At 40.8% G+C, this 271682-nt stretch overlaps 8 protein-coding genes and 1 long non-coding RNA gene across 38 annotated transcripts; 2 read left to right on the forward strand and 7 right to left on the reverse strand.

The window, feature by feature from the left end:
* Positions 1-8975: 8975 nt before the first annotated feature.
* LOC119493095 lies at positions 8976-21118 on the reverse strand. Of its 3 annotated transcripts, none has more exons than XM_037778129.1 (12): positions 20956-21116; positions 19212-19304; positions 19018-19131; positions 18631-18825; positions 18356-18533; positions 15551-15734; positions 15235-15332; positions 14692-15072; positions 14348-14524; positions 13808-13995; positions 11479-11702; positions 8976-10592 (listed from the first exon to the last, which is right to left on the reverse strand). In XM_037778129.1, the coding sequence occupies exons 2-12, from the start codon at positions 19293-19295 to the stop codon at positions 9995-9997; spliced, it is 2421 nt and encodes an 806-aa protein (XP_037634057.1). In that variant the 5' UTR covers positions 19296-19304; positions 20956-21116; the 3' UTR covers positions 8976-9994. The 3 variants fall into 3 exon arrangements, with proteins under 3 accessions (XP_037634057.1, XP_037634058.1, XP_037634059.1); XM_037778131.1 differs by having other exon boundaries at positions 10434-10592; positions 11493-11702; positions 20956-21118; XM_037778130.1 differs by lacking the exon at positions 19212-19304 and having other exon boundaries at positions 20956-21117.
* A 3215-nt stretch (positions 21119-24333) lies between these two features.
* LOC119493032 (methyltransferase-like protein 27) lies at positions 24334-50324 on the reverse strand. Of its 3 annotated transcripts, none has more exons than XM_037778017.1 (6): positions 50221-50324; positions 26731-26857; positions 26489-26617; positions 25905-26040; positions 25705-25797; positions 24334-24739 (listed from the first exon to the last, which is right to left on the reverse strand). In XM_037778017.1, exons 2-6 carry the CDS (start codon positions 26845-26847, stop codon positions 24498-24500), a joined length of 717 nt encoding a protein of 238 aa, XP_037633945.1. In that variant the 5' UTR covers positions 26848-26857; positions 50221-50324; the 3' UTR covers positions 24334-24497. The 3 variants fall into 3 exon arrangements, with proteins under 3 accessions (XP_037633945.1, XP_037633943.1, XP_037633942.1); XM_037778015.1 differs by lacking the exon at positions 50221-50324 and adding an exon at positions 27012-27134; XM_037778014.1 differs by lacking the exon at positions 50221-50324 and adding an exon at positions 26991-27129.
* On the forward strand, positions 42880-58482 carry LOC119493031 (kelch-like protein 20). Of its 2 annotated transcripts, none has more exons than XM_037778013.1 (8): positions 42880-43062; positions 46219-46367; positions 48293-48476; positions 51602-51745; positions 52512-52645; positions 54573-54784; positions 55501-55607; positions 57681-58482. In XM_037778013.1, the coding sequence occupies exons 2-8, from the start codon at positions 46253-46255 to the stop codon at positions 57736-57738; spliced, it is 954 nt and encodes a 317-aa protein (XP_037633941.1). In that variant the 5' UTR covers positions 42880-43062; positions 46219-46252; the 3' UTR covers positions 57739-58482. The 2 variants fall into 2 exon arrangements, with proteins under 2 accessions (XP_037633941.1, XP_037633940.1); XM_037778012.1 differs by lacking the exon at positions 42880-43062 and adding an exon at positions 44778-45045.
* On the reverse strand, positions 54613-60726 carry LOC119493033. The gene is made up of 3 exons (XR_005207892.1): positions 60574-60726; positions 55481-55563; positions 54613-54752 (listed from the first exon to the last, which is right to left on the reverse strand). It is a non-coding gene; the product is annotated as an uncharacterized LOC119493033 (long non-coding RNA).
* Positions 58871-145968, forward strand: LOC119493027 (potassium channel subfamily T member 1-like). Of its 22 annotated transcripts, none has more exons than XM_037777987.1 (37): positions 58871-59908; positions 64586-64718; positions 66149-66316; positions 97028-97066; positions 108252-108331; positions 109693-109798; positions 111310-111360; positions 111473-111521; positions 111737-111796; positions 113436-113510; positions 113727-113810; positions 116591-116685; positions 118317-118497; positions 119475-119639; positions 119962-120098; positions 122077-122140; positions 122411-122519; positions 122620-122728; positions 124866-125015; positions 125136-125371; positions 125683-125703; positions 127110-127323; positions 129023-129128; positions 129240-129412; positions 130825-130896; positions 131637-131771; positions 132132-132243; positions 133674-133775; positions 134787-134870; positions 134956-135084; positions 135840-135860; positions 136190-136487; positions 138938-139000; positions 139247-139297; positions 141162-141173; positions 142207-142291; positions 142466-145968. In XM_037777987.1, exons 1-37 carry the CDS (start codon positions 59842-59844, stop codon positions 142584-142586), a joined length of 3957 nt encoding a protein of 1318 aa, XP_037633915.1. In that variant the 5' UTR covers positions 58871-59841; the 3' UTR covers positions 142587-145968. The 22 variants fall into 22 exon arrangements, with proteins under 22 accessions (XP_037633915.1, XP_037633923.1, XP_037633916.1 ...); XM_037777992.1 differs by lacking the exon at positions 58871-59908 and adding an exon at positions 60933-61236 and having other exon boundaries at positions 142466-145962; XM_037777995.1 differs by lacking the exons at positions 138938-139000; positions 139247-139297 and adding an exon at positions 138666-138707.
* A 1118-nt stretch (positions 145969-147086) lies between these two features.
* LOC119493030 lies at positions 147087-152460 on the reverse strand. Its single transcript, XM_037778010.1, has 6 exons — positions 152250-152460; positions 150690-151214; positions 150431-150622; positions 148701-148808; positions 148556-148621; positions 147087-148460 (listed from the first exon to the last, which is right to left on the reverse strand). Exons 1-6 carry the CDS (start codon positions 152323-152325, stop codon positions 147265-147267), a joined length of 2163 nt encoding a protein of 720 aa, XP_037633938.1. The 5' UTR covers positions 152326-152460; the 3' UTR covers positions 147087-147264.
* A 1188-nt stretch (positions 152461-153648) lies between these two features.
* Positions 153649-181924, reverse strand: camsap1b (calmodulin regulated spectrin-associated protein 1b). Of its 3 annotated transcripts, none has more exons than XM_037777984.1 (19): positions 181486-181924; positions 179507-179673; positions 174260-174522; positions 169749-169910; positions 168677-168757; positions 168287-168319; positions 163948-164089; positions 163612-163751; positions 163316-163412; positions 162450-162606; positions 161872-161957; positions 161677-161761; positions 158873-161147; positions 158571-158707; positions 158261-158481; positions 157010-157112; positions 156764-156876; positions 156349-156467; positions 153649-155935 (listed from the first exon to the last, which is right to left on the reverse strand). In XM_037777984.1, the coding sequence occupies exons 2-19, from the start codon at positions 179670-179672 to the stop codon at positions 155639-155641; spliced, it is 4677 nt and encodes a 1558-aa protein (XP_037633912.1). In that variant the 5' UTR covers position 179673; positions 181486-181924; the 3' UTR covers positions 153649-155638. The 3 variants fall into 3 exon arrangements, with proteins under 3 accessions (XP_037633912.1, XP_037633914.1, XP_037633913.1); XM_037777986.1 differs by having other exon boundaries at positions 162483-162606; positions 181486-181923; XM_037777985.1 differs by lacking the exon at positions 168287-168319 and having other exon boundaries at positions 181486-181923.
* A 3586-nt stretch (positions 181925-185510) lies between these two features.
* Positions 185511-195347, reverse strand: ubac1 (UBA domain containing 1). Its single transcript, XM_037778043.1, has 10 exons — positions 194884-195347; positions 192583-192703; positions 192418-192491; positions 192177-192284; positions 191961-192063; positions 190379-190487; positions 189891-190257; positions 188910-188996; positions 188346-188484; positions 185511-187943 (listed from the first exon to the last, which is right to left on the reverse strand). The coding sequence occupies exons 1-10, from the start codon at positions 195019-195021 to the stop codon at positions 187828-187830; spliced, it is 1362 nt and encodes a 453-aa protein (XP_037633971.1). The 5' UTR covers positions 195022-195347; the 3' UTR covers positions 185511-187827.
* Positions 195348-197553: 2206 nt separating this feature from the next.
* Positions 197554-247734, reverse strand: LOC119493069 (neurogenic locus notch homolog protein 1-like). 2 transcript variants are annotated; one of them, XM_037778085.1, is made up of 34 exons: positions 247413-247734; positions 246656-246737; positions 229962-230224; positions 229416-229754; positions 226365-226487; positions 226057-226290; positions 225601-225756; positions 225085-225270; positions 223523-223636; positions 219254-219367; positions 218880-219113; positions 218688-218798; positions 217009-217201; positions 216717-216862; positions 216451-216564; positions 215617-215736; positions 215090-215242; positions 214747-214975; positions 213442-213643; positions 212889-213042; positions 212572-212756; positions 212020-212152; positions 210367-210624; positions 209608-209720; positions 208249-208820; positions 207722-208156; positions 207454-207602; positions 205426-205639; positions 205011-205101; positions 204577-204739; positions 202284-202582; positions 201466-201613; positions 200478-200575; positions 197554-200356 (listed from the first exon to the last, which is right to left on the reverse strand). In XM_037778085.1, exons 1-34 carry the CDS (start codon positions 247468-247470, stop codon positions 199010-199012), a joined length of 7530 nt encoding a protein of 2509 aa, XP_037634013.1. In that variant the 5' UTR covers positions 247471-247734; the 3' UTR covers positions 197554-199009. The 2 variants fall into 2 exon arrangements, with proteins under 2 accessions (XP_037634013.1, XP_037634012.1); XM_037778084.1 differs by having other exon boundaries at positions 204577-204742; positions 247413-247733.
* Positions 247735-271682: the final 23948 nt, after the last annotated feature.

The following is a 271682-nucleotide window of genomic DNA, read 5'->3' on the forward strand; positions in this document are numbered from 1 at the left end:
TGTCTGCCATGAGGAGGTGCAGAAGTCTAGTTTTCTCTCAGAACACTTGAATTACAATATGCTGAAAGGTTATTATGGAATTTTTGGCCAATGATGCCAAAAATATACAGCCTACTGCCACTTTAAAGGACCCCATTTTGTAAAAAGTGAGATTGTCATGTCTGTTATAGTATAAAGCAGGTTTAAGTGCTATATCAATAATGTGAAAGTATTGAAACAAAATATATACTGTATATACAATATACGGAGAAATATGCACAGCTCGTATTCAGAAATTGTGCGTTTGAAACAAGCCGTCAGGATTTCTGTCCATTTGTGATGTCACAAATATACAATATTTAGACCAATACACGGCTGTAAACGTAAACATTCTTAAAGGTCCCATATTGTGCTCATTGTCAGGTTCATACTTGTATTTTGTGTTTCTACTAGAACATGTTTACATGTTTTAATGTTAAAAAAACAACTTTACTTTCCTCATACTGTCTGCCTGAATATACCTGTATTCACCCTCTCTGTCTGAAACGCTGCGTTTTAGCTCATTTCAGCGACGGAATTGCTTTGCTAGGCAAAAGTTGGGTCCATGTTTACTTCCTGTCAGCTGATGTCATTTACATACACTGCAACAGGAAATAAACTGGGACACATTAAGAATGGTTTATGTTTACAGCCGTGTAATGGTCTAAATATTGTATATTTGTGACATCACAAATAGACAGAAATCCTAACAGCTTGTTTCAAATGCACAATTTCTGAGTACGGGCTGTACGTATTTCTCCGTATATTGTATATAACGTTTCAATACTTTCACATTATTTATATAGCACTTAAACCTGCTTTATACTATAACAGACATGACAATCTCACCTTTTTACAAAATGGGTCCTTTAAATTGGGCCAAAATCCCATAATAAGCTTTCAGCATATTGTAATTCAAGTGCTCTGAGAGAAAACTAGACTTCTGCACCTCCTCATGGCTCTGTTTTCAACCTTTAAAAAATCCCGTGACAGGAGACTTGACCAATCACAGGTCATTTCAGAGAGAGAGTTCTTATTGGTTGTGCTCTAGCTGGTGGGCAGTGCGTGGTATTTCCTCAACTGATCTCAACATGGCTGCTACCGGATCACAAACTTTCTAATTTTACAGCTAAACAGTACACTACAAGATGTTTCTGAAAACATTTGTGTCGAGAAATAGGCATTACAGTAACAGAATATTGATTCATATTTGATCAGCGCTGCCTAGTTTGACTGTTTGATTGGAGTTCTTTGGCATCTTTCAACTTGGACCCTATTTTCCCATCTTTTTGTGTCTGACTAATGGGGGGACAAAAGTTTCTGAAATTGGTCCAGTAATGACGGAGAGTGCTGTAGACAGCAGCTGCTCACAGGCTGCAATATGGTGCTATTGGGGCAAGCTGGCACCGTCATTTACATCCACTTAAAAGTGCTTGTTTTTGCCATGACAGGCTCTGATTGTTGTTAAATGTCTGACATCTCGTTGTGAAATCTGGCGAGATGACATGTTGCCCGGAAGACAGCGGTTGAATATTGGAGTGCATCCATGGTGGAAACACAAGTACCAGCTGGCAGAGTTTGTTGTGTTGGAGTAGAGAAAGCGTAGTTTAGTGTTATCTAAAAGAGTCAGTGTCATGGCTGAATATCAAGATGATTTCCACAATGGGGATGAGGTCTCTGAATTCGATGGCTGCCCATCTACAACGGATATTCAGACTTCACAGCGAGACTTCTCCTTGAGCGATACAGTAACAAACAGACCGGATCAAGTGAAAGGTAAGAAAAACGTTTTATTTCTCTCTAGGGTCCTTTCCATGATGTTGTCAGACACTTATAATAACAATCTGAGCCTGTCAGTGGTAAAAACAAGCACTTTTAGTGGACGTAACGTAACATTGACGCAGCTCACTCGCCGTCGCAGCTCGTTTCTCCCTCAATACTGGACCAATTTCAAAAATTGTTGTCCTCATTAGTGACTTAGACAGAAAAATATGGGAAAAAGTAGCCTACTTCTAAAAAGTAGGCTAACCTTTAACACTCCTCCTGTTTGTATTAAGTTCCACCAAACTAGGATGGAGATATTTCAGCTGTAGCAAATGAACAATTCATTTCATCATGTGAAAAGTTAAACCAGCGTTTCCCTCCTCCACCTCCCGCTTCACCAACATCCACTTCCGTTCTCACCAGAGCAGCAGAGATCTGGGTTGCACGGCTGCAATGGTTGTGTGTGTGTGTGTGTGCTGTCGTGTGCTGTGAAATTCCTCTGCCAAAGAAAGTCCTCATTGACCCGCCTTCAGCAAACACGCTATGACAGTGTCCAGGGGAGACCCAACAGAGCACCGATTCAGCTGCCTGCAACTGGATCCCTCCTCCTCACACAGAGCCCCCTCACAGCTCGTCCTCTCAGGGCCAGGAAGGAAGGCAGCTCGCCACCTTGAAAGAGCACTTCCCATGTATACCTGTCTGAGCTGCGTCGGATGTGAGCTTTTGTTACCGCGAGTTTTCAGTTCACAGACAAGAAGGGCAATGTCCTCGCAGCCTGTGGAGGAGCGCAGAGGAAGATCGCCAATCTGCGGGGTGTAAAGTTTCATGGGGTTTGTAATGATTATTGCAGCAGCCTGTGGAAACGGCTCTCAAACTGTGGCCCAGGGACTGCAAACTGTTCCTGATTGCATTCCAGGGGAGGGGTAGTTTAAAGGAATGGTTTGACAGTTTAAGAAATAAGCTTATTTGCTGTCTTGCCGAGAGTTGAATGAGAAGATTGATACCACGCTCACATCCGTACATTTGTTAGCTTAGTTTAGCATAAATACTGGAAACAAGGGGAAACAGCTAGCCTGGCTCTGTCCAAAGGAAACCTACCAGCACCTAGAGCTCACTAATATACACATTTCTTAAATCCGTACACAAGCCGAAGTGTAAAACCGACATGTTGTGGCTTTAAGGTGAGTTGGGAAGTAACTGCTTCTGGCCAATTAAAAAACGTCTGGCATATACGGTTGTGTCTAGAAGGTAACCCACAAGTTGTAAAACTCTTGCAGATGGTTGAGGTTAGGCATTGACCTCAAAAAGGTTAAGTATTTACACCAACCAAACCTACCTATTAAGCCAGGCCTTTGATTAGGAATGGTTTGTTTGCATATTTTACATTGTCTTATTCACTTATTATATAGTATTTAAGTTATAAAATGTTATTCTATTTTATTGTTCTTTTATTAATTACTTATTTTATTGTATTTAAGTTGTACAATTTTATTCAATTTATTGTTATCTAATTAATAACTTATTTTATTGTATTTAAGTTGTAAAGTTTATTCTTTTTATTGTTATTTTATTAAGAACTTATTTTATTGATTTAAGTTCTAAAATTGTATTCTATTTTATTGTTATTTTCTAATGTAGTTTTTATTTCACACTGTTCTACTACTATAACTGTTATAGCTTTGAATTCTATTTTATTAATTTTTTTATCATTTTAATGTCTCACATGTATTGATTTAAAAATTATCAAATTGTTAAATTGCTGAATTGTTTTTGTCTTTTCTGTTGTGTTCACGGTCCTGTTTTGTCTCATTTCCGGCTTGTCAGTCATCTGTGAAGCACTTTTAACTGCACTAACCTGTATGAAAGGTGCTATAGGAAAACAGTTTGATTGACTGATTGATTGATTGATTAATGATGCTTTTAATAGTGGACAACTATGCAGCTCTATGGCAAGTTATATCAAGCTTTTGCCACACAGAGACACGTTTGTTTTTTATGGCATTTTTTGATAATAAGAAAAACATCACCAGACTCCTACTTTAATGTGCAATGAATGAAGAAAGGGGGTCAGTAATAGCTGTCAGCATCCATCCCTTCCAGTGTAACGTAGGCTGTAGAAACTTGTGTAATTGTTGTGTAAAGTCTTGCCAGATATGGTTCCTTTGGACACGCAAGGGGTTTGTGGTCTGTTTCATATGCCGGTGGTCTTTGACGTGCAGAGCCCTGTGACGCAGCACCTGAGGGCAAGAACACCACAGTTTTATGAGCGATTTCCTACCTGACAGCAGTTTTTAATCCGAGCGAAGACTTTCCTCCACTCTCTATTGAAGCAAGAAGCCTATTTCATGGAAACCGTGAATGAGGTCTGGTTGGGAAGAGAAATTAAATAGAGGAGTTGGAGATCCGGGGGCAAGTTTTTCTATTAGTGTTTAATGAGTTGAATTTCTTCCACTCATCACATCTGCCTGCCATCCTGGACCTCGTCTATAACCATTGACAGGTGTGGATAGGCGCTGTGACTGTTTTTAGTCCAGACCGCTGGTGGATAATAGAAGTCAGCTGGCCTGTATACTCCGACATTACGGTGGATATTAGAAGTTCAGTGTCTGCAGGAAATTGGGGGATTTTCCTGCAGACAGACAGTGTCAATGCCCCTTTACCATATGCATATGAATCAACTTCAGTTAATAGAGCAGTCACACCATTTATGAGACACTTTTGGTTGTGCACAGTCCAAGCATTGTGGTGATTTATTGGCTGTCATTTCTGAAATTAGTAAAAGAGATTATGATCTTTTTAGGTTATCCCTCCCTCTTTTCTATTTTTACAACGTGCCTCAAAATAAGAACTTAGAAAATAGCACGTCTCCTCTCATGTCATGCTCTAGTGATGGGAAGTCTTGTCTGATAAACACAGAGTCTTTTGTTTTACTCCCATGTCTTGGGGAATTGGGGCCAGCTGAATGCAGCAACCTCTGTCCAGGCACAGCTGGATCCAATAAGAGCATGCCCCGGTGCTGTGTGTTTACCCATTCCATACATTACAACAGGAGATCTATTCATTCTTGTTAGGTACGTCCAAATTAGAGCGATATAATAGTATCTCCGTCTGTTTTTAATACGCTGCCGCCCCGGGATGGAACTACTTCTAACTGAATAGGTTTAACCGTTGCATAACAGTTACTGATCTAAATTTACAAACCATGAACTCAAATGAACAAATAAATTAGAGCTGAAACAAGAGTCAATTAAATACAGATGGGAACAATTTTGATAGTTAATTACCTCCACCATGGAGGTTATTGTTTAAGTGATTTTTTTAAGCACAAATCACAAAGATTCACTGGTTCTAGGTTCTCAAAAGTGCTGCTGTTCTTGATTGATTTAAGATTACATTTATTGGGTATTTGGACTGTTGGTTTGAACCATACGGATGGACAACACGTCTCCACTTCCTCCCACTACAGAAGTGAAGATAAAATATCTGTTTATCAAATTATAAGCTTATTGTGCTACCCCAAAGACGCCAAAAGAAATCAATGAATGCAGGTTTAAGGACCTAAAAGAAAAAAAATAATAGATCAGATAGCTTTTTGGGAACAAAACAGGAAAAGAGTGCTGGTTTTATAGTGCAAATGAAAAGCTTTAAAAGGACCGTTAAGCTTCACAGCTCAAATCAGGGTTTCATGAGGGTCCTGTTCATTCAAATAATGAGTGATGAAATGTTAGGGTCATGTTTTAGGGTCAAGCTGCATGTTAAGTAAACACTTTCAATATTTTCTTTGTGGCCAAAGGCCTGTTACATCCATCAGTCATCTGAGGCCCCGTGTTATGCTGCAGCAGTTTACACACATTTCCTGCTTTAGGCGTCTGTACAACTTATTTACATCATAAGTCAGAGCATGGAGCACAATATTACAGTGATGTGGTGAACCAAGATTCTCATTTATTTCCTTAATTCTCCATAAAGTGGTAATAACGATCCTTTGAAAAAGCAAAACCGCTTGAACACACAAAGTCTGAATCTTTGTGAAGGCCACATTAGATGTGGTAATTATTGCCAATTCCTCGCCCCGCGGAGCTGCATAGAGACTGACGCCGCTGCCAAGTCGCAGGCATTGTTGTGGTGACATTTGAGCGGAGGATCAAACCGCCGATGAATAATCCATATTGAAAAGCTGCTCTTTCTGCCAAATGTCAAACAGCAGCAGGCTTCATTGTTCAGAGAGCGGACTCTACAACTTTTCATTCATCATCACCACAATGCTGTGTCACATACTGTAGTGAATGTGACATTGCAGAGTGCACTGAATATACAGTAGTTTATGAATCTGAGTTCAAAGACTGTAGCATTAGACTCACCATCCGTTATAATTATTATAATGGGCCTTCTTAACTGACTGCCCTTTGCCTTGAATTCCATTATTTTATTTTTATTCACACGTTCATTATTCCACAGGTTATGATAAGCATATATGATTTTCCCTTCTCAGATTGTTGAACTTCAATCATTTTAGAGGCCTGAATGGATATAGCTATAAAATAGCATTGCCTTTAGAAAAAAAAAATATATATATGTTTTTAATTCTTTCCTGTCCCTTTAATCATCCCCTCATTGGGAACCAGTGGTTTAACTGCTGTTGGCTGTCCGTAACCGTGACTATACTAATAATGTAACTGTAGCTTTGCCTGCGTCACCATCACAGCAGTATGTAGTCTATAAATTGCTCTCCTATTCTGGACAATAAAAGGGGATCTGTTATGGAGAGGCCCCACAAAGAGATCTCACTGCAGCGCTACATCTCAAACGTTCACTCTCATCCTCAGCCAGGCCTTTTCCACATTCATCTTCTGCTACACCGCGTGCACCAAGTATGAGCCAACATCAACTTCCTGCTCCTTTCTCGCTGTTTACTGCCACAGTTGAGAGGATGAAGACATTACAATATCTTAATACTGCTCTTAATCAAGACCACATCATCATAATCTCCTGTGAGCGCTGTTACCTGATAAGGTTTTCATTGATATAAACTGGCAGAGTGATTCTATTTAGCAAACCACAAAGCCAGGCAATGTTTCAGCGCTTGCAGCAAGTCTCCATGTGAATAAAATATGTTTGTATTAAAGACGAACTGCATCAAAGACATCTGATTTGGACAAACTAGACAAAACAAATTACAGTCAGAACGGAGCGGACTTAAATGGTCACAACAGAGAGTTTGCTGTTTCCGACAGAGGTCCGCCGCCCCCGGGCTTCCGTAAACACATAAACACCACCTGGCTTTCTAAAAGTGGGCTGAAAGCAGGTCCACTGTACACAAACATACTCCCCTGCCCATCCACACTGACTCAGACTGTTCTCATAGCACAGATCCTCTCAGTGGATACAGTCAGTCCCAGCACACGTCGGTGTTGATTTTGATGGTGGTGGAAATGACGCAGTATGGAAGCCTCAATGAGCTGGTGTTCACTGTTTGGAAATGCATTAAAATGCAACCTTGTTGTCTCAATAAAGGCTGTTTGGTCCCAGATACCATTTAGAGGTAGTATTTTATTATACATTTTATGTACATATAAAGATATAACAAGACTAATGGGGCCAGTATGCTTCTTCAGAAGTGATTCTTGGTTGGTCAAATCCATCTAATGGTAATATAATGAACATTTCAGTCTATCATTGCACCCAAGTACTTATATGAAAGAACCTGCTTGATTTATTCGTAATGGATAACAACCATTGACGTCACCCATTGGTTTGTGGACTGCAATTTTGAAGCCTTGAGTTCGACATTTTGTCCATCGCCATCTTTGTTTTTTGCAACCAGAAGTGACACGAGAGGGTGGAGCTAAGTACAACCGAACGCTGAATAAGACATTTTTAGGTGACCAAAAATGTTATAATTAACTTTTGGGACCATAATTTACTAAATGAAAATCATGCTGTTCTGAAGAAGACTTGAAACTAGCGATTGAGACCATAAACTCATGTTTACAATGTTTACTGAGGTAATAAATCAAGTGAGAAGTAGGCTCATTTTCTCTTAGACTTCTATACAATCTGACTTCTTCTTGCAACCAGAGGAGTCGCCCCCTGCTGGCTATTAGAAAGAATGCAAGTTTGGCTTCACTTTTCAGGCTTCTGGTTGCCCACTGATAACAACAGAAACTTTATGAGAGTCAGATGATGAACCAAATAGTCCTGAATCATGAATGTATGTACAAAATGCCATGAAAATCCAAGAAATAGTTGTTGAAATATTATAGTCCAAAGGATCGAAATGGTGGACCAACCAACAGACAGGCTAAGAATTCACTAGAAAGATGAAAAAGTTTCACCTACCTGTGTGTGTATCCAGAGCAACATGATTACATCAACAGTTAATGGTCCTGCAAACAGATTCTGACCTCTTCATATGCTGTAAGTGGAAATAAATTGCCTCATCCTGCCGGGGAAACTTAAAGGAAGTCTGAATCACTGAACTCCCCATGAGGGTGAGTAACCATTGTTCACTTCATTTGATTTGTTTTCCCTCTAAGTCACAGTCAAACTGTAATCTCCAAGACTTCCCTCTCTCCATTTTCCCCACAGCACAGCATCGTTTGTCTGAAACTTAACCCCAGTGTATCAGATGTATCTATGCTACTTCACAACTATAAAAAAAAAAGTGGTAATACCTTGTTTTACAAAGATTCGGATAAGTAACAGTTCACCTATTAGTCGTATAGTTCTTTCTTATCAGAGAAACATTGATGAATGAGCCTGATTATTGGGCTGTACGACAGTGGATACTGCAGCTAAAGCACCAAGAGATACGATACAGTGACCTACAAAGGCCTGAAAGGGGAAACTGTTTCTCAAGCGAACCTGTAAATTCCTAACAGATTGAGCTTCTGTGTTTGAAGGACGTGTTTTTGGAAGCGCGGTTGAAAGACGCCTGTAACACAGCAGGATTTGATTCAGGCCCCGAACGCAGATAACATTAGCGGACGGACAATGGGGTCACTGATCAGAGTTTTACTTGTAACGGAGAAGCACGAAAGCCTTATCAAAGGAGTCGGCGAGTTACAGTGCGGCTCTTTGTTTGCCGGCTTATGCTCGGCCGGGCATGATGGTGTACCACTTAGTTTTGTGTTCAACCTACTGTTGAGATCTTAGAGGATCAACAGTCAAAGAGAAAAGGACTCTTTTTTTTCTTTTTAGTGCTGATAACAAAATCTTATCTGCAAAGATACAAAGGACTGACCTTACAAAATAAGACACCCCAAACTGGAGGGTTTTGAACGTGCGCCACCACAATGCCACAATAGAAGCAGTCTGATACGATGGTGCAGATGTAATCTTCAGGTGTCTCATTTATCTGTCATCCTCCCCGGGCTTTCGGAGAGCGTCTTTATCGGGGCTCCACAGTAAAGGAATTCGCAAAGAACTGCAGATGAAATACGGAGGGATTGGTTTCAGCAGAGTCACTACTGGCAGCCCTGAGAGGAGAAGATAATTACCACTTTGACAAGCTTTGATCACAGGTACAGTTATTCTAAAAAATGTCTGCACTGATAGAACAATGAGATGACGGCCTCGAAATTCAGATGCCCTACTTTTTCCATTCTGAATAGAAGCTCTATCTCGCACACGAAGAGACAAAAATGACAAAATGGGGGTAGTTGACGTAGCTTAGCTGTCCTTAACTCCCTTTTTGATTTGTAGAAGTGGAGAAGGGGGATCTGATGATAGGTACTAAGGGGGGGAGTCGTCGTTGTCGTCGTGGGTAAATCATCCATGACCTGTAAATACTGTGGGAGGAATGAATCATGGTTTCTTTTTTGTCAGGAGGCAGCAAATGATTCAATAAAACGACAGAGGAATCAGTTTTTTAGCGAAGTAGGAGTCAGGAGAGGTAACGCTGGTGGGAAGAAGGTGAAGACGAAACCTCGCCACAAAGAAGAAAGGTTCAGTTCATTGAGATCTCTTTGAAAATGCATCCAGACCGCAGCGCAGCCCTAAAGCAAACAAGCCTCCTACACTACCTGCCTGGGCTAAACTAAGCATGTCAGCGGGGCCACCCACTTATAGGAAGGAAGACGTCTTTGTGTGTGTGTGTGTGTGTGTTTGAAGGTCAATCAAGTCAAATGAGTCAGTTTTTTCCCTCTCTTACCTCAAAATGTAAACAATCTTCTCAAATCAGTGTTTATTATGTAGTTTTTTATGGTTTACTTTATTTCACCTCTTCCTGTATCCTACTCATTAGTCCCGCACTGATGTTGTTCTCCTGAAGGCTCAGGTGCGTCAGCGGGAACTGCGTCCTACAAAGCAGTGCCCCCATGATGTCGTTTCCTCCCACGTCGCTGACGCCGTTCCTGTCCAGATCCACCTGCCGCACGCTGGCGTTCTCTCTCAGCATGTCGGCCAGCAGCCTGACCCCCGGGTCTCCCAAGTTGTTCTCGTCTAGGATGATCTGAGCCAGCGAGCTGCTTCCTTTCAGGCTGTCGAAAAGTTCCTTCCACGCCGCCAGATCGGCGCCGCTGGTCTGCGCCAGCCCCAAGTACCGAAGATGGGAGTGGTGCCTTATGTATGACGCTAACACTTTCACCCCGTCGCTGCTCAAGCCGTTTCCCCCGATATCCAGTTCCAGAAGAGCAAAAACCCTGAAAGAGCTCCACCCGGCGGGGAGCTGCAGGAGCACGTTCTGCTCCGATGGGAGGAGCATGGCCTGCTGGATGGCGGCGGCAGCTCTCGCCGTTTGCTCCTGCAGCTCAGCTATGCCATTTAGCAGGGTCAGCACGCCGTGGTCACGCAGTTTGTTTCCAAACAAGCTGTAGAGAGAGAAAGAAAAAGTGGTAACCATGGAGATTTATTCTGATTCGTCCATGAACCGCTCACTTCAAAGACTGTTTGAAATGATGCAACCAGGGTTATTGTTGAACTTTATACGTGCTATACAAGGATGAAAATCATCATCATTTAATAATACTTTTATTCCTTACAGGGACATGTTTGATCTGCTGTACACAATAAAGGAATAGTTAAACATTTCTTGGTTGTATAATCCATACAAGATCTGTGTATAAACTACAGTTAAGTGGGTTATGTGCCGGACTATTTCTTGGCAGAGACCAGTAACTTCCTGGAGTTTCCGTGGGTTTGTTTAACAACTGCTCAGAGCGGTGCTAAGCTAAGCTAACCAGCTGCCGGCTGAAAACAGAGTGGTATTAATCTTCTCATGTAACTCTCCACCCAAAAGCAAAGAAGCATATTTCCCAAATTGTCAAACTATTCCTTGCAGCCCAACACTATTCTTTTAATCTCACACATGTCAGCGTGCACTGTAAGTCTCCACATCTGTCACGAAGACAAGCTCTTGCACATTCACTGTATTTTGTGGGGTAAAAAGGAAATAACTCAGAGAGGTGAGGCGCTGGAGGCATTTCTTATTCACATAAAAAAGATGGATTGTGTAATTCAACAGTGAAAGGCTACGATTTTATTCCGCAACAACGAGGCTGTCCTTGGATTCACTGCGTCTTTTTACCGTCTCTTCAGTTTTATTACGTTCTTTTCTAAAGTCATTTAGAAAAAGCTGATGCTCCTGGATCTGCTTGTTATTCAGTGTGTTTTGTGAATTCAGACAAAAACATACCGGATTATCACTCATTCTCAGATGTTTGATGTTAACATGGATCAGCAGAGCCAAGGACTTACTGTAAGCCTCTGACCTGAGGCTTCACCCTCAGGACGTCCAGCAGGATGTGAGCGCCGTACGGGCCGATGAGGTTGAGGTTGAGGTTGAGCAGCGTGACCTCGGACCGGCTGCTCTTCAGGGCCCCCGCCAGGCTCAGCAGAAGGTCGTCCGTCAGGTCCGTGTTCCTCAGCACCAGCTGCTCCACCTCGTCGGATGTACTCAGCACCGTCATCATGGCGTCGAGCTGCAGTTGCAAACCAAAAGAAAGTATGCTGAAGTACAGAATGTGCTGTTATTTTTGGGGATTTGGTTTGGCTTGGTGCAAGATGTCAGTGGAAACTTTCCTCTCCAAAAGTTAAGACATACTTCAAAAAGGTCATAAGGTCAAGAGTTAAAGGGCTGGGAAAAAATGTTGTTGGAGTTAGAAATATTTTTCTGTTCTATAATCCTGTTGGTTTCCCACATGAGGATGCAAGACTGCACAAAGAAATGATACACAAATATCTCATTTAACTTTTAGTTCACCTCAATCACCAGAGTTCGTATAATACAGAAATCCCATTTGGTGGAACAGACAGATTATTTTTGCCCTCATACAGAAACACATTTTGCATCACGGCCCCGAGGATAGAGCGTTGCGAGTGTTAAGTGTTTCACGTTTTGCGTGTGAGAGCTCGAAAATGTGTCTGGGAATGAGATGTGAGCGGGACAGGTGCTGGAGGTTTTTCTAAACACAGAGACGGGTTCAGCGTCCAGAGAGACATACGGTCTGGCTGTCGGCCACATCCACTCTGCCACTTTGCTAGGCCTTGAGGAATTTTTCAGGCGCTGTTGGAAGCTTTTTCATCATGATGGGTGCGACCGAGCCAAAACGCCTGCCTGTCCCAGATAACACCCAGCGACCATTTGTTACAGTCATGTCGTCCTTTAAGTCAGAATGGATATTTTTGTGAATGAATCAACTTTTTATCAGTCAAATAAATGCTGCATACCAATGAGATAATGACCTTTCCCTGTTATTGTAGTAGATTTTTGAGTTTTATATCTAACATTGAGAAGCATAAAATGATAAAACACACTGACACTGAAATACATATTCATCCTTTTTAAACTGCTTTAAATCCTAATATGTGAGCAGAAGACATTTTGCATCTTGAAGTTTCACATTTTCATTGCGTCATTGTGGAAAATTTGTATTATATTTTCCCATTAAAGGTGCAGTGTGTGTAGGATCTGGTTGCATCTAGTGGTGAGGTTGCAGATTGCAACCAACTGACTTCTCCTGTGTGCCATGCTGGAGAGCTACGATGGCCAACGCAAAAACGCGAATGTCTCTATCTAGAGCCAGTGTTTGGTTTGTCTGTTCTGTGTTCTGGGCTACTGTAGAAACTTGGCTTCTGGCTCCGTGTAGAGGACCGACTGCTCACTACAAGTAATTCCTGATTTTTAGTGCGTTTTCCTACGAATGTCCTGCGACAATTTATTTAGTTAGGTTTAGGCAACAAAACTACTTGGTTAGGTTTAGGCAACAAAACTACTAAGTTAGGTTTAGGCAACAAAACTACCTAGTTAGGTTTAGGCAACAAAACTACCTAGTTAGGTTTAGGAAAAGATCATGGTTAAGTTACGCCACACCGAAAGTGGCGTACACTTATGTACAGAGTTTACAAGACAAATAAATCAACATTGACTCCTGGTTTCACACAAGACACGAACAGCGGTCTCCTGGGCAAAAATCCAGTGTCTTTTGACCCACTCATGAACCCCTACATCCTCCCTATACGTGGCGTTTGTCGCTATTTATACTTCCTGTTTCACAATTGCATGGATTACATACAAATTGTATTTGTGGGATATATATATGAATTACAGTGCATTTACTTTTCGTAGGTGTAGCTACCAACGGTGTATGAGGAAAGCCTGCCCTATGTAGATATAAACGGCTCATTCTAAGGTAACAAAAACTATTTTTATTTTCAGGTGATTATACTCTAAAAAAACATACTTATTAATATTATATTCCATTTCTGACAATAAATCCCCCTTAATGTTACACACTGATTCTTTAAGAGTGAAACCTAAATAATGTTCATCATGCAAAAAAGGAAAAATACTGCATGAAACTACTTAACATTAACGAGAAATGTATCACTTTAAAGGACAAATTGTTTTTGAATTAACACTATTATATTATTTGGCAATTAAATTACAAGTGCTAACACAAATGAATGCACACTGCTGCATAATGCAGCATGGTTATTTCAAGGGCTTTTATGCCAGTGATTTAATGCCAAGAGCTTTTCTGGCAAAAACACAGATCCACCACAGTAATTTGTGTTGTACACACACCTGCGCCTGCAGGTCTTGTTCTTTAACAGGCTCTTCTCTGCCAGCGCTCTGGCTGGCCGTGTCCTCCTCTTCCTCTGGCTCTCCATCAGGCTGCAGGACCGTGTCACTTTCTGCGCTGCGCTCCACATCCGAGCCTGGAGCTTTGGGGCACGATGACAGCCTCTTCTGGAGCCGGCACCTCTCCAGGACTTGGCATGGAGAGGGAACGAAAAACAACTCAGGCGCAATAAAACTGTCTCTCCCGAAGCCAAGTGCACACAGTGATATTGATACCCACCGTTGATGTGAAGATGTAATAATAAAATCTAAAATTCAGTTTGAGCATTCGTGTTCAATAGAGATGGGCTGCAGGGAGATTTATGAGAGCAGCCATGTGTGTGAACAATATCTGCACAACCTGTCCTACACGTCATCCGTCTTCCTTCAAGCAGACAGTTGCTCAGTGTATCACAAATTCAAGCTTTTCTGCTAAAGTGCATTATGTAAATCAGTTACAGCACTCCGGGGGGATTCCTACTGTGCTGCGGTTTCTTTACTCACTGTTTGCCTTGAACCAGTTGTGTTTGTTTGGGCGCTGCTCCAACGCGGCGCTCATTTCCACACATTCTTCATAGAAGTCCTTCAGTCTTTCCCCGTCTCTGTTTTTCCCATTTGATCCCAGCTCCTTCTGTTTCTCTCTGTTCTGCTTAGTCAGTGCCTCCTCATCCTGCAATGAATCTTTAAAAAGGAGAAAAAACTCTTGTTCTTTCCCATTTGTTTTACCCCTACTAAGAATATTAAATGGAAAAACCACATGCAGATGGATTGAAGGGTCATCTTTACTTGAATTCTCCTCTATTTTTCCATCTTCTCTTACAGGAATAAAGGAAAAAAACAGCACTCACCGAGAACTTTGCTTGTCTTGTTTGATCGCGGCTGCAGCTCTGTGACATCGCTGGTTGTTTTCTGCTGCTTATGTTCTCGTCTGGCAGACGATGCTCGGTCTTCACATTTTTCTGTCACCGTTGACCTCTGCGACACCTCCGAGCGCTTGCCGTCTTGTCCCTCTTCCCTCTTATGTCCGGCTGTCTTGCCTTTGCTCTCTTTCTGATTAGTTTGACCCTTGCGTCGCTTCTTCTTGGAGGTCTCTTTAGCTACAGCGGGGTCTTCGCCATCTGTAGATCCTCCGCCACCTTCCTTGACATGCTTTCTTGTCCTCCTCGTTGTTTTCTTCTCTGGTTTGGCCGGGATAAACAGAGGGGATGATGGACATGACTCGACGGTGCCTGCATTGGAGACACAAAATGAAAGAGAAATGCTTTGTTGGACATTTTGTCTTTAAAACTAACCCATTGAAATCAAGGACTGGGCCTAATGTCAAAAAAATGCTGATGAATAAGCTTTAGGAAGTAATGGAAAATGGAGACACTCATTTCCAGGCTTTGTACCGTTGCCAGGGCTCCGCTCTGGAGGGAGAATTAAGTTCTCCTTTGTGCCGTTGTTCAGCTGCTGGCAGGAGCTGTATTTGTTTCGGAGACTTGTACATCTGAAAAAGATGAAAAATATGCTTTCATGGTGACTCACATTTCTCCCCCCCTGTACCACCACCAACATCATTCCCTCATGTCATGCAATATGCATCCTTTTTCCCCCTTCTGTCGACCCAACAATACATCATATCTGCAGGAGCAATGGGTTTACCCCGTCAGTTTTGACTGGTACTAATTTTCTGCCAACGCTTTATACTGTGGGATGAAATCTGACCTGTAACAGGGCATCCCACCAGCCAGCCAAGCCAACCTGAAGCAGCTCTTCCTGCCCTGCTGGAAGCCTGGAGCGTAGCGGTACTCGCAGCAGGAGCTGATTCTGGCCACCATGATGCCATTGACGTACACGGTGGCGCTGAAGGGGAAACCTCTGTGTCGCTGAGAGACGAACTGGAACTGCTCTGAGAGATGCAAGGAGGAAAATATTATGAAATGCTCGAAGGTTGGAAATGATCGTGTTTGATCGTTCTAACAGATTCAGCGTGGCACTGTCTTTGTTTGGCTTATGTTGCCGTGAAGGTCAACAGGTTCAGGGATGGTTTTCCTTGTTTCCTGAGCTCATGGTGAGACTCTTTGGTTGGCATCATCCAGGAAATAGCAAACAGCAGTGGTTCCTAATGTTTTTGACTTGTGCTGCCACTCGCAACTCCTTGTCACAGGTTGCATATTAGAGGTGGAAATCACTTTGTTGATTTGAGTTGCTTAAATCCGTTCACTTCATCACTTCTGTCTTCAGTTTAGTAGTAAATTCAGTGTGTTGCTGATTCAAATATCCTATAAACGCACTGATTATAAGGTTCAGCAGTTCCTTTTGACACTTAACATTACAGTAAAGAGCCAGCGGATGGCACTGTTAACCTTACCCTCTAAAAATGTCATTCCCATTCCCTGGAGCTCAGCCACCACCTATTTGCAACCGGAGTTATCACAACCAGATTGTTTCTGTGGTTTCCGCTGTCTTTTGTTAAACTTTTAACCAAACATCAACAATTTGTATGAATTCCAGCCACCAGTGAGGGGAACTCCGATGCCAAAGCGTCTGATACTGTCAGGGAAAATGATGATTCAGAATCGTCGGTTTGGCTTAAGGATTTAGTGTTAAAGATTTGTTCATACATGTACTGAACATCTGTATTGTGTTATGTCTATGAGCTATAAGCACTACAACCAGAGTGATGTTCCCTTCTAAGATTGTTCTATTTCAATAGTTTTAGATCCCTTTAGTTGCCTGATGCTTTTCTGTATTTCACGAGGAAAAAAGCAAAGATTTGACCAAAAAAGTTTGTAATTTTGTGTTTTTTCCTTTTTTCATCTTCTTGCGACTCCCCATTTTGGGAACAACTGGCATAAGGTATGTCAAATTACTTTAAAAAGGAACCAAATCAAGACCAAAATCTGGTTTTCTCAAGTAGGGCCTACCATTTAGGAGCAATCAAGTGGAGTAAGACTCAAAGGGAGAGCCAAGTCTGAGATCAGAGCCCAATGAGAGGAAGACTGTTATGTCCCTCTAGCATCATGTTTAGTCATTTGTAAACCATTTTCATTGGTACTTTCTAAGGAAGTTATATCACGCGTTATTTTTTCGTTAACTTTGACAGCCCTATAGTAACTTTGCTAAATCCTATATATTCCTTTTTTGTGTTCCTTCAACTTACACAGCTACAGATGATTTTGTAAACACATCACACACACACACTTCCAAGCAGAAATCCATCACCTCTTCCTGACACTGTGATTCCCTCCCTGGAGTGGCGGCTGTACACAGTGTGTATCATCATGTACCGGCTGCAAAGATGAAATAGTCTTGTCTCGTCTACTGACTTTATTTTATGTGATGGTTGTCTATCAGGTCGCACGTCAGCTTTCTATTCTTCTTTCAACTCAAATACTGCCTCGGGCCGACATCCTCACCGTACATATCTACAATGATGCTTTGAGGGCAGGTGAGTAATTAAATGTGTGAAAAGAGGGAGAAGCTTTGGTAGAGCATAATTTAAATCGTATGTCTTATTGAAAAATATGTTGAACTGAACTGATTGAGCCGTCTCTACCACTCGGTTTAGGACTGTTATGCTAAACAAAATCCACCAGATGTCGCTGTGTTTTTAAATAGCATGCCTTTTTTAGTTCACTTTCTTACAGGAAGTTAGCAACAAAAATGTCACTCCAGACATGAGGACTCTGTTTGGTCTCTTTTTCAAAGGTAGGCTAGTCTTTCAACATATCGTAGTCTGAGAGGTCTTACTGAACACAATTATGTAAATTACTACTAAAAAAAGTCCAATAATGGGCAAATCATTTTCTAAAAACATGCTCAACCAAACAGTTCAGTTGTCCTTTTATAGTAAAGCTAATAAATCTAATGATGTAATTAAAATTTACTATTTAGTTCTGATTATTCATTGTTGTTAATATGGTACCTTTTCATGTTATTCTATTATATATATGCAGAAATAATTTAATTATTATGAATTTTCTACTGTCTAAAAACCTGCTCTACCAAACGGTTGAATTGTCCTGTACGGGTAAATGTAGTGATTTTAAGATGATACATTTTTCATTTTTAAAAACACTGTTGTTAATATCATTTGTTAATATTAAATATTGAATGTTATTTCATTATATATTTGATTAAAAAAATGAAGTAAGTAGGATTTTTCACCATTTCTGAGATGTTTTCAAAGTAGCATATACTGTAAATGTGGTAAATATCTAGAATAAATACATGGAAATAATACTACTACTGGTAATACTACGAATTTCATGGTAAATGATTGACATATGTTGGTATATTAACCTATTACTGCATAATAACAGTACATGGTTTGTATTTTTCTTTTACCATCTCAACCGTTTGGTAGAGGCCTATATATTAAAAAAAGAAAAACATTAAATGAAAAAAATGCACAGCGAAAAGTTTTCCATTGCTTTTTTCTTAGTGAGGACATTAAAGGGTTAACACCCCCAATCTATTAATTTGTGGCCGTTCTAGTAAAACAGCTTTAAATGCCTCAGCTCCTACCTCCTGGAGTCACCACGCCTTTGAAGACACAGATATTCTCGCCTCCGTTGACTTGCTGGAGTACTTTGAGCTCATCCTGAGTCGACCCCAACCCTGACCCCCGACGACCTTGTCCGAGGTAGGTCATTGTCACGCTGACGTTGGATTTCTTTGCCTCTTTTCGTGCCTTCAGGTTACTCTGATGTGAAGAGAGAGGAAAAGGGGAAGACTTTGAGGACTTTGAGAAGAAGTTGCGATATATATTTCCACTGGAAGTTAAACAGATGTGAGATGACCTCTTTTTTAGGGAGACCTCCAGTTCTCTGAGAGGCAACGGAGGAGAAGGATCCTCTTCTCTTGTCGTACAGGTAAGGACAGGACTGACTCAGAGATCCTCTCATTGAGTTTAGATTTGATGCCTTCGTTGTGATGGCTGGGAGGTAAACACCGTCTTTACCAGTTCTGCCAGGACGGGCTGTTGCATCATCCAGCTGTGTTGGGTACATGCAGTAATGAAAAGGGATGAATCCATCTTACATCACATTTAACCTTAATGTAACCTTCTTTAACAGCACAAAAAGCATACTATGTTTTATCCGCATTTTACTACATGACTCCTCCTAATCTTATGAAAACTGCTCATAAACATGATCTTGATGCGATGACGTGAATGTCATGCTGACCTTGTAGATCTCCACGGTGTCGGGGTTCTCGAGGACGAGGAGTTTGCTCTTGGCTCTGATCAGGCTGGCGATGGAGTGGATCATTTTAGCATCTCTACCAGGCTGAGCTGGGATCTGTAAGTTAAATAATCATTAATAAATGTGTGGAGCTGACGGTCAGACATGGGTCAGAAACATACTAACAAGACACGTACAGGAGTATCTCTGTCTCCTCCGTGCACCCCCCTGTAGAAGAGATCCTGGAGGAGAGCCTCGCTGTTTCTCCTCATTCGTCTCATTGATTCCTTCTGAAACAGCAACATATAGATTTTAACATCTTAAAATATACATTAGAACAGATTGTTTTTATATCAGAGTGAGTAGAGCCTGTGGGATATAATTCAGTCTGGCGAGGACGATATAGAATACTGAGGTGTAAATTGGATTATGCCCTCTACTATTCATTTGAGTTTTAAGGTTTTCCACTGTAAACTAACAAGCCTCCATTGTTCCCTGCACAGCCTGTCAGTGACTTACAGCATCTGTAACCTAATCACTTCTTCAACATGCGGCCATGTCATCTGCTGGGCTGAGTGCCTCAGGGAGGGGAGGCAGCCGGCAGATAGCCATGTCCTGAGATTAGCAGCCTCATGTATGCATGAGTGCACCTCAGCTTCAGATGGTAAATAGCAACAAAGACAGGACTCGGGTGGTGTTTGAAGTTTGTTTTAACTTCCCCCAAAATGTTCATTTTAAGCACTTTACTGCAGTTACCATACAGTTTCTTGCACCCTTAAGTGGCTGGAAAGAGAAACTTTTCTACCAGGAAATAGAGCTGCGTGTGTTTGTGATGAATCCTGAGTTGTAATCTAGTCTCTCTTTAGTTTTGAGGCTATTTAACAGTGGTGGAAGAAGTATTCAGATCCTTTACTTCAGTAAAAGTGCCAATACTACAATGTGAAATTACTCCATTACAAGTAAAAGTCCTGCATTCAAACCTTACTGAAGTAAAAGTATTCAAATATTATCAGCAAAATGTACTTAAAGTATGAAAAGTAAAAGTACTCATTATGCAGTAAAATGTTCCCTGTCAGTGTTTTACTGTTATATCTGATGTTTCTGGATTAATATTACTGCTGCATTAATTATTTACCTCTGAGGTGTAGTGGAGTAGTGTAAAGTGTAAACTAGAAATACTCAAGTACAATACTTGAATAAATGTACTTAGTTACATCCATAACTGCTATTTAATTATCTTAAAACTCTGTTTAGAAGTAACCAAATGTCATCCCTCACTGCCTGTGAAGTATTCAGATCATTTACTTAAGTAAAAGTAGCAATACCTAATTAAAAAGTACTTCACTACAAGTAAGTAAGTCATACAAATAAGATTTTACTGAAGTAAAAGTACAAAAGTTTCAGCACAAATGTACTTTAAGGGTAAAGTAAAAAGCGTTAGGGAAAAAAGTTAAAAAAATAAATAAAAATTAAAAAGTAAATGAATGTGTATGTAGCATTTTAACGCTGGACCGGGTAGAAATAATTTTTCTTTCGTTGCAATCTTAATCTGCAGTAACTACAGCTGTCAAATGTAGTGGAGTAACAAAATACAATATTTCCTTTTGAAATGTACCGGTTTAGGAGTACAAAGTATTATAAAGTAAAATTAAAATACTCAAGTAAAGTACCTCAACATTGTACTTAAGTACAGTAAGCACCACTCTTCATTTATTAGTCATCTTTATCACCATTTAGAAAAATGTGTTTATTTAAATCTAATCTACTAGACTAATTAATTACTTAACTATTCAACTACTGAATAAAAACAGATATACATTTACATCTCTTCAAAAAGTTTAAAGGAATTACTCATAGTATCCCTTATTATCTGTAATAAGGTGTTCCTATTTTCCCAGCTCACTAATTTTCCATTAAAGCCTCACAGGACGGAGATCTTACCTGTCGTCTTGTCCGGGTATACGGAGCTGAATGCGTCTTTCCACCAGGTGATCTGATACGTCCTCAGCCGTTGATCTCCTGTTCTCTGCTCTCTCTTCACACGGCCAGCCAGCGACACTTGAGCAGCCGACACCTATGGCACCGGGCCCCCCCCCGCCTCCTGACACTGGTTCCTCATCCATCTTTAATCGGCCCTGACCTTCGCTCAGTGCGTTCTGGCCTCTGATAAAGTTATGAACCTATCCTGTAAACAAATATATTGTAACAAAAGAAAGAAAAACAATAGCAAATGTGATCAACAAAGAGCTGTTTGGCAAAACAATCCCAACTCAAGGTCGGATAAAACGAGAACTCCTAAAACTGCGTTGGATAAAATCGGAACAGCTACTGAGCTTGTGTGTCAACAGATCCACGATCAGACTTTGTGATACGGATGAAAGCTCTGGAAAAAGCTAGTAAATGGAGCTGGAATTGTTTTGTCACACTACTATCTGTCAATGGCAATATTTCCAAGTTCAAGAATGAACTTTCATGACAAGAAAAGGTCATATTGCTGTTGTCAGAAAGGGACCTCAATCATATAACGTGGTCAGATATATTGGCAGATTATTACCATAATTAGAGCCATGGAGGTTTTGACTGTACACGGCTGGTGGACAGACACACCGAGGAAAAATACAGAGGAAATTATCTCGTTCATCTGCGGGATTAAGATCATTAGTATTTCTGCCAGTGGATATAAAACATGTGAAAACAATTGAAATGTCATTCTTTTGTGCTATAAATAATGGCCATCAACGTGCATCTCTCTTAAGTCTGTGCAGTCCTCGCTGTCGTACGGTGTTATTGTTATATAACAGCTATTTTCCTGCTGTTGCCCCATAAAGACCTGCTCATATTCTCTCTTCATCTCTCCTCTGTGAGCTGTCTGAATGGTTGTACTGTGTGCACGCCTCAGCTCTCTCAAAAAAGCCTGACCCTCTGTGCATGCACACACTGGCTCCATGCAGTTTCTTATGGCACATCCAAAGGGCCACTGGAGGCCAACGGGCTCCGTGCTCCTGCTGGATCCATTACATTCATAAACTGATAGGGGGGTCTGAGTGTATTTGGCTTGGCAGTCCAGCATTTCCTTCCTGCCATGTTCGCTGAAGCAATGTGTCAGTTTATTATAGGCTCGCCACACTCCTCCGCCCTCCGGCGTCCATCATGAGACGCATTATGCGAGTCGTGATTCGTCATTTTCCTCTGCTCAGCACCTTTTTGAGGGTCCCGAGATTTGTAAAAGTCATCAGTGATCAATGTGGAAATATAATATTGCCGCGGTGAATATTTTGGAAGTGAGACCAAATTGATTGTTGACGTTGGAGTTTATCAGCTGTGTTAAAGCCATCGATCACTGTGTTTTATAGACAGCTTATGTAATATCCTGCTCTCGGGGGACACTTTAGATTACTGACCATTCATCCTGCCTCTCATTGTGAGAGCCAAAGACGCAGGATATATTTCATTTCCTCCTATTCTTCCTGTTGTGATTTGTAACTAATATAAAGCAGCAGTGGCGTATAGCAGTAATCCACAAACGTATTTGGCAGATGAGATGGCCTTCATGGAAGGACTAGCAACATTTCACATGTTCACAGTGGCTACATGTCTACACATGTGAATACATGATCCAGTGGCTGACTTTGCATTAGACCACTTATAGAGTGGCAGAAGTCGGGCGTTTTAACTATTTAATCTGTCACTTTTTTAGCTATACATTTAGATTTTTTTGCTAGGTTATTAACTAGTTTTTTTACACCCTCAAAAACACTTGGCATTAAAGGGATAGTTTGGGTGTTTCGAAGTGGGGTAGTATGAGGTACTTATCCATAATCAGTGTGTTATCTACAGTAGATGACAGTCGGAATGCCACCAGTTTGGACAAGCAGACAGGACTTACCGCACAGGAGCAAAGCAATGTACTGCTGTGGAATGAGCCGGCAGCAAAATGTATTTTTTGCCACCTAAAAGAAGGGCACATATATATATGGGCCTTTCTGTTATGCGGCTAAAATACGTTTTGCTGCTGCCCCCGTCCACAGCAGTACATTACTTGTCCAAACTTGGGGCATGCTGACCATCATCTACTGTACTGTATGGATAAATACCTCATACAACCCCACTTCCAAACACCCAAACTATCCCTTCAAGGTGTTACATTGATTCTTAGCTGACCTAGCCCACAATCTTTATAAGTACTCCCTTGTAGCTGCAGAAGTAAACAAGTACCCCAGGTTGGGAATTATTGGCTACACAAAAGCAGCATCGTGACCAGAAAGTCATTCTCTGGAGCAGCAGGACAAATCTGGGGAAAGTAAAAGAGCAGTGTTTCCGCTGCCACATTCAGCAAGGCCTTTAACCCCCAGTGGAGAGAGTGGATCTGCTCAGTGGTTTTAACGGGTAGCCTCCGAGTGTGAAAGTGTGTAACTGTGTCAGTGTCAACAGAACTTTCTTGAAAAAAAGAGCATTGCTCTCAAAGATCATGTACAGAACATCAAACACAAGTTTGGCCCTCAATCATATGTTATATATTGCTTATTTAGAAGCCAAAGATCTTTAGTGAGGACTGATATTCTTCCTCCAGCCACTCAGGAGGAAAACAGATTGTGTGAGCTGCAGTGGAGTCCCATTTTCTTTTGTGCTGTACACACTATGATGATTTAAGAGAGTAATTTTTCCATGAAATGGCTCTACAAAACCATAAAATATATTGCTGTGCAAAATGGAATGGTTTAATTTTGATGTATTTTAGTTTGCCAACTTTGTCTCAAAGGCCTAGAGAAGAAGGCAAGATGGAGTTTTTAATTAGTATTTACTCTGATTTCTCCAGTATTCTATAGCAAATTTGTTCGCCAGTGATTTATGAATATTGTTTTAGACAATGAAGGTCTAAGGACATGATTATGAAAGTTGATCGACTACTTTTTTTTTTAGTATTGCTTAAAATTTATACACAGCTCTCTAGATGGGGCATATATATATATATATATATATATATATATGTATATATATATATACATATATATATATATGGAGGACAGAACCTTCCAAAATCAAAAATAAATAAATTATTGACTCGATAAATAAATATAAAAAGTTATAAAATATTTGCAGCAGGTAAAGTTGCAGTTTGAGGTGCTAATGTCACTTTAGACGCATTTCTTCATTTTGTGAGTCGTTATCAGAGGGAAATATTGTACTTTATGTATTTATTAACTACTTTAGACTTGCTTTGTGTCTGCTGGATGTGGAAGTAGGCAGTTGCTGACAAGAATTAGACAAAAAAAATCAATTAAAGCAGTTTTAAGTGTAAGAAGCCTGACAACAACGATGAAAACTTAAACAAAATGTTTAATATTTGTTGAGAAAGGTTTTAAATTGACATAAGTTGCATTGGATTGTATTGCATCATGTATAATTCACATTGTATGTGAGTCAATTTTCCTTTATTTTCTGTTGAATGTTGAATGTAACGCAAGTATGATTATTAATAGATTTTAATGGATGGATTTCTTGTACAGATAAACACTCCCGCTGAGGTATCGCTCCTCCTTCTGCAGGTCATTGACTCCGTTAATGTTCAGATGTGGGTCTTCCATGTATTTTTCGGACAGTTTGAGTCCTACTGGACTCCACAGTCCCTCCTCCTCCATCAGCTGCAGCTCTCTCTCCAGATCCTTCTTGTAATCATTTGCTGGTGTTCCTCTGTGGTCGCCTCTCGCCATGCAGACAAAACCTCCTGCAGAAAACACACAATTTATTCACTAATAGTCACTAGATGAAGCAGATTATACAAGACAAGACTCAACTGTGTCTCATTGGAAATAGTATTTCTATTCTACTAATTTACAAGAGCAAATGTGTTTTGAGAGAACATAATGCTGCCCTAATAATGTTTCTTTCTCAACATAATGAGGAAAAGTTTATTAATCAGCGAAGTTATGAAATGTTAATACTGAACGGATTTGCAAAATGTTCAAAAACAGATGACAAACGTTTCATCTGTTTTCCTGCAATATCTGTTTGTAGTAATTTGAGTGTGATGAATGTTTTTATGGCTATGATTAGAAAAAACAAACATAGAGACACAAAACAATGAGACAAAAAACGACCACAAAGAGACACAAAACAAATAGAGTAAAACAGAAACAAAGAGACAAAAACAAATAGACTAAAACAGAAACAAAGAGACAAAAACAAATAGAGTAAAACAGAAACAAAGAGACAAAAACAAATAGTCAAAGAAAAAATAGTCAAAAAATGGCCAAAAAGAGAAACAAAAAGAAGAGACAAAAAACAACAACAGCGAGACAAAAAACAACTACAGCGAGACAAAAAGTGGTCACAAAGAGACACAAAACAAAGAGGCAAAAAATGACCACAAAGAGACAAAAAACTACCACAAAAGACACAAAACAAAGAGACTAAAACAGAAACAAAGAGAAAAAAACAGAGAGACAAAAAACAAATAGTCAAAAAAAATGGCCACAAAGAGACACAAAATAAAGAGACAAAAAGTGGTTACAAAAAGACACAAAACAAAAACGGCCACAAAGAGGCAAAAAAACGACCACAAAATAAAGAGACAAAAATGGATACAAAGAGACAAAAAAACGACCACAAAACAAAAAGACAAAAAACGGACACAAAGACTACAGTATTTCTACTGACGATGGCTACTAAATGTGGTTGTTAGTTGGTTACCTGGTTTGGCGGCGGCACAGAGCTCCCTGACAACACTGACTGGTGCAAAACCAACATCCAGAGCACCGACGATGATCACCACATCAAACATACCTGAAACCAGCAGAAGAAGAGGAAGAGGAGCCAGGTTCAGTTTCGAGAAATCAAATTTAAACTGTCACAGATGAGCATTGAGTGAATTAAGTGTGAGTGTAGTGTACAAGTCTGTGCAGGCAGTGGTTCTGTTCCCAGTAAGGCCAATTTAAGGTCCTGATAGAAGTTGGTTTTAGCAGCTTGTTCCAGCATGCCTTTACTGCCGTCCACTCCCACAAAATTCCTGAAGCCCAGTTTAACCATCTATAAACACAAGAAAAAGAAGACGACCAACATTAACACTGACTTTTTAACCTCTAAAGACTGACATTATTGTTCCTAATCCTTCACACTTCCCTGTAAAGAACTCTGTAATTTAGAATTAACAATTGATGGTATCATCAAAATAACATACATATAGCTTACAGTTCAATAGGAGCACCTGAAATGGACTTTGAGCATGAAAAAACATGTTATATTTAATAAAAATGAAAGTGTATCTGCCCTATCAGACTTATAATATCCATTTCTATGCAGATGACAGTCTTGTCTGTATGTGGTTCTCTTCAACAACAAACTATATCAATTTAGGGGACTGGTGTGATCGTCCTTTAGGTTTTATATTGTTGTATCAACGTTAGACTTTCAAAATAAAGTCTAAACAAAATGTATTCTTGTGTTGACTCTTCTGAGTTGAAAGCAACGGTCTTACCAGTTTAGCGACCCATCCAGACCCACAGGCGACGTCCAGAACCCAAGCTTCTTCTGGATTCCCGGAGAAGTTATCAGACAGGAATTCTACTGCAAGGTGTGGTGCTCTGTAGCTCATCAGGCTGTGATCCTGTTTAAAAAAATGTGAAATTCTCCAGTTGGTAGTTTCTCCTTTGTGTTATTTGTTTAACCTGCATTCAGTCCCCATCAAACCTGAACAGAGACCGGGTTCTTTAAACTGACCTTTTCATAGTTTTCTGCCCAGCTGTCGTAGAACTGCATTCGGTCTTTTGCATCAGGACTTTTACAGGACTGAAATGCAATCCTCGCATCGACCTCAGTTCTGCAGTAGTCAGCCATGATGAGAACCCTGCCATGAGACAGACCATAGATGTCATTACATGGGATTTTATTGTCAGACAATGAAACTGAGACAGTAAACTGAGCAGATACTGCAGAGATTGTTCCCTGAAAAACTCCTGTTATAACAGCAGGAAGCTCACCTGTGATGTGTTGGTCGGTACCTGAGTGTGTCCGTGGAGCTCTGTGGACAACTCTGGTGACTGTGTTGAATTTAAATGTTTAGATGAGAACAAGTAAGACGAGAGGTTAGCTCAACTGTGGCTCGGCTGTAAGTTTTAACAGGAGGGGGTAGGGCTAGTGGAACCAGTCCAGTGAAACCTGAGCAAAAAGAGGCTGGTTTAAGTGTATGAAATATGAAGCCTGTTCTATATGTACCTCAAAGGGAGATTGTCAAGTATGTAATACTCTTACCAACATGGGAGTGAACAAATATGCTGCTTTATGCAAATATATGTATATATTTATTATTGTAAATCAGTTAACAACACAAAACAATGACAGATATTGTCCAGAAACCCTCACAGGTACTGCATTTAGCATAAAAATATGCTCAAATCATAACATGGCAAACTGCAGCCTAACAGGCAACAACAGCTGTCAGTGTGTCAGTGTGCTGACTTGACTATGACTTGCCCCAAACTACATGTGGTTCTCATAAAGTGGGCATGTCTGTAAAGGGGAGGCTCGTGGGTGAATTCCTTAGGTTTTCTAGCTTGATATGACACCACTATCTTCACTCTAGCTTTAAAACTGAGCCGCTACAACCTAAATTGTTCTTCCCAGTTCTGTTGAAGTTATCTTTTACACGAAGCAATCAGAACCGCTCGCACACCTATGTAAAACATCAAGCACGTTTTCTAATCGCAACCGCGCTGACTGATGACCTCATCACAAGCCTGAACTTTGACCTTTTCAATAATAACATTGCGCTGACTGATGACATCACGTCATTCTGAACTTTGACCTCGTGATAATAACATAAGTCAGATAATAGTGTAGTGTATATTTCTTCTTAGATAACTTAAATCTATTCTAGGTCAATAAAATGTAAATTGTAAAATATTTCTAGGTTGCAACAGTTGCGTTAATGCGTTAAAGAAATTAGTGGCGTTCAAACAAATTTGCGTTAACTTTGACAGCCCTATTGTATATGTATATATATGTACATATGTGTATGTATATATGGACTATATGTATGTGTGTAAGTGTGTATTGTGTGTATATATATATTTTTTCTCAGTATTTATTCATTTTTCTCTCTTATTTTCCTGTTCTGTTTGTACCACTAGGTGTATAAAAAAAGTAATTATGATAAAATGTGACGTAAATTTATATTTCTGTTATAATTTTCTTCTTTATTTATTTATCTTTTTATTAATTCCCTTGTGTTTAATTTTCCCTTTTATTCATCTATGTATTTATTTTATTTATTTATTTATTTATTTATTTATTTATTTATTTATTTATTTATTTATTTATTTATTTATTCATTCATTTATTTGTTTGTTTATTTGTTTATTTGTTTATTTCTACATGATTTTCCCCTTGCATTTCACCCCTAATTTATTTCCCCAAACTTATTTATTTCTGTATTGTTTTCTTTATACATTTCTTTACACATAACGTTTTACATTTCTTTATGCATTTCTGCTTCATTATGCAAATGAGGGGGATGTCACTCAATGTGTGTCATGGGGTACATTTATTTTGAATATTATTTTTGCTACATTTAATGACATATTTATTTATTTATTTATTTATTTATTTTTGATTTTAGCAGGTTCTGTCCTCCATCTATATGAAGCTGTGGTGCGCTGTAAGCCAATGTCGGCTGGGCAAAAGTGAAAACTTCATTCATTTGTCTTCTTTTCTGGTGATACACAAGTCTCTCCAGTGATTTCTGTTTTTTTTTTTACAATAATTATGCTAAAATTCTAACAGTATCAGCTATTCAGTGATTGTTTATGGAGCAACTTCAGGTCGTTCATCTTGAGGTCACAGCTCTCAAATTTCTTACTTTCTCATGCCTTGTGGTGCTGGACGTTTAAATTACTTTCCAAAAGTGAATATCTGTGGGTTATCATATTTCCCGGGTATATCACAAAATACAAAACACATAGTTAATGCATAGCAGAGCTCTGGCACTCGTCTCCATAATGGCATTTTTTTTGTGTTTCTTTAGTTTTTGGTGAAAGTTCACGGATTGTCTTTGTGATGGAATAATTGATACACAAGTTAACTTAGGAAGGAAGAGGTCCCGGAGCTGATGATGTCTTACAAAGAAGGTTTATTGAAGCTTGATCAAGGAGCAATTGTCAGGTCTCCACATTGAGATGCTCTCTGCGTGAAGGCCTCACAACTCTGCCCTTCCTCCCTGGTGCTCAGTGTCTTACCCCTTATCATGTTTTGACTTACTCCGTTCCTCTGGCATCTCTGACCCTGGTTGCCCTAGCGACTGGCTCTACGGTCCCCACTACAGACACAGCTGTACAGATAACAGTGGCTCCTCTAGACAGGACTCCAACCCAATAATATCAACAGAGGGACACTCTGACAAACACTCTGACCTTTCTACCAATAAGAGAGGAATTGATGGAAAATTCCATCACAGTCTTCTCTAGAGAAGACATCCTTAACCTCAGGGAATCCACCCCAGCAGATCTTTTCCCCAACTTTCTGGCCCCTTCAGCGGATTTAATGCACTTTTTACTGGGAGCTGTGGCCCTCGGCCGAGCGGTGAAGCGCAGGAGAGGAAAGCGCTCCGGAGCGCTGGTTCGCTTCAGACAGAGAGGACTAAAAACTCCTCTGCCCGCGATATTCCTCTCCAACTACTGTAACTAAGTGCTACTGTAACATCAGAGACGCATATCACGCCGTTCCCCGCGCTGTGCTGGGAAACTCTGACCACGTCTTGGTCCACCTCATCCCCTCTTACAGGCAGAGGGTCAAACTGGCTAGACCGGTTGTGAGAAGGACCAAGAAGTGGAGCAGCGAGGCAGTGGAGGATCTGCGTGAGTGCCTGGACTGCACGGACTGTGAGATGTTTAGGACCGCCACTGACAGTCTGGATGAATACACAGAGGCTGTGACGATGATATCAGCTTCTGCGAGGACAGCTGTATACCGACGCGCACCAGGGTTCACTACAACAATGAGAAGCCCTGGTTCACAGCCAAACTCAAACAGCTTCGTTTGGTTAAGGAAGAGGTATTTAGGAGTGGTGACAGAGAGGGCTTTAACGAGGCTAAATACGGGTTTGGCAAGGCGGTGAGGGAGGCCACACAGCGGTATTCAGAGAAACTAGAAGAGCAACAGGCTCTTCAAAGGACAAAACCCCCGCAAGGCAGCCAGCCTAGACGCTGTCTCACCTGCAACCCTCAAACACTGTGCATACCAGTTGTCTCCAGTGTTTACAGGGATTTTCAACACCTCCCTGGAAACCTGCAGGGTGCCTGCCTGCTTCAAAGCCTCCACCATCATCCCGGTCCCCAAGAAGCCAAGGATCACAGGTCTTCAGGACTACAGACCTGTCGCTCTGACCTCTGTGATTATGAAGACCTTTGAACGCCTTGTGCTCCACCACCTAAAGACTATCACCAACCCCCTGCTGGACCCACTACAGTTCGCCTACAGAGCCAACAGATCTGTAGATGACGCAGTAAACATAGCCCTCAACTACATTCTCCAGCACCTGGACTCCCCTGGCTCCTATGCCAGGATCCTGTTTGTGGACTTCAGCTCCGCATTCAACACCATCAGCCCAGCTCTGCTACAGGACAAGCTTTCCCTGCTGAGCGTGCCTGACAGACTTACAGACTTTCTAACAGATAGGAGTCAGCACGTAAGGCTGGGGAAGCAAGTCTCCGACACACAGACCATCAGCACCGGTGCCCCCAAGGCTGCGTTCTCTCCCCACTGCTCTTCTCCCTGTACACCAACGGCTGCACCTCCAGTCAAAAATCTGTCAGGCTCCTTAAATTTGCGGACGACACCACCCTCATCGGCCTCATCTCCGAGGGTGATGAGTCTGCCTACAGATGGGAGGTTGACCATCTGGCATCCTGGTGCAGCCAGAACCACATGGAGCTGAACGCCCTGAAGACAGTGGAGATGGCAGTGGACTTCAGGAGGAACTCAGCCCCTCTCCCCCCCTCATCCTGCGCAGCTCCCCAGTCAACACAGTGGAGTCGTTCCGTTTCCTGGGCACGACCATCGCCCAGGACCTCAAGTGGGAGCTAAACATCAGCTCCATCATCGGTAAGGCCCAGCAGAGGATGTACTTCCTGCGGCAGCTGAAGAAATTCAACCTGCCACAGACCATGATGGTGCACTTCTACTCGGCCATCATCGAGTCCATCCTCACCTCCTCCATCACCGTCTGGTTCGCCGCTGCCACCGCCAAGGACAAGGCCAGGCTGCAGCGGGTCATCCGTGCTGCAGAGAGGGCGATCGGCTGCAACCTTCCCTCCCTCCAGGAGCTGTACACCTCCAGGACCTTGAGGAGGGCAGGGAAGATTGTGGCCGACCCCTCCCATCCCGGACACCATCTATTCCAGACTCTGCCATCTGGCAGGAGGTTAAGGTCCATCAGGACCAAAACCTCACGCCATAAAAACAGTTTTTTCCCCATGGCAGTGGCTCTCTCCCTCTTTCATACACTCTAAATAGCACCCCCTACTGTATCCCTCTCTCTCCCTCTGATACCTGATTATTTGAACTCCGGCAATATTTGCACTATCTGTTTATATCATGTTTATTTTTGTTTATAGCTTATTTTGTATATTGTATATTCTTAGAATTTCAATTTTTTTTTATTCTATTTTATTCTAACGTTTTTATCTATTCTTTTGTTATTATACTATTTGACTTGCACCAACATAACCAAAGCAAATTCCTAGTGTAAATCTTTTACACCTGGCAAAAAACACAATTCTGATTCTGATTCTGATTCTGAAGACATGAGCTGCCATGTCTTCTCTCTCATCCTGTCGTGTCAGCGTTTCACCACTTGAGGGTGCAATCAGACCAATCCCATCATCCTACTCTCTGTCACATTACATTCATTGCATATAGAGGCGTGCTGGCAGCTCCTCTTGAAGCTCTCCCGGTGGTCTGTTGTTCCTCTGTGGCTAATTATCTCTCTGTCTGAAGTGCTGCATCATCTCCTCCTGCTGTCAGACACACTAACTCAAGGCTGCTAACTGGCAGGTACAGTTGAGTTTCCACACAATACTGGACCTGCAGCACACGCTGCTGTTGTTGCCAGGCAGTCTGGGGATGGAGCAGTTATGGTTAAATTAATTTAATACCAAAAAGAAGCAGTATATCACATGGGGGAATCGGAAAAACTGGGAATTGGCAGATGGGAGAAGCAGCGTTTATTGCATACTGATTTCACACATTAGGAATTAATCCCTAGCGTGCCAGCACACACAAACACACACAATATTCTCTGTCAGCAACTTTGCAGTGTTGCACTTTTTTTCACATTAGGAATGATTTTCTGGCAGGTGACCTTTACCCTGTGGCTCCAGCTTTTTACCTCCTGGGGGGACATTAGGTTAATACACTGTGGCGCTAAAGATTTATATCTTTGTATGAATTAACACCTGAACAAATGGACACGTTTACAATGACTTCATTGTGCTGAAATCAACAAGGTTGACCAGGCATAGCTGCAACAGATGGGCCCAGGATGTTTTTTTTTACACATTTAACATCACATATGTATCCAGTTTAATCAAGAATAATGGTTTATTGGCTAATTCATTTTGCATTTATATCAATTAAAACAAACTATGGCTGTCAAAGTTAACGCTATAATAACGCATTAACGCAAATTTGTTTTAATACCACTATTTTCTTTAATGCATTAGTTTTAAAGCTAGAGTGAAGACTGGCATCATATGAAACTAGAAAACCTAAGGAATCCATTGGTACCATTGGTGGCATACAGTACTAGCTTGTCGCCAAGGAGATTAAATAATGCTCCAAACTTGCGATACATTTTGGCGAGGAAAAACTGGCATTGCCATTTTCAAAGGGGTCCCTTGACCTCTGACCTCAAGATATGTGAATGAAAATGGGTTCTATGGGTACCCACGAGTCTCCCCTTTACAGACATGCCCACTTTATGATAATCACATGCAGTTTTGGGCAAGTCATAGTCAAGTCAGCACACTGACACACTGACAGCTGTTGTTGCCTGTTAGGCTGCAGTTTGCCATGTTATGATTTGAGCATATTTTTTATGCTAAATGCAGTACCTGTGAGGGTTTCTGGACAATATCTGTCATTGATTTGTGTTGTTAATTGATGTCCAATAATAAATATATACATACATTTGCATAAAGCAGCATATTTGTCCACTCCCATGTTGATAAGAGTATTATATACTTGACAAATCTCCCTTTGAGGTGCATTTAGAACAGGCCTCATATTTCATCCACTTAAACTAGCTTCTTTTGGTTCTGGTTTCACTGGACTGGTTCCACTGGCCCTACCCCCTCCTCATCAGACATGCAGCCTGGGGCCACAGTTGAGGAATGATAATTAAGTGACGCACCCTTCTGCTCAGATAATGATCTCAGTTAATCACAGGTACACATTTAAGGTACATTTTGAACAGATACAAAATGTGCGATTAATTTGAGATTAATCGCGATCAACTATTTTAATCGATTGACAGCCCTAAAGCAAACATCTGTGACAATTTGTCTCTATTATTTTTTTTCCAGATGATCACAGCTACTGTGTAAATCACAATTGCAGCTATCTTAACTTAACTATATTTATACTGTATATATATAAATATATATTCTTATATTTCTCATTTCTCATTTTTATTAATGATTTATTTGATGCTACATATATTGTGTTATATATTCTAGCATTTTGTTCATAATTTGCATTTTACATACCTTTATTTCTATTTTTCTTATAATTATTTATGCTTATATTAAGCTTATATGCTTAAGATCCCCATCCCATAGAGTAACACTGTCATTCAGTTTAACACTACACCCTGTTATGCATCATTGGTGTGTTGTTGTTCCACCAACAAAAATCCATTTGTGTTGTTTCTTTTAACCTTTCTTTTTTTTTATAGAGGAATTTCTGCTAATAACAACAGTGTTTGAGAGCTAACATACATAAGGTCTAACAATGGGACCTTATGTGATGCCAGCCGTCTGGGATCTTAAGTTAACACAACATCCGTGTAAGGTGTCAGTGGATGGCACGAGTGGCCCGTCCCATCTGTGCAGAGCAGCCGGGGTGCCGGAGCTGGTCCCAGCTGGAGACGGGCAGCGCCATGTGGCAAGCTGGCAGCTCTTTGACTAGGACATGATGCAGGCTGCGTGTGAAGGAGCAGCTAAAAAAAAAAGGAAATAATGCTGCCTGAATGTTGTTTAACCCCTAAAATTATGTTCCATTATTCATCAGTCATAAGCAACAAAAACAAGTTTTATCAAAGAATATGAAGTTGGTGTATGAGAGCCTGTTATAATGGTTATTGAAAACTATAATATTACTACCCAATAGTGTTCATGTTCCTACCTTTCATTCACTGAACCTTATTTTCTGCATATGTCACATGCTAGAAACTGATCATTAGATTATTTTTCGTGCTTATTGCTTGTCATACTTTATCACACGCTGTAGTTATATTGTGTGAAGTGTTGCCTCACAACAACATGTTCTCAACCCACCTCGTCACATACAGTATTGATGCTTTGTCAGACCCCTCGGTGTCACTTTTCGGTCGCAGTAAACACGTGCTTAATGTTGTGAATTCAACAAAAACACTTGCTTAGGGTTAATCAAAGAAAAACTTAGTACGGTTTAGGGAAAAAACAACATGATTGGGCTTAAAATGACTACGTTTGTACAGTGAAAATGTGACTTGACTTGTGAACACGAGGCGATCAGCTGATTGTAAAGTGAAAGTGAAATGCAAGGGACACGAACCGCGGTCGCCTGGATGAAAGCCCTGTGTTTGTTGGACCCATCCACCTCACCGCCCGTCCTTCCTGTATGTCACTTTCGCTCTTTAAACTACATCACCACCACACCATTGTCCCTGTATGTTGACTGTTGCTGCGGATGGGTTTACATTGTAGTTAATGGAAATCCCGGTGTGTCGCATTGCAGAGCTAAAGGGTGCCTTTGTCATGGTCCTGGGTTTTGGTTGTAGTTTGTTTCCTGTTTCATTTTGAAAGTCACTCACCCCTTGTGTCAGGTCTGGTCTTTGTGTTTTCCCTCATTTGATTTTTTGTCTGCCTCGCCCTAATTTGTCCCACCTGTGTCTCATCACCCTGCTCTCCTGGTGTATTTAATCTTTTCTGTTTCTTGTTAATCGTTGCTCCTGGTGTGATGTGTTTCTCCCTTGAGAGAGTTTTTCTAGTGTTTTGTTCCCTTCCTGGCGGTCCAGCTGCATTTTTGTATGTGGTAAGTTTTTTCATTATTTAATCTATAGTAAGTACTGTACAGGTCGGCTGGGGTTTGCTTGGTGGTTCAATCTCAGCTCATCCTGTCCACATGGTGAACTGAACCCCAATAGCTCCTCCCGATGGCCAGGCCTGTGTCTTACAGTTGGTTTTGTTTATTTCATGATATAACATATTTCTTTAATTGCATTTTTATTATATTTTTACCCCGCATTATCATCCTCAAACCTGTCTGCACGGTTGACAATCAGATTCTGAATCTGGGCTGGATTTAGTAACTCTATCCTGTACAGTATACCATTGTGAGAGAATGATTGATGACGTCCAAGCTGCAGGTAGAATAGAGGGGTGATTATGTTACTGCTGTAAGTTTGACCTTAGTTTCCAAGACACCTGAGAAACCACCATGGTAACAGTGTAGCTTACTATCGCTGGCTTATCAGACAATATGATAACAATAAGAGCGCTAATTTCAAGTGTACAAAGAGTCAAAGAGGGACTACAAGGTGAACGATTAAATCAAAATCTTAGGTCATTATGTATCTGGACAACTGTTGCTAATTAACTTAAATTATAAATGTAATGACAAAAAAATGACTGTCCTTATAAAAGATAAACAGTAGCTCTCTTGGAATTTCCCCCACTGAGATCAAGATTTAAATCCTCATATCTGAGTTCTGAATCTCAAAATAAGATGGAAAAAGTGAGAGTATAAGACAGGTAGAAGCAGGACAGGCAACCTCAAACTGTCCTCATCTCTTAGATGATTTCTGCCTGATGGGAGGCGAAGTGGAGTCATCGGTAAATCCCTGCTGGAGTGTTACCGATGGGAGATTAGTGCGTATGAAGTGAAGGTGTGCCTCCGGGGGTCTGTATCTCCATTTATCACACAGCAGTGTCCTTACCCAACAAATATCTGCTTTCTTTTTCCAAACAGACTGAGCGGAAGAGAGAAAGATCTGGCACACAAGAAGAAACTACTCTAATTATAAAAAAAAATAACTATATAAGCTTTTAAGTATCTTGCATTTCAAGGATTATTTTTTGGTGGTGGTTTTCTTTAATACTTTATCCAAATGTGTTCAATTATGACAACGTATCGAGTATTAAAACTGGACAGTCACTTGCTTTTCTTATTTTTTTAAGTTTGAGTAGTCATTCAGAATGTCAAGGTCATTGGAGACAACTCCAAGTTCAGTCTCAAGTCTGTCAGAGCAAGTTTCAAATCAACTCACAACTCTCCAAGCAAACTATAACTCTTTCAGGTCTCTGACCGCTGATCATTAACAAGAAACAGCATGTCAACATTATGTTTTTAAAGCTGTGAGAATAATGCTTTTTACATATAGTGAGACCAAGACATCAAGTTTCAGGCGCTTTCTGTGACTTAAAGAGGACCTATTATGCTTATTTTCTCTTTACTCTTTATTTTTCTCATACCGCTTTTCACCGTCTGTCAGAAACGCTCTGTTTGAGCTAATGCCCCGCCCCCAAAAAGCCGAGTCTGCTCTGATTGGCCAGATGACCCACTCTGTTGTGATTGGTCAACTAAACAAACTCTTCAGACTCCGCTTTAACTCCGCTCTAACTAGCTTTGTTTGAGGGCGTGCCAAAATAGCCACTAGGCAGGTATTATGCAAATGTGGTACTTGGTGACATCACCATGTTACGGAAGAAAAGGTGGGACTTCAAGCAAGGCATTTCAGGAAGTTCAGAAGCAGTGTTTCTGTGGGGGACTTTGGGCTTTGTAGCTTTGCAGACCTTTTACATGCGCAAAAAAACTACATAAAACAATAAAGGAAAGCAAAAAGGCACAAAAGCATAAGAGGTCCTCTTTAAGCTCACCTACAAGTCAAAGTCTCACGTAATGAGACTACAGCTCTGCAGTCAACATTAATATGTTCTTCTTTTGACAAATGACACCACAGTGTGTCATACAGGAAGAAACTTATCATCAGTGTGTATTATAGTATACCATCTAGTATGAAATATCAATTTATATCAATCAAATATCAATTTCTCCACTGACACCAGCTCTGATAGACCAGAATGCAACATTGCTACAGTGACTTTTCTCAACAGGAAAAAACGAATTTGCCAAATTCAAATTATCTGCTGGAAAAGTCATTGTGGGACATGTAGGAAATTGCTAACTGAAGGAGAACATATGTTGAGGGGTGGAGGGCACATTAAAAAGTCTTCCAACTTCGAGCACATCATGCAGTCTGCAGTATAATTTGATGATACAGTGTATAATGATGTAAAAGTATCAACGTGGTGCTTTTTCCTGTAATCTCTCATCACACCCCTGTGTAATATAAGCTAAAGGTAACACTATAGCACAGAGCCGCGTGCAGGTTTATAGCGGCGCGTGGGCTGGATACTGTATAAGGCTCTTCTGAGAGCCGTCAGGGAAGCCAATAACGACGTGAATGTGATTACTAAGCCCCGGTGTTTCAGGAATAACACACTAATGAACTCCTGATTCTGGCTCGCTGTGCAGCATTAGAGCTGCCCACACTCGGCTGGAAACAGGCTGTCTGTAATGGATTTCGTTGATGGCTGTTTGTTGATTGATTAGCAATGATGTTATTATAACCATAATAATACTTCCTAATCCGTATGTGCATGCAGAAAACAGAGTTCAGGGTATTAATGATATTGTAATGAGGAGGTTACGGTTAGGTTAGAATAGTTTGATGAATGAAACAGGTCAGGGGATGCAGTGATTGTGAGTTTGTTTGGTTTGTGTCTAGATGGTCGAGCTCTGTCTGTATTTTCTAGTTGCCCAGGCCGAGGAGAAGGGTAATGGACTGCTGTCAGTTGTTTGCTGAGGTGATGACATATTTTTTTACCAGTTATATTCCCTTTCATTTCATGGCTTAGAGTTATCTCTGACTGTCCGTTCTGTGATTTGGAAAGAAGGTCGTAGGTCACTATCTCTTTTAAAGGCACCATTTCACATGACTACACTGTACAATAGTTACTGAAACTTTGCTAGAAATAACAACATAGTATGTCAACACGTTCTCATCCCAACTCGTCACATATTGACGCTTTATCAGTCCCCTCGGCGTCACTTTTCGCTCGCAGTAAACACATGCTTAATGTCGTGAATTAAACAAAAACACTTGTTTAGGATAGAAGCAACAAAATCACTTACTTAGGTTTAGGAAAAAACAACATGGATCGGCTTAAAATTACCATGTTTTTACAGTGAAAATGTGACTGGACGTTGTGAACACGGGATACGAATGAACAGCTGATTGTAACTTGAAGTGAAACGTAACTCACGGGACACGAACAGCGATCTCCTGAATGAAATCCTTGTATTTGTTGGACCCATCCATTCACTCTTTATAATACGTCACAGCACTTCCCCTGTGCGTTTAATGGATGGGTTTACATTATAGTTAATGGAACGCCTGGTGCGTTTAATACCGGCGCTAAAGGGTGCCTTGTGCAGCAGTATTGAATGCTGACGGCTGTGACAAAGCGTTGGTGTTTGACACCCTGGGAATGAGAGCAGGCTGAGTATGTACGCCCAACTATCCAAATTGTTTTTGTATTTTTTAAATGAAAGCAGACAGGCAGGATATTTTTAAATGTTGGGGTATACTGTTACTTGTGTCTCCTTTGCAGCAAACATTATAAAATGTTATAATAACTTTTCCTTTCCTATATTGTAAATATCTTTGTTTTATTGTCCTCCATTGGTCGCCATAATAAACCAAGAATTAGCAGGACACATGCTGAATATCTAGGCCTGTGAGCAACTTTACTATTAACAGTTTTTCAGTGATAAAGGTCCAAATATTAACAGATATGTTTAAAGATTCTCTGTGTTGCCTTTACTCTAACCTCCTTAAATATCCAGTTCACACCAGATCTTCTCTCAAAAGTGACACCAAGCCAGGCAGCTGTTAACTTTAGTGTCCTCTTAAAAGGATCCTCTTATTGAGGTCCATTTCACGACCTCTATATCACTTTCCCCTCAACTGGGTTTTTGTGTCTGCACTTTTTTTACAACTGCAGAAAGACATGTGACATCTCCACCACCTTTAAAGTTCATACGTGGCATGCAGAGTCATGGCCGGCACAGCATCGGCTTAGTTTGTTTCTTTAACGGGACTGGGGACAACTTATTTATGCTCATTTTAAAGGAAGAGGAACTACTGTGTACGATCAATAAAGATATATATTTTTTAATTTATATATCACACAGCAACGAAATTATTTCCATTAGTAAGTATTATGTCTAAGGAATCCATGTGGGATGATACACAAGTATATAATGGCCAATCTCACTTCACTTCTTACTAACCTCACCTGTCTAGACCGCCTGTGTTTGTATTGGTACTCCAGGAAAGTTTGTCCTCCTCCTCGACCAATTTAAAAGTGGGGATACATCCAGGAAGATATTTTTAGTACTCCATCGCGGCGTTTATATCAGTCAGCACTTACCCTACTTCTACTTGTACAAAATGTACAGTACATGGTGTGAGCGTTTTAGTTAAGGTGAGCTAAAGCTGCATTTATACCGTACCTCGGACATGAACATGAACATGACTATAGTAAGACCTCATGAACTGGACCCAAATCTGATATAATTTAGTAATAATCATCTTTAAATGGTTGTATGTTATAGTTATATGTTTGTAATCTTAAATGGTTTGGTTTAAATCTGTCATAAAACCATATACAGGACAAGACATGCTTTAAAAAATGTACAGTATATAAAAAAAAGATACCAAAACAAAGTGCAACGATCCAATAGATCATGGGTTATTTACTGTATATGCAAATACCAAAAAGAAAATTTGGTAGGTGGATGTGTCAAACAAACACAAGGCTTTCATCCAGGAGACCGCTGTTTGTGTCCCGTGCATCACGTTACAATCAGCTGTTCGTTCGTGTCCCGTGTTCGCAACGTTCAGTTTCATTTTCACTGAACAAACGTAGTAGTTTTAAGCCCAACCATGTAGTTCTTTCCTAAACCTAACCATAGTGGTTTTGTTGCCTAATCCTAACATGACGCCAAGGGTAACTATAGTGGTTTTGATGCAGAAAATAAAGTGACGCCAAGGGCTGTGACAAAGCGACGGTATGTGACAAGTTGGGATGAGAACATGTTGCAGCATGGGTATGCCTACTGTATATGCAAATACCAAACATAGCATTTAAAAATAAGCATTTTAAAATAAAATACACTATAAATAGAAGATGTTGTGCATAAATATGGAGGAAGAAAATCACTAAAAGTTACCATAACTAATTTCCATAGTGGTCCTGGCCTGTTAAAATTATGGTAGCAACAAAAACTTCTGTGAACGAGATCTATCAAAGACTTGTAGACTCATCTCTAGACTTCCTTTAAGAGGTTAATCCATTTATCTAATCCAATCCTCCCTTTCTATGCTTCCTCATCCCTTCCTTTTTCTATGAAACATCTTTACCCAGCAACACAAATACCCAACCAGCCTTCACGTTCCTCCGCTCAACACTTTCCAGAGTAAATCTTGTCCCGCTGTGAGGGGGGATGACGTGTTAAGGTTGAGGATCACTTACACGCCTTATTGTTATGACTTATGATTGGCAGGAGAATCTCCAGAGACAGCTGCAGGTGGTCTAGTGTGTCGTCGGCTGGCTGGGTGGCAGACAGTTTCTCTGGCATGTGAGAGGTCCAACGACTCCGGAGAGTCAGCAGCCTGACGTCCTCCCTTCCGCATGACCAACATGTACTGTAAACTACGTCACGTCTGACTGAAATGATGGAGGGTCACCTTCAGTGCCTAATGCATACAATAAATATGTTTTATGCACATTTTCGGTCCCTCAACCCAAAAACTAATGGTGAGTACATTTGTTGCATTAACACCTGTAAAAAAAGGTTCATGACTTATGATCAAATGGCAGGACTTCCATTTATACATGTGCATTGGCAAACTATCTGAGGCGGACTTAAAGGAACAGTCAGACATTCAGGGAATCACGCTTGTTTGCCATCAAACCCACAGCAGAAAAGTTCAAAGTCAGCTGAGTCTCATCCCCCCAAGGCATTCAAGGGTCACCTGGCTTTTGTTCGGAGTGCGAGTACGGGACTTTTCAAATGCTTCATGCATTCACTAGACCCAGCTGCTGGTCAAGAAATAGCTTGAATGCTTGAGCTACATAACTTCTTTAAAATAACATCTCATCTTCTGTTTCTATAAGGGCAAAAGTCAGACTTAATAATAGGCAATAATAACACGTTAACGCAGATTTATTTTAACGCCACTAATTTCTTTAATGCAACTTGCAATTTTTAGGTTGTAGCGGGTTCAGTTTTAAAGCTAGAGTGAAGCTACTGGCATATGAAACTAGAAAACCTAAGGAATCCATTGGTACCAACCATGGCATACTAGCTTGGCACAAAGGAGGCTAAATAACGCTCCAAACTTACGCCACATTTTGGCGAGGAAAAACTGGCATGGCCATTTTCAAAGGGGTCCCTTGACCGCTGACCTCAAGATATGGGAATGAAAATGGGTTCTATGGGTACCCACGAGTCTCCCCTTTACAGACATGCCCACTTTATGATAATCACATGCAGTTTGGGGCAAGTCATAGTCAAGTCAGCACACTTTTATATACATACATCTGCATAAAGCAGCATATTTGCCCACTCCCATGTTGATAAGAGTATTAAATACTTGACAAATCTCCCTTTAAGGTACATTTTGAACAGATAAAAAATGTGCGTTTAATTAAATATTTTAATCATTTGACAACCCTAGTTTCTATGTGTTAAGGAATAAACAAAAAAAGACAGTTATGAAACTGTTAGTGAGGCTAACTGTCTCCCTTGCATCCAGGCCTTGAAGTATCTCTGTACTGGCAATAACAAGATGGAAGTGATACAGATGCTCTTATTAGAATCATATAGTGTTAATCGCATGAGGCTTTATCTCATCCCTACCATGACATAGATATGGAGAAGATTGCAGAAAAAGATTCTTGCTCACCACCTGTTGTGGGTTGATATCCATCAGTTACTTCCCCTCTATGATGCAATGCTTTTAGAATAACTACTTTTCTTTCTTTCACTTCTTTTGCTCATTTTAAATGCCATCTGCACCTGACCGAGCTCAAATTATGTCTGATTCATACTTATTTGGGTTTCTGGGTCGAGACTATTTAATTGAAAAAGGTAGCAGCTTTGGGACTTTGATTAATTATCAGATGTCCACCACAAATCATAATGATTTCTATCGGACGGCTGCAGCAGTTTTTTTAAAAGAAATGTTCTATCCAGCGACCCACATCCGCTGATGTTTTTCAGGTCAAGGAAGAAATGCGGACTCTTTACATGGAGGACCTGTTTATGGTCCAGAAGGCAGCCTGTCAGCAGTTTTTTTTATCCTCACAGACCTAAATAAACCTCCTGACATCCTAAAAATTTGGGATTTTACAGCCGAATGGCTCAAGTGGCCCCAGGCGGGCGGGTGTGACCGAGCTGCCAGGGTCACAAAGTGGCAAAATGAAAGCTGCCAGCAAAGTGATTGGGTCTCCCTGATGATTCTGAGGGGAGTTTGTTCTGGACGTCTCAGAGGAGGAGGAGGAGGAAACTTTAATCATCTCAGTAGAGAGTAAAGTCTCAGCTACTCACATCTGGATAATTGGAGGGATCTATTGTGTGTCTCTGTACCTGAAGACCTCGGACTCATCTGTTGTTGGATTAACTCTGAAGGCCTCGTCGACAAGAGCTCAGCTGCTGCTTCTCCTGGTGTGTCTATCTATCTATCTATCTAACACTATTTAAAACTACCTAGTTTTATTCTTGCTAGTGTCGTGCTTGAGATGAAGGACAGATAAGGTGAAATATGTTATCAGACCTTATGTCATGAAGAATATTCTCTCATAAAGTGAAAATGTGACAAAATCCAGGAACCAAGTCAAAAACTCCAAAATCAAAAGTTAAAAAAGTCAAGTCAAAAACTAAATGTGACTTTAAAGTGGCAATAGACATATTTTTTTTATTTAATCATTATGAAGTAAACGTTGATAGCACAATGTAATGGTTATAGAATAATGTCACCATCGGAGTTTTGATTGGTTCCTTATAAGCTTTGCTTTCACAATGCTGTTCTGTCTGCCACTGGGTACGATCTCCTGGGGAAATGAAGGCTCAAAAAGGAAGAGTATCAGCCATTATTATCAAAACAGGGAGAGAATAGCATATTTGGTTTCCCCCGGTAGCTATCGGTAGTTATCCTCAGTTACCAAAGAGTATCAGTATACAAGTTCTTTGTAGTTACTATCCCTGGTAATGGAAATGGTGGACAGTGGAACGACTAAAGTGAAAAAACAAAATGCTGAGTGTCCTGTGTTGTAGGTTAGTGTTACAAGGATTTGAGGAAAAAGCGGTCCGGTTTTCTTTGCAACAGCGGCGCCAACAATAATACCACTTGGAAATGCTGGCTTTAACCAGTGGTGGAGGAAGTATTCAGAATCAGATCAATTACTTGAGTAAAAGTATCAATACCACACTTTAAATATACTCCATTATGGTGCTTTAATGTTGCAGTTGGTCAGGGTGGAGCTAATTGTAATTCTTTCATACACTATTGGCAATTTAATCTATAAAAATGCATCATATTTTTTTTAACCGATCATAATTTTTGTTTTTAAAGTCTTGCAGTAGTTGTTAAATAAATGTAGTGAAGTGAAAGTACTAAATATACAATGTCCATTTGAAATTTGGTGGATAAGAAGTATAGCATAACATGGAAATGTTCGAATAAAGTGCAAGTACCTCAAAATTGCACTTCAGTACAATGCTTGAGTAAATGTACTTAGTTACTTCCCACCACTGGCTTCGAGTAAACGGTTTAAAATGAAGTGATTCGATACAAATAATGTTTTGAGAGAACGGTTAATCTGCTTTTTATCTATCTATCTATCTCTCTATGTATAGAAGCCGTGTACTGACAACAGAACAGCGGTGACTTCATAGAATTTGTATTTGACCTATCTTCTTTGACCTATGGGATGAATCACTATACCATCTGAGGCGTTTCCGCTGGACACAGTTATAAATATAGGCGTCCTGCAGCATTGTAGGTAGTCACGCCAAGAAGTGATGGAAGGGGTGAGAGATTTGCAGGAGGGAGCTGACAGGTTCCTTTTCAGACAGTAACAGATATCTGGAGGCCTGTGGTGAAGACAAATGCTTCTGTCAACACTAATGGTACATTCACAGTAAAATAGAGGTAGAAAGCCTGAACAGTAACCAACACAATACCTCAATCTATTGACCCTCCACGATCTATGGTCGCCCGTCCCCAGTCTAAACTTATAGGACACGGATGGAGTCTCCTCTGAACCTAAAATTAAGTACATGTCTACCATTCCTTCAGCATGACAGTTGTCCAAAGGAAGCTGGAAGAGGGGTGTGTGAGAGGAGTGTTGGGTTTCAGGCTGCAGGATGGTGGGATGAATCACTTGGAAGTTGAGGAAGCGGGGGTTGGTGGTGTTGCTAAGGGGAGGGCGTTCTTCTCCTCGGAGCCGTCAAGTACAACCGAGCGGAAAGCTGTGACAGGCAATAGTTTGAGGACAGACTGCAGGGTGGCAGAGCGGCGTGTAGTGATAAAGCACAGAGACCTGACTGACACTAAGGTGCTGCTGTGAGGCAGAAGCACAAATCTGGACTGCAGACCCTGAGCAAAGCACTGAGGACATAAAACATGGGGGTGTACAATGAGCAAGGGTAAGATTATTCATCCTGATTACTAAGAGCCTCTGTGCTGGTTGACTCTGAGGCATTTATTAACTTACCATCTTTTATTATGACTGGACATCCCATATTTTTACAGTAATAAATGAATTTCAAGTTCATAGTTAATTCTAAATTAAATGTACAAATTATGGTACTTTTTATACTTGCATATAAAGTTATACTTGATATTGTTTACCTTTTGTACTTTACATACTGTTTTACAACCTGTTTACATCTCTGTATATGTATATGTTTATTACATCTCATTATGCATATACATTTACTATATTCATTCAGTTTATGAATTTTTGCAATTACTGTAGGCCTATCTAACCTCAAATTTATATTATATTTTTTATATGTATATTTTATAGGGCCGTCAATCGATCAAAATATTTAATTGTGATTAATCGCAAATTAGTCGCACATTTGTATCTGTTCAAAATGTACCTTAAAGGGAGATTTGTCAAGTATTTAATACTCTTATCAACATGGGAGTGGGCAAATATGCTTGCTTTATGAAAATGTATGTATATATTTATTATTGGAAATCAATTAACAACACAAAACAACAACAAATATTGTCCAGAAACCCTCACAGGTACTGCATTTAGTATAAAAAAAGATATGCTCAAATCATAACATGGCAAACTGCAGCCCAACAGGCAACAACAGCTGTCAGTGTGTCAGTGTGCTGACTTGACTATGACTTGTCCCAAACTGCATGTGATTATCATAAAGTGGGCATGTCAGTAAAGGGGAGACTTGTGGGTACCCATAGAACCCATTTTCATTCACATATCTTGAGGTCAGAGGTCAAGGGACCCCTTCAAGAATGGCCATGCCAGTTTTTCCTCACAAAAATTTAGAATAACTTTGGAGCATTATTTAACCTCCTTTGCGACACGCTAGTATGACATGGTTGGTACCAATGGATTCATTAGGATTTCATATGATCAAAACCTAATACCTTAGGTGGTATTGTTAATGACTGCTTCTCTGTAAATGTTATGCACATGACAATAAAGAAAACTTGACAATTTAAAAAAAAGTATAATTGAAAAATTGTATATCTCTGAATTTGCTTAATGAGAACATTTGCTGAATAGTTCTCTCAAGAGTAAGTTGTGACCTTGTAATCACTGCACTTTGTTCATGTTTCAGGGCGGCCCTGGACGAACCAGTGTCTCGCCATACGATGATCAAAGAGAGCAAAGGAGGGCGCCGTCGCCGCACGTCACCCACTGTCTCCCCTCGCAGACAGCACAGCAAACTTCCCCCCAAAGACGTCTTCAATGACATGATGTTTGTGGGTCAGTGGCTGCATTTGGTGTTCATCTGACAAGTACAGTTTCTGATTTTAAAGAATACTGAACTTTTACTTTTAAGTGCAGTTTAAACTGTTCTGGTTCTGGATGGAGGATTTTGAGGAGCATTCTTTAGAAATAACGAGAGTTTGAATGAAGTTTAAAAGAAGTTGGTATTTACCAGGCAGGGGAAGTCTAACGAAAGATGTTCTTGAGTTGCAATATGGGAAATGTACCAGACACATGAATTGATTGCAAGAAAGGCAATTCATTTGCAGCTTTCCCAGTCCATACACACAACTTCAAAGGTTCTGAGCTAGCTAAAGTGTAAACTTGCAGCTTTAAAAGGAGTATGCAGGAGTCTGCTCTTCAAATTAATGTATCCACCTCACATCGACCAATTTAAAGAGCAATTCATGCCGGATCTTACAGTGTCTGTACGTACACCATGCTGTCTAGAGAGCACTGTGGTTACCTTTCACTGTAATTGCTCCGGTCTGCTAACGAGGATCTTCTGTTAATATTTAATGGCTATAGCTAACATATAATACTCAAACAACTTCAGTCTCCTGTCAAAGTCATTATCGACATCACGGTTAATAATGAACGTTATTATAGGACCGACACTAATAGGATTACATACTGTAGCCTCTATAGTATCTAAGCAGACTGCTGATCATATTGTATTAGAAAGGTAGGGCTGCTTTGGAGGATTAAATTAAAAGGGTAAATAGAAGTAAATAGAGGTGAAACCCTGAAGGCGAAACAAAGACTATTAAAATCATATTAACAGGTGACAAATTAAAGGACAAACTTCAGTGAATGAGTGGAGAAACATAACAAATGCTCTCATACAGGGCGCAATGTTTATAGAAAATGATGTGAATCAAATGGCCTTCGCAAACTGGTTCCCAACCTGGGGGGTCACGACCCCCACTAGGTGTCACCAAAGCTTCAATGGGGGGTTGCAAAGCCTTCTTGATTTTAAGGGATATGAGACAACTTTTAAAAATATGTATACCATTGGCCTATATCTCAGCATTTTCAGGGAGAAGAAAACACTGAATTGGTCAAAAAAAGAAGCCTTTCAAGTATAAATGATTGTTAAAATTTAAAAAGAAATACACAATACAGGGAATTGTATCAAAAGTCCCTAAAAATAGCATGAAAACTCATCTGTGATGTAATAATCACAGCTAATAATCTGCTCAAAATGTATCCAAATCGCTCGTTTTACACAAACTTGCTGCAGTTATTGCGTTTCTCTATTTTGGTTAATTGTACAGTTTATAGTAGTTATTCTGTACTGTTATTGTCATGCATTGAATATAATATGAAATATCCATAAAATATGTCTCTTAGTCAGGAGTCGTTAGTTTACTCAATGATAGAAAAGGGGTCCCTTAAGAGAAAAACACTGATGTAGAGGGCTCCTGATGGCCTAACACCTTTTACCATGTTGTTTTTTTCCTTTAATTTGTCACCCATCTGTTCATTTGCAGTCTTATAAATTAATCATATTTTTGAGTTCACTTTTTCTATATTTTTTTTCACTTTCCTGGATTGCACCTCTTTCTGCCAAGGATCACCATGGAAACCAGACAAAACAGCTCAATACTATTGGATCCATGCCTTAATGTGTTTACTGCTTATGCATATAGATAACTGCAAAAAAAAAAGAAGTGTGATATGATTTTAAAAAAGAAGCCAGAAGAGGAAGTTCTGTAAAAGAAACCTCTTCTTCACTGCCTGTTGCAGACTGATATTTCTATTTGCTGATTAAAAGGATTCTGTTTTACGTCAATTATTCTAGGAAAAAACATGTGCAGCACCATAAAGACAGGTCTGGTGTTCACCAAGCAGAGAGGAAGAAGATGTGTTTGGTCTGAGGATTATAGTAAAATAATGAGGGTTCTGTTTTGTGTTGGCAGTTGGGGGATGGACCCAAAACGACCCATCCTGTTTGGTAGAACAGTTCTGTCCAGAGTACAACGAATGGAGAACAGCAGCACGCATGGTCAACAGTCGTGGCCAAGTGGCGGTGGGCACACTGGATGGAATGATCTACACCGTGGGAGGGGAGGATCACCTCCGCTGTTACAGCAGCGTGGAGAGGTGAGAGAGCATCCTAAATGTCTTTTTTTCTAACAATTTGTGCATCTTGAAATGTCAAACTTCAAATTCTCTCCCATGGTATTATCACTTTAAGCTCCTTGAAGCGAGGGATTTCTCGCTGTAAGAACCTCATATCATCATCTGAACACATTTTGTTTGTTTGAATTTCATGTTCAAGTCAAATGCAAACATCAAACTGCTGATGATTCACGAGAGGCTGCAAACGAAATAGTTTCTTTAAGTCGATTTTCTGGTTTATTCAAACCGACATTTCATTACATCACAGCAGTTATCACGGTGAGGGAAAGTGCAAGCAAGTTGTAGCTTTAGGGGACAGTTTGAGATACCAGTCATATCTTAAGGTCACAGTCCAAAACAGGGAGCTACTGCACTTCACATAACCTCTGTCCCACTGTTTATATAACGTTATTTAACCAGGAAAAAGGCCTCGCTGAGATTAATAACCTCTTTTATATGAGAGTCCCGACCAAGATAGCAGCAGCACTGTAGAACATAGAGGCCACAAAACATAATGGACAGACTTTTATAGCCCAAAAGACGTGACTACTTCCTGGACGTATTTCACCCATCAGCTGCTATATAGAAAACTGTACAATAATTCAACTGTGCAAAATTGTCATTAATACTGCATTTATACTGTATATTCAAAAAATATTCTTACTAATTTCTTATTTATGCCATTCTGGCATTTATAGTTAACACACTTAATAGATCACACTTCATTTTGTGTTTACTTATTTGCACTGTGGTTATTTGTTATATACTGCACCTCTTAATGCAAATATTTATTTCTTCTATTTTCATTTTCTTATTTTTAATTTTACTACTTACTTATATGTTTATATTTTTACATATATTGTGTTTATATTGTAGCATTATAATTTACATGTCACACCCTCCTTTATTTATTTTTTCTTACATTTCTTTATGTTTAAATGAGGGCAACTGTAACGCCCCCGGGGATCAATACGGTACTTCTGATTCTGATTCTGTGACAGAGTTGACTACTAGTTGACTTAAATCTACCCTGAATATAAAATAATATCCACATGTAAAATGTAGATGTTTTACAGATATGTTCAGTGAACATTGACAATACACAAAACATAACCTGGAAAGCAAAATGCATCATGAAAAAAAAACTATAATATGCATTTCTCACTTTCTTCAGAGCCCTTCACTCAAAATGACATGCAGCCAAAACGACTTGGCTTCCACTCACTGTTCTCTTTAAAAATATTACTTAACCTGAGGTTTGCTATTTAACTAGAATAAAAAACTCACGCTAAAAGCGATTCTTTTGACCTCAAGTTGTATATTTTATCACTAGATTTGTTGGGAGAAAGAAAGATCTTGTTTTTATTTATTGTTGTTGTTCACATCACTGAACAGCAGATGGCAGCATTAATGCAGAAATTAAATGTAGACCTTCAGACATTAAACCACAAGCCATCTTTTTAGTGAGCAAGAGACCACCCAAAATCCTCACTTAGTGGGATTTCCTTATTATTTTTCAATTGCCCCACAGTAACCCTGCCACATTTTTGAACTTTTTTTCTCTTGGAAAACAAGAGAAAACTTTAATTTCCCTGAAACTCTCATGTTGCCGGGGTATCTATTCCTCAGAAGCAGACAAAAATAAACTCTCTTTCACACACACACACACACACACACAGCCGTGCACATCTTTTAGAGGACATTCATTGGCATTATAGCCCCTTACCCTTTCCTGAACTTTAAAACCAAGTCTGAACTTTCAAGCAGGCCTTTGAAGGTCTCTCCGAAGGTGAGGACCGACCAAAATGTCCTCACTTTCCAAAAATGTCCTCACTTTGCAGGTCTAAACCTCAAATTGGTCCTCACAGAGATATATGGACAACACACATACACACATACTCTCCTGTTTTCTCCCATTTCCTCTCCTCCTACTCTATCCGAAGTCTCAAATGAGCTGGCTCTGCTCCCACTTCCCACAGACAGACACTCCTTAACTGAATTCCAGCCAGTTGACCCCATAATGATTGTGCTCTGCTGGCTGCAGACCAGCAGGGAATGACCAGCACTGCCCAGCAGACTGATCAGCTGTTAATGGCCAGAACCAGCTCGCTGTCATTTTGGTTATCAGAGTGCATCTGATCTCTGAGGGGTAGATACTGTGTCTCTAAGAGTATTTCGGAGGAATTGCTGACAAGATCTTTGCCAATTAGAAGGAAGTTCTGTTTTTGATGGATGTTAGTTTTCATCTAATGGCCTAGAGAAAACTATTTTAATAGCCTTCCAGTGGAGAGGAAACACTGGCAGATGTTTATACAGCTCCAAAACTTTCTCTCAGTGTGAAAGTGTTCCTCAAACAAACACACACACTTGCAAAACAATAGGCTGTCAAATTGAAATTGATGATAACACGTTAACGCTAATTTGTTTTAATGCAACTATAGCTACAGTGAAGATACTGGTATCATATGAAACGAGAAAAACCTAAGGAATCCATTGGTACTAACCATGTCATACTAGCTTGTCATGAAGGAGCCTAAATAACGTTCCAAACTTACGCTAAATTTAGGCGAGGAAAAACTGACATGGCCATTTTCAAAGGGGTCCCTTGACCTCTGACCTCAAGATATGTGAATGAAAATGGGTTTTGTGGGTACCCACGAGTCTCCCCTTTACAGATATGCAAGTCATATTCAAGTCAGCACACTGACACACTGACAGCTGTTGTTGCCAGTTGGGCTGCAGTTTGCCATTTTATGATTTGTGCATGCTAAATGCAGTACCTGTGAGGGTTTCCGGACAATATTTCTCATTGTTTTGTGTTGTTAATTGATTTCCAATAATATATATATACATACATTTGCATAAAGCGAGCATATTTGTCCACTCCTATGTTGATAAAAGTATTAAATACATGACAAATCTCCCTTTAAGGTACATTTTTAACAAATAAAAAATGTGTGATCAATTTGCGATTAATCGTTTGACAGCCCTGCAATATACATTTCTATGAAAGCTTGTGTTGGCTCTACTCAAGTTGTTATTACCAGCAGCACCTGATTTAACTTTCCACCAACACTTTGACATCCTGGACCCATCCGTCCTGGCAGGTACAACCCCGACACAGACAGCTGGAGTACAGATGTAGCACCCTTGAGCAGGCCCCGCAGCGGAGTGTGTCTGGTGGAGATGGACGGATACCTGTACGCTATTGGAGGACACGACGGCATTGCTGCCATAAATACTGTGGAGAGGTACTGAAGCATGAGTGCTGCAAAAGGTCAATGTCTTATCTTGAAATTAACTGTCAATCCTTTTAACACAAACTGTAAACAAATGAGACTGTGTTCAAGACATCTAGTCATTATTTTCCCCATAAAATCCTGCAGTCAAAAGGTAAATAAAGTAAGACTAAGGAGCTGGTTATAGTGAGTCCCCACAATGCCTGTCATATTTAGGAATATAAAAATATATATATAACACAGGCGAAACAAAAAGTCTGACGAATTGTGTCTGATACCTTTCATCTCCTTTTTAAAGAAAAAGGAAGACGCTATAGATCCACCGCAGCAACCAAGAACATTTACAAAAAGTCTTTCATACCAAATGCAATAACTTGACTAAATTCATAAACACCATTCACACTTATTCACTGTGATTTACTACATGTTGTGCTATTTACTGTGTGTATTGTGATGTACTATGATGTGTTTTAACCAACCTGTGAAGCCCAAGGCAAATTTCCACATTTGTGCACAATAAAGATTATTATTATTAAAGAAAAAAATCTTTAAAGCACATTTCCATTTTTCTTTGTGAGACAAAACTAGGCTGCATCATCTAAAATGAAAGTACCAATGATTTTAATTAGCTGACTTCTAACATTAATGTGAAAGCAGTCTGAAGTGGCTGACTCAGAGGAAGGGAGACATGATTCATTGGAGTTAAAAACATGAATGACTGACAGATTTGTTAAATTAGTCTTGCTAACCCATTGTTGTTGTTGTTTTTTTATTCTAGGTATGACCCCAAAATGAACACATGGAGCAAGCAGGCAGCGATGCTGACCAGACGCACCAGAGCAGTGGCCGCTGTGCTGGAGGGTCACCTGTACGTGATCGGAGGGAATGATGGTGACATGGCTCTGAACTCAGGTGAGAGATGAGGTTACAGATAAAAGACTGTCTTTGACGCTCAAAAATTGTGAGCCCAACACCCAAAGTTAATCAATCTGAAATGATATAAAACAGAAAAATCCTTCAAATCTTCACATTTGAGAAGCCGGCACCAACAAACGTCAGGCATTCTTGCTTTGATAAATGATTTAAAGTGTAACTAAGGTATTTTTCGACCCTATTTTCCCATGTTTTCGTGCTAACTGACTAATGGGGGACAACAATTTTTGGAATTGGTTTTGGTATTGAGGCAGAACACTGTAACCAGTAGCTGTGAAATGAGCTGGGAGGGCAAGTGAGCAGCGTCGATGTAGCATTACGTCCACTAAAAGTGCTTGTTTTTGCCACTGGCAGGCTCAGATTGTGATTATAAGTGTCGGACAACATCATGGAAAGGACCCTACAGAGAAATAAAATGTTTTTCTTACCTTTCACTTGATCAGGTCTGTTTGTTATTGTGTCCAAGTCCCGCTCAAGGAGAAGTCTCGTTGTGAAATATGAATGTCCGTATACTCTGGCTCAAATAAATGCGGCAGCCATCGAATTCAAAGACCTCATCCACATTGTGGAAATCATCCAAATGTTCAGCCATGACATTGAAAATCTTTTAGATAACACTAAGCTACGCTCTCTGTACTCCAACACAACAAACTCTGCCCAGCTGGCACTCACGTTTCCACCATGGATGTACAGTATGATGTCCTCCGGTAACACGTCACCTCGCCAGATTTCACAACGAGACTCCTCCTTGAGCGAGGCTCTTTCCATAATTTCAGATATTTATAATAACAATCAAAGCCTGCATTGACAAAAACGGGCACTTTTAGTGAATGACGGTACTGGCTTGCCCCAATAGGATTACATTGCAGCTTGTGAGCAGCTGCCGCCTGCTGCACTCTCCCTCAATACTGGACCAATTTCAGATATTGTTGTCGCTATTAGTCACTTAGACACAGAAACATGGAAAAATACAGTAGGGTCCACGTTGGGAAAATACCAAAGTAACCCTTTAAATGATTCCTTGATTCTCAGAATTGGCAGTGATTCATTTTTCTTCTATCGACTAATTGAATTTCCATAGGAAAACTCAATTATAAATGCAACTACATGCACTTATTCTTAATTGTCTGCGAGTGCTCATTGAGTTTATATGTGACTTGTTACAGCTGGCACAGATCATACAAAGTAGCACAACTGTAAAAAGAATAATAAATGAAAGAGGCTTAAAGTGAGGCAGATCATTTATTTATGTGGGAATGCTACTAACAAATACAGTCAATTGTTATTTAGTGCTTGGGGGTATTTTGTGAATTGACTTGTTCCCATAACTATATGAAAAAAAAAAAAATCTCAGCTGTGTTTGACAGCTTTTTGACGTGTGGCAGGACTTAAGTCACGTAACGACTAGCTTGACCTTTTATTCTAGCTCATATTCACACACACACACACACACACACACACACACACACACACACACACACACACACGCACACACACACACACACACACACACATTCTTAAGCCCCGTGACCTTGCCAAAGATAAACAGGGGTCATGTTGTGCTGCTACTTGCCACTGACTATTTCAGTCTGTGAGAAGTGCACGTCAGTGAAATTCCCACAACCTTTTTTGGATCCCATCAATCTATTATTATTATTATTATTTCTTCTCATTTTAAAGAGGCTTTTTATTGAAAAAAAAAATATATATATATATTCACATCATTTGTATCTTGCTATCTGGCAGACATTTCCATCTTTTTATGTTGCATTCAATGTACCCTAGACATTTTTGTATATAAATATAAACACAGCCTGTCTGTAAAGTAGTGTTACTCATACAGAGTGTGTATGATATGGAATATATGGCCTCTTTTGACTCCTGCTGTCCTCTAAATGTACCCCAGTGGAGCGGTACAACCCTGTAGACGGTAGCTGGTCGATATGCGCCCACATGCTGAGTCCCAGGGAGAATGCCGGGTGCGCCGTGTACCTGGGACGCATCTACGTGGCCGGGGGCAGAGACGAGCTCAACCTGGAGCTCTGCGGTGCGGAGAAGTTTGACCCGGACAACATGAGGTGGACTCCTGTCAAACGCATGAGGAGCAAGAGGGACAATGTGAGTAATGGATCACTAAGACACATCAGATGTCAAGCCTCCCTTCAGATTTAAGGTCCAGTTTATTTTTACATCCAAAGATGGAGAGAAGTAATACGACTGACATGACTGAAGGAAGGACATAATTTCCCTTAACAGATTACCTAATATTTCAGTAGAGGTTCAGGGTGTCATTACTATTTTTGGATCCCTGAGTCAAAATGTTTGTTGTTTTTTTTCCTCTACAATAGCAGGGGAAATAATGGTAACAAATTTTTTTTCTGGCATGCCATGGATGGATTGGCAGGTATAATCTAAAAACACCAGCTTAGTTTAGTGTGTTAGCATTTGCCAATAAACACAAGGCACAGATGAGGCTGTTGGGGATACTATTAGTTTTGCAAATATTTGGTCCTAAACCAAATATGGAAGAAATGAACCATTTTGACCTGATGATGGTGCGAAATGAAACATTAAGAGATCACAATTCATCCCAAATGGGTCACTATTGATGATGAAAGGTGTCTTGATAACATATTTTGTGTATTCAATGGTAAAACTATTGACTTTATGCTGTTACAAAAGTATATGATGGTGCAGTGTAATTGTTTAACTCTTTAAGGAACCCCCCTGGATTACTGATGGTTTGCAATATTAAAAAAAATAGTCAATAGAACATTTTTATTTAAAAATGTCATACAATTCTTTCATACTCACTATTGTATATTGTTCCTCAGATGTCCCTTGTTGTGTTCAACGGCGCCTTGATGGCTGTGGGAGGCTCTGATGGTGTCACCAATCTGAAAACAATAGAAGCGTACTGTCATGACACCAACACATGGAGGTAAGATGAAAAACCACCGCCGTGACATCCTCGATGCTGCTTAGTGCTCATTGCGGTGGCGTTTTTTAAAAAACTGGGCCTCCAAGAGATTACTCATCATTCAAATAATGCCCTGAGCTCAAAGATATGTTTGTTTCCATTCTCTGTTGATGCGGTTTGCAGAAACCATACTGCCAAAACAACACAACACAAGGATGCAGGGATAACCAAGCCTTGAATACAGCAGTGCAAAACATACAATATATTGTATCAATCAATATTGAAGCATTATGATCTACTGTTTTTTTTATTATTAATCAATTTAAAGGGAGAAGTGATAGATGAGTTTTCCTGATCCACTCTGTTTTTTTATCAGCAGAGAGGGGCTAACTAAGTAACAGTGAGATGGATAAATAATCATATGTATAATCGGATCACACACTTGTGAGCAATAAAAAGTTTCAATTATTTACAATTGTACTTAGTCTGAAAGTACACAAGCCGCAGTGTGGTGCTGTAAAAGGAAAAACATGTTGACTCTGATTTTGGTCAAAGAGACGAAGAGGCAAGACATTTCCTAAAAAGCGTTATGATGAATAAGGAAAAGGAAAATAGCCTTATCATCCAGAGTAATTAAATGAAACATTACATTAAAGCTAGGGTTGGTAGTGTTCTTAAAAAAAAAAAGTGTTATATTTGTTGAAATTATCTTTACATCCCTACAGCAATCAATAAATGAAATGCTCTGACATAATCTGTGTATCTGTGGCTGTTGCATGACTGTAATAAACCTGTCCAATCATTTAATTTGGCCCAAATGTAATGATTAGTGAAATAGTCACAACATTTAATGTATTGATTTGTGTACATAGACACAAATTAAAAAAAAAAATTGTGATGTTCAGCACAAAATCAATTCGTATGTAATCCATGTAATTGTGATCCAGGAAGTATAAAGTGCAGCAAACGCAACATAGAGAGGAGGTCAGGGTGGATAGTTGGGTCAAAAAACACCAGACCTTCGCCCAGGAAATCGGTGTTCGTGTCCTGTGTGAAATCACAAGTCAGAGTTGATTTATTTGTCACGTAACTTCAGTAATTAAGTTACGGCACTTCCGGAGTTATTTTAACCCAAACTGCTATCATTGCCTAAACCTAACTAAGTAGTTTTGTTGCTTAAACCTAACCAAGTCGATCATTTCCCAAACCTAACAAGTAGTTTTTGTCATTTAACTTCCGTACTTAACTTACACCACTTCTTGTGTTATTTTAACCCAAACCACGATCTTTTCCTAAACCTTACTAAGTAGTTTTGTTGCCTAAACCTAACTAAGTGGATTATTTCCTAAACCTAACTAAGTAGTTTTGTTGCCTAAACCTAACCAAGTCGATCATTTCCTAAACCTAGCTAAGTAGTTTTGTTGCCTAAACCTAGCCAAGTCAATTATTTCCTAAACCTAACAAGTAGTTTTTGTCATTTAACTTCCGTACTTAAGTTACGCCACTTCCAGTGTTATTTTAACCCAAACAACAATCTTTTCCTAAACCTAACTAAGTAGTTTTGTTGCCAAAGCCTAACCAAGTTGATCTATACCTAAACCTAACTAAGTAGTTTTCTTTTGAAAAGACTGGAGCGGAAATTGACACATGCGTCACGTGTTGCTGAACATTCGTAGGAAAACACACGAAAAATATGTTGTCGAAAGTCGAACTGCCGTGAGACTGTGTTGAATAATTGAATGTATAATCAAATCACACACTTAAGATTTTCACAATTGTATGTAGTGTGCAAGAACACAGGAGTAATTACTCCTATTTATTTAAATTTAAATGTAACATTACATTAATTCATGTTACAAATTACGGTCTATCTTGCCATTTTGATACAGTTGTCGGATGAATTTCAAGCTAAAGACAAAAATACTTAACATCAAGAAAGTCTGCTGCTTACAGCCAGACAAATAGAGTCGCTTTGTGATTCATGTACCGAGCTCATGTAAGGCTCCTATATCTTATATATGCCTTCAGGCTCCGCTGCTCACTGAATCGGAGTGCTTCAGTGTCTGACTGTTTTCTCTCTCCATCTGTTTTTAGACACTTTGGAAGCATGAAGAGCAAGCATCCAGGAGGGAGAGTGGCTGTGCTGTGCTGAGACTCAACAATGCTCATATTATATGAGCAGCACAGAGGTGTTAGAGAGAACTAGCCTAATGAATGTACGCCGGGCTCCAGGACACATTGTGATGCGGTTCAAGTAAGGCAGCGTAATGACTGAATAATTGAAGAGTTCACTCCAAAATGAGACATCATTGCATTAGTCAAAGCTGGCAGCTGCTCTTACAAAATGACTACGAACATTAAATTAAAGCACATTATACTGTAGGCTATACCAGGTACCATTAAAGTTATGGGTCTTTTTAGGTCTCTCGCTTACAAAACAGACCTCTTTTGCAGAGATGAATCAGCGGCAAATACATTTCAAGTTGTATTTTTTTTTCCGATTCGATCGGATTCGGTTACTGTGAAGTTACAGTGATTCTACAGCAGCATACTGCTAAATCACAGTAATGTGGTGGACATTTACTGTGAAGTTACAATTAAATACAGTGATTCAACAGGAGTATACTGCTAAATCAGTAATCTGATAGACATTTACTGTGAAGTTACAGTTAAATACAGTGATTCTACAGCAGCATACTGCTTAATCACAGTAATCTATAAACATTTACTGTGAAGTTACAGTTATTACAGTGATTCATTAGTTTATATTAGAAAAAAACATTGTAATGTCATGACAAAGTGATGGTGTTTCAAAAAGTGTTCCACTTGTAAATATTGTTATTTGTGTACTGATTAATGATTGATGATGGAGTAACAGGTATGAGCCATAAAGACAGAGGTAGACATGGAAATAATGCAGGAGTTTGGTTAAACAATGTGCTGGATTTGTAGGTAAGAAAATAATCTTTTGAGGATTAAGTAGTTTGAGTAAATTTGAACCTTGGTGTATTGTAAAAGGATGTTTTGATGGTGAAAATGGTGGCTGTTGGAAGTGGAGAAAGTGTACTGAGTGTTTTCAAAGTGACATAATAGAGTGTTACAGGAATGAGTTTTAAAACCCGGAAATGAGTTAGCATTTTAGCATTTCTGGTTCCCTCATCTGGAAGTCAATGGGTTTTTGAATGGGTTTTTAGTTATATGCCTGAAATAAGGTCTGTGGTTAACACAAGCTGAAGAGATTTTAATGTTTTGTTCTACGATATAAAATACATTAATAAATACCCCACTCGAAAATTTTTAAGCTTTTACTGTATATGTCTTTAAAAAAGGCGGTTGCTAACAAGTGGCTAAATGAGACTAATAAACGACATCACAAAAATCATAAGAGTGGTGTTCATTTGTGAAGATTATCTTGCTGAACAAAACATATAAGTATCATAAACGTGTGTTTACCACTGAGATCATTTTCTGCAATAATCCAAAACCCAATGGAAAAATCCCATTGGCTTTTTGTTGAAGGAACCAAGGGCGATGCTAACTTCCTGGTTGACCAACAAAAATACGTCATGGGGCACTCTATATGGCCTGGTAAAATGTCATAATGGTACAGAGTAATGATGTGTTTTATAAGTTATGAGCCTTTCTGAATTGCTCCAATAATTTTTTTGACTTTGAAATGTTGATGTTCATCATGTATTGTATTTTTGTGTCCTCTTTAATATCTTCTGTTTGCTGGTGTTGTGTGACAAATGTGTTGACAGGTCTAGCTTTGTAGAGTAAAATCTCCCCATGGGGACAATAAAGCATATATCTACGTATCATATCACCACATTTCATATGTACGTCAGCTTCTGTGAATATCTGTGATGCCCGGCATTGACTGTAAACAAATAACTCCATCATATTCTTGTATAAACATTCACCAATTAGGCGAGGCAGCCACAGAATGGGTTGTAAAAATTACTAAATGGATCAAGTTGTGGAAAAGAAAATCTGTGGGAATCAAGATCCTGAGTGCGATAAACGAGTGAGTGAAATCTGACTGCTGGCATGGGAAAGCATAAGTGGCTGTGTGGGCTTTTGAAATGATGACGCTCTCAGAGCTCTTTCCCCTGGAGAATAATGGGATGAAATGTGGAGAGGCTGAGCACAAGGAAAAGGCACACAGAGCTACGCGGCTTTTTCCAGAGACACACACCAGAGACACACACCAGAGCCAGCGGTGTCTCCCCATCAGTCCCTGAGAGCACACAGAATGAATATATTTTTCAATTTGAGGGGGACGATTGTGAGGCAAATAGCAGAGGACAGATCTCTTGCAGGTATGTTTTAGCAGAAGATAAAAAAATGTGGATTTCTACAAGTTGCCAAGACTTTGCATGCACTGTATACTTCATCATTGATGTTATGGATATTATGAGAATAAATAACTTATCATTTAGGGACTGTTATGGTCTAATTAAAATGTCTACACAGGCAATTTAAAGCATTGCATTTGTTTTTTACTGACTGATATGTAAATGTTATAGCATTCACAAGTACATACAGATTTCCACCACCAGATGACTCTGACTGATGAAGACAGTGTACATACACTGGATCAATACTAGCACCATTACATTATAGCTTATAAAACAGACAGTCTAATTTGTCTAGACATACAGGCGCAGTCTTGCATCTTTACACAACACAGACTTTATTTAGCAAATGGGTTGAGCATATAATCATGACGATGCATAATTTCTATTCTTAGGTTCTATTCATTTCACTAAAAGCCTTTTTTTATGAGAAGTTTCCTGTCAGCATCAAACATATCCATTTCCCCTCAGTAGTCAAAGTTATCCGGTAGATGGCGAGGCACCAGTGAGGTGACTTGAGATGCTGCTCTGTCCTGGGGAGGAAAGAGGATGCTGATGCTGACAGAAAAAAAACCATGGAAACCAGCTACATGATGTCCTTATTTTAGATGTTAAGAAGCGGTACTTACTGTGATTTGTTTTAAAACCAGGGGTTGTGATGTAAGAGCAAGCTGGAAAAACACGAGCTAATTAAAAACAACAAAGGCAAGTGGAAAATCACGTTTATATTATAATCGACTAAAGACTAAAAATGTAACAGTTAATCCCTCTTCCTTCCTTCCGCCGAGCGATGTAGTTCTTCAATAAAGTTGTTGCTAGGCGACACAGACAGTATTGGTGGCGGTGGCGGTGGCAGTTGGGCGCATTGATATCTGAATTAACTGTCAGGTGTGCGGTAAATTACAACGGTTTAGAACGCGTGTCAGCCAATCAGCGTCGAGGAACCAGGACTCGTTTTTTATTTTCTAAATAACCCAGCAAGCGCGAACCTACTCCAGATAGTTAGCTAGCCAAAACACGTGTGTTTTGTCGCCAAATTGGACCTACAGCGGATTATTTAATGCTTAAACTACCTCCGTTAAATCTTATTTAACCCCCTAATTCGCTTGAGTCGACTTCCCTCCCCTTTCCCCTTTCTAATTACCATTTTGACGATGACGGAGCTCTCTGAGAGGCGCGTTTATGGCAAACAGTCACACAGGCAACGCTGCTGCTTGAGCATGAGCAGTGAATGGAGGTTAACTAAACCTAACATGTCTCTACGATGATGGGACCTCGGTCAACACAGACAGGTCAACCGAGTTAGCAAGAAGTTATGTGACTTAACTGTAACCCTATGTTCCTCTGGTAAGCCTGACTTTAACTCACAGTGCTCATTTACAAGTTTATCTGTCTATTATTGTGTCTCTAGGCAATACCATTGCTATTCTAAAGGGGATGTTACTCTATGTGAACTTATTGATTTAATATTGTGGAAATTAAGTGATACTGTAAGCTTTTGTGGTACAGATTTGTTGTATTTGTTACTCCTGGTGGAGTTAACTGACCTCAATATTTGTTAGCTATTAGCTATTTGTGTGGTGACGCCCTAATATTTATATTGGACTTAATTGCAGATGTTTTGGTTGATCAGCACTAGCTATATGAACCTGTCATGGACTTAATTGCAGATGTTTTGGTTGCTCAGCAGTAGCTATATGAAACTGTCATGGACTTAATTGCAGATGTTTATCTGAAACTGTCATGGACTTAATTGCAGATGTTTATCTGAAACTGTCATGGACTTAATTGCAGATGTTTTGGTTAATCAGCAGTAGCTATATGAAACTGTCATGGACTTAATTGCAGATGTTTTGGTTGATCAGCAGTGGCTATATGAAACTGTCATGGACTTAATTGCAGATGTTTTGGTTGATCAGCAGTGGCTATATGAAACTGTCATGGACTTAATTGCAGATGTTTATATGAAACTGCCATGGACTTAATTGCAGATGTTTTGGTTGCTCAGCAGTAGCTATATGAAACTGTCATGGACTTAATTGCAGATGTTTATAGGAAACTGTCATGGACTTAATTGCAGATGCTTTGGTTGATCAGCAGTAGCTATATGAAACTGTCATGGACTTAATTGCAGATGTTTATAGGAAACTGTCATGGACTTAATTGCAGATGCTTTGGTTGATCAGCAGTAGCTACATGAAACTGTCATGGACTTAATTGCAGATGCTTTGGTTGATCAGCAGTAGCTATATGAAACTGTCATGGACTTAATTGCAGATGTTTTGGTTGATCAGCAGTAGCTACATGAAACTGTCATGGACTTAATTGCAGATGTTTTGGTTGATCAGCAGTAGCTGTATGAAACTGTCATGGACTTAATTAGGGTTGTTTTGGTTGATCAGCAGTAGCTACATGAAACTGTCATGGACTTAATTGCAGATGTTTTGGTTGATCAGCAGTAGCTACATGAAACTGTCATGGACTTAATTAGGGTTGTTTTGGTTGATCAGCAGCAGCTATATGAAACTATCATGGACTTATTTGCAGATGTTTTGGTTGATCAGCAGTAGCTATATGAAACTGTCATGACCATTTTCATAGTGACCAAAAGTGAAATTACTTACCTGTTTTGTACACATGGGAGTAGCTTTGTGTTGTCACTCACAAACTTTCCTTTGAATAGGATGACTGTGCTTCAAAGATGTCCAAATTAATTAATTAATGTTTTTGTATAACCATAAGGAAAAACTTACAATACACTGTCAGTGTTCAAAGGAAAAGTAAAATTGTTGGAACATGCCTAATGTTTAGATATTGTTGTTTGTCTCTGCATTGTGATCTCATATACAGTACTGTAAGTGTGACATCTATCTTGGACCTACATAATTTTGAAGAAGACTACAGATTTTTCACAGATCTTGTAAGACAAGTCTTCATCATGTTTTTTTACTCTCACCCTGGATCTTATTATTTATTTAGAGACTAATTTTATCTGTGTCCTGCATGCATTTTTTCCTCGCTTCATCTGCTTTCTTTGGTCTGAATCTGCGGTATTCTTTCCATTAAGTGGAGCGAGCCTCTTACCGGGAGCAATTCTGTTCCCTATTGTTGTGGTCACTTTGCCTCATCCATTAAGTCATCTCTCAGAGGTTGCAGAGTGCAGATTCTGTATTTTAATAGAGGAAAAGACTCATTTTGGTGGACTTTTCTTACAGTCACCAGCTCTCCCTGACCTCTCCCTTCTCCTAAAGTAAATGACACAATGAGGGCAATGTGTTCTATACAGTTCTCCATACTGACCTCCTTTATTTCATGTTTTCCTCCCTTCTCCTCACCAGCACACTAATTTGTCATCTCTCCACTCTCTTTCCTCACTGGTAAATCAAGGAGAGCATGTCTCTGGGTGCTATTAGCCCACTCAAGGCTGCCCACACGGTACTATGATGACCGCAGACAAAAACACAGCTCTGTATTGCCCACTTATTGTTCCTCTCTAGAGGCTTTAGGGGGGAATAAAAGTCATCTCCATGGGATACACCTATAAATTAGGGATGCACTGATCCGACTTTTTCATTCTTGATACCGATAGCGATACCTGGGCTTTGGGTATAGGCCGGTATCGGTGCATCCCTACAATAAATCATGTGACTGGACCTGTTAAAGCCATCTATGAAATAAGCTTTTCTACCCATTAAAGGAGGAGGTCTTTTTTATTGCCACTGTCGCCATAGAGCTTGCACATGGGGGATTTCATGTTGGGTCTCTGTAAATTATAGACAACGGTCTAGACCTGCTCTATATGAAAAGTGTCTTGAGATAACTGCTGTTATGATTTGATTAGCTATATATAAATAAATTAAATTGAATTAAATTAGAAACAAACACGAAAGAAGCCCATCATGTTTAGCCGGAGAGAACATGCATTCTTGTACATGGGAAAAAATAGATTCACCTATGTATCGCAATTTGTTTTTCTACATTTTTGAAATTTATTTTTTTTTAATTCCAGAATAAATACAATTGCTTCATTGGAGTATATGCGGAGGTAGACGGATGTTATCGCTTTTATTGTTGTAGTCTGAGTAACGTGATGTCATATCCGTTCCGTATCCATCAGCCAAAACAAACTGAAGGGAGCTGAAACGAGAAAGTAGAAAGCGGCGGAGGGTCTGCGTGGATCTGACCTGCACCCTCACATTTTAAATCCAAAGTGGTAAACACTACACCTACAGTAAAGTATGGAAACACTTTCACATGCTTTCAATACACACACAGGTAGATATCAGCTGATTAACCCACCTCAAATGCTACTTTCCACTTTATCAGAATATACACACTACTGTATATACAGTACTACTATAAATAATAAAACACCATCAACCGGGCATTTGTGAGACAGTGAACACATTAATATTAAACTGTACAGTTAAAGTGTGTCGCTGTAATCCCGCTCTGTTTAAAGAGCAGCTCATTCCTAAAGGTCTTGCTGAACTCTGAGAAGAGTTAAGCTGTGACACATGCAGTGAATGTAATCATATTACATCCCCGAATGAGGTGACCAGAATTTTTAAGTGTGTTTAAACTCTCTCTCTGTCTTTACTTCTCCCTCTCTCTGTCCCGTCTCTCTTTCTCTCCCACAAGAGGTAGCCATGAGCCCTCCACGCCGATCTTCAAGCCCTCCACGGCGATCTTCAAGCCCTCCACGCCGATCTTCAAGCCCCCCACGCCGATCTTCAAGCCCCCCACACCGATCATCGAGTGTCCATGATGACAGGTAATTTCCCCGAAGCACTTAATTCCCCTGAATGTTACACTTGAGTGACATTGTGGGAACACATATACATACACGCACACCACTGTGTAGCCATATGCACTAGACACAAACATATGCGCACGTACTGTTATGTACAAGTAGGTGGGTTGTATTTTCATATTTGTCTCTGCAGTAATCTGTTCCCTAAAGTGGCAGTAAGCAGTATATTTTTGGCATCATTAGGCAACATTTCCATAATAACCTTTCAGCATATTGTAATTCAAGTGTTCTGAGAGATAACTAGACTTCTGCACCTCCTCATGGCTCTGTTTTCAAGCTTTAGAAAATCTAGCCCATGACGGGAGACTTTGGCCAATCACAGATCATTTCAGAGAGAGAGCGTTCCTATTGGCTGTGCTCCAGCTGGTGGACGGTGCTTGGTATTTCCTCAACTGATCCAAGGCCTATGGAAAAGAGGCTGGGTCACACGTCATCAACGCGTCATGTCTTTGGGGGTACAGCACATGCGCAGTAAAAATCTGGCCTGCACTCGCCGAAATTGAGCCAATCGCAACGCACGACCGCAGCTTCAGTTACACTGCGCATGTGTTGTACCCCATACCCCAAGAACTATGTCCGCCATGACCCAGCCTCCTTTCCATAGGCCTTGAACTGATCTCAACATGGCTGCCGGGTCACAAACTTTCTCATTTTACAGCTAAACAGTACACTACAAGATGTTTCTGAAAACATTTGAGGTGAGAAATAAGCGTTACAGTAAAAGAATATTGATTTTTTTTTCAGATTACCTGTCTCATGCACTACTGTCAGGATATAGAGATCGTTTAATGATATTTGCTCCATTTCTACCCACTGCAGCTTCAAGTGTCCACTTTGATGGTGGAAAACTTTCTTTTTGAATAATGCATGCACACATCATTGTATATGTTCATCTTATTTTGTTTTAATAATACATGACGCTCATGAAATAGGACATCTACGTCAAATCATCTGGTTCACACTTTCATGCATGACTTGCTACGACTCAGAGAATCATGTCCATGTTTAGCTTTTCTTTCACAAACAATTTCTCAGCTGTGTTTGACAGTGTAGACCGAAAAGCTTAGGAGTTCGGCTAGAGAGTCTTCATTTAAGTGTTTATATGCATGCCATGTTCACTTGGAATCAGTATTCATGGAACAGATAAAAGGGCCTTTCTTTTTCCTTTGCATATTTCTTTTTGCCCTGAATGAATACATCTGGGAATTTCAGTACAACACATAGTCCCCCTTCACATTGATTGTTTTATTTCAAACAGTGTGTCCTTCACTGTAACTGCCTATAGTCTTCCCAGAACATTCAATGGCCTCCCCAGTAATAGAATTTTCAATCATTGGCTCTCACGCTGACCTATTGATGAGCAGATACTGCCGTCCCTCTCGTCCCGCTAGGCCCTCCACCGAGACCCTGCAGAGGAACAACAGCAGCAACTCTGGCGTTATTCTGGACATCTCGGCTCTCAAGATGGCTGAAGTGGACTCTGAGGTGCCTCCTCTTCCACCTCGCTATCGCTTCAGGGATTTGCTGCTGGGGGACCAGACATTTCAGAATGATGACAGGTAGCATGAGAAACACACTTTACTTTATGTAGTATATGAGAGGCTGCTCAGGGGTATTCCTGCAGGAGCCTTGTGTGTTTGTGTGTGTGCGTGCATACACCTAATTGATGTTCAAATCTCCCTGGATACTTGAAATACTTTTTATTACATTCCAGGAGTTACTTTGTGCTGAATGTTGTAGTTTATATCGCTGAACACACATTCCCCCGAGCCGCCTCGTCTACTTCTACCTCGGTTACTGTTTTCCTACATTTCCCAGAATGACTTCTCATGACAACCCCCTAGAGATGTGGCGTGACTTGTATTCAGCTGGTGGTTTTATGTGTAGGTGGATAGAGCAGTGGAAATAGAAACGGAGTGAGTTTTTTTGTAGTGATAAAAGTAAGAGTCTTGCAACTTGCACAGATCTTGTGGCTGAATTGCACTGTGGACTAGTTGGAGTACTGGTTTCAAAGAAATAGTTTTTTCTGTCTTCTAAATTATAACTTGTTTAATTGTCACATTAATACAGTTTAGGAGAAAATGCAAGGTACATTAGAAGTAGTGTTATTATGGTCTGAATGCTTAAAAGTGCAGTAAAAGTGGATTTCTCCATAAAGGGGAACTATGCCCATTTTCAAAAGAGTTTTTCCTGTTTACTAATATTATTTGGACTGTCTTAGACCATAGGAATAAAATGTCTGAAATGGGCATAGTTCCCCTTTAACTCAGAGTATAGTCGGTTTTAGACTGTATTTTCCTCTTGCTCTGAGTTGAGCATGAAATGGCCCGTCCCTTGGCTCTTGACTGGTGCTACAGTCACTCGAGCGCTGAAGTGTTTGGGAGTCTCCAAAGAGTTAAATTATTGCTGCGGTTGGAGAGGCAGACCAACAGATGCTGTTTGCTGCCCAAGAGGAGAAGAATTAGCCGAGAATGGGCCACGGCTGAGTACTGCTGCGGAGCTCTCCATGGTGCTGAAATGAAGCCATCTCACTAAAGGATCAGCTCAGCAGTCACTTCAGTGTTGGCTTGCAAAGAGCAAACGGAGAGCACAGCGTGTTCGTAGTTTTCCTGTTGCTTTGTTTGTAACCTTAAAGCTAACATGAGATTCATTACTTGCACATTGTCAAATCCACTTCACTGTGTGTTAAAGGATCTTCTTACAGTAGGATTTGTGCTGTTAACTGTTGTAGTCCAGTCACATCGGCAGCCGCAGCATCAAACCCATCTAGTTTATAATCAGCCAAGACGGTTCCCTTAAGGATAGAGATTAGCAAGCGTCATTTTAGATAAAAGAGAGAAAAACGGCAGTAGTCTCACATCAACTGAAAAGGTAATTCCACCCCCAAAACCTGAGTTACCCCTAGTTTTATCTATTCACATACTGTTGCTGCAGTTTGATTTTCTGAGATATTCACTAACCATTGAAACTTCCACCTCCCTCAGCATCCTATCATTGTTTTAAGTGTTAGGGGTGGAACGGTACGTGCGTTCGGTACAGGACGTTCGATTCGGTCCGCGACATCCTTTCGGGAAGCCCTGTGACCCAAACAGCTGTTTATGTCTACCAACCTCGCACGTGCAGAACAGAAATTCTAGAGCGCAAGTTTTACCCGGAAAGTTTTGGCAATGCACCAGGAATGGTAGCAGCACTGTGGCTCATGATAGTCGGGCTCAACTGACAAAGATTTGTGTCAAACTGTATGCCGACGATGGCATCACCCGAATGTGCCAAATAGTGGATTGAAACAAATGCAGATTGGACGGCGAGTCCGTTCCTCCACAGGCAGGCAGTCAGGCAGCCTCCTACTGCAGATTCAGACCATACCAAAGCAATTACTACTGCCATAAGAGTGTTTATCGCTGCGTATGCGACCACACCCGATCATGAACAATACAGAATTAAAACATATGGTCAAAGTGCGTGAGCCTTCACTTTGACACACTTGACTCTTGACTCACTCTCTTTATGTGCCTTCACATGTGCATTTCAGTCAGTCTGTTGTGTCTGCCTTGTATAAACGAGCATAAGCTGCAGTTCAGGATTTACCAACAGCCTTAAGATGGGACATTACATTTACATTACAGACATTTATTTTTTCGTATTGACAATATGTCAGTATTTTAATGCCTTAACTGTTACATTAATAATCATGGCCAAAGAGCCACTGTTGAATATTTACATTTTTAAAATTCAATTTAAACAAATCTATTCATTATTAGGCTATTATTTTCTTTGTTTTCCCTGTACCGAAAGCATACCGAATCGTGACTCCAATAAAAGGTGCATTTTGTGTACCGTTCCACCCTATGTATCTGTGAGCCCTGATTCTGTGAACACACAGAACTGATCGTATTGTTACACACTTCTCTTTCTGACCTTTCTTGGTGTCTCACACAGAAAATCAGGGTTACGTTACTGAATAAACATTACATTTAACTGTTTTTGTAGCTGTCGCCGCCTGTAATGATACCATTGATTTATAATAGCAGTGGTTGAATCTGACAGGCAGCACATGGTGTATGTTATCTGTCCAATCCAGGCTTCTGGTTGTCCACAGAAACGTCAGCCACGTTTCAGCAACGAGTCGATCACCTTCTGTGGCTTTTGTGTTTCGCAATTAGCTTATTGATCTGCATCTTGAATGAATGGACAGTGACCTTTTCATGTCATTGTGTAATTTCATTTTGAACCAAGTGCTTTGTAGGAAAGTAAATATAACATCCGGTTATGCCACCATCCTCTCTCTCCGTCTTTCTGCTCACTCACCCTCTGTCTCCAGGGCTCCCTGCAGTAAATTGCTGTCAGTTTGTTTTATATCAACGCGCGGCCTTTTGTGTACACATAGCATTTAGAGCAGCAGTCTAGTATTTGACCACTTCCCCCCACACACATTGGTCTGTGTGCTTTCCCAAGGGATGCAGCGATTTCTTGGTATTCGACTACAGATCCTTATGGCTTAGTTTTTCTAGCTGCATGCCAGTTTTATCAATACTGTTGACATAACAAATGGTTTGAAGCCAAAGACAAATAAAGCAACACTGACTTACAGTATAGATTACACTGCATATTAATTACACGGAAATACAGTCGCATTTATCTTTCAACAGACTATTACATGTATGCTGCGTCTTGTAGACCTTGAGAGGCTACTTGATATTGCATGTGTAGTCTTGCGTAAGAGTGTGTGTGTGCATATTTCATCCAGTTGGTCCCCTGTGAATTGTTCTGCTGATCACTATTCAATTGCAAAGGGTAATTAGGGTTTGTTGCTGGGCTACCAACACATGTATGCCTGAGTGTGTGTATGTATGCGCGTGTTAGGTCTTGCCACAGAGCTACAGTAATTCACAGATCCAGACACAACAGCCTTTGTTTCTTCAAAACAAATAACAGCTGTAAACTGCAGCTTCTCACACACACACCTCTGCACAGTGTGTGTGTGTTAGGAAATGAATAAAGAAGAAAACACCATTGTTGACAGTGTCTTATGGTGCTGTTGTGTAATTGCTAGTTTCCAGGCGCTGGAGTGGAAACAGAAGCAGACGATGTCACTGGGCTTTGGTGACGCTCTATTTCTTGGTTGATGATTTCCGCGTGTTCATGGTCTGCTATGTTGATTATTTCCTGTGCTGATGCCTTGTCGAGTGTAAAGCTTCGAAAACAAATTAACCCCCAGAGGGAGAGTCAGAGCCTCCTCCCTTCCCTGATGGCCTTTTGCATCTGTTTCCTTCCATCTGTCATAGTGGGCTATGAGGGTAAAAGGCAGTGGGTGGAAAGACTCAGGCAGTGATAACTCAATAAACATTACAACATTGCTAAAAGGGAGTCCCGTTAGGCAGCAACAACAGCAGTCAGAGGCTCTAACAGGATTTAAAGGTTATCTAAAACAAATATAATTTAAAATTGAAAATAATGAAGTGTTTCATGACCAGTAGGGGTGTTAGAAAATATCAATACACATGAGTCTCGCAAGATGATGTTTTCCGATACTGTATTGATTTTTAACCTCTGAAAAATCTGTTGCCCGCCAGCTGCTATTCTGGCTTTTGGAGGTTACTAGAAAACCTAAGGAATCCGTGGGTACCAATGATGTCATACTACATCACTTGCATGTTGCCAAGGAGGCTAAATAACGCTCCAAAGTTATGCTAAATTTTGGAGAGGAAAAACTGGCATGCCCAAATTTCAAAGGGGTCCCTTGACCTTCGACCTCAAGATATGTGAATGAAAATGGGTTCTATGGGTACCGACGAGTCTCCCCTTTACAGACATTCCCACTTTATGATAATCACATGCAGTTTTTGGCAAAAACCATGCAGTTTTTTTGAATGCAGTATAAATGTGTTATTTTCTCCTAAAATTGTGTATTTGAATATTTCTGCATACTCTGGTCCCTAAACAGTCTTAGAATTACATACATTGGGTATGACTGGAAAGCTGAGACTATTGTGGATCCAATGAGTTCAATTGTATTCATGTGTGATGATGTTAGTCCCCATAGTAGCCATTTCGCATAGTGACTTTTTTACTCTGATTTTATACATATAGTCTTTATACTATGACAGTTTTCCTAAAATAAATACATACGGCCTTGCTTACAGTATCGCAATATATTTAATCGTTACCCCTGTATCATGATACGTATCCTGTCGCCAGATTCTTGCCAATACACAGCCCTAATTACCAGAGTCATGGCATTCAAAAACATACAGATTTTCACACGTTTGTTAGGTATAGAAAGTCCAATTCAAACTAGGAAGGAGCTCTGCAAAAACAAACATTTACAGCAGCACAACCTGACACCTTTATTTTGTTTTCACTTCAACAAAGGAGTGGGCGATGTTAAAGTCCTCCATCATGGTATATCTGTAATATTATTGCAGTAGTGTGATGTAGTGAAAATCAATTGAGAAACTGTTTATAGATACAAACAACCAGACAGAAATGTTCAAATGCAGCAAACGAAAAAAGCCGACACATTCAGGTACTTCGTGACATTCATGCTGCTCATTGATTTACAGCATTGCCTACACTCGTCTAGTACTGTGCTCCCAAACTTTTCTTTGCTTCAGACAGCCCCCCCTCCCACCACCACCACCACAACCACAACCACCACCACCACCACCACCATCACCATCACCATCACAGGTTGCAAGTTGTGAGCAATTCAACTGAAGGGTAATGTTCCTTTCTCATTTGAAAAAATGTAACATTTGAAGAAATTGTAAAGGCCAAAGTACTTAACACAAATACAGTATTTCACAAGAATGAAGCAACGATTAGAGAAAGGTCTGAAAAATACACAAAACATTGTGTAGCAGAATTGTTCTTTTCTTATCGTGGCAAAATCTCTGCCAGCTGACAAATGTATATAGTCTCACAGTATGCAGTATATTGTCATTATCATCCCAACCCTACATCCAAATACATAGTTTAGATGATATGACTAAACTGGGGGTTTGTTTTGTCAACACTGCTTCATGGAGTGATGTCTTTTAGGGTCCTTTCACACCTTTAATTCGGTTGATTTGGTCCGAACCAATTAAGGGGGAAAAAAACATGATTCATTGTTGCATTTTAGTTCTGGTCCGGTTCCTCTTCACTCTGACCTTTTACAAACGAACCAGAGGATGAAACATGAAGTTATACAGACTGACAGGGAACTCCTTGATTCGATAGTTTTGGCGATTGTCATCCTGCATCATCAGGACCCACGTGAGGAAAACACATTCCAGTGACAGACGTTTATGCAGCACTTTAATGCTTCTGATGTGTATATTTATGTTCTTTGGTGTGACAAAGAGCTCATGAAGAAATGGCTGATTATAAGAATTTTTAGTATTACTAGACTGCAAATCGACCGTTTATTATGAATGACTAACAGGACCATCCAAAAGCTACTTTGCACGTTCCCAGATGACTGGTGAGAACATCAGGGGGCGCACGGACACGAGGTCTTGTACAATAATTATTCGGGGTGTATTACTGTGGGATGTTGCACAAAAGCTAAAAAATGTAGCCCGTGATGGGAGACTTTGGCCAATCACAGGTCATTTCAGAGAGAGCGTTCCTATTGGCTGTGCTCTGGCTGGTGGGCGGTGCTTGGTATCTCCTCAACAGATCTGCCGGGTCACAAACTTTCTCATTTTACAGCTAAACAGTACACTTCAAGATGATTCTGAAAACATTTCAGGCGAGAAATAAGCATTACAATAACAGAATATTGATTCATATTCGATCGGCGCTGCTTAGTTTGACCGTTTGGTTGGAGTTTGCGAGTGATTGACAGCTGCTCAGAGACGGCAGACTCCAGCTCAGCTCTGATTGGTTGTTTTCCTCCGGTCTGTGAAATCTTGCAGATGCCATTAGGAGCACCGGAGTACACAGATGCACATGATTTTTTTCAGATTACCTGTCTCATACACTACTGTCAGGATATAGAGACCCTATAAAAAATACTTTTTTAATTATATTTGCTCCATTTCTACCGACTGCAGCTTTAAAACGGCGACCGTAACCTGGGAGAACGTAAGTTTCCCTCGATAGGTAATTCGTCGGTCGTAAAAGAGCAGAATTTTCCTTTGCAACAAAGTTAAATAAATGCGCCCATTGACAGTTTTTCTTTGTTTGTTTTATAAGTTTTATAGGTTTCTCAGTGTGTGTGACTCCAACAGTATTAATGCAATAATTCCTTCTGTGCTGTTAGAGTATGTGTGTCCTTGTATTTCCGTTCATGTCTTTGTGTCTGTGGTGTGGATGTAGGCGTGCAGTGTGGATGTGTGTGAGTATGTGTGTGAGTATGTGGTGGGGGGGGTCTCCCTCCTGAGCTGTCATTATCTCCAGGGTTGGGTGTAAGAGGACCGTAATTATGGCTTGGCTGTGTGGGTGTCCGGGTGCTGAAGAGGAGCAATCACGCTGAAGTCACGAAGTCTGACAAGCAATTGGTCTGTGTGTGTGTGTGTGTGTGTGTGTGTGTGTGTGTTTGAGTATTGTCGGTGCAGGTGTCGGTGTGAGTGTGGACACACCGGTGTGTGCACCTGTGAGTGTCTGATTATACATCCGAGTATGTGTACGTGGGTTTATTTCTCGGTCTGTCAGCCAGCGGAGGGGGGCCAGCCACAGTCAACGTCAGAAATAGAAACAACTAAGCCACCGAACACTTCTATACATGCCGACAGGGTTGAAAACAGAGCAAGCAGCGGGGAGAAAATTGGTTCCATCTATCTTTCCTCTGCGTGTCTAATCTTGTTTGGGTTTTTTTCTCCTCTAATCAAAGCAGGATGCTGATGGGAGTAATGTCGACAGAGTGAGGAGTGTTAATTGGTCACTGAATCAACTTTTAACACCTACTCATGAGTCAAATAGTGGCACTTGGAATGGTGACCCAGTACTGACGCTTGTTCTGCTGTCGAGCAGCAGCTAGTCCCAGACACCGATCATTCGCTCATGTTGCTGTGAAAATGTTTTATCTCTAATGTGACAGCTTTACAGCAGCACATGAGAGGCCTGGTTTCTAGCTTGGTAATCATCTTGATTTAGATCCATTGCAATACATCTTAAACTATGGGCTGTCAAAGTTAACACGATAATAACACGTTAATGCAAATTTGTTTTAACGCCACTAATTTCTTTAAAGCATCAACGCATATTGCGGTTTTAAGGTTGTAGCGGGTGTGGTATCATATGAAACTAGAAAACCTATTGAATCCATTGGTACTAACTATTTCATGCTAGCTTGTCGCAAATTAAGGCTAAATAACGCTGCAAACTTATGCTAAATTTATGCTAAAAACTGGCAAGGCCATTTTCAAAGGGGTCCCTTGACCTCTGACCTTAAAATATGTGAATGAAAATGGGTTCTATGGGTACCCACGAGTCTCCCCTTTACAGACATTCCCACTTTATGATAATCACATGCAGTTTGGGGCAAGTCAGCACACTAAGTCAGCACACTGACACACTGACAGCTGTTGTTGCCTGTTGAGCTTGAGTTTGTTATGTTATGATTTGAGCATATTTTTTTGCTAAATGCAGTACCTGTGAGGGTTTCTGGACAATATTTGTCATTGTTTTGTGTTGTTAATTGATTTCTGATATAAATATATACATACATTTGCATAAAGCAGTATATTTGTCCTCTCCCATGTTGATAAGGGTGTTAAAGATTTGACAAATCTCCCTTTAAGGTACATTTTGAACAGATAAAAAATGTGCGATTAATCGCGATTAACTATGGACAATCATGCGCTTAACTATTTGAATCGATTGATAGCACTATTTTAAACACGTTGTTGATGTCGAATTTTCTGAAGCCACAGTTTTACCCCAGACGATACTGTATGTTTTGTGTAAAACAAAAATGTTATGTTTTGTTAGGAGGAGAGGGGGTTGCATCTCTTGGAGGCATTTCTTTTTCTGTCCGGGTACATATCAGAGAACCAAACACCAAGTGGAATAAAGAGACAAAATTGTACACTGATACTGGCAGCAGCTGTTTGTTTGCGCTGACTCTGTGGCAGAACAGAAGCGACTGCTGGGATTTGACGCTTGGATGATTTCCATCTGAGTTTAGGAGGCTGATGATAAGATATAGAGAACAAAGACACAGAGGGAGATGAGGAGCAGAAGGAACACAACATCGGAGGAAGATGGGAGTAGATGACGGATAGGAGAAGAAGGAGAAAGAGGAAAGGAGGGAGACGAGTGATGAGTGACACTGATATAAAGATGATGAGGATGATTAGGTTCAATAAGTCACGGAGGAGTGAGTGCTCGCAGGCTGTGTTTACACTGCAGGCCTTCCTGCTCAATGCCAAATCCTGCTAATTTTTTCTAGTTTTTAGTTTTTGTAACACAGTGTATGTGCTCTCTGTTTATATAGGTATCGTACATAAGGATGCACCGATCCGACTTTTTCAGTCCCGATAGCGATACCTGGACTTTGGGTATCGGCTGATATCGAGTACCGATCCGATAACGGTCTTAATTAATAAGCTGTATGCCTCACTGTGTGGAAGAGACTGGGATCATTCTTTTATGTGTAAGGCAACAACAGGTTTGACTTAAACATTGCTTTCTTAACTTTGTAAAACAAAATGTAACAAATAAACACATAGATATAAATTTACTGAATTGCTATTTATTATCAAAATAATAAATCGTACACCAGTAACTTGGTAAAAAATCAACTAAATTAACAAGAATCACAATTCAAGTGTAAACCTTTTAATGCAGCAACAAATTGGTCAAAACATAAACATAGAATTGAATTGAATAGATCAACCTTATTGTCACCGATACCCGATCCAGCTATTTGAGTCAGTATTGGCCCGATATCTGATCTGGTATCGGTGCCTCCCTATTAACCTGTACTGAAGATGATGCAGAGTGATGATGGACTTTGGACAAATTGCATGGAATAACATCTACATCTTGGGTAAAAGGGGGGGAAAAAAACAACTTGGAACATTATGAGACATAAGGTCTTGAGGTGTGACCCTACACTTTCCCAAAGTCCTCTCACTTAAAAAGTCTTGATGTACTTGAAAGGCTGAGTGTTGTTACTGGTGACATGCACGGTTCCGCTTAGCAACTAGAGCTTGTAATTTAGACCATAGGTGCCATTAGTCACCACCATCAGCAGCACAGAGTGGGTGGGTGACACTTGAGGGCCGCTAGACTTGTTCTCACCAGCAGCGGAGTGCGCCGTGTGTCTTTGGCATACTGTCGGTTTAAGACTTACCGTTGTTATCATGGTGAAGCAGAGGTCCCAAACATGCTGTCCACATTCTGTGTGTTTTGTCACATCATTTCGGGGCAAGTTTGTCAAAGGATTTTATGCAGCCAGTGAGCAGAAACTGGAATGTAAACAGTGGAAATGAGGGAGAGTCGGGGCATTGCATTCCTGAAAAGCCCAATTTCCACTCTGATTTATTTCCTCTTAACACAGTGGAGGAATTATTGAAAGTAGTACAGCGTGCTTAAGCTGAAAGGACTGAGCGTGTATCTCTCCTAAAGCGCTTTATTGGTGTTCATATGAAACCCCATTACAGCGGCTGAGCACACAGTCTCAGAGGGATAGCTCAAATGGGACGGACAATTTAAAGGTAGGCTGCAAAGAGAGAACTATCGGTGCTCGGAGAAAAATAAGATGTCTTTTACGCTGCTGCTGAATTTGTTTCTCTTCTGGGCCATTGCATCTTTGTGCTTGGAAATCTCTGGTGATTTGCCGTTTAGCCCCCATGCTTTGTCTTGCCAACTTAATTAGCATCGGTGGAGTTGGCTTGTCAGACTTCAATAGGCAGCTGGGATGATGGAGGCATTTGGATGAGGTTGTCAGCTCTGTAGAGGGGGGGGGAGGTCCAGTGTCGTGGGTGAGTGTTGAGACCGACAGCGTCACATAGAGGATCATTCAGGAGTCACAGAACACAAGAGATTTAATCAAATATGCTATGCAAGGGCTAAATACTGAAGCTGCATTTGAATTGTAAAACATTTCCTTGATTTTGTAAAAGGTTACACATTTTTTTTTGCCTTGATTATAATCAGCTTAAATACCAAACAAATTATCACATATTTGCATATGTAAAGTCGTAAATGTTACATGGTGATTTTTATCTGTGGTGCTGAACTTATTTGCCTCTTTGTTTTTTTGCCTGGCCAAAGTAATCAGGAAAATGTTTCATAATGAGGATAGCCGCTGTGGTTCACTGATCACGGATTTGCAGCTTTATTTTAGTAAAAAGCCCAGTGGCAGCCCTGCTGTGATGTTTGTTTGGTTTTCACCTACCGTCTGTTTACTTGGACACTATCTAGCTATTATATCTCTGCTCATTCAAATATTGATACAAAACATAATCAAATATGCCTCATTTGTAAATTATATTTGTTTAAATCTCTTTTTGTACATATCAAGGAATTTTAAGACATTGATATACAGTACAGTAGTAGTATATTGAGCTCTAATCAGCTCTAACTGTTGTTGACTCATTGCTCTTGTGTAGTTCTTACAGTAGAGCTTAGCTATTATATAAAGTGTATATATATGTGTAATATCAATGTTGCGACATAAAACATGATATTTTGTTTATTAAAATATCTTGATTTAGCTTAAACGCAGGACTTTCAACCAGGAGACCGGTGTTCGAGACCGGTGTTTTGTTTTGTAAGTTACATTAGTGACGTTTGTAACGTATTTTTCGTACTTATGTTACGTTGTTTCCGTACGTATACGTATTTTACTTGGTTTACATACTTATTTTAAGCCCAACCATGAAGTTTTTTCCTAAACCTAACTAAGTGTTCTGGTTGCCTAAACCTAACTGCAGACGTCACCGCGCTTTTGTTTACGTGGCGTACAAATGAGAAAAGCCTAAAATTTGTCCTCACGCGGAATGTCGATGAAATGACGTGACATTATACACCTTCCCGTGAGACCGGGTTGAAAACTGAGTTTCTCCATAAAAGAATAACACAAAAGCACCATTTTAAATCTTGTGTTTACCAAAGATGTGCTCATAAGTTTCTTGGAAATGAGTCATCTAGCATGAAAAAAGCATAAAACAATGACTAATCGACTAACGAAATCTTAGTTGACTACGACCAAAACGACAGATTAGTTGACTAATCGACTAAGAGGGGGCAGCCATAGTAAGTAGGCATTTATTCAAACCGTTCAGGTACAAGGATCAATACTGGAGAGACTGAGCTGTGATCTATAACTAAAGAAGTAAAAGTTATCCAATTATGACATGTTGCAGCTGTTATATCTACATCTATAAACATGAGCTGGCAAATAAATGCTGATTGTCCTGTTTTATGCAAATGAGGACGACACCACCACTGCTTTTTGGCACAGCGTCATGCTGGGAGCAGTTGTTTTATTCATGAAAATGTTGAACATGGCCTGTTTGTCTTCAATGTGGCCTAATAAAAGTGCCTGCATATTTTCAGAGAAGTTTCAAAGGGAAATGGTAATTCTATCCTAAAACCCCAAACAGTCATATTCGGCTGTTTATTTGGAGGCACATAGTATGAGTAAATGCTGCATGCACGTGTTTCTGCACAAGCTGGAGTAGTATTTATTCACTCGTCACCAGGGACTCTCATCTTTTCAGGGCACATATAAGAGATTGAAGGAAATGATTTAATGGTCCCACAGACAGTTTGAAGACGATTTTTTTTTTTTTTTTTTTAAATGGATGAACCATTGGCTCTGACAAACCCACTTTACACAAGTGAACATTCCCTGAGACGTCTTCATCTTTGGAAGAGAACATAAGGTTGTGACCAGCAAATGGGTAGTTGGACCTTTTCGCACGAAACAGCCTTTGGCAAAACAGCAGTCGGCAAGCAAAAGCATCACTGTGTGTGCGGCGCTCGAGTGCGTGTGTACACTCCTGTGTGTAAGCCTGCCAGTGGCATTGGCTAGACTTCTTCCTCCTCTCTGGCTATGCTGCGCACAGGCAGACAGCTCGCCCACAGCAGCACCAGCTCACTGCCTTAATATGTTTTGACAGAGGAAGCATTATCACAGCTCTCGACGCCCATCTGCAGCACGGAGAATGAAGCTGAGGCGTTCCCAATGAATATGCAGTTTTAGAGGGAGGCCTGGTTGCTCACCACGACTTTCTTTAATGATCTAGTCTGATCTGATCCATTAACGGCGTTAGTGTGTTCTCACAGGCAGACAGGAATGTAGCTCACAAATTACGTATAATAATTAAGTCACCAAGAAAAGTAAATGTACCACTTTTGTATGTTCTCTATATCAAACCTATGCAAATACATCAAGGATATACTGTAGTTGTTTTTAATATATTTTAATATATTTCTGTTTCCCCCAGTTTAATGATCATTTATTAGGATGCCACAGATCACAAAACTCACAGTTTGGATCGTATCATGGTTTTGAGTCACGGATAGGATCAGATCAGCAGAAGAAACTTGGAGCAAATATAACTTTTAGAGATTTTTTGCCACAGATACAAATTGCCGATCTTTGATGCTTAGAGCTAGTGTTATGAAGTTAAACAGGTCATAATTCCCTCTCTATTATGTATTTTATATTGCTGTAAAAACATCTCCTTCAAACAACTGGATTTATTCAAGTTTCTCGCCAAAAACTACATTTTACAAGATTACATTTGAACACATCTTAATAACATTACAATTTACCTCGCCCAATACTCATTTTACTGAATAGAGCCTGAACGCATCATGATGTAATCAAGGGAACCTCCGTACGTTAGATGCTCCGGTGCTGCCAACGTTAACCAGCTCTCCTCCTGCCGATTCCAACAGGGATTTGTTGTTCACAATGTAGCATTCTCAGGGATCGGCGACTAGAAAGCATTAATATTGATCTTCCAATTGCATATTTTTACTGAATATCGGCAGTAAAACATTACATACAGTACATGCTCTGTACTTTTACAGGTTATTACATGTAAATTTTGTGGTATGGTTGTTTACTGTAATTTTACAGTGTCCGTCTGGAAACTTTACTGCCCGGTGCTTTAACCATTTTGTTTTGTTTTTTTACAGTTTTTTTAACATTACTGTTGTTTCCTCATGTAATACAATCACATATTTTAGATTAGGGCAGGGCAATATGACAATATATATCATCAAAACGATATAAAAATCTCTATTGTACTGTATATATTTTTCAATATTGTTTTATTGCAATATAGGCTAGGCCTATATTTATTTCTTTTTTCTCTATAATTTCACTTGAAACTCTCATGTTTATTTTACACTGAAGTTCTTAAAATGTGAAAATAATACTATAGTATTTAATTCAGGAGTATACAAAAATAGAACTTACCATGTAGTTATTTCATACAGACTATTTATTTATTGAATTACCAGAAAGCATGCTATATCGTGATATATATCGTTATCAAGATATGAAATTACCTACAGTATTTCGGGATACAAGCCCTATTTTAGAGAAATGCCCTCAACTTTATTTCTCTGCGACTGTTCCACTTTAAATGTGCCAGCAGTGGCACCTTGATACAGCATAGTGTCTTATCAGCTCCGTCTCCCAAACTCTGTCTCCTTTTTTCTCTGTTCTCTTTTTTTGATCTCAGTAACTGGAAGTTAGAGTTTGGAATTGGTTCAAGTTTATGTGCCAGACATTTCAGAGTGGAAAGCTTTACCAGATATACCCAGTACTCAGCTAATAGGCATCACTGCAGCTCTCTTTCAGTGTTTTATATCCCTGCATGTTGTTGCCCTCCTCAAAATCCAGCCTGAACCTAGAATAATGTATGTAAATATCCAGTGTGATACTGAAGCCACTCAGTTGGCGAATCATACTGCAATAATCCTAGAGCTCTGCTACATTAGACATAAACCAGTAAGCACATTCCCAACAGGCCTGTAAGATCATTATAACGAGCTGGAGAGGAGACATATTAACTGATCTTAAATCGCTACCGTATTCTGAATTCATGTCTGGCACAAAGGAGCATGGCAACTAATACCAAGCAAGTCTTTTTTTTAGAGATTATTTTTGGGGATTTTTTATCCCTTTATTGATAGTGACAGAGATAGTTATGAAATGGGGTGGGAGAGGGGATGACATGCAGCAAAGGGCCACAGGTCCGATTCGAACCCTGGGCCACTGCGGTAAGGACTCAGCCTTGGCATATGGGGCGCCCGCTCTACCAGGTGAGCTACCACGGCGCCCCCTACCATATAAAGCGAGTCTTTAAAGGTACAGTGTGTAGCATCTGGTATCTAGCTGTGGGCTGAAGAGATCGCAACCAACTGAAGCCTCTCCCGTATGCCAAGTGCGTCTTTGTCCTAAGCGTCTTTGAGTTCTTTAAAAGCGCAATATAAGTTGAATTTATTATTATTATTATTATTATTATTATTATTATTAATAAGTGTATTGGAGAACTACGGTGGCCGATGCAAAAACGCAAATAGACCTATCTAGAGCCAGTTGGAGCCAAGCCAGTGCGTAGAGTGTGTGTATTGGGAGGTGAGTGGTGAAGCAAGAGCGAGAGAGCGGCGGTTACGTGAGCAAGTAACGTTATCCAAGCAGGAAAAGTTAAGTGTTTGGTTTGTCCGTTCTGGGCTACTGAAGAAACATGGTGAAGCAAATGGCGGACTCTGTGAAGAGGACCCGCCCCCTATGTAGATATAAACGGCTCCTTCTAAGATAACGAAAACACGATTCTTAATTCCAGGTCATTATACGGGAAAGAAAACATACTTATTAATATTATATTCCATTTCTGCCAATAGATCCCCCTAAATGTTCCACACTAGTCCTTTTAATAGATGTCAATTTTAATTAGAGATGCACCAATCCGACTTTTTCAGTCCCGATGGGTATCGGCCGATAATGAGTACCGATCCGATACCAGTGTTCAATTAATGAGCTGTATGCCTCACTGTGTGGAAGTGACTTCTTTTATGTGTAAGGCAACATCAGGCTGGACTTAAACGTTTCTTTCCTAACGTTGTAAAAGAAAATGTAATAAATAAATACATAGATAGGCATATGCTGACTTTTATTAAAATAATAAATCCTACACCAGCAACTTGGTAAAAAATCTTGAAAATTAACTGGAATTACAATTCAAGTGCAAACCTTTTTAATGCAATTGGTCAAAACTTAAATAGGAATTGAAATTCCAGTATATAATGTATATAGTATATAAACATACTGTAGATGTCACCGACACCCAATCCAGCTATTTGAGTCAGTATCGGTATCGGTGCATCCCTAATTTGAATCATGTTTGGTGCTTTAGATTTGGTTTTCTGGGCTTATTTTTTGCGTCATTGGAGCATAATTTGTCTTATTTTCCACTGGTTGGGATGCTGCAGGTTCCAGCAGCTTTTGTGATGTACCTGAAGCATATAAAGAGGCTGAGCAGCTTGTTCAAGGGCGCTGCATTAGTACGACCTCACGGGAGATAAAACCCAGGGCCATCCTGCCATCTGTGTCATTAGATATCCAGTACATTGCGTCGATGCCTTATTCTTGTACCACAGTGTGTTTTTTGCCCTGCTGCTGTTTTCAGATAAGACTCACACAGTCTGCAGTTCTCTACTTCACCACAAGGTGTCTCTATGCTCAAATCTGTGCTTCTACTATACACCTGTTTCTGCTACTGATGAACTTGTCTGCCTCCTTTTCTCCATCATTCTCCGGCATATCTTCTCTTTCTGCCTCAGTCCATTCATTTTTTCTGTCCTTTCTTTGCACTGAACTGACACCAGTCCACAAGCACTTACAGGACGGACACATGATTTGCGTCAAGAACAATTTTCACATGATTAAATAATACCATGTTGTTCATTGATCTGCATATTTTCATTTCCCATTACATGCATTACAGTTTTAAGTGCTTGATAATGCTGTGTGGCATTTAGGATACGAGTGGAGGTGGAGAAAATACCCTTACATTATTTATGCAGAGGAAGTTGTCTCACTACACATTATCGCCAATGCCTTTACAGGCGTATAGTGACACACACTGACAACTCGGGGTTAATCGGTAAAACCTGAGTCGGTTTTAAACCAGGGGGCTGCTCCACTGGAACAGTCAGGGTGAAGTAGTTTGCTCAAATATATATTTATATCAGCCGCTTAGGAAAAAGGGGATGATTTTTCTGTTCCCTCACCTCCCCAAATGTTCCTATCCTGACAGGGATTAACTACGCAACCCTCTCTTCACAGGCCCACCTCTCTAATCCCATGGCAGCTATCAACAGATAATTGAATGTGTTTCCTGAAGGCTGAGCTCAAAATGCTGTGTGCAATGAATGTAGATTGTATTATGTATTTCCTAAATACATTACGAATGAGAGTTCAGCTCATACAAACTGCATCCTGTAAACACACGGCTGTCATTAAGGCCTGCACATCATGAACAGGAGTTGAGAAATATTAACCGATCTTTATAAATAGGTGCTGAAGTATAAGCTGGGAATTTATACCAACTGAAAACGGAGAGAAAGACATCATTATCATCCATGCATTGTCTCCTATCTTGTACACCTGACCTGTTGTACAACCACTTTCCTGGTTGATTAATGTGAAAATCACCAGAGAGGCTACTGACAGAGCCCCCTCATAAGTTAAATACAGGATGTATCTTGAAGTTCTTAAATGCTTGTGCACTATTGACTGCTTATGAAAGCAGTTACAGTGCCTCGTGGTTAACACTGTCACCTCACAGTTGGGAGGTGTTGTTCTCGGTCCAGTCTGTGTGATCATCTGCCCTGTTTGCATGTTTCATTAAGGTACTCCAGTTTCTTCCACTTTCCAAACACATGCAAGTCAGATGGATCAGAAAACACTGACTGTGTGGCATGTTAGTGGTTACTGGCAACTAAAGCTGCAATGATTAATCGATTAGTTGTCAACAGTTTTGATAATCGGTTTGAGTAATTGTTTAAGAAAAAAAAAAGTCAAAAGTTTCTGATTCCAGCTTCTTGAATGTGAATATTTTCTGGTTTCTTTACTCCTCTATGACTGTGAACTGAATATCTTTGAGTTGAGATTTTTAATTAACCTCTTAAAAGTCTGATGGACCGCTGATCTTTCAGAGGTTGTAGCGGGCTCAGTTTTAAAGCTAGAGTGAAGACACTGGCATCATATGAAACTAGAAAACCTAAAGAATCCATTGGTACCAACCATGTCATAGAAGCTTGTCGCGAAGGAAAAACTGGCATGGCGATTTTGAAAGGGGTCTCTTGACCTCTCACCTCAAGATATGTGAATGAAAATGGGTTCTGTGGGTACCCACGAGTCTCCCCTTATCAGACATGCCCACTTTATGATAATCACATGCAGTTTGGGGAGAGTCATAGTCAAGTCAGCACACTGACACACTGACAGCTGTTGTTGCCTGTTGGGCTGCAGTTTGCCATGTTATGATTTGAGCATATTTGTTTATGCTAAATGCAGTACCTGTGAGGGTTTCTGGACAATATTTGTCATTGTTTTGTGTTGTTAATTAATTTCCAATAATAAATAAATACATACATTTGCATAAAGCAGCATATTTACCCACTCCCATATTGATAAGAGTATTAAATACTTGACAAATCTCCTTTTTAAGGTACATTTTGGACAGAAAAAAAAGTGCTATTAATTGAGATTAATAATGGACAATTATGCGATTAATCACAATTAAATATTTTAATCAATTGACAGCCCTACTTTATAGTTATTTAGTATACCAGCTGGTGGTAAGGGTTTAGGATGCACTGATTGATTGATTGATTGTTGTGATAATAATTCTATTGAATGTATCAGTGTTTCTCAGGATTCCCCATTATTTAAGAAACTTGTGAGGAGGGATGTGAAGTGTCTCTAAAAAAGCTTTCTACTTGTTGAAATGAACCGACTCTAACATCATGTTGTATAGCCTCGGCCTACTACAGGTGTCACGTGCATGCAAACCGGCTTGTCACCATGGAGTGTGTGTATCTAGGCCACCTGCTCATTTGGCTAATGTGGCATCTCATTATTCTGGTGGTTCATAGTCGAAACGATAACAAGGAGCTGAATAATGAAGATCTCTCTCAGTGAGGACGACAATGATTGACATAATTCACCATTTCAGTTGTTAAGGTATGTGCTCTATTGAAAACGGTAACCATGGCGACTAGGCGATGCACTGATGGAGATGATGAAGGTGAATAATTGGCGGTCAGATCAGAAGGAATCTCGGATCATTACATTTTAACCATGTTATGTAAGCCGTTAGGGAGCCCGTCGTCGGTTTAGCCGACGTGACATCGTGACGACGCACGGGGACCTCACATCTCCATCATCAGGGATGGAGGAGAGCTCGATAATCAGGAGGAGAGGCGACAACAGGCTGATGCTCCGCTCTCAGTGTGTCTGAGGAGGAACCCGTGATGATGCTGCAGCAGCAGGGAGGGAGACGCTCTCCCTCTCCCTCCGCCTCCGTGCAGCACCAGTGAAAGACTGGGGATGCGGTTTTCTCCGAGTGTGTGAGCCCGATCTGACACCAAGGAGGAAGGAAGGAGGACAGTCTGTGCTGGAGGTACCGCTCTGGAGGAGGCAGCTAGGGAGCCATGGCAGGCGCTAAGCTGACGCCCTCTCCCTCGGAGATCGACCCCGATGTCAAGACCGAAGCGCAGAAAACCCCCGAGCCCACCTGGGTCAACCCCTCCGCCAGCCCTCCTCTCCGGACCATGGGCTCTTTTGGGAGCGATGCCGGCCAAAGGTAGCTGCCGCAGATTCCGCACCAGAGTCGCATGTTTTCTGCTCGCTTGCAGCATCCGCGAAAAAAAAACAACCATGATGATGCGAGCGCATGGTGCATAAAGTCTTCCTAATAACTTAGCTTGTAATTATCCTCAGGCAAAAGTTGATCAATATTCCATTACCTTTAAATCCGTTAACCAGTTCATTGTTATTTCCCAGGGACATTTGTATGAATGTGTAATGGTTACGCTTCATTTTCCACATTGAGGTGAAACATAGTGCTCCTCTTTATGAGTCAATTTCATGACAGCTTGAATGATTTGCTTCTGCCGTCAATCATTTTCCCTCTCAGCAGATTCATTGAATGGCTGCAGTATATTGTGATTACATAATTCAGAGCATGCTGCATTCCCATTACAATTTTATGAATCCTGATTTTTTGTTTTCATATATATAGGTTGGGAAAATGTTATTATGCCACCCAGGTTATTTTTTTACATCTACAACCAGATTGATAGATGAAATAAAAAATGCAAACCACAGGAGATTATGTTGACATACCTTCAAAAAGATTATTTCAGCACCACTCAATAGAATCTGCATGCAGACTTCCTCCGTCAGGACACTCTCTCCTACCATTTGGTAGACAAATTAGATTGTGGTTTTGTGTGAGATGGGCTGAACCTGTATGAACTGAGGGAGACTGAATGTTTTTTTTTTTTTCCTTTCAGGGAGATAAAAGAACTTGAGATCAGCAGAAATGCATGCCATTAAAGCTCAGATTGGCACTCTTTATCCTGCAGGTTATATGAGGTTGGTTTGGGCCGAAAACGGAAAGATGGTGCTTGTTTGGCAGCGTTTCAGAGACCGCTGCACAGCCAATATGTTGCTGCTGGTGCAGTGTGTTCTGTCTCAGTATTTACAGCACACAGTTTTCTTGTCAATATTTATTTGAGGGCATTGGCATTTTTTTTGCGCATGTTTGTGATCAGAAAGGATCTATAATGCAGTATTGTGTAATGCAGCTGTGAAAAACATTTAGTCCATACAATATGTCTGTGTTGTGATATAGGTTATTCTATGTGGTGCAAAAAATGCATGCAGTGAAATAATCTGGCACATTATCAAGGCTTATCACCACTTAAATCCTAACCAAGAAGCTCTACGTGGTGATGTGTCTTTAAATATTAATAAAATGACTGCTCTCCCTCCTTCACTTTAACCTCCCATCAATAATAGAGACCCATTGAGAAATCTTCAGGGTTGCAAGTTCCCCAAAAATACCTAAGCACTTTTCAATGTTTGCCAGTGAATTTACGCAATACAGTCCTAAAAACTGAATACATACACCTCTGCAAAGCTTTCCCTTAAGACAAAATGTCTCGTTTAGCTGCTATATTTTGGATGACAGACCCAGAAGGATGAATGATGTGTTGCAGAGTTGACAGTGTTATCTCCATATACTCAGAGATTGCAGATTAATTAGCATTACAGATGGGTCAGGAAGATTTGAGGCTCGAGATGACACCATCTTTCTAATTATCTTCTTTTTTGTTTTATAATTACCTTCTTTAGCAAATACAGTATAATGTAGTGGAGCTAATGGCATAATTTCCAAAGACATCTTGTGCACTTTTGCCAATAAATGGTTTCACCCAATTTAAACTATATATTTGATCTCCAACTGTGTTCTTTTCTTGGTTTTTCAAATGGAAACACCCTCTCAGCCGTTAGCAAAAAGCAGCAATGTAGGCTACCAAAGGAAGCTAATCAATAAGGTTATGAATATTGGCTAGCTGAGTCAACATTAGCTGTGCTAAGTTTTGGGAATAACTGAGAGGGTTAGTTAGGGTTTTTTGAAGTGGGGTTGTATGTATACTCCCGTGTTCTACCAGGTAAAATTACTGTTTTTGTCAATGTAGTCTGGTAGCTTCGAAGAGAGCGATATAATGGCTTCAGTTCCCGTCGGAAAGGGCTGTCTGACAGCGAGGTAAGTGTATTTTAGCGACCTAAAAAAAGGCCCACTTACCAAAAACCAATATCACTTTAAGTGTACTCTATATTTAGAATATTTTTACCGCTTTACTTTGCCGTCAGACAGCACTTTTCGACGGGGAACTGAAGCCATTATCTGTTCTCTTTTCAAAGCCGCAAGACTCTATTGACAAAAACAGTAATTTTACCTCGCAGAACAGAATTGCTGGTCTACCGCTGCATTGATCGGATAGTTTGTTTGTTATTTTGTGACTTTCGGATCTGAACTAACGTGGTGTCCACAGCAGTATATTAGCTTCCATGCTGGTACTCTTGTCTGCTTTTCCAAACTGGAAGCGTGCCGACCGCCATCTAAGTTACTGTATGTACTACACTAAGGATGTACAGTGTATATATATATATACTGTACATGAGGCAGCGTCATCGTGCAGAAACCTACATCAGGTCATGTGGGAAATTTTTTTCAAAGGGCTTGGGAAAACAGCATTTTAATGCTAAAACATACGTACTTTGACCAAAATGTGAATGTTCGGATTTGAATACATAAGGAATACCACTGGAAAGTTACAAAAATAATAGATCTGCCCTTTACTGTAAGTATGCAATGGTGGCACTTCTCAAAGGTTGTTCATCCTTCTAAATTTTCTGATGCTTTTTATTATAATTATAGTTTCCAGTTGGCAGCATAGCTCAGAGTGATCCATTCTGCATTTTTACAAGTAACAAGAAAGCAATTACTGTAGTTGTTCAGCTGAGGATGCAAAAAAATCTGACATTGAGTTACCTGTTCTGTACTGCTGACATTCCTTTTTATGTCAACGCTAATGAATGAAGGTTTGAGCCTTAGATGACAGAACAATCGGTTAATTATCAGCTGTCATCTCTAGTAAGATACATGAATGTGTCAAATGTATATAGATGAGATTAAAATTATGAAGACGTGGCAATTTGCCGTCACTGCTATCAAAAACGAATAGCAAGATATTAGACTGTGATTATGAAATCAGTGTATTGGGAGGATACTGATATTAATGAAAGTGTTGGCGATGATGATGAAGCTGGCAAAGATAGCAGTGACATGTAGCAATAATGAGCACGATCGATGATATGTGCTGATAACAATGATGGAGATGATGAAGCTGGTGCACTGTAGGTGGTTGTAGTGATGACAGCAGATCTGTCAGAGCGATCAAAGTCTTACAAAGACCAGTGAGTCAGCTGACACCTGCTCTGAACAGACCAGCTTCCAGTCATTTTTGAGAAGTTGAACAATATTGAGGAGTGGCACTGCCAGACTGTTTGTATGGGGATCTAATACACAATATGTGAAAATGGCTGAGGCTGTAAAACCCTAATGCATCAGTTGGCCAGTTGCCCTGGGCAACCAGACTTGGACCACTGTCAACCTTTTAGTGTGGTTAGGTTTCCACTCTTTGCAACGAGTTCTTATATCTTAAATGAATGGATAAACATTTGCATTTGATCATCCCCCTGTCACAGTACTTTCAGAAATGACAACATTTTCTTTTCCAGTGTGACCCCCTGCAGGCTGACAGGATGTTGTCAGGAGTCCGAGAGATTTATAGGTTGTGAAATGTGATCAGCGTGGGATTTGTGTCCAGCTGGCTGGAGGATGAGAGGAGGTGGAGGGTAAAGTGAGATAATCAATAACTGGCCCATTGTACGACACGGTTTATAAAGAATGTATCTATTTCAGCATATTTACAGCACCTGGGTGTCCCCCTTGATGTTTCTGTCTATAGGAGTCTCTATACAGTATTGATATCTACTGTATTAACTGTGGGCAGTAAATAGACTAAATGAGACTTGGAGGATCTGCAGGAACAGAGGGATTAACCATCTTTAAACACAGGATGTGGTCAAAACAGATAAACTCACGCAGATTTATTTTGGCTTCATCCAGCCTCGCCACCACATTGCCTCTCCGTCAAAAATCTGTTTGGAAAATGGGCATTTGGTTTGGCCTGTTGGTGTGCAATGAATCAGAATTTTAGAGCTCAGTTGGAGCTGTTAGTCATATTCTCATTAAGGCTGCACCAGTATATTACTCGGGATGATTTGTGTATTTTCTCAGATGTAGGCCAACAGAGCAGCAACTTGATAAAAAGCAGGGCTTTTGATTGACTGATATGCAGCATAGACTTTATACCATCTGCTGATGTTTCAGCAGCACTGAGCTTTCTACAGAGCTACAGAGCTCACGTCTGTCAGTCGAAAGCACTTCTGCTTTTTATCAAGTTGTAATACTTTTTACATTTTCTAGGTCTTGGTCTGTCAGCAATTCCTCCTCAATATCAAAGCTACATGGTAGACTTTGATTTTTGCCATTCATGTTTTCCACTTTTTGATTGACTCTTTGATGGATTGATGAATTAATTTATTCATTTTTATATTTTTCTGTCTATGCTAGGGCTGTCACAGTTAATACGATAATAACAGGTTATTGCAAATTTGTTTTAACGCCACTAATTTCTTTAATGCATTAATGCAGCTTGCGATTTCTTTAGGTTGTAGCGGGCTCAGTTTTAAAGCTAGAGTGAAGATACTGGCATCATATGAAACTGGAGAACCTAATAAATTCGTTGGTACCAACTATGTCATACTAGTTTGTCACGAAGGACGCTAAATAACACTCTTAACTTACACTAAATTTTGGCGAGGAAAAACTGGTATGGACATTTTCAAAGGGGTCCATTGACCTCTGACCTCAAGATATGTGAATGAAAATGGGTTCTATGGGTACCCACGAGTCTCCCCTTTACAGACATGCCCACTTTATGATAATCCCATGCAGTTTGTGGCAAGTCACAGTCATTTCTTTATGCTAAATGCAGTACCTGTGAGGGTTTCTGGACAATATGTGTCATTGTTTTGTATTGTTAATTGATTTCCTATAACAAATGTAGGTACATTTGCATAAAGCAAGCATATTTGCCCACACCCATGTTGATAAGAGTATTAAATACTTGATAAATCTTCCTTTTAAAGGTCGATTTTGAGCAGATAAAAACTGTGTAATATTGTATATGTGTAAATATTGTAATCGATTGACAGCCCTACATTCAACGTATACCGTGGTTTGCAGAAACATCCAATGCCATCATTTTTTTTGGCGACTGGGTTGTGTTGTCCCACTGTAGACGCTTTGATGCAGATATCCTCTTCAAATGGTGCAGTGTATTGTGTTTTTTATACAGTAATTTAGATTCATTTAAAGGTGAAAAATGAACTGTGGATTTTTAATTCAAATTTTGAGGCTCCCCCAGCAGCTGCCTTGGGTAATAGTTCTTCATTAATCTGCAACAGCTAAATGAGAGTTTCTTTTGCTGTAAGCATTAGTCAGTTGGAAAATAGCTGAAAGGTAACGGATATGAACACGGTTTAAATAAATATTAAGATGAATGTAGATGTAATAAAAGAGAAGCAGCTCATTAGAATAGAAGAGGATGTGTTATTTTGCAAACCTCTTGTCCTCTGCTTGTTTACAATCTCAGCTATTTTATTCTCTTTTATAGTTGGATGTTGGCCTCGTTGTGGTTGCTTTTAATGCACCATGTTTGTTATGTGTGGCTTTATCATTAATACTTCCACACAATTATTGAAGAATTCGTCTGCCATGAAAAAAAAAACATGTTTGTTTATCCATCAGATTTCCAGCTGATTACTTTTTCATATTCTTTGCAAATTCGTCGCTGCCCGATTACACACTGTGGTTGTAAATGATTGTACAGCATTTCACAACTTATTTATTGCACAGACCGCTAAAGAATGTTTCCTCTGCCCTTTTGTCTTTTATGCTTATTTATAGCGCCCTGCTTTCACAGAACAATTATGCTTTTATTTTGATTTGAGCACCCGAGGTTTAATGAGGGGTTTTAATGTGGTCCTTGGGGTAAATTGCATGTTGTGCGTCATTATTTTTCATTAAGGATGAAATCTCTCCGCAGTTGACTTGAGAGTTGAAACTCGAAAATAACGAGTGCCCTGGTTGCCATGCATGCCCCTAAACAAAACCTTTATATAGATATCAGGAGGAAACGTCTTAAAGCTTGCAAGTGGCCTTTAATTAAGTCTCTGTAACACTGAGATACTAGTGTGTGCTTGGCTGTGAGTTGTACAAGTGTATATGTACTGGCCAGATCATCAATCACACCATCGTTTCACCTGCCTTGTCTAGCGTCTTGAGGGATTTAGTTAACAGAGAATCAATTAGAAGGCCTGAAGAATGTGAGAATGTAGGATATTTCGAGCGAAAGCTGCCAAACTGAAAAGCTCACACAGTCGGCTGAACTGAATCTGAGCCGTGCCCCAGAAAAAGCTCACAACCTGGGTTACGCAGAGTAGCACCAGCAGCTGCGACCTTCGTAATCTGTTTTTTTTTGCAAAAAAAAGGGAGGAGAGCGCTCTGCTTGGTAGAGAGCTCTCTAGAACGCGGTCATCATTGAGTCCATAGTGTTTCTGATGAGTCACTTGTACACCATCAGTAATCTGCACATGCTTGGAGCATCAACAACGGAGTGGACACAGTACTATGAGCAGCTTTTCTATCAATATATTGAGATAGTAACATTTCTGGAAATTCTATTGAGAAACTAGGAAAACAGAGGATCAGTTCAATGCAGAGTAGTACAAAATAAATACAATTCTCAATTTGTGCACAAAAGCAACTTAAAATAACCAGACAGAGAATGTGTTTGCGTTAAAATTCAGTGAATTAAATACTAGCGGTGACATGATTCTCCAAATCTTCAATTTTTCAATTTAAACATGCCATGGTTAGACTATGGAGTCTTGATTCGTAAAGATCAACAGATCATAGGTTTCATGCCCTGACAACCTGAAAACATTTACACTTTCAAATTCAAACTCCTTTCTTATTTAGAAAGTGTTAGACCATAACACATTATAACTAGACTTTATATATATAAAAAGCTGCATCTTTTCAATACCATTATCTGTGTGACCCCCCTCAGTACATAATCATTACAAAAACAAAACATAAATCCTTCTGCAGTGCATTACAAGTGTGCTTTAATCTACAAAAATACGGTCTGTGAGCGGAGCTGAGCGACGACACTCAGCAGCCCGCTAGCATCTTGCTGTCGCAGCCAATACCAGCTGCACTGATTCAACACTGTTGAGCTGAAAAACGTGCTTGTAGGCTGAAATTCAACTGGGGTATTGTTCTGTCGGGAGACGCAGTAACTTAATGTTACACCAAGTAAGAGTAGAAGAGCTATGTAAGCAAAAGTAACTAACTAACTAACTAAAATCAGCTAGCCACTAGGCTAATTCATGCAGTGTAAAATGCCACAGGCATTCAGGAAGTGCCCTGAGTATCGTAGTGACAGGGACGGCCCACGTTTCCCATCATGCCTGGCTAGTTCAGAGTGCAAAAAAGACTTGATTTTGATGGTTGAGATCCGAAGTTAATTTCGGAAGTTAATTTTGATTGAAATTGTGACTCCCCTATTAAATACCTGACAAATAAAGGCAGAAATCATATACTGTAGAAAGTCCAGTAGAGTATAGCCACAAAACTGTTCTGCTCATTGATTGCAACATTATCCATAATGATCTAATACACTGACGCAGAGATAAACAGGATAGCTGGATGTTATTGTCTCATGATATATATCGTCCTGTTGTCCACACCCCATAATAACCCTGTAAGTAATCCATAATACATGATGAGATGTCTTGACACTGCTATACGAAAATAATGGCTGATGCTGTATCTGCAATTATATTCTATATTGCGTATACCATTGCCACAGGCATCGTTTAAATCATGATCCAATTACTTTTTCTGTCCTTCCATTTTTTTTTTAAATGTTCCTCGCAGTCATTTTAACACCTGGTCAGGTCACTTTCAAAAGCACAGTAAGAGTCACTGTAGCTGGTAGCGTTGCACAAAGGTACAGAGGTACTGTTGCTATGGTTACCTGCAGTTTAATATACCTGCAGACCGATTTAGAACTGAGGTTTAGCTGTTGACCTGAACTATGTGTGAGGTGTTCTATTATAAGGTTTTAATGAACACTTGCCAGCCAGTCAGACACAGGTATTTTCTGTGAGAATGAGGAGTATGTGGGTGATCGTGTCCACCAGGTGTATGTACAGATCAGCACCTTATCATATAGGTTATGGCCAGAATAATTAAGCTATAGGGCAGGATGTTGTTGTTTTGTTGTAGTCTTGTTCTTGTTAACCTGGTGTTAAGTTACTGCAACTGACTAGTCGTATTTTTGGAGGGGAGAACTTGAGCTGCCTCTGTGGCATGTGAGGAACAGTATGGGAGCTGTAGTATATGAGGAAAGTTTGGCAAGCTTCCCGACGCAGGTAAACAGATTGAAAACTACAAATCCCATTTGCCCTTGAAATTGCTGCAGAGATGGTGTATGTACGTGCGTGAGGCCCTCCCACTTTATATCAGTCAGTCCTTGAGGCAGTTCTCAGTGAATGTAATACTTTGAAAGTGCTGCTCATTTTGCACTTGTTATCTCAGTAGCTCAGCTCATACTTGTGATTCCACATCTGCTGCAAAGAGGTGAGGATCTACTTGCATTTTCGGTGTATATATTTTATCATAATTAGAGTAAGACGTGAAGGGCATCATGTTGCTAGCTGCATGAATATGAAACAGAGGAACAGATTCAGTGTGTTGAGTATTGTCAGCTAATGGAGGCAAAGGGAGCCTCTGTCTATCTTAGCCTCTACACTTCTAAAGCTCTTAGCAGCCAGATAGCATCTTTATTGCTCATTAAAGTGTTGTCAAATAGCCACAAAATGGACAGTGGGATCACCACAGAGGGGTTGATATCGTTCTTTTTATATACTGTATAGTGTCCGTGATAAGCGGACTAATCTTTTCCAAATTGCTCTTTCACTTCTGAACTTAAGTTTATAAAGGGGCAGTCGGCACCTAGCAAATCACACTGGTATAGTAATACAGTAAGTTGTATCAGTCAAATAGCTGGAAAATAAGTGATAGTGTTGCTCTGCCACATACAGTGCATCAGTTTTGTTGCATATTCCTCAATGCAGTTGAACTTTGTTATATCTTTTATCGCCCTCTTATATGCACTACATGTCTAAAATAAAGTGAAATTAATTGAATATTGAATTGAATCTGGCTTTTAACAATGTCAAGCTCATTCTTGCAATATCATTGCTAACTAAAACCTGGTTTTCCCTATCATTGAGCATTTTTTAAATCTTTTTATGGCAGCATTACTAAAAAGCTACAGCCGAACGAACATTGCGGAACATTAATCCAAATTCCACTAAAAGCCATTGGATTGAATTCCACAGCTGACGATTTCATTGGTTCCTGGGACCCATAATAATCGACTATGCACTGTGGTTGAGATGCCGAAAGGTTCTTGGTTAATTACTGAAATGGGATGGGTCCTCTCTTGTGACCGCCTACTTCCTGGGTTTAATGGACACTCCATTAGTCCTTTTAGAAAGGCGTTAATGGGATGATGACGTTCCTTGTTTTGTCAAAAACTTTTCAGCCAAACGGCCTGAGCTGCCAAATGACGACCTTTTTACAACACAGATTCCTTCAGCTTTCCTTCTTCACACTCTGACCAGCAGACAGGCTTTGAGTGTTTACAAGCTTCAAAGGGATATCAACCTGAATTATATTTTTATCCATCCACCACGAAATTGATATTTTTAGACGTGCTTTGGGCAGGACCTTGAAGCGTCTTACTCACTAGACTTACAGTGTATTTACACACATTTTTGAATTGCAAGAGCAGTGCAACAACCTACAAACTTGATACTCAAATAATAATTCTGTTAATAGTGTTTTAAATCTTTGGCTGAGGGCCTCAATGTACAGTAATATCTTTCAGTTATATTACACAGAAGACCAACTGAACTGTAGGGGGGTATGCAGATTTTATTATATGTATGAATCAAAACTAATTGGCTATTCAGTAAGGGCACTTTCACAAGCCAACATTTAGTCAGTTTTAATCAAACTCTGGTGCAGTTTGTTTGGGCGGTTGTGAACGTAGTAATCGTACTCTGGTATATTTGTCCACTCCCATGTTGATAAGAGTATTAAATACTTGATAAATCTCCCTTTAAGGTACATTTTGAACAGATACAAAAATTTGCTATTCATTTTCGATCAATTACGATTACATATTTTGATCTATTGACAGCCCTAGTTAAAATTGATAACCTTTACTGTATCGGGACTGAATTTTAGAGTTAGATATCAGACATTTTCTGAAGGAAAGTGCACACTACAAGAAACATTGGTACGAAAGCTCTGCTCTTAATGCTTTCTATATATTCCTGTAAGGGGATAAGGGATCTTTGATTTTCTGTAGCGGACGTTTTACTTGTTATAGCAGGGAAAGCACATCTGTAACAAATAACATTAATGATGGCTCAATTTCATAATCAATGTTATTAGTCAATCCTGTGTTATAAGTTGCGTTAAACTGTCCACTGTGATAAAAAGTCACAGTGGCTTTGTGGGTTTCTGCCTCAGCCAAGTCCCCGTTGTGCTGTGTCACCTTTGTCTGTGTGCTATTACTGGGTTGATTTTATTTGCAATTTTGAATATTTGAAATGAATGTGTGCACTATTAGGAAACACATTACTATACCATACATAAAATACTTCAACTCTGTGGTTCAGCCTCAGCAATTGGTTTCCAAAGGGAGTCATAGTCTTAGAGTGCACAAGTCAATTTTTTCTGCATAAAATCGAACTGAGTGTTTAACCTTTGACTCCTAGTCATTAAAATCAATATCTGGGTATGTCTCTCTGTCTGTCCGTTCCCTCAGTGTTACACACTCTTTCAACATGGTAACCTCAACCTATGAGATTGACCACGGAGGTGTGTCCACTGATCCCCTGTGGTTTGCATTAAGTGTCCCATCTGTTCTTTAGCCAGCTGAATCATTGTTTTTTTATTAACTTTAATAAGCAGTGTTTGCCTTGCATGCGCCCTATGAATTATAGCTCCGAAATACATTTTGTATTTCCCGTCGAGCTCAGATTCAGTCAATTTCCACTGTAAATGTTTCTATTTACTTGTATTTGGAGTTTGGAGGTGACTCAATCAACGAAACCTTGGTGGAAAAGTCTTGACAGTAGGCTTCAACTGTGCAGTAAGAAGCAGCTGCTCAAATACAGGATCTGATCTGCAGTGGCGCCTTAATATGACTTGGGGCCACGATGCTTATCATCGTGCATTAATTAGTAAACACCTAATTCCGTCCCGATATTCTAACACGATAATCTGATATCAACATGGTATCAGATCCCATCTTGATCCTTCTTGCTGCACAAACTGTGTTCAGATTCTTCTACAAGGTTATAAAATGGTTGCACTCTGACTCGAGATGCAAGTGATTGCAAATCAATCGCAGTGGCATCCCTTTTCTTGCTCTTTCCTTCCCTTTTTTCCTTCTTTCTCGACCCCACTCTCTCCTAACCTGTGCCTATCTGTGTCCATGTGTGCTGCGTCCAGGTATCAAGAGGAGTACAGTATGGACTCAACCAATGCCCAGTAAGTCCTTGGCAGCATCATGCTTGCATGGCATGAATTGTGTCTGCAATGGTAACTGTACACACAGGACTGATTTGAGATCACCAAAGCACATTACGTACTCCGTGTTCACTTTGGATTTTGCATACACTGGATGTGGACATAATGCCTTGGAGGTAATATCACCATTACACGTTATCTGTAAAGTGGGCAATGATTGTTGTGATAATGGTGCAGAATGCTGAGGATAATCCATTCATGTGTGGCTACCTTTTCAACAATTGTTGTGGCAAAGACTCAAAGGAAACATTTAGCTCAGAAATGCAGATTTTTGTCACATTCGATTATACCACAGTAAATGGTGAAAAGGAAGCTTGTGTGTTTTTATCAACGTATTCCAGGTGTATTATCTGTCACTTGACTGAATGTTCACACCAGTCTTCACTCTGTCACTGTTGTCAAGATGTTGTCTTAAAGCATTAATCATGTGAGCCGAGATGAGAGTCTCTGGATGGGTGCTGTGTTATCTAGGTGCTGAAAACACCAACATGTCAATTTTTGGAGCTGTACTCATGCTGTGTACTGCTGCTGCTGGGTCACTGATTATAAGAAAGTTTATTATTATAGAGTATCAGTACTTTACTACATTCAAGCTGCTGTGTGCAAGTGCAATGGATTTAGCCATCAGGTAGAAAAAACATCTCTTCTTTTCTCAAAGGACATTTTGGAGTGTTTATTTGGGTTAATAGCTTGGAGTGATCTTTGCTGTTGAAGCTAAAGTCGGTAACTTTGAGCAAATATGATAAAGTTATTTATATAAAATGCTCTCCATATCCTGACAGTAGTGCATGAAACAGATAATCTGTGAAAAAATCATGTTCCTCTGTGTCCTCAGTGTGCTCCTGTGCTTTTAATGGCATTGAAAGATTTTACAGCGCCGAAGGAAAACAACCAATCAGAGCAGCTGCAATCAAACTGTCAAACTAGGCAGCACTGATTCTCAAATGTTTTCAGAAACATCTTGTAGTGTACCGTTTAGCTGTAAAATGAGAAAGTTTACTCTGTCAGGTGGGCGGTGCTTGGTTTTGGCTCCCTGTTTTCAACATGTTAATTCTCATTTTACAGCTAAACAGTTCACTAAAATATGAAAACATTTAAGGTGAGAAATAGGCATTGCAGTAACAGAATTTTTTGATTCATATTTGATCAGCGCTGCCTAGTTTGAGCTTTTTATCAGAGTTTGTGAGTTTCGCAAGCAGCGATTGACAGCTGCCCAAAGGCTAGGGCTGGGCGATATGGCCAAAACCTTCTATCATGATATAGGGGATTTCTGTTAATTCAATGAATAAATATTCATTCTAAACAGTAGACACCCTGCACTGCTACGTTCACAGCTGTAACACTTACCGTCCATTACACACGCTCTCTCTCTCGACCGCACACTGACACTCACTAACTTTAAGCACACAACCTACACACACTGAGCAAACCTTAAAGGAGTTGGCTACTTGTGTAACTTATTTTAGTTTAAAAAACATATTAACAATACATAATTCCTCGATGATTAGGCCAAGTGGGGAGTAAATTTAGGGCCGCCAGGCTTGCAATACACTGGCAGAAACCCTGAAATATACATCTAACCTATATCGCGATAGAAAAAAAGATATACAATAGACATTTTTATATCTTTTTGACAATATATATTTTCATATTGCCCAGCCCTGCCCAGACTGCTCAGCTCTGATGTTGTTTTCCTCCGGTCTGTGAAATCTTGCAAATGCCATTAGGAGCACCGGAGGACACAGAGGACAGATTATCGGTCTCATGCACTACTGTCAGGATATACTGACAGTTTTCTAAAAATAACTTTTTATCACATATGCTCATAGTTACCGACTGCAGCTTTAACGAAGCCGCTAAATCCTGATTGTGCATTGAGCTAATGCAGGAAAAACAAGCAACAACAACCACAGCTGACTGTAATAGGCTTAGACTCCTGTCAATCAAGCAAACTCCCCTCTTGAAACTGCAAATCTCTAAATAGTCTACTACTTTATACAGTCTGTGATTCAATAGACATGCTGGCAGTTCTGCATTTCCATAGCAGACTTACTGCAGAGGTTTCACCACTCAGCTGTGGTGGTGGGTCCCTGCTTGAGTGTAGTGTTCACTGGGGCCGAGCTACTGTTGGAAAGTGGATTGTGATCCTTGGGGACGTGCTAAGTGGAGGGCTATCAACATGTGTTGTCATGCGAGTGTTATTTTCATCACTGTTATGCTTTTGTGGTGAGCCTATCTGTAGAAATTCAGGCTGACAGAGCGTATTGCGTTTTATGTAACCTTGTTAAAGGGAATACGGTTCATAAACATCGACATAAACTTAAATTCAGCTACTGGTGATGGACCTTGCTTTCCTGGAATGATTGTTTCTCGTTTGTTTCACATGAAAAACTACATTACACAAACACACAATACGTGAGAAGACATTTTTTAGGTACTTCCTGTGGTTGCAGTGGATCTATATAATCACAGGAAATGGCAAGTTTGCGTTTCAGCTCATCAAAGAGCATCTTCATCTTTGCACAAACCACAATGTTTGGTTTCAGATCATCAACAACAGAAGCATCTCTACATGTTCAGCAACAGCACATAATGAAACGCAGAATTTCATCTCGGTCAAGGGTGCTCGAGGTACATTCTTAGTGGGTGCTTGAACCACCTCAGCTGGTTCCTCTCAATATGGAGGCGCGTTATACTGTGACTGCCCTGAGTAGCGACCCAAGGTAGGTAGCAGGTTATAAGAAAATACTTCCTGGATTGCATTAAACAACAGAATAGTGATATGTACTTTACAGTAGTGAAAGTATCAAAAGGTGGATTTTTTTCTGTAACACGATGAGAAAGAAATGTGTCCGTCATATCTGAAGGCTTTATTTGACTCTGCATGACCTTGATTTGTAAAGCTGCTACCTACTGGTGTCTTTTCAAATGGAATACTATCATTGCTGTCTTCACAGTGTGCGTACAGAGGCTGGTGTAATATCAGTAGGCTATATCCCTTTACAACCTTTTTTCCTGAAAGTGGTACAGTGTGAAAAGAGACACATTTTCTTTCTTGGCTGTCCATAGAAAAGTAAAGTCAGTTGAGCAGTTGTAGAACATTTAAGTGTGCTCTCGTATGAAGGATAGACTAGATCACCTGTCATGTTTATCTACAGAGGTTTCCATATATAAATTTAGAATGGAGTTTCTTCGAAAGCATCAAAATGGCAAAACATCTGCATTATTCCTTTGTAGTATCTTCTTACTTATGTTATTGAAATTAAACAGCTAATGCTTTACTTGTATTTTGTTGAAATTTTCAGCATAAAACTAGGACTAATGATTCCTAGAGAAACTCAAAATCATCAATGTGGCTTTGTTTAACACCCCCGCCCCCTCGTGGATTGGTGCACAGATTGAATTTAGGGCAGCACAGGCCTGCATGGCTTAATAACAGAGCTAACAGCTAACGTTAACGTTGAAGGTTGCATTGAGTTACATTATGATGCATTCAAGCTCTATTCTCTATTCCATTCTATTTAATCAAAAATTAATATTCGGTGAAGGTAAATTATAACGTCATCATGATGCGTTCAAATGTAATCTTGAAAAATTTAGTTTTTGGCAAGAAACTTGAATAAATTCAGTTGTTTGAAGGAGATGTTTTCACAGCAATATAAAATAGATATTAGAGAGGATATTATGATCTGTTTAACTTCTAACACTAACTCTAAGCAGCTTATTATATATAACTAAACTACTAATGCCAAGACTTTTTTTTAATCAAAGCAAATATTCAAATAAAAATACAATCATATATTTCCTAATCATTTGAACTGTGTGTTTGTATGCAAGTAACCAATATGGATGAGAATAACAAGGTTAAAGGATAACATTTAGAAGTTTTGATGGTTTACACTGACTTTGGGACAATTGAAATTATATTTTTGGGACGGTGGTGAAAAAAGCTAGTCTGGAGCCTTGAAACCAAAACTGTAGTACGGCACTTAAATGCACTAATAATATACTAGTTTTGACAGATAATATTGTATACAATTTAAACAAAACAAATGTTGTAAAAAAAAAAATAGAAAAAATAGTTGTTCTGCCTTTCTTTTGTATATTTGCTATTGCTCCTTAATAAAGCAAATGTATTTTTATTCCATTAATCAGTGGAATAATCGGTAGAATACTTGATTACAAAAATAATCGATAGCTGCATCCCTACATAAAACTCTGATAAAAGTTGATTGTGCCTTTAATCATAGTATGTCTATTAGAGGTATAGACACTGTTTGATTACATACCAGTGGTTGCGTACTGTAGTGGAGGGATTAGTGTGTTTCAAAGGCATCTTTCAATATTAGTGATGTTACATTGAGTTCTTATTAAGTTCTCTCTAAACGACCTTGCTCATTTAAAGATTTCAGAGACCTCATACTTTTATTTTCTTGGCAAATTGCTGCACTTTCAAGACCAGGCCCGTGTTCTGGAGCGTTCCAGCTTTCCTTTGACACCGCCACATGCTTATACAAGAAAATGGCCTCTTGGGCTTTCTAAAGTTACTTTCTTGGGTACAATTTCTTGTCCCATTTCTCAGACAGAGTAAGTTTAACTTCATCTGCCACTTTCTGAGCTCTACTATTTATAGTTCGATGCTGGGATGATGTCGGGATCTTTCTTTGATAGACATTTCTGAGAAAGACTAATGCTAAGCAAGCAGATCTTATACAACCCATGTGGCCTTTTTACAAGGCCCCAAAGATGCCATCCTCCAATCTGACAGCCGTTAACTTTCAGGCCCCGTTCAGGACCAGAGGTCTCAGTATTTTCTTACAGTGCTGAGCCTTAACCTCATGGGGATGTGATTTGGATCTATAAAACTACCTTGCATAGAAATTCTGATTCTTTCACAGAACTGTCCAACAATATGATTTACTTCTGTGTTCATAGCTCTCATAAAGGGTAACTTCGGTATTTTTTCCATGTTTTTGTGTCTGACTAATAGGAACAACAATTTTTGAAATTGGTCCAGTATTGAAGGACAAGGCTGTAACTGTCAGTTGCGAAACGTCATTGTTACATTACGTTCACTGAAAGGACCCTACAAAGAAATAAGACGTTTTTCTTACATTTCACTGGATCCGGTCCGTTTGTTATTATGTCCAAGTCCCGCTCAAGGAGAAGTCTCGTTGTGAAACCTGAATATCTGTATACTCTGGCTCAAATAAATATGGGCAGCCATCAAATTCAAAGACCTCATCCACATTGTGGAAATCATCTAAATATTCAGCCATGACATTGAAAATCTTTTAGATAACACTAAGCTGCGCTTTCTGTACTCCAACACAACAAACCCTGCCCAGCTGGCACTCACGTTTCCACCATGGATGTATTCCACTATTCCACCATTGTCTCCCGCCAACACCTCACCTCGCCAGATTTGAGAACGAGACTTCTCCTTGAGCGAGACTCTTTCCATAATGTTGTCAGACACTTATAATAACAATTCAAGCCTGTCATGACAAACATAAGCACTTTTAGTGGACATAAATGACGGTGCCATCTTGCCCCAATAGCACCATATTGAGATCCGTGAGCAGCTGCCATCTGCACAATCTCCCTCAATACTGGACCAATTTCATAAATTGTTGGCGCTGTTTGTCAGTTAGACACAAAAACATGGGAAATAGGGTCCAGGTTGAAAAATACCAAAGTTACCCTTTAACTAACATCCTCTTAAAGCCTCCTAAGTTTTCAAGAGTATTCTGGGTTGGACATGTTCTGTTATTGTGAACTATTGAGGAACATCTCTTTTATGAAGTTTTGCCTTTCTCAGGCACTGCCTAGTGCGTTATCCAACTATTCAGCAATTTATCTCGAGTGCTCTTGAAATCTTCGCTGAAGTCGACAGGAACATTAATTTATTATTACACAAACAGTGTAGTCAACCTTAAAATGAGCTGCACTCTCAGTATAACTGCACATTTTTCTGTCAGAACTCCTTGACAGACCTTGAGAGACACGTGACAAACTGCTTTGAATCAGCATCTTTGACATGCTGATTCAGGGCTAAACTATAATGAGTTGTGCTGCTGTGCGCTTACAATAGCAAGTGCTTTAGAACAAAAGGCTTCAGGGATTCTACGTCCTTGAGTAAATGTGCACATACAGAACAGCTAGGACCCTCTCCACATCTCCCACGTACATATACAGCAGCTTACAGAGCGTTTGGATGCCTTAGAGCAGTGGTTCCCAACCTATTTTCTTTTTTGTTTTGTTGTTTTTGAAAAGCTAAACGCCAACAAATATGGATTGAAGCAGAATCAAATTTTGCTACGAAGTAGCAAAAAAAAAAATCTTTTGAAATAGTTTTTTATATAACAACTTGTGTATAGATTATCCAGTAAGTTTGTTATTATGATTTCAGTTATACATGAGCAAATCAAATTTTATCAACCTCAGACCAGACAATTCCTGCCACACCCCTTTTGATCTTTGTCACCCCCCTAAAGGCCCAGACACACTAACCCGACATCAAAGTACTAGCAGAGACGAAGGCCACCAGTTGCGTCGTCTCATGTAGTCTTTCTTTGAAGATGAAAAATGAGAAGAGCCCTCTCCGTGTGTGTCCTCTTGACTTTACCTCATTGGCTTGCTTTCCTCACATCCGTTTCTCTTCTCCTGCACTGATTCGGTTAAGCTGAACAGCCAATCAGAGGGATTTCTTTCACCGACGGGCTCCGCCGCCGATTCAACATACTGGATCGTCCGAAAAAAATCTGACAAGGGCAGACTACAGCGGACAATGTGGGACACACCGCAAAAACTAGGCTGACAGACGTGTGTCAGGGCCTTAAGGGGAGCCCAGATCCCAGGCTGAGAACCGCTGTCGTAGAGGACACAAAATGACCTGTGCCTGATCTTTCACATTCATCTTATCAGCCCACAGGCCACTCAGCTCCCATTGAGATGATTATCTTCCCCACAGCTGATTATAACAAAATTTTCCCTCTTGAGATTCCTTCATTCAGCATCTATTTGACAAAGTACTTTCACAGTTTCAACATCCCATGTCTGGCCTGTAGCCCAATCAACTGTTTTTGCATTTTAATGAGGCTATTGGACAGGTACCTTCGCCATGGGAAGTTTTAGCTGCAGCTCGGTGGAACAGAATCAGAGGATAACAAAGATGTCCACAGCTTTTGAATATTCTAAGTGTAATATTTTTAGAATCCCTGCAGGTTTTATATCGGGCACATGTCTGAGAGTAGTGCATGGGAGGTTTTCTATTTTCAACTGTTTGCTTTGTCACAGTGGGGGACAGAGCAAAAATCTGTATTCAGGCTGTGATGGGAAACACTGTTGTTTACAAGACAAGATGCAGTATTATTGGTCTGTGTACTGATGCTGTGCCCCAAAGCCTGGATCTTATCGTAAGCCATGATACAGCGTGTAATTTCACTTAGAGATAACTGGGCTGATAATTTCCACATTTGTTGCTATGCCAGCACTTGTGGTAATTAAGTTATTTAGGCGTGGGTACTTTATGCTGATTGTACACTATATAATGCCTTTTTACAGGATTTGATTGCTGCTTTGATCAGAGAGCGTACAGCAGCATCAGTGCACCATCTCAGGATTGACGTGTTGCAGCTTCCTCCCAGAGTTTCCGTCATCATTTTAGTCCCAGGTGATGTTGCACTAGGCTAACTGATACTGCTGCTGTTCACCTGTGTTTGCCCCTGCAGCACTCTGACACATATTGCATATGGCACAGAGCATCTGGCGGCTGTTCAACAATATATATAGTATTTTTTCCATTAACGCAGGCGTTTGCCAGACAGATTTTCCCGAGGTCAACAGGCTGTTTGTTTACAGAGTCTACAATGCATTTGTATTCTCTCTGTGTTTCAGGCGAGGGTGCATAAAATTGTAATCCTATCACTGGCAGTGGTCATGGTGTACTCTGCGTATTTGTCTTTTGGTGATCCACTTTAACACTGAAAGCTTTATCACAGGTCGTTCCCATCAGACTCAATCTTCTTCCCTCGAGTTACACTTTTGCTCCTCATCACTTTCATTATGATCATGAACTGACTGTCACATATTCTGTATGGCTGTTACATATACATAAGGCTCTACATATCATGTACACTTGTTAGTTGAGGACATGAGGTCATTCTCCGTCTATTGTGATTACGTGCAACATTCCTGGCTTATGCCTTGCCCATCATCTTTAAGATATAGGGAAGTAAAGGGAGTGTCTCTCTCTTCCTAAGGTTAAGAAGTACCAACCGGGTTATAGATGCTGTCTTGCTTCTTGGATATTCAAACTGATTTTGTTTACATTTGGAGTTCTGGGCTAATGTCCATAGATTGGTGTTGATGGTTTGCAGACTACAGAGATGCCAAAGAAAACAGCGTAAGTACTTAAAAGGTATTGCTGTGGTGGGTCTGCAGTCACTGGCAGTCAAGTGTGGAAAAGGTGCTATTTGTAGCCTTGGTTAAAGCTACTTAGAAACATGACAAAAGGCACAGTGCCTGGCAGAGATCTTTATCATCATTTATGGTCTAGTGCTTCTTAATTGTGTGAACATAAACAGTAATTAAAGGTCTCAACTTTGCCTAGGTGGTAACACTAACACTTTGGTCTGTAAGTGTTTGACAGGGGAACATTTTCTTTTTTTGGCTCTACTCAACGCTTGTGCTGTGAATTTGAAATCAAATGACTACGAAGTTATAGTGTGGATTAGTGCTGCACAATTAATTGAAATCGCAATATGGCCTACTGCAAATTTTCAAACAGCAGCAGCCGCAATATTTGTTAAAGACGAAATGTGTGTCATAATAGCATTTTAAATTAAATATTGTGGTGCTGCAGAGATGTCCTGGTCTACACATCATATTCTACAGACTTAAGAAAACATCTTTGGTGGTACCAATCCCTGCAAAAATCTTAAACAACCAACTAAAGCAAAGTTAGGAGTTAAAGCAAGGAAGAGCCATGCAGCTAGAATGGCTAAAAATGTTATAATTGCAGCACTATATGGTTCACCCAGTATGGATAAAAACACCCTCAAACTGCGCTAAAAGTCAGCACTTAAACCTCATAGTCATTGTTTCATTTTAAATAAAATGTGATGGATTACATAGCCAACACAACAGAAAATGTCCTGTCTCCATTCAAATGCTTACCGACTGTACTCCAGGTGTCTCACCTCACATTCAGATAAGCAGAGAAACATTCACTTCATAATATAAAAAGAGGGGACATGCTACTACATGGTTGTCTCCTCTACCCATGCACCAGGTTTAGTAGGCTTCTTTTTTCTCTGTGTTGCGAAAGCCAATGCAATTTTCATTTAAAACTAGACAGGCACTCAGACAGCGCAGACGTCCACCAAGGCCATGCCCTATCTCACAATTTTATTAAAAAAGTAAAAAATGATTGGGATCCGCTCCAAAGATGTAATGGGTTCTTTCCTCGGCCTATGCTACACCCTTCCACCAAGTTTCATGAATATCGGGTCGGTAGTTTTTCCATAATCCTGCTGACAAACAAACAAACCGATCCGAAAACATAACCTTCTTGGCAGAGGTAATAAACACAATATGAATTGTCTCAGAGTTTGTTTTGGAGTCACATTTCAGGTTTTGCTACATCCACGTTTTCATATGTGAAGTGTAATTGCAGGTGCCTGTAGGCAAGCTGGGTAAACATGAAGCCCACGTAGCTGTTGTCCGAGTGTGTTCTGACAGCTGTGTCAATGGAGACAACACACATTATTGACGACCTGATTCACCACTATTAGCCTTTTATGACGGTCTTTTACTGCTTCTCGGGTGATAAAGCAGTCGATGCACTTGGTTGCATATAGCTGTGTGTTTAGGTAGCATAGAGTCACGGGGTTGGGAGTGTGTGGTTGGTGCCTATAGACAAGAAAATGTCATTATGTGCGTGTATGTGTGCTACAGCTAATTCCTCTTACTAGAAACACACAGACATCGGTGAACATATCCTGCCTTGGAAGCTGTCTCCATGGCGATACAGCCGGAAGAGGGAGAGACGTGAATAGCTGGAAGATGCTGCATATATCATGTTCTTTCTTCCACCTACACTCTTTATCTACACCCACATGCCTCCCTTGGGACTTGGCTGCTGTAATTGCCCTCCTGCTCTCTCCTCTCTTGTCTTTTCACACCCTGCACTCATCTTGTCAGACAAGGTACAGTAGAAGGATCTAAATGTCCCTCCTGGAACTGCGAGACCATTGTTAGTCCCTCTCCATGCTCATTAATGACAACAAGCTCTCTACATTACAGAAGCTGTTATTAGGCCGGTCTCACTACCTGCATTCATCTAACCCATCTACAGTACAGTATCTACATCATCATTCGTGCTTAAGCGGTCATTTGGTCAGGCTCCCAAGCCAATTAAAGTCCATTATGTCTGCTCGTACCTTTTAATAGCTTCGGATTTTCTGGTCCAAATCACAAACTTTATACTGTTTTATATGGGCAAATTTCTTATAAGCGTTATGGTTTTAAAGGACAAGGTTGATGACATACTCGTTATTGTCAAAAACACCATGAAGACAAAAATCAAACAATACGTCAATCCAAAGCCAATATGTTTCTACTGAAGACGTGCTGTAAAACTTTAGAAACCGGTCACTGATAAATATTTACTGATAAAATAATTTCCTGAAACAGCTAGGCATGTTACTTTTTAGCAAACACTATCCAAACAGGAATAAATATCATATTTGTTGGGGACTATTTTCAGCAGCGGATACCGGAACACTCAGACGTTGTACAAATTGGGTTTTGTCACAAAATATGTTTATGTTCCTCAAACCAAGTATATCATTTTGGTATCCGTACTGAAACTCTGGTATTGTCATGGTCTGTAGCCCGAATGCAAACGTGATTAAACATATGAATGTCATGTGGATACATTTACAGTAAGTGACACTGATTTCAACAAATCAAATCCCCTGCTTTGTCTCACACCTGATTATATACAGTACCATGGAAAGATTTACGCTGTTTGGTCAAATGTTATCTGCTCATTTGTGTGTGTGTATATGTTGGCAGGGGGTACTGCCTGCATGCTCACCTGCGTACATTTACACTGACATAATGTCACTACTCCCTACAGGGTGCAAGTGGAGTTCTACGTGAACGAAAACACCTTCAAGGAGAGGCTGAAGCTTTTCTTCATCAAAAACCAAAGGTCAAGTAAGTACAGCCAACGGGGAACATCGCACCTTTCTCCTCTCTTCCCATAATGCAAAGAAGCTCGCTGCTGCTCGATATGCTCGGAGCTAAATGCACAAATAAAAGCATAATGTAGATTATTGCAGTCAGTGATGACGCATATCGTATTCCTGTCCCAGTGGGGTTTCATTATTATATGAGCTGCCTCATTGTAAAGCATTGTACAGTATATTTAGGTGTGCACACTACGGCCCAGGAAGGAGAGAGAGTACGGCTCATTTGTTGAGAAACGAGGCAGCGCTGCAGTGTTTTTCTCAATAGGAGATAAGACTGGCGATGCCACAACATCTCTGAAAGAGACCTCGGTGCAGCTCAGCGGTTTGGTGCATTGTGTCTGGAAGACACTCATTTGCATCTAGTTGTAAAAATGTACGCTATGGGAACTCTGTGTCTCTGGTAGGACGTGTCGTTAACATATCCCCGACACTGACATCTGCTGTTTTTCCCTCAACTTGTCATTGTCACTAAGCCATCACAGTCTTTGACATAAAACAGCAGACTAATGAAAATGTCGCACCAGGCTGCAGGGGTCTGTTGCTCTATATGCCGTTGATGCTTTGTTTGTTTGTCCGGTTTCAAATCATGTTAACATTGATGCCGGCTTCATCTGAAGAGGTCGCGTCACCAGAGATTAGGTAGCTGCTGAGGCTGATTGGAAATGGATAATACAACTAGCACCACCCTCTGCCTGGCAAGCATGTCTGCAGCCAAGTTCCTCTTCTGCATATCCGGTGGTTTGCTTATTACTATATGCCTGCTCATATTCAAACCTTGTGAATCCACAAACATTATTATCCCTCTTGTTTATTTCTGTCCAATCCCACCAGTTATTTATCTTGCTGTGTAGGCTTTCTTCATATTAGAAGCCCATAAATGCGCTGGTGTTATTTTTGTGTTATTCTTGGAGGATTTGAAAGCTATGCGTCAGAGGAAATCCGTTGTGACAGGGTGCCAGAGCAGCACAGAGCTACATTAGTCATGCTTCAGGGCTTCGACAGATCTAGTCTCTTTAGGCCTTTCACTAAATGCATTTTATGCACCTAAATAACTGCTGCTCCAGCAATATCAACTTTCTACTGAGGAGAAATCTGGCTGCGTTTGTCGTCAGCAGTAGACTCACAGTGACAGAGGTGGTCATAACATTGGAGGGTGTGAACTTTAGATGGTGGACAAGTGTGGAAAAAGTGTGAGATATTGATCAGAATGGGTGCAGAGCTTTTACAGTAAAATGATGAAAAAATAGCAAAGACTTACTAAACTAAACTCCTTCACCACTTGCCAGACCAGTTTTAGTCAAATCAAATGTCTTTTTTGGTTCACAGGCCTGAGAATCCGCCTGTTCAACTTCTCACTGAAGGTTCTCACCTGTGTCCTCTACATAGTGAGGGTCAGCCTGGATAACCCCAATGAGGTCAACGACAACTCAAGGTGAGAGTCACACTCAGCAGTTGCCACCCCACTCACCAAATATCCCCTAATCCAGGGTCGTGTTCAGAAGGTAACCTACAAGTTACGAAGGTCTCGGGAGATGATTAAGGTTTGGCATAGACCTCGAATGGTTAGGGTTAGGATAGGATCTTTCTAATAGCCAGCAGGAGGCGACTCATCTGGTTGGAAAAGAAGTCTGATTGAATAGAAGTCTATGAGAAAATGACTTTACTTCTCACTTGATTTATTACCTCAGTAAACATTGTAAACATTAGTTTATGTTCTCAATCGCTAGTTTCAAGACTTCTTCAATACAGCATGATGTTCATTTAGAAAATTATGGTCCTATTTAGAGTCAAATACGCCATAAAGCAGGGTATGCTTTAGGGTGTGGTTACCTTGTGACTGACAGGTCGCTACCACGGCGTTGTCTGGTCTGGGAGTTGTCCGTGTTTTCTTCTTACAACTTTAACCCTTTCACTGTGTGTTTTCAGTCCTTGAAAGTTCATTTTTATCTTTTTGGTCGCCTAGAAATGCCTTATTCAACATTCAGTTGTACCTATCTCCACCCTCTCGTGTCACTTCTAGTTGCAAAAAAAACAAGATGGTGACAGCCAAAATGCCGAACTTGTGGCTTCAAAACGGCAGTCCGAAACCAATGGGTGACGTCATGGTGACTACGTCCTCCTCTTGTATGCAGTCTATGGTTTTTGCAAGTTTTCGCAATTTGTGGGTTACCTTCTAGACATGACCCTATTCCAGATGTGTCCATGTTTTCTTGACACTGTAGTTGCTTTTTACTATATGATTTGTTGTGGTCTTTTTTTGTTTTGTTTTATATTTTGTCAACATGTTTGATGCTAAAAAAAGGTAATGGGACATCTTTTGCTTCAGAGAAGGATTTTACTGTCCAGAAGCTGTTTTTGTAGATGCTGCTCCTTTCACTGTCTACTTATCAGTTTTAATACCATTCATCATTTTCCTCTTGTATTATATTCCAAACCAACCAGATGGCTTGCCGTATGCCAGAGGATTTTTCCAAGAATATTATCCCGTTGCCATGTGCGTAGAGCAACAAATGTGAACGATTTATTTATATGCAAATGTTGCTTTCAACACTTTGAATATGTCTGAGGTTTTTATTTTTCTAATTGAGAATTACTCTCAGAACTAAAAACTGCATTTAAGTCAATTACATTGTGTGGTTTTGATGACATTAACATTGCCTGGGGATAAAGTTTTCTTATTTATTTTGAAGTGATTTTATTCATTTGGTGTGTGTACAGTAAGTTGCCCCCGCTGTGCAGTCATGTGGAAGCAGTGCATTGTTTGTGTTGTGCTCACTGCCAGCAGCTTCCAGAGACACGTTGACTTTGTTCTTTATGGCATCATATCAACTGATGGGAATGTTTCCCAGCGGGCATGTTTCCACTCACATTCACACACACACACACACACACACACATGTTCACGCTCTTTTTCTGTTTCCCTTGCTATGTTTTTCTCCACAGTGCAATATGTCTGAGCAACAACAATACTGCAAACACTTCAGGAATCGACTGGTATGTTTCAGTTAAGATGGCTTTTAATTGTAAACTGAAGTTCATTTTGTGCGTTGTGATTACACGGAGGTGTTCTGAAGTGTGAGGAAAACTTTCATATGGTTTTTGACAGGTCTCTGATTTTCTGGGTTACCAGATGGAAATCTGTATGGGCGATACAGGTGAGACTGTTAACACTCCCAACGAAAGTGCACATAAATCAAATTCCACTGCTTGAATGGAATCTTAATGTGTGATTCAACCCAAACACTCTAGCAGCCATTTGTTGGATAAAAGCATTGCAGAACCCAGTAGTTCCTCAGTGAAGGTCGAGCAGCCAGAGGAGATGAGTTTGCAATTACTCGGTTCATTTATCTCCCTCTCCCGTCTGCTGCAGGTGACGGTGGCCTTAATCAGTTTCTTGGAGGCCATACTTATCACATATCTCAGCTACAAGGTAAGGAACGTGTCCACAGTGCAGAGTTTCTCTCTTTAATCCTAGCTGATGTCTTAACAGCTGTCTGATCAAAGTCCAACACATCCCGCTTGTTCTCCCTCGTAGGCCGACACCTTTCAATGTCCAGTTCAAATACCAGGGCCAAGCAAGGCACCTATCAAAGACACAGGGCCAGAAGACTTTTACCACTCATTTTAGACTCAGACATCATGCACACAAGTTATATTTTGCAGGGCTGGAAGTGCCGTTTTTATTTCATCTATGCGACTCCTCTAAAGGTGCACTTTGGTCCTCAGTTCATCTGCATTTAAAAGGAGGACTGTGCAAGTAGTGAGGGAAGATATCCGCATTATGTATTTTATGGAAATAACTCAAGTTCCCACTAATAGAAAAGGTCAGTATTTGTCTGAGATTCTCTGCACTCTGCATACAATAAACCTAAATAACCTTGGGATTCTCTGGGGACCGAATATGCAGAAGACACCTGTCTTATTAATACCACCCACACCTTTTGAAGATCAAAGGTCCAGAGTCTTAAAAGTACTGCCAACCTCAATAACAAGCTGGTCTTTGCTTGGAAATATTAGCTTTGCTGCTCTGAGACTGCTAGTGTCTCTTAGACATGTTGTTCTATAGTTTTCAGCTCCGTCCCCTGTGGTGATCCTCCTATTATTTGCAATGTTTTTGATCCTTTTATGTCTTGCCACATCTTTTTTTCCTTTTTTAGAAGGCTGTTTAGGGAGTCGTACTGCATATATTTTATGAGGAGCAAATCCTCTGTTTTTCAGCTGGTGATAAAATGTAACCTGGTAAAATGTTTCGGTGTCACAAACTTTTCTTTTCTTTTCTAAGCTTGTTAATAGCTCCATCATAGACAGAAGCCACCACTGAACTGCTCCGTGTAAACTCTGCTGCGCCCTCAATATGTGATTAATATTCAGTCCCACTCGCTGATTGTGCAATTAGCTGCAGCCATTCGTTTACTCTATGTATACAGTATACTGTATTATCTGGCCTTCATCTTGCCAAGTATTTTCAATCTTAAAAGTGTTTTTTTTTGTTTGGAAATAGCTTAGCTTTCCTTCATTCAAGGCCTTATTGAATACATAATTCATGTAATAATCCAAGGGTACTAATAAACTTAATTTACATAACACTTGTCTTAAAGCAAGAGCAGAAAATGCAGCATTCAGTAGTTTACAAAGTAAACTCTTCAAAAAGTAATAAAATCTGGAAAAAAAGATAGATTTAATTACAAAGACTATGATAATAATTCTGTTTCTATATATAAACTGTTGCACAGTAGCTAAGCATCATTAAAATGCTCCACAAACGAGCACTAGCTTTGAATGCCTCAAGAACAAAAACGGGTCAATGAGGAGTGTTGTTTCCTGACCCAACATTAATTACTGACCTCTCCATTCCAGCTTTGATAAGCTCAGATCAATACTGAAATTGTTTGTAACAAAGTTTAATTTGTATTACGAGAGTAGCATGAACTTACAACTCACAACATACTAAACAGTATCCTTCTTGCCTGTTATACAGTATTGTTTTCGTGTCTCAGCTGACGCCCTCGTTATTACTGGAATCTCACTTCTCTCTAAATTAATCTGCGCTCTCTCAATTTCCTTTCTAGGGGAATATTTGGGAGCAGATCTTCCAGATATCCTTCATATTGGAGATGATCAATTCAGTGCCATTTATAATCACAGTGAGTCATTTATTAAATCCCGTGAGCTGTCAATATGTTTCATAAAAAATGTATTAGCACAGGCTCAAGGTCATTTTGATATTGTATTGCTCTGAGCTATCCAATAATCTAATGTTAATACCTCAATACCATGTGTACCTCGTTCAAAGGCAAATTTATTTTCTTCCCTGTATCGAGAATAAAGATTTCCTTTCTGTCTTTCCTTTCTTCCTTAAGATCTTCTGGGAACCATTGAGAACCATATTCGTTCCTGTGTTTCTGAACTGCTGGCTAGCCAAAGGTGCCCTGGAGAACATGATCGTAAGTATTTTCAATAATGTACAAATTGCAGCTGTGTTCCATAAAAGAGCGCACACATAACACATATTTGTTTTTTGTTTTTTTGTACCACTGAAGGCTTTGGAAGTAAATTATCCTTTATCCTTTATTATTAAAGGAGACTATAATGGCGCATCCACACCAAGCGTGAAGCAAACTTTTCGTGTGGCGCGATTACATGCAAAGTCAATGCAAAGAGGCGAAGCGATGCGAATGCCGTCTGTCTTTAAACAACAACGTCGCTGCCGTATTTATGCCCAGATGACGTGAAGTTGAGTGTTGCTGGAGCAACTACAATGTAAGCATAGCCTGGCACTGATCGACCCGAATTCCATTCAGAAAACAAGCGTTTTAAAAGTTGTTTGCTTGACGTCTCGCGGACAGACTTGACAAACCATGAATTCAGACTTTTTAAAAATCTGCATCATTATGTAGTTATTTCGGCATCCTTTTGATCCATTTATTGCAATTAAATCACAGCACAATCTGTTTATTTTGGGTTCATACTGCAGTAGTGATGTGTGGCTTGCTATATACTGTCAGTGCAATGGCACTGTATGTGAATACAGCTGACAGGCGCGTGATGTTATGAACCCCGACACATCTGGGACTTCCACAACATGTACAAAGCAGCAACAGTGGTTATTTCTTCAACGGTTGATGGCGGAAAGAAAAGTTGTTTTGCTTTATGGAGACAAGCCCCTTCTCCTTTCCTGAGCATCTAGAGCAATGAACATAAATGATACCGGCGGTCCAACTTGTGCGAGTAAAGTGAGGTGAAAATTTGCTTCGTTCTTGGTGTGAATGTGACATAAGGGCTGAGTGGGTTTATACAATTCAGCTGTCTGGACAGAATTGAGTTTACACTGCACTAGCCAATGAGAAAAGATAAGAGATGCTAGAGATGGAGGACATTTTTTTAAACAATTGCCTAAAAAATTAAATTAATCCAACTCAGGTTTTGAGTTTACGATTGAACAGACCCACGACCATAGGACAGCGTTTTTGTTTCAGGAGTGTATCTTGTATGGATGGTTACATAGAGAGCTAGCTATGACTCACACTCATTCAGTTAATCTTCATTATGCCACCAGCTGCAGTTGATGGGGGTTATTAATGCAACCTCTAAGCATGAAAATACTGTAGACCTATAATGTAAATGATAAATTATAGTTATTGGGGGACCATAGCACATTAAAACAATTAACATTTAAATGAAAGAAGAACCAACAGCAGGGTAAGCCAAAGCAAAAAAGAGGGGCAAGTGCAGGAAAAAACAGACAAACACTGCAATGCAGCATAGAAGCACAGAGGGGATGAAAACGCCTGGTGCACAGAATTCTGGTGTTGTAGTATCAGTATTGTCCAGGATTAACCATACAGTAGGTGCAAAGTGACAATTAGATGATGTCCAACTGATGTAGTGTGTTCTCTCGCTGTGACTCAGATGAGACCATGACAGAGTACGAGCCTCTTGCCAAGGCGGTATAGTTGGGCAGATGGTAGAAACTGAGGCCAAGCAGACCAGCACATGCAGAGAAGACAGATACAGTTTGGAGAGGCGGTGGAGGGAGGCGGTGGCAGGCAGAACATGCTAACAAGGTGCAACTGAAATTGAGTCGTGAGCGCCTACAGTACATTTCAAGACGGAGAAGGAGAAAGAGCAATATTCTGTAGTAGGGCTGTCCTCTGTTCGTCGATTAGTTGACTGATTGGTCGTTTTGGTCTCAGGGGTCGTTCACATGTAGCATCTAAAAACTCCAGCCGTGCAGCTTTCATCCTTGCGCTCTTGTCGCACATGCCGTTACTAGGCAACCAAAACATGCGTGCTGCGATGACGACGATGAAGTTGCGGTAATTTAGCAGTAAAACTCACTGACTTAACTAAACTCAGTCAAAACAAAGATTCATTAATTTCCAGCACCATAAATCCCGCACACAAGCTTTACTGTTCGATTTGTCTGCATCAATTCTGCTGACCTTTCAACCGGATGTTGTGACGTTCTTGGACGAAAAGGGTGAAGCCAGTAAAATAGTCAGTGGGACAGATTGTCAACCTCTGGGTAGTCCTGAACTAAAATGATTAACTTCTCCTCTATATATTTACCGTAGACTGATATTTACTGAAGAAAGAAAAGATATCTGCCGGCTGTGATTGGTTGTTCCTTGTCAGTGGTGGTGGTGGTGCGCGCTGCATCGTTCCAAAAGCTGAACTATTTTTTATCTCAGGGTGCAGCTGTCGCACCCTGAACAATAGGCGCTTGGCCTACGTTTGACAAAATAAAAAGAGGCATTTGAACAGAGAGGTTTTCTCGACTAGTCATTTTTTTTATGCTTTTTCATGCTGAATTACTTACTTCCAAGAAACATATGAGCACATCTCTGATAAGCACGAGATTTAAAGTGGTGCTTTTGTGTGGTTCTTTGTGGAGAAACTCAGTTTTTAGAGATCTGTTGATTAAATCAACTAAGTCAACAAAATTGTATGTTAGTTGAACTTCTTTGGTGGAGGACAGCCTTATACTGTAGTACTAAAAATGTTCCTATTAAGTGGAGGACAGTGGAGTAGAGTGTATTTGTATAGTGTGTAAAGAATCTATGCCAGAATCAGCAAATGAAGATTTTTTTTGTGTGTGTGTTAATTTGTATCCAGACCATCCTTGTTGGTCAAGGCAAAGTCAATAAATATAAAGAGAGTAACTGACTTTTTTCAGCATTGTTTGAAAACCTGGCTATCTAGTAACCTCTTTTCCTATGTCCAGAATGACTTCCATCGTGCCATCCAGAGGACCCACTCTGCCATGTTCAACCAGGTGTTCATCCTCATCTGCACCTTGCTGTGTCTGGTTTTCACTGGGTGAGTGAACCTCTGTTCTTGTTAGTCACAGACATGCATCTCTGACCATTGAGGCTTTCACTTCACTTCACTTTTACTGACCCTCACTGCCAAATCTGTTTCCTGAACTGTGTAACACATGACCCAGAAAACATTATCTTTTATAGTGTGCATGTCTTGGACAAGGTGTGTTATGTAGAAGAAGCTATACATGTTGTAATAGTAGAGATTGAAAATGTAGCTCTAGTAAGCAGACACACTGTGCTGTGGTGTTTTTGGCACAGTGGTGGGGTGCACAGTTTTTCTGGCAAGATAGAATTTGACTGAAAAAGCAACAAAATGTAATCCTTAAGAGTTAGATAATATATTATGAAGCCACTTAGCTAATGTTACTGGCAAAAGCAAATAGTAAATATAAAACTATTTGGAAAATGCAAATAAATGCATCATTTTTAAAGACTCTGGCATTTTGTTATCTTGATGTTTGGACTATTTTGTGACCGAAAATAGTGATGAGCAGCAGGGAGACATGCGCAAAAAACATGAACAACAACTAACAACAAGAAAACACAGCTGGAAAGAGTGTTAAATTGAAGGAAAACCACAGATGGCTCATTATTACATCTCATTGATTTCCTCTTTTATAACATCAATCTATTTTAATCAAAGCCGTCACTTCTTAGACCTTTAGCTCCATAAAGGAATACTTCACCCCCAAAATGACCATTTGTATATCAAATTACTCACCTCGTGTTACCTTGAATTCTTTAAAAAAGCTTTGTTTTTCTCGCATGCCTCCATGGTCAACAGAGAATTAAAAAAAATGGAGAAAAGTCTTGATGAATTGAAGTAAATGGGTGCTGCGTTTAACAACAGCAAAACTACATCAAAACATCCATTTACACTCTCACACAACTCGTGCAGTATTATCCAAGTCTCATTTATCCATCTTTGCTAAAACCTTATCATGACTCCGGACAAGTAATGAACCTACACAAGTATGAGACTGGTTATGTAGATGTGTTTTAAATAGTAAGGTTTTAGCGAAAATGCATGTGTTTGGGAAGTAGTGAGCATACGACTGGATAAATGAGACTTTATTAGGAGATTATACTGCACGAGTTGTGTGAACGGATGTTTTGATATAGTGTTTGCTGTTGTTAAACGTGGCCCACCATTTACTTCATTTCATCAAGACTTTTGTCAGTTTTTTGATTCTTCGTTCACTTTGGAGGCACAAAGTTTTCTTCACGAATTCAAGGTTACACAGGGCGAGTAAAAGATTTACAAATGGTCATTTTGTGGGTGAAGTATTTCTTTAACAGCCTTCTTGTGCCTTGGCAGAGATTCTCATTCCCCTCTGCCTCAGGATTTCATTAAATCTACAACTCATCAATGTAAAAAAACACAAATGAATTAGCACCAGCAGAAAGGTGGAGCTGACAGAGGAATCAATAGTGACACTTTAAATGACATACTGGCCTAAGCTGTATTTACTCTGCTGCCCTTTGATCTTGGGCAAATTGAGTTTGATATCCAGCCCACCAGGCTAACACATATTCCCCCTAATAAGGTCACATATTTTAATTACCTTCACCCGTAGGAGAAATGTCTGACAGCATCATCAAGTATTATTCCTCATCTTTCTGCAGAGCTTGTGGGATCCAGCATCTAGAGAGAGCCGGGAAGCACCTGACCCTGTTTGACTCGTTCTATTTCTGCATCGTCACCTTCTCAACTGTGGGCTACGGGGACGTCACGCCACAGATCTGGCCCTCCCAGCTACTGGTGGTCATTCTCATCTGTGTTGCGCTGGTGGTCCTCCCACTGCAGGTAACGACTGTAGGGTAAATTGACCTCGTGTTTTTTCTGGGGCTGTTAATCGATTCAAATATTTAATCGCATGATTGTCCATAGTTGATCAGCAATTAATCACAAATTAATCACACATTTTTTTTATCTGTTCAAAATGTATCTTAAAGGGAGATTTGTCAAGTATTTAATACCCTTATCAACATGGGAGTGGGCAAATATGCTTGCTTTATGCAAATGTGTGTATATATTTATTATTGGACACAGTTTTTCTTCACCAAAATTTAAGCCAAGTTTGGAGCATTATTTAATCTCCTTTGCGACAAGATAGTGTGACATGGTTGGTACCAATGGATTCCTTAGGTTTTACACTTTCATATGAAACCAGTACTGAGCCCGCTTCAACCCAAAAAAATATGCAAGTTGCGTTAATTCGTTAAAAAAATTAGTGGCATTAAATGGAATTTGCGTTAACGCCTTATTATCGCATTAACTTTGACAGCGCTAGTTTTTCCCAGAATGCAGTGAGAAGTTCAACGCATTAGTAAGCCTTGTATTAGGTCATGTCTTCATCATGAATTCTTGTGATGTTGCTGCATCTAGTGAGGACCTTCGTGGGGCTATCATCTAACATTTAATAACATTTTCTTACAGCGATCAAAGGCTACAGCAAATCAAACTTTAATAAAGGTCTTTTTTCTCTGCCATTTTGGCTGCAGAAGAAGTCTGCAAATTTCACTCAGAATTCAGGCCAAGTCATGTCGGCTCACACTTGCTGCATAATAAATCCACCTATTCGCTGTGTTATTTATTTTTAAAGATAACAAACACTTCTGGGTGAGAAATAGAAATGAACTCCTGCTGCTGGCAAACCATTGCATCGGTAGTTTTCATTCAGTGCTTTTGCCGTCCGTGTCCAGACAGCAAATCTATCATGTATTATTCATTTCACTCTTGTTGTCTTTGACATCATGTCGATTTTGTTGTCCTTGTGTCAGTTTGAAGAGCTAGCGTACCTGTGGATGGAGAGTCAGAAGTTAGGAGGGAACTACAGCCGCCATCGGGCGCAGACGGAGAAGCATGTGGTGTTGTGTGTCAGCTCGCTGAAGATCGACCTGCTGATGGATTTCCTCAACGAGTTTTACGCTCACCCGAGACTACAGGTGCAAAAATCAAAATAGTGGATTTATTTTCTCAAAGAGTCAAGTGTGTAGTCCGTGGCAAAAACTACTCCACATGACAAATCATAGCTGGTTGTTTCCATCAGCATAGGAATGGTTGTGATAAACAGGATGACTATAGATTTATGATTCAATATACAAACTCTATTCCAATTAATAACATTTAAAAAAGTAATTTGTGTAAAATTCCTGCGGAACAAATGTAGGCTATGCAGCTAGCTCTAAAAGCCTATACATTATTTATACTATATATAAAACTTGCTGCATGGTTCAATTAAATGCGTTCATAAACCTTGTTTTGCAGGACTACTATGTGGTGATCCTGTGTCCAACGGAGATAGACATTCAGGTTCGCCGTATCCTCCAAATCCCTCTGTGGTCCCAGAGGGTTATCTACCTTCAAGGGTCTGCCCTCAAAGACCAGGACCTGATGCGGGCCAAGTGAGTGAAAGCGTGGCATGCATGCTTGCATTCAGACAAACACATACTGTATAGAACACATTAAAGCAGAGGGGAGTTTCATCTCTGATTCAAGCTTTCTTAATAAAACTGCATATACTATATATGCACCGAATAGTGTATTTATATGAAATGACTGCCTGCTATCTTGACGGTTGGTTTGGTGTAGCCTGCATGTGGGATTTTAATTAATGAAATTAATCAAAATGGCAATTCAATCTGATTATCAGGCCACATGAAACCAGGCCCTGTATTAATGTCTAAGAGTGGGGCTGCTTGATTATGCCAAAAATCCTAAGCACAATTATTTTGGTCAATATTGAGATCTAGATTATTTAACACGATTACTCTCTGACTATGTAAACATCATGCAGAAAATGCTGTAGGCTAAAGTTAAATGCATCAATCTGGTGCACTTTGAGATCAAAATTAAGAGGCTAGATCTATGAAGAACTTGGTGCTCTGGTAAACAATTTTGTGCTCTAGTAAACAGTTTAATCATAAACACATTGGTTGTATAGATGTGAATGGTGACGAGAAAAAAAAAGTCACACCCACAAATCATGGTAAACGAGACGGGGTCCGTCTTTCAAGACGGGTCGGGTGGGTTGCCGACATCGCCGCACTGAGGACGATCGGCCTGGTTGACGGTCGCACAGGAAGCCCTGTTCCTCTCTGCAGGGAGAGACTGCACAGCGAGCACTAAGCGGCGAGGGCTGCTGTACAGTGCCACCTTCACCCCAGGTCTTTGCAAGCCTGACTAGAGCAGGTTGCAGCGCACCACCACAGAGGAAATGAGTTTGGCGGGGGCCAGCCTGAGAGTTCCCACAAGGGGCTCCTCCCACACCGAGCAGCCATCCTTAACCATCCAAGTGGGGTGAAAGCGCACTGCTGTAAAGGAAAGAGACACAAAACAAAACGAGTGTGTCATGCGATACTGAAAGAGGCACAATAACAGTTTTATATTGATTATCTTGTTTTCATAATCGTTGGAAGCAATAATCGTAATTGAAATGTGATTAATTGCACAGCCCTATCTAGTAGTAGTCAGTCATTGAACCTGTATGTCATGTCCTTGAAAAGTTTGACTTTAACTCCAGCACATAATCTATATCTAAATCATTTTAAGTTCAGGATAAAAATCTCTAAATTAAATGTATGTAAATTTAAAGTTTAAGTCCTCCACTGAATCCGTGAAGTGCGTATAGAGGATGAGGTACTTACAAGTCCACTTGGCTGCCCTCTGCTTGCACATCAGTGTAAAGGTATTTCACTCTACACTGATCATCTGCTCACATCAAAGGCCACATACGATGCGCAGCAGTAGAAACTGTGATGGATCTCACAGGAAAATGTTTGTCCTTATTGCAGCACCAGTTTGCCATTCAGATTTTAATGTCGCTTCAGGGGATATTTCTGCTTGCTGGCAGAAGTTTTGCAGCTTATGATGTGTTTCCAATGAAATGGGGTCTAAGTACGTCTCCCTAGCACCTGATAGTGTGAAATCTGTCCAGGAGCCCATACACTTTTTGAATAGCTCCTCTTCAGTGTGCAAAGTTGGGCAGGTGATTAGATTCCATGGCAATTTCACGCACTGGCATGTAATAGATCAAATCACCCAGCCAGGTAAGCCTCATAGAAACTTCAGCTCTGCTATGCTGAAAGATGAATCCTTTCATATTGCAGTTGATGTTTTTTTTATATCACAAATGAATGCACCTTGTGTGTTGCTAGCACTGCGCTATTATGTCAAATAGCAGCAGATTGTTTTCACGCTAGAAGGTGGCTGTTGACCTTTTGTCACAGGACATTAGCACTCATCCCTGCCTAGCTTTTCTTTAAAGCATCGATCTCCCTAAATAACTAATTTTACGTTTGGCTGAACGTCCTCTTCACAGTCATCAGCCCGTTAACCCGCGTATCTGTGTTTATTCCCGTTCGTCTCTCTGTCTGTCCTCAGGATGGATGATGCTGAGGCCTGCTTCATCCTCAGCAGCAGGAACGAGGTCGACAGAACTGCTGCTGTGAGTCTCATCAACAGGAGTCTCGAACTTCCTTTCCAGTACAAACCCTCTCATGATAACAATAATTTAAAAGGAGCAATTTCCTTTCACAGTCTACTTCCTTTGCAAATTAGCCGAGAGAGTTTGAGATAATCAGATGCTGTCGTGATTCTGTTGGACCTGCCATTGGGAGCACGGTCACAGAGGCAAACTTTATAGCCCATAAAATTGATATTGCGTTTACAAATGAGTCACTGGATGAGTAAAATGGGGCTATTTCTTCTCCCACAGGATCACCAGACTATTTTGAGGGCTTGGGCTGCGAAAGATTTTGCACCAAATTGCCCCCTCTACGTCCAAATTCTGAAACCAGAAAATAAATTCCATGTTAAGTTTGCAGGTAAGTGCGGAAGGATTGCCTACTTACATAAACACAGTTATTACACACATATTTCTATATAAGTCTAACATATATCTTGCAATTTATCCATTTCAATCAGATCATGTAGTGTGTGAAGAGGAGTTCAAGTACGCCATGTTGGCGCTGAACTGTGTGTGTCCGGCCACGTCTACCTTAGTCACACTCCTGGTCCACACCTCCAGAGGACAGTGAGTACACACTACTGTTTTATAACAACCGCAATTAACATTAGCATTTCTGGATTTACAGTGATATCCACTGACGGTATGTCCTTTTATCACTGTGTGAGTTACCGTTATGGTCCTGCACCTTTCTCGCCAAAGTCATAAACATTTATTGCACTTGACGTGGTTTGAAAGATATTAAATATAAGAAAGTGCTCTTACTGCCAATGTAATGTAATTGGTCGAATTTTGATCTCTTAGGAAATGCACTAATTCGCTTTCTTGCCAAGAGTTAGATGAGAAGATCGAAACCACTCTAATATCCGTCCATTTGATATGAAGCAGTGGTTAGCTTAGCTTAGCATAAAGACTGGAAAACAGGGGAAAGAGCTAGCCTAGCTCTGTAACACAATATGCCTACCACTATGTTTCTGAACGGATTAAACAAGCAAGATACTACGTGTTAAATAATGAACTTCAGAGATGCTGCTAGTCAGATTTTGTAGAGATATTCCGATACATTTTTTCCTTCTCGATACTGATTCCGATACCTGAACTTGCGGTATCGGCAAATACTGAGTACCGATCCAATACCAGCGTGATTAAAAAAAAATATATATTGTTATTATTAGCATTATTATTTAACAGCTGTTTACGACTGACCATGTACGGATGTGATACGATTGCTATCTTTGTTGTATGGCCTGGCTCAGGTTAAACAAACAAACAAATACATACAGAGAATGAATGCAATAGAACTTTATTTTATTAATCAGTTTGTCAGTTACAAAAAAACATAATGAATTGGCAGCTTGCAGTTCAGTAACCTCTTCTTCACCCCCTCAAACAAGCGTGCAGGAGACCAGAGAGATTGACGTTGTGTGTTCAGCGCTCAGTACTTTTTTAGCTCTTAACTGAATCTCTGACTTCCCTGTTTGTACTTTCAAATATCTGCATTATTTTACAGTTTCATTTTCAGCTGCATGGGAGTCTTGTTAAGCTGCTGGTGACGAAAACCAACATTTCCTGATTTTGCTGATTCATAGTAAAAGCTTTTAAATAAAAATATAACGGGACTTTTATTGTGAAAAACATAGGAAATTAAATGTGTTTATCACCGTTTTACAGCCGCTCGTTTGACCACTAGTCACAGCCGTGGTCACACACAACTAAGCAGGTAGCCCTGCTGTAATGGAGACATAAATCCCTGCCATGCTGCGCCGACGTGCCAAGTCATATAATGGAAAAACCCTAGAAGACACTGGAACTTGGCTTGTGTCTTGAGGAGTTGTAGCATTTATTCACCAGCGACAGCCTAGACTGTACTGTATTCCTTCAATTATTTTTAATGTTAAAACTGTAATTTTAGCAACTAGCAAGAGAGCTTGACGTCCTCCTTCTTTAACTCTCACCTTTTTCCATTCCGTCTCAGCCTTACATCACTTATCCAACACTGGCGTCGTACTCTGGCTCCATCCGCTGAGATTTAACTGAATCAATGACATTATTTCCGCTTACAGAGCAGCTCAACTGCCAAGAAAAGTTTTTATTAAGTAAACTTTAAATCTTTTTAACTTTTGAGTGCTCTGTTAATGTTTAATATCCCTTTGTGTCATTAATCATGTTGACAGATTCAATCTCACTTGATGATTAATATTAGAGCAAGATGACTGAAACTCCTGCAGCAGAGTTTTTTTTACAGTTACACAAGCTGTACCTGGTTTTTGTCTCTGCAGAGCTGACTACTGTACCGTCACCGCTGCAGTAACTTGTCACTGTCAAGTCAGTAAACATTACCCTGGTTCTTGTAAGGCAGTAAATCTGGCTGTGTTTTTATATTCTGTGCAAGGTGACCACTATATCTTCACTGCTGCCCACAGCAGAGACGCAGCACATCCAATATCATTTCCGTTATGAGAACTCGCACTGGCTTGGGGCTGTGAACGTGACAGGACTGGGAATAAACTTCTTTTTGGCAGGTGTTAATTTAAACATTACATTCACAAAAGGTTATGAAGGACATGAACTGCCTAAATAAAATGACCTCATAGCCTTGGGTCTAGAAGTTAGTAGGCTGGGGAGTATAGGGTCGTGAAAGGTAGAAAGGGAAATGAGAAGTCTTGAGTTGCAAATAAAGTCCGAAATGATTTTTCTGTTTCAGAGAGGGACAGTTGTCACCGGAGCAGTGGCAGAGGATGTATGGACGCTGCTCCGGAAACGAGGTCTACCACATCAGGTTGTGCGACAGCAAGTTTTTTGGGGAGTATGATGGAAAGAGCTTCACCTACGCCTCCTTCCACGCCCACAAGAAGTTAGTAAAACTTCCACTGGCTTGATCATGACACACTACAATGATCTCTGGGCAAAACAACCCAAATATTTGGAGCTGAGGTCTATTTTAAACTTAGCATACCCCCCTCTTACCTCCCAGGTATGGTGTGTGTTTGATCGGAGTGAAGAGGGAGGACAACAAGAGCATCCTCCTGAATCCCGGCCCCCGCCACATCATGGCCGCCGCCGACACCTGCTACTACATCAATATCACCAAGGAGGAGAACTCGGCCTTCATCTTCAAACAAGAGGAGAAGCACAACAAAGGCCTGACGGTCAGCGGCCTCTACGACGCCCCCTCCAGGCTGCCCGTGCACAGCATCATCGCCAGCATGGGTGAGACTCAGAGGCAGGAAAAAAAATGATGTTTGGAAGTTGGTAAAGAAAGGAGAAAAGAAAGAAAGGTGTTTGGAGTAGCAAGATTCAGTTTGCTACATTTGTTGGTTTGAAAGGGTTTCCATGTACGAAGAGAAAATGGATGCTTTGTTGCTGATGTTTACCTACTCACACTGAACATTTGTGAGTGGTGGCTGCCTTGGTGATGCTGTATGCTTTCGCTCACTGTTATGCATGACTTTTTCCTTACATGCGTTTTTACTTTCTTGGCTGACATTATTGTGTTGTGCTTTTTCTTTGACCTGTAAAAGTTGATCAGGCCACTGCATATGGTAAGTTTGTGCAAATTAATTCACAATTGATAGTATGTTATACGCTGAACAAGACACAGGGATATTTGATTTTTATTAACATGTCCTCAGTGATTTTAATTATCTTTTTTTTTTCTTAAAAATCACATTTTCACATAAAAGATGATATATGTATTGTTCATATATCATCATGTATCTGATATACATGATATAATGTATAGTGCATATATCCTCATGTATGTGATATACCTGATATATGTATTGTGCATATATCATGTATTTGATATGCCTGATATATGTATTGTGCAGATGCATACTTGCCAACCTTGAGACCTCCAAAATAGGGAGGATTTCAAAACCCAATCGGAGAGTCTGGGGGAAAACTTTGCTGCATTCTGCTGACTTTTAAAGAATGAAAATAGCAAAATAATAAGAACACTGCAACAGCATTTTTATCTTAAATACTTTTAATTTTACTTTTAATTTTCAGGAAAGAATACAGAATAATTCGCCCCTCTAGCGTGAACTTGTTTTTATTTATTCATTAATTTGTTTTTCCCCTGCTTGAGTATCTCTTTCTTTTAGTACTCTCCATTTCTCTCTCCGTTTAACAGTAAACAACATTAGGTGTAGCTCTATTGTCGTCCGGGTGGAAACAGTAGGGCTTTTAGATGCTGTACAGCAGAGACAGGTTGTGATAACGAAAAGGAAAAAAAATAGGTGTGAAAATATGTCATAAATCAGGAGAAATACGAGAGAATTTTGACACTGGGATGAAACCAGGAGAGGGAAATGAAAAACAGGAGTCTCTCAGGAAATCAGGAGGGTTGGCAAGTGTGTGCATCTGTCATCATGTATCTGATATACCTGATATATGTATTGTGCATATATCATGTATTTTGATATGCCGGATATATGTATTGTGCATATATCAGGCATGTCAGTTGCATGATATATGTATTGTGCATATTTCATCATGTATTTGATATGCCTGATATATGTATTATATATATAATATATCATATTACATACAGCCAATATGATGTATTTTAGGGACATATTTATTGACAAGCACACGTTGTCAATACGGTGTGCATGCCGTTTGTTGTAGCTCCAGAGTACATTTACATGATTCAGAAAGCAACACATTTTCTCCTCAAGGTCAAGCTAAGCTGAGCTATAGAAGGTGATGGGATTGTGTGAGGCAAAGATGCTGAACAAGCTAAATACATGGACCTTATTATTTTACATATACGATATTGAAAAGCACAGCGCAAAGGTGTTTTCTGAGATAAAATGTTTATGGGTTCACTGAGACATTTATGCTCACACATTCGCTGTTGACTCAACAAGACATGCGCTGCACATGCTATTTCTAAATGGTCTTATTATTCGCTGCCCACACAGTAACCTCGTGTCATTTCCAGGCACTGTAGCCATAGATCTCCAGAACCCCGATCCCCCCGAGGAAAGCGGCAAGCTGACCTTGCCGACGGAGAACGGCTCCGGAAGCCGCAGGCCGAGCATCGCGCCTGTACTAGAGATCGCCGACTCCTCCGCTATTCTGCCCTGCGACCTCCTCAGCGACCAATCAGAGGATGAGACCACCCAATCAGACGAGGAGGGCTCTGTAGGGTCAGAGTAAGTGACGCTATTGACCCAAAGAGATTTGGTGGTTTTATAATGTTCAATATGTCCTGTCTCGCAGGCAGTAAAAAAGTGAAATGTCCTCATAGTGCAGGCGTCGTGAGCTCTATATACTTGATTGATGTCACCTGTCATCATCTTCTTCATGCCTCATGGTTGTAGGAGATGGATGGGTTGGGAATAGGCGTGTAATCTGTGTGTCATGATGCTGTAAGGTGCAGTCATGGCAGTGATGAATGCGTCGCGACAGGGAGGGTCAGCACTTTCCCTCTTGAGTGAAGCTCATGCTGTGTGTCCTCACATAGATCCTCACCCCTCAACGCTCATCTAATCAGCTGCCATGATAGCGATTCAGCAAGTCAAAGTAATCAGTTTATCTCAGCAGTTCTGTTCTTCTCTTCTCCCTCCCTGTATGTGGTTTCATTAGGCGGAGATGACTTCAGGACCGATTTGGTGCCTCTGTGCTTCACAGTCTGTACCACAGTCTTTTTAAACAGTAACTGTTAGTGGATCTCATCACGTTGGACATAACGTGGTCCTCCTCACCTCTGAGTTCCTATTACTGCGCCCCATGACACTGGAGTAGTTTCCTTTCTTAAAAAATGTCAGACACAGTAGTCGGGGAGATGGAAGCAACCACATTATCTGCAGGAAACACACCGAGCTGCTCAAGGCCCCACAGTGCCATCATGTGGTGATCGGGTTGTGGATGCATCTATTAACAAAGTTGGAATCTGTTTTATTGGCAAACTAGAGGGCACCGTAGGGTAATTGCTACTGGCACTTTACAAATCAGGGGACACAGAAGCCAAATGAACAGAATTGTTGCAAAACAAAAGACATGATTAAAACTAAACAGACTACAAAAACATTGTAATTGTTGTTGTCGCTGGTATTGAGCAGGAATGAGCCACTTCGGGCTCATAACAACAGTAATTTGAGCAAAACATCTGCAGAATGTAATAATAAGCGGAAAAATTCATGGTAATATGTAGTGTGATGAAAGTAATGAGGGATTCAGTGATACTCCCATAAGTCTTTATTGGGTTGAAACATATCCATCATGTATATGAACATTTTCAATTTTGTATTTCAATGAAAGACCGCACTGTTTTTGTGTGAGGGTGTGTTTAGTTGTTCCTTCAGAGACTAATGCTATGTTCACACTACAAGTGACAAAAGCAACAAAACATGGACAGCTTCATTGTCGCCGCTGAAGCGTTTGCTCAAGCACTCGTTGACGTAGTTATGTTGTTCAATATCACTGGGAACTGCCTAAAGGCATTTATTTTTTTTAAATGGAACGGAACAGGGTGAAACAAAAACATGAATGGTTGACACTTCTCTGCGTCATAGAAGTGAATCATCAACTTTATTTGTAGTTCGCCACGCAGCGTCAAGTCTCGGGCGTCAGTTTGTAGCTTCATGTCACCGGCTTCCATTGAAAATGACTTGTAGCCTGCTGCTGCGTCACTCATAGCGTGAACACAACATACTGTAAGTAGCTGCAGGAAGAAAGGAAGCTCAAAGATGAAAGTTCAAAGATGGACAGCATTGCTATTTGATATCTGATACTTACACGATATGTCAGTCAAGGTGTTTATTCCAGTTCTTTGACTCTACTTAATTACAATGTTGTTTAAGTTTAATAGGACTTTTTCCTCAGAGGCAATTTGTGTTTCTTTTCCATCAGTTTTGTGAAGGGCTACCCTCCCAACTCGCCCTACATCGGCAGCTCTCCAACTCTGTGCCACCTCCTGCCACAGAAAGCTCCGTTCTGCTGCCTTCGCCTCGACAAGGTGAATTCGCACACAGGAAAAGAAAGAAACAGCTTAGAATTAAACCACAAAACATGCATTAGATCTTTTTTTATCGACTGATTTCCCATTGAATTGTCTTTCTCCATCCAGCGCTGCACACACAGCAGCTTTGAGGATGCCAAAGCATACGGCTTCAAGAATAAGCTGATTATAGTGTCTGCAGAGACGGCGGGAAACGGTCTCTACAACTTCGTCGTCCCTCTGCGCGCTTACTATCGGCCCAGGAAGGAGCTCAACCCCATAGTGCTGCTGCTGGACAATCAGTAAGACTTTTAGACTTTACACTTTCCTGTTTGTTCGTTTTTACTCCTACAGGGAACTCAGTGACGATTTCATAATAACTTCAAAAACTCAAGAGTAATGTGTTTTATGTAGAGGCTTCTAGCACATTTACTACCTACACCTATAATTATGTGCATATATTATGTGCACAATAAAGATGAGATAGACAGATACAACTGTGCATTAATGCTCATGAAGTTTTAGTGGTAGTAGAACTTTTTATAGTTCTTTATTTCAATCATTTCAGAGTTTGACATTGATCAAAAATCATCTGCTACTTTAATATGAGCACATTTTCAGAGTGCCAGAATTTCCTGCAGTAGAGTTGGTCATTATAGCTTGAAGTATACAGAAAAATAATAAGTTTTACATTATTAATAAAAAGCAGTTCTTCATGCGGACACTGAATTAAAGTTCAAAAGATGTAAAGAATCCATGTGTGCCTGTTTGTGTGTTAGTGTATATTTGCATTTGTTTGTGGATGTATGTGGGCTTGAAATAGATATTTTTTTTAAATGCACCAGTACTTTATATGTTTGCAATTTAAAACAAGCAATTTTCTTTCAGTAGAGCACAGCGGGACCTATGGGTTAGCTTTGCTTCAAGATAAAGAAAGAAATAGCTTTTGCATTATTCACAGTTCTCTCTCTGCACAAGAAAGTAAATTTGTTTGTTTGGGTATGTATATATATGTGTGTGTGTGTGTGTCTTGCAATGATCCACACAATGTTCTGCTCTAACTCACTGTGAGTTTCATTAACTTCGGCCAAATTTCTACAGTCGCTGAAACCGATAAACTGCACTGACAGAGAGCCAAGAAAGCTCTTGCTAAGTGACACCCTCAGGGGTTTCCATAGCAACCAGTTAAATCCTCTTAATGAATTTAAGAATTAATGGTTCTCTGCACGATATCCAGAGCATTAATACATCAGCAAACAACTATTTGCTATGTAAAGATACAGAGGAGTAATGTCTACCTGAACAGAGAATGAAGTCGCTCTCCCTCAGCGTGTGTTGTAAGCTGAGCTTTTCCGTGCTTTGTTGACATCGCCGGGCCTTTTAGTGCATGTTCTGTCAGCTCTGTCAGCACTTTTTTCGTTGTTTTCACTGTTAGCGCTGTTAGCAACGTTAGCTGCGAGCCGCCGCCATGTTGAGAGCCGTGCGGAGGCAATAGAAATGCTTCCAATCACGCATTCAGCATTTTCAAACATATATTTTCCTCTTTTTGCCATCAAAATGAATACAGTTCAGATACCATCTGCCCCGTCCTGATCAACAAGCACATATCCGGAAATTACAACAGCAGTGTAATGTAATGTGTCATTTGTGTTTTACAGAGATAATTAGAGTGGGAGGCTCATTCATGATGTTTCCTGTTTCCCATTTCCCACAGGCCAGACAACCACTTCTTAGAGGCCATTTGCTGCTTTCCAATGGTTTACTTCATGGCTGGCACGATCGATAAGTATGTGTTTGGATTATAAGAAACCTGCCCATGTGATTAACTCGTTTAATGATCATGTTCATCTCAGGGGTAGTTTTTCCATTTTTATTACAGCTACCAGCTGTACAACACTACTTGCATGCATCATGAATAAAATGCAATATAGTCCGTAGTGGGTGTTGGTAATCAGAAAACATAGTTTCAGGGTCTGATTAAAGGAAAGATTCACCATAAAACACCATTTATACAAAACAGCTATTGGTGATGTACTTCCTAGACCAGTGGTTCTCAAACTATGGTACATGTACCACTGGTGGTACGCTCCAAACGCAAACTATTATTATGGTTTTATGGAAGAGTTTAAGTGCCAGCTCTGGTGCTACCCTCTTGTACTGGGGCTGACAAAAGTCAACAATAAGTAATATTATTGTTAGGAATACATTTACCTCCTGCGTGAACTGTGCATTGCTGACTAGGGTAGGTCTACGCTACTGTATTTTAATATCGGTCATAATGGTGGTACTTGGAGAGACAAATATTTTCTGAGGTGGTACGTGATGTAAAAAGTTTGAGTACCACTGTCCTAGACCCATCATATTGAATTTATTTTTTCCACATATAGCTGGTGCAACTTGCTCCTTAGTAATTCTAGGAAATGAATAGATAGAATACATTGAACAGATAGATGTTGTATCCAAGGGGGGAGATATTTCCTGACATGTCATGCGGTAACGAACACTGTTGTTTTGTGAATGGACCAGCTTGGACAACCTGCTACAATGTGGGATAATCTACGCTGACAACTTGGTGGTTGTGGACAAGGAGAGCACCATGAGCGCTGAGGAGGACTACATGGCAGACGCCAAGACCATCGTCAACGTGCAGACTATGTTCAGGTAACGCAGAGAGAGCATTTCACCGTGTAGAAACATACAGGAAACAGTTTGTACCGTCAGTGGCTGTTTATGTTTGAGCCGGACCTTCACGTTTTGGATCGAATGTGCATCAGACTCCACTTGATTAACTTTCTCATCTGTTCTCAGTAAGATGCTGGAAAGCAAATGCTTGTTTTTCTGGGTTTGCCAGAATGGTGAATGAGTTAATCTCAAAGACAAACAACGTTTGGCAAAAAAAACTCTTTTATTTAACAACCAAAATTAAAAGCATCTATCACTGCCACACGGGGTCTTCCCCTCAGCACAAAGCATTTCATGTCTCCACTAACATCCCTCTCTTTAATGTCCCCTTCCGCTCAGGTTGTTCCCCAGTCTCAGCATCATAACTGAGCTCACACACCCGTCCAACATGAGGTTCATGCAGTTCAGAGCCAAGGACTGCTACTCACTCGCTCTCTCCAAACTGGAGAAGGTGAGCTGTTGAGTCTGGAGAACCATGTTACGACTCCCTGGCTTTGACTTGTTTTCTTTTCTGTCTGAATGTTAAAAGTGTGAAACTGTGGTCCATCCATGTTTTCAAAAGACTGATCAGGGCTGGATTATAAAAAATAATCTCTAGCAGTGTAGTTTTTAAAATCAGTTTTAAGGGTTTGAGGGAATGCTTTATTTTTCCTCTCACCCTTAACTCTTATTGCAGTGTGAAACATGTCACAAAATAACTTGTCTTCAGAGTTAAATGTTTATTGTGTTTTGCGTATTTAGTGGTAAACATATTTTTTTCTCTTCCCCCTGCATGTTTCAGAAGGAGAGGAGTGAAATGGATAATATCATATAATTAGGGTTGTCAAAGTTAACGCTATAGTAACGCTTTGTAGCAGTTTTAAAGCTAGTGCAAACATACTGGTATCATAGGAAACTAGAAAACCTAAAGGATCCATCGATACCAACCATGTCATACTAGCTTCTTTCAAAGGAGGCTAAATTATGCTCCAATTTACGCTATATTTTTGGCGAGGAAAAACTGGCATGGCCATTTTCAAAGGGGTCCCTTGACCTCTGACCTCAAGATATGTGAATGTAAATGGGTTCTATGGGTACCCATGAGTCTCCCCTTTACAGACATGCCCACTTTATGATGATCACATGCAGTTTTGGGGCAAGTCATAGTCAAGTCAGCACACTGACACACTGACAGCTGTTGTTGCCTGTTGGGCTGCAGTTTGCCATGTTATGATTTCAGCATATTTGTTATGCTAAATGCAGTACCTGTGAGGGTTTCTGGACAATATTTGTTGTTGTTTTGTGTTGTTAATTGATTTCCAATAATGAATATATACATTTATTTGCATAAAGCAGCACATTTGCCCACTCCCATGTTGATAAGAGTATTTAATACTTGACGAATCTCCCTTTAAGGTACATTTTGAACAGATAAAAAATTGGCAATTAATCACTATGAATATTTTAATCAATTGACAGCCCTTAATATAATATAATATAATATAATATAATATAAATAGAGCAGCGTCCCCAAAACAGAATATTTTATACAATCTTAGTGCTTTTTCATGCCTTTATTCCGTGTCTGTTTTTCCAAGCATTGATTGTGAAAGGACAGAATAAATAACAGAAAAAGACACAGCGGGAACTGTGAAATCTTGTACCAAAGTTCAGATTCTCTGCCATCCTCTTTCCTTTTCTTTCTCTCCTACATACAGTGAAAGCTTTCACCTTCACGGTGCTTTAAAAACTTGTCTCTCAACCTCTGAAAACAGGCCTTTTTCATTTTCATCTTTGATGTCTTCTTGGAGATGGTGCAAAAGAGCAATAGTTCAGCAAACATACAGGGAAAAAAAAAAGAGATTTTAATATGTGGTTGCTCTGTTCCATTTCTCTCTTCAGATAGAGCGTGATAAGGGCTCCAACTTGGCCTTCATGTTCCGGCTGCCGTTTGCTGCAGGCAGGGTGTTCAGTATCAGCATGTTGGATACACTGCTTTACCAGGTGGGATAACAAAGACTGACTACAGGTGTTGAGCATGGGGTTCTTTATGACATTATAGGTTAATATCTATAGGTATATTTCATGCACACATCAAATGATGATTTCATCAATCTTAGTTTTTTTGTGCAGCCACATTACCTCAAAGCAAGTTAGGAATAAGCTGAACGGTTTGTCGGCTAGGAGATGGCTCTGGCTCAGGAGATAGAGCGGGTCGTCCACTAATCTGAAGATCAGCGGTTCGATCCACGGCTCCTCCAGTCTGCATGCAAAAGTGTTCTTGGGCAAGATACTGAGCCCCAAATTGCTCCCAAAGGCTGTGCCATCTGTGTGTGAGTGTGTTAGATTAGATCATCATTAGATGAGCATGTTGGCACCTTGTATGGCAGCCTCTGCCATCATTGTGTGAATGGGTGTGAATGGGTGGTCAGAAGACTAGAAAGGCGCTATATAAATGCAAGTCCATGGATATTTGGTAGAAGTCAGTATTTTCTATTGTTCAGTATCTTTAAATTACTTTCCATGTCAACGGTAGAAGTATTTCCCCTAAATGTACGATCCCAGATGAAATACCTCTAAAACAACATTCACAGTCACACTTCACAACATTAAAGGTTTTTACAGACTCATTACAGTTAGCGAATAAAATGACCAAAAAAAGATTTATTACAGGTGCATGGGCCAATTCTCTTTAAGCCATATCTGATATTTAAAGGATGAGTCTCTCGCCACGCCCCCCCACCCAAAACAAACTCACCAAAATGGGTACACATAAAGGGGAAATTGTACTTTGGAAATCCAGAGTAATTCCTAGCCTGCAACGAACAACACAGATTTATGTAATGGAACCATGCAGGAGCATCTGATTGTTCTTTTTAAATAATTAAATAGGCTTGATTTGCCCGATATGTTAGAAAGCATATATATTGTCTAACCCTTATTGGTGCACATGTTTTTGTGGCTGGGTTTGTTTACTATAGTTCACCGCAGTCATTCTCTGTTTTTTTTTTACAGTCGTTTGTTAAGGACTATATGATCGGTATTGCGAGGCTTCTTCTTGGTCTGGACACCACGCCTGGCTCTGGGTATCTGTGTGCTGTAAGTAGGAATGTTTGTACTGCTAAGCATTTTTAAGTTCGAGTGAATGAGTCTGTGCTACTTGATCCTCATTCTCTGTCCCCAGATGAAGATCACAGAGGAGGACCTGTGGATCAGGACTTACGGCAGACTCTTCCAGAAGCTTTGTTCCTCCAGCGCTGAGATCCCCATAGGGATCTACCGCACCGAGTCGCACATGTTCTCAACCTCAGAGGCAAGTTCAGTTTGATGCTTAATATCTGAGACCTCACTTTGGGTTTGGCTTCTGGTTGGGCTTTAGCTGAAGCACTACTGCCGCTTTAGCTTGCTTCCATCATTCATTTCCTCATTTTGCGTTTTCTTTATTCCTTCTCCTTTCTCATGGTCTATCTTTTTAAAAATGTTCAAGATGTTCCTTTTTGCTTTGCATTTTTCTGCTTTCATTGCTCTCTTCCCAAAATGTCTTTCCTTTCTTCATGCCCGTCTCATCTTTCTTTTCTAAATTCAAGATTTTTCTCCATTCTGCCTTCCTCTCTTTGTTTTTTTTTAATCTTCCCAACTAGCTGCTTTTAATGCTCAACACTTTATTATTCTATCAGTGTTCGCTCCGTTATGCATTTTTCTCTTCTATTTGTTTTATGCTAAAGAAAGTAAGAAAATTAACATTTTTCAACAAAAAGTCCCCGATTATTTTCACTATTTTTGTGTGATACATAAAATAGAAATCAGCTCTAATTAATATTTGGCAGGTTACGTAAGTGGCTAGTATAAGAGACAAACTCACCAGCCACAAACTAGAAATGTACCATTGCTGGCTAGTGTTAATTTCCTACCATTTTAATAGTGAATAACAAAATAGTAAATACACTATATTTACTATTTCATTGGCTGGCCTTTGAGCCTTTGGATGATTCTGTTTGCTTTGGATGCCCCCATCTTTCATTGCATCTCTTTTTGTTTGGATGTCTGTTTGTCTGTCTCTTGTTTCAGAGCAAGGACAGTAACGCACAGGTAAGATCCAAAAATGCTTATTTTTAATTTGGATATTTCAGTCAACTGTCACCTTTTTTTTTTATTATTAAAGCACACAACAATAAAAAATACCATATTGGCATTTTTCTTGCATTTATCAATATGTAAAGCTCATAACCGTCACATCTTGATAATGCAAGCACCTGGAAAATTGCACTTACAAAGGCACTAAAGAAGGAGGTTTGTTTTTATTGTGATACAAACAGGTATTTCTTTCAAAAACAGAACAAAAATACCAAAACAGTCAAGCCTCACAAACCCATTCACACATAGTATCCAGCATTAACATTGCCACCCTGCTTTCGCAGTCTCAGATGTCCATCAACATGCAGCAGGGTGAGGAGCATTGTGAACGTGAAGAGTCCTGGAAGGAGAAGAAGGCCCACAGAAACTCCACCACGAGCAACCAGTCGGAGCACCCGCTGCTGAGGAAGAAGAGCATGCAGTGGGCACGGCGGCTGAGCAGGAAGAGCACCAAACCGTCCAGCAGAGCAGAGCGTATCTCGCAGCAGAGACTCAACTTGTACCGACGCTCCGAGCGACAGGAGCTGTCTGAGCTGGTCAAGAATCGCATGAAGCACCTGGGCCTGCCCACCGTGGGATACGGTGAGTGGAACCGCTGATGGCATGAGATTTAGGAAAGTGATAGGCAGTCTTTGCTTTGTTATGTAGAAGTTAATTTAATGCAATAGTTTAAAATATATTACCTATTGTATAGCAAAGGCTAAATACAGTAAGGGTGGTTATTAACTATTTTTTAATTCAATTTATAGCGATTTAATCATAATAAGTCATAATGTGCCTGAAAAAAAATAATAATGCAAATGATAATGTTTCTTGCAAATTGGAGTCTAAGTTCTATAAACATTTCTTTAAGGCTACCGAAGCAGGAGGCAGAAATAATGTAATTGATTGAGTTAGACCTCAGTGGGTAGAGCCTTAGAATCTCAGCTCTGAGGTGAGACGATGTCGTGACAGGTCACCTGTAGCTCGTCAACAGTGTCATGTGATGTGTCAAGCTACAGATTTTAGTTTTTTTAATACAGTATATACTGAATGCCATAAAACATACACAGTGTAGTATGTCGAAAAATGTCATGAAAAAGTCTTACTATAGTATGTCATAAAAAGTAATGTATAATATGTCGAAAATATACATGATAAAAAGTCATAGAATAGTTTGTCAAAAAATATGATAGTTATAGTATATGTCTAAAAATTTTATGAAAAAAATCATAGTATAATATGTTGAAAATCTTTCAAAAAAAAGTCATAGTATAGGATGTAAAAAAATTTATGAAAAAAAAGTCATAGTATGTCGACATTTTTTATAAAAAAAAGTCATAGTATAGTATTTAAAAAAAAAGTCATAGTATAGTATGTCGAAAATTTTCATGAAAAAAAATCACAGTACAGCATGTCGAAAAATGTTCTAAAAAAAAAATCATAGTATAGTATGTCGAAAATGTTTCTCAAAAAAAAAGTCATAGTATAGCATGTCGAAATTTTTTATAAAAAAATTCATAGTATTGCATGTAAAAAACGTTTATGAAAAAAAGTCTTAGTATAGTTTGTCGAAATTTTATTTTTAAAAAAAGTCATAGTATAGCATGTCAAAAACTTATGAAAAAAAATCATAGTATAATATGTCGAAAAAATGTTATGAAAAAGTCATAGTATAGTATGTCAAACATTTTTTTGAAAAAAAGTCATAATATAGCATGTCGAACATTTTTATGAAAAAAGTTATAGTATAGCATGTCGAAATTTTATTTAAAAAAAAAGTCATATAGCATGTCGAAAATGTTCATGAAAAAACGTCACACTATAGCATGTCGAAATTTTTTTCTGAAAAAAAGTCATACTATAGTATGGTGAAAATTTCCTGAAAAAAAGTCATAGTATCGCATGTCGAAAAATGTATGAAAAAAAGTCAAAGTATAGCATGCCAAAAAATGTTATGAAGAAAAGTCACAGTATAGCATGTCGAATATTTTTCAAAAAAAAAAGTCATAGTATAGCATGTCGAAAAATGTTTATGAAAAAATCATAGTATAATAGGTCAAAAAAATGTTATAAAAAAGTCATAGTATAGTATGTTAAAACATGAAAAATGACAGTATAGCATGTCAAAAATTGTCATGATAAAAAGTCATAGTATAGTATAATATATCATACAAATCCTATTATAGTACGTTCTAAAAAAAGTAATAAGAAGTCACAGTATAATATGTCATTAAAATGTCATAAAGTCAAAGTATGGTATGTCATAAAGATAGAGCTCAGCTGATTCTTTTGCTCTACCCACTCTCAGCCAATTGAATTGTTTCAGCAGTGTTTAAAAAAAAACTCCAATCTGTGTTCCAGTCATTTAATCTCATCTAACTACCTATTAAGACACGGTGCTGTGGGTCTTGATAGTTCAGATCATTAACATCACACTACATCATCATCAACTCTCAGAAAACGTCATTCTCTCACATTAGTTTCATACTCATCAAACTCTTCCCCTCCATTGTGCCACCACTCATACACACCACTTCACTGTCACGATCATACCAACATGTGAACACGTCATGCATGGAGATGCAGGAGCACCAAACCTCTCAATTGCATTTGATCACAGACTGCAATTGCCTGCACTCTTTACCTGCTCACTTCTGTACTTTTTATTTTTCTTCTTTAGTTCTTCTCTCCTCCCAGCTTCACGCTTCAAAACAAAAGCAGAATCATGATCCAGATGTTATGATAATTATGTAACGTGTCAATTAAATACATTTTCAGGAAGAACCTCAAAAGCTCAAGATCATCTTATGAACCATGAATGTCAGTGAGGATTACTGCAACAGGATCATAACATGTGACAGATTCTGTGCACACTCCATTGCATGGCTTTCTTTGCATCGCTCTCACCTTTTTAGAGGTTATTTTTTGAAACTGCAAATGCATTCGCTGCCTGCCTGATTTTCTTTCTTTTTCTTGTTTTCCCCTCCCTCCTCTGTTCCTCCCCTACTCTCTCTCTCTGACTCTTCTATCTTCCCTCCTTTGGCTTGTAGAGGATGTTTCTAATCTCACTGCGAGCGATGTCATGAATCGAGTAAATCTAGGATATTTGCAAGGTAATTTTTTGTGCTGTTTTATAACTCATTTTTACAACAATGTGAGTGGTTACGTTCCATCTTGTGGAGAAAGGAATTTGTCCTTTCACCAGCATCCATTGAAGATTAGTGCACTGAATTTATCCACAGAACTAGATTTTTTTTTAGAAGATGATTGTTTCCACTCTGATCTTTTTTTGGTTGATTATAAAAATTGTAAATGAACAAACTAGGATATTGAAGTTAACAGTGACTGCCGTTGGTTAGAGTTGCAGGACATTTCAGAGCACCCGTATACAGAGGGGACCAGGCCGTCAGGTTAGCTGGTTGATCACACTACTGCAACTTTACTGCATGAGTGTGTGTGTGTGTGTGTAAGTGTGCGTGTAAGTGTGTGTGTGTGTGTGTGTGTTCTGTCAGAACGAGTAGTAGATCAATAGCCAATTTCTCCCTATCTCGCTCCACTATCTCTCTCTCTACCTGGTCTTTTCTGCATTGTGTTCCCGTGAGGTGACGTCCCAAATGGCTAGAAATACTGCAGGGCATCAGAGTATGGCTTAAAGAGTGGAGCGGAACGCATTATGTCTGTGGATGGAAGGTTAGATGTAGAAATATAATATATTTAGTAGATATATATATATATAAAGAGTAATATGTATCATAGGTGTCCTGATGTAGAAAATAAAGAACTGTAGCTCGTCTGTTATTTTCATAATGTATATCAAGACACCTCAAAGTGTATTATCACACTTATACCATGGCCATTTAACCACTGGTAAAAAAGGTTTCTTAAGGTTTTGTTTAGTTAGTTTAAAGCATGGTTTGATCTAGTTTGGCTAGTTTAGACTTAACTAGTGGTGTTGCTGTATAGTTGCCTGCAGTTTAATATAGCTTGTGCACTAATTTAGAGTGGTGGTTCACCCACAGAGTATAATCCAGCACGTAAGTTTGGAACATTATTTATCCTTCAGGACAAGCTAGTATGATATAGTTGGTACCAATGGGTTCCTTAGGTTTTCTAGTTTCATATGATACCAGCATCTTCACTCTAGCTTTTAAATTGAGCCCGCTACAACTTAAAAATCGCAAGTTGCGTTATTGCGTTAAAGAAATTAGTGGCGTTAAGTCGAATTTGCGTTAACGTGTTATTATTGTGTTAACTTTGACAACCCTCATACATACATTTGCATATTTGCCCACTCCCATGTTGATAAGAGTATTAAATACTTGACAAATCTCCCTTTAAGGTACATTTTGAACAGATAAAAAAATGTGAGATTAATTTGCAATTTGTTGATTAGTCCCACCCACGTTAGTTTTGGGCAAAAAGAAACTGCTATGATTGAGACACATCACGTCAACCTCTCCTCAATCAGTCACTTCACAACGCAGAATCGAGTATTCATCAAAGCCGTGTAATAAGCGTGTTTACTAAATAGGCCTGAAGTATCTAGGTTGAAAAGTTTTAGAATTTAAATAGTTCCAATGGTAGTAAGCATATGTTTAATCTGTGTTAAGATTATATGTATGAGGGGGTCCATGGAAAACGTTCTCCCCTGGCCCCAAAACGTTTGAGTTAAAGATAAAGGCTTACCTTTTTTTGTCTGTGGCCATGGTATAATCCATATTTAAAACACTGAGTAGTCTGAAAAAAAAAAAAAAAAAATGTGGATTAGAGAGGAAAACAAAACACACATAAATCCTGCAAACATCTTTTCTCACCACTTACTGATGATTTGTTAGTATTATAGAATAAAGACTCCAGCAGCAGGTTGACCTCTTCCACTCTCACACTCCCAATGCGTTCTGCTTCACTCTCAGTTTGGTTCAAGTCGCTCTGCGTTTGGTCCAGTCTGACGGATGCTGGAGCATGTCTCTCTGTGTCTGTGTGTCACTCTGGGTGGTGGGGGTTGTGGGGGCTGAGTGTCGTCCGTTGGCATGGCAACCTGCCGCCTTGGTCCAGTGTGGAATGCGCAGGAGGTAAAAAAAAAAAAAAAGAATGCGATGGAGATCGACTTGTTGCGTAGCCACGGAGGCCGTCTGCATGCTGGCTCCGTTCTGACGCTGCGCATGGAGTGCTGTTTCAGTCAGCAGGCAGCATGGGCCTCCCCTTGTTCCACAAAGTGCCCTGTCAGTAACGGTTAGACCTTCTCTCTCTTCCACCACGCCTGGCTTTATAAAGGGCCACAAGCAGGTGGGTTGTCATGGAGACACATGTGCCCTCCTTTCCCTTCCTCCGTCCATCACGTAACGCAAGTAGGAGCCGCCGCCAGAGAGCACTCAACACGCATACAGACAGACATTAATAACACACACACATTGACACACACACTGACACACACACACAGTACTATGAGTCATCAGGGGAATGAATGTTAAAGTCAGTTTCCTCTTATTGATTCTTGATCAAATATAAGACCTCGGTAGTGCTAAACAGTTTCCACGATTAAATAAACTATATTGTGGAAGCAATATAAGATTATTGTTGCAACTGTTAATGTTTACTGTTTATATAATAAATATTTAATGTAGAAACAATTTACAACTAACTGTATGAAGAAAACCAGAAGAGTTTTAAATTAAGCAATTTATCAATTTGTTTTGTATTTGATCAGTGGTTCTCAAAGTTTCCCCCTTTGGAGGAATGACCATTTTTCACACCTGTGAACTAAGTTTATTTACCTATCAATTTACCATTTATAAATGATGGTGATTAAGTGTTACTGAACATTTTAAACAAATCTAAGGGATCCATATCAAGACTTTTTGTTAATGTTATGTGTGTGTATATATAAAGAAAAAATTGCTATCTGCTGATATGTCTATCAGATTAAATCTCCAAATATCTATTTCAGTATTGATAGGGCTATAGTCAAAATACTAATTGAATGAACGGCGGAATTTGTTTGTTAATTCAGCTATTTATTTCTCTTAAAAAACAGTATTGTCGGCTTGATTTATAAATCCCTCTACTGGTATAGGTTAGTGCAATTTTAAAAGTAGTTCAATTGTAATTGTTAACAGTTGTAACAATCATCTCTTCGGTTAACAGCTGATACTGTACGTGGGTCACTCCGCCTTCATCCTCACTGAAAGGTTGAAAAGGAGGGAGTCTGATATTTCCAGTGGTTAGACGGCTCATTACCTGGCTGATGTTCTGTATAATGGAGGAGGACGAGGGAGGGCTCCAGAGCAGCTCTGAACGTCTCCTCTGTCTCTTTTTCCAGACGAGATGAACGACCACCAGAACACGCTGTCCTACGTCCTCATTAATCCTCCTCCCGACACCATGCTGGAGCTCAACGACATTGTGTAAGAAGAACCCCACTTTTTCTTTATGTTGTTATTGAATGCAACCGGCCGTATCACGGAGCCTCAGTGGGCGCCTTCAGTCGTACAAACAGAAGAAGTCAAGCGTACGATGAAGACTTAAATCCATACTTACCAGTCGATGCTGCCAGATGATGTTTATTTTTGTCTTCACAGGTACATTATCCGGTCCGACCCGCTGGCCCACATGCCAGAGGACTCCCAGGTGGGACAGGCCCGCAGCTCCAGACAACGGCAGGACTTTGGCACGGAGACGAGAGACGAGACTCACCTCTGAAACTCCCCTCACAGTCCTCGACACCCTCACACCTTAACCTCCGAGCCCCCGCCCGGGGCCGACGGAGCATGTTTGTCTCACCACAGATGAAGGCTTGTCTCGGGGCCAAAAACAGCAGTCCATAGTGAATGTCCATTATGTGTCTCTCAGCCTCAGATCAGAAGTATTCCACATTTATCAAAGACGGCCCTGAGAGACCTGCTGTTTCCCCCACTGAGCTGCTACAGGAGGACGCATGAAGAGTGCCTCGCCATCGACCCCCCCCCCCCCCCCCCCGACTCCCATCGCACACCTTGTGTACTCGCACACGTCACCCTCGCACCAGGCACAGGAAACGGCTCCCTCCTTTCCAACCAAAGGACCGAGACATTTGATGGATGTTTACGAGAGGTCTTTAAGGAGGTTTATGTGCACACCAGGATATCAAATCATTTCACTCAGGGGTGAAGTTGCTCTCGTGCCACGACTTCCTCTTCGCCAGTTTCTGCCTAAACTCACAAAGAACTGACTCTCGGGGCAACTGCACCCTCCGCCACATCTTAACAGTCGTGTTTTTCTACAAGTAAATGCTCTGAATTTCTAACAATTCAAGCATTTACCGTGAAATTACAGTACATGTGCACTTTTTCTTAATTTATTACAAATGTCTGTTTGGTTTTTTGTCGGTTTCTAATCAGACAGGGTTTTCATTTTCTTTATGAGCACAAACTTTTTTACGACATCTGTGAATATACACACTGTAGTTTATCAGCCATATTAGAGTTATCAGCATTTCTCTCTTTGTTGTGTTGTTTTAGACACTGATTTCTTTTTTTTTTGTGGTTATTGTTGAATAATGAATATTGTTAATTTATTTCACTATTATAAGTGTCGTAAATCATATCTGCTATACACTATGTGCCACTTTATTTGTTTACTCTATTGCTTTGTAAATATCTTATGTGCCATTTGCATCTGTTTTGTGATTATATATCAGTATTATTTTTTATTTTAGAGCCTGACCGGGGCCGATATTATCAGCTGATTTTAGTTTATCAAAGATACGTCAGGCTGAAGGCTGAAAAGATGAAACAAAAATCTAATATTTCTATATTTATATTTCATGTTTGCCCACAACACGTTCTACTTCATTTAATGTCTATTTAGAGTCTTATTTTTCGTAGCTGAACTTGAGCATATTCATGTTTTATTAGTGTTATGTTTTGACACGTTTTTGTATTCAAACGTAAAATGTACGACTTGTCGGTAAATTATCTTGGTCACAACTATTTCATAACCAGATTTAAAGGAATAGATTGAAATGTTGGGATATAACTTTGTGAAAAATAGCAAATAAGCTTAAGGCCTTTACACACCGGGGCGTGACGATTACACGTCAAGAAAATAGGAAATATTAATTTGCCTGCGAATATTACGATTCAAAACTATTCATACCGGCAGCGATGTGAATTTGTGACAGTTGCAGCACTTTTTCAATAACTATTTTGAATAGTTACCAACTACTGGGAGAACACCCAGTGAGAGAGCCAGAGCAGCATCTGGCAGTCTGTCCGAGGTAAATTGTTGTAAATCCTAAACTACCATAAGCTATTTTATTGAGTTTCCTTTTAGCAAAATGCTCAGAGTGAATTTGACACCGGTTAGCAGTTAATCAGTGTATATGTCTCGGGCTTTTATTGTGAAAGGTAAGAATGTAAGGAGTCGATCTGGTCTGCGCTGCTGTATGTGTATGTTTTGATTATGTTTGTTCTGCATAACATGATTGGTTGATGCTTTTATTTGCATTTGCATATCAGAAAAAATTACCTTGTTCCGGAAAAAAAGTCACTTTGCCGCAAATATTTGCGTTCTGTGTGAAAGTATTCACGATAAAAACAACAGTTCAACGAATTAATCGCACGAAGAAAAACGCCCCCGGTGTGTGAACGCCTTTAGATGAGAAGCTCGACACCACTCTCATATCTGAGAGTGGTATCAATCTTCTCCTCTAACTCTCAGAAAGAAAGCCAAGAAGCGTATATTCCAGATTGTCAAACAATTACTTTTAAAGTTTTATCAGAAATATTTGTTAAAATACAAATATATCAAATTCAAAAACCCCAGTATCAGTCAGGTTCTAGTATTTTTATTGATTTACTCTTTTCACCTTTAACTCGTTAACGTTGGTAAATATTCATTCATATCGTGATCCTCCAGTTTCATAACTCTTAAACGAGTAGCAGAATCGTTTTGCACAGACGGCGACGGGCACAGTCAAGTCCATTTCTATCATGTAATCTGTTTCTAGATATTTGGAACATACTTGAGCTCAAAGTGCTCCCCCTCTCCAAATTGTACAGGCCACACCTTGTGTGTAAGGCAGTATTTAACCTTGATTTATGTAACGTTTTGTTTATGATCACTGTAAATAGTAACTTTATATATCGTTTGCCGTTTTTGTTCTTTTTGTTTCGGTCTCTTCTGTGTGATAAAAAGTGAAAGAGGACTTGAACTATTTTTGCACTAAGCTCTGCGGGGGGGGACGTGTAGAGCATTACGGCATGACCCTTTAATGTTGAATCCGTGCAACGCGGTGGACAGTATTCAACCATTCCTGTGAAGCAAAGACAGGTCAAACGTGCAGTACTCATGCGTTTTGTTGTTTTGATTTTACCCTGCAGATGTTTGAAAGGCGGATTTTGGTGCCATTTTTATTTATCTGTTAAAGAATTATGAAGTGAAGTATTGATGAAGAAGTAATCTCAGATGGATTTGTTTTTTTCCTCTTTGCCAATTTTTTGTTTGTTTATGTTTAACAGTTTGCAAAAAGATCTTTGCTCAGCGGGCCCCTCACAAGTGTCAGTTTACAGGACAGGAGAGCTGAGGAGTGAAAAACGCGAGTGACCACGACGGAAGAGACGATCGGTGTGCCGAACCATTCATTTAACGTCTTCCTCGGTCTTCACTCTTTAAGAAAAATCTTAACACTCCACTAAAGAGTTCACTTCAGATCTCTTACTGTCCATACTTACAAATACCACAAGGGGCATGTTAACACTAAACAGCATGTTTTGATATAAAAGCTTGCCAAGAACCAAACATTTTGTACATTTAGTGGGATGTTCCCATGGCTAGAGAAAACACATAATCCAATAAGTCAACTGCTTGCAAGTTGGAGCCATTATTTGATACTGTGTATTTATATGAATGGAACATGCATGTTGTGTCCAGGTGTTATCAAAAAGCCTACGTATTCTGTTTACCTCCATTTTATGTTTTTAAGTCATTGTCAAAAAGGGGTTGATCCATTTTGTACTATTTCTTATGAGAAGCGAGTGTACTTCTCCACGTATAAAATATGAACAAATAAATGCTGCATGCAGCCAGATACTATGAACGAAAAGACTTTTTTATTTCATCTCAACACAACACGACAACTTGATGAATGTGGGGACAAACACGTGTATTTAAATGTGTCATTTAATTAGATTAGAGTGCTATTATTTGAGTAGTATTGACTTTATCTCACAATTACAGTGTAACAAAGATTAAACTTAAACTGCAACAGCATTTAAAGTAAATTATTTTCTTTCAGGAATAGAGTGCTGCAGGAATGAGTCCTGAAACCTGGAAATGAGTTAGCATTTTAGCACTTCGGTTACCTCGTCTGGAAGTCAATGGGTTTTTAGTTAGAAGCCTGGAATAAGGTCTGTGGTTAACACAAGCTGAAGAGATTTTAACGTTTTGTTCTACGATATAAAATACGTCAGTAAATATCTCACTTGTGAATTTTGAAGCCTTTATGTCTTGCTAACAAGTGGCTAAATGAGACGACATCACGCCGACTCGTCCTCCTTTACAGCCTCGTTGTGTATACTCGCGTTCATGCGACCGTTATATAGTTTGTTTATAGCCTAACGTTAGCTTTTCAATTCTGGAGATTGCATTCACGCTTCCAAAATCATAAAAGTGGTGTTCATTTGTGAAGATTATCTTGCTGAACAAAACGTGTAAGTATCATAAACGTGTGTTCTCCACAGAGTTTATTTTCTGCAATAATCTAAAGACCTAATGGAAAATCTCATTGGCTTTTTGTCGAGGGGAAACAGGGCGATGCTAACTTCCTGGTTGGCCTACAAAAATACGTCATCCATGGAGCACTCTGTAGTTCGACATTTTAGGAAATGCACTTATTTTCTTTCTCGCTGAATTAGATGAGAAGATGTCGTTTAGTAGTCTCATTTAGCCACTTGTTAGCAACCGCCTTTTAAAAACATGTAAAAGCTTAAATTCACGAGTGGGGTATTTACTGACGTATCGTAGAACAAAATGTTACAATCTGTTAAACTTGTGTTAACCACAGACCTTATTTCAGGCATCTAACCAAAAACCCATTGACTTCCAGACGTGGGAACTCATTTCCAGGTTTTAGGACTCATTCCTGCAGCACTCCATTTGCCCTACTTTATGGAAGTGCCATACTAAATCACTGGACTGTCCCTTTAATGGTCAGATCGATCTCCTCATCTAACTCTCACCAAGAAAACGAATAAGCATATTTCCCAAAATGTCGAACTGTTCCTTTAAGTGTTGACATTTTTAACTGCAGCAGGTAAAATAAGTAATGTGATTTTAACTTAAAGAGTGACAGAATAAAACTACAATATTTAGTGTCTTTAAACTTTGAGTGAATCTCTTTCTAAACTCCTTCGGTACCTCTGTCCGGACACCGCTGCCTCTTGACTTGCATCTTCTTCCACCTCTCTCTGGTCCAGCGGCCGTTGTTCTGCACCACTTCATGCAGCAGGTCCAAGGCGTACTCGTTGCCAGACAGCAGCGTCTCATCATCTGGCGAGACGCCACCAGAGGGAGCCTTTGAGCCGGTCTGTCTGCTCGTCACAGCTCGCTTTGGCTCATTCCTCTGTTCTGTCTTGTTGCTGCTCTTCTTGTGTGCAGGATTTTCTGCAGATTTCAGGTCCTGGTTCAGATTTTGGGTCCGTCTCACACTGACAGGGTCCTGGATCGTCTCCTCTTCCTTCTTTAGCTGCTCCTCTGGCCTTGTGTCAGTGTGGGTAAGAGCCTCACTGAGAGAAGTGCTCTTGTCATTTGGGTTTGAGGTCTGAAACTTCATGTGAGCTACAGTCATTTTTAGGGGATCTTCAATTTGAATTTTCTCAATGTCATCTCCCTTTTGGTCCGAACCAGAGGGATGCTCCTCTTTCTTCACCTCATCTTGAAACTTTGGTGTCCAAACGGTGAAGACATCAGACTCCTCCTCCTCCTCCTTCATTTTACATCTCGCCCGCCACTGAACTGCAGTCGGAGGCCAGGTGGAGATCCTCCCCAGAACTTTTCCCGTCTGTGATCTTTGACCTGAACCGTCAGTGGACTGCTTGTTGAAATCATCAGGGCTGGGTTTATTCTGGTTTGTACCGATGCTCAGATAAGGCACAGCGTCAGCGTTGACAGAAACATGGTGGGAGTTTTCGTCTAGATTTCTACCAACATCCGTCTCAACTCCTCCATCTACTTCAGTTTCATCTCCCAGTTTCTGCTCTCCTTCATCTGGATTTTCTGCCTCTTTTGACTGAGCCTCAGTCTCAGTTTGTAAAGTCACTTTATCTTTCACGGGGGCACAAAAAGGAGACATTAAGAGAATAGCATTAGCTGACTTTGCTCTGATTCCAGTGAAGGATCTCCTCCATCCCATCTCTGAGTCCCAGTGATTGTTCTCTCTTTTCTCCTCAGAGCATCCTGGAGACGGAGCACGACTGGATCTGCCGTCCTCTTTCAACTCATTCCTCTTTTCTTCAGGCATCACAGTTTTGCTGTTGCGTTTCCTCCGACGCAGCACCGCCAGGAAACACGTCACGAACAGGAGCAAAGACAGAACCACTGTAGAGAAGCACATTGTTAGAGGAAACATACGTTTTTAAGCATCTTATAATGTTTTTCAGCACAGAAACATGCAAAACAAAGACTAAACATACCGATCACGACAACGAGCATGCAGACAATATTTGTATCCGACGATGGTCGTGATGTCACACAGGTTTCTGGAGGGAAAAACAGACACATTAAGCACAAATTATATAAAGGGTTAAAATATCAAAAGATGAGAAGAACCAGACATACTGGTTGTTCCAGTGGGTGTAGATTCAGTAGATGAAGTGCTGGGCAGGTCAGAGGGTTTAGGATGGACAGAGATCTGCGTCACTGATGGAGGTGATGTCACATTAGCTGCTAAAGGAAAAAAAAAAACAGACAAATTAGAGAGATAGAAACCTGCTCAAGTTGCACAGTCTTCTAAATGTGTTATTTTAATAACAGAAAATGTTTTTTTAAAATGTATTAATGGCTCATTCTAAGATAACAAAAACACGATTGTTATTTTCAGGTGATTAAACACTAAAGAAAACATCCTTATTAATATTATATTCCATTTCTGCCAACAGATCCCCCTTAATGTTACACACTGGTCCTTTAACATACAGTCATAATATTAAGAGAAGTAAGATGCAATTTTAGGGGAAAAGTAATATTCGGAGAGGAATAAAAAATATTACTAAATATTTTGTATGAATTATTATGAAAAGAGGAATATATTACAACGAACAATGGGCCACAGTGCAAATAACAAAAGAACAGAAGAAATGATGCATGAGAATAAAAAACTCTCTAAATGACCACATGGTGGTGCTAGCCACAAAAAAACTCATTTGTTTCTTACTTTCTAATACATTTGATTGAAATATGGATACTTTTTGCAATATCCTGCTTAGTAACAGACAATTAACCTCAATCATATGTATGTAATGAGTTGCAAATATTCTAGTTTAAGGGCCACAGGAAAAATGAAAAAAAGATTTCAAGAATAAATATGAAATATTTTGAGAAAGTAGATAGTTATTTTGAGAAGAGTCATAATAATCTGTGAATTTTATTACTCTGTCGTAGTGAAAAAGTGAGATTAGTCAGTTTTTGTGTGTCAAATGGGGGGTGTGGATCACCTGAAGTTACAGGTTTCACAACAACAGGCACCTCGTTATCAGAGGTTTAATGATTTTAAAATGAAATCACCATACAAGTTTTTTCTTGAAATTACAACTTTTTCTCTCAGGTTTTGTCCCTAATAATAATAATATGTCATAATAGTCTAATTTATTGGTAAAGAAATTTAAATATGAACAAAACGTACCAGCGTTTAAAGTAGGCGTAGTGACCAGTGTGAGGATGTCAGAGGGTTTGGGTTGGACAGAGGTTTTTGTCTCTGATGGTGGTAGTGCTGAAGGTGTTGCTATAGAGAACAACACACATACTCAGCACAAATTTAATTAAAACTCTGATGGTAACTACTTTATAAAACAGAAACTGGGATAAGAAGAACCACATGTACTGTACCAGTGAGTGAGGACATTAGTATGGGTGCATCTGTGGGTTTGGGTTGGACAGAGGTTTTTGTCTCTGACGGTGGTCGTGCTGGAGGTGTTGCTATAGAGAACAACACAGATACTCAGCACAAATTTAATTAAAACTCTGATGGTAACTAATTTAAAAAACAGAAACTGGGACAAGAAGAACCACATGTACTGTACCAGTGTGTGAGGACATTATTATGGATGCATCAGTGGGTTTGGGTTGGACGGAGGTTTTTGATGTTGGTCGTGACGGAGGTGTTGTCACAACTTTTGCTAGAGGGAACAACAGAGATACTAATTTTTTTTACAGCTAGTGGGTCATTGTTGTGAAATAAACCCTGACAGGTTGATGCAAATAAGCACTAATAATATGGGTAAGGAGCAGCAAATATCTTGATCATGATGGTGAAGAATTTCAAGTATCAAACAGAAACTGAGAAGATGTACCAGATGTGGATGCAGGGCCTGCTGTGAGGATGTCAGTGGGTTTGGGGCGGACGGTTTGCGTCCCTGACGGTGGTCTTGATGGAAGTGACGTCACGCACACCGACACGTTCCACACAGGTAGACCCCTCAGAGATGGAGGACTCTCACAGGTCGTCTCCATCTGTCGGTCCAGCAGAGATATGCTTTGTAGATCTGAGAAGAGAAGCAGCTTTAGGTTTCTACAATGACTTATTTATCTATATTTAACTATTTCACAAACCTTTTAGGAAGTCGACAAAGTCCTCGACGCCACAGGAACAGTCCCAGGGGTTCCCATCTAGTCTGATCCGGGTGGATCTGAGAGACCTGAACACCTGAGGTGAGACCCGAGTCATCCTGTTCCCAGACAAGTCCAACTCAGCCAAGATGACGAGGGAGCTAAAACTATTTAGGGCAATACTTGTGATCCTGTTCTTACTCAGTCGGAGTGTTGTGAGATTAATGAGCCCGTTAAGCATGGACTCGTTCACAACTTCTATTTGGTTTTCTGTGAGAATGAGCTCGCTGAGGACATCAGGCCGACCAAACCAGTTTGGGTTGATCTCTTTCAGCAAGTTCTGGTTTAAACTGACGTTTCTGAGGTTCTGGAAAGAACTGAAGGCCCCTTCAGCGATCCCTGTGACGCCAGCGTCTCTGATCCTGAGCATGGTCACAGAGGCGAGGTTGTCGCTGCGTAACACGGTGGAGTTTATCACCCCAACATCATTCATAGACATCACCAGAGATGAATAACCAGGGCTGAAAGCTAAGAGCACAGTAGTTAGTCAACCGCAACACAACAGCAGTTTTAACATGAAATCTACGGTGACCGACATGAAAACGTGAAATGTCCCTATCTAGAGCCTCTAGAGGATTTGTTTTGTTCGTTCTGGGCTACTGAAGAAACATGGCGGCCGGATCCGTGAAGAGGAGCCGCTCTGTATGTGACGAGGATAATGAAAACACAACAATTTGTATTTTAAAGGTAGTACTACACTAAAGCCAAGTTCACACTTTACGACTTTCAAAGTTGTCAGATCGCTGTACTGTTCACACTTCACAACTTGCTGTCTTGTAATCAGGAGTCTTTAAGTCATTGTGGTTTTCACACTACATGACTGACTGGCAACAGGAGGTCACAGATCTTTCACCAGGAGGAATCCCAGATGAGGTCTCCAAACTACGTTTTGTCACGAAAACACAAGACATACACGTTAAATGACGTGATACCATACGTGAGACACATTGCTGATGTTGTTGTAGTTGGCACTTATTCACAAAATAGCCTGTTTCCACACTGTTTTTTTACTATTTATTCCTCTTGGTGCAACAACAACTTTGCTCCGTGTTGCAAACACAACACATACAGTAAGTTCCTATTGTCCTATTATTACTCGTGTCTCGCGCTCTCATTGGCTGGTCCAGATATTTAGCATGCTAGATATGACCGATTTGCCACTGATCTGGGGCTTTTGTCAGGAGCTCCAAAAACTTTTAGGAAGCAGTAAATAAGGACTAATGTCGTGTAGTGTGAACTAGGTATAAAGAAAACATACTTATTAATATTATATTACAGTTCTGCCAATAGATCCCCCTAAATGTTACACACTGTTCCTTTAAGACAACATATAACATATAACCACAGTGCAAATAGGTAAATACAAAATGTTGAGAAGTGGGGTGAATTAAGTGTGTTATATATAAATGCCAGAATGGTATAAATAAGAATTAAATACAAGCTGTGATAAGGAAGACATCTACATCAGAAGACATTTAATTCAAAGCTAATATAAGTCCTCACCTGGTGGTATCTCCCTGCAGAACAAAATCTCTCCCACTTCTTCACAAGAATGGCTCAAACGCACATTTAGCAGCATCAAAACGAGACCAGGAACAACTGTGGAGACAGAGAGGAATCAGATTAAAACATCTCATCATTTCCTACATGTTGTATGAGCGTGGACGTGCACTTACCGTTCATGGTGACCGATCTGATCGACGTTTGGTGCATATCTGAGGTGACGAGTCAGGAGGTCTTGTGATGACCTGAACTAGCAGGTGTGAAAAAGGAAACACAGTTGCCATGGTAGAGCAGAGTTTGCCATGGTTATGAGCGCCGGCGTTGAGGCGCTGGAGCCGCTGTTCCAGTTGGGTGGTAGAGTGTGAGACAGTCAGCACCACCAGGGGAGGTCTGAAGACGCTTCGACTACTTAGATTGCTTAAATTATGAAACCCGGTGTCATGTTGGAGGACACATTTTGGCTTCTTTGCTTTGACAAGATCCGTACAACCCTGTGACGTTAGTGTGAACTCATACATGGGAAGAAAAATAAACATTTCAGTGAAAAGATGCAGCGCTGCCTCTAGGGTGACCAGGTGTCCCACTTTACAAGGGACTGCTCAGCATTTGAATCCCATGTCCCCACATATTGAGACAATTTCCCACATTTTCATTTGCTCTAGTTTTAAAAGTCAAACCACTGCAGGACAGACGCTTTTTTAAAAATCTGGCTTTTATCCAATGGCTGTGAAGAAAGCAGGGAAGGCCGTCATCACGGGGCTTAAACTGCGCACACGTGAGTCAAGTGCAGGTTCATGTTTCACCGTCTTTGCTACGCTACGCCCAACGGAGACAATTGTGAGTCACCGCAAAGTCACAATGTACGCAGATTTAGGCGGAATATGATGGAAACTACCACAAAGAAAAGGAAGAGCAGCTACAACAAAGACTGTAACACTACTTTATAGTATTTATAAGCTGGTGGAAGGCGATTCTCAGAGGTTTTTGTGAAATTTGCCAGTTATTTTTCAATTTCACCAACGGGAGGAATACAACATGAACCGACACAGTTCATGTGAGTCTCACAAGAAACGTGTGGCCCAAAAAGAGATGTGCCGATCTACGGATGCATTCGGGTAAAGCATAGAGATGTTACAAGATAAGGGGCAGAATAGACGACCTCTAAGCCTTGGTAACGTGTCCCACATTGTCCAACACAAACATACTCTTCGTCCCACATCTGGTTTGTTGAGATCCGATCACCCTAGTCGCCTCTTGTGAAAGAAAGTGAAAAACAAAAAAAACATTGTTGGTGAGCTGTCGTATAAAGATTTAAAAAATCAGTGTGGTGTCTAAAACTAGCAAAACAAAAGAAACAGTGGAGTCTCACAAATGGACAAATCAAGCCATGAGAAAAGAATAAAAATGAAAAATGTGACTTTTATTCACTTGAAAATTTATTCTGTTTCAGTGCTTCCATTTTTTGAAAATAAATAGATGGCATGGGATCAAAGATAAAAATCAACAAGGATGAAATAGTACACTAGTGTAACAAAACAACAGTGACCAAATGCCAATACAATCTTTTAGTTAACATAGAAACACACTGGCATACAATTTAAGGATCTGGCACCTCCTCCTCCTCCTCCACCCAAAAACAAATCAATATGCAGCAAATGAGAAATCAAGTATTCGGTTGTTTTTGGAGACAGCAGTAGTATCATATCAGCGGAGATCCTTTAGCTTTAGACGTCAGTATTAAATCTTAGCGTTTGGTTTAGTTTTAAACAATTTTACGCACAACAGCAGTGTTATCAATTAGTTCTTATGCCCATTCAAAAGGTAACAACAGACAGAAAGTAAAGTGCTCGTGCAACACTTCTGGTTGTTCTCGAGGCCAACAAACGGTTATTAAAAAAAGCACTTTGATTTTTTTTTCTTTTTCTTTAAAAGACAGAGAGAAGAGAGAGACGACGTGGCAGTGTTCGTCAACACCTTGGAGGAATGTTCTTTAATGTTGGTACATAACTGAACCACAATCCCCCGTCCCCCCGACACAGAAACCCCTTTTGTGAATATATCAAATACTGTCATTCGAAGCGGTTACAGAGCGGCACGAAAAACACCCTTCACAACAAGAGTGCGAGTGCCGCTCTCGTGGTTAAAGACGGGACGACAGGCCGACAAAAACACTCAGGGAGGGAAAGGAGGGAGAGAGGGGAGTTACATTGCATGAAAGAAGCCGTCGACAAGTGTTCATGAGTGCACCTTTATACAGGACAATTCAAGAGTGCCCAGTGGAGAGAGAGAAAAACACAACTAAGCTCTAAACATCAGAGAATTCCCGTTATGATGAAAACACATAACATCAGATCAGACTCTATACCACGTTGCTTTAATCATAATAAAAGTAAAAAAAAAGCTGAAACAAAACAAAAAAAGCATCATTTCTGTACCAAAACATATCATTCCCCCTCCTGACACCCTCAAGAAAAGGATGTTTTGTCAAATAAAAGTATTTAAAATGACCGTTCATTTTTTTTTTTTTTGCTATACACATATCCAGTGCTACACGATCAGCGTCTAAGTTTAAAAAGCGGTTGAATAAATAGACGATAGTACCACGATGCGTGAAAGGCCAACAGATGTCTGAGGGGGAGACGCGACGAGCTCCCCCCCGTGACAAAAAGAAGAAGACAGTTCAGAGCAGCAGGTTTGTTTTGGAGATCCCTGGTGAGGCAAAATCGGCAATGCCAGCCTGATTCGACAGATTCGACAGTCCACGCAGGAAGAGATTGTTGCTTCGTTGGGACAGCAGAGCAGTCCGACAGTCCTAAAGGGTTGTACAAAGGGTCCCTTTGCTTCGGATTGTTCTGAAAACAAGCGACATAAATGTCCCCTCCTTTTTGTCCAAATTCGTCCGAAGGAGAAGGAAGGACTTTAGTGCTGCAGCTGAGCTCTCGACCATGACAGTGCTGAACTAATAAATACTTCATGTAAAAATGAACATCCACCACGTATGAGAGAGACGGAGAGAAAATAAAAAAAGAAATGCCACATGCTTTGTTCGTGGTCGTCGTAGAAAAAACCGAGCCGGACCAAAAGAAACCCGAACAGATCGCACTGAGATCACAGGGAGAAGAAGCTAATTCAGCCAGCATTCCTCTTTTTGTTGCAAGCACCAGCCGTCAGACCACCTGTGACAAACACACATACACACGTACACACACATACCTTTTCCCTTGTTTGTGCCTGGGGGCACCTACAGAGGGCCACAGGTCCTTAAGTGCGACCTCTCCCCGAGCAGGTTTCCAGGCCGAGCATGGCGGTGAGCATCAATGCATTCAATTCAGGAAACAAGCAAGATGGCGATAAGATGATTCGGATGATAAAGAGGGTTTTAAAATCTGCTATTTTCCGCTTTTCTTTGGCACAGCACCTCTCTTGATCTGCCACAGGTGGTTGTGGATGGTCAGGGCGTCCACGCTGACTGACACAGTCTTGGCAGGGATGACGGTGAACTGCTTCCGGTCGGAGCTGTACTTGTACAGCTTGTCGATCATCTTCTTGGTGATGCTCTTGGGTCCCGTTCCCGTCAGCTTCTGTATCTCTTCCGTGTCGGGGAAGTAGGAGTAGAGCGCCCGGAACTGGCAGCCGCTGTCACGAAACAGGATCATCAGGTGGTTGGACTCGCACTTGTCCAACTCCTAGTGGGGACGGAGGTTAAACACAAGTCAGAAAACTGTTAATATGGCGCTGATGTATATTACACTGGGTTCGTCGGTCCATAGGTGCAAGGCTGCTGGTTCAAATCCCAGAAAAGCAGAAAAAAAGAGACTTTTCCCCTAAAAAAATGGAGAAACATCTTATATTCGAAGACATCTACATGTTCACAGATGCAGATATACTTTTGAAAAGAGTGACTACCTGCTCGTGTTGTGTATAACGTGGTGTTTTTAGTCTTGATGTAGTGTGTGCTGGAGTTAGTCAACCTCAAATGTGTCATGTTTTCATGTTACAAGTTTTGACGTTATTTATTTATTTATTTATATCGTAGCGTTTTTAACGGCAATTTCTAGTATCGATATACCGAGCAACACTAATCTGGCAGAGCACTGACCTCTAGGATCTGGTTCTTCTGTGGCTCGTTGACTTTGCCAGCCAGACAGCAGTGAGCGATTGCATTATGGATGATTGGCTTGTTCGACTTGGCGCTGGGCTCCTTGAATAGTTTGGGACCTAAAGGAGAAAAGCCAGTTAGATCACATAAGTGTTACATAACACATAACGAGACAGGAAATAATCAGACAGACGACTATAAATCCACTGCAGCTGACAAGTGTATGTCATGCGACAGTCGCGTTGGCAGGTAGCCACCATCCAATTATTGTGTTCTGAAAATTATGACATCTGTCACAGTAAAAACTGACAAGCCTTTGTTGTGTAACATTGAACTTTTCCCCACTGTTATCATAGTGACATGTCTGATAATTGCTGAGAAAAAAAAAACAATCTAATAAAATGTGTGCACATACCAGTATATTCAGCCATGGAGGCGATGGAAGACGCAGTGGAGCCGTTGTCCCAGTCTCGTTCTGCAGTTCGACTGTTGTTACGACTGCCTGGAAACGACTCCACAGAGTCACAGCTGGAGGACATAATGAAAAGGAGGTACAGCGTGAACAATAAGATAAACAGAAAATACTATAAATACTGCAGACATGCACAATACACAGAATATTCTTGAGCACAAGCTCACAAGTAAGCAAAACAAAACTGACCGCTGGGAGCCAGCCCCTCCAGAGTTGACGCTGTCGGCCTCGTTGGTTGCAGCGGAGGCCAGGGACAGACTGGAGCCTGACTGGGCGTTGCTCAGGTTGTCAGCTGTGTGAAACAGAGACGACACTTTCTGTTATTTTGTAAAAATTACAATGTGACTTTAGAAACAACTGCTAAATACAGTCTCGGATATCCTGTTGTGTGTGGGGAACCCAGAGGACAGCCGATGACGCAGTCAGGTGGGAAAGAACGATAGCAAATTGGGAACCAAGCTGACTGAAGAAGGAAGGACAACAATGTGTGAAGCATAAAGTAGTAGTAAGATGGACCTTAGGAATGGAGGACCAACTTGTTGATTTGTGTATTTAACGTGTCTCCATGACTTCATCCGTTATTTTTATTTCTCTCCGTGAATGTTCAGTACGGAAACTAACATCACTAATTCTTCCTTCCCGTCGTTCACCATGTTTGTTTACACTAAAGACACGTTTGATCGCGAGAGATTTTTCGCGATTTCCGTTCAAGTCGTTACTCTTGTTGTTCATGTGAGGAATCTGTTAGCGTGTGGTGTGCCGTTTTGGCCAAATCATTGCTCTTCACACACTACAGGAGCAAAACTGTTCAATTTAACATGTCGTCATGTGTGGGGTCTCTCACATTTTGGGCCAGCTGTTAGATGTCAACGCATCTCACCATCAGTTTAGTTACTAGACGACCGCCTGAACAATAGAAAAACTTAAATATATAGCATTTGCTGCGTGAAATACCATCTCTTCTTTTCTCCGCAAGTTTATTTTTTTATTTCAAATAATTGTTCATTTTTATGATGTTACTGGTGGAAGTCTTTGTTTCAGGTGAGGTGGCCCAACATCACTATAAAACACGAGAAATATTTGACTATATTTGTTTGTTGGGTAGGTAATTGATATTCAATTTTGGTATTCGGATATTCATTATTATTGTTTTTTTTAACTCTCTTGGGATTACAAACATACATAAAACACACCAAACCTTTTGGAAAATGCTTCTTATTCAATAACAAATAATACAAACAACAATACTGTAGAATAACATCCTTAAAAATGAATGCCTTTAATTAAACCGAAAGACGTGCTGCAGTGCTATGTGGAAATACTTGCAGTACAATAGAAAATGAGTGGCAGTCAGCCAGTGTGCCCCACAGCTCATTTGGAGGAAACAAAAGATGCACACCGTACTGAGATATGTCAAACTAATTGATGTCACAATCTTACGTGTGGAAGAAGAGCACTTGGAGAGAGTATCGCTGGAGGATTCCTCTCTGAAGACAGACTTGGGTCTGTGGGACTTGGGCTTGGCTTTGGGGGTTTTGGGCTTCACGAGTCCTTGTTCCTCGAATATCTCCTGCTGCTTCCTCCGCAGATAGTCCTGCTTTATCAGCTCCCGCCGGGTCTTCTCCTCTTCTTTACGCAAGCGGTCCTCCTCAGCCTTTCGTCTGATTTTCAAAACCAAACCACCAGTGTTAGCATTTTTTTTGGAGGAATGACATTTAGATCTTACGCTCATGCTAGTAAAGTAAGTTACCTGGCTTCGTCTCGTTTCAGCTCCGAATCAGATTCTAGTTGTTGTTTACGGACTCGAGCCTCCTCGGCTTTCTTCTGCTGCTTCAGCAAGAACGCTGCTCTCTTCTTAGCAAGCTCATCCTCCGCCTTCTGCTCATCCTACAACATGGAAACATTAAACTTTCATTCACTGCCGACATGAACGACTCGGCTGATGATCAGAAAACATTATTAATGATAACAATTTATAGAATCATCGTCACTGCAATAAAAACTAAATTAAATAAATAAATAAATATATCCATTTTCATGCAAAGGCATTACCTTGAAGAAGAAGCCCATGACTGACTTCTGCCCGTCTGTCGTCGTGTCCTCAGCAGCCTCCTCGTCCTCAGGGGCTTTCAGCTCCGACAGATCGACCTCGATCAGTTGGGATTTGTTGCGCTGCACCTCGTCGGATGGTATATTTTCTTTCCCTGAACCATCTGATGAGTTGAGCTCAGACTCTCTCAGGGTGCTGGACAGGCACACGTCAAAGGACACTTCTGGGGAAGCCAAAGCCTTTAGGTCCACTCGGGTCGGCAGGCGCACATTCGCCTCGTCGTGAAGGCGGAAGTTAGCGCTTCGAATGTGGCCGGAGCCTGGCCTGTCGATTGTCTCTCCTGCTGTGGGGGTCCTGGGGCTGTCGGGCTGGTCGGTCCTGGGGGACCTGCCCCCAGCTGACTGCCTTAGGTGATGTAATGTCTCTGACCCACTCTGGGTGGGGGTGAGGGTCCTGGAGCCCTGCCGGTTCGGCTCCTTGGATATCTTTAGTTCTGATGGTTTGGACCTGGAGCTCCGGCCTGAGCTCAGCTTCGGGGGTTTCCTGTTGGGAGTGGTGCCGGTGGTGGAGAGGTGCTCCACAAAGTGAAAGCTTGCCTTTGCCTTTGAGTCACTGTTTTTGTCGCTGGTTACAGGAGGAGGTGGAGTGGCACCAGGGGGGGACTGTACATTCTGTTTCATCAACATCTCCTGCTGCAGCGACAGCTGCATCATCTGTTGCTGGATGCTGCCGATGGCCTCGTTCAACAGATCGATGGAGCGGCTGCACTCATTCAGGTCCAACTCTTCTTCTGGATGGGAGCTTCCGCTGGTCCCTTTCTTGTCTGTTTCTAAGGCTTCCGCCACTGCTTTGTCCCCTCTGAGGGCGTCAACACACAAATCATCTTTACTTGATGGTGCTTTCAGCCCACGGTGCTCCTCTTTAGAGATGTCCGCTTTAAGTGGATTTGGTAATGTGTCACTCTTGCCTCCACCTTTCTTCACGATGTGCAGGAAGGCTGCCTTTCCCAGCTTCTGCCTCTGCCTCGCTGACAGCACTTCCATCTTCTTCTTCTGGTGCTCAATGGCACGTCGTTTCTCCTCCAGCTGCATACGGAGCTGGACTATTTCAGAGGCCAGTACATTAGAACCACCGCTACCATCGCCTGTACGAATGCATCCTCCCAACGGTGAGGAGGGGCTCTGGTCCCTTTTAAGCCTCCAGGATGAAGCCAGGGGCCCGCTGCTCTCTGATCCATCTGGAGTGGTCCTTTGGGAGCTGGAGGCACTGGAGCGGAGGTCGTGGTTGCTACCGAAGCGCTGCTGCTGGGCTTTGCGCTCAGCGAAGGAGGTCATGCGCACGCTGCCGCTGGCCATGCTGCTGGCCTGGGAGTGACCGCTGAGACAGGGGCTAGAGCGACCGCTGCCACCATTCATGTCTTTGTCCTCATGCTCTTTCACATTCATGTCCTCTTGGAGTTTGGCTGATTCTTCATCATCTTCCTCAAAGGCTTTCCTGGGGCAGTTGGGGTCTTTAGTGGTAATGGCTTCATCCAGATCCTCTTCTTCTTCATCCAGGTCTTCAAGCTCAGCGTCCACGCCCTGACCGGACTTTGGTTCTTCAGAATCTGAATGAAGGTAGAAACCCCCAGCTGGCTCTCTGGATGAGGGGTCCACACTGCTGGTAACAGTGGGGCAAAAATCTGCCTGACCCTGTTGAGGCTCTTCTGACGAGCCTGCCTCCTCACCCGGAGGAGTAAAGGTTTGGTTCAAGCTGTGGGGAGCTTTCCTACGAACGGCCGATGCAGCTCCATCTCCTCGGCGTAGAGAGCCCCTCCCTGAAGAGTGGGGCCCCTCACCACTCTCCTCCTCCTTGTTTAGACATACAGACTTCTCTTTAGCTGTTTTGATCAGGGAAGGCATCAGTGGTTCTAAGTAAAAGCTATCTGGTTCAGGTTTGGACTCAGTGGAAGGTTTGGGTCCCACTGTGGCAGTTGCTTGCGTCCCGTCAACCCGTTTGGAGACGACGGGACCATCAGTCCTGGCAAATGCCACCACAGTTTCTTCCTCGTCCTCAATGTTGACATTGCCCAGGAGGCTGTGGCCGTTGACTCGGCGCAGTGCAGCCTGTAAAGGCTGGTGGACAGATGTCTGGTGCTTGGGTGTGACGTTGACGACATTGGACGCCAGGCTGTCCTTACTTATGGAGCGAGCCAGACTCACGCTGTCGCCAGAAGCGACGTCTGCATCGCTGTCTGTGGCTGAGTGAAACATGTAGGGGTTCAGTGTGGACATCGGTCTGCAGAAGGAGTACATGGAAGAAATCTCACTTGTAAAGTCAGCATGATATACAGCTTACAGTATATGGAATTTGTATACTTTCTACATACGTTTCACTTAACTTCTAATTATATTCTTAGGGCAAATTTTTTACCACTCTGACAGAGCAACTAGTTCATGGCAAATAAAAAAAATGTTTTCTACATATGATATCTGGTCAGACTATGCCTCATAAAAATAAAGCATAGAGCAAAGAAGCCAAATTGGATACAGGTGCAGGATTAACAATCAATTAACTTACTAATCACTGCAGCTCTGCAAGTATATTAAAAGTATATTATTGTACATGCTTACAGACATGTAGTGAACCTGTAACCTAAGAATATGTACATCCATCAGCAGATTTAAAACAAAAGGTGTCCTATTCTCACCTCTACAGCAGTATATGGACTGCCATATGGAAACAAACGTTCTTCCAAACCAAATGCATGAGTACAAACATGTGTTATAGATTAGAGCACATTAAGGTTTTTAACAACTTTAGGTACCTCTGCCTCTTGTCGGGCCATGCAACAATAGAGCCTCGAGGTTGTCCGTCCATCTGAGTCAGGGAGTTGGAGCGGTTTCTGAGACCTAACCAGAAACACACACAAGCAATGAATAAGTATAAAAACAGCTGCAGGTCACCAATGACAAGCAAATCTGTATCTTTTGTTGGTGTAAACAGTGTAGACTGTCCTTACCCGCACCATCTTCTCCTTGCTGCTTTTGTTGCCTCTGTCGGAGGGGCAGGAGCGGGTGGGAAGGACTGAAGGTTGGACCCCCTTTACTAAAAGCCCAAAAACAAAACAGAAATCTATTTTTTTTTGCATTTTACAAAATCAGAACTGTCATTCAATCACTATCGGCAGAGCAGAACAGCAGAAAGCCTTCACTGGATTAGCGTGTGTGAAATGTACAGGGTTAGAAAATTTTCCCTCCAACCAAATGCATTCAGTTATCTTTCGACACAGACAAAAAGCCAAATATGTCACCAGACAACAGACAAGAGAGTGGCATGAAAAAAACAAAAAACAACTGTACCCAAAACTTTCACACATGCTCTAACAGCGCATACACCGACAAAGACATGACGCAATAATCAGCTTAACATCGTGCAAATCCTTTGATGAGGTGACAAGCGGGTTAGAAGTGGAAGGGAACATGACAATGAAGGTCAGACACTGCTGCATATCTACCCATCCTTGTAGGACTACTGTTACTGGTTAGGAGACAGGATCACGATGAGGTGGAACAAAAAGGAAAGTGATAGAAGACTTACAGGGGGTCAGAGTCTTCTGGGTGCAGGAAGTACCTGTTACAGACTTCGGGGCTGCTCTGGTTATCGGCCGCACCAGGGCTGGCCAGGAAGCTGCGTTTGGTGGCATTGGAGATAGGCACTGATGGGCGGGCACTCTTGGGCTGAGCTATGGCTCGAGCTGAGGAAAGGAGGAAGAAGGAGTTGTTGATCAAGCTAATAGTCGTAGTTAGGGGTGGGTGATATATGGAATATACTCAAAGTATTGCAACTTTTTCTACGTGGGATGTAGCGAACAACTATATTGCCAATATCAAGTATATGTATAAGTTGTCATTTTTTTAAGCCGCCAGCATGAGACTCGCTTTGGCGTTTCGCTTCTCCCGCAGCTCTCTCCCTCCCACAGACAGTATTTGTATCTGGAGAGAACGAAAGAAGTGAAACGCGAAAGTGAGTTTATACGTGTTGAGGTCGGAAAAAGGTGATGGAAGATGCCCGCCTCCACTTAAAAAAAAACACGTTACCGGTTTTAATAATCGCCACAGTTTAGGAACATACGAGACATACTGGTTTTGAACTGCCCGAGGGAAGAATGAACATGTAAGAGTCTGTCCATTCTGGATAAAAAGCTCTTTCCATATGTTGTCCTGTATGAAAAGACTCAAAATGAACACTGAAAGCGGACTGTTTGATTACTATCAGCAAATTATTTAAACAACATTTGTATAGGAATGATTCCAAAGCTTTGATCACTGTAACCATGGTCACTATAAGCGGTTTCCACTGTTTACCTATGTCTACCTATTGTGTATTAAAAGCTGCTTAGTCACCAGTCGTTCACCAACGTGATAGCGTGACAGTCAGCGTAGTAATCACACTGGGATGCTTACCATCTTTGAACTCTTGGAGATCTCTGGGCTGGACAAACTCTGGCTTGACGGTCTCAAACCACCAGAAGAGTTCAGCAATGAACACCATCACATTGTGCTACATAGAGAGCACAAGAAAACACGTTAAACACAGACTCTTGAAGTGGTTTTAAAATACCTGGTTAAGATGGTTAAACAGTGACAGCAGCGGTGTCTGTTGCCTCTTGATATGATGGCTGGCTTTGTGTACTACAAGATTAAAATGTACATTTTTATTGCAAATGTTTTATGAAAACACAGTACGTCACTTTTTGTACCTTGAGCACGAGTGGCGAGTAGAGCATGTCCTCCGTCGTCAGATAGAAACCTTTATTCAGATACTCGCTGGCGAACTCTTTGAGTAGCTGAATGTTGTAAAGGCTATCAGCGATGGAGGGGACTTCCTTCAGGCAAATATCTAATCAGACGGGCAGAGAGCAGAGTCACAACTCAATGACCTGGTTGCTATAAATGTCACACTGACTAGATTGGAACAGTAAGCCATGTGCGAATGCCAAAAATAGTATCACACATGGACATTAAATGCAATGTGTTAGCAAGGACAGCTCAATGATCTCTACGTGCGAGTGTGTGAAAGTGCAGGCAGAGCATACCCTCCAGCTTCATGAGGTCTGGGCAGTAGTAGTTGACCACAGTGAGCAGTGCAGCTCCGTCGCAAACATCCCTCATCAGGTCTTCCAGTAGAGGGAAGAAGGGCAGCTGTCGGCCTGAAGCGTGCTCCCGACGATACCGTACCTAACCACCAGGAGGAGAGGACGAGGGTTTTTGTGAGAAGAAAAGCAACAGCAACAACACACACCAACGAATGACACCACATAAAACATCCTAAATGCAATGACTAGTGTCACAAGTACAAATCTCTTTTGTTTGCGAGATTCACATCTGAACTAGTCAAGGCATATATTGATCACGGATGTTTTGCTTTCGTCTGCTCTAAGCTATCCATTTAAGCACCGGATCAAGGTTCTCCCCTGGAGTTTCAAAGCAAAGGATATTTCTTTGTTTTTATATAAGATAATACTCCTCTTCAACTGATCAACAGCATGTTTAGTGTCATTTCCAGAAGAAATTAATGACAAAACTAGGGCTGACCGGATTGCTTTCGAAGCTTCGACCATTGCCATGGTATTCAACCTCCAAATCACTATTCAAATGCTTCTTTTTTTATTTTTTTTATTTTTATATATTTCATATATAATCCCAGAATAGCCCATGAAATAAAGAATAATCCATGAATTATTATTAGTTATTCTCAGACGGATATCGCTGTTTGTTGTGGGTTGAAGTGCATGTGTGTCTCGGGCACTGAGAGTGCAGAGATGGAGACAGACTAGAAGAAGAACATGTCAGCCTGCCGCGCCGCACTACTCCTCCAAGCTTCAAATACCTTTGAATATTTCTCACCGAAGCTTTGAAGCCCAAAAAATGGTATTTGGGACAGCCCTAGACAAAACCATAGAAATAAAATAGGAGTAGAAGGGTCACTGAACTGTTTGCTGTGGTAATTTGACGAGTACAAAAAGGAAATGGTGATTGTTGTTAGTTGTTATGGTGACATAACATCACACATTAGCGGGGCCATAAATTGTGGTCGCAGCTTGCCGGGAAGAGAGCGGACGCAGCACCCGGAGACTGCTGGCTGGATAGTTAGCTAAGTAGCTTGTTCCCAGGCGGAGGGACTGTTTAGACCCGGCTCTGCCGCTGGCCACCACCCCGCTGTTTGGCTCATTTTCCGTAATCAATGCCTGGTGGAACCAGCCCAAGAGCTAACCAGCCAGCTATATTTGATTAATTGTGCAGCCCTATGCAACGGCACACATAAAAATGGTCACCCCTCTGACCATCCTGCTACGTTGATTTGAATGGGAATGTCCGTTCTACTCCTATATTCTATTTCTATGGACAAAACCTTGCGGTTCATGATCAGCTACTTTAGGGAGAACCCTAAAGACCTGGTTAACTGTGAGGGAGATGGAGGTGGAAGTGTTTAGAGCAGTGATGTGAACAACACAGAGTGGATGGTCAGGCTTCCTCAGGCCTCAGTGGGAAGGCAGCTAGTCAAACTCGGCAACGTGACCCAGCTGACTGGGAGAGGAACTGGGGTAATCACTGTCCCAGTTATGGAAAATGAGTGTGTAGTAAGTACAGGAACTCACTCACCCCAGATGCTTTCGTTTTGGATACATACTCTATACAGCTGGTAAGGATGGGCATTTTTCAGTATTTATTTCTGTTTCCACAAGTCATTGATCAGATTGAACAAGTAAAAATTAACTAAATACTCAAATAATATAGGCTAAACATTGTTACATAGGCATTTGCACCCAGAAACTAAAAATGGAGATCAATTACAGACCTACACAGGGCTCAATAATAAGGACTGCCTGCTCCCCCGGGGCAGGTAAAACGCCATGTCAGGGTAGTAAATCTAGCAACACCTAGGAATCTAGGTGTTGCTAGATCTAGGAAGTAGCTAAGTTGAACTCTGTTGAGAGTTGTGCAGAACCGTGAGAAAATGTCACAGGTAAAGACAAAGCTTATGAGCTGAAGAGCAATTATCTTGGAAACAGGCGCTTAGTTGGGTGGCGTTAGAGAATGTGGTCGAAACTCCAGATTCATTTACTTAAATAAAGATTAATCATGACAATTAACTTCAGTCTTTGTTGTTATTTGATAACCGCTGATTATTATTTTTATCAAACTATGTGTATCGGGGAAAGTAAAAATGGACTTTTGGCAAGTACATTCCTGACCCACTTTCCCGACAGAGCAAGTGAAAAAAAACATGCCTCCATACGATCTGGAGCAATATAAATATAGACAGAACAGGATGCCAAAAGCACTGTACTGACTGGTACTTCTGCTTGTAACCCCTAATGATCCTGCATGACTGCAAGACAAATATTCACCTTATGCTGGGAACACCGCTCCTCCCTGTTATGTAATGACTGATCAGACATTTCTGTGGCACTTGTAATAGAGCCATTAAGAAAATGAGTGAAAGTTATTTAGAAATGCGGATTGCATCAGCCTAGCAGGTTTTCAAGAAATGTGCAAGATATTTGTATCACAATGCAGAAGTGGAAAGATTCCAAAAGAGCCAATATTAGCTTTTTGTAGATATATCAGTATCTGTGTACATGTTGGTCGATAAGTGACAAAGAAACAAACAGTGTCACCATTACAAAGGGCTAGTTTGTCCACCGGAGAGCACTGACAGGTTGATTTTTCAACTGTTAAATGTTACATTCAGTAAGATTAAGAGAATCATTAAGATATCAAAGCTTTAAATTCATTAAACATGCCAAACCCTAGCACAGGTCTGGTGAAACTATGAGACAGCTGAGCACAATTTAAAAAGATCACAAACAGCACAACACAGCCGAGCAGCTAAAAAGGAATCTATCTAAATAACTTACAACATGTACAGCATTTTCTTAAAGTCCCCTTGTTAATTTTTCATTTATCTTTTGTTATATGCCAAATATGTAAAAAAAAAAAAATCAGTATCGGAGTATCAAAATCCCCTTCTTTTCTCTTCCTGTAAATGGTTTAAAATGTTTGATGACTCATCCTGCACTTGGGGGCGTTTACAACTTTCTGCAGAGACTTTGGGCAACTGGCTAGCTACACTGGTCGTATGAAACCGCACTTCACCGTTTGTGGATCGTAGTAACTAACAGAGCAATATGGAGTGATAGGAAAAGATGTGTTTTTGGATATCAGTGAGCAAAAACATTGTTTTCATTTCCAAAACAATGTATCTGAGGTCTAATTCTTTCAAGGGAAACTTTGCCGTTTTTCATCCGACTGTGTCAGTGCAGCAGTACATGCAGATGAACGTCCGCCGGACGACACGAAACAACCTGCGGACTTTTGCCGACGGGTGAGCGGGGGGCTCCAGGTGCCATTCATCTGCATGTACTGCCCACAAAGTCTCACCCGAAGTGAGCCCTTGGTGAGGCGATTGACCACAGAGCCGGTTGAAAAAATCTGCAAAGTTTCCCTTTCATCTCTCCCTCATCCTCCTCCTGATCTAACAACAGGTGAGGTAGGTATGTGTGTGGAGATAGCAATCCTCTGCAGGAAGGAAAAAATATCATCGGAACATCTCTAAGCTAAAGACTCCCTACCGTTTGTTTCATGGGGACTTTAACATGTACTCTGATGCATCTACATTGCATTAAGAGGCCAAATTACACCAACTATACTGAGGCAGCTTTTGTCACAAGTCTCAGGTGAAACTACCAACCAGACTTAAGGAGCTCTACTACAAAGGAAGTTCTACATATAAGGGATTTCTCCTGACTAAGAGGAAACACTGTACCGCTTCAGAGAGCTCCTCTGGCTCCAGCATGCAGTGGGCCAGCTCGTGCATGACATCAGGCTGACACACACACAAGAGAGCAGAGATACTGTCAGAGGAGACCGTGTGTGCACACAGAGGAAACAGTGTGTGTGAGAGCAGAAGAGAGAAACCGGAGGGGGAATGACAAAGCAGATCAGTGAGAGGAGGTGGCCAGGGATGGGACTGCAAAGCAAAGAAGAGGTGTAGGCATGGGTTTGCTCTTGTTCTCACTGGGCAAGCAAATACCACACACACACGTACAGGGAATCCACATGGCCTATTTGAGCTTGAAATGAGATAGCACACATTGCGTAGCTAAAAGAATATCTTCAGAACACTTAACAAAGGTTAGAATAACCTTACACCTGTGTGACATGTTTGCCACAAGGGGAAAAAATAAAGAAACAAAAAAAAATAGCTGTCAGCTTTCTCCCCCTTGCTGACACACTGGCTACAAGCAGCAGAGAATGAGCTTGAATGAGCCATGGTGGAGTGTGCGCACACATCAACACAGAACTATGCGTGCAAGGGGGAGAGAGGAAAGAAATGGGGTTATGTTGGGGGGGGACTGGCATCCAACTTACAGGGACTAGCTTCCAATACCATTTGGAGGGAGACTATCCAGTTTGCAGGGATAAGAGAGGGGAGGTAGGGAGGGACAGATGAGGAACAGGAGCAGAAAGAATAACAGGTCAGAGGTCACAGACAATAGGATCGGATCTGCTTCCGATTTCAACAGAGAAAAAGAGAGAAGGGTCAGAACAACTCCATCAGCGAGAAACATTCCTTATCAAAAACTAAGGATCTTGTCTTGAACCAAGTATTTGCTCGATAAAAAGATTTTGTGGCGATGACACCTGGATAAAGACGAATGAGGAAAACGTTTTTAATATAGGAGTTACTTCGTTGGCCATATTCCCCCAGAGATGTCTCTCCTGTAAAAGAAGCAACTGCAAGACACTGAGTGGCTTTACCTTTTGGTGGCTGGGGGACTCCAGCGGATGGTGCTTGACTTTGTGCTCCCTTTCGGTAATCTCCCTCATCTTCATGTTCACCTGTAGTAGAAATAATGACGGTACGTTTAGATGTACTCAAGAAACCAGGTTACTCAGACAAACCAGATTATAGGGTGGGGGGGGAATCGATTCACCTATGTATTGCAATTTTTTTTTTTTTTTACGATTTTTAAATAAATATTTTAATGCCAGAATCAATATATTTGCTTAATTTGAGTCTATGCGGAGGTAGAAGGAAGTTATCGCTAATATTGTTGTCGTCTGAGTAACCTCATGTTGGGTTGGCTGCTCTGTATTTACAACTTCACTCTCCTCCTTCATGTCTGCCCAAATCAAGTTACCTTTACATAACTTACAAGGCAGCTGGATTTGCGAGATCACGTGGGAATAGCCTCCACAGTGGAAACGGTATTGCCAAATCTCTACCGGTGGACACATTTCTACCGTCGCACAACCCTAAGTGTAGTTCTGGAGGCCAGTTTGTGTTAGTCCAACCAAACAAGCCATTTGAAACTTGCTCTGAAAAAATTGTTATGGACACTTATTAATGTTTTCTGACATTTTATAGGCTCAACGATTAACAATCAAAATGATAATCTTTTATTCCCCCACTTTGGGATTGACAGTTTTTATTCCCAAACAGACACTTTCCTTCTTCCAGACAGTGATGGTGTCATGATCATTAATGGACACACTGAGTCACGGCTTTCGCTGCCTCAGGCCTTCTGTCTCAGGCCTTCTGTCTCTGAGCAACAGTGACATACAGGACTCAAGAAGAACAAGTGGGTCACTGTCGTCTATAATGTCAGCGTGAAACCGATTATTCATACCACATGAATGCCACCAGAGTGGCAGCTTAGGGTCATAATCAGATAGACAATTAGGGAATAAAAAGGCTGGACTCAGTGCAAGATGTTTGGAACGCTGTTGCTGTGAAAAGTTTTTAAATATGTGCTGCTGGGTTTCTTTTATTACGTCTGTGCTTTGTGTGTGTGTGTGTGTGTGTGTGTGTCTGTCTGTGTGTTCCCACCTTGTTGATCCAGAAGACCATAGCGTCCTCCAGGTCAAAGGGCAGCTCCTTGGAGGCACTGAAGGTAGAGAAGCGCTTGACAGAAGCCACCACTTTTTCGATGCTGATCATCTCCACTGTGTAAGCCATCATGAGGGCATCAATCATAGGCATGTGAGCACTCTGGGTGAGGGAGAAATAGAAACAATAGAACAGAGGAAAATTCAATTTCATTGGATTTTTCCAGTGCAATTATGATGAAAGCTGGAGGCAATGAGGCTGAAATTGCAATTTTACCCAAACAACATAAAACATTATGGAGTTTATTAGTGTGGAATATAATCTAATGAACATGTTTACTTTGTAATTCCAGCAAATGAGGACTATGCAAAAATAGGGAAAGTGTTTAGTGTGTTTTAAGTAGGCTGTCCCTTCCTGATAAAAAGTGAGAAATTACCACCGGCTGGAGACATCATACATTTTATCAGATTTTCCGCAGCTCCCTCCGGAGCCACAATAGGCTTCATAAAACTTTTTATCACACATACAGAAGTACTCCCCAAGACCTGTAAACAGACTTGGATGAGTAAAATTGGTGGGGTTCCCCTTTAAGTGTTCATTATAAACATCCTTCAGACATGTTTGGACTATGAATGTCACAAGAACCGATACTTCGGTACCAGTTGATGCCAAAATTTTGATTTTGTTTTCTACAGTACCGCAGGTACCGTCAGGGCTTTATACTAACAGCATCCCGTCGTCCCGGAGACGATAGAAAATGTATATGTGATGCAGTAAACAGGGGATGCACCCTATTTTTCCCTGATAATGCTACATTGTGAACAACAAATCTGTGTTGAAATCCACAGGATGAGAACTAGCTGTTAGCTCTGCGCAGGACTGTGCTGCTCACCAGCTGCTAACAGCTAACGTTGACTAGCTCTCGTCCTGCCGATTTCAACCAGGGAGGTGCCATTGATTTTCATAATGATGAGTTCAGACTCTATTCAGTAAATGAGTATTGAGCGAAGGTAAATTCTAACGTCTAACATAGCATGATGTGTTCAAATGCAATCTTGTAAAATGCAGTTTTTGGCAAGAAACTTGAATAAACAGTTGTTTGAAGGAGATGTTTTCACTGCAATATAAAATAATGACCCGTTTAACTTCCTAACAAAAAACAGTATGCAAACGGTAAAAAAGGAGTGTATGTTGAAGTACATGGGATTTAATGCTTTACTTTTGTTTTTAATGTGGTATCAAGTTGGTATTGAGAATTGTGGAATTTCACTGGTATTGGTATCGACTACCAAATTTCTGGTATCGTGACATCCCTAATGTGGACGACACATGAGAAGTAGTTTTCAAGCATATCCCAGTCATTACTTTTGCTGGTAATGAACCATTATTTGAAGGTCATATTGTGTAATAAAACAGTCAGTGGATTCTGGGATGTAACAGCCACTATCGGGCGTAGATAAATGGATGAGATTAATGGACAAGGATGCTGTCTTATTCAGAGCTCTAATGGGACAATCCTGAGTTTCCTGAACAATTGTGTAGCTTTAAATAACCTGCCACGGTTTAATCAAAGGTGACACCTCTCATTCAGCACAATGGGTGTCTGCTCTTAAACCTGCTCTCTCTATCTTAATGAAATCAAGAGGCCCAGCAGGGGCACATCCCTACTCCATGTGGCCTAACACCTGGTGCCTACCAGTAAAAATATTGCTTTTTGATAGCCAAGGTGGGAATTAACACAGGCCAAATACTAATAAATCTTTGTCCTCAGCTGGCAAAACCCAATTTTGGTAGTCAGTCTCTTTTTCTGAATCTCTATGTAAAAGTCTATTACTAAAGGATTATTCCTTGTCCACAACATCCCAATAATGCAGCACCTGAATCCATTACAGAACAAATACATACATGCCATTGTTTCAGTCAGTGCTTTGTGTAATGTGCTCCTGGCCTAATCCAATTGGTAGTGGAAGTGCACAGAGATTAGGCTTGTTAACATAACGAATGAGAGATATTTAGAGCATTCACCACAGCATGACCTACATGGACATTACCTCAGTGAAAATCTACTTCCAGACAAACCTAGACCGTAAGATGTAAGACAGGGGAAAGTTAAAAATGATGTAGATTGTGCACAAAGGAAACTAAAGGCTGCTCAGCTTCTACTGAATCATTGGATTCACTCACACAGTAGCTACTGTTTTGCTGAGCTGTTTTCTTAAGGAGATTTAATCATAAGCCTTCAGGAATTTCAGATAAATTCTTGTTCCTTTTAGACAGGCAGATCTCCGTTCAAAACTGCTGTTGCACTGACGTCATTAAAAGGATAATTCCGGTTTATCAAAACCCTGATCTTATTTTCTAAGGTTTGAATCTTTTCCTATGTCAGGTTTTAGTTTTCATACACAGGTACGGGTAAAAGAGGTAATATTTTCAGTTCAATATGCAGTTCAATATGAAGAGAAGAGGCTCAATATATGTGCAACATGACTCCTGTATTATTTTACCACCCAAGTGTCAATAAGTAGTGCTCAATAAATAAACAAAAGAGCCAATATAATAGCATGATGTGCTGTTAAATCTTTTGTTCTCCTCCAACATGTACGCCCTTTATCAGCGCAGTGTGGAGCCCCATGGAGAGGGCTGATGTTGCCCTGAGCTGTCTGTCAGTCTGTGTGTATGACAGACAGACAGCGTGCACGCACACACACACACACACACACATACATACAAAGGTTTAAGTGGACTCAAGAGGATGGCTAGTTTCTCGAGGTTTTACAAGCCCCAGCTGTTGCCCCAAAAAGAGTGCGAAGGAACTGTCTGCAGGCACAGAAGCTGTTTCATTCACACAAAAATGTGAGTTGCTATGGAAACGCCTTGTCAAGTCAGCAAACTGGGAGGAGAGAGGGGGTTCCAACAGTCTATCAGAGATAAGCGGTGTCCTGCTCAGGATTTTCCATCCCTGCTTTGTGTCTGGCTGCTTACACACAGGCCTGCATGGATTATTTTGTCAGGCCACTAGCAGGAAAAAACAGACGCACATCCCTGACTAGGGCACAGCCTGCAGAGAGGAGGCTCCGTTCAACACCATTGCTGGTTTCCATGGTAACAAACGGGGTAGGAAGATGGCTGAGAGCAAGTGAGCAGGCTGGCGTTCATTCTATCCGGTGTGAAGTGCTCTTGGTGAAATTGTGAGACATCGGATCTCATTGCTACAGTGGAGGGAGGTGGTGGGTTACTCCACAGCTCTGTACTTCATTTACTACGCTGTGACATGGTGCTGATGACCGACAGGATGTGGGTTACACACCGAGGACATTTAACCTGTCTAAGAGCTGATCACCCGTATGATGACTACAGAAAGGGTCAGTACGGGCTGGATAAAAGGCATTTAAACTGGGCATTCAAGGACAAAAGGGCAAGATTTTCAAGTGCCAGCATTCAGCAAATGCTCTTAACAGATTGATGAAATTGCAGGTGGGAAAAAAAATCACCAACAATAAAACCCATTCTAAGAAGTATTAGCACAAAAGTAACCCTCTTAACACTGATGATTAAACTGCCTGTTTTGAGAGGGCACAAGCCTCATTTTTTATGAGGATTTGTATTATTATTTTTTTCATGAACTAGATAGAAGCTGCAATCTTTGACAAAGTAATAAGGTATCAGATAGTTCCATATGTGAAAACTCCAGCAGAGAGGATGCTGAGAAATTATAATAAAAACAGCCAGCTTTACAATATTAAGTGCCCATACAAAATGAGAACAGGTTTTAATGTTTGGCTAACAACAGGAGAAAGAACAGATGCGGGAAAAACATATTAAATGTTTTTACGAGCAAAAATAAGTCCCAAGACAGACTGGAAACAACACACAACCAGCTCTAATCACAGCCCTATCTTACATTATAGTCCTCACACAACTAGCATGAGTAACAGTCAAATTCCACCTCCTAATTTGAATAAAAAATGATAAGGATTCAGCCAAATCATCTGTTTCACTAAGTCAAGCTGCAAAAAAATGTCTGAAACTCACTTATACGCAGTGTATGATGCAATGTGAAACATTTTCATGCCTATCCACAAGGTTTCAAAGTTACTCTACACAGTTCCTAGTGGTTGAGATTGATTGCACTTCTCGATGAGGATAAATGCAGTAGTCTCTTCCACTGATTTCACTGTGGTAAGATAATACATGAGAAGCAGGAAGAGCTGAGGATGCTACAGGTAATGTGCAAAGTTGATACAGCTTCTGGCCTGATTTCCTTCCTCTCTGACACGCAATCTGTGCTACAAGTTACATTTGGTAAAAGCTTCCTCAATATCACGGCCTGCTTGGTGTTGAATGGGTCTGTAAACAATAGGAGTATAAACATATCAGTAAAATTGACTTTCAATTTCACCAAGAGCAGCAGCTTTAGTTGAAAATGGTCAATTAGTGTACACAGAGATTGAAAGACCCTTTCTCCATCGGCTACCAACACGTCTATCCCAACCTTAAGTCCATCCACTCACCATCTTGATGGGCACGCAAGCCAGGTCCTCATCTGTGACGGGTGTATCGTCACTTTCCACGACATATATGCCCTTTCTGGACAATGACTGGATGACGGACATGTGGGACTGAAGAGACGCCGCCTGCTCCGTCTTGAGGATGAGGGCGCAGACACGGCAGTAGAGCTCGCAAGACAGCAGCAGGCGGATGACAGGCGGCTTGATGTGTTCCTGGTCGTACTGGTCTGTGTAGAACGGGTCCCTTAAGTCCTCTGGAATATGATCTGCAATGGAGATAGTGGTTAGGTGAACAATGTGGCATTGCCAAGTGCTCCTAAAGTAGTATGTGCAGTTTAGCTTTGTTGTGACCTGGATTGAAGACAGACATTTGGATTAGCTGGTAAAATAACAACCTAATAAGTTACTGTATGATGAAGCAGGAATATAATGGTGCTTGGCAAGCACCTTTAACACCAGCATCTTTGTCTGCCTCAGCCTACACCCATTAAATGCCTACAGTGTCAACAGGCTACAGAAATGCAACAACTTGTTATATTTGTTCTATGCCAGCTTCAGTTTACTTGGAGCAAACATGGCCATTTGTGATTGTAAGTCACAGCTTATTGCCTCAGGAGTACCTTGGGAAACGGATCCTTGCTAAGCCGAGTCCTCAGTGAGAGCAGGCCTCTCAGGTGACACGGTGGACTTTGCCAGCACTAACTTAACAATACAGTGGAAACCGCTTATTGAAGGTTGGGAGTCGGAAAAAGTTTTACTTTGGGGGCATTACGTCACGAGGCATTATCAATCCACTTGATGAGGGCAGCTTCACCCGCAGGTGCTTTCCCCGTGCGCTTTTGTTTTTTTATTCAGGGATGACTTTCCTTTTCCTTTCAGGATATCAATGTGCACGCAGCATCAGCCTCACTTATCCAGCCAGAAAGCAGACTGTCTGCGAGGCAAAGTATCAAGGGAGTAAAGTAAAAACAAAACAAAAATTCAATTAACGTTAGTCTAACGTAGTTTTAAAATGTTTTTCCAGATGTCATGTATGATACTGTCCCAAGTTTTTTGATCCATATAAGCGGTTGATCACTGTAACCATGATCACTATAAACGGTTTCCACTGTACTGGATCCACAAAAACTAAAAGAAAACAATGACCTACACAAGAGATTCTGTTGCTTTGGATGTGAAGTCACTCTCAAAAACAGAAATCACAGCCATATAAGGGCAAGGGATGAAGCACTTGAATTCAGGCAAGCACAAACCAAATTTATACTGCAATGTAAACCACACAGAGGCTTAAAATAGACCTAAAATGATGCACAAAACCTGTCCAAAATCCTGCACTACACAAAACGGTGTGGTGATAGAAAAAACCCTGTGCTGTTGAATCTGTTTTGAACTGTGCCAGAGCTCCAGTAACGCAGCATAAGCTGTATGTGTATGTGTTCTTAGTGTCTGCTCTGACTGGCGGGATAAAGGGAGCCACTCGTCAGCAACCTCCTGCTCACGAAAACAGGAAGGCAGGCAGCATCTTCTAGCTGGTTTTGCAGATGATAATACATAAAGCACAAATGTTGAAGTGCAAAAGTAAGGAGGCAACAAACTAGGTTGAGAAATATATAAAATATGTTGGCAAAGAATAAATTATAAAACATGAACTAGCGTAGACAGTTTAGGTTGCACAGTTTTGAGATCCTGCTTTGCAGTCACAATTCCTTTCAATAGAAAATACAGCCTCTGTAATTCACATGTCTATGATAGCTTTTTAGAGCTGCAACAACTAATCGATTAATTGTCAACTATTAAATGAAGAAAAACGTGTTAGCATGGATTATGACTTTAACTTCTTTGTATTTGTGTAATATTATCATACGATATGCGCACCGAACTCTGATTGGTTAGTAAGCAGTGCTTTTATACGAGTTGATCTCTTATCGCAAACCTGCTCCAGAGCAGGTTATGTGTTCAGCATCAGTTACCATGACGATCTACTCCGGTAAGAAGTGTACCACCTTTGTAGGACAGAAAACCCAGAGTTAACCCTGAAGTTACCTCGCTAACTGCAAATCCTGCTTCGTAGTACAGGCCTCAGATCACATCAATCCTGCACACACTGTCTTCCACAACCATTACAACAACACACGCCTCACCAATATGCTGTCTGCCACCGTACACATGGTGCAAATAAGGATGTCATTGTACAACAGCATTAATCTATTATGCACAACACCCAGCAGCGTGGGGTCATTCCTGGAGAGCTGCGGCTGAGTATATAAACACATAAGAACAGGGGGAATGATTGTGTGTGAAAACAAAGGGGTCTGGCTGGAGCGAGACTTCACGTTTGACTTCATTCCACAGACACTGATGTCGTGTGGCAGCTGCCCCCCCACCCTCCTGCCACCAGGCTGAAAAACTGTACTAACTGGGATGGGGTGGAGCATGAGGATAGGGTCTGGCAGCAAGACCCAGGATGTGCTACAGCAGAGTCAGCCAACCGTGATCAGCGCCACAACATGATCGGCACAAGCAGGGTAGGGCAGGGTAAGGAGGACCGGCAATGTGCCTGCAACCGTGACAGGTGCTCACTCTTGCTGTATCTGTCTGTCTGTCGCTCAGGCTGGGAGCAGCTGTGACACACGCAGAGGTCTGTAGGACCGGAGAGCATGATGTATACAAACATAGACACGCATGATCACACACTTAGCAGGGAACGCACGCTGATGAATACACATCAGATGCACCTGAATCCCTGACAACCCACCCAACAACACGTATTTAAAATGAACTACGTCACTTCAACTGTGCACTGTTTGTGTCTGTCGGTCCTTGCACGAGCCGAGCAAACATCTGTGCAGCATTAGCAGCGTAGAGGACACCATATGAGGGTGAAAATCAAATGGGTCTAGTATATTCAGTTCCCATGGGAGGAAGATAATTGCGGCTGCACCTGAGAGTTGCCTCCCTCTGGGCTGACAAAGCTTTGAGGCCAATGTGTGCTTTCTACTGCAACTGAACAGCATCTCAGCATTGTTTTCGGAAATGTTGTTATGCTCCATCTTTAAGCCTGCATCGTTAGCCAGGGTCTATGATGGCAGACAGTGAACTGAGCAAGCAAATGCCTACAAGCTTTGGTATGAAGAAAATATGAGCCCAAGTAATTAACCTTAGAGCAAATAGAGTTTAGGGCTAAAAAAAGAGACAATAGCTTTCCATCCATAACCTGGATTACCATTAAAACTCCAGTCAGTTATTTAATATGAATGCTTCAGCGGCATTAGGAAATCTGTGTAATGACCGCAGATATACACGAGACCGCAGAATACAGAGAAAAGCTTAAGAGGCTCTGAAATAATGATGGATTGACTACACTGATGCAACAGACATGCAAAGCAGTGAATGATGGGCCTTGTGCATCAGCTTACACTGACTAAGTTTAACTTCTACAAGGAGGAGACACCAAAAGGTAAATAGCTGCCCTGCAGTAAAACAATGGTGGCATTTGTGATATTAATGGCTGTGACCTTTTCGGACGGGTGCTTAAACACCTGCCAAACAGTCAGGATGTTCCCCGTTGCCATGTCTGAGTTTAGAGGTTAAAAATGTATGATGTGAGCGAAGGCTCTCAGAGATAAATTAGGCCAACATTCTCACACAAGACATTCTTTTCTCATGGTTAATATATAGGTATGCACAAAGAAACAATGGACTGCACAGCCTTATATGAATTCATAGGGCTCTATTTTAACAATCTATAGCGCATGGTCTAAAGTGCATGGCGCACGTGCATTTCGGGAAAGTCCAACTCCACTTTTGCTAGTTAAACGGTGCATAATATGGGCGCAAAGTAAAGCGCAAGGAGTAAAGGGGCTGTATTTAGTCTCTTAATTAATCATAGGAGTGTTTTGGGTGCGACAGGAATTAAACCAATTGGAGTATCATCTCCCATTCCCTTTAAAAGCCAGGTGCGCCTGTACATTGGCGCATTGAAAGGCGGATTCGGCAAATTAGAGAAGCGAGACGTTTTCTGCTGAGGAAACAGATCTGCTTGTGCGCAAAGTGAAAGTGCATGAGCAGATCTATGTGGTCCTTGGCCCGTGGACCCTCTGTCTCCGCTGTTTCCCAATCCTCTGTCCCATCAACAATTACATTTGGCTGGCTTGACTGCATGTTACAATACGATAAGGTTTCCTGTCCATGACAAAGTTAGCATGCAGCTTTAGCCATGATGTCTAGCTCTGCTTTTCCCAAAGTGTTTCCATACTTTACTGTATGTGTAGTGTTTACCACTTTGGATTTAAAATGTCAGGGTGCAGGTCGTATCATGCGGACCCTCCGCAGTTTTCTACTTTTTCGTTTCGGCTCGCTGCGGCCGGCTGCTGTTTGTTTTGGTTGAAGAATACGGAACGGATATGATGTCACGTTACTCAGACTACAACAATAAAAGCGGTAACTTCCTTCTACCTCCGCATGGACTCAAATTACGCAAATATATCAATTCTGGCATGTTTTCTCCACCCCTAGTGATAGCGCTGTTTGTTTGTTTTTGTGCTAGTTCTGCAGTCACAGGGAAATTGCTCATTCAGGGTTGTCCTAAAATCCATTCAACTCGTCCTGACCTGAAATGTATTCAAGGCTCGCCTGTGCAAGTACAGACAGGACAGGAAAATCTGGCCTAAAGGCCCAGTTACTAATGCTGATACCATCTTAACAGGGAGTGCGAGTGACAGGAAGTGCAGATCAGTATTTTCCATGCTCTGAGTCCAGTCTAACAAATATAGCCTAATCGTCCTCAGTACCTGTCATTCAGTCTGTTTTGGGTTCAATCTCCCTGGCCAACCGACAAGAATGAGAGGATCTGATGAGTCAGTGAGGGAGGCTTCAGCTGCCAAGTGTCATGGGGGAATTAGTGTTGGCTGAAGTGCTCACATACATAAATATTTCTTTCTCTTTTCCTGTCAATGTTTCACTACTGAAGCTAGATTTACACAATCTGCTGATGGCAGTATTTGGATAAGAGTAAACACATTGTTGCAACAATAACATCTGAAATAACAATGAGAATATGAGGAAAATATGCTGCAGATAGCTCTCTCTCTCTCTCTCTCTCTCTCTGGTCACAAATGTGCTACCTGTTAAATCTGTAATGGTAGATATATAGATATAATTTAGTAAGTAAGTCGTATAGCCGAGTGTAAATTTAAAAAAGAAAAAGGTACTTAGCATTTGTGTGGCATGAATGTAAATTAAATTACTTACCAATGCCGTAGGCTTTGGCAAACAACCACCGCAGGTTGGCAGCTATTTTTGCTCTGGAGGAGTCGTACATCTCCAACGGTACGACTTCCATTGTGCCCTCTGCAACCCCAACCAAATCCACTTTTCTCCTGGTACTGTCCCCGCCAGCACACAAATCAACATCCATCCTTAAAAAAAATGAAAATAAATAGGATGTTACAGTCACAATTATACTGAACATAATGCTGAGTAAAAGGAACACAGTCAAATAACAGGACACATAGCAATCCACAATAACAATGCAATCTCACTGGCATGGTTTGTGAGTGGCTAGATGCTCTATTTGAGTGATTCTTCAATAAATAATTGAATAAAATCCTCATCTTGTGTTTGTTGATTATAAAGGAAAGTACTGTTTTGGGTGCTGCTGCTGCTAATCCTCCCTTTTGTAGTCAATTAGGCTTGCATCTGTTGTTGAGACAGAAGTACCAAAGTAGTATCCTTGCAGGCGTGATCACATTCATTAAGTCGAATGCTTGATGACAGAGAGAGGAGACAGCGTCTTTGCTGTATCTAGTACTTAAATTAACCTATAGGGACAGTGCTGAATACAAGAATGAAACTTTCTGGTCATTATGTACATTTGGGCAAGTGCAGCGTGAGTTGTGTAATAGTTCACAACTGCAGAGCAAAATGTAACGGATGTTGGTCAGTAACTTTCCCTTCCAACTCTCAAGTCTCAAGAAATTAACCTGCTTGAACCAAAATTACTTGCAGAAAGTACATTTTGACCATAAAAACCTGAGGGATCTTACTGACAGTTGTTAAATACCTCCATCCTCACATTGATAAACCTCAAATCCTGCAACAAAACAAAACTCACAACTAAAGACTGTCTCAGTGACTTAATTTAAAGTGTTTTGTCTCTTCTAACTCTGATTAAATGGGTCATATTTTTGCTGTTTTGAGTCCTTTGAAGCATCCTTCTTTCAAAAAGTGCTCTGCAATCAAAAAGTAGTATTACTATTACAGACCATCTGCAGTAAGTCTAGCAGACTTGTTTCTAATCAATGCCTCCACCATCAATGCCTCTAATCAATGCCTCCACCAACTAAATGATATCTATACCACTGTACACAAACTGTCTATCAGTACTACTCAGGTGTAATTCATACTGTGCAATATCATTTTCCACTTGTGCAATTTTGTTGATAGTCTGTTTATTGTCAATACTGTAAATACTGCTCCTTTTTTATACTTCCTTCTATTTAAATGGTTCATATTTTGTTACACTTTGTTTAGCTCTTTTTTTTACTGTATTAGCTGATGCATCTTGTTTTTTGCACTATCCCCTTTATTAATAAAGGAATATCTTATCTTATCGAAACTCAGAGCACTTTCACTTTCAATTACCTTCAGGGCTGATGTTTTCTTTCCTAGACATTCCCATCACTGGCCACTTTTTTTTTTGCTAGACTTCAACACAATGGACATATATTCTTACTGATATTTCTATTAATCTACCAAAAGTTTCCAATTACATTAATTATGATAGGATGGTGATGGTGATGGTGATTTTGAAGGGACAACAAGTGCATACACCTGCTTGTCACATACTATTCTCCTTTATTTCTCCAGAAAACTGAAGTTAACCTCAGGAAAGTTAATAATAATAACGTTATATTAAAGTTACCTGTAGCATTAGCTCAACGTTACCTGCCCACCTTTCACCAGTATGTTACCACTAACGGCCCCAATGCTGCTGGCTGGATGAAAACATCTACGTGGTTCCTAATAATTAGCTTTATTTGTAACATTAATATGCTGTTGTTATGGTAACCTCAAAGAAGAACAGTTAGGTGACACATTTGCCTAACATTAGGTTAGCTAAACGGCCATGTATGCAAATGTAAAACTAGCTACCTCAGCTAACCGTTAGCTTTTAACGTTACATTCAACGGCCGAGTGAATGACGTTAGGCTAGCTGGAGAAGACGTTACCTGGAAAGGTGTGGTGGTGGTGTCGCCAAGTCACCCTTCAGTTACGTCCGGAAGGAGTAAACAGATTATCCAAACACCTGCCTCGCTTCACAGTGGCCTGCTGCTGTGTGGAGAATACAGCAGCCGCAGCGGAGCATCGTAGCCAGCCAGCTAATAATGCTAGTAGTGCTCCCAGTCTGGATGGTCTCCTCCCAGCAACAAGACCCGATCCGCGGCCTGCGTGGCAACCGCTCCACGGCAGCTGAAACTAACGCTGTCCAGTGAAGAAACAAGAGGCTGTTCCGTTTTAAAAACAATCTATCTCTGTACTAAACGCCTCATGTTAGTTAACCACACATATCCAGAGTGGGCTATGTAGCGAGGTGTGTTCGCGCTCTGCCCAGAGAAATGTAATTATCATCCCTGCCTTGGAGAAGGCAGCGACTGCGCATGCGTGATTACCTTCCAGAGAAACTGGTAATAGCTGTCAATAATAAACCAACAGTGATTCACTCTCCTGACTTTCATCAACTACTACTTATTATGTTGTATGAAGAAGCATAAGGGCCACATTGAGGAAAAATAAATAAATCTGAGATTTCGAGAATTAAGGAGAATAAAGTCATAGGTTTACGAGAATAAAGTCATAGGTTTACGAGAATAAAGTCATAGGTTTATGAGAAAAAAAAGTCGTAATATTATGAGAATAAATTCATAAGTTTACGAGAAAAAAGTTGTAATATTATGAGAATAAAGTCCTACATTTAAGAGAAAAAAAGTCGTAATATTATGAGAATAAATTCATAAGTTTACGAGAAAAAAGTTGTAATATTATGAGAATAAAGTCCTACATTTAAGAGAAAAAAAGTCGTAATATTATGAGAATAAAGTCATAAGTTTGCGAGAAAAAAAAGTCGTAATATTATGAGAATAAATTCATAAGTTTACGAGAAAAAAGTTGTAATATTATGAGAATAAAGTCCTAAATTTATGAGAAAAAAAAATCGGAATATTATGAGAATAAAGTCCTACATTTAAGAGAAAAAAAGTCGTACTAGGCGCCTCATGTTAGTTAACAGATAAACACATTATCCAAGTGGGCTTGGGCTATGCAGCGAGAACCGGTGGTGTGGTCACGCTCTGCCCAGAGAAATTAAATTATCATCCCTGCCTTGGTGAAGGCAGCGACTGCGCATGCGTGATTACCTTCCAGAGAAACTGGTAATAATAACTGTCAATAATATACCAAACAGTAATTCACTCTCCTGACTTTCATCAACAACTCTTATTATGTTGGGCCCTTCTTTTTATACATAATTACTCTCCTCACAATTGTATCAGGTCAAGTCAAGTAAATTTTATTTGTATAGCCCAAAATCACAAATCTGCCTCAAGGGGCTTTACAATCTGTACCCCAATTCCCCCCCAAAAAAACTTTTAACAGGAAAAAAGAAAAAAAATGGAAGAAACCTGAGGATGAGCAACAGAGGAAGGATCCCCCTTCCACTGCACGTCATGTCATGTGTACAGAGTAACAACATAATGAAAATACAACATAGGCAATCCATATGACAAAAATGTATACATATAATGTGAACATATGTGAGAAGGTGGATCCGTTATCACAGGACAGCCTAACTCTAAATACATGGGTGGACATTACAATGGATATTTACAAAATGGAAAGGATAACAGCATATGTCAACCATAAACTGGAATTATTTGTGTCACGCATGGGACAACTAGGTCAATTATGTAACCCCACAAACCAGATTTTATTTTTACAAATCTATGATTGTATGATAATGAAAAGATAACTCCCTATTTGTTCATGATGTAGTTTTCAAATTTTGTTTTTATGTGTATAAAAAATCTTAAAATACGGCACTTTAAACAGACATGGTTTAGGTGGTGTATGTATACAGGATCTGTAAATTACTTTATGTATGTTTGTAACAAAGTGTCAATAAAAATATAATAAAAAAAAAAGAGAGAAGGTGGATCCAGGAGGATGTCAAGCAGCTTCCCAACGTCGCCAAACAGATAGAACCAGAGCAACACAACCTCCTGTTCACGCCAAACAGGTAGAGCAAAGACAAATTTCCATGCAATTGGACAATAAAGATGTCTATTCTACCTTGTTAAAGCTAATATTTGCAAGTTCTTCGCAACTGTTAACAATAGATGCACTTTTTGTAATTGTAAAAGGGAAACTATTGAACATGTGTTTGTAGATTGTTTTCATGCTACTTCTTTTTGGTTTGATTTACAGAATAACTTCTCAAAAGATTTTGATTGAGATATTACTCATTTTTAACAATCCCAGTTTTTTGGCAAATTAAATTCACATAATTAATTTGATTAATATTTTAGCAAAATAATATACTCATAAAATGATATGACTTAAAAGAATACCAACTGTATTGAACTTTCAAAAGAAGAAAAAAAAAGTTATTCACTCTCGTTGTTATATTTCTTTAATTTTTTTCAGTTTATATTATGTTATAAATCTGCTTGGTTTTGATTTACCTCCACTTGTTGTAACCACTAGCGCTGATCAAAGCACTAGCATGTGTTGTCCCTGTGACATTGACCAATGTTGCCATCTAGAGATGAAATGTGATATCACAATTTGAAACATTTCACTGGTTTTGTAAAGCAGTGCCAACACTAATTCGTATGCATTGAAAAAATACTTGTTACCTATTCTAATGACCCGTCATTGAAATAAAATTACAAAATTGAGAATGTAAATTAAAGTGTGGTCTGGCAACCTTTTGTAAGGGACTGTTCTATAATTAAGAAATGAAGGCCTCCACTGTTATTGGATTGCATTAACATCACTAGTTAAACAGGTATTTCTAATTTAAATATACTTATCAATTCATTATCAATAAATATATACATACTGTTATAACCCATCTTGAATAATGTAATTTCATAAAATTTCTGAAGCACTTTGTGTCCAAACACCCCTTTTGCTCATGTCCCACAACTTTGGTCTCAATGTTGAGATAGGTCAAATGAGCTAATTCAATTACAATATGACATTATTTCAAATGGAATTGTTTCATATACATATTACTTAACACCATATTAAAATTATTTATTTTTGTTCACAAATAATTTATATGATTTTTTCATTGAAATTTTCCACACTTCTGAGTCCTTACCAAAGAGTATAGATGCAAAGAGACAATACTCCAGTGTTTTTTTTTCTTTACAATAGCCGCTGTCGCCATTCTGGACTGAAAACACGTATTATATTTATAATATTTTATTGTTCAACACAGGCCATTTTGGTAAAATATGACAATAGAAAAGAAATAAATTTGATTTACTTTTGTATGGCATTTTTTAGGCAGACGTTTTACTGGTGTCAGGTAGTCGCTTTCAGTCCAAAATGGCGGAAGCGTAACTTTTGCTACTGCGTGCTGATGTTGCAATGGAACGAACAATTGACTTTCATTTCTTGGCAATATATGTTCTTTGTCCTTACCCCTACTACTGGTTGAATGTCATCAATGTTATCAATAACACCTTTAAATCTCAGCTTTTACACCAACATGGACGAGATGATAAAATCTTAATCTACTAAAAAAAACACTTGCACACTAATTGCACACCAGTCTGAGCCTCAGCACTACAAATAGACCCCAGGTGTATACTGTACTGGAATAATCTTCATGTGTTGTTGCTGCTTTGAAAGAGTAATTCAAATGGTGCATGTGTTATCATTTTGTTGCAAAAATGCCATTTTGAAAAAGGATTGAGAAGTACAGATACACAGAGAAGGTAGAGAAGAGAGATGTTTATCTCCAAGTGTCGTATTTGGGTTGTGTGTAGAGTTATACCATGATTCTGCAACAAATGTGTAAGCAACAAACTGACACCCACCTGACATTCAGAGAGGAAAACAGAAAACAGATACCAAATGATAAAATCAGTCGTACACTCATTCATTCACCTGTCTTAACAGTGGGGTTTTTCCTGCCTGTAGTTTGCTGACCTGTCAATCACTTAAAGGAAAAACAGAATCCACAGAGTACAGCCACAAAAAATAACTTTAATGCAATAGTGATTTAAATGCCAGTAGCCATGAGGCTGTCTGAATGAACAGACGGTGAGAGTATATTGCATAGGTTGTTAATCGGGGACAGTCCTGCATGAAAGCAGAGTGAAAACAAAAACCTGCGACTCCGACGATCCTTCAGTGTCCCTATAGCAATAAAGTTCATTTTGTTCTTTTCTGTTCCTGTTGACCGTTTTGAAAGATGTCTGCGTTTCCCTGTGGACCTACAAGCTCCCGGTGTTTGCTTCAAGATATTACGGGAGAGTTTGGTATGCATACTAATGCCAAGCATGGAGGTGGTGAGACAGCTGGTCAGTGTGGCTATGATGATGATGATGATGATGATGAAGGTCCACTGCAGTGCAGGAAGTGTGTGTGTAGAAATCCTTCGTCATTCAAACACTACTTTAAAATCACGCCTACCAGTCCGTAAGCACATTTTACAATGGTTTGTAAAAACAACATTTGAATCGTTTAATTTTTTTTTCTTCACATTTGTAGATTAGCTTTGAGGTTTGCTAAAAATGTTATAAATAAGAACGAGTTACTAGTTTGGCTTCGATATAAATAATGTAATAATACATAGTTCAAACAGACACTTCTCTCTAAAAACATTTAAATATTTTTCAAATATTGCATTTACGAAACCATGTCTTGTAGTGCTCTTATTCATAAAGTTCTAGACAGATTAGTTAAAGCCATTTTCAAATGCCAAACTAGAATGGGGGGGTGAGCAGAGGTTTGCCATTAACGACAGGTTTAGAAAAACAATCTCAGCCTCCCTGAGCAAGAAGTCACATCAATACCACATTTTAAATATTGAATAAAAACACTCAAAAGCTTGGCAAAACACACCACCCTCCATATTGTTTTTAGCTCTCGGTACAACCAAGAGAGGCCAACCTCGCCTTCTTGTAGCTGGAGATTTTAAGTACTCAATGTAAAGGCTAATATTGTAGAACACACTACCCATTGCAGTTCACACATCTCTAACACTCAAATCAAATATATTTCTTTACAGGTCAACAGAAGTCCTTTGCTATTGCACAGAAATACAGGGTATTTTTAAATGGGTACAACAAATGACAAGGCAGGTTATATAATGTCATTTTGGTTTGGTTTGACAGCATAAATGTTCACTGCTCTCAAAAGAAAAAAAAAAAAGTAAACCCAACACTGGTTGTGTCTCAAATTCAATTATTTCTTTGTGTGTGTGTGTGTGTGTGTGAAGATGCTTGCACCTTCGCAGCAAGAAGCGAGCATCTTCATCATTCAAATTAAAGGTTTAAAAAGGCAAACCCCTTTTTGATTAGGCTCAGCTTCATTTAACATCCCACTACAGCCTGCTGAGACAAAACCCTTCTTTTAACTCCCTCAGTGCTGCAGTGAGTGATATTCATAGAGGTGAACAAGTGCTAAATGAGCGCAACATGATAATATGACATTCAAGAGCACATCGACAATAAACACACAGGCCTAATATATAATTTTCTTGTAAAAACAGGACTAAGACACAAACAGTTTAGTGTACAGCTTTCGTCTAAAAAAGGCAAGAAAGTCAAATAAATATTCTCGAAGAAGCTCAAGGACAAATGCTTTAAACTGAGAGGCGGTCGACGCGTGGCGACCTCGCGGGCGTGAACGGAGAGAGGTAGTGCGTCCGAGAGCCCGTTCTGAACGAGCTCAACAAACACTCAACTTTGACCGCCGGCCTCTCAGTTACGAGCAGTTACTTTGATAAAAACAGGACAAAAGGAGGAAGAAAAAACAAAACATGACACTGACAGAAGTCTTCCACACATTCACCACAGATGAAATATAACAATTTAAAAGAGACAGACGAAACTGTAATTGATATTTAAATATTGCAAAACATACAAAAACAGTTTTCTTTGAAGTGTAAACATTAAATGTCTGATGTCATTTCTGCACATGGAGAAATTATATAAAATAAATCAAGTCTGTCATGACTATAAATTGTTCTCGTTAAAATGTAAAAACAACATACTAAATCTCTCTTTTTTTATTATTATTATTATTATTACTGTAATAATGTTTATGTTAACATTTGTTTTGTATAAGTGTTTTTACTGTACTGTTATAAATAGTTATATGTGTAACATCTTAATTCATACTTTGACTCCTCCAGCTTTGTCTTTACAAGGCAAAAACAATACTTGTGTCTCTGCCAGCCTCACTTACTCACACACACACACACACACACACCCCAATATGGTCGAACACACACACTCACAAGCTGCCACAGTCACACAGGGGGTCACCAGGAGGCTCTATGTGCGATTGAGGGTCTGGAAGATTCTGGATATTTGGAGCATGACGGGGCCGGTCTCGGGGTCGTTCATCCACTGGGTGCTGTTCAGAGGATTCTCCAGCATGTCTTCAAACGCTGCGTACAAACACAAGGCACACTGATAAGAAATAGACTAAACAAAACCAGCAGCCTTTAAAAAAGTCTTCAGAATTAAATGTACAAGCATAGTCTCTCCTATTCCGCCAAGATACTTTCATTTTGTTTGGGTAGTATATCTGCAGAACAATTCTCAGGCTACATTCACAATCGATCTTTCTAAGGAGCCGTTCCAAAGCTAGAGTGAAGATACTGGCGTCATATGAAACTACAAAACCTAACCCATCCATTGGTAACAACCATATCATACTAGGTTGTCGTTAAGGAGGCTAAATAACGCTCCAAACTTGCGCTAAATCTTGGCGAGGAAAAACTGTGATTTCCAGATTCTTTTGTCACCTACTATCCTGGATTGTCCACTAAAATGTGATTAGACTCTACCTAGCAGGGTCTTGGGATTAGTTAGACCCAACTGGACCACTGGATTCTCCAGAATGGCTTGGAACAGCGGGCTGTTGGTGTCGATGCCTTTGTCCAGATCTTCTGGAGAAGGTTTCCTGTCTCCCAGCAGCCACTCACACTGCAGGACGGAAAAAAAAAAACACACACATAGTGAAGAACCAAGTTTCCCAACTGTCACATTAATATCTTTATGAATGTCAGAGTGCAGGATCAGTGTTCATAACATGGCACATTTGGATTTTTATTCTTAAATAAACTAATGAATGTTCCTTGAAATCGATATTTTAAGTCCAGCATTGTTGAGTTTTTAGTTTTTTTAGTGTCAATGGACGACCGTTCATATTTTTTACTCCCCTTCCGGTGGTCCACCGGAAGGGGAGGGATTTTGCCTCTCTCTACAACTTGCCATCAAAACAAAGGAAAGTGAAATCATGAAGTCAGTTGGCCAAAATAAAGAGCTATTTTTCTCAAATCTGGTACTGCCGTATTTTTTCAGGACCAGCTCTGCTTGCAAACACTACTGTCGAAGATGTGTAAACCTACCGCAGCATCCTGCTGGTTGTTATTCACCCTCAGAGCATCGACCACCTCCTTCTCATCGAACCCCATCTCCATCAATGCAATGACAGCCTGCAGAAACAAAGAAAAAAAGACTGTGTTTAGTTGAAGAACATACACAGTCACAGTTCTATGGAGCCTGGCAGGTGTCTTGGGGAAACACACAATTTGTGTGCAGTGAAAGAAGAAGCTAGGAACAAGTGTTGCAACCACCAGTTTTGTTGGAAGATGGCATTTTGATCACTTTCCTATTTTTGGAGCTACTGGGGAGCAGTGTTCCTTCCGGAGGTACATTAAGCTCTACAATTAGGGAAATTAGAACAACGTGATATGAAAACCCCATGACTAAACCCACTAACACTTTCCATCCATGAGAGCACATTTCAATAATCTCTGTATCTAAAGCTGGAACTAAAACTAAAGGTTCCTTCAGCCCACTGTTGTCTGCATTTCAACCGCAGTGCAAAGACCTGCGAAGATTCAGCAAATTAGTCCACTGACGTATGAAAAAGCAACATGACATGGGACGAGGGCTGCTGGTGGGCGCAGGGATAAACACACTCAGCAGCCTGGAGTTCAGTGTGCTCGCCTGTTTCATCTAAAATAATATGATGGAGAAAAAAAAGTTAGGTTTTGTCTCACTGCGACGATATTTACTGATGCACCTTGGATGTAATAAATGAAATGCAGCGGAGGAAAATGAAACCAAGAGCATCTGTCTCCACAATTCCAGTCCTAAGTACTGTATGCTAGACTGTGCAGCAGCAAAATGCAAGTCATTTCACAGTTATCACAGCTGCATCTGGTAAAAATGAATTCAAGATCTTGGAGCTGTCTTGCATCTGCTCTGTCTGTAGAATTTGATAAATAGCATCTTTCTACAAAATACAGAGTAATGTAAAGCTCCAAGCTGAGTTATATACAAGGAAGTACTAGTCAAAGCTCCGACAGGATAAAGCCACCCACTCTTGAGTCCGGTCTGAACTCCCGTTTCCTGCGGATCCTCTTGAAGATCTCTGTGAGCTCGTCCTGCCTGCTGCTCTCTTCTGTGCTCGACTGGCTGGAGAGGCTGCGGAGGAGGTTGGGACCGGAGGCTGAGGCTGAGGCTGAGGCTGAGGCTGAGGCTGAGGCTGTGGCTGTGGCTGAAGCTGAGGCTGAGGCTGAGGCTGAGGCTGAAGCTGAGGCTGAGGCTGAGGCTGAGGCTGAGGGGCCTGGTGTGGCGGCAGCCGTGGCTCCTGCTGCCCCAGAGGAGTCATTGCCAGGTATGGGCGCGTCTACGGTGGGGTCATCCACATGCTCGATAAGCCACTCCATCGCCTGGGTGACTGACATGCTGCAGAAAGAAAGGATGAGATGTGAAAAAAAGGGTCTCTTTTCAAGATAAATGCTGTAGACATAATCCAAATAGTTTGTCTCATCATCAGTTGTGAGTGATTTAACCAACTCCGACTTACTGGTTCAATCTCAGAGCTTTGATGGCTCTGCTCTCAGGGAAACCCATCTCAGTGAGCTGCTGAAGGGCTGTTTCATCCACTCGGTCCTCTTCATCTTCATCCAACATCGCTACAAGACACAGAAACACAAAGAGATCAGAGAACTGAAATGAAGGGCTGGGCAATATGTGTGAAATGTCTACAACAATAAACACCCAGATCTATTTTTCCAACACATTTTTTTTTCAAAATATGGCTCAGATATGTAAAGGAAATAATCTAAATGAGGTTCACTGCATTGAGCTCAATGGCAGAAATTAAAACAGTACATAAAGACAGAAAATATATCTCACTACCTCATTTTATGAGAGAATAAACAATTTTTTTTTCAATTTAGAGAAGAGGCTGAGTGATTCGCACTGTTACTTCACAGCAGCCAGCTGTGGCCTTTCTGAATGGAGTTTGCATGTTATTCCAAACTCTGTGTCGGTAAACTTTGGGTGCTCAGGTTTCTGCTCACATGCCAACTAGAAACCCTGTGCTGCCCTTAGACGTCAATGTGTTTGTGTTGTAATACACAGCCGACTTGTCCAGGGTGTGCTGAGGTTAGCTACAGACCCCACAATCCTTTATAGGCATATCATAGAGCGTTAAAGGGGCAGTGTGTAGGTTTTGGTTGCATCTAGAACTGAGTACCCCTCCGCTCACTCCTCCCTTTCCAAGACTGCGGTAACGTGAGCCGCCGAGGTCAAAACCGTGGTAACGCCGTTCACCTCACACAGAGGCCATCCTCACCATAATAACACTACTTTAGGAGCAACGTGTCGGATAGGGCTGACCCAAATGCTTCAAAGCTTCGACTGTGGCCATGGTATTCGACCTCCAAATAACTATTCGAATGCTTCGTTTTTTAAATCTTTTTATATTTTATATATAAGTATGTAATAATAATGTATAAATCCCCAAATGCTCATGAAATAAGGAATAATCCCACAATATTATTCATATTTAACATACATTATTATTAGCTATTTTCAGACAGATATCCCTGTTTGTTGTGTGTAGAGGTGAGTGTAGGTGTAGTAGTGCAGCAGCAGCACTGAAACGGGGGAGATGAAGACAGACATCCGTAGAACATGTCAGCGTGCTGCACCGTGTTAATCCTCAAAGCTTCAAGTATCTTCAAATATTTCTCACTGCCCTGTCAGAGAACTACTACTACTGGCCTTCAGGTAATGTAAATACGTGAAAGGCTTTCTCTAGAGCCAGTGTTTGGTTTGTCTGTTCTGGGCTACAATAGAAACATGGCGGAGCAACATGGCGGACTTCATGATGAGGACCCGCTCCCTAGGTAGATATAAACACTAAGGTAACGAAAACACACTGATTCATAGTTTCAGGTTATTATACACTAAAGAAAATATACCTATTAATAGTATTTTACATTTCTGTAGATCAACAATAGATCCCCCGAAATGGTACACACTGGCCCTTTAATAAATGGATATATTAATACATTTTTGCCCTGTTTTAACAAACAATGTCTTCTCCTGATCCTAACTTTCCTGACTTTGAAACAGTTTAGAGGGATTGTAAGCTTTACCATTGGCCTTTTTGAAAAGTTCAACAGCATCCGGGTTCAAGGCAAGAAGCTTCTGGGCAACTTCAATGAGAGAAACCAGGATTTTTCTTAGCTCCGTCTGAAACTGGAACAACACAAACACACAAAACGTAACATAAATCAATAACATCTTTACCACACTGTCAAATTTGTAATGGTATGAAAATTCAGCTGAATCCATTCAACCAAAAGCCTTACATCTCTGATGTTATGCTGGGTAACAGTGCGGTCAGTGTGGCGGGTGGACAGGTTGCCGGTGGCTTTCAGAATTGCATCTTTGTCTGGAGCCTTGTTATCTTGTTTCTTCTGTGACAAAAAGGCGACAAAGGAAGATGATTAAAAGCAGGCAAAATAAAGACACCACATTTGGCGCAGAATTTAAAAATATTGATAAAGAAATGCTTTCAGTTCAGTTTTAAGGAAATCATAAGTTGATTACCTTTTCATCTGTACTAACTTCTGCCATCTTGGGAGGCGTTGGTGGCGGTCTTTTCTTTATGAGCAGCAAAACCTCTACAACAGATATGAAACATGGTCAGACCGTGGAAAACAGTGTAGGGTTGTTGTCGGAATCCCCAAACTTGTCAAATAGGGTGTTACGTACCTTTATCTTTGAGATTTTCATCAGCGACAGTTTTAGTGTCTGTGAGGACTCTCTCTGTAGCAGCATGTATGAGTTTATGGTGGGTAAGTGTTTTGGGGTCTTCTAGACTTCCGTGCACATACTGTAAACCAAGAACAATGTAAAAGCATCTCAGAAATAAAAAGCAAACAATTTCAATTAATCATAAAGTCTAGAAAATGGTAAAAAAAAAGAAAAAAAGAAAGAAACATCTTCAAATTGTGTTTTTAGTTGTTTGACAAACAGGGCAAAACCTGAAAGTATAAATATCAGGGCTGTCGGAGTTAACACGATAATAACACGTTAACGTGTTCGCTTTAACGCCACTTGCAATTTTTAGATTGTAGCTGGCTCAGTTTTAAAGCTAGAAAGAAGATGCTGGTATCATATGAAACTAGAAAACATATGGAATCCATTGGCACCATGTCATACTAGCTTGGCGCAAAAGAGGCTAAATAACGCTCCAAACTTACACTAAATTTTGAAGAAGAAAAACTGGTATGGCCATTTTCAAAAAGGTCCCTTGACCTCTGACCTCAAGATATGTGAATGAAAATGGGTTATATGGGTACCCACAAGTCTCCCCTTTACAGACATGCCCACTTTATGATAATCACATGCAGTTTTGGGGCAAGTCATAGTCAAGTTAACACACTGACACACTGACAGCTGTAGCTGCCTGTTGGGCTTGAGTTCGCCGTGTTATACTTTTAGCATATTTTCTATGCTAAATGCAGTACCTGTGAGGGTTTCTGGACAATATTTGTCAAAGTTTTTGTGTTGTTAATTGATTTCCAATAATAAATATATACATACATTTGCACAAAGCAAACATATTTGCCCATTCCCATGTTGATATGAGTATTAAGTACTTCTCATCTCATCATATCATTGTAAATTAAAAATCCATTGGTCAGACAAAAACAAAACATTTGAAAACCTAACCTGGGACTCCAGTGACAAGCAGTTTTATGTTTTAAAGAGTAAACTATTACTTTAAAAGGCAATTAATCAACTAGTTGATTCAGCACTAAAAGGTAGATGGAATAAAATAGTTAAGAAAAGCCTGTAACATGATAATAAACTTCATCATGTCTGTGCCCATGTGTGTGATGTTACACAACATTGTGTCATTGAATCTGTACATTTCCCCATGTTGTCATGAGAAACAAACATTAGACTATCACTTGAGGTTATGCTATAGGCCATAGAAGGAGAAGTGTAATAATAGACAGTAAAGCAGCATGGCTCTCAGGCTAGCCACTGGGCAAAAGGGGGCAGATTGTTAGCTGTGCTCTCACTGCAGCCTGAGAGAGCCTGAAACAGAGCTACACTTCCGCACCAAATGTGAGAAATATAAAAACATCAGGGAAATATATTTTTAAAAAAAATGAATTTAAGAACTAAAGGTTTTCTACACCTCTCAGATGAAGATAAATGATCCGTCCTACTGGGGGAGGACACTAGGAGCTGTGAGCTGGTAGCAGTCTATGTTGCTGGAACAAAGTCTGTCTGTGGAACAAACTGCCTCTCCACATCAGATCTGCTCCCTCTACAGAGTGTTTCAAAGCACAGCTTAAGACCCACCTCTTTTCTTTGGCTTTTGAATGTACTTGAATTGTGATGACTAATTGGCCTTTTATAATGCTCATTATAACAGTCTGTTACTCATGGATTTTAACTTGTCTCTGTCTGTGGATGTGTGAGATTTTGTTGTCTGCTCTGTTGACCTGTTTTTATTCTGCCTATGTCTGTAAAGCACTTTGGTCAGCTCATGTTGTTTTAAATGTGCTATAGATATAAATTTGACTTGACTTGACTTGCTGCCTGCCATACACTGAGGGACAGGGACATAAATTGAGGGACAGGGACATAAACTGAGGGACATGGACAGCTGTCTGCACCTTGTTGTTGTTTGATTGTTTGTTAATTTGCTTGGTTTCCTGTTGATATCGTTGTTCCAATTGATTGATTGAAAAATATTTTATTTTATTGATGTTAATGAAATGTAACCATTGTAAATGTTCATCATTTGAATATGCTTTGGCAATATGTATAATGCCAATAAAGCCATTTGAATTGAAAATAGAGATGTGGGGGCAGCCAACCTGCTAAATTATAAATAGCAAGGTCTACCCAGTTACTATAAATACAAAGCCAGTGACACTGACACTGACAGTTTATACACAGAGAGGGGGTATGGTGGACTCACAAACACCCCCCAGGCAGAGGAGTGACAAGACAAGACACAAGACATAAACAACAACCCCCCAAAACACCTACATGTTTCAAGCACTTCTCCTTCAGTTTCTCCACAGTGGTGTCTTCTGTGACCTCCTCCAGCCACTCAGTGCCGTCCATGGTGCAGATGTGTATTTTCAACACTTTCCCTGCGAATATCTTCTCCTCCTGGACGAACATAGCTGCAGCAATAGAGAGTTAAAGAGTACCAGTCCAGTCAGTCCAGTCCAGTGACGTTAGCTTAGCCTAGCAGCGGTTGCTATGAGAGCTAGCGTGCTAACGTTAGCACCCAGCTAGCCCCGTCGTTTCGTTCAGTAGATAAATCCGCCGACAACACAGCAACGATTAGCTGAGGGCCATCTTCGTGTTTCTCCGCCAGTTTTCGCTGCGGTGGCAACCCGATTAAAATGTTCAGTGACCACCAAGTTGTTTATTATTCCCAGCGAACACAACAAGCAGCCAAGCCAGCCAGCAAGTACCCTATTTTTACTGTAATGTTTGAACTTTGAACTTCAACGGTGCTCTACGACCCCGGTGCATCATGGGAGTCGTAGTTCTTTTTTGAGTCCAAGGCTATTTCCATGGATAAAAACACACTAATGATAAGACCAATAACACAATAACAAGTGCAATGTCAGCATCTAAGATATTTCCTTCAGACCTCCAGAGACCCTAGACCTCCAGGGACCTCCAGGGACCCCAGACCTCCAGGGACCTCCAGGGACCTCCAGGGACCCCAGACCTCCAGGGACCTCCAGGAACCCCAGACCTCCAGGAACCCCGGACATCCAGGGGCCCCACAAGTTCCTGGCTCGCTGTGTGTCAACTGGAAATATGATTTTGTCAATGAAAAATGTGATTAACGATTTCTTATAATTATACACAATATTTTTTTGGACAATGTTTAACCTTATAGATTAAATTGTGACTGTTTTGAGTGCTTTCTTTCTTTTAGACTAGTCCACTAGTCTAAGTTTAAACTTCTGTTTAAATGTCAGGGAAAGCATCAATCCAAAACCCAAAGATATTCAGCTAAAATGATTTAAAAGAGAGATGAACAGAAACTCCTCATACCATTCACGTGCATTCCCCCAGACATCTAGGAACCCCGGACCTCCAGGGACCCCAGACCTCCAGGGGCCCCAGACCTCTAGGAATATGCACCACTACAGCACAATATCACCTGACACAATAAGGACCATTACCATTAATCTGACTTTAAAAACACACTAATAATAAGGCTAACAACAAGTGCAATGTCAGCATCTAAGATATTCCCTTAACCTGTGATAAGCAAGGATGGATTACCATTCACCTGCATTCCCCCAGACCTCCAGGAACCCCAGACCCCCAGGGACCCCAGACCTCCAGGAACCCCAGACCTCCAGGTACCCCAGACCTCCAGGGAGGTTTAATAAATTTGTTTTAACGCCAATAATTTCTTTAACACATTAACGCAACTTGTGAAAAACTCATTTTTAAAGCTAGAGTGAAGATACTGGTATCATATGAAACTAAAAACCTAAGGAATCCATTGGTACCTACCGTCATACTAGCTCGTTGCAAAGGAGGTTAAATAACGCTCCAAACTTACGCTAAATGTTGATGAGGAAAAACTGGTATGGCCATTTACAAAGGGGACCCTTGACCTCTGGCTTCAGTATATGTGAATGTCCCTTAACCTGTGATAAGCAAGGATGGATTATCATTCACCTGCAGTCCCCAGACCTCCAGGAACCCCAGACCTCCAGGAATACGCACCACTACAGCACAATATCAACTGACACAATAAGGACCATTATCATTAATCTGACAAGTATTTTCTTAATTAATCTATTAATAAATTGGTCTAAAAGAAATGTCAGAAAATAGTGATAAATGTCCATCACAATTTCCTGAAGTCTGAAATATCTTCAAATGTCTTGTTTTGTTTTTGAGCAACAATCCAAAACCCAAAGATATTCAGCTTAAATGATATAAAAGAGAGATGAACAGAAACTCCTCAGACTTTTTGTCACATTTGCAATAAAAAATAAGAGCTTTATTGTGCCGTAAGATTACCTGATGTTGAGACAATATGTTGAAAGGGGGACCTGGGTCAAAACAGCTGAGTTTAGTGCTTATATGTTGCATATTTTATGTGTTTAATCAAATTTCTAATTTCCACAAAGCAAATGTGGAGTCAGATAAGTGTTCTAGCTTAGAAAAACTGTACACCAAGCACAGAAACAGTTAGGAACTGTGGATTACTTTGGATCCAGTAAATCTTTTTCTTACCCTGGTAGGTTATTCTGGCCATGGCAATAAGTCATTGCAAAGATCGCTCTATTTAGTTTTGGCTTTTACCCGTTTCCACAATATACACAAGCTGCAGAAACGGTGCTGGTGGACCCTTTCATTTAGTCGAGTTAATTGTGATTTTTAAAGCTAATAATTACCCCCCACTAGAGGGAGACACACTAAGTGAAATATTTGGCTGCTTCAGCAAATGTAAAAAGATGAGATGTGTATGAAGAGAAAGGTCACTTTAATTTTTAATAATAATAAATAAAAAAAACACTATCAATTGCAGCCAGGAAATATCAAAGGACCCTGTTTATATACTGTGATTATTGAACTAGATGTATACTTATTCAGTTTGTTTCACACAGTGTGTATAGAAGAAATTGAGATCTTCTACAGTAATTTAAAGAAAACAAAAGACAGTTCTCATAAGTTTAAGACACACAAGTGCCCTTTATTATAACAAGAAACATTTTTACAGATTGAAAATGAAAAGGGGAAATACATTTCTTGCAAATTATAACTGTATAAGAGGAAAGAAATATATTGCAGATATTATAATTTCACTACAACCTAATGTTTTTAAAAACAAATTATAACATTTTGCAAACTATACCAGGGAGCGTCTCAAAACGTCGACAACTTAGCCAACAGTTTTTCCGTTTAACCGAAGTGTAACAAAAACATTTAATAATAATATGCACAAATGGTTGCCTCAGTGGATTTTTATGTGTTACAGAACAGTAAATAAATATGAATTTATAAAACCTCAATATTTATGTTTTTCCTTTTTTTATGAGAAAAATGTCTCCTAACAATATATCGTATCTATTTGTATATAGTTCAAATTTATTTATGCATAAGGGACAGTTAAAATACAAAATATATATTCTGTTCTGTTTGACATTTTAGAGGCTGTTGACTGGCAGCGAGACCTATCAAAATTGCATGCTTAAGACATCAGATTTCTTAAACAAAATCTTGCTTACGAGGGAAATGCATAACATATTTACAAAAGGAGGAACACAGCCATAGGCTCAAACTAATAGGAGGGAGAGGGGACATGAAGTTTCCTTTTCCCTCTGGACAACAACATACACTTGTCTGTGGCCGACGGGCCAGTTCTCAAACACCAACAGATACTCGAGCCAATCTCCAAGACGGCCGTATACTGTACAACATATCACATCTCCACCACATCTCTACGTATGAACGCAGTCAAATCTAGAGGCGCAACATAATGTCGTTCCATTGATTCAAGAAATGTACACAACTGTAGAGAACGTAACTAAGCATCACATGATATTTTAAAAAAAAAAGGGGGAAATTGTGAAAACATACAGGACATGTGTTCTGTTAACATTCACAACTTGTTTATCATCGACTGACTGACTAGAATATTTCCACAACAAATTGAAATAACACTGAAACTTAAAAATGTGCTATATAAAATGCCCCATAATCACATGTTTATTTATAAACAAGATTATACAAAAAAAACAAAAATATAAACAAAGATTGAGAAATCATATGAAAAACAAAAGGCAAAGACTAAAAGTCCTTAAGGAAATAAATACCCAGTGTGTATGCTGCGGCTTCACTGCAGAAAAGAAATGCTAAAAGAAAAGAGGACTTTCTCCGACCCAGCACCATTGGATCCCCGAAATTTCTGTAAGCAGGCAATGCGTATAAATAAGGCATTAATAAATAAAAAGAATGGATGAAACGCAGGTGTTGCTGTTAGTATAAAAGCATATAAAAAAAATGTCCTATTAAATCGTGTTTACAGCTTTGCCCTTTTTCTTTTTTTTTTTTTTCCCACAAAGAGTGCCTTTTTTATAAAAAAATATACAGCAGCTCGTCTGGGCGTAAAGATACAAGCGTTTTATTTAAACTGTTCCGGTATATGTCCGATCTGAGACTGCATGCTCGTCGGTGGACTTGAAATGCCCTCTGACCAGTCGGACATGTTGGAATGAGGAGATGAGCTCGACCACTGGTCGGGGGAGCCGGGGGAGGGGGTCAGAAAGGGGTGGTCGGGCACCTGGACCTGATGGTTTGGGGTGTTGTCCATGGGGCCTGAATAGCTGTGCTGGGAGGGTGGGGTGAGGAACTGGGTGCTGGGCATTGACTGGCTGATGGAGGAGGGCATGATCTGGGTCTCCTGCGGCAGGATGGTGTGGATGGGCATGCTGGAGTTGCCGGTGCCCTGCTGGAGCTCCGGGGAACTGAGCTCCGCGCTGATGAAGTTCTGGCTGTTGGTCGTGTTTGAGTTCTGGTGCTGCAGCTGGATGCTCTGTTGCTGCTGCTGCTGCTGGAGCTGCTGCAGGTTCTGCATCTGCTGCATCTGCTGCTGCTGCATGATGTGCGGCTGTGGACCCAGTCTGGCGTTCTGGATCCCCTGGTAGGCGATCAACTGAGACAGGCTGGTGGCGGGGTGGCCGTTGTGGAGGGAGGTCATCATGCCGTGCTGCAGACCTCCCTGACCGCCAGGAGCTCCTCTCATGGGGTTGAACTGGCCCGGCTGGCCCATATTGCCGTGCATCCTGGACAGCCAATCGCACTGGCCGTTCATGGCGCCCGGGCCGCCGGAGCCAGACACGGGCAGATGGGTGAGACGGGGAGGCAGCGGGTCGAACTGCATCCGAGCCAGCTCCTGCTTGTTTGGCATCACCATGTGGCTCACAGACAGGTGTGGATCAGACATGCCCTGCAGGTGGTTCAGGGACACAGACGGCGACTGCTGGAAAGGTGAGGTCATCATGGGCGGCGAGGCCACATCGGAGACGTAGCCGTGTGGAGACTCCAACGAGTCGACCGGTGACAGCACACCTGAGCTGTCCAGGAGGTTCCCGGACTTCCCGTCCTGCGAGTTCTTCTTCTTCACCTTCATGTCTTTGCCGTCCTTGCAGCCGATGCCCTTGGCGCTGGGCTTGCGTGCCTTCTTGCCCTGGCCTTGAGGCTGGGGCTGCTTCATGCCCAGGTAGCCGTTGGGCGAGCAGAGAGGCGGCGACAACGTGGTGCCGAGTGACCCTCCGTGCATGTGAGGACTCCGTACCAGGTTGTAATCGTCCATCAGCCGCACGATGTCGTGATGCATCCTCTCCTGTGCAATGTCTCTGGGCAGCCGGTCCATGTGGTCGGTTATTTCTCTGTTGGCGTAGTTGTCCAGTAAGACCTTGGCGGTCTCGTAGCTTCCTTCCCTGGCAGCCAAGAATAGAGGGGTTTCCTCCTGGGGCAGACAGAAAGGAGACGACACGGTTAAAGACATTCACAGGAATGTTGTTCCAGAAAGATGCTTCACTATTGTTCTACAGAACTAAGAGCAGGAAGAGACGGCTTGCTTTTTTTACCTTGTTGTTTTGCATGTCCTTGTTGGCGCTGTTCTTCAGGAGCACAATTACAGCCTCCACGTTATTTACTGCTGCGGCCCAGTGTAGGGCTGATTTACCTGAAGAGACAAAAACAGGGTTATTAGTTATGAAGTGTTCTTTTGATGCATTCAAGGCTCTTTGCATCCAACACTAAATTGCATTTATTTGTTAGGCTCATTAAAGGTCCCATATCATGCTTATTTTCAGGTTCATACTTGTTATTTATGTTTCTACTAGAACATGTTTACATGCTGTAATGTTAAAAAAAACCTTTATTTTCATCATACTGTCTGCCTGAATATGCCTTTATTTACCCTGTCTGACATGCTTATCAACGGAATTGCAACAGAATTGCGTTGCTAGGCAACATACATTGGGTCCATGTTTACGTCCTGTCAGCTGATGTCATTGGCTTCGTCCGAAATCCCATACTATGCACAACATACTTATGTGTGAATAAACAGTAGTATGTCTCTTTCTGGGCACACTGAGCAGTAATTTACGTTGTCACTTCCTGAGAGCCTCCTTGCTACAGTTTGAGAGAATCAGGTTATGGAAGTTCATTTTTCGGCGCATAATAAGTTAATATATTGCCAATATAACGCCAAGCATATCATGTACACGACTTCCCATGTCGTAAACATGAGCTCATGAGTTTCATTTGAAGGCACCAATACACTGCAACTGGAAAAAAACTGTGACACATTCAGAATGTTTACATTTAAAACTGTGAAATGGTGTAAATATTGTAGATTTGTGACATCACAAAATTACAGAAATCCTGACGGATTGTTTCAAAGGCTCACTTTCTCAATACGGGCTGTGTTTTACTCCATGGATTGAGTGTTTTGATACTTTAACAGTATTTATATAGCACTTAAACCTGCTTTATAATAAAAAAAAGACATGAAAATCTCACTTTTACAATATGGGACCTTTAAAGTGGCATAAAAGAGAGAAACGTTACCGAAATCATCGATTGCGTTGACGTCAGCGTGGCAGTTTATGAGCTCCTCCACCATGCCCTCCACAGCCAGCCTGGCAGCCAAGATCAGGGGTGTAGTGCCGTCATGCATGCGGGCATCCAAGTCTGTGGCGCGGTTCCTTATCAGAATCTACAGAGACATACAATAAACGTGAATCCATTGACATAATAAAAATGTCATACTTCAGAGGTTGACTCAAATTCAAACCTCTGGTAATTCTGATCTAGCAAACATCTTATTCGACAGCTATACATTTCAGGGTTGCTACTATTGATTGACTGCGAACTGACTCATTTATCATTTTTCACATCAGAAAATAGTAAAAAAAAGAATGACTGAATGTTTTAGAAAATATCGACACACTTGAGTATCGCGATATTACAAAAGGTAGTGCTATGATGTTGGATGTCCCTTAAAGGGACTGTGATGAATGCAAATGTAGATTCCGCTCTTCTGATTGCATAAAAAGTAAACAGATTTTATGATATGGCGCTGTGTTCTTTATACTATGACAGTTTTCCTAAAATTAGATTTAAAAAAAATCTAAATATATCGCAATATGTTGAATGGTAACCCCTGTATCATGATACGTGTTGTGTTGCCAGATTCTTGCCAATACACAGCCCTAGATCTTAAACCCAAAGATATTCAATTAACAGAAATATAAAACAAAGAAAAGCAGCAAATCCTCACATTTGAGAATCTGGAAACAGCAAATGTTTGATGAATTGTGACTGACTGATAAAATAATGCTTTAACTATTCCACTTAGGAAATCAATGTGTCATATGAGGACCCACCTGGAACACCCCCTGGGCGTCAGCTGCCACCGCAGCGTGCAGCGGCGTCCTGCCCATGTTGTCCTGGACGTTGGCGTCGGCGCTGGCCTCCAGCAGGCGTTTGGCGGCGTCAGAGCGAGCGTAGCGGGCGGCCAGGTGAAGAGCGGTTTCACCTGTGCGGTCGGTCTGGTTGTGAAGGTTGGCGCCTTGGTAGATGAAGTCGTTGATCACGTTGGCGGAGGCGTCCTCCTCTTCCTCGCTGTTGCCTGTTTCTAAACCTCCACCGCTGCAGGATGCGATCATCAGCGGCGTGAATCCATCTGGACGGAGGAGGGAGAAGGAGAGGGTATATGAAAGAAGGTAACAGACTGCATGGTCAGCACAGCACAGGCCCAGGAACTGCTGCAGTACTTCAAAGCAGCAGGCGGATCAAAACAAAGCAACAAACAAATCGAATGTGGATTTGACACTTTTGGCTGAGTTGAATCATCGCAGCGCTCCGCTTTCGATAACGGATTCTGATCAAGGCCTCGGAACCGGAGAAGCTTCAGAAGGAGAGCGAAGCTAGGGGGATAGAGGCCGGGGCTCGCTAAAGCTCGGCTGCTGCTGCAAAAAAACCCAAGCATTAATATCTAGCTGTGAGAGGCAGCTCAGTCAGTCGACTTGAAGAGGTTTTCTCCTCTTCAAAAGGATAGCAAGCCCCAGATCTCACAGATTTTAGTCGATTCAAGCGCATCGATCCACAACGGGGGAAAAAAGTGTGCTCTCAAGTTGTTAACCCTGGTACTTTGATTTTTCATAGCTTTCCTTCAGGGAATTTGGCACTTACTACAAAATTGGGTTTTTGCATTTGATGCCTTCATTGGTTTTTGTAATGTGGAATAGAAAAAGGCCCATTACTGGTCAAATGATTAATCTGATCAGGAATCAGTGTTTTCCCCGAGGCGCCTGGCTTCCAGTCGGCTGCTTTGAAGAAGATCCTTTACCCTGAGGACACGGGGCTTTAGCTACTCCTACATGCCCGATTACACACACACACACACACACACACACACACTAGAAATGTGAAATGTTCGCTCAGAAAAGGCTTGAATCAATCCAGACACACACACACACACACACATGCATTCATGCACATACTAGAAAGCTGAAATGTTTGCTCAGAAAATGTGTGAATCAAGTCACACAAACACAAACACACTACTAAAAATGCTCGTGCTATAAAAAAATAAGCTTGTTGTGACCCCTTAAAACAAAGCAAACTAACCCGTCTAACAACTTATGACCTTTTGTGCACATAAGTTGGTAAGGAGTCAACTTAATTATTTGAATTATTGAAGAGATCCTATTCATTTTCTAGTCTCTTCTTATTTATTTATTTATTTATTTTTTATTTTGTCTAAGTGTTTTCTTCATTTTTTTGTGAGGTTACATTGTCATCTCATCATGTTTCTTATGTGTATTTTTCCTGTATAAAATAAATAAAAAATATATATATAAATATATCTTTTAAAAGTTGTGAGCAGTTCTACCAAAATGTTTTTTTTCTTTTTCAAATTGTTTCATTTGAAGCATTTTAAGAGGTCTGAAGAGAGGAAACTATCCAGTACTTCACAAGAAAAAAACAACAATAAGTCAAAAATAATATAATAGAGCTAATTTTGTGTAACATAAATCAATGTTGTTTCTTTCTTAAACCTTTAATCGTCTTGAATAGGACACAATTTCTTCTAAAAAGTGATTCCATACATATGTTCCCACACAATTAGAGCCAAGCTGACATATTAAATCATGACATTTTATCTTTAATAAGAACTGGGAATATGTATTGTCCTTTATAAAGACAGCCGAGTCATCCAGAATGAAAATGAACCAAAACAGGGCTGTAACTCATAATTATTTCGTTGTCGATTAATCTGTTGATCTTTTTCTCGATTAATCGATCAGTTGTTTGGTCTATAAAATGTCAGAAAATGCTGAAAAAAGTGTTTCTCAAAGCCCAAGATGACATCCACAAATGTCTTGTTTTTTCCTCAAGTCAAAGAGATTCAGTTTACTTTCATAAAAGAGTAAAGAAAGCAGAAAATATTCACATTTAAGAAGCTGGAATTAGAGAATTTGTACTCTTTTATTCATTAAAAAATTACTCAAACCGATTATCAAAATAGTTGGCGATTAATTTAATAGTTTACAGCTAACCGATTAATCGTTGCAGCTCTGAACCAAAATTAGTTCCACATCCACTGATTCAGTCTTCATGCGTTGGAACAGAACTCCCTCCAATTGTCTTATTAGTAAGTGTTAAGTCACCCACCTGGTCCCCGGACGTTGACATCCATGCAGTCGTTCTCAATCTCGCCCTGAGGGGGTGTGGGAGCGATGGAGGGGATGCGCAGGTCAGCGGCGTCCAGGTGCTGCTGCGTCCACTGGCGGTGGTCCGTCTGGTCGTCCACCTCCAGTATAGCCTGCTCGTCAAACTGCTAAAACGGGGACAGCAAGAGGTTAGGCAACTGAAACTGAGCATGAGGGTTTAAATCACATCACAATATAACAACTTAATTTTAACACAGATGACAAAATTACTCTAAAACTGTCTTCAGAAAATTTTTAAATGCACAATAAAGTCACTTTCCAATCCCACATATGGAATTTTAAAATTCAAGTTTTTGTAAGAAATTGTTGCTCTAGTTGAATAAAAAAAAAAAATCCAAAATCCTCCGCTGGTGTGTAATATTTCCGTTTCCTTACCCTGAAGCGTTTTGCATCCGAAGGCTCGTCTTCTCCCCATTCACTCTGGGGGTCATCCATGAGTGAAATGTCCGAGGTGTTTTTCAGTGGCCTGTGATGAAGCAGAAAACCCAGTTAAAATCCATGTTCTCAGCTGCTTCTATCCCATCTGAGCCTCTCACCATTAATGGTGCAGCAATGCCGAAAAACAAAAGCATTGATTAAATCCACACCCCACCCATCTGCCCCCAACAAGTCAATTAATGCGCACCTAAACCTGCGATATCATTATCATTAATGATCCGCGCAAAACCCCCCCTTCCCCAAATTTGACTGATGACCAGTTACACCCATTTTGACCATCAGAACTGGCCCTTCACCTGACCCGCAGAGAAACAGGCACCCGATGACACCGAGTGAATAAACGGAAACTTACTTTAATCCCACCGAATCCTCTCCGACAGGCTCGCGTCTCTTCTTCTTGCTGGTGTCTGTGGTCTTGAAGCCCTCGGGGAGCCAGAGGCGCCCGTGCTCATGGCGCCGCTTTCGGGCAGCCACCATCCCCACTCCGAGGAAGGCCAGCATCCCGATGCCGCCCAGGACCAAGTAGATTGGGTAGAGGTCCTGCGAAGTCTTGCCTTCCACACCGCCTGGCAGGAAAAGGGACGACATGGTCAAGACGGGGCCGGGGCGAACGGAACGTGGACCGACGCAGGATAGACCAGCACACCCAGGATCCGCCTGAGTGTTCTTTGGCTCTTCCTCGCCCCGTTGTTCCCACTCCAGAACGCACCGCAACCAGCAGCGAGTGCCAGAAACTGACTGACGATCCTCACCGTTTGTAAAGCTAGCTTCCACTATCTATTCAGTAATAATCAGAATTGCTAACCGCTTTTCATCAAAAAAGAAAAAAAAGGATGGGGCGTGATAAAAAAAAAAAAAGAAACACCAGCACCTCCTCTCTCCCTTTTCAACCCAGGGTACCAAGAGACAACTTTACCATTTCTTCTTTAAGAGAAAAAAAGGAGGGGGATTAATGAACTTCAAATTACTGCACGCGCTTTAAGCTGTAAAGACGAAGGATTTATTAGGATTTTCGAGATAACAAAGACTCCCAACTTCTAGCACACTCCCGATCAATTTTTCCCCTTCTCTTTTTTTTCCACTAACGATTTTGAAATGATAAACTCCCCCAACCTAAACCCTCAGAGATGCATTAAGTCCTGGTATTACATTCAGCGAGGTGAAGGTTGCAGCAGCCCCTCACACTGCGGGATGAAGTGTGTGTGCGTGCATGAGAGAGTGTGTTATCTGTGGACGTATATGTGTACATGTCTGTGAAAGGGAGAGAGACAGACTCGGAGATGTGAGTGTTATATTGTGTGAGTGGTAGGGGTGGGGGGGGGGGGGGGTTGGAGGAGTTGATTTGCAGCAATTAACCGTTTTGGAGCCTGAAGCCAGTGGATTTACACACACAGGGAAGGATTGATTGTTTAGGCCATGAGATTCACAATTGCATTTGTTCGCCGCTGCATAACAAATACACAATCAAAGAGCAGTAGGGTTAGGACCCGATCAGAGGGCGCGGCGGATACCTTCAGTTAGAGTGTGTGTGTGTGGAAGAGCACGTGTCTTATCCACTTGTAACATAATGTGTGGACAGTAGAGGAAGGCCTTAACCCATTAAAACTCTGCTATTCTGTCTTTCGGAGGTTGTAGCGGTCTTCAAGGTATTGGGAATATACTGATATCACGTGAAACTAGAAAAACCTAAAGAATCCATTGGTACCAACTATGTCATACTAGTTTGTCATGAACATCGCTAAATAACACTATGAAGTTACGCTAAATTTTGGTGGGGAAAAACCAGCATGGCGAATTTCAAAGGGGTCCCTTGACCTCTGACCTAAAGATCTGTGAATGAAAATGGGTTCTATGTGTACCCACGAGTCTCCCCTTTACAGACATGCCCACTTTATGATAATCACATGCAGTTTGGGGCAAAAAACATGCAGTTTCTTGCATGCTGTAGAAATGTGTTATTTTCACATATTCTAAAATGGTGTATTTGAATATTTCTGCATACTGGGGTCCATTAACAGTCTTAGAATTACATAAATTGGGTATCATTGTCAAGCTGAGACTCTTGTGGATCCAATGAGTCCAATTGTATTCATGTGCGATGACGTTAGTCCTCATAGTACCCATTTCACTTTTTTTGTACTCAGATTTTATACATATGGTTGTGTTCTTTATACTAGGACAGTTTTCCTAAAATTAGATTTGAAAAAAATCACAAGATATTGAATCGTTACCTCTGTATCATGATACGTATCGTATCGTATCGCCAGATTCTTGCCAATACGCAGCCCTGATATCCGATCTGGTATCGGTGCATCCCTAGGTATAATATGTATATACACGTTTTCTTTGATTCATGCAGCCTTGTATGGGATGTACTCACTATAAACAGCTTCAATGGTGTAGGGAACATCCAGCTTGCCGCTGGAGGCCAAAGCCCCGAGGAAGGCTGCAGCATCGTCGGTGCTCTGGAAACACTCGCTGGACTGCTGGAAGCACTGACGGTTGTCCACCTCCAGATGGACGACTGAACTATAGAGAGAAAAGACAGCACATACAGAGTCAAATGCCGGTCCATTGTGAAATCTTGTAAACTGAATCATTAAAAAGTGTATTACAGTTAAATAATGAAATTGAATATTCTTGCTCACCCCACTATCTGTAAGTGATCCAGCTCCCTCCTCGCTCTCCTGCTCCCATCCGCCACGTCAAACAGGCTCCTCTTCACCACACTCAGCACCTTGCCAGGAACCTCTGACCACGAATCCACCGAGCGCTTAATGTTGTACTTCTTCAGCTCGTGTTCGTTCCCGTAGTACGGGTATACCATCGTCTCGCCCTTGGCGTCCTTCCTGAATATCACGTTGGTGCGGAGGAGGCGGCTCAGCTCGCGCAGGAAGCCGAAGGAGTTGTTGAGGAGCTGCTCTGGGGTGATGTGGACCACCAGGACCAGCTGGCCCACGGCGAGCTTCTCGGGCATGTTGTTGGCGCAGTCCAAGCCGTCCCACTCGCACTCGGCGTTGTTGCAGCCCTGGTCGCAGTGGCCATCGGCGTAGTGGTCCTTGCAGTACTGGTCATACAGAGGACTGAAGGAAAAAGGTTAAGTTAGGGGTATGGCAATAGAAATTAATGAAATTCTAATTTGAATCTTGTCTGATTTATAGATTTGAACACTCACTTGCACTGTCCCTCCAGATTCTGGCAGTCAAACCCGTCGTAGAGACATCCAGCGTTGTCACACTGCGAATCGCACTTCCCATCGTTGAAGTACCGCCAGCACTGCAGTGCGGCCGAGCAGTTCTTCCACGGGTCGTCGAAGTTGAGCGAGCAGTCGCCGTTGTCCCAGCCGCACGCGTGGTTGTTACAGAGCACGTCGCAGTACTTGTTGTGCTTAGCCACCTCGCACAGCGAGATGTTGCAGGTGACGTCCACCTCCGACGGCGGCAGGATGTCGTGGCCGAATCCTCCCGGGAAGCTATAATCCAGGATGTGGCAGCGGAGGCCGTTGAAGTTCGTGGGGCAGACGCAGTGGTAGTACGGCGCCTCGGAGGTGTATTCACACGTGCCGCCATTGTAGCAGGGGTTGGAATTACAGGGGCTGTCGGTGGGATACTGGCACTCGGGCCCAGTGAACGCCGCGGTGCATAGACACTTGGGACTCTTGTTGCCGGAGATGCAGGTGCCTCCATTGCGGCAGTGGAGGCTGCCGCAGGCCTGGGCGTCATATTCACATGTGGAGCCAGTAAAGCCCTGGACAAGAAAAAAACAGTTGAATTAGGATTACAATTTTATTTGACCAAATACTCCAGAACTCAATATTTTAATAAAATCTTTTATGCATACCTCCTATGTGAGGATGTAGTTTGTGGTGCACGGGCATAAGTAAAATAATATAAAACTACTCTAATGACAAAACATCTTATTAAAAAATCATGAATAAAATATTTGCAATGTGTGAGGCTGGTTATGGTTTAGAGATCTTGTGTTTTTCCTTATGTTGGCTAGAACATTTTGTAAGTGAAGTTATACAAGTAATACTATTATTTTTTATTCTTATTGTTGTCATGATTATTATTACCGTTTTTCATTTTTTCTTGTTATTTTTTTATCATAATTATTGTTTTTTATTATGTATTTATTTATAATATATAATATTCATTTTATTATTCATTATTTATTTAAATTTTTTTATTGTGCATTTATTTATTTATTATTTGAAGAGTGTTCTTTTGTCTTTTGACATGTTTGTTTATATATTTATATGGAAAAGAAGCATGGAAATATGTTTTGCTACCTTGGAAAATGATGCTTCACAATAAAAACAATTAAACAACATAAAATATTTAAAAGATGTCAGTTAGGCCTCAGGGAATGAAAGAGTGACCTCAGTCTCTCATCCTCTGTATAGTTAAAGGATTAGAGTAAGGTTAGAGTAAGGGATCTAGATCTACAAAGATCTGTGTGTGTACGTGTGTGTGTGTGTGTGTGTGCGTGCGTGTGTGTGTGCGTGTGTATACAGGAGTGTGTAGGGACTCACAGGAGGACATTTGCAGATGAAGCCGTATGGGGTGTTACCGGCTACAGCGCAGGTTCCTCCATTGCGACACGGTTTTCCCTTACAGCCATCAAACACGGTGTCACAGCGTTGACCTACAGAGGAGTTCAGACACAAACATTGTTAATCTTAATGTGGTAATATTTTGTTTAAAGAGTATTTGGGCTGTCCTCAACCTAATAAATTCTTAGTTGACTAACACTTGATGAGTGGATTTAATCAACAGATCTATGAAAGTGAGTTTCTCCATAAAGAATTACACAAAAGCACCACTTTAAATCTTGTGTTTACGAGAGATGTGCTCATTAAGTTTCTTGGAAATAAGTCATTCAGCATGAAAAAAGTAAAAAAAACGACTATTCGATTAAAGAAATCTTAGTGGGCTAAGACCAAAACGACAGATTAGTCGACTAAGAGGGGCAGCCCTAAAAAATGTCCTCATATTTTCCACCAAGATTTCAGTTTAGGGCGGCAACTTTTAATTATTTATTTATCTGTTGACTATATTCTCGATTAATTGTTTGGACCAATAAAATGAAATTCAATCTACTATCACATAAAACAAAGAAAAGCAGCAAAATTCTCACATTTAAGAAGCTGGAAACAAAGAATATTTGGTATTACTGTAAGCGATTAGTCAATTATTACTCAGAAATGGACTGAGAAGCCTATTTCTCCCTCTTCCCTTCTCTAAACTGACTCTAAATGTCTGACAAGCTTCCCCTCTGAGCGGCTGCGTACCTGTGTATCCTGTGCGACAGTCGCAGCGGTAGTTATTGGTGAGCTGGATGCAGCTGTGCGTGCCCCGCGGGTCACAGGGGTTGGACAGACACTCATTGACGTCTCCCTCGCAGCGCTCCCCTACGTATCCTGCAGAGCAGATGCAGTGGTAGCCTCCGACTCGGTCCACGCACTTCCCTTTGTTGAAACACTTGGGCTCGTTGGTGACGGGGTCGGTGAACGGGTTGCAGTCGTCGATGTTGATCTCACAGTGCACACCTGAGGGAGGGGAATCAAGTAATGTCAGCTTTCAGTAGTTCAGAAAAAGGGAAAATTGTACTCCTTCATGTTTTTTCAACATTCCTTATCATACAGGTAATTCCTACATATCCCAGAATGACATTCAACAACCCTGAAAACATTTAAGAGGGCTCCATGCATAACTGCCTGATCTAAAGCCACAGAAACAAAACAATAGTGGAGGAAAAAAACTGCCTCATAATTTTCTTAAAAATGAAAAACATCTCATGTCTGCATTGCATTATGGTCCATTGAGGGTAAAGTCAATGGGAAAACTCACATCTCTGCCTCTTATATGATTCTTTCTCTCTGTGTGATTGCAGTCTGATGGTGTAGCAAAGTAAGTGCTCGTCATTTTTGCTTTTAATAAAAAAAATATTATAAAAAATGTATAATATTATAATAAATCTATAATACAATAATTCAGGTGAAAATTGGATTTGTAAAATTACAGTTGTAGGGCAAACACTGCATTTACTTTAGGGCTGCAACTAACGATTATTTTCATTGTCGTTTAATCTGTTGATTATTTTCTTGATTAATTGATTATTTGTTTGAGATATTTGAAGATATTCAGTTTACTGTCATAGAGGAGTGAAGAAACCAGAAAATACTCCCATTTAAGAAGCTGGATTCAGAGAATTTTGACTTTTTCTCCTAAAAAATTATTAAAACAATTAATTGATTATCAGAATAGTTGGCGATTAATTTAATAGTTGACAACTAATCGATTAACCATTTAATAATTGCAGCTCTACTTCACTTTCACACTGTTCACCTTCATAGTAAGAGAACCTCTTCTACTGTAAACTGCAGCGATCAGTGTCTACTTACAGGGGCAACTTTTGGATAGAAAGACATAAAATCCAGGTGAAATTTGGTGAAATTTAGGCTGCAACCTAAAAAGATCAATTGTGTTAATGCGTTAAAAAATTAGTGGTGTTAAAACAACTTTGTGTTAACACTTTAACAACTTTGTGTTAACACATTATTATCTCAAACAACCCAAAACAAATATGTTAAAAAAAACTGAAAAAAGGTCTATTTTAAGGTGGATTTTCCCTTAACTATATTATTTATTTATTACTTAGTTTCTTCCTCTGTCTCCAACAACATGTTGCATTTTTTTTTTGGATACACCTGACTCCGCTGGCTCTTTGGGCTGACCTACAACACACACTCCCTTCATGTGTGAGAGAAAAATCAATGGCGTATTTGACAAGTGAGAGGGAAGGATGGAGGCAAGACGGGAGGAGGAGTTTGGCAGACATGCCCTGGATGCTGTTAAGCCCTAATTAATGAAGCGTGGAGACGAGGAGGGGAGAGGACGGAGAGGAAGAGCGGTGTGGAGGAGTGTGCGTGGGGTCCGCTGACCTTGGGTTCCCCGGGGACAGGAGCATTTGTAGGTATTGATCAGGTCAATGCAGGTGCCCCCGTTCTGGCACGGCTGGGAGAAACATTCATTGATCTCGTCGGAGCAGTTGGTCCCCACGTATCCTGGCAGGCACTGAGAGAGAAGAAGAAGAAGAAGAAAAAGAGGAAGACAGAGGGAGAAGAGAGAGGAAAGTTTAATCAATGACATGAAACAAAGATGGTTTTTGTTTACCTGGCTGTTTTCTGGCCTCCATCCTGCCAAGGCCAGCAGATCCTTTATTCCAGAGGAGATTAACAAAGCAAGCTGTTTGTCTTCTATTTATAACCAGGCCTCTTCATTAGGACCGCCTAGTGTTGTTTCAGCTGTACACCCAGGCATTTTAACTAATTCATCATACAAAACTGAGGTTTGAGATAAACCAATATGATTGATTTGATTTAACCAAAACAATGTTCATTTTGTCAGCTATTTTAGATTTAGTAAATTATTATTATTATTATTGTAAAAAACAATAAACAAACTATATGCATAGTTTTCTTCAGTGCTTTTACCTTGCAGGTGTATCCACCTAAAAAGTCGGTACAGGTGGCTCCGTTCTGGCAGGGGTTTGGAGTGCACTCGTCCACCTGCTCCTCACAGTAACTTCCTGTATATCCCACCTGGCAGTGGCAGTAGTGAACGTTTCCTGCGTCCAGACACTGACCCGAGTTACGACACAGATGGACGACGTCGACTCCTACGCAGAGAGAGGATGAAGATGGTGGGTTTTTCGTTTTCACCAACACACTAATTCACACTCAATATTGTGATTTTAATACGCAAAAAAAGAACACCTTTGGCCAAACCCTGGTGCCATCTCCCATCTTACCTCTCTGCTTGGCTGCCACCTCACAGGAGACGCTTGGGACGTCGCAGTAGAGTCCCCTCCAGCCCGTCTCACACTCGCAACTATACGTAGTGCCGGTCTGCCAGCAGGTCCCTCCGTTCTTACAGGGTGACGAGTCGCACCAGCGAACCAAATTCTGAACGGTGCAAACACACAGTCTCTACTCAGTAATTTACTTTTACCAATATAAATACCCCAGTTTTGATTCGGTGATTTGCAGGTCAAAAGAAGTATATAAGTCTAAGTTAAAATGATTATACGCACAGACGCAGTTTGTGTTGGTTCAGGGGGCTCACTGAACCCCCTAGTTGCTCTAGCCAAAAATGCATATAGGGATTTAAATATCATAATCTATATTTTTTTTTTATAATAACACAGAACTTTTCATACAAATTCATCCCAGTTTTTACCTAGACATCTTTTGACCTGCAAATCACCAAATCAAAGTTTACTGGAATACTTAATAACACTTGATATGAGAAGTGACTGAAGTAAAACCTTAAAGACAAACAGGCTAACATCTCCATCCTCCTACCTGGCAGTTCAGTCCTACGTATCCGTGTGGACAGGTGCACTTGTAGGTGCCGTAGCTGTCCTGGCAGGTGCCGCCGTTCAGGCACGGTTTGGAGTCGCACTCGTTGATGTCGTGCTGGCAGTAGCTCCCAGTGAAGCCCGGCGGGCATAAACACGTGTAGGTGTTGATGCCGTCCATGCAGCTTCCGCCGTTGAAGCAGGAGCTGCAAAAAAAAAAAAAAAGATAAGAATGTTGTAAATGAGTTGTAAAGTATTCAGCAGCTTTTTAGGAAGAAGAGAGCAAATCAATACAACTCTCATTACCTGAAGCTGCAGGCTAATTCACATCTGATTTGTTCACATAAAGTTAACAAAGAACATGCCCTACTTCAGTGATTCTCAAAGGGGGGGGGGCGGCAAAATAATTTGTGTTGAATTATAAAATTGTGCTGCATCATTAAAAAGCATGTATCTACAAATGGGGGCACCAATTTGCGGCAATAAAACAAGTATTTTGTGTCCATTACTCCGACCCACGTTAGCTTTGGGCCAATAAAAAGTCTGATATGATTGTGACACACAGTAGTAAGTTCATTATTTTTAAGTTGAAGCACTCACACTGACAGTCAGTTTTAGACTGGTAACTTTCAACATCTGGATTTATTAGGACTATGTCAGTCTCTCTACTGTTCATTTCTTTAAATGCTTTTAAGATCAATTACTTGAAATGTAAGTTATAGATGCTCTCAAGTTGAGTCCAATTGCAGTTTGAATAAACTCACCTTCTGTTTAAAAGGCATATAAGTGGTATTAACATTCAATAACATTGCAAATTTCCCCGCTGTGGGACTAATAAAGGATTATCTCATCTTATCTTAACATGATTCAAATTGAAATGTGTTTCTGTTTATCACTATGAAACAGGTCTTAAGTATCTAGGTTGAAACGTTTAGAATACAAACAACTACTATAGCATCTAAGATTACAAATGGTAGTAAGCATGATCGGTGTTATGATTAAGAAGGGTCCCTGGCACAACTCCACAGTTAGAAGCTCAGTTAGAGTACAGACTGCTTAACCTCAGGTTTATGGGACAGCTGCAGTGTAAGAGATGTTGCAGTGTACATCCATACTCCACCAGAGGGGGCAGTGGTGGACAAGAAAATGAGCCCTATAGTATTAACAAGTGGATGAAAATGAACCTGTTGATCTGAGCAGATGTCCTTACTCACCAAGGACCAGTGATCATCTGTCTCATCTCTTAAAATAAAAGCTGTGGGGTTTCAATATGATACTCTTAATATGACACTTTGTGATGTGTGTGTACCTCTCAGTGCAGTCAGGAGTGTTATTTTCACAGTGGATGCCGCTGAAGCCGGCCGGGCAGGTGCAGGTGTAGCTGTTGACGCAGTCGGTGCAGTTGGCTCCGTTCTTGCACGGGTTGCTCTCGCACTCGTTGATGTCCTCCCCGCACTTTGTGCCCCGGAAGCCGGCCAGGCAGGTGCACAGGAAGCCGTTCACCTCGTCTTTACAGAGGCCTCCGTTGCTGCAGGGGTCTGTGGGAGGAGGGGATGAAGGACTTAGCTCAGCGCATGTGTTTTGAGGTCTTTGTAATGAGTCTACAGTGTATTAATGAAAAGAAGTAAAGGGAGAGAGACTGGAGAGCATACTGGGCTTGCAGTCATCGATGTTGCTTTCGCAGTTGCGTCCGGTGAAGCCCGGTTTGCAGCCGCAGCGGTAGCTGCCCAAAGTGTTCTGGCATATCGCTCCGTTGCGACACGGATTCTTCACACACTCTTTGATGTCCACCTCGCATGTTTGGCCTTGGAGGGGCGGAAAGAGGAAGATAAAGTAAACACACCTCTTCTTTGAAATGGTGGCACAAAACAAATACATGTGGGTATCAGGATAAGATAAGACGACACTTAGTTGATTCCCAGGAGGGGAAATAAGTATGTACAGTATGTCAGATGTCTCCAACCAACCAGAGCTAATTTGACTAAATGAAAGTGGCCGAGAGCTGCTCATACCACCAAGTTGTACTTCCCCAATAACAGACATAATTTATGTCTTACTTTTATGGTCCTTTAATAATGTTTCAGCCATCGCAGTCATCACCTCTATTACATTCCCGCCATAGGCGAATGGCTTTTTGTGTTTCGTTAGGACACACAGGTATGCAGACATTATTGTTTACCTTGCCATCCTTCAGGACAGACGCAGGAGAAGCTCTGATAATCCTCCGACTCCTGACACACTCCTCCGTGCTTGCAGGGTTTGGAGCTGCATGGTGCCATCAAGGTTTCACAGTTCTCTCCTGTAACACACAAACAAAACAACACACACACCTTTAATCAAAAATAAATTACATTTAGTGATGTGTTTAACGTTAACTCTCACTGCGCGATATCATGTAGGAGTCATGAACTTGGAGATAACCCAACCCAAATGGACACAGAATCATCTTTCAATCAGTGCTATCAGAGGATTTTAGCCAGCTTCTGTCAGTATTAGAGGCCTGCAGAGACGTTTCCCTATCTGTTTCCATAACACACGGCTCGTACGGGAAGCCGGCTCCAGTTTCCGGCCATTGTGAAGCCATTTGCTGTTCTGTGAGACAGGAAGCAGGCAAACAGGAAATGTGTCAAGCACCCCGTTCCCACCCCGGCACAAGCAAAGGCCTTTTATTACTCAAAGTGCTGTGGATTTTTCCGAAAAGACGACTCGACAAATACAAGAAAATGTGCCCTTAGACTTTCCACCGTTATCTGTTTTGACAAATAATAATGAGATGACATGAAAATATTTTCCACCTCTCTTATCGGGGAATGCTTGGGTATCGCAGAGGAGCAGAGTGAGTCAGAGGTTTGGTGCCTTTGAGGAAGTCTTGCTGTTGAACTTTACTCGAGAGTTATTTCATCCGCCGCACGTTTTTCCTCTTTAATAACTTACAGTACACAGGCTGTGGAAACGGTCAGGACACCATGCCAACACATGGGCGTATCACATATTTTCAATAATATTTTCATACCCGTGTAAGGCAGGACACAGTTGCACTTGTAGCCTGCGACGTCGTCGATGCAGGTCCCCTGGTTGAGGCAGGGGTTGGAGGCACATTCATTGATGTTGGTCTGGCAGTTCGGTCCTGCGGTTAGAACGGACAATACATTACACACACTTCAGTTTAAGATGAAGGTCAAACGGTCAAGTGGCGTGGAAGTTAAGTGTGGTTTGGATGACAAACACACACAATACGAGCCAAAACTTCAACACACATTCATCTACACAAACACTGACCTGTGAATCCCATGCGACAGGTGCAAACGTATCCGCTGGTCATGTCCTTGCAGGTGCCTCCATTCATACATGGGTTGGATTCACACTCATTGTTGTTGATGTCGCAGTTTTTGCCGCTCCAGCCGGAATCACACAGGCATTTATAGCTGACGGGGAGAAAACGTGGGGAAATCTCTAAATGTAGATACATTCAGTGCAGATGCAACGTGCTGGTGGTTCTATAATTAGATTGAAATATGGTTTAAAGAGTATTTCTCTGCAGTGTCTTGGACCAGTTTGTGGATTGCCTCACCCGTTGATCTTGTCCTCACAGTGGCCGTGGATGCAGGGGTTGCTGAGGCACTCGTTGACCTGGGAGAAGCAGGTGGTGTCATGGTAACCTTCTGGACACACGCAGGTGAAGCCGTTGATGCCATCGATGCAGGTGCCGCCGTTGTGGCAGGGGTTGATGGCGCACTCGTCGATGTTGATGTTACACATGGTGCCTACGAGAAAGGAGAGGATACTTTGTTATATTTTCTGGAGGAGTCTTTAAGTGTCAGTTCTCAATTTTGGTGAAATACGTTTATTAGCTTTCTTGCCGAGAGTTAGATGAAATTTCCTTTTTGTGAATAAATTCTATTTATTTTAAAGATATGCATTGGAGATTATTAACAAAATTAAAAAAAATGTATTAAAATAAAAAAATTAAAAATAATGTATAACCATTATTAATTGACAAAAGTTAATTATTATTATTATTATTATTATTATTAGTAATAATAATAATAATAATAATAATAATAATAATAACAACAATAATAATCATAACAGATACAAAAATAATAATCAATTATATTAAAAAAATATAAATAAAAAATATATGAATATATATTTAAAAATTTAGATGAGAAGATTGATACGGCGTACATACAATAAAAGTGTATTGATCTTCTCCTCTAACTTTCGGCAAGACAGTGAATAAAAGTATAGCCCAAGATGTCAAACTAGTCCTTTAAATGATGTAATCACATCACAAACTGTCTTTAATGGTGTATAGACAGTGAAGTGAGAATCATTTCTACAACACCTGTCCAACAGGACCATTTTGAACATTATGTGAATTATTATTTTAAATGCACAACGGCAACTCACACAGCAACGCACAAAGCGGCCGCACAATGAAGTCCATATCTCAGCGCAGCGAATGTATCAATTTCCAGAAACATGAGGGGTTTTAAGTCGCCCTTTGTCGGCCACTTGAAGCGTCGACGCCATTCAGCCTGGTGCCACGCATAGCATAAAGGCAGCCCATTTAGCTTTAAAGCAGGGACCGGCTTCCAAGCTTTTAAAAGCTCAACTTTCAGGAATCTTTCAGGGAATCTTTTCTCCTGCTCAAATCCCAGGTGACCGTGTGTGCCAGAGTGTGTGTGTGTGTCCTCTCTTTGTGCGGGAGGGCAGCTCGCGGTGTCCTAACAGCAGCAGGCCGGGGACAGGGTGGAGCTGGAAAGTGACACCGGTCGAGCCTCAGAGGAGCGTGCTCACTCGCTCGCCATCTGCCACCCTCCCCCCGTCAAGACCTCTCAGTCCTCCGTCCGTACGTTTCCATGCTCCAATCCGGCAACTTAAACACTCATTTTGTCTACTGGTCACCTGAGACGGAAGCCACGTTTAACCCCGCTTAAGTTAACTTTACATTCGCGGAGAGCCTTTCTGCAAATTTAAATGATTCAATAGGTAGAGAGAGAGAGAGAGAGAGAGAGAGAGAGAGAGAGAGTCACCTCCACCACACTAACAAGGATCAACTTTTACATCTTATGCCGACCTTACACCAAATTACTTTTTAAGTGATTTCACTGTCGCAGACATATTTCCAATCTTGATTGTTGAGTGTAAGGTCTACTTGCAAGATAACGTTAGATAGATCGGGGATTTCGTGGGCTGCAGCAATTTCTGTCCACTTGTTTCTCAACAGTTTTTCCTGTTGCTTACCCGTGTAGCCGGGTTCACAGGCGCACTCGTAGCCGTTGATCTTGTCGATGCAGGTCCCATAGTCACAGGGGTTGCTCTTGCAGTCGTCAATGTTGATCTCACAGTTGATTCCTGTCAGAAAAATTGCTTTCAGTATCCTCGAATTTTAGAAGAAAGTTTAATGTTTGCGTCTCTATTTTGTATGTGCGTTACCTGTGGTGCCCTTGGGGCAGCTGCAGATGTAGGCGTTCTCGCGGTCCTGGCAGGTGCCTCCGTTCCTGCATGGCTGGCTCAGGCACTCGTTGATGTTGGTCTCGCACAGCCGGCCGGTGTATCCGGGGCGGCAGTGGCAGCTGAAGGACGCCAGGCCGTCGATGCAGGTGCCGTAGTGGCACGGGCCTGAGTAACACTCGTTGATGTCCGTCTCACAGTGTATTCCAGAGTAACCTGGAAAGAAAGAGGTGTTTTCTTTTGAGCTGATGATCCTTTTTATTACCTTGGTCATGTTTTTATTTTATGTAAATAATAATTTCCATTCCCTTTTTGGAGGGCCTTAAATGTTTCTACTTCTCTAATTTGTTGTATACCTTCAGTGCACTCGCAGGTGTACTTGTTGGGTCCGTCTGTGCATTTGGCGCCATTTTTGCACGGCGTGCTGGCACACTCGTCTATGTCTATCTGGCAGAGGTTCCCAGTGAAGCCTGGAAAAACAACAAGAGGGTGTTACTGTGTGCATGTGAGCATGAAAGAGCGCGGATGTGTGTGTGTGTGTGTGTGTGTGTGTGTGTGTGTGTGTGTGTGTGTACTGTGTTCTCACTGTTTCAAACCAGTCCCACTCATAATCCTGAACCCGTACTATAAGAGCTCTCAACGAATCAGAAATCTGCATGTTAATTAACAACTGCGCAACACTACAAACTCTCTATTTTCCCTTTCACTTCTTTCAACACGACTCCAAAAGGAGACGGGAGAGTGGGGGAACCGATTTGTTCAAAGCAGGGAGGGGGGGGGGAGGCGTGGAGGGAAAGAAATGAGGGAAGAATGAAAGTTGCGAGGCCTCCTGACCGAGAGTTAAGAGACAAAGGAGGGCCTGTCTGCTCAACGCAACGCCAAACTGAGCCCGTTGCCTCCTTTTGTCCCCCAAAACTTTTCCATCACAATGTGCATTCTCCTGTCTTGCTTTCACCCGTTCTCCGCCACCCCCTCCACTCCCTGCCCGCCTCGAAAAAAGAACCAGCTTGACCTTTGACCCTCCACTATTCAAACTTCTTGTCATTCAAAATCAACCAGCAGGCTTTCTCCTTTCTTTCTCCTGGAGTTATTCTCATCGCTGATATTTTCGTCCCGTCTCCCCTCTGTCACATGATGGTACAGTCCGAGGACTGGTAGGATGTTGTCTGATGAAGAGATAACGTTCTACCCTCCCCTCCTCCTCTTCCTCCTCCTCTACTACGCCACCGCAGGAACACACAGGTGGTTTAAGCTATAAAGACAGACTCAGTTGCAGCTAATCCGGTGAGGAAATATTTGTGTGGCTGGCGGCGAGCTGATTTCTCCCAGTGGACTTGTGCTAGAACCATTCACTGAAGACTGCAGCGTAGACACAGTGGAGACATGCATACAGGTGTGTTTTCAGTTACACACAAACTGTGGTTAGAAAGTATCAGGGGCGCAGAAAAAGAAGAAGTTAATTCAAAATAATATAAATTTGGTACCACTTTCTAATAATCGGTTTTGAGTCAGATCTACTGGCTTTATTAATGGATAATAAATCATTTATTAATGCTTTATAAATCACTATTAATAACAGCAACTTTACAACTGAACTATTAATGATTACCAATATTTATAACAGTATAATTACCAAAAAGAAAGGATAAACACCCACCAAAGGGCATTGCCATCGTTTATAAAGGCTCAATAGTAAATAAATAATTCACTAAAGCTTTATAAATCAGTTATAAGAGAGTAATAAGAACACATTTTTGGGAGTGACAGACTATGAAAAATCCCTTTGGCTGTTCTCTTTGGTTATAATGCAGTTATAAATGTTGGTAATCATTAATAAATGGTTAAAATGCATTTTGGTCCAGATCCTCCTGCAGCCTTTTTCCAGGAGGTCAAATGATCAAATCAGTAATTTTTCACAACCTGGCAACACAAAAGTTGTTTTTATTAATGGCTTAAAACTGATCTGTGAAGCGTTAGTAAAATATGTATTAGCCAATATTAAAGCCATTTAGGGCTGCAACTAACGATTATTTTCATTATCGATTAATCTGCAGATGGTTTTCAAGCAGGGCCGGCTTAAGGCAGAGACCATATAGGCGGTCGCTTAGGGTGCCATCTTCTATGGGGGCGCTGGTCGCCCTCTAAGAAAATAAATATATATAGGTTTTAAAAAAATGCCGGTGGGCCGACCTTCCTCATTTTCTGCATTGATGTAACATATGAACAAATAAATAAAGAAAGAAAGAAATACACTTTTCACCCCGGTAACTTTCTTGCATTTTCTGCCCAGCCGCACTTATTTGATAATAAAAGTGTAAATTGTAGTGAAACTGACACACTTTTAAGCCAATAATATCAAGGACCAATTGTTTATTTATTATATAATAAATACAGTTATTTATGAAAATAAAAATCTTAATTAGTGTTGCAGCCGCTCTACAGGGGGCTCCAAATCCAAATCCCGCCTAGGGCAGCAAAAGGACCAGAGCTGGCCCTGTTTTCAAGATTAACTGATTAATCATTTGGTATAAAATGTCATAAAATAATAAATAAATGTCCATCCCAGTTTCTCAAAGTCCAAGATGATGTCTTTAAATGTCTTCTTTTGTCCAAAACCCAAAGATATTCAGTTTAACATGATATATAAAACAGAGAAAAGCAGGCTGAAAACATAATTTTCTGCCATTTTTGCATGAAAAACTACTCTAACAATTAATCGATTATCAAAATAGTTGCTGATTATTTCTCTGTCGATCGACTAATAGATTAGTGGCCTAATCGTTGCAGCTCAAAAGCCATTATAACCCAAATCGTATAAACTTTCTCTTCCTCTGAGCCCCATTTATTTCTCTAACCGAAGAGTTTGTATGCACAGTACTTGTTTTAATATGTATATTAATAAGACATTATTTAGAACCTATAAACACTTTATTAAGGGTGACTGTCTTATTAGGAAGTGGTACTAAATATCTTTTTGTGTCAGTCATTTTTTTTACTTATATCTCACTATGAAGTACGCAGCCTGAGACAACATATGATTTTGGCACAGCCCTAGAAATGAAATGCTAACCACACACAAACTACTCAATAAACAATAAACAAAACAGCCAATGTCATAAAATAGAAACTTCAATGACAAAAACAGTGTTGCTGTTTGCAGGCCGAGAGGGGAAAACAACACCAGTCTGCCAGTTTTCCAGCAGCGGGAAAGAAGCCCGAAAAAAAAAGAACCCTCAGCGGTACAAATTGTTTTTTTTGCCAAGATGTGATGCAAACGTTACGTTTCTTCACAGTTCAGCTACAGTGCCCCATGGAAGAATTCCTTCAGAGGCACACACATGCATCCACACACAAAAGCTGAACACACACACACACACACACATCAGCCAAAGAGGGATTTATCCCCAGACTGCTGGAATCAGACATTTCAATGGCTCTCAGTGGGGTTTCCATGGCTATTCCATGTACAGAAATAATAAGAGGGGACCCTCGCCTCGGGCCTGGCTCGCAACGGGGACAAATTTACATCTCAAGCAGGGCGGTTAAGACCCCCTTCCCCTTCTTTACCCCTCCCTTCCTGCTGCAGTATAACGGTCTGTGCATCTCAACACCAACCCCCCACCCCCCTCCATCTACCCTCCCAAAACAACACTTTCACCGCCACCACCACCACTTTGTGCTGCTTCCTCACATAACCCTCTCTCACTGTCACACACAGTTTTCTTAGGCGTTAAGCTCTTGTGTTCACTCTTGTACCCCCTCTATCAATTCAAAAGCTTCCTTGTTGGGGTGTCTCTCTTTCTTTCTTTCTTTCTTTCCTTCTTCCTTTCTTTCTTTTTCCTCTCACCAGGAGGAATCCTGCCTCGCTCCACCCAGGCCTCCTTTGATCCACCCGACTCAGAGCTTACTCTATTTTCCTTCCCCGAAAAAGAAAGAAAAATCACTTCCACCTCACTGATCCCAATGAAAGAATGCAAAACAAAAAAAATTGGGGGAGTTTGAAGATCGTTCCTTTTGCTTTCTTCTCTTCTCTCTATCCAAGATTCAATAGTTGCATTCCTTCACCCCGGAACAAAACATCAATACCTCACGTCCAAATAGTGTAACTCCAATGGCATTTCTGGTAAGAAGGCTGAAGCAAAACAACTAGCGGCCCTTAAAAATAGACCAAACGACTACCTCATTCGCCATCACAACACAGGAAATGTCATTTTACAGAAGCAGCTCTGCCTGCTATTATTAGCTCTCCCTTGTTCCCAGTCACAATCAGAAAGTCTTGTTTAGATCCACAAGTTTCTGCTCACTCATCAGACTTTGCAGAAGGGATAAGAAACTTGTTTCAAAAGTTCAAACTTCCCCGAGCCTCTCCCTATAGATTTTTTTCCTGCGTTCGTTCTGGGCTACCCGGGCCTGCGTAAGCCTGCCTCAGGGCTGGGATTAGTGCCCGTCCAGGAAGGTGTTTGTGTGTGTTTGTGTTTGAGTGAGAGAGAGAGAGAGAGAGAGAGAGAGAGAAAGGGTAAGGTAGAGAGAGATCGACCTCTGTGCCCCCTGGCCCCACGCCTCCTCCCCCCCTACCTCCCTCCCTCCTCTCCCCTCCCTCCTCCGCGGCAGCGCGGCAGCCTCACCTGTGGGGCACTGGCAGTGGAAGGCGTTGATCTTGTCGATACACTTGCCGCTGTTCAGGCAGGGGCTGTTGGCGCACTCGTCCGTATCGATCTCGCAGAACTCCCCCTCGTAACCTGGCCAATTAGCAAGGGAGGACCAGGAGGGAGATGGATTGGTTAGACGGAGACACAGAGAGAGGCATTTTCACACTGCTGTTATATAAATATACTGCTGTAACTGATTTTAACTATTCACAGAGGCTATATGAATAATAGTAGAACTGCAATTATTTTCTCTATATTGAAAAATGGCCATCATAATTATTTTTAAGGTGACATCATCAAATTGCTAGTTTTGTCCAACCAACAGTCCAACACCTAGAGATACTCTTCACATAAGACAAAGAAAAGCAGCTAATTCCTCATCAATTATAAATAGGGCTGACCCCTATCGAAGCCTCGAACGTTGCCATGGTAATCGACTAATAACTAATAAAAATGTATAAATCCCCAAATAGCCTATGAAATAAGGACAAGGATAAGGACATCCCACAACATTATTCATTATTCATATTCAACAAAAATTATTATTAGTTATTCTCAGACGAATATCACTTTGCTATGTGTAGAGATGCGTTTGTGTAAAGTAGGGCGACAGCGGCACTGTCCCGAAGCTTCGAATACCTTTGAATATTTTGTCACCAAAGCTTTGAAGAACAAAAAATGGTATTCTGGACAGCCCTAATTATAAAACAGTAGCCGATTATTTACTAATCAATTAATCAACTAATCGTTTCAGCTCTATTTTTGAGAATAATCAATTAATAGTTTAGTTGATAAAGTGTCAGAAAATTGAAAAAAATATTACCGTCACAATTTCCCAGAGCCCAAAGTGACACCTTAAAATGACTCATTTTATCCGACCATCAGTTCAAAACCCAACGATTTTCAATTTACACTCATGTAAAAGAGAGAAAATCAGTAAATCTTCACATTTGAGAATCTAGAAACAGTTTTTTTCTCTTTATAAATGACGATTAAACGATAGTGAGTCCATGTTTGTAAGCCTTGATTTACTGTAATTAAGCAATATGAAGGTAAACAAATGGTTAAAGAAAGTCCACTATATTTATATTTTCATAGACTGTATATAAGAAGTGGACGTAGTCACCATGATGTTACCCATTGGTTTGTGCACTACAGTTTTGAAGAGTTTTTTTACTCTAAATGGGACCATTATTTACTAAATGAACATCATGCTGTATTGAAGAAGACTTTAAACTAGCGATTGAGACCATAAACTCATGTTTACAATGTTTACTGAGGTAATAAATCAAGTGAGAAGTAGGCTCATTTTCTCATAGACTTCTATACAATCAGACTTCTTTTTGCAACCAGAGGAGTCGCCCCCTGCTGGCTGTTAGAAAGAATGCAAGTGGTTGCCGTCTGGTAACGACAAATTCTGTGTGGTCGTGCCTTGGGACAACATGAAGAGCTTTGAAATGTGTTAAATGTCACTACAAGACACGGTCCAATAGCTAAATACCTACATTTTCTGTAATAAATCTCTCACAATATCTTACCTGCCATGCAGATACAGTGGAAGTCTCCTATTTGGTCCAGGCAGGTGGCCTCATTCATACACGGGTTGGACATGCACTCGTTGATGTCCAGCTCGCAGCGCGCCCCCGTGTAACCCCGCTGGCACTTACACGTGAACGAACCCTTGGTGTTCATACACTTCCCTGCGTGCTCACACGGGTTGGAACCTGTTTGAACAGATTAACACTTAATAACTTCACCTAAACAAGCCGTCATGTATGCACACGACCTAACAAGGAGCAATTTGACTGTAAAGACATGACAATGAGATGATTTGGGTGGTTTAGCGAAAGCCACGGCTGTGTGTGATTACGACAATAATACCTCTGAGGGTGTTATTTACTGTGATTATGGGCACAATTACGGGCACCGAAGTACCCATAATAACAGGAAAGAATGAGCTTGTGAAATGCTGTTCTTGACAGTAGTAACTGTTGAAATGTGCCTTCAATTATTATGCCTTCGAGAGCTTGCAGGTCAAGTGGTGTGAGTTTTACCCAGTGAGCACTCGTCAACATCCTGATCACAGGAAGCTCCTAAGTATCCTGAAGGACAGGTACAGAAGTGATTCCCGCTGACGGGGTTGGTGTCACAGTTGGAGCCTTTCTGACAAGGGTTGCTGATGCAGGCGTCGTCCAGCTGGCACAGCAGTCCTGGTACACAACACAGAAGATGCACTTCACAATACTGGACTGAACATCCTCCCGTACAGTATAAAGTATTCAACAGATGTACGACTATAAGTACACATGGATGTATTTAGTTTGAAAAACCACAAAGTTAACGTCAAAGATTTTATTTTATTTGTGGAAGAACAAGGAGGTTAAAAAAACGTCCCTCCAGCAGAACAAACTGATGGACGGCATCACATTAGCATCAGTGAGAAGTTAACTGAATGTCAAAATGTAGAAATTATATAACGTGTCATTTGTACGCTGCAAAAAAATATATACCTGTGCGGCCGTGGGGGCATTCGCAGTAGAACGAAGCTACGCGGTCATGACAGGTGGATCCTTGGTGGCACGCGGCGCTGGCACAGTCATCGATGTTCTCGCTACAGTCGTCCCCAGTCCAGCCGTTCACGCACACGCACTGGTAGCTGCCGTAGGTGTTGCCGCACGTGCCGCCATATTGGCAGGCGTTGGGCATCAGCAGGCACTCGTCAACGTCCTCTGTGCAGAGCTGACCTGTGGGAGGACCAGGGGTCAGAGGGTTCTGATTAAAGTGATAATAAACTTTATAATAACTTCTCTACACAAACCTGTGAATTCTGGTTTACACTGGCAGTTGTAGGTGTTGACTCCATCTACACACGTCCCTCCGTTATGGCACTCGTGACCTGGACAGTCATCTATGTTTTGGTTGCAGTTTTTTCCTGTAAAACCTGAAACAAAGAGAAAAACATAAGTAACAGTCTCCTAACGGGGGCTTCAGATTTTCAGTTACTCCACCATCTCTATTTACAACAAAGGGAGTGAAACTGACTACAGTTAAATGTGGTCAACTGTCTTTTTCTTCTGAAGAACGAAGGCAGCTTTACCCTCTCGAGGTCTGTGGTAACGTCGCCATGTAATAACATCCACACTGCTATACAGTTACACAAGAGGCAGCCACTGGACTGTACATGTGGCATGTTGGGTAATATAAATCAAAAACAGTTCAAGTCATCACGTCTTTTTGGTCATCTTCATCAAAACTTGATGATGTTTTCTTAAACAACTGTTTGTTTACTTCGGGATTCATACAGCTAATAAAGTTGACGCGATTATAACGTGTAAATGCAAATTCGTTTTAATGGCACTAATTTCTTTAAGGCTTTAACGCAAAGTTTTTAGCTTATAGCGGACTCAATTTTAAAGCTACAGTGAAGATACTGAAGATACTGAAGATACTGAAGATACGCGATCGGACGGTAAATAATGCTCCAAACTTGCACAAGAGACTCCATTTGTGTTTGTTTAAATTAATTCATTTGTTTTTTATTTATCCCTGTGGTGTTTTATATGCCAATATGGTGATATAGAGGTAGGTGACGTGCAACAATGGTCCCTATCTGGACTTGAATTTGGGATGTTGTGATTACATACATGCCCAAATGGAGGCATTTATTGTTTAGCGGAGGCATGACATGAGTGGTTTGTCTACAGGAGAAGAAGCAAAAGCAGGCGTCTTGATTTTGTCAAAGTGTATTCATGAAAATGGTTTCTGTTATTGCATCTTTATGGTGTTTAGAATTATGAAACATGAGGAAAGTATGAAACAAACAAGGCACCCTGTGGAGATTTCTTCTAAACAGTAAACATGTTAGGCCTCGCTTGGGAGTCTTCTTCCCTGCATTTTGCTTTTCTAGCTTTCTTGGCGTATTACTACCATCTGTTGATCAGTGTGAACCCATTGGCAGGAATGTGTATTGTGCATCACCACAGTGCTTGGGTGCATGCATGTGCGTTTAGAGGCTGACATTTTTTCGTTTATCCTGTGGGTCACGGGATTCCTGTGGGATTCCTGCGGGATGGGACTCAATTCACTATTCATCACGTGACTGGGACGGGACAGGAAAAAAGTCACGGGGGGATCCGGCACAGGAATCATAATAACAATAGGTCAGTTTATATATATAAAAATATGCAGTACAAATATGAATAAACACGGGAACGGGATGGGATGAGAGTCATTCTTACGGGACTGGGGCGGGACAGGAGTTTTTGTGGGAGTGGGATGGGACAGGAGTGAAAATCCACTCCTTTGTGTCCTCATTTGCCTGCACAAGATAAAACGGGTACCCACTCACCCAAACATTGCTCCCTGACACTACTCCAATACTTTAAGGATAAAGAGCATCGGCTAACTAGCTGAAATGTTAAAGCTACTACGAGGAACTTTAAGTTTGTGTTTATTTTGGCGGTCCCTGTGGACAAAAGTGGTAGTGTTTTTCCGAGCACCAGAGTCCATTTAGAAAACCTCTCATTTTACTGCAGCAAGGTCTGACAGTCTGCCCCGCTCAGTCCTGGTTCTGGTTCTCCCGTGCCTCCCTTCTCTCCAGCGGGCCCAGCAATACGGACTGGGCATCCAGCAGAGTGATGTCACTGTTGGCTCCCAGCGGGGGCTGGTGGAGCAGCAAGGCAAAGCTCTGCTCCTGGCCGGAGGAGGCCAGGCCGCTGCTGCCGGGAGCAGATCTCTCCACTGGAGGTCAAAGGTGCCCCGCTGGGGTCTGAGCTGAAGGAGTTTCTAGTGGAGCTGCATGATTTTGTGTGGAATCGGACCCGGTGGCACCAATGACGAGCATTAATAATAACTATATATAAATATCCAATCTTCTCCCTGATGGTCTCGTTTGCTTATGTAGGTCATATAGAAGTATTAGTTTTAAACCAGTTAAAAGTTCTTCAAAGTAACTTTAAGTTTAAAATATATTGGGAGATTTTTCAAGGACGAAAAGAAAAAAATACGAGAGGATTTTCGAAGAAGACGTTTCGAGGAACAGCTTGTTATGGACTCGGTGGTGACAAACAAAAACAAGGCGAAGTTAGTCTGTGTGAAGGTGGTGGGCAGCAGGACTAAAGTCCCAGCAGGCTTTGCTTCACTCCGCTATGTGGAAAGGATGTTGTCCTTTGACCATTTCCTTATGATAAGCTCCGATGTCTTCCTGCTCTGCCTTGTTCACACACTGTACACACCAAAGCAGAAACACACACCTATGTGTGCACACACACACACACACAAGCAGGAACAGCCCTGCCTTAAATGACATCATCGCTTAAACAGCAACTAGCAGGCAGTAACATTTAAATTCAACTTGAGAGACTTCAGGAACATTTCGAGATGAACAAACTGACTTTAATTCAAGAGGATCACGTGATTCATGTCGGCTGTGATCGATATTTCACCTCAGCTCTTTTTCTGAAACTTAAGGACTTTTCTTCTTCATAACAAGAAATTACGTAAAGGCCTGGAAACACCTGAAAGTGGCACAGAGAAAGTCATCCGCCCATCTTCACAAAATACTCACGTCTAGATAGCTTGGTGTCGTAGCAACTACTTGTAGAGCTAGTATGTAGATGACTGTAGCAGGCGAGCCAGCTGCTAACGGCTACACACATGCTGTACCATCGATTTCTGTCTCATAACATTCCCTTTTTGTGGAGCATTTTATACTCTGACAGAGGAGGTTAAATAAAAGTGGATGGTGCAACGGTGCTGGTCACACCAGCATATAATTCACACTGATTTAAATGGTGGTGCGACCGGGCCTTAAAGTGATGAAACAGTAGAGACCTCCTCCCTAACCATGAATTAAGTGTAACCACCCTACCTGGCACACAGGAGCATTCGTAGCTGGTCTCTCCCCTCTGGATGCAGGTTCCTCCGTTATGGCAGGGCGACGGGTTGCAGGGTAGGTAGCGGCTCTCGCAGTGCTTGCCCGTGTACTCCAGCGGGCAGTGGCATTGGTAGCCGCCGACCTCGTTGATGCACGCGCCGCCGTTCTTGCAGGGCGACTGGCTCACGTCGCACTCGTTGACGTCCTGCTTGCAGGTCTTTCCGGAGAAGAAGGCCGTGCAGGTGCAGATGTAGTGGGACTCGATGGCGGAGCATTGGCCGCCGTTGGCACACGGGTTTGAGGCACAGGGGTCAGCTTGTTGGCACAGTTTACCTGAGGGAGCAGAGAAATGATGTTCTAGTATAGGCTGTGCTAGGCTTTTTTTCTCAGGGTTTCTTCTGTTTGACAAATGACTGACTTTGAGAAATCTGTAGCTTTTTCTATTTTCCTATCCTGTTTATCACCTTGCAGCCCCTCAGATATGGCTTATGATCACATTAGAAACCGCTGCTCCACTGCCATAATACTATCGTGCCTTACCTGACCATCCAGGTGGACAGCGGCACTTGGACGTCTGGAGACTCTCCAGCTCGCAGGTGCCTCCGTTGCGACACGGCGAGCTGATACAGACGTTGTTGATGGGCGTCAGGCAGCGGCGGTCGGTGTAGCCCAGTCTGCAGGTGCAGTTGAAGTCCACTGTGTTCAACTTGGTCACGGCGCGGCAGGTGCCGCCGTTCATGCATGGCTGGTTGGTGCACGGGTCATGAAACTGGCACCTGCTTCCTACGTATCCGTCCCGGCACCTGAGAAAACACAGGCAGAGAGGTCAGCAACATGTTTTTTTGCAGAGGGCGTCAGCTCAGGGGGATAAATGACATCTGCTGACTGTGATATGCGTCTTTATCCCAGCTTTGACCCTCATTTACAGATTTTCTTTTCTTGTATCTGAGATTTTAAGTATTTAATGTTTCTCCGAGAAGTTTTTTCCTTTATAACTAAACACTCTGTGCAGCTACTTGATCCCACCAAAACAGTAACCGGGCTAAAATAAGCTCATATCACCATTTCACAACTGTACACGACGACATTTCCACTTCCTTTCTCACGCTGGCTCGATTAATTAAAGTATGACTGCTTTGAAATTCTGGACTTTGGGCCCCATTTAATTATTTATCAAACAAAAGATTATGAAGAACCACCATTATATCATGAATACAAACAATTTACTAATGATCTAATAAAAACCTTCTTTCCACAAGATATATTGGTCTACTAATAAATGTCCCTTCCTTCTTTATTTTCCTCATTTAAAATTAGCATTACAAAGAGTGGAATTGGTCAAAGGGAATTCCCAAACACTATTTTCATCCATCCAGTCTTTTTTAAACTCACGGATAGAAGAGTTCACAAGGGTGAGACAACAAGGGTCATCCCTTTGTGTGCTACAGTGCTTATAAATCAACTGTTCTAGTAACCAACAGGACTAACGATCCATTTCTCTTAAACGATGGTCCTGTCCCTGCTGTTTTTACAACGCGACAACACGGTCATGAGAAAGTATGCTTTAAATGGGGCATTCGTCTTTCTGCCGTGGCCCCCCCGCCCCGCCAACAATGTGTTTCAGGCTGTAAAGCGGAGTGGAGGGAGAAGGGGGGGAGGCAAACTCCTGTGATGTTTCTCACAGGTTGCGTCCGAGTCATAAACACCGCTCGGACCCCAGCGAACAAGTTCCCAGAGAGAGAGAGAGAGAGAGAGAGAGGGAGAGAGAGAGCTGCTGCCGATCTCAGGGACACATTCACACATTTACAATTACAATGAGCCGAGTTGAAGGAAGTCCCCTGAGGATACGCACGGCTCAACAAAGAGGCCACACACACACGCAGAGCATCCACACTCTCATACCTACACAGTGTGCAGTCTTTTACACACACAGGAAGATTACACACAAAGATTATGCACAGGATTTTGATTATTTACAATTGCATGCATATCCACACATAATAATTTAACACTCTGCAGTTTAAAGACTAGAGCGGAGGTGTTATTACCAACAGTTTTGATATCTGATTAATCAGTTATAGGGCTGTGTATTTGCAAGAATCTGGCGATACGATACGTATCATGATAGAGGGGTTACGATTCAATATATTGCGATAAATTGCGATACTGTAAGCTAGGGATGTCACGGTGAGGAAGTTTTCCCACCGGTTAATAAACTGGTGACAACACCGGTGTTACAGATTGCCCTGGACATTTTACAGGAAAAGATGACGCTCAATATATGTGGCACTCTTACTTTGATCTTTAACGTCGGATGGCGGTGTGTCTGGCCTCTCCGGTAGAGCTTTCGCTGTGGCTCCGCCACGCACACCAGCGATACTCAATATTTTCTTACACCCCTATCTGTTTTAGTCATTTATTATGTAAAGAAACATGTCCTTGTTCCATATATATATGATTACATGCTGATTTTCTCTTGTTTTATTTTTTAATCACTGAAGTCAGACTTCTGTTAATGTTTAATGTTTTCTCAACACAAGCAGTCATACAATAACTTTGCCTATATAAAATCAGCAGAATCACTGTAGGTTTTGAATCTCTGAATATGTGATTAAAGGAATAGTTCAATACTTTTCCCAAGAGTATAGGGCTGCAACTCACTATTATTTTCATTATCGATTATTCTGTTGATTATTTTCTCGATTAACCGATTATTTGTTTGGTCTATAAAATGTCAGAAAATGGTTCAAAATGACAATTACTGTTTCCCAAAGCCCAAGGTGACGTCCTCAAATGTCTCGTTTTGTCCACAACTCAAAGATATTCAGTTAATAATCATAGAAGAGTAAAGAAACCAAAAAATATTCACATTTAAGAAGCTGGAATCAGAGAAGCGATTAATCGATTATCAAAATAGTTAGCGATTAATTTAATAGTTGACATTAATTATCAACCATTATCATTATCAGGCTTAACTTAGCGGATAGTTTAGCTTAGCATAAAGACTGGAAACGGGGGGAAAAGTTAGCGTGACTAAGATAACAAAATCCACCTACAGTACCAGTATTTGTCACTTATTGACTGCTAGATTGACAGAAATGGTTATAAATCAGTAAATATCTTATTAAAGAATAAGCAAACAAGAGTATGAGTTTGACCAGGCATTCAGTGCCAACTGTCAGCACTTGACAGTTTCAATACAGAGTGTGCTTCAGTGTGTTGAGGCCCTTTTTGCAGCTCTATTTGACACCAAAACCAACCACCTCAGACCTGCCACATTAGAGCCTCCCCAGCGCCACATTCCCATATTCATCAACTTCAGACATTCAATACTGTTGTCAACAACGCTGGGTGGCCAGGGAGGCTTGGTCATTACAAAAACAAAGCATCTACTCAATAGCACCGGAGACGAGAACAAAAAAAATCTGCAGTATTTGGAATTCTTGTTCCTAATCCGTCCTTTCCAAAAAGTCGAGACACAAGAAAAGCAGCCGTCATGGCACCCTTCAGCAGCTCTCGGGGGCCAAAATGTGCTCGCTTTGACCCTTTTGTCAGCACTCATTCATCCCGAGGACAAGGCAGCATCTATGCCACAGTGTTTGAGCTGCAAGCCAACATTATGGACACTTCAAAGCACCTTGCCCCCACCTCCACGCCCGTTATTCTTCCCTCCCCAGAGAGGATTCGCTTCAGCATCAGACAAGGGATGGGAAGAGGATGAAACGCAGGAGACTGTGGCGCTACCTGAAAGATTTCTGCAAAGTGAATTCCTGCTACGGAGGAAAAATCACACAGGGGATGTCTAGAAATCAAAATTTTCCTAGACTTTATTGTTATTCTCTTTGAATATTGTTGTGTTTTACTCTCATGCAGAAACAATATTGTGCATAAAACATCCTGCAGACATCAAAGCGGCCTTTCCACAACATTAAAACCCGCCGTCATACTCAAATACCTGAGCAGAGCCAGCAAGTCTGTCAGCCCCGAGGGGCTGGCAGGACCATGTCCCCAAACATTCCCAGGGGGTCCACTATGTGTGTGTGTGTGTATGTGGGTTTAGGGACAGGGTTGTAGGGACAGACGTGTGTTTAGACAGGGTCTCCCTCTCAGGGGATTAGGCAGCCTAAGGACTGTGGTAAGGAAAAGAAAACATCACATGCTAGGCTGCCCGCTGCACAAACAGCAGTAGTGAGGGGTGGCATGTCACCAGCGGAGAGTGGTACCTTAGCTTACTGGCATTTAGCCTGGGAGCACTGGAGCATTAAGGTCAGACAAGCACTGGTGGTGTCAGAAGCTGAAAGTCAAATCTGTTACATGCAAATAAAAAATCTTTCTTTACAAAATCACACAGTCAAGTAAATGATTAAGTAATTAGTCAAGTAATTATATAGCCCCAAATCCCTAATTTGCCCCCAAAGGGCTTTACAATCTGCAACATATGACATCATTAGACTGTTCACTCAGATAAGGAAAAGTCCCCCCAAAAACACTTTAACAGTAGTAATATAGTAGTTTTTAAAAATAGTAGTATTTGCACGACTTTGTACTGAACATTCACGAAGAAATATAATGGATGAAGTCATGGAGACATGTTAAATAAACACTTGTGTTGTTACCACAAATAAACAAATTTGTCATCCATTTCTGAGGTCCATCTTACTACTACTTTATGCTACGCGTTTGTATTAGCCGCGGTTGTCAAGATGGCGGTTGTTGTCCTTCCGCTTCAGTCAGCTTAGTTCCCAATTGGTTATCATCCTATGACTGCATCATCAGCTGTCCTCTGGGTTCCCCACACACAACAGGATATCCGATCGTAAATATTGAACATGTTTAATATTTGCAATCGGTGCGGCCAGGATGGACTTCCGAGCTGATCGGGGAATGTAAATAACACTCTTAACATACCTCACACCACAGGAATATCTGGAGAGATAATCTGTAGAACCATCAAAAAATCAGGGCTTTGCTGAAGATTATCGGGAGGGGGAGAATCGGGCCCAGAATCGGCTCAATTCTCGTATAGTGTGTATTAGTCGCTAAACTGTATTTCGTGCAAAAACACTGAAGTTGAATCTAATCTAACAAACTTCGATTAAGGAGCTGAAAGCCAACTGAAAACAACCAACCAGTCACGAATGTACCAGAAAGTTAAGAATCCAGTTTTCATGTTACTGAGAGTATTTACATACAATCCTGATTTAATGAGATGTCCACTTTGAAATTCAGCCCTTTTTGTCTCATTACTGTAGCTGCTGTGATAGTGAAACTGTACTATTTGTAACTCTGCAGGCTGTTGTTCCAAATTTAAACTTTAACATCCAGAAACTAGTGATACTGTTACTCTGAATACTCTGCTGCAGCTGCACTGATTTAATCTGACAAGACGGACGCATCTGTACTTTAAAACCTGTGGTGTGGCTGGAAATTCTTGTATATAATATCTGAGCATCTGTATCGAGTCCCTTAAGAGGACAGTAGGACTGTGTGTGTGTGTGTGTGCTGCAGTGGGGGGGGGTCCGTGGAGATCTGGCTGCTAGAGGGCCAGTCCAGTTAAGTCCCAGCGGTGGCGGTGGCGGGTGCTGAGGTCGTGAGGCGCCACACGAGCTCGCTGGAAAAAGGCCGCAGGGAGCAGGTGCGCATGTTAATGAGGAGACGGCAGCTGCTGCCCCCCCCACCATTCCACCCCTCGTCCTCCTCCTTCTCCTCCACCCCCCCACACCTCCCATATCCCACCACTTTGCCTCCTTCCTCTGCATGGCACGCCATCCTACTACTGTCCTCAAGCCTAGACGGAGACAAGGGCCAGGCACTGCTAAAAAATAGTTTGTTAACTTAGGGATGAATCGGTAATTGTCATTTTTTGTGAGTTTGTGTGTGGTGGAGAAATGTTTTTAAATTTGTTAGAAAAACTGCAAACTATGGCACGAGAACCGATAATTCGGTACCAAGTCGATGCTGAAATTCTGAAAATGTGACGGCACTCATTTTTCCTCAGTGCCGCAAATACCGTCGGTACCGGGGATTAGGGCTCGAGACTAACGTCGTCCTGTCGTCCCGGGAACAATAGAAAATTCCCCTGATGATGCTACATTGTGAACAACAAAACGGTGTCGAGATCGGCAGGAGGAGAGCTAGTTAACGTTATCTGTTAGATGTTAGCAGCGCAGTACTGCCCGGTTAAATAACGGAGCCAACCGCTAACGTACGGAGGTTGCATTGAGTTACATTATGATGCTTTCAAGCTGTATTCAGTACAAATGAGTATTGGGCAAAAGTAAATTATAATGTTGTAAATGTAATCTTGTAAAATTATTTTTTTTGTGAGAAACTTGAGGCGGATCATCACGGATTTAATAATAAAAACACAAAAAAACCCATTATGGAATGGCTAATTAAGGAGTGTATGTTGAAGTACATGGGATTTATTGTTTTATTTTTTACCATGGTAATCAATTGGGTATCGAGAATCGTGGAATTTCACTGGTATCGGTATGGACCACTGAATTTCTGGTATTGTGATCTCCCTACTTCAAACAGGACAGAAAGAATGATCTATCTATACGTGAAAAAACCCAATAAATATATAAAAGCCATTCAAAAACAAATTATAATGATTAAAAGTGTGAATATATTTCAAGAATGAAGCTGACTGGTGTTGAAAAAATATGTAGAGTTGGACACTTTTTACAGTGTTGGTTGGTATCTGAATGGCCGCCGCCCCCCCTTCCCTCCTCACTACTTAGCAGAGAAATGAAGAGAGAGCGAGGAAGAGGAGAGAGAGCGGAGGATGAGTGGGCCCATTGTTTTTCCTCCCCATTCAGAGTTGACCACAGGCCGGGCGTATTCAGCTGTTACACCTCCTCTCTCCTCTCCTTCCCTCCTCTCTGTCTCCTAAATAAAAAAAGATCTTTCTCTTAATCTATCATTATATATGGCTCATCCCTGAATTTTCCCCCTTTTTTTCTCATCATCGGTTTCACTTCCTCTGTTCAAAGTCGTACGGTCGCTGGCATCCGCTGGCTCCCCTCTGTGCACCTTCTTTCCCTCCAAACCCCCCCCCTTCATTCCTTTTCATTTGTAAGACACCACATTAGGATTTATACGTCTCAACTGACTACTGCTCACTCCCCCTAGAACTTTCTTCCAGCCTTTTTAGTGGTCTGCGATGTTTGAGGCCAAGCGTAAGCCAAAAGAAAAGCTTAAAATCCAAAACACACACACAAGGAAGCAGCGGGGCAAACAAAGGGGTCTGAAAGAAAGGAAGCTGGAACTGGTTTGGTTGGGTTTTCAAGAGGAGAAAGGCAGAAAGGGGTTGCCGGTAGGAATTTTGGTGTTTACTCTAAAGAGTCTCCTGTCCTGATTCTTAACCCGACGCTCGCTGGCAGCCGCACTTTATGGCTCCTTGAAAAAAAGAAACTCGCACCAGCTTTGAAACCTGGCATCTGCCCCTCGCAAAAAAAACAGCCCGGCGTCTCACACCGAGGCATAAAAGACAAACAGATAGAGCCGTACCTCGGTGCACGTGGACGCACTGTGCAAACACACTCGGGCTGAGGTGCTATAGCAGTAAGTCAACTGTAGCACACGCTAGGCAAAGAATGCTAACAGTTTGCTCTTTAACTTGGCGAGAGCCTGTCAAATACAGCACAAAGCGGCGTTTACAGGCAGCCAGCTTAACGGCCTCAATGAGAGCACAAATGTATAAAATAAGGAGGCGGGAGACAAAAGATATAACGACTCTTTTATGGAGTTGACTGTATTCAAAACAAACAGAGCAAAGCAGCTGCTTCAACAAGAAGCCCGGTGAGCGGGATAATCTCAACAGCAGCAGGTAAACTGGGCCGCTGGAAAGGTAAATAAAGAAGACATGAAAAGAGACGCACAAATCAGAAGCTGAGCAAATATCAGGTGTTGGGGAGGTATCGTATAACTGCAGGACAGCAGTGGAATTATCTCCGCGGTAAGGCCGATACTGTTATTATCTGTTCTGTCATCCCTGCCCGGTAGCCCTCATTGTTCTCCTCTGCGCTCACTTCTCTTCTTCTATTGCTGCTGCCGCAGTAGCCCGTGGCAACAGGTCCCCGACACTGATGGGATGCATAACAGGGCCGGGCGGCGGCTCGAGCCGGCAGCAGATGTTGTGGTGACATCTGACCCTTGGCCAGGCGTCACTCCGAAGGGGCTTTCCTCAGTGTCGGGCCAATCTGCCATCTGCCATTTTTCTGAGGTCTCACACAGATGGGGACGGAGGCTTTAATATGGAGGCTACACATGTTGCACTGTATACAAATAAAAACCTAGAGCGAGCACACACAGATTTTGGACCCCCAATCTGAATCCATTTTAAGAAGCTTAGTGAATTAGGTTGTGCATTTATTGTGAATTATCGTGCCGTGTAAAGCCCTGTGGGAGACAGAATCAGTGTCTGGGTCCATTTCTGTAAATGACATAATTATGATTATTTTAGGATTATTCTTTGTTTATCCATCTTTTTAGACATTTGAGCAAAACATGACAGAAAATAACTAATGTTAATACTGTTAGTTAAAGGAAAAATCTGGTTTATTACAATTTGGATCATATTTTCATGGTTTTGGAAATCGTTTCTATCATTTCTGATGACATTGTACTCGCTGAAGTAACTGCTAATGTCTGGGAACACGGTGACATCTCGACAATAAAATCTGATATGGCAACAAACACGCAAGCCGACAGTTTAACTAGATTACCTAAACCACTTTATTTGGAGATACAAGTGAAAGTCAAAGCACCCAAAATGTCAGAATCCTTCAATGCAAAGCAAAACTGTGTGCATTCACAGCTACGGTAAGTGAGGCAGGTCAAAGCTGAACTAGGAACCGAAAATGAATTGGCAATGACATTGGTTCCAGCTTTCCGTGTAAGGATATGCTGATTATTTGTCCAATTTCAACGCGGATGTGTTGTTCAAAATGTAGCATCATCAGGGAAATTTTCTATCTTCCCCGGGACGACGGGATGCCGTTAGTCTCGAGTCCTGATCCCCGGTACCGACGGTACCTGCAGTACTGTAGAAAAATGAGTACCATCCCATTTTCAGAATTTTGGTTCGGTTCTCGTGGCATCCCTAATTGTAAATTGAATACTTTAAAATTATTTTAGTTGGTCGAACAAAACAAAAAAAAAACTATTTGAAGACGTCATCTTGATCTTTAGGAAACTGTGACTGACAGTTTCTCACTATTTAATAGACCAAATGATCTTTAGCTGCAGCACCACTAACAAGTCACACTTTTGCTTTCCCTTGTTAGACTCTGTTCCTTTAAGAGACGACGGCCAAAAGATGTACACAAGACACAAGTTGTAATAAACCACAGTTATGCTTTAACACTGTCAAAATATATTTTCTCTCTCTCTCTCTCTCTCTCTCTCTCTCTCTCTCTCTCTCTCTCTCAGGTGTCTCCTTCAGTGACATCGAGCTTTCAGTCAGGAGTCAAACTGTGTTAGTGGAACATGTTTGTACCTCTCCCCCCTCCCCTCACCCCTCATCCCTCATCCCTCCCCTCATCCCTCCCACCCGTTCTCATTTCCTGGCTGTTTGGTCCTGTGCCTGGTCTAAGTCCCCTTTAGTCTTGTCTGATCTGTTTTTAAAGCATTGCCCAAGGGGGGGCCTCTCCTTTCCCCCACACTTCCCTCCTTTTTCTGCCCTCTCGTGTGTTTTCCCAGCAGCATACAGTGGCTAACCACTGTGACAACTCCGCCACCACTGGTGGAGAAAATCAACACTGAAATAAACGCTTAAATTCAGCTTCAATCACACAAATCCGAGTCTAGTGAAATAAAAATAGCTCCTCCACTAAAACCAAAGCTGGCACAAAAAAGCAGGCTTGTTGTTTGTTGTGGAACTGAAACCAGAGTTACCACCAAATCCCCACTGGCTACAGAAATTACAGGGGGAAACGCTGCCCCTCTCTCCCTCTCCTTACATCCATCCTTCTTTTCCTTCCTCTCTAATCGTACAGGAGAGCTGACCTGGACAGCCCACATCTGGCAGCCTTCATTAGAGACCCTGTTTATTTGGGAGCGTTACGGACACAGCCCATGGGAAAGAGCCAACTCCCCCAGGGACCAACCACTCAGTGTGTGTGTGTGTGTGTGTGTGTGAATGTCTGGAGAGTCATAGCAGCTCTAATGACTTCTGCCACTGACTACTTTACAAGGCTGGGAACCACTTAAAGGCTTTACGGGTGTCTGAAGGTGTAGCTGACAGTGACACCGGACACTCAGGTTGTTACTGTACAAGGCGACTTCAAGGTCTGAACCAGAGCGCGCCAACATGTCACATCATTACATCGTCCCTGTGCCCAAATGTTAGGGGGGAAAAAATCAATAAAGCATAAGTATCGCGGTATTGTATCGATACACGGACGTCAAGTATTGATCTTTTATCATATAAACTATTAAGCTCTTAACAATCCGGCTGCTATTCTGTCTTTCAGAGGTTGTAGCGGGCTCTGTCTCAAAGCTAGAGTGGAGATACTGGTATCATATAAAACTAGAAAATAAAGGAATCCATTGGTACCAACCATGTCATGTTAGCTTGTTGCTAAATAACGCTCCAAACTCAACTCAAAATTTTGGTGATGAAAAACTGGTATGGCCATTTTCAAAGGGGTCCCTTGACCTCTGACCTCAAGATATGTGAATGAACCCTCTGAGATGAACTGAGTGAGAACTGTATCTCATTAGATAAAACTGAATTTGACAAACTGAATAATCTGCAGTTGAAAAAAGGTTATAAATCACAATATATCGCAATATATCTTATCGCAAAATGTTTAAAATCGCAATAAGATCGTATCGTGACTTAAGTATTGTGATAATATCATATTGTGGGGCCTCTGGTGAGTCCCATTCCTACCAAATGTACCCCATAAATCAAGACCATGATTAGGCTGTTAGCAGGCTTTGCATTGTACAAGCAGTATGTTTTAGCCCAACTACAAAATGAAATGTTGGTTTGTTAAATGGTAACTTTGCAAGCCAGTGTCTGCTCGCTCAGCCAAAGATGTTTTTAGGGGGTGAAATGCCGCTTTATATTGTTTTTGTTTCTGATTGTGTGTTTTAGTGGTTAAAAAAAGACCAACAGAATTGTTACTCTTTCAGACAATAAACCATCTATTGTTAGCTGCCTGTGCATGTATGTTGTAGCTAGATACTGTAGCAGTACTCATTGACAACTAATTCTAGCAGCTAAAGTGCAGACTGAGAGTTGAGTCATCACTAAACACAATGCCACTGATAACATAATGTTATGAATAGAACAATGAACAAGTTAATTTAGGTATCACAGTAACGTAACAACTTTGAAGTTGACTTATAGTAAGTGAAATGCAGATAAAATATTCATCAGTGGCACAGTTAAGTCCTGATGTAAGTTGTAGCTGTGGACTACAACTTAAGCCTATATTTGTTTACATTTGAGCAAATTGGCACCAATAACAGTATGCAGAATCAGTGATTATCAGTTCATTTTTGCAATGTACCCACAAATGTTCAGACAACTTTCATTGGATTACTGTAATATTGAAGACAAGTTAAAAACGTGAAGATTCTCAGGCAAGTTCTGGAGTAAGGCATGTCTTTCTAAGCGGATTTAAGGATGTTTATTTGCAAAGGACGTCAGAGATAATGACATCCTCTGGAGTGTAAGTCACTGTATAATGTCAAAATATATACATCATGTTATTTGCCTAAGTTTTGACTCTGAGAAGACCCCTAGAAAAGCATTATTATTATGGCTCAAACACTACGACTTGTCATGTCTGGATAAGTGTTGTTGCTTATAAGTCTTGAGGAAACTTTTTCCTTGTGTAACAGACACCATGATTGGTATCAGTCTCACGATCTGCATTGCTGCTTAACTGAACAAACTGCTCCGTTTCACCACAAAGGCATCACACTCCTTCATTCTCCTAAATATCCTGTGAGCGAGCATCAGGCAGTGAGAGTGACTGAAAGCTAAAAGCACACCTGGCAGACAAAGTCAATCTGTTCCTGTGTGCAGCTGAATGGGCAAAACCACAAGTAATCATGGGTATTATGGAGCATGCTGCTGGGTGGGTGAGTGCACGTCCCTCTTAGTTGTTATACTATAACCCACAGACAGGTGGTCTGGCTGAAAGAATTAAAAAAAGAAATGAGGAAGTGTGGTTTGTAGTATGCCCAGTGTCTTTGTCCCACACACACACACACACACACACACACACACACACACACACACACACATGCTGTCCGTCCTCTCAGCCTGCGATCAAAGTTTATGTGATTTATCTTGGCATATGCCAACCAGAGAGGCTCAAATATCACTAATCCTCAGCGCTGAGGTTCAGCACCACCAAGTCACTTCATTCAGCCAGAACACTCTGACGATCAGCCCTCTCACCGGCCGGACTCCTGCCAACGGGAACCCAACACCGGCGGCAGCGGCCATATAAAAGCCTCGCGCTGTGTGTTTCTCGTTGTGTGATGATATGATCAGATACGGCACCTTTTCTTCCCTCGGGCCACTCCGAGGCTGTTTCCTGACTCTGAATGGATGCGTAGAGGGGGGAGAGTAGTGTGTGTGTGTGTGTGTGTGTGGAGGGGGGGTGGCTGAGATGGACTCATCTGACCGGAGTGAACAGAGGTGCCATTAAGGAATCCCCAGAACCGGAGAGACAAGGGCTCACTTTCATTGAAGAGGGTGTATACTGTAGTGGTCGCTGCACATACCAGCAGGGAATTAAAGACTCTGTTCGTTATCTAACACAGATATTGATTATGGGATTAAAGTTCTCACATTTTTGGATCTTAAAAGTTTGCCATCCACACCTCCACAAAATGTTACGCAACATTTCAACTCATCAATCGCATCATTAATCTAAAGTACTAATGTCAACCAGGCTTGCCGCAGTAGTCTGTGTTACTGGTGTTCTGGCACACCGACTTCATTACGTACCCACCACAGTTTCCCCCTTTTTTTACAGAAATAAAACCAATTTAGTTAATTTTCGCGTATCAGCACCATGTTATCAATACATAGTCAAACGACGGATGCTACAAACCGAAAGTGAAAGTATCTGCTCCGTACAGCAGGAGTCATTTCACACACGGGATGAGAGAGATTTGACAGACAAGACGATGGCGAAGGATTTGGTGTCAAAGCCAAAAGCAAATAAATTACTTATTTGGCAATACTTTGGATTTAAACCCAATGCTATAAGGGAACCATAACGTTAATTAGGCAACCGCCGTGTGGTGGACGGAGCGGTCACAGGCGGTGTGCTTGGCGGAATGACAACAGGTAGAAACCTGCTGCCCAACAGCAAAAGCTCAACCAGAGGCCAAACAAACTGCCGTCCGATGTCAAAGATCAAACTAAGCGCTCTACACATATTGAGCGTCATCTTTTCTTGTAATCTGCAATACTGGTGTTGTCACAAGTTTATTAACCGGTGGGAAAATTTCCTCACTGTTACATCCCCTAATGTCAACAAAAAAGAAACCTAGACAATGACAGTTCAGTCATCTTATTGTGAAATGGAATAGAAGCAAATCAAGAGTTTATTAAAGCCCCCGTAAACTGACTGATTATTACCTAAAGTACAAACAGCTCAGGTCTTTGTATCCAACAAGACAAGAACCAAGTCTATATTTACAAATTAGAGGAATTTCTGTGGCGTCCTTCCAGTCTGGCCTCATCCAGGCCTTTATCTACTACGAGAAGCTAAATCCTGAATCACCACGTGACTCCCGGCAATCGTCAGGCTGTCAGAAATCGGTTGTATTATTTCATCACGCTGACTAACTGATGATGAAGGTTTGTGATCTCTCAGCAGCGTCCTTCCTCGCCCGTCATCTCTCATCTCTCCGGGCAGAGAGCCGCTTTGATTCTAGCCATTGTGCCACTGGAATTTTGGAGTTATTTTTCCTGGTCTGGATTGGCTCTGTCACTGCTCCCTCCCGCTGCCAAGCCTCTCTGCAGTAAATGAGAGGCCTCCTCGAAGCTCTTTGGAGATAAACCCCAGTCAGGATCTCACAAGGCCAGATACGAAGAGGAGATGGTATTTATGGTATGGCATGTCAAGTAGGCATCTCTGTCAAGACTATATAAAAACTGAATCCCACTTGCTTGACCTCGACATAACACTCGAGTTCAAGAGCGGCAGCTTTTGGATTGAGGAGAAACCGAATCGTAATCCTGTCAAGAATGAAGTGAGGCTCAGGAATGAAAACTCTCTGCATGCTTTCATTAGGAAAATATTGTCAGCCTTTATCCTTCAGAAAGATTAAAAATATATCAATTAACTCTTTACCTTTAACCCAACAGAAGAAAAAATCTCCCGTGTTGCTTTAAAGAGAAGTTATTAACAATATTAGTCTCAAATCTAGAAGAAAAAATCATTTCCACACATAATGAATCAAGCAGCAGCTGGTTGAATGCTCACTGAGGAGACAAAAAGAACATCTTTGCTGATTCTTTTTCTGGCGATCAACTGATCGATTAACCGACTAATCGTTTCAGCTGTAAGTTTCTGCTGTGACTATTTTGCTGCCTGAACTTGATGAACCTAAACTTTTGGTTCCGGCCCTCTGGTGGCACAGTGACGACTAATACAGCAGTGTTTTAAACACACACACACACACATAGAGCTGCAACAATTAATCAATTAGTTGTCATCTATCAAATTAATCGCAAACTATTTTGATAATCACTTTGAGTAATTAAAAAAAAAAAAAAAATCAGAATTATCTGATTGCAGCTTCTTAAATGTGAATATTTTCTGGTTTCTTTACTCCTCTATGACAGTTAACTGGATATCTTTGAGGACAAAATAAGACATTTGAGGACTTTGGGAAACACTGATCGACATTTTTCACTATTTTCTGACATTTTACCGACCAAACAACTAATCGAGACAATAATCAACAGATTAATCGACAGTGAAAGTAATCGTCAGTTGCAACCCTGCTCACTACATCACAAACTAAGCCTTGTACCCGCTCAAACCTTTTCAAAACTGCGAGGACGTCTATCTCCATGTTTAATTGGTCTGAGGAGGAGGACGCTGCAGGCTGAGGCACAATGACGGCTTTGTGGCCCAATGAGGAGGTGGGGAAGGTGGGGAGTGGAGAGTAGGGGGTTGGGGGGGGGGGTGATTGAGGGGTGAATAACACAACCAGACCAAATTAAGATGTGGCAGTGGGCCAAGGTGGCTGCCTGTGGGTCTTGCAGACCTGGAGCCGTGACCCGGGCCAACCCAATCGTTCGCCCGGTCAGCGAGCTCTGCGACAGTAAGATGACACTGGCTGGTGCTGCTCATGCCAGGATGGAAATAGAGCCAAAGTCAGCTATTGTTGTAAAAAAAAGAAGCTGGGCAGAGCTGGAGGTTATTGGTTTACATGTGGACTGACAACATCTCCAAATACAAAAAAAAGACATAATGAAGAACTTGTTTCCATTTTTAGTAGGGGTGAGGAAAACAATTCACCTATTTATCGCAATTGTTTTTTAAACGATTTTGAAATTGATTTTTTAATGCCAGAGTCGATATATTTGCTTCATTTGAGTCTATACGGAGGTAAAAGGAAGTTACTGCTTTTATTGTTGTAGTCAGAGTAACGTTCTGTATCCGTCACCACAACAAACAGTAGCCAGCCGGCCGTAGCGAGCAGAAACCGGCAGATACGACATAGCAGAAAACGGCGGAGGGTCGGCGTGGATACGACCTTCACATTTTAAATCCAAAGTGGTAAACACTAAACATACAGTAAAGTATGGAAACACTTTCGGCTTGCCAGGAAAAGCAGAGCTAGACATCAAGGCAAAAGCTGCATGCTAACTGTGTCATGGACAGGAAGCGTTATTGTATCGTAACGTGCAGTAAAGCAGGCCGTCACTCTCATCTCCGTGGTCAAATCGGCCGACGCTACAACAGTAGAGCACCCATATACTGACATTTATGTTAAATGCATTCAAACGGCCCCGGTGGAGCTGACCATGGATGTATAAAGAGAACGGAGCTGACGGGGAGAGCTAGAGACGGACTTGGCGAAGTTAGCGGAAGTATACACGTGTGACTACGTCTGTTTTTTTCAAAATAAGGTGTTAACAAAGGGAACTAAGATTATATTATATAAAATAATATATAATATATATAATAAGATTGATTGGATTGGATTCACCAGGAGTACAAAACATTACACGTCCCTTATTAATCAAAAAGAAAATACCACTAATTTGTGAGAGAAATGTCTTTAGTCTTAGATTTTTGGGTTGCTGCAAAATAAATTAATAAATAATGCCTGACAATGACTGATATATTAGACTTCAGGACATCTGTTACTACATACATGCTGAAAATTAAGCATTTTTACTGTATTAATTTAGATATTTTCTAAAGTAAAAGTCCCTAGAAGTGTATGATTTAACTTTTTCCCATAGTCTAGTGTTAAAAAAGTTAACAAAAAATCACAAAAAATCGTAATATCGAATCGCAATACTTATTGAATCGGCACCCAAGTATCGTGGTAGTACTGAATCGGGAGATAGGTGTATCGTCCCAGCCCTATTTTTTAGCAGGTTAAAAAATATCTAGCCAAAGCCATCTGTCCAGGGGAATGAGAGAGGGAGAGAGAGCACTGAGGGCCATTGAGGAGGGGACACAATCCCAGGAGAGAGGAGGGGTTGTGGAGGGGTGGCTGGGTGTGTGGGTGTGTGTGTGGGGGGGTGGTAGGAGGACAGGGTCTGAGGGTCTCTCTGGGAAGCCTCACCCAGATTAGTCACACAGAATTAATCGCAGCGGAGAACAATGGTCGCCGAGCTTCTGGCAACCCCAGCTGTCGCTCCGTGAAAGAAAAGAAATGCAAGATTTAGGGGCTGCGAGAGTTTGGCTGCAGAGGGGTAGAGTGTGGTGGCGGTCACACACACACACACACACACACACACACACACACACTCTCACAGTGACCCCTGTCCTCATCAATGTCCACTCATTTCTGTCTCAGCTCTCTGACCATTTGCCTCCCAGAAATAGCAACACTGGTGTGAGCTCTCGCCCCCTTTTTACAGCCCTCACATGTGTCAACCAAAAATCTGAGTCATGTCAGATTCCACAATCACACATTTCTCTGCACCATTCAAAAGAGAAGCAGAAGAAGTAGAAGAAGAAGGAGAAGAAACACAAACTCAGATTATTATTACAACTTACTTGCACTCTCCATTGCCATCTGGAGTTGCCTCACACCTCCCCTGGTTCAAACACGACTCCGTGGGCATGGAGCATCTTAGACCTGCAAATGGAAAGTTTTAATACACCTGCTGAAACTTTTTTAACAACTTTTTTTTTAAGCAACCAGTTTGTGTCTGTGTGTGTGATGCAGCAAATGTTTGTTTTCCTCAGGGGGATCACAAATAGCACATGTAATACTCCATAAATGTGAAGTCTAGGTGTGACTTCTTGCCACCTCATTTTTGTGGTGAAAAGGTGGACTTGGTTTTGGCAAGTTGCATGCTCCTCTCTCTCTGCAGCTGTCCCATAAAGAATGTGCTATTTGGGGAGTAACACAGCTTTGCAATAATATAAAAAAAACACACACAACCTACTCTGAATCCACAACTGCAATGGCATGCATTTACATACTAGTGTGAAAAAAGTTACAGGACAAGTGTGCAACAGCTCCAAAAAAAAAAAAAAAAAAAAAGCAAATTGATGCAGTAGAGCAGAAAAGACATTTTTAGGATACTGCACAACAGGTGCATGAAATCATATAAGTAAACTTGATTAATGTAACAGTAAACCTGCAGGATGAGTGAAAAAAAAGCAATGTTGCAATGTAGCAAGTTTGCAAAGCAGTGAATGCAACAAGTTAAAAACAAGTTTTTAAAAGCAAATAACTACAGTTTCCTTACTAATGAAAGAAAAACATCCCAAATAAAGTGTAATGTCCCCCTCTGGATCCACTCACCTCGTGTTAGTGCTATCAGCGACAACAAGAAAGTTAGTTTCACAAAGAAAATATGCATTCCTTCTGGTTTAAAATGGTTGTATAAATCCACGTGGGTTTTTTCATAGATCCGATAGTGTGTCTTCCTTTCCCGTTAGATAAAAATAATATAAAAACAGTTTCACTTCGAGTAGGTAGATCCACAGAGAGAGAGAGAGAGTAGCTACTGTGAACTCCGAGCATGAGATGTTGTCACTTCAGACTCCGGCTTGGAAATGACTTGAGGGGACGAGCTGCTCCATCCGCTGCATGGAGGGGCGGTGTTATCCTTCCTTATTACACTCACACACACTTTAACAGGCACACACTGTTGGTCCCCAGACAGGCACGAGCTTTATAAAGAGATAACGCATGCTGTTTTTAGTTGTTGTTGTTGTTGTTGGTTTATTTCCCGGGCGTTTTCCCTCTGTAGTGATTGGTCAGCTGACAAGTTTGAATCATTAGTCCAGCAATTAGTCTGTCACACTTATCACTCTTATCACTCTTATCATGCAGCTAGCTAACGTTAATTAAGTAAAGTAAAAAAAAAGAAAAGAAATAAAGTCATAATATTATAAAGTAGTAATTTTACGTGTTATTTTCTTTTTTTCTCGTAATATTACGACTTTTTTCTCGTAAAGTTCTGAGTTTATTCTCATAATATTAAGATTTTTTTTCTCATAAAGTCATGACTTTTTTCTCGTAATATTAAAACTTTTATTCTCATTATATTATGACTTTTTTTCTCATAAAGTTATGACTTTATTCTCGTAGTATTACGACTTTTTTCTCGTAATATTACGACTTTTTTCTCATAATATTATGACTTTATTCTCGTAATGTTCTGACTTTATTCTCGTAATATTCCGACTTTTTTTCTCGTAATATTATGACTTTATTCTCGTAGTATTACGACTTTTTTCTCGTAATATTATGACTTTATTCTCGTAATGTTCTGACTTTATTCTCGTAATATTCCGACTTTTTTCTCGTAATATTATGACTTTATTCTCGTAATGTTCTGACTTTATTCTCGTAATATTATGACTTTTTTCTCGTAAAGTTATGACTTTATTCTCGTAATATTACGACTTTTTTCTCGTAATATTATGACTTTATTCTCGTAATGTTCTGACTTTATTCTCGTAATATTCCGACTTTTTTCTCGTAATATTATGACTTTATTCTCGTAATGTTCTGACTTTATTCTCGTAATATTCCGACTTTTTTCTCGTAAAGTTATGACTTTATTCTCGTAATATTACGACTTTTTTCTCGTAATATTATGACTTTATTCTCGTAATGTTCTGACTTTATTCTCGTAATATTCCGACTTTTTTCTCGTAAAGTGATGATTTTATTCTCGTAGTATTACAACTTTTTTTTCTCTGATTATGTTAAAGTTATATATATATCAAAAATGAAGTTTTGTAACCCAAAAAGAAGGTATGAACTCCAGTAAAATGATACATTTTGTTTTGAAGTGAGCAAGGAGGAGTAATACATTCTCAGTACATTTATCACATTTCGTGAGGGATCCTCCCTTTGTCTCCCTGAAATAGTCATACATTATTCCTAATATCGCCCCAATTTCATTATATTTTCACTTACATAAAGATGCATTTATAAAAATCAAACCCTAACAACTAATAAACATGGTCATTTCAGTTGTATTTCATTTTACCGCCATGTAACTATACTGTCCCACCATCTGAAAACATTACATTGTTTCCAAATGTGTAGAAAAAATGTGTAGAAAACTTGAAACCTTTATCTTGGCAGCCAGCCCAGTACTTACAAAAGCACCGCAAAAGATACAGTTACAGTTGTTACAGTTCTTTGTAATTTTCTAGAAGTTTTTTTTGACAAGAGTCACAATTACAACAAATAGGAGAGAGAAATCAAATTGGCCAAATGCAGCTTTAATCCAGAAACTGAGTGTTTTGGTCTTTAAAAGCCCAAGTCATCAGTCAAACTATGTCAAGCGCTCCATCAGGGCATCACAACCTGACAGAGCCTGAGAAACCAGTCGGTGAGCAGTTAGGATCTTCTACATTGATAAATAAACGCTGACAGCGACTCACGTTAAGTTTTCACTCAGCTGGCCTGCAGAGTCAGCAGGAAACAGGAGAAGATTCCCATCAGGTGGTTTGTGAACAGAGTCTGAGCAGCTTCACACAGGTGAACTGCTGTCATGCACAGGTAGACGAGACGGCCCTGATGGAGCGCTTGACATAGTTTGACTGATGACTTGGGCTTTTAAAGACCAAAACACTTAGTTTCTGGATTAAAGCTGCATTTGGCCAATTTGATTTCTCTCTCCTATTTGTTGTATGGGAATGTGACTCAAAGAACTGTAACAACTGTAACTGTATCTTTTGCGGTGCTTTTGTAAGTACTGGGCTGGCTGCCAAAAATAAAGGTTTCAAGTTTTCTACATTTCTGTTAAAATAGTTGGTGCTCATCTAAGTGATTTTAGACATTTGGAAACAATGTAATGTTTTCAGATGGTGGGACAGGCTTTATGTAGATAGTAAAGAGGTGTCAGACATCATCTTAGTGCAGATTAACTGACAAATGAAACCTCTTAGATGCAGTCATTCAGGATTGTTAACGGTATGCCGTAGGTGGTAACTGTGTCTGTCAACGCCGTCAGGCTCTTGTTGTTTTAATAATAAACCACAGAGTGAAACATGGAGACTGTGCCAGGACATTACAGGTAAAACAGCTGCCAGACAGCAAAGAAAAAAACGTTTAAAGCCTGAGGGCAGACAGTAGCGTAGGAGTGAAGGAAGAGACAACGATGGAGAGAAAACGTTAAACGAGGAGGTGGTGGAGGTCACCATGAAAAGATGTATGTAACCTACATGTCTGTTCACATGCACACTGATAATAACATGATTCTACTCAGATTAAGGCGATACTAATGTGGGCATTGTCATGCAAATGTCTCAGTCTGGCTATCTCATAATCAGCTTTGGCTGTTTGGCTATTAACCCACCAGCTCAGTCAGTCAATTAATTTAATCACCTTAATAAGAGGATAGTCTGATTTCACTTTTTGAATGATCACATGAAATGTTTCTATACTGTACATGTACAGTATATCCATCCACTATTTATCTATTTGCACTGTTTGTATTGTTTACGTCTATCAGAACACTTGACTTTTATATAGACATTTTATTTTATTATTGTATTCTTATTGTATTGCTGGTCATTGGTGCTTTTTATAAATATTTATATAATATTTATATAATATTTATATATACACCTATTCTTTCACTATGTTTACATAACAGTCCTGTCTATTCCTCACCTTTATTTGTTCAACTTTGTTGTCCTTGTCCATAGCAGTTATTTCTATTTCTGTGTAAGTACATTGAGAGAGCTGCATAAAACCGGAGTCAAATTTCTTGTATGTATGTACTATACTTGGCAAAATAAATCTGCGGTGGTGGAAAATTAGATTAAACTTCAAATTAAACATTTGACCGAAAGCCCGGCACAGTTATGGACTTTGAGGTGAGATTGTTTAAGATATCTGATGCCTCTAAAGTCAAGAATTAAATCATTTTGAACCTCAATTTTCACGCCAACATAGACTATAAGTCCTTAAACTACTCAGACAAAAAAAGAAAATTTGAACATGACAACAGAGCCATCTCGATCTGCTGATGAAGACCATGTGATGTCGTCGTAATACCAAATACTTGATTGTGCATCCTTGTAGTTTCTGAGATACAGCAATTTTCTTATCATACTATATCGAGTATTTGGGCACATGGGACTACTGTTTTTTTCCCCCTAAAATATAATAGAGACTATTGTTAAGACATGATCCCATCATGTGCTCAAAGACTAGATGTATTATAATAAGAAAAACTCACTAATCAGCCAAACGGCTTGACCGATTTTGAAAATGTCTTCTCCTTTGTGCTTTTAAAAGGCAAGCAGAGAACACTTCCACCAAAGGAAATTAAAAATGTCAGTTGCGGGTACAAGATAATAAGAGACGTAAGTTTATCTGAGGGAGGGTTGGCTTGTTGAAGAAGAAAAAAAGCCATCAAGACACGATTACGTTTTACTTTTTGTGTCTAATAAAGTGGTTGATTTGAGGGATGTCCAGCATTTTGTCACTTAAACAACAACTTTCTTTATGAACAGATGGTGTGTGGCCTCACTTGACATTTTAAACGTTGGACTTTCACGCCGACTGGGTCAAAGTTTGACCTCATTCTCAACTCTGATCTTTATCAAGGTCATTCGCTGGTATCAATTTACACATATTGACTATTTCACACTGCTGGTCTTCTCCCAGGTGAGTATAGGGGGAAAAAAATCCCCCATCCCTTCTGAAAAGTTTTAAGACATTTCCAAACATATGCCTATAAAAACTCCCTATTGTGCTGCTGTTCATTGTGGGGAGAAGGGGGGGAAACGTGTTTATTGTATCACATTGTGAGGTGGAGAGTAAACAGGATTTGTGTTGATTTCCTCCTCATTGTGTTGACCTGGGGGTCGGGGTCTGTCCCATCGACTGGTGCGGCACAGATGGAGAGACCTGTTCTACTTTATCAGAAAAACAGAGACAGCTGCTCAGGGTTGGCTCACATCAGAAAACTACAGTACAATCTGTTAAAGCCCTGATTTTTGTCATTCTAGCTGTCTAATAAGGGATTAGGGTAGAAATCTGATATAATAGAAAACACTATTCTGCAGTATGATGAAGACTGGTTTGACAGATCTGCACTTGTTCCCCTTCACGGTCCTCATGTGATCAGTTTAACAGATACACGCTGCACTTTATTCTCATGGCAGCAACTTTAAAGCCACCACAGAAATGTGTTACTTCATGAATTATTTGAGCTTCACTGTGGAGAATGATGAACTGAGTTTAGAAGGCTGTTTCCATCTGCTGAACTTTCTTTTTGTGTTTTTAAAAATGCTTTATTTTAACACAGAGAAATCTTCTGAAATTCATGTATAAAATATGTTTGTATTAACTCTTAACTTTGTTCCTTTTTTAATCAACTATCCAGGCACTTTGCTCTCTTATCATGAATTATATGATCACAGGAATATATATAATCATCATGACCGTTTAACTCCTGACTTCTGGCTGCCTGTTACGTTGGTGACATAATATAAACTTGTTCAACTTCTGCACTCGCTGTATTTCATGAATGAGCAGTCGTCTGCCAAGTCTGCACGATGTTAATATCACTTTGCATAAAAGATCTTCTGTTGGCGTCTTTGAGAAGGAGTGTGGGTGGGCGCCGAGCAGCCTGCAGCGGCAGATGTGGCGTGTAAGGGGACAAGTCGGGACATGTTTATGTAACACATCATGCAAAGTAGTTGTCTGGTATCTGTACATCCACCATGAAGGGTTTTGGACAACTGTAATGTCAATGGTTATTAATACTTACTGTATATGAAGTAATGCAGAAAATATAACATGTAGAAACATTTTTTTTATATCTTTTTTGATGGAAACATGATGACCCCTTTAGATAGCGTGGGGTGGTGGGGTTAAAGTAATTATTCTATAATAAAGTAATTATTCTTTGTAGTTTCTGTCAACTGGTTTGTGATTTGCGACATTTTCCAGAACACCTGTTGACGCTCATCAGAGAACGGACATGAACTTGCCTCATCCAGTTGTTCTATAATGAGAGTTATGGCAGCAGTTTATCCACTTGAGAAAACATCACAGCCTACATTTCTAATGGCTACAAATCTTTAAAGGTGTAATGTGTAGGAATTTACAGAAAACCAATGTGTAGACTCATACAAAATCCCTCTCAATCATCACTTATGACCCACTAGAAGTGTGTGGTGGTGTCTCCATCTGCAGAGACCCTGCAGCCCTCTGCCTGTATTTTCTTATTTTAATGTGTTAGGGACAGTTCTGGATGCCAACCTCTATAACGTAGTGATCCTGGTGCCAGATCATAAGCGTGTAAGAGGAAGCTACGAAGGTGGACACTGAGCCGGAAAAACGCAAATATAGCAAAACAGAAAGCAGACAAAACTCCGAAATGAGAGTGAATCTGAGGTTGGCTTTCACCCGCTGGCGAGCACCATGCATGTATAAAGAGAACTGGATACAGCGTTGGAGGCGGTCTTCCGTTCATTCCTATGAGAGTTGCTCAGTGAGGCATGATGCCAAAATGGCTCGACTGCCGAGTGATAAAGTACCCGGATCATCCTGCGATCTTCCGTATCCATTAGGCCCATAGAGCAGGCGCACTAGCGATTCCTTTAACCCCGCCTCCCAGCCCTCGCTCCAGCCTCGGTCTGGGTCTCACTGACATGAACGGAGGAAGAAAAATAACTCTGGATTCTGCTATCAGTGCATTTCACAACTTTTAGGACCTAATAATTTAAATAAGGTCTATTCAAGTGTTCGTACTGGGAAGTTGATTTACCTAAAGAAAAATTATCCGCTATGTTACAGACGTATCTTTCCCAATATAAGTCTATGGGAAAAAGTATTTTTGGGCCCAGTGGCATCACGTGACGGACACAGAAGTTGTAGTACCGCCGTTTGGCCACTACAAAAATTGTCATCAACGACCGGCTCTCTTCCTTGGGGCTTGGTTTTGTTGCTTAAACCTAACTGCGGCCATTACCGTAGTTTTGTAGCCTAAACGTAACCGCAAACGTTTTGCGGTAACAGTGTGGCATATAAATGACATGTGAAGAGCCTAAAATGCATTATCATAACACACGGGAATGTCATGCTAATTATATGCCTTCCCATGAGATTGGGTTGTCTGGACTCTAAAAAGGATTGCAGATATAAAAACATTTCGACCTTCTTTGACACCAAAACCCACATGGATAACTGAAAATGTTTTATTTTTGATCACTGAAAACATGTTGACATGACATTGTGTCCACAAAACACCTAAAATACACCCGGAAATGAGACGTAAATCTCTATAAGCTGTTTTTAACAGTGTTTTTGACTTTAAACTTTTATATTTTATCCTTGAGAGAAATAAAATCAGCCTCTAGAAGTGTCAATTTCTCTGCTAAGGATTATCAGATGAGTTTACAATTATAAGTGACTCAAGCAGATCATATACCCATTAGCAGAAGTGTGAACAACTGTCACAGACAGATGTGTTTATTGTCTATACACTTGACAATTTTCCCACCGACACTTACAGTAAAAGACCGCTGAAAACTGAGCTCCTCTAATCCCCCGACCCGTCAACAGACCAGCTTCCCGCTGATTCCTTCGCCACAACTGTTGTGTCGACGTCCCTCCCACAGATGTTCACTGAGCATCTTGAAGGGCCCCGAAGGATCCAAGCAGCCTCTTCAGAGCCCTGTGGTCTCGTTTCCTTTCCAGAAAATAACTACAACCAAGCCATTTCTAATTATACAGCCTTGTTTACTACTTACACATTCACAGGCCTGTAACAAGCTTCATGGATGGGGAAAGAGCTGACCCTCGTACCCTCACATCCCCCTCAGGGACTCTCATTAGCTGGACAAGATTGCTTGGGCCCAGTTTAGCTAAAGGTCTGTAAAAAACAAGGAACAGTGTGGTCTACAGTATGTACTCAAAACGATCGTGCCCTGTATTTATTCAATTTTATTGATTGTGTGCTTCTTTTTTTGTGTTTTTACTGCATTTAGAATTTGTTTGAACTTTTAACCCTCTGGGAGAAGCTGAGAAGCTGAAGATTAATTTGAGATGCAGCTCAGCACTGTGTGTCAAATTGTTCTAGTCATAAATCAGAAATAAACATGAATTATTTAATTTATAAATTAATCAAAATAAATTGTAAAAGTGTATAAGGGTTTAGAATATTATGATAGAAGTATATGATGGCCATTCCCATGCTCTATTATGTCTTTTTGTCAATTTTTGAGTTGATACCATTTGTTACACAGATTTGGTGCTAAATATAACCATTTTTTACCACTCGAAAATTGATAAAAATAATCAATACTCCCTCCAAAATACCACATTAAGACGCCAAGACCTTGAGGAACACCATAGAAAAAGCCATGCTGTGATTTGGTATCAAAAACTTTTGACATTTTGAGATTTCTGCAAGAATTGGCGAGCACTTCTGTTGTGGAAACTGCTCAGAAACCCCCTTATTGTCAATCTACCTAGGAAAGCCATCCATCCTCTGAATGCCCTGTGTCTCTAGTTTGTGGTTGTAAAGTTTCATGAGGCTGTGATTATCCTAGAGGTCACCACAGGTCATTTTATACAGTGAGGTCAGGTTTCAAAAAATGGTCTCGTCTCTCTACAATGAAATAGCTACTATGGGGTCTAACATCATCACACATAAATACAGTTGGGCTCATTGGATCCACAAGAATCTCAGCTTTACAGTGATACCCAGCTTTACAATTTATGTAATTCCAACAGTGTTTAGGGACCCCAGTATGCAGAAATATTCAAACACACCATTTTAGAATAAGCGAAAATAACAAATTTATACTGTATTCAAAAAAACTGCATGTGATTATCATAAAGTGGGCATGTCTGTAAAGGGAAGACTCGTGGGTACCCATAGAACCCATTTTCATAAACATATCTTGAGGTCAGAAGTCAAAGGACCCCTTTGAAAATGGCCATGCCAGTTTTTCCTAGCCAAAATTTAGCGTAAATTTGGAGCGTCATTTAACCTCCTTCCTGACAAGCTCACATGACATGATTGGTACCAATAGATTCCTTAGGTTTTTCTATTTTCATGATATCTGTACCTTCACTAGGTTAAAAGGACCTTATTTTCCTCCCTCCCCTGCACATATTTATGTTTTTTTTATTGTGTGTTGTTAAAATACTGCAACTGATAAAGGTAAAGCTTTATTTGGTGCACCATTTCTGAATAATTTCCACATTATTTCCGAAACGTTTCCTGGAAAGATCTATGCAATTTGGAACTAAGTATGTTACATTTCCAATAAATCAATTCCACATAATTGCTTGTAGGGAGTCTGTTAGTCAATGCACAGCAGCTCAGCTGAACATGCACATAGGGAATGATGTGTACTTGCAGCATTATTTCCTCTTATTTCCAATAATTGAATCACATCATTGAAGAAGAACAGTGTACAAACGCTTGATCAGCTCTTTTGTCTGTATTTCCTTTTCCCAGTAAGTGGTTAGTTCGGGGCCATACCTTTAACACCAGCCGTTTGATTTATGGTCTAAATCTACACACATCCACCTCTGAGACGATTCTTAAAAAAGCGTGGTGTCCACGACGATACAAAGCATACCTGAGGGACGGAAAATAGGCCATTGTATTGCAGTGGTATTATTTCCTGAGTGTTTCAAAAGCGTATTAATGTATCCTGGTGTTGCTGTATTGTTCTTATCAGGGAGGAGGGTTTACTGACTTTATTGTTGAAATGTAGATTATGTTGAGGATATGCAGGCGAGGGTCGTTGGCTCCTGCTTTCCTGGAGTAGCAAGGTTAAGGGAAGGAGGTGGCTGCTGAGAGTCTCAGCAGCAAATGTATTGTTGGGATAGTTTTGAAAGCTCTGCTCCAAAGTACAGTCTTAAAGCTTCAGTAGGCAACACGTGTTTTGGCATCATTGGGCAAAAATTCCATAATAACCTTTCAACATATTATAATTCAAGTGTTCTTAGTGAAAACTTCTGCACCTCCTCATGGCTCTGTTTTCAGGCTTTAGAAAATCTAGCCCATGGCGGGAGACTTTGTCCAGTCGCAGGTCATTTCAAAGACAGAGCGTTCCTATTGGCCGTGTTCCGACTGGTGGGCGGTGCTTGGTATTTTAGATCTCAACTTGGCTGCCGGGTCACAAACTTTCTCATTTTACCACTAAACCGTACACTACAAGATGTTTCTGAAAACATTTGAGGCGAGAAATAGGCATTGGAGTAACAGAATTGTACAGTAATTGAATTCACAACATCAAGCACGCGTTTACTGCGACCGTAAAGTGACACCAAGAGGTCTGACAAAGCGTCAGTACACTATGTGAGGAGGTGGGATAAGAATATGTTGCATATTGTCAGTGCTCATTATTTTTAACCCTCAAACGAAATACGCCGTATTATTACTCAGCTGTGTTGAATACTCTATTCTGATTGGTCAATCACAACGTTTTAAGGTCTGTTATTTCTTATAGCAGACCGTTGCTATGTATAACAGACCGTTGCTATGTATAACAGACCGTTGCTATGGGCGCAGTTCTGATGTTGGACTCTGGCGGACTGTTTTTGTGTCAAAATATTGATTTCTTCAGTAAGTAGCCGCCTAGTTGCCGCCTTCAGGGCGATGCCGCACCCCTCCGCCTCACGTCCCTTGTCGGGGATTCTTTCACAACAATGACCAGCTCGCTGCACATTATCCCTCACTTGTTTTGAGTGGACCAGTGACGGGAACGCATACTAGTCATCAAGATGGTAATCTTTCCCATCTCTAAATAAAGAATGGGAAAGCCACACACTGATAACACATTTATGCATTTATTTCAGCTCATGAACATCAATGTTTTATTGATATAAATTAAACTGAACTAGGTGCATCCTCACTACAATAAGCAGGACAATTCTGCTGCATGATGATCGTAATTTTTTATAGCGTGTATGCTTCTTCCACCACTGTCACTTTGTCGGGCATAAATTCATAAATACACTCAAATAAATTGGCACTAGGTTGAAAATAGGGAGTGATTTCAGACAGAGCAACAAACTCTAATTGGATAAATCTTAATTTTTAGCCACTGATGAAAAGAAACAGTCACAAAATGTTTCCACCTAACAGGAATAAGGTCAACCTGTCAAAACTACTGAGCCAGCAAGTTGAAATACCATTACGACTGCTTCCTGTGCTACTACCCATTAAGCTAATTACACTAATGATAGCTGGTGTGTTGCACGCCATTAACAACATACATTTGTCAATTTTATATCCACCGCAGCTGCTTCCCAGTATTGTGGCGCCCCGACTACGTAAGCACAATGTGCGGACAGCCAGACGCAGCGGGTCAGTGGTTCTCCGGCCCAGAGTGAAACGGAGTCGTGGGAGGTCCAGAGACCCAGGTTCTGTTTTTGGACGGATAATCACAAACAGGAAGTCCCTGCAAGCCAGTCACACAGCGCCACTTCCTCCTTTTGTTTACAGGGGGGGTTGAATTAAACTCCCAAAGACAAAGTTGTACCAATGTTTGCTGCTCTAGCATCCATTTCGCCCCTGTTACTCTGTTTCTCAATCTGCTTTCTATCTATCAGTGAATCTTTCTTCATCCAATCATCTTATTCTAAAGTTTTTTTGTTGTTCTGACAATAAGGGCTTTAGATCAGAAACATGTTTATATGGGGCTGTTTTGGAAGGATATAATGTCACACAAAATTTTTTTATTTTGTTTGGAGGACTTCAGAGATACACAAAATTAAACTTTCCCTCCATTCTTCTTCTACAGTGAAATTAGCGCTGTCAAAACTTCAGCTTCCTGTCAAATGCCACTGGACGCTCGTTTTGGAGGTCAGCATATTTGGGGTGAAAATTACTACTTTTTGTAATGTTGCACTGGTATTGTAAAAATTAGGTTATCATTTATCTTACATTGAATTATAAACAGAGGAGGGATGTGAGAGGCTTTAAAGGGTAACTTTGGTATTTTTCCATGTGTTTGTGTCTAACTGACTAATAGGGACAACAATTTCTGAAATTGGCCCAGAGTTGAAGGAGAACGCTGTCGAAACGAGCTTCTTGGACAAGTGAACAGCGTCAGTGTAAAGCAGCAACTTGGGGTTCAGTGTCTCGCTCAAGGACACTTCGACATGCAGACAGTAGGAGCTGGGGATCAAACCGCCAACTTTGTGGTTAAAGGACGACCTGCTCAACCCACAAAGCTATTGGTCTGTTTGTTATTATGTCCAAATCCCGCTCAAGGCAACATGTCACCTCACCAGATTTCAGGACGAAACTTCTCCTTGAGCGAGACTTTTTCCATAATGGTGTCAGACACTTATAATAACAATCAGAGCCTGTCATGGCAACAACAAGCACTTTTAGTGGCTGTAAATGACGGTGCCGGCTTGCCCCAATAGCACCATATTGCAGCGTGTGAGCAGCAGCCGTCTGCAGCACTCTCCATCAATACTGGACCAATTTCAGAAATTGTTGTCCCCATTAGTCAGTTAGACACAATACAGACAATACCAAAATTACCCTTTGAGTGGAGAAAACAACTGTATCTACAGTTGAAATGATAAAAACTGCCAAGCTGCTTTTACGGGCGCAATACTGTTTGCATTCATCGCAAAGTTTTTATTTTGTATATGATAAAATGTGGCTCACTCACTCCAGAAACGTGTGAATAGCTACTGTACCACAGTGCAGGTTTCCCTTTCAAAGGAATGCATCCAGCTTGTTGTGGCTTAAGACGTAGTGTGACACACCTCCGAGCTACTGTTCCCAGACAGAGAACACCGTTCCTTTGTTCCTTAAACATTTGATAATTACTGCAGAGAGAACTCCTACTGCATACCACCCTTTTATGTGCTCCATCCACTGTGAAAACTCCCCGCGTCGTGTGAAGTCTCAGCCATTATGCAAAAGAGCTATTTTTGTAAGAACACAGTTTAATGGAAAAAAGTAATATCAGAGGCTGTGTTATGAGGATGCAAAGGCATCTCAAGGGGATTATGTGTTACTTAAAATGTTAGCTTCCCAACGTTACACTGAGGCTACTTTGCCTGAGGTGCAGCCAGGAAAGAAAGGCTGCGTTTGGGAACTATGTGGCCTTTCCCTTATTAGGACTTCCCATGGGACTCTGTAATTCCACTTCTCCTTCAAATATCTTTCATTCTGGGCTTCTTCTTCTCATTTATAACCTCTTTTACCTTTTTCTTTCTGCCTCTACCATCTTGATGTCATCCACTCTCCGCTGCCATACACCCTCGCCGCTCTTTCCGTCTGTCATTCGCTGTTTTCTCTTTAATATTTCAGCTGCCAGTCAGTATTTCAGTACGTCACTCCCACACACTCAGTGGCCGTGCCATGTGTCAGAGGTCCCAGGCTTGTTTAATTCCCAGAGGCAATTTTAGCAACTCTAATCCACTTTTTTCCCCCCCAAATTGAAACAAGAAACTTCCAGTGAAACATAAAAATAGACTTAATTCACATGCCATGAAAGGCCTGTTGTGTTTCCAGTCAAATACAGACTAACTCAATCACGAGTCTAATCTTGATTAATATAGTTTTGATCATTTGCCTAGAAGTCAGCTCCATCTGCCGCACAAAAACTCATTCAGCGATGCAAAATGTTGCACGATGATGTCACCGAAGGGCACCATGTTCTCCGCCATTGAATCACTTCCTGCAGAAAAAGGGCCACCACCTAACATTATAGTTAGGTGCGTCACCTTTTCCCATTCACAGCTCATTTTGCTCCAATTTTGGCATTCCTACTTTTCTTTTTTACATAGTTACGGAGCCCAACACCCTCCTTTACACACATGTTCTGAGACATAGTGGACAGAGACAGGAAATGGAGCAGAGAGAGGTGAGACATGAACTGCCATTGAAACCTGTCTGGGTGTGGTTCATTACTGTAACTTGAGGACAAATCTGTTCTCAATGTAACAGCCGTCCTTTAAAATCTATGTACACGTCTGTAGGGAAATCTTTTTTGACTTGTGTACTTACTTAGTTAGCAACTAAAGCATAGGTAATCCTTTTTATGGTTATGTATAGGCGTTCACAGCACTTTGTTACAGTTACGGAAAGATGGTGGTCTTGAATCAATTAAAAGTCAACAGGGACGACCTGTTTTATTTTGAACCAAAACCACAATCTTTCCCATCTTAACCAAAGTTCTTTAGTTGCCTAAACCTGACCACATACCAGATTCAGACTGCAGACCCCGGTCTCTGGTGGACCAGTCTTGCACTTGTTTATTTCAGGTGCACTTGTATTTCAGATTTCTACTAGAACATGTTTACATGTTTTAATAACCAAAAAACATTTTACTTTCCTCATACCAGCTGTGCTGCAGAACCTGTTTTCACCCTCTGTCTGAAACGCTCCGTTTGACCTCCTGCTGGTCACGGTTATGTTAAGGCAACAAAAACACTTACATTTAGGAAAAACATCATGGTTGGGTTTAAAATAAGTACATAAATTATGTAAAATACGTAAGTAAACAACGTAACAGAAGTACGGAAAACACATCACGAACGTCACTAACGTAACTTCAAAATAACTCTACAACACTTTGAGACACAAACACCGGTTTACTGTTTGAAAGTCTTTGTTGGTTTGACTGTTCCACCTACCGACCCGCCCACCGTAAGCAGTCTCTCTCACTTTTTATTCTACGTTACTAGCTCTGAGCATAACATATTTACACGGATGCCATTTGCATTGCAGTCAGTACAGACTACATGATGTACACATGACACACCAAAACCAACAAAGCCGTTGTTATTGCACGCAAAATGACTTAAAAATGACAATGTCATTCATACATGAAAGTCCTGTACATCTTTGACCGATCCACTGCCCCTCTTACGAGATCTTAGTGGACTTTCCCTTTATACTCGTTATTAAACCACGTAACATAACGGTCGCTCGATATACTACGTCTGTTGCTCTGACCGAATGCAAAAAGGTTGACATTCAACGTATCTGTGTGTTTGCAGAAACGTACAATACCAGCATTTTGTCCTCTCGACTGAGCTGATAGCAGCGCTGTCAGTCAACCATTGCTATGTTTTCACAAATATGTCCAAAAACTGTTTCATCCTCATTTGAAAGATGAAAAAATGTCTTTAATAGTTTGAGTATCATTATATCTTACACAAATTACTTTAACATCTTTTTTTTTTTTACATTTTCTTGACTTGACGGTGAGTCATCACCTGCTGACACACACTGAAAGATGTCTAATGTGATATCTGCTCTCTCCTCTGATGTAGCGGTAAACAGGGAGACATGATGTGAAAGTATCACCGCGCAGCTGGGACAGACTGGCTCCATGACCCTGTGGGATTGTGGGTAAATATCTGCAGCCCAGTCATGGGAATGAAATAGCTCCATGTCAAGTCTATGAGCCGGGGGTTACTGATATGGACTTAAACCGGTGCAAGGTCACCACTCGGACTGAGGGGGACTTTCTGTCTTTCCCTCCGAGGGGACTTTATCTCTTTTCTTTTTCTGTCTCTGTAAAATACACACAAACATCTCACTGTCTTTATCTTTATATGGAAAATATTTGCTGGAAAATGAGTGTTTACTGGAGCCTTTGATGTTCTCCGGTTTATTATTCTAGGATTTTAAGAAGCTCTTAACGGTTGGACAATATAAGCAAGCCCTAATAATGTGCGTGTTTGTGTGTGCGCTGCTTATTTGTGAGAGTAATCTCATAATTGTAGTTTGGACGAGGGAAGGAAGGGTGAGGATTAGTGTTCCTCTGTGTGTCGCTGTGTAATGTGGGTGGGAGCTCGTGACACGGTGCCACACAAAGAGCGAGGAAACCAGGACGTCTGTGGGACAATGAAGCACCTGAGGGGGTTTAAGCTGGATGCTCGACACCACGGAGGATGTGATGGGAAGAAAATATTCACACACTTATCGTTTATTTATATGAGACTTCACTTTTCAGCTGAGTGGGGGGCCTTTGTTGTACATTACAGTGTTCTGAGGTATGGTTAAATATGAGCTCATTTAAGTTGAATGCATGTGAGGTTTAAGCAGTTCACTGTAAACATTCATCCTGTATATTAATAAGTTTCTGTTTTGACCTATCCTTATTCATTCATTCAAAAGTTAATTATTATTATTATCAGGTTAATAACTCCGGGGATACAGGAAGCGTATAGTTTGTTTTCCTTTTTGATATGAATAACTTTTTATTGTTGCCCAAATTGTCAGTTTACATTTTCATTATTCTTTTTTTTGCAGATGAAAAGTGACTCAATCACCGTCTAGTCTCAGTCAAAAAAATTTAACTATAAGAATTTAAGAACGAGAGAAAAGAAAAAACTTAAACCAAAGAACAAACAAACAACATTTTCAGATAAAGATATTCAACGTATTCACTCATTCGATTAAAATAGTTAATCGCAAATTAATCATTTTTTATCCGTTAAAATGTACCTTAAAGAGAGTTTTGCCCATTATTTAATACTCTTATCAACATGGGAGTGGACAAATATGCTGCTTTATGCAAATGTATGCACTTGTTTATTATTGGCAATTAATTAACAATGCAAAACAATGACAAATATTATCCAGAAACCCTCGCAGGTACTGCATTTAGCATAAAACATATGCTCAAATCATAACATGGCAAACTGCAGCCCAACAGGCAACAACAGCTGTCAGTGTGTCAGTGTGCTGACTTGACTATGATTTGCCCCAAACTGCATGTGATTATCATAAAGTGGGCATGTCTGTAAAGGGGAGACTCGTGGGTACCCATAGAACCCATTTACATTCACATATCTTAAGGTCAGAGGTCAAGGGACCCCTTTGAAAATGGCCATGACAGTTTTTCCTCGCCAAAATTTAGCGCAAGTTTGGAGCGTTATTTAACATCCTTTGCAACAAACCAATAGTTGGTACCAATAGATTCCTTAGGTTTTTTAGTTTCAGTACCTTAACTCTAGCTTTAAAACTGAGCCCAATGCAACCTCTGAAAGACGTTGCGTTAAAGAAATTAGTGGCGTTAACTTTGACAGCCCTAACTCCTTTACCCTGACATATTTCTCACTTTTGGAAACTTTGGGATCTCCATTGTAGAATTTAAAATAAAGTTTCTGTGCTTGAACACAGTTTGGCTACAAAGCATGAACTTGTAATGTAAAGGAGGCATTTTTCACAGCAGACAGTTTGACTTTTCACAGTAGGAAAAGTACAGGAGTTACTAATAACATTAACAATGGCTCAGTTCTAGTCAAGTGTCCCAGTAAGCTGTGACGGTATATAATACCAGGACCCTGAAACTGAAGCAGCTAAATGGAATCTAACCATCATTCATTTGATTCTTCATACCTGTGTATTTTGTTGTCAAAATGTTCACTGTGAAAAACGATTATTTGCCCTAGAAATTGCAATTTGCATCTGTCGTGTCAGTAGCATGAGAACCTGAAATCACAACAATGGCTCTTGTGGAGTGCATACTTCCTCCTGAGCGGTGCCCGACCGACAGAATCACCTACTGTGCAGCTTTTCCCAGCAGCACTTACACAGTTCAGAGGAAGTAAATGTTTTGTTTTCTGCAATTAAGCTCCTTAGCTTCTTATTTAAAAAAGAAAAAGGCTCTCTGTTCCAGGTCTCACCTATAAGTCTGTGGGATGAAAGATATCCCTGACTTTTGTTCAGAATTCCCCTCTCACGTCCAAAAATCAGAAGACCTTACATGAATTACAGACCCGGTAACTATTTGTTTATGTACTTAATCCTTCTCTTAAAAGAAAACAGCTATTTGAGGCTCCGGCTCCCATGCAGTTCACAGGGTACTTGAATATCCCCTCTGTCTAAACAGAGACAAATACAGCAGTCTGCATATATAGACCTGTTTGTCTCTGGCTGGCTCTCATGACAAGACAATCTTACAACTGTGGGAAATGTATATTGCAGCTGGGCTACATAATTGAGTGGCATTAATCCCTAAACAGCAGCTGTGAGAAAGTTCTGGAGAAATAAAAGGTTTAATGCACCTTTTGACTGCTAATAGCTGTGAATCACTTTCAGCCAAACAAGGACTGAAACACCAAACAATGCATCATTGAGAAGGAACAAGTATTTTCCCAACATCAAGTCACAGGTACTTTTGTTGACTGACAGGTGTTCAGATTATTGTTCACTTTATGCTCAGCAATTTGAGTTCAAACACATCAGTAATTATTCCCCGTTGTTTGTTCTCTTGTTTAATATAGAGAGACGGTGATGGAGGCATTCAGTCCTCAAAAAGGTTGGAGCGTACTTAAAGATGCAATAAATACAATTTTTATTGCCATAATACAAAATGTGACTTGGAAAATATGAGTCAGTGTTTGTTTAAACATGTGCTTACACTTTCTGGGGTACAAATTACAGTTAATATTTTGTTTTGGAACAGAAACTAACCGCCTGGCATCACATTTCAGTTAAAAAGGCAAAATAAGCCTCATTTTCAAGCCAAAAAAAGGTAAATGACAACACCAAACTACTGCCGCCTGCCACACACACTTTGGCAATCATGTGGGTGAATGGACCCCAACATACCTACATTACTCAACTTAGAGCTCATGTAACATCATTGTGCTGCTGTTTTCACCAGGACTCTCTTAGTCTCTAGAAAATGTCCTGAATAAAATAAGGCCTCATTTAAAAAAATATGCAATATGTGTCATTGTGATAGTGTTTGTCCTCTAGACCAGGGGTTCTTAAATGTTTTTATCTTGGGACTAAGTGCATAAATGCAAAACTTCTACATTATCCTACTGTCAATAAAGAAATAATTATTCATTAAATACTCAAATTGATACCTTCTATAACAAAGGAAAGCCTTGACTATGTGACTCAGCAAGCACAGCCTAGCGGTCGAGAAAGGTCGGCAACTCGGCATAGACAGAGCTGACTGTCAGAGGAGGAGAGACTCTGCTCCCAGTGTAACTGACGAGAGTCAGAGTCACCTCATGCCACAAATATCAGGACCGCAAAATGACCACAAGTGATGCAAAATGACTACAAATAGTCGGAAAGCGACTGCGAAACGACCATAAAATGACCATAAAGTGATACTAAATGACTACAAAACAACTACAAAAAGGGGCACAAAACGACTGCAAAGAGACACGAAAGACCTGCAAAATGACTACAAAATAACAAAAAACAACTACAAAGAGTTGCAACGCCACTACAAAGTTGCACAAAATGACTACAAAGAGTCACAAAAGGCCTGCAAAATGACCACAAATGACGCAAAATGACCATAAAGTGACGCAAAACAGCTACAAAGAGTTGCAAAGCGACTGCAAAGTGACGCAAATGACAACAAAGTAACTCAAAACTACTACAAAGAGACACTAAAAGACTACAAAGAGCTGCAAACCGACAAAGTGATGCAAAAACACTACAAAGTGGCACAAAATGACTACAAAGAGACACAAAACGACTACAAAGAGTTGCAAAGGGACTACAAAGAGCCTGTGGCTCTGGTAGTTTTGTGTCTCTTTCAGTGTGGGTGTCTTGCTCCTATGTAGGAAGGGGTAGGAGGCCTTTCACATGTCAGTGTCCATAATACACTTCTCATAATCTGTGCATGGCTATAGACTGTCTGGAGTTACAAATAGAAACTATTTATTGATATTAGAATATCATATTAGAATATTTAGGGTTTTTTATTTGGCATTCATTGTCAATGTAACTACTAATATTGTTAAAGTCCTTTTTAAAAGTTTCCAGACGCTGATGAAAACTGAGTGCTGTCTTCTAACATCTAACATCTAACATCGAAACAATTGACTTCCAGGTCCAGGAAAAGGCGGTTGTGAGATTCTCACCTACAGCAGCCTCACAAACTCTTATCAAACTTCTCATCAGTTTCCCACACTGCGTCCGCTGCACATGACGTTGCCTCTCTGTTTGGGATTGTTTAGTAAATGCTGACGCTGTGTGATGGAGCCGGTCCAGGTACCCTGCTGCCATCCAGTATCTGTGAGACCGTCAGACTCCGGCTTGGTTCATCTGACACCTGTCATCCTGTTTCATCTCAGTTAACCGTTTGTTTCCCCTCTCCGCACAAAGGAAAAAGCCTGAAGGTTATTGGCTATTGTTTACCAGCCAACCCCGTATCTTTTTCTCGTCCTGCACACAATCATTGGTGAGATTTTCCTTTTTTTTTTTTAAAGCAGGAACAAAATTCCTTCAGAGCCTGGGAAAAAAGTCCTAAATGAGGAAATGATATTGATGTTTACATTCACACACTAGTTACCCCGCTACCTCATAGAGATTTACGTTAGTCTGTGTTTTGAGTCAAACTTTTCCCCTCCAGAAACACATTTGCATGCAAGAAGAAGATATGATAAAGATCTCATCAAGCAGCTGGTATCATTTTGCATGACCATGTTTATCCTTTAAACTGCAAACAGAACGAGCAGCGAGACTTTGCATAACAGTATTTTATAAAAAAATATTTCGCTGTGTGAATGTTTTCATCAAAAAAAGTCAGTCCCACGTACTGTCATATCTCAACTCGTCAGATTTAGAGTAAGTCAGCCCTGAAACTAAACACTCATAAACAAAGAGGCTATTTTTACACGTAATGAGCCCACTGCTGATTGTCTTACAGCCTCTCTGTGTCCTCCGTCCGTCCATTCAGAGTCACTGAGCTGGAGCTGGAATGTCCGACAGTGACGGATTGTCCCATCAGCCCTTTACGGGTTGTTGAAGGCTCATATTTATTTATGGATTTCACCTGGCAATAGCCAAAATTTTGCGCCAAATCTCCCTCTATGTAAATTTTGAAAAGCACTTCACACCATCACAGTGAAGCTCAAGTCTGCATTCATTTTTACATCATCAGTGTGAGGTAATGCAGCGCAGACTCTTCTAATCAATCTGTATTCACGACATTATTATGTATCATTAATGTCACACTGAAATGTTAGTTCTTGCACCAAAAAAGTTTTTTGTAGTTCCTGAAAACATTTTACAGCTACAGTATGGTTTGACCACATTCCAGTCACACAGCAGTTTGTGAAATATAGTTACAAAATTTAATCGTGTACATAGACACACATTTTTTTTCGTGATGTTCAGCACGAAATCAATTCGTATTTAATCAATGTAATTGTGAACCGGGAAATAGAAAAAGCGAGAAGCGGGAGGACGTTGAGGTGGATGGGTGGCTCAAAAAACACAAGACTTTCGCCTATAGGAGACCGCTGTTTGTGTCCCGTGTGAAACCACAAGTCAAAGTCATTTGTCATGTAACTTCCATACTTAAGTTACGCCACTTCTGGTGTTATTTTAACCCAAACTGCGATCTTTTCTTAAACCTAACTAAGTGGTTTTGTTACCTAAACCTAACCAAGTCAGTCTTTTCTTAAACCTAAATAACTAGTTTTGTTGCCGAAACCTAATCAAGTCAATCATGTCCTAAACCTAACTAAGTGTTTTTGTTACCTAATCCTAACCAAGTCGATCCTTTCCTAAACCTAACTAAGCAGTTTTATTTTGAAAAGACTGGAGTAGAAATTGACACGTGCGTCACGTGTTGCTGGACATTCGTCAGAAAAAGCATGAAAAACACCTAGTTGTAAGTCGTGCTGAGCATCACGAAAAGAATTGGAAATTTGTGTGTATGTACACAAATCAAATAGATTTAATTTTGTGACTATTTCACAAACTGCTGTGAGACTGTGTTGTTGACCAACATATTGTCGTATTGTTCTATCGGCCCCTGGCGTCCCCACATACAGGCCCTAAATAACTCTGCAGACTTCTGCGGGGCAGACCTCCTCTTGGTCCGGGTTCACTGGTCATCGCCTCTCTCTAGCCGATCTCCTCTGGGAACAAAGGCTTTTACTGTGCGCGGACGGACAATGTCGAGCACAACGAGGCGTCTGGCTCTGACACAGTCAAGCCGACAGCGACGCGGGCCACACAGGCTCTCGTCCTTTCATCGCAATTATGTTTGGTCCTTCTCCTAATTGCGGAGAGCTGGCTGGAGTGAGGCGAGGAGAGGAGAGGAGAGGCTGGAGGTTCGGACTGAGGGGGTTTATTGAACTGAGGGATGAAGAGAGGGACGAGGCAGGGTCAGGGAGATGGTCGCTCATTAGGGATTGAACAGCTGCCAAGCTCCCAGCTGCCTCTGCTCAACACGGGGCTTACTGAGGAGGCAGAAAATGTGGTTCACTCTCTCCACCGGCCTTTCCTTATCTATTTCTCATCCTTACTGTTTCTTCATCGGTTTCTATTCTTCTTCGCAATCTCTTTTTCACCGTCTCTCTTGATCTCTGATGCCTCCCGTCGTGCTTTCTATCCCTTTTATCAATTAGCATCACCCTTCCTCCGGCGTGTGGGCAAAGAGCAGGAGAGTGCACGTGACGGAGATCAACACCGTCTCCTGTAACAGCCATTACTGATATCAACACGAGGCCCATCGCCCATCGTGCCAATTAACCAGGCAGCATCTATTTTCATCTTCCCCGTGGTCGTCATTGATTCCCAGCAGGGTTGATGGGAGATGTCGTTCAGCTGGAAGCTCATGGGAAGTACCGGACTTTAACAAGCTATAGGATACAGTTCGGGACAAATGAGAAGTTTATTATGTGGGGAGTTAATAAAATCCAGAGAGATCCCCGGAGGACGGGCGGTGACAGATGGAGAGAAACAGTTGGTCAGGAGGGTTTTTTAAGGAAGTTTTGAGATTTGATCTTATGTTATCGGAATGGAAACTGTTGAAGTTTTGTTTTAGATTAACCTTTCTGCCCGCTAACGGATGGGTGGATGGATTAACCTTTCTACTTCTGCTAAAGCATCTTATCTGCATCAGCAATCTAAAAGGCTTTTTTGTATTGTGTTCTTATTATTGAACTTCATACAGGAATTGCTTATGACTGTTGCACCGGTTTTTGCAAAGTTTAGGTCCTTTACTACAAATAAAGCATATGTCTGAATGACTCTTGAAACTTGCTTCAATTTAAAAACTAACTTTTAAAACTTTATTGTCAAAAGTATTTTCTCTCTCTTTCTACTCTCCAACCTGAAACGGTTCAGGTGTCACATGTAAGTTCACATTCAAACCTTTATGTATAGCTCAATGAAACCAATCCCTCAAAATAGATGAGGAAACAAACAGGGTCTGTCTGTCCGTCTGTCCGTCTGTCTGTGGACTGACATGTGGTCTCTGGTGCCTTTTATGTCCGTCACAACCGCCATTCATGGCATCCAGTCTGAAACGGACAGATGATGTGTTGAGGGGGATATTAAGCCGAGTCTTAGCGCTCCCGACACATCTGACCTGACATCAGTTATCAAGGGTTGGTGTTTGACAAACCGTAGTGCCGTATTACATACCGTAGTCCAGGGCTGGAGCTACCATTGAAGACACTGAGATCATTACATTTTTTCTGGGAAATTGGGGGTTTTAGACATAGTATTTGTCTACTTTTCAGCCAATAAAATTAAAAAACAAATAAATATTTTTTGTCTACATTTCAGCAAATAAAATTAATAAACAAATACATATTTTTTGTCTACTTTTCAGCCAATAAAATGAATAAACAAATATTTTTTTCTACTTTCAGCCAATAAAATTAATAAACAAATACATATTTTTTGTATTTGCTGACTTTTCAGCCAATAAACAAATAAAGGATTGAGGATTTCTTATGTCAGACTTTTATTCCTGGCAGTGTGAAGAAGGTTTTGAAACGATATTCAGACCTTCATCTTGGGGAATAAAATAGTAACGCTTAATTAATGTGCAACAAAATAATCTCACTTACTACCTTTTTTGCAGCTTTAACTACACTGCATCACAAGGTCTATTTTGTCTTTATAGCATCTCACACTTTGGTGCCAATTATGGACAAAATAGAGAAATTCTGACACAGTTGTTTGAGTTTTGTTGTGTTGAATTTAGCAGCATTTGTTGATTCAAATATTCTTGAATGAACTGCTGCATTTAAATAAAAATGCAAAATGCAACTGTAAATCCAAGTAGTTAAAACATTTTAGAGATTTTCTTTGGGGGATTTCATCTCACAACCTAAGTATCTATTTATTTTAAATCCTGGCTTTGGCTTTGTGTAAATCTTTAAATATTATGTAATCATCTCATTCTCATACTTCTACAGTAAATCACAAAAGGAAAACAACTGGTCACTCCCCGGCACTCTTTATAACTTTCACATAAAAGCAACCTCGTGCAGATGACTGTAGCTGTTTGCAGTGAAATCAGCGTCGGCTTCCTCCTGACAGGCGGGAGCTGAATGGAGGGAACAAACTAAACACTTTCCGGAGATTCTTACTCTCGTACACAATCAAGCCTGAATTACACCTTATCATCACCACGGGAACAATGTCCTCATTCAGGCTCCCGACATACAAGGATCTGGTCCAGCAACAACAAGCAGGCACGCACACACACACACACACACACACACACACACAGAGCTGTTCTAATATAAATGTACTTATGAGGACAAGAAAGCAGCAGTGTGTAGAAATGGAGCAAAAATGATTTTTATAAAACGGCCTCTATATCCTGACAGTAGTGCATGAGACAGGTAATCTGAAAAAAA

Source organism: Sebastes umbrosus, chromosome 8 (genome assembly GCF_015220745.1).
Source record: "Sebastes umbrosus isolate fSebUmb1 chromosome 8, fSebUmb1.pri, whole genome shotgun sequence".
In the NCBI taxonomy this organism is placed as follows: Eukaryota; Metazoa; Chordata; class Actinopteri; order Perciformes; family Sebastidae; genus Sebastes; species Sebastes umbrosus.

Bases quoted from the DNA above. Each gene is read 5' to 3' on its own strand.
- LOC119493095 (XM_037778129.1), bottom strand. From the start codon at position 19,295: ATGAGACGAATGAGGAGAAACAGCGAGGCTCTCCTCCAGGATCTCTTC. The intron at 18,534-18,630 runs GTCATCTCACAT...TCTTCACATCAG, and splicing joins GAGGTCTCCCTAAAAAAGAG to AGTAACCTGAAGGCACGAAA. The intron at 15,735-18,355 runs GTAGGAGCTGAG...TGCATCTCTCAG, and splicing joins AGGCGTGGTGACTCCAGGAG to AGCAGTTCCAGTTCGTCTCT.
- camsap1b (XM_037777984.1), bottom strand. From the start codon at position 179,672: ATGGATGTTGATTTGTGTGCTGGCGGGGACAGTACCAGGAGAAAAGTG. The intron at 164,090-168,286 runs GTAAGTTGGATG...CCTGGTGGTTAG, and splicing joins GGTATTGGAAGCTAGTCCCT to GTACGGTATCGTCGGGAGCA. The intron at 155,936-156,348 runs GTCAGTGCTCTG...CGTCCCCACTAG, and splicing joins AGAAGAACCAGATCCTAGAG to GAGTTGGACAAGTGCGAGTC.
- LOC119493030 (XM_037778010.1), bottom strand. From the start codon at position 152,325: ATGCTGCTAAATGTGCGTTTGAGCCATTCTTGTGAAGAAGTGGGAGAG. The intron at 151,215-152,249 runs GTGAGGACTTAT...CTGTGCTCTTAG, and splicing joins CTGCAGGGAGATACCACCAG to CTTTCAGCCCTGGTTATTCA. The intron at 150,623-150,689 runs GTTTGTGAAATA...TTCTCTTCTCAG, and splicing joins CTTTGTCGACTTCCTAAAAG to ATCTACAAAGCATATCTCTG.
- LOC119493031 (XM_037778012.1), top strand. From the start codon at position 45,023: ATGGGGGTGTACAATGAGCAAGG. The intron at 54,785-55,500 runs GTGAGTAATGGA...ATTGTTCCTCAG, and splicing joins TGAGGAGCAAGAGGGACAAT to ATGTCCCTTGTTGTGTTCAA. The intron at 55,608-57,680 runs GTAAGATGAAAA...ATCTGTTTTTAG, and splicing joins CATGACACCAACACATGGAG to ACACTTTGGAAGCATGAAGA.
- LOC119493069 (XM_037778084.1), bottom strand. From the start codon at position 247,470: ATGCATATTTTCTTTGTGAAACTAACTTTCTTGTTGTCGCTGATAGCA. The intron at 226,291-226,364 runs GTTTGTGTAGAG...GTCCTCCCACAG, and splicing joins GTGTAAACCAGAATTCACAG to GTCAGCTCTGCACAGAGGAC. The intron at 212,757-212,888 runs GTAAGATGGGAG...CTCTCTGCGTAG, and splicing joins GGTGGCAGCCAAGCAGAGAG to GAGTCGACGTCGTCCATCTG.
- LOC119493032 (XM_037778017.1), bottom strand. From the start codon at position 26,847: ATGGCTGACTACTGCAGAACTGAGGTCGATGCGAGGATTGCATTTCAG. The intron at 26,041-26,488 runs GTAAGACCGTTG...TTGTGTTTATAG, and splicing joins CTGGATGGGTCGCTAAACTG to ATGGTTAAACTGGGCTTCAG. The intron at 25,798-25,904 runs GTACACTACACT...TGCTGGTTTCAG, and splicing joins ACCACTGCCTGCACAGACTT to GTATGTTTGATGTGGTGATC.
- LOC119493027 (XM_037777987.1), top strand. From the start codon at position 59,842: ATGAATATATTTTTCAATTTGAGGGGGACGATTGTGAGGCAAATAGCA. The intron at 64,719-66,148 runs GTAATTTCCCCG...TCGTCCCGCTAG, and splicing joins TCGAGTGTCCATGATGACAG to GCCCTCCACCGAGACCCTGC. The intron at 132,244-133,673 runs GTGAGCTGTTGA...TTCTCTCTTCAG, and splicing joins CTCTCTCCAAACTGGAGAAG to ATAGAGCGTGATAAGGGCTC.
- ubac1 (XM_037778043.1), bottom strand. From the start codon at position 195,021: ATGTTCGTCCAGGAGGAGAAGATATTCGCAGGGAAAGTGTTGAAAATA. The intron at 192,064-192,176 runs GTAAGGCTTTTG...GTGTTGTTCCAG, and splicing joins CCCAGCATAACATCAGAGAT to TTTCAGACGGAGCTAAGAAA. The intron at 190,258-190,378 runs GTAAGTCGGAGT...TTCTTTCTGCAG, and splicing joins AAAGCTCTGAGATTGAACCA to CATGTCAGTCACCCAGGCGA.